General features: G+C 44.8%; 19 protein-coding genes across 64 annotated transcripts; 7 read left to right on the top strand and 12 right to left on the bottom strand.

Annotated features, from left to right (window-relative positions):
- Positions 1 to 3,065: 3,065 nt before the first annotated feature.
- On the bottom strand, positions 3,066 to 11,659 carry PSMD4 (proteasome 26S subunit ubiquitin receptor, non-ATPase 4). 2 transcript variants are annotated; one of them, XM_057723047.1, is made up of 10 exons: positions 11,581 to 11,659; positions 7,385 to 7,525; positions 6,236 to 6,350; positions 5,762 to 5,848; positions 5,447 to 5,515; positions 5,062 to 5,277; positions 4,557 to 4,665; positions 4,260 to 4,391; positions 4,108 to 4,175; positions 3,066 to 3,356 (listed from the first exon to the last, which is right to left on the bottom strand). In XM_057723047.1, exons 1-10 carry the CDS (start codon positions 11,604 to 11,606, stop codon positions 3,186 to 3,188), a joined length of 1,134 nt encoding a protein of 377 aa, XP_057579030.1. In that variant the 5' UTR covers positions 11,607 to 11,659; the 3' UTR covers positions 3,066 to 3,185. The 2 variants fall into 2 exon arrangements, with proteins under 2 accessions (XP_057579030.1, XP_057579037.1); XM_057723054.1 differs by lacking the exon at positions 5,762 to 5,848.
- Positions 11,660 to 18,359: 6,700 nt separating this feature from the next.
- Positions 18,360 to 54,547, bottom strand: PIP5K1A (phosphatidylinositol-4-phosphate 5-kinase type 1 alpha). Of its 6 annotated transcripts, XM_057722997.1 has the most exons (17): positions 54,487 to 54,547; positions 53,990 to 54,392; positions 44,882 to 44,920; positions 37,611 to 37,642; positions 35,992 to 36,072; positions 32,870 to 33,000; positions 32,309 to 32,426; positions 31,974 to 32,126; positions 29,824 to 30,123; positions 26,895 to 27,100; positions 25,910 to 25,993; positions 25,059 to 25,107; positions 24,769 to 24,853; positions 23,564 to 23,710; positions 23,239 to 23,368; positions 20,313 to 20,361; positions 18,360 to 20,028 (listed from the first exon to the last, which is right to left on the bottom strand). In XM_057722997.1, the coding sequence occupies exons 2-17, from the start codon at positions 54,069 to 54,071 to the stop codon at positions 20,026 to 20,028; spliced, it is 1,689 nt and encodes a 562-aa protein (XP_057578980.1). In that variant the 5' UTR covers positions 54,072 to 54,392; positions 54,487 to 54,547; the 3' UTR covers positions 18,360 to 20,025. The 6 variants fall into 6 exon arrangements, with proteins under 6 accessions (XP_057578980.1, XP_057578973.1, XP_057578991.1 ...); XM_057722990.1 differs by lacking the exon at positions 54,487 to 54,547 and having other exon boundaries at positions 53,990 to 54,480; XM_057723008.1 differs by lacking the exons at positions 53,990 to 54,392; positions 54,487 to 54,547 and adding an exon at positions 53,883 to 53,973.
- Positions 54,548 to 60,168: 5,621 nt separating this feature from the next.
- VPS72 (vacuolar protein sorting 72 homolog) lies at positions 60,169 to 71,708 on the top strand. Of its 3 annotated transcripts, none has more exons than XM_057722883.1 (7): positions 60,173 to 60,371; positions 63,597 to 63,749; positions 63,928 to 64,042; positions 64,442 to 64,618; positions 68,674 to 68,818; positions 70,517 to 70,584; positions 71,620 to 71,708. In XM_057722883.1, the coding sequence occupies exons 1-7, from the start codon at positions 60,255 to 60,257 to the stop codon at positions 71,706 to 71,708; spliced, it is 864 nt and encodes a 287-aa protein (XP_057578866.1). In that variant the 5' UTR covers positions 60,173 to 60,254. The 3 variants fall into 3 exon arrangements, with proteins under 3 accessions (XP_057578847.1, XP_057578866.1, XP_057578855.1); XM_057722872.1 differs by having other exon boundaries at positions 70,517 to 70,612; positions 71,620 to 71,704; XM_057722864.1 differs by lacking the exons at positions 70,517 to 70,584; positions 71,620 to 71,708 and adding an exon at positions 69,319 to 69,908 and having other exon boundaries at positions 60,169 to 60,371.
- On the top strand, positions 71,656 to 75,175 carry TMOD4 (tropomodulin 4). Its single transcript, XM_057722896.1, has 9 exons — positions 71,656 to 71,784; positions 71,994 to 72,150; positions 72,454 to 72,570; positions 73,066 to 73,155; positions 73,340 to 73,470; positions 73,564 to 73,671; positions 74,068 to 74,211; positions 74,471 to 74,615; positions 75,052 to 75,175. The coding sequence occupies exons 1-9, from the start codon at positions 71,662 to 71,664 to the stop codon at positions 75,072 to 75,074; spliced, it is 1,038 nt and encodes a 345-aa protein (XP_057578879.1). The 5' UTR covers positions 71,656 to 71,661; the 3' UTR covers positions 75,075 to 75,175.
- Positions 75,176 to 75,717: 542 nt separating this feature from the next.
- SCNM1 (sodium channel modifier 1) lies at positions 75,718 to 77,985 on the bottom strand. Of its 2 annotated transcripts, none has more exons than XM_057722910.1 (7): positions 77,825 to 77,985; positions 77,486 to 77,556; positions 77,154 to 77,242; positions 76,956 to 77,053; positions 76,722 to 76,834; positions 76,017 to 76,211; positions 75,718 to 75,867 (listed from the first exon to the last, which is right to left on the bottom strand). In XM_057722910.1, exons 1-7 carry the CDS (start codon positions 77,873 to 77,875, stop codon positions 75,768 to 75,770), a joined length of 717 nt encoding a protein of 238 aa, XP_057578893.1. In that variant the 5' UTR covers positions 77,876 to 77,985; the 3' UTR covers positions 75,718 to 75,767. The 2 variants fall into 2 exon arrangements, with proteins under 2 accessions (XP_057578893.1, XP_057578904.1); XM_057722921.1 differs by having other exon boundaries at positions 76,746 to 76,834; positions 77,825 to 77,973.
- A 104-nt stretch (positions 77,986 to 78,089) lies between these two features.
- LYSMD1 (LysM domain containing 1) lies at positions 78,090 to 85,427 on the top strand. Its single transcript, XM_057722934.1, has 3 exons — positions 78,090 to 78,958; positions 83,425 to 83,783; positions 84,196 to 85,427. Exons 1-3 carry the CDS (start codon positions 78,779 to 78,781, stop codon positions 84,332 to 84,334), a joined length of 678 nt encoding a protein of 225 aa, XP_057578917.1. The 5' UTR covers positions 78,090 to 78,778; the 3' UTR covers positions 84,335 to 85,427.
- On the bottom strand, positions 85,426 to 102,784 carry TNFAIP8L2 (TNF alpha induced protein 8 like 2). Of its 4 annotated transcripts, none has more exons than XM_057722949.1 (2): positions 102,675 to 102,784; positions 85,426 to 86,507 (listed from the first exon to the last, which is right to left on the bottom strand). In XM_057722949.1, exon 2 carries the CDS (start codon positions 86,500 to 86,502, stop codon positions 85,948 to 85,950), a length of 555 nt encoding a protein of 184 aa, XP_057578932.1. In that variant the 5' UTR covers positions 86,503 to 86,507; positions 102,675 to 102,784; the 3' UTR covers positions 85,426 to 85,947. The 4 variants fall into 4 exon arrangements, with proteins under 4 accessions (XP_057578932.1, XP_057578950.1, XP_057578959.1 ...); XM_057722967.1 differs by lacking the exon at positions 102,675 to 102,784 and adding an exon at positions 88,279 to 88,372; XM_057722976.1 differs by lacking the exon at positions 102,675 to 102,784 and adding an exon at positions 88,165 to 88,242.
- SEMA6C (semaphorin 6C) lies at positions 93,016 to 109,037 on the top strand. Of its 3 annotated transcripts, none has more exons than XM_057722842.1 (20): positions 93,016 to 93,083; positions 97,836 to 97,885; positions 99,607 to 99,778; positions 101,366 to 101,480; positions 101,763 to 101,826; positions 101,968 to 102,024; positions 102,390 to 102,491; positions 102,717 to 102,807; positions 103,012 to 103,131; positions 103,316 to 103,404; positions 103,737 to 103,954; positions 104,243 to 104,374; positions 104,647 to 104,799; positions 105,040 to 105,213; positions 105,486 to 105,632; positions 105,924 to 106,001; positions 106,128 to 106,183; positions 106,351 to 106,395; positions 106,750 to 106,845; positions 107,285 to 109,037. In XM_057722842.1, exons 3-20 carry the CDS (start codon positions 99,661 to 99,663, stop codon positions 108,316 to 108,318), a joined length of 2,889 nt encoding a protein of 962 aa, XP_057578825.1. In that variant the 5' UTR covers positions 93,016 to 93,083; positions 97,836 to 97,885; positions 99,607 to 99,660; the 3' UTR covers positions 108,319 to 109,037. The 3 variants fall into 3 exon arrangements, with proteins under 3 accessions (XP_057578825.1, XP_057578815.1, XP_057578833.1); XM_057722832.1 differs by lacking the exon at positions 93,016 to 93,083 and adding an exon at positions 95,792 to 95,818; XM_057722850.1 differs by lacking the exons at positions 93,016 to 93,083; positions 106,750 to 106,845 and having other exon boundaries at positions 97,779 to 97,885.
- A 9,862-nt stretch (positions 109,038 to 118,899) lies between these two features.
- GABPB2 (GA binding protein transcription factor subunit beta 2) lies at positions 118,900 to 142,808 on the bottom strand. Of its 3 annotated transcripts, none has more exons than XM_057722723.1 (9): positions 142,665 to 142,808; positions 137,441 to 137,580; positions 135,873 to 136,040; positions 134,633 to 134,827; positions 132,176 to 132,314; positions 126,059 to 126,175; positions 123,183 to 123,368; positions 119,584 to 119,714; positions 118,900 to 119,456 (listed from the first exon to the last, which is right to left on the bottom strand). In XM_057722723.1, exons 2-9 carry the CDS (start codon positions 137,546 to 137,548, stop codon positions 119,157 to 119,159), a joined length of 1,344 nt encoding a protein of 447 aa, XP_057578706.1. In that variant the 5' UTR covers positions 137,549 to 137,580; positions 142,665 to 142,808; the 3' UTR covers positions 118,900 to 119,156. The 3 variants fall into 3 exon arrangements, with proteins under 3 accessions (XP_057578706.1, XP_057578716.1, XP_057578724.1); XM_057722741.1 differs by having other exon boundaries at positions 119,224 to 119,488; XM_057722733.1 differs by lacking the exon at positions 126,059 to 126,175.
- A 1,645-nt stretch (positions 142,809 to 144,453) lies between these two features.
- MLLT11 (MLLT11 transcription factor 7 cofactor) lies at positions 144,454 to 152,695 on the bottom strand. Of its 6 annotated transcripts, none has more exons than XM_057722774.1 (4): positions 152,538 to 152,695; positions 150,744 to 150,894; positions 147,639 to 147,780; positions 144,454 to 145,752 (listed from the first exon to the last, which is right to left on the bottom strand). In XM_057722774.1, exon 4 carries the CDS (start codon positions 145,744 to 145,746, stop codon positions 145,474 to 145,476), a length of 273 nt encoding a protein of 90 aa, XP_057578757.1. In that variant the 5' UTR covers positions 145,747 to 145,752; positions 147,639 to 147,780; positions 150,744 to 150,894; positions 152,538 to 152,695; the 3' UTR covers positions 144,454 to 145,473. The 6 variants fall into 6 exon arrangements, with proteins under 6 accessions (XP_057578757.1, XP_057578739.1, XP_057578765.1 ...); XM_057722756.1 differs by lacking the exon at positions 147,639 to 147,780 and adding an exon at positions 149,400 to 149,471 and having other exon boundaries at positions 152,538 to 152,661; XM_057722782.1 differs by lacking the exon at positions 147,639 to 147,780.
- Positions 150,351 to 158,275, top strand: CDC42SE1 (CDC42 small effector 1). 2 transcript variants are annotated; one of them, XM_057722820.1, is made up of 5 exons: positions 150,351 to 150,463; positions 153,623 to 153,942; positions 154,467 to 154,577; positions 155,641 to 155,729; positions 155,996 to 158,275. In XM_057722820.1, exons 2-4 carry the CDS (start codon positions 153,889 to 153,891, stop codon positions 155,713 to 155,715), a joined length of 240 nt encoding a protein of 79 aa, XP_057578803.1. In that variant the 5' UTR covers positions 150,351 to 150,463; positions 153,623 to 153,888; the 3' UTR covers positions 155,716 to 155,729; positions 155,996 to 158,275. The 2 variants fall into 2 exon arrangements, with proteins under 2 accessions (XP_057578803.1, XP_057578794.1); XM_057722811.1 differs by lacking the exon at positions 150,351 to 150,463 and adding an exon at positions 150,514 to 150,650.
- A 423-nt stretch (positions 158,276 to 158,698) lies between these two features.
- Positions 158,699 to 160,927, bottom strand: C1H1orf56 (chromosome 1 C1orf56 homolog). The gene is made up of 2 exons (XM_057722710.1): positions 159,735 to 160,927; positions 158,699 to 158,821 (listed from the first exon to the last, which is right to left on the bottom strand). The coding sequence occupies exons 1-2, from the start codon at positions 160,746 to 160,748 to the stop codon at positions 158,801 to 158,803; spliced, it is 1,035 nt and encodes a 344-aa protein (XP_057578693.1). The 5' UTR covers positions 160,749 to 160,927; the 3' UTR covers positions 158,699 to 158,800.
- Positions 160,928 to 161,042: 115 nt separating this feature from the next.
- On the bottom strand, positions 161,043 to 168,621 carry BNIPL (BCL2 interacting protein like). Of its 2 annotated transcripts, XM_057722685.1 has the most exons (10): positions 168,439 to 168,621; positions 167,512 to 167,607; positions 167,262 to 167,326; positions 166,821 to 167,045; positions 164,045 to 164,227; positions 163,749 to 163,851; positions 163,457 to 163,588; positions 162,413 to 162,499; positions 162,130 to 162,228; positions 161,043 to 161,653 (listed from the first exon to the last, which is right to left on the bottom strand). In XM_057722685.1, exons 1-10 carry the CDS (start codon positions 168,480 to 168,482, stop codon positions 161,617 to 161,619), a joined length of 1,071 nt encoding a protein of 356 aa, XP_057578668.1. In that variant the 5' UTR covers positions 168,483 to 168,621; the 3' UTR covers positions 161,043 to 161,616. The 2 variants fall into 2 exon arrangements, with proteins under 2 accessions (XP_057578668.1, XP_057578677.1); XM_057722694.1 differs by lacking the exon at positions 167,512 to 167,607.
- A 504-nt stretch (positions 168,622 to 169,125) lies between these two features.
- On the bottom strand, positions 169,126 to 187,629 carry PRUNE1 (prune exopolyphosphatase 1). Of its 6 annotated transcripts, none has more exons than XM_057722512.1 (10): positions 187,490 to 187,627; positions 187,073 to 187,284; positions 186,719 to 186,991; positions 179,720 to 179,812; positions 178,977 to 179,179; positions 177,154 to 177,338; positions 176,258 to 176,416; positions 174,879 to 174,973; positions 172,802 to 172,960; positions 169,126 to 170,995 (listed from the first exon to the last, which is right to left on the bottom strand). In XM_057722512.1, the coding sequence occupies exons 4-10, from the start codon at positions 179,756 to 179,758 to the stop codon at positions 170,567 to 170,569; spliced, it is 1,269 nt and encodes a 422-aa protein (XP_057578495.1). In that variant the 5' UTR covers positions 179,759 to 179,812; positions 186,719 to 186,991; positions 187,073 to 187,284; positions 187,490 to 187,627; the 3' UTR covers positions 169,126 to 170,566. The 6 variants fall into 6 exon arrangements, with proteins under 6 accessions (XP_057578495.1, XP_057578505.1, XP_057578512.1 ...); XM_057722522.1 differs by having other exon boundaries at positions 187,073 to 187,279; positions 187,490 to 187,604; XM_057722529.1 differs by lacking the exon at positions 187,073 to 187,284 and having other exon boundaries at positions 187,490 to 187,629.
- A 326-nt stretch (positions 187,630 to 187,955) lies between these two features.
- On the top strand, positions 187,956 to 196,473 carry MINDY1 (MINDY lysine 48 deubiquitinase 1). Its single transcript, XM_057722495.1, has 10 exons — positions 187,956 to 188,094; positions 190,313 to 191,126; positions 191,490 to 191,547; positions 191,928 to 191,992; positions 192,919 to 193,077; positions 193,413 to 193,515; positions 193,887 to 194,029; positions 194,843 to 195,034; positions 195,504 to 195,656; positions 195,930 to 196,473. Exons 2-10 carry the CDS (start codon positions 190,674 to 190,676, stop codon positions 196,008 to 196,010), a joined length of 1,407 nt encoding a protein of 468 aa, XP_057578478.1. The 5' UTR covers positions 187,956 to 188,094; positions 190,313 to 190,673; the 3' UTR covers positions 196,011 to 196,473.
- ANXA9 (annexin A9) lies at positions 196,450 to 213,072 on the bottom strand. Of its 7 annotated transcripts, XM_057722643.1 has the most exons (17): positions 213,001 to 213,072; positions 207,306 to 207,598; positions 206,521 to 206,586; positions 206,131 to 206,207; positions 205,927 to 206,009; positions 205,311 to 205,401; positions 205,034 to 205,130; positions 204,402 to 204,496; positions 204,045 to 204,158; positions 203,731 to 203,821; positions 202,001 to 202,080; positions 201,773 to 201,832; positions 201,234 to 201,318; positions 201,000 to 201,095; positions 200,856 to 200,914; positions 197,684 to 197,806; positions 196,450 to 197,457 (listed from the first exon to the last, which is right to left on the bottom strand). In XM_057722643.1, exons 6-17 carry the CDS (start codon positions 205,383 to 205,385, stop codon positions 197,395 to 197,397), a joined length of 1,038 nt encoding a protein of 345 aa, XP_057578626.1. In that variant the 5' UTR covers positions 205,386 to 205,401; positions 205,927 to 206,009; positions 206,131 to 206,207; positions 206,521 to 206,586; positions 207,306 to 207,598; positions 213,001 to 213,072; the 3' UTR covers positions 196,450 to 197,394. The 7 variants fall into 7 exon arrangements, with proteins under 7 accessions (XP_057578626.1, XP_057578609.1, XP_057578632.1 ...); XM_057722626.1 differs by lacking the exon at positions 213,001 to 213,072 and having other exon boundaries at positions 205,891 to 206,009; XM_057722649.1 differs by lacking the exon at positions 213,001 to 213,072 and having other exon boundaries at positions 205,895 to 206,009.
- CERS2 (ceramide synthase 2) lies at positions 211,594 to 221,348 on the top strand. Of its 7 annotated transcripts, none has more exons than XM_057722593.1 (12): positions 211,595 to 211,779; positions 213,929 to 213,982; positions 217,426 to 217,599; positions 218,028 to 218,145; positions 218,334 to 218,452; positions 218,682 to 218,739; positions 218,845 to 218,895; positions 219,125 to 219,217; positions 219,408 to 219,536; positions 219,752 to 219,858; positions 220,010 to 220,163; positions 220,338 to 221,348. In XM_057722593.1, exons 3-12 carry the CDS (start codon positions 217,427 to 217,429, stop codon positions 220,476 to 220,478), a joined length of 1,143 nt encoding a protein of 380 aa, XP_057578576.1. In that variant the 5' UTR covers positions 211,595 to 211,779; positions 213,929 to 213,982; position 217,426; the 3' UTR covers positions 220,479 to 221,348. The 7 variants fall into 7 exon arrangements, with proteins under 7 accessions (XP_057578595.1, XP_057578576.1, XP_057578558.1 ...); XM_057722575.1 differs by lacking the exon at positions 211,595 to 211,779 and adding an exon at positions 212,295 to 212,434; XM_057722584.1 differs by lacking the exon at positions 211,595 to 211,779 and adding an exon at positions 212,321 to 212,434 and having other exon boundaries at positions 213,874 to 213,982.
- SETDB1 (SET domain bifurcated histone lysine methyltransferase 1) lies at positions 221,297 to 255,306 on the bottom strand. Of its 6 annotated transcripts, none has more exons than XM_057722452.1 (22): positions 255,279 to 255,306; positions 253,887 to 254,157; positions 253,058 to 253,209; positions 239,698 to 239,732; positions 239,190 to 239,289; positions 238,223 to 238,348; positions 237,851 to 238,052; positions 237,083 to 237,156; positions 235,883 to 236,073; positions 234,961 to 235,090; positions 234,115 to 234,280; positions 233,873 to 234,031; positions 232,376 to 233,008; positions 231,792 to 231,908; positions 226,211 to 226,380; positions 225,019 to 225,647; positions 223,868 to 223,896; positions 223,624 to 223,756; positions 223,175 to 223,340; positions 222,626 to 222,837; positions 222,273 to 222,361; positions 221,297 to 222,107 (listed from the first exon to the last, which is right to left on the bottom strand). In XM_057722452.1, the coding sequence occupies exons 2-22, from the start codon at positions 254,144 to 254,146 to the stop codon at positions 221,990 to 221,992; spliced, it is 3,891 nt and encodes a 1,296-aa protein (XP_057578435.1). In that variant the 5' UTR covers positions 254,147 to 254,157; positions 255,279 to 255,306; the 3' UTR covers positions 221,297 to 221,989. The 6 variants fall into 6 exon arrangements, with proteins under 6 accessions (XP_057578435.1, XP_057578419.1, XP_057578456.1 ...); XM_057722436.1 differs by lacking the exon at positions 255,279 to 255,306 and adding an exon at positions 255,061 to 255,218; XM_057722473.1 differs by lacking the exon at positions 255,279 to 255,306 and adding an exon at positions 255,061 to 255,218 and having other exon boundaries at positions 233,873 to 234,028.
- A 1,097-nt stretch (positions 255,307 to 256,403) lies between these two features.
- On the bottom strand, positions 256,404 to 257,250 carry LOC130858797 (mediator of RNA polymerase II transcription subunit 4-like). Its single transcript, XM_057745823.1, has one exon. It carries the CDS (start codon positions 257,229 to 257,231, stop codon positions 256,419 to 256,421), a length of 813 nt encoding a protein of 270 aa, XP_057601806.1. The 5' UTR covers positions 257,232 to 257,250; the 3' UTR covers positions 256,404 to 256,418.
- Positions 257,251 to 267,591: the final 10,341 nt, after the last annotated feature.

The raw sequence follows: 267,591 nt of genomic DNA, 5'->3' as shown, positions 1-267,591 counted from the left end.
AAGAAAAAGAAATAAAAGGAATCCAAATTGGAAAAGAAGTAAAACTGTCACTGTTCGAAGATGACATACTATACATAGAAAATCCTAAAGATGTCACCAGAATACTAATCAATGAATTTGGTAAAGTTGCAGGATACAAAATTAACACACAGAAATCTCTCACATTCCTATACACTAACAACAAAAGATCAGAAAAAGAAATTAAGGAAACAATCCCTTTCACCACTGCAACAAAAAGAATAAAATACCAAGGAATAAACTTAACTAAGGAGGTAAAAGACGTGTACTCAGAAAACCATAAGACACTGATGAAAGAAATCAAAGATGAAACAAACAGATGGAGAGATACACCATGTTCTTGGATTGGAAGAATCAACATTGTGAAAATGACTATACTACCCAAAGCAATCTACAGATTCAATGCAATCCCTATCAAATTACCAATGGCACTTTTTACAGCACTAGAACAAAAAATCCTAAAATTTGTATGGAGACACAAAAGACCCCGAATAGCCAAAGCAACTTGGAGGAAAAAAAACAGAGCTGGAGAAATCAGACTCCCTGACTTCAAACTATACTACAAACTACAGTAATCAAGACAATATGGTACTGGTACAAAAATAGCAATATAGATCAACGGAACAGGATAGAAAGCCCAGAGATAAACTATGGTCAACTAATCTATGACAAAGGAGGCAAAGATATACAATGGAGAAAAGACAGCCTCCTAGTAAGTGGTGCTGGGAAAACTGGACAGCTACATGTAAAAGAATGAAATTAGAACACTCCCTAACACCATACACAAAAATAAACTCAAAATGTAATAAGGCCTAAATTCAAGGCCAGACACTATAAAACTCCTAGAGGAAAACACAGGAAGAACACTCTTCAACATAAATCACAGCAAGATCTTTTTTGACCTACCTCCTAGAAGAATGGAAATAAAAACAAACAAACAAAAACAAGTGGGACTTAATGAAACTTAAAACCTTTTGCACAGGAAACTATAAGCAAGATGAAAAGACAACCCTCAGAATGGGAGAAAATATTTGCAAATGAATCAACAAAGGATTCATCTCCAAAATATATGAACAGTTCATACAGCTCAATATCAAAAAAACAACTCAACCAAAAAATAGGCAGAAGACCTAAATAGGCATCTCTCCAAAGAAGACATACAGATGGCCAAAAGGCACATGAAAAGCTGCTCAACATCACTAATTATTAAAGAAATGCAAATCAAAACTACAATGAGCTATCACCTCACATAGGTCTGAATGGGCATCATCAGAAAATTTACAAACAATAGATGCTGGAGAGGGTGTAGAGAAAAGGAAATGCTCTTGCACTGTCGGTGGGAATGTAAATTGATACAGCCACTATGAAGAACAGTATGGAGGTTCCCTAGAAAACAAAAAACAGAATTACCATATGACCCAGCAATCCCACTACTGGGCATATACCCAGAGAACACCATAATTCAAAAAGACACATGCACTCCAATGTTCACTGCAGCACTATTTACAAGAGCCAGGTCATGGAAGCAACCTAAATGCCCACCAGATGAATGGATAAAGAAGATATGGTACATATATATGATGGAATATTAGCCGTAAAAAGGAATTAAATTGGGACATTTGTAGAGACATGGATGGACCCAGAGACTGTCATACAGAGTGAAGTAAGTCAGAAAGCGAAAAACAAATACTGTATATTAATGCATATATGTGGAACCTAGAAAAATGGTACAGATCAACCAGTTTGCAGGGCAGAAATAGACACAGATGTAGAGAAAAAACATATGGACATCAAGAGGGGAAAGCAGGGGAGGATGGGGTGGGATGAATTGGGAGATTGGGGTTGCCATATATACATTACTAATAAGGAAAAAAAAATCAACTTGTACACTTTAAATATATGCAGTTTACTGTATGTCAATTATATCTCAATAAAAGTTCTTTAAAAAAAAAAAAAGAACCTTCCTGCCAACACAGGGGACACCGGTTTGACCCCTGGTCCAGGAAGATCCCACATGCTGCACAACAACTAAGCCTATGAGCCCCAACTACTAGAGCCTGCACTCTAAAGCCTGTATGCCACAACTACTGAAGCCCATGAGTCTAGAGCCTGTGCTCTGCAACAAGAAAAGCCACCACAACGAGAAGCCTGTGCAATGCAACAAAGAGTAGCCTCTGCTCGCCACAACTAGAGAAAACCGTGTGCGGCAACAAAGACCCAACACAGGCATTAAATAAATAAACAAATTTATTTTTTTTAAAAAGGGATAGGTATGTAACAACGTATTAATAATATTCTAGCTCTTACATTGAGTGGTTTCAGACGTGTTAATTTTCTTACACCTCACAATTTATATATAGGTTAAGTATTTTATAAGTAAAATATTATTTACCTCTTCAAGTACAATAAACAAAGGGGGAGATTATGTGAATCGTGCATTCTATTTCATGCCCCACAAAAAAAACCTTCCTCTAAATTTGGTGCTCCAAGGAGACACATCATGTTCCTCCTTCACCGACCCCACCTTGTGAAAGTCAGGCCTCAAAGATCCCTGATGTTTAGTGTTCCGACTGTTGCCACACTTTCCCAAGTCCATCTCCTGCCACTCACCCAACCAGTCTCTGAGTGACAAAGTACCTCCTTGCCATCAGCACACGCTGTTCCTACTAACTGGAAACATCCCCATCTCTCCCTTGTTGAATAATGAACTTTTTGCCCCCATTAGAGGGCCCAAATATTGCCTCCAGGGGCCCTCCCAGAGGCTGCAAGTTGGGCCCTCTCTCCTCATGTGTCCACAGTGCCTTGTTCAGGCCTCTCTGTGGGCGCTTATCAGACGTGGGTAACTGCTCATTTATAGGTTGGCCTGTCCCTGGATGCTGAGTCCCCAAAACCAGAGGCCAGTACTGTTTTCTATGTACCTCTGTGGCCCCAGTGCCTAACACAAGTGGTTTTCAGCAAAGTTCTTCCTAAGGAAGGACTGCCTTGGGTGGAGATGGGCACAAGGGGAATGGTCACACTCAAAGCTACCATTGTTTGAAGTCAAAAAGAAAAAAAGGTTGCCAAGCTTTATTTAGGTTGCAACGGTTACAGACAACACATCTGACCCTATATCCCACCCCACCCTACTCGGCCCCCTGGACAGGCTCAGCTCCCTCTGCCCTCCAGTCTCACTTCTTATCCTCCTCCTTCTTGTCCTTCTTGCCATCCTTGGTGGCCTGGGAGGCCAGGGAGCCCATGGCATTTCGAATGGCCTCATTGTTGGGATCCACGCCTGGAAGGTTCTCCAGAACACTCTGAAGGAACTCGGGGTCCTGCATCACGTCATAATCATCCTCCTCCTGGAAAAGTGCGGTGTCAGCTGGGGGTGGAGCCGGCTGGCCGGGGAGCAAGCAAGGGTAAGAGACGGGGGCGCTGCTGCCGAACCCCTCTCCCCACCTGACTGGGGGTGGAGGGCACCTCTGGCCAAGGGCAGGAAGGAGGATTTAGGAAAATACCCCCAGCCTATCTATATGCAGTATGAACTCAAACATTTATTTATGGTTTTGGTCACACTGGTGCGGCTTGTGAGATCTTAGTTCCCCGACCAGGGACTGAACCCAGGCTCCAGGCAGTGAAAGCGCCAAATCCTGACCACTAGACCACCAGGGAAGTCCCCCAAACATTTATGACTGACCAATTGGAGGAGAAGCCTGAGAACTTTGCTTTCTGAGCTCAAAGGATAAAAACAGATGCCACCACCTTTAGGTTTCCTGCTGTCAGACACCCACGCTTCCCTTTTCTTTTCCTGGACCCTCTCTTTACCCTCCTGGGAAGATGATATCACTGAGAATTGTCCAGACTGCTCCCACCAGCAAGGAAGGAAAACTACAGAATACCAGGACACTTCTCCAACTCTGGCCACTAGCATTCTTGCCTTAGCAAGCTTTACATACAAGAAATGTACATCCATGTGTTTCTTTCCCTCTGCTGCTGAAAGAGCTCATCTCTGAAACCCTGAGAGAGGAAGGGTCCCAGCCCTCGCCGGCTGAGGATCTGAACACAAGGGAGTTTTAAGTCTGACGGAGGCAGGGAGTTACTGCTGGCCCTCACCTTGGCGGGCTCAGATGTGTCCATGGCTGAACTGGCATCAATGTCAGCTGATTCTGCCTGGCCAAACTCTGAGGAAAAGAGGTGGGTCCGTTCAGGTCTGTGTCCTCAGCCAATCTCTCTGCCTCAGCACGAGCACCCAGGCCCCGGCCTACCTGCACCCTGGAGGGACATCTGCATGGCATACGCAATCTGCTCTTCCTCGGTCATGCTGCTGAGGTCAGGGAGCCCGGCGCGGCCAAACTCCTGCTGGCTGATGGTCATCTTCAGCAGGGCATCGTCCGAGTCTGGGACGAGGGAGAGAGCGGCGGGGTGGAGCCGTGCCGCAATCCACAGAGGCCCACCCCCCAGCCCACGTGTTCCCACGCTGCCGGACCCCCGCCTCCTGCACCTACACCAGGCGTCCCCTGGGCACCCCGCAGTCCCGGGACGTCAGCTTCCAGCTCTCTCACCTTCCGTCCCAGCTGCGGCGACGCCGGCCTCGGCGGCAGAGGCAGCCGCTGCCCGCCGCGCCTCCTCCTCCTGCCGCTGCCGCTGCTCCTCCATAGACACACGCAGGGCCTGGCCGAGGGCAGGGAGGGTCAGACGCGCCCCGGCCCCCACTCCCACGGGGCGCCGGGGAAGGCAGCGGAGGGGCGGGAGCGGAGCGGAAAGGGGCGGCTTCTGGTTTATACACATGGGGAAGGAGCTGGAGAGACAACAGGTGATACAGGAAAAAAGGAGACTTCGGAGAGGCCTGGGGTTTAACGGGGAGAAGCGAACAAGAGCGGGTCTGACATTGGTGCCCCTAGAGATCAGACAGAACTATGGGGAAGAGCGACCAAGAGGGGGTCTGAGAAAACGAGCAAGGGTATTGGGACTGCCTAGCCCTAGAGAAGCTCTGTACCGTGTGGGCGTGTCAGCAGAGGAGGACAAAGAAGGACTCTTGGGCTCTACCTGAGGTCAGTGTTTGCTCACCAGGGCCAGCTCAGGATCAGCACTGGGATCCACTCCAAACTCAAAGTCACTGGCACCAAGACCCAGCATGGCACCGCCTTCCCCAGCCAGAATCGGAGAACTGATGAGGGCATCGGCCAAGCTGGGCCCAGGAGGCACTGTCACCAGATGAGAACCGGTTCCATCTTTGCCATTCAATGTGTTTACAAAGGCGGTCAGCTTTTCTGTGTTGACCTCCTGGGGAGGGAAGAACACAGGAGGCGCTCCTTCCTGCCCTGCTCCCCATTCTCTGCCATCTCAAATCCTCTCTGTAGCGACTCTCCCACATGCAGACACTCCTCTGGGTAAGGACTGTTCTCTGTTTACAACCACAGCAGTCAATGCCCCCCAAGCGGTCCTTACTCACCTCTTCCCCAAAATTGATAATGTCAACATTTACTTTCTCCTTCTTGAGGCGTTTAGCCAGTTTCACCAGCTGGGAAGAAGGAGAGAGAAATAAGGAAATCTGTTCCATGCCATGAGGGGAGATGACACACCTCACAAAAGCAGACAGGAAATGATGGACCTCTCCAAGGTCCCCCAACAGAAACGCTGAATTCTGCACCTCCTCCTTTCCCCAAAGTGATGAACCCCGATGCCTCTGTCTGGCTCTCCTAAGGGCCAATAGACCCCATTCCCAAACATGTGGTGCCCAAATTCCCCAGCTGTCTCTTGGACTCACATCCTTCTCATTGTCCTCCACGGGGCTTCCCACAAAGGCAATGATTCGCATCTTGTGATTCTTGCCCTGTCGGTGCTTCAGGGCCAGCTTGAAAGGGAAGAGGAAGTTCTCAGAGTCAGCCAGAGGAATCACCCAGCTCTTTCCTGTTCCTCTGTTCTTTCTCTTAAGGCTTCTATGGACCTCGAGGCCACCATCATGCTCATACCAGGCCTAAACCCCCTCCTACACCCTTCCCTTCTTGCTGTGCCTCTGTGGATAAGGAAGAGGGTCAATTCTCAGTTCTAGGGATTTTTCCCTTGATGATCTTCACCGATCCTGGGATTCATCCCACCATATCCTTTCTCCTCCTTTCTCTAGGTCATCTCTCTTCCCTCGTGCTGGTTCTAGCTCAAGAGTCCAGGGGGAAAATGAACAAGGGTGGAGGCAAAACCCCAGACCAAGAAGGAACCACCAAAGGGATCCAGCAGGACTCACGTGGGCCACTCGGATGCCAGTGCAGAAGGTGATCTTGCCCTTGGGCTGGACAGTGTGGAGCTTAGACAGGATGCGGCCGGTGTCAGGGGTGAGCGTGGTCAGCACTTCACAGTCACTGGGGTGTGGGGAAAGCAAGTCTGTGACTTCAGGTCAGGACAAGTGCCTCCAAACTGTGTCTGACTAACCTTATTAGGGACCCTGATAATAACTGTAATCTCTATTTTTCTTAATCCGATATCTAGTGTTTAGAGGGTAGATCTTATAAGTTCTCATCACAAGGAAAAAAATTTATAACTATATGAGACACGGTTATTAATTAAACTTACTATGGTGATTATTTTGCAATATACACATTTATCAAATCATTATGTTACACACCTTAAATTTATACAGTGTTACATGTCAATTATATCTCAATAAAACTAGAGAAAAACATCTATTCTTTAGATATGAAACACAGAAAATAGCAAGGGGTTAATTTCATGAGAAACTTGCCCTCTTCCTCCTAATATTTCCCCCAACCTCTCTCATGTCATCTTGCTCTCAGGGCCCTGGGAATCCTCCACAGTAGCTGGAGCTCCTTCTTATCTCTCCTACCCTCTCCAGTTCCAGAGCCATTTTCTAGCTAATAACAGGTATACTGGGGCGGGCGGTCACTCCTTTGAGGATTATCAGTTCCTAAAACAAATCCCTTTTGGGGTAATAGGATGTGTGATATACACCCCGGGGCTCTGACCCAAAATGACTTTTTATTGCCTTTAAAATACACTGTGGGAATTTCCCTGGTGGTTCCCACACCACCAGGTGGTTAAGACTCTGCGCTTCCACTGCAAGGGGCACGGGTTCAATCCCTGGTCAGGGGACTAAGATCCCACATGTCACGCAATGCAGCCAAAACAAACAAACAAACAAAAAACTGAAATTTTACCCCAGGAGGTTTAGCTTCATAACTGTATTAAATTCAGGTTAATATTAAAGAACAAGTTGCTATTTATATTTATACTCAGTAGTGAAGAAGGCAGTCTAGGAAGGGGATGGGCAATAGCAGCCATGAAATCTACAAAAGGGTAGCACCCTGGGCACCCCAGAGGGCCACGTACAGGAACACCCCCACCTCCTCCAGACCCCCTCCTGCTCTGCCCCACGTACTTGGCCAGTGTGATGAGGCCCACATTGTTCTCCGGGTTGCTGCGGGTCTTGGAGTGACAGACTATGTTGACGGCGTCCTGTTGGGCCTGTAGCCGGGTGGGTAAGAAGTCCCCATTCCGCATATACTCACTGTTGTCCACGCTGTCAGATTAGGAATGAAGGAGGAGACAGAAGACACATTGCAGGATCTCTCTGAGACACTCTCTCCAGTTCCACGGGCCCCCACCTCCTTCAACAACTCTCCCGCGAGGGGCACTGTGGGGCATGGCAGTGGCTTTCAGTCTCTGTGGAACAGAGGATCACCTGCAACCTATTTTTTTTTTAAATCTACAGATGACCAAGCCTTCCTCTAGACTTATTGACCCAAAATAACCAAAGGAGGAAAAACATTTTAAATCTCCACAAGTGATTGTGTAAGTACCCAAGATTGTAATCTACTAATGTACTACAAAGATCTTTTTGTAAGGTGCATTAAGTGTTATTAACCTCGGTCATAGAGGAACATGCTGTCTGCTATTAAAATAGGAGTATTCCAAAGGTAGCAAATGAAAAGGACAACTTAAAAATATTTATACGGACCTCCTAGGTGGCGAAGTGGTTGAGAATCCACCTGCTAATGCAGGGAACACGGATTCGATCCCTGACCCAGGAAGATCCCACATGCCTCGGAGCAGCTAAGCCCGTGCGCCACAACTACTGAGCCTGTGTTCTAGAGCCCGTGAGCCACAACTATTGAGCCCATGTGCCACAACTACTGAAGCCCACGTGCCTAGAGCCGCGCTCCATAACAAGAGAAGCCATGGCAATGAGAAGCCCGTGCTCCACAACAAAGAGCAGCCCCCACTCACCGCAACTAGGCAAAGCCTGTGTGCAGCAACGAAGACCCAACATAGCAATAAATAAATACATACACAAAGTTAAAAATATATATATTTATGAAATAACACACACTTGGCAGCACTGAGTGCAGGAAAGACGATGTAATAATCTGGTTAAATGTTTAACAGCTTTGGCAGCTGGACTGAATTGCAAAAATGAGGTTTCATAGATTTGGGGGTCTCACCTATTCCATCCCTGCAATTTTTCACTATCTATAAGAATCCGAATAACATGAAATAAAAGTGCCAGCTTCCTGGAGACCAAAAGAAGGCAGGTATGTGAAGCAGTTATATACACCCCAGAACAGAATCAATTCTTGATGAACTGAGGTCCCTTAGAGCTCTAAAAGGAAGCAGACAAGCAGAAAGGGAGGGAAGGGCAGTGTTCAGGCACAGGTTCAAATTCCCTACTTACTAGTTCTATGATCCTGAAGAAGCTACTTAGTTCCTCTAAGGTCCAGTTACCTCATCTGTAAAGTGGGTTTTATTATACCTACCCTCACAGGGTTGCTATGAGGATTAAATGCATGGAACGGACTTAGCACAGTGCCTAGTAGCAAGCATGAAACACAGAATAGTTCTTATAGTGGAAACTCAATCCATATAAAGGAGGTCAAGGACAGACTCTACTGACCACGCAGTATACTCTTTTCTCCCTTATACATTGTTTCCAATTACCCTCCCAGCAGGGAAGTAACTGCCTTTCTAGCTTCAAACACAGTGGAGAGTCCAAATATAAAAACAATGGAAGCCTTGAGGATCATCCAGATGGAACAGCTACTAAGTATAAAGACTGTGGGCAACACCAGCAGGTGTGTGAGGGAAGGTGTCAGAGAGGGAAGGTGTCAGAGGAAGAAGGGGCCCTGGAGAGGGAGGGAGAAGCCACAGTGCAGAACATGGCAGGAGTTCTCACACTGTCATGTGTGCATCAGAACCACTTTGAGGGTGATGGCTGTGCTGGCAGCATCAAAAACACAGATGCCTTCACACCTACATACGCATCCCTAAAAAATGCACTGTTTAGTTTTCCCAATGTCGAACGTATTTCCTGTGACTAGGTTTGCTCAATAGTATGTACTTTTTCCCAACAAAAATTCACATCAAAATAAGGGCTTACGAAATTATCCAGCTATTCCATAAAGTCTTCATTTAAAAAAAAGAATACAGAGGCCTACTGGTTGGGAATCTGATTTCAGTAGATGGAGAGTAGAGTCAAATATACACAATTTTTTAATAAGTTCCTCCAGAGAATTCTGATGCACAGCAAAGCATGAGAAAAGGAGTGGCTGTCATCATTATTCTATGGCAGAGATAGTACAACAGGCCACCAATATGTCTCTCCGGACCTAATCTTTCCTCCTATACATCAAGCCAGATCAATGTTCTTAAATGCCCTTTTGTATACAGCTCTGCCTTGACCAGCCCCAGAGCTTTTTCAGTAGTCCTGTATTGAAGGGCAGGGACAGAATTCAACCTCCTCAGCCTGATATTTGTGGTCTTCTACCTGGTTGCAACTACCTTTCTCCAAAAAAAAAAAACCAGTAACTACCTTAAACCAACAACCTAATAATAAAGTCATACCAGTCTATTTTCTGCCTCCTAAACATGCCTTGGTAATTTACACTTCAGCAGCTTTCTTTATGACTTTCTCCTTACATGTAATGGCCTTTCCTTAACATTGGTCTAAGGCCCTTCAAGGCCCTTCTTAAATTCTTTCTTGAGAACTCCCCAAGTACCATGGCAACTAACAGATGTACAGTGCTGCTGGTTTACAGACCACCATAACCTATATTTTGCCCACCTGTGCTACAAGGAAAGTAGATGTTACTATTACATTCTCATTTTATAGATAAAGTGAGAGATTTACTACATTCTCAAGAGCATGCAGCTGCTAAGTACTAAAAACACAAGTTTTTGGATTCCAAATCCTGTCCTCTTTCTACTCTTAACATGCTCTCTCCCATAGGCTGCCTTCTTTAGCAAATGAAAATACAGGACTTCCAGTTAAATTCGAATTTTAGATAAATAACTTTTTATTATACGTATATCCCATGCAGTACTTGGGACATGCATATGGCCATTTTTTGATATTAAAAATTATTGTTTATCTGGACTTCCCTGGTAGCACAGTGGTTGAGAATTCACCTGCCAATGCAGGGGACACGGGTTCAATCCCTGGTCCGGGAAGATTCCGCATGCCATGGAGTAACCAAGCCCATGTGCCACAGCTACTGAAGCTCGCGCTCCGCAACAAAGAGAAACCTCTGCAATCAATGAGAAGCCCTAGCACTACAACAAAGAGCTGTCCCAGCTTACCCAAGGAGAAGGCCCACGTGCAGCAACAAAGACCCAACACAGCCAAAAATAAACAAATAAATAAATTCTTTCTAAAAATTATTATTTATCTGAAATTCAAATTTAACTGAGCATCCTATGTTATCTGGCAACGCTATCCTCTTGGCAAAAAGAAAACCCCTAGGTGTCTGTTCTATGCAACTGGAGATTTATGTGTGTTTATGTACCATTCTGTTTCCATTCTATGCTCACACTTAGCAGAAACCCTTGAAAGCTCGCAAAAGTTTGGTCCTCAGCTTCGAATCCGACTCCTAATAGCTACTCAGGCAAATCTGAGGCTGACGAAGAGAGTTAGCTCACTGGTTAAGAGCCTTTGTGTCAGACAATCCTGGGTTTAAACCCTGGCTCCATCACGTAATTAACTGTGTAACTTTGTGTAAGTCATTTAAAATTGCCGAGACTTGGTATCCTCATCTGTAAAAGGGAGAAATACTTATCTTTAGTGCTGTGAAGTTTAAGTGAGATAAAGTAAATTAAATACCTGACACTTAGAAAGCAGTCTATAAATGGTACCTCTGAAGACGATACAGGGAAAGGCAATGGAGTTAGAGACGAGTGCATGGGGCGGGGAAGAGATTTATCATCTCTCTTTCTAACATCCATCATTTTGAGAAGAGCGGTGGGCAGAAGACTATCACGGTGAGTCCGAGAAGCAGGACTCTGCTAAAGACAGACCTGGGCTCGACTAGAGAAGACGACGCTGGAACAGAGACAGGCAGCAGGGCGGGACAATGACTGTCCGTGGATTGAGGGTTAAGGGGAGTACTCCGGGCCTGTCCTCCGGGAACTACCGCCGGGGCCCCGGGGATGACTCAGGGAGTCGATGGAGCTCCTTCCCTCCCGGCCCAAGGCCCCGTCTCGCCCATCAGGCCCCCTCACCCACCCAAGGCCCGCCCGGCCTCCGAGCTACACGCGCCCCCGACCCAGTCCCGCTTCCCGCCGGGGCCCGAGTTAGCTCCTCACCAAACCATAGTGCTTTCCAACACCATCTTGCCACCTTCCTCCCTCCCCGACCGGTTCTCCTGGACCACCTAACAACAACTCCTCCAATTGGCCCAGCGCTCATCACCAATCACTGATCTCGGCTTGGCCATCTGGTTCCGCCTCCATCCTCCGCGTTGCGTTCTGGGAGTTGTAGGCGCCGCCAAAATAAAAGGATATTTGGGGCGGGGCTGGGAGAGGGGCGAGATAACACAAAAAAGAGGGTCCTACCTCCACCTGCCCTGCAGTTCTGGTTTCGTGGTGAGCTTCCCTGCCGACAGGATCTAAGAGAAGCTGTGGAGGAACTTTTGAAAGTGCTGTGGCTATATGTGTTCCAGCATCATCATTTTTAAAAAGCGGTGGGATGGACTAGTGACTTTCCAGCTCACCCTGTTCCCCGTGGCACCTTTGTTCATCAAACTACTAAACCTTTATACCCCTGAATTGCATTTGTTTGTGTATCTATCTTTCCCATTGCATTAAGGCAGGAAGAATGTCAATCTCTGCTAGCCCTGAGTCCACTACATAGCCTGACACGTGGTAGGAATGCAGAAAAAGTTTGACGAATCAATAATTTTGACTAATCTCCCTAAGAAAGGGAGGCAACCTAGTCAACCGTTTTGGCTTTTTAATCAAGAATTACATTTTAAAATGCCTTGGCTGGGAACTTCCTGGCTGTCCAGTGGTTAGGACTCAGACCTTCCACTGCAGGGGGCATGGGTTCGATCCCTGGTCTGGGAACTAAGATCCCCCATGCTGCTGTGCAGCCATAAATAAATAAATAAATAAATGATTTTTCAAAATAAATAACTGCCTTGGCTTACCTTCCCCTACACACACACACACACACACACACACACACACACACACACACTAAAGTAAAACTGGAAATTCCAGGTCTCTATCTTGGACTAAGTGGAAAAAGGAGCAGGGGACTCAGGCATGACTACAGAGATGGTAGATGGTAGATGGAGATGGCAAGTGTGTTGTTGATATTACCTAGATGTTGGTAAATTTTTAATAGATATGTTCAACAGTTATCAGTAACCATCACAGCTGGCAGGGGGTTAAAATCTCTGGATCAGTAGAGGAAAAAAAATATATATATATATGTATATGTCACTATAACCATAGACAGGGAAAGGAAGAAAAATAAGAAAGCACAGAAAAATAATTCATGACAAGTTCAAAAATAAACAAAATGTTTTAAAAAAAAATACAAGAATTACATTAAAAAAACAAAACAAAATAGCTACACAATGTAGAGACACACCAAACTGACAAAAGGTAAAAAATAAAAGGAAAGGTAAAAACAACATCAGGCAGTAGTAATAAAAGAGAGCAGGTGCAGCTACATACATACTGTACAAATAGAAATCAACACAAATAGCTGAAGTCAGATCAAGAGTATTTCATAAAGTATAAAATTCATCAACAAAAAATGTTCTGAGTTAATCAGGATAATGCAACTCCAAAGACAATTTGAACATCAGGAATAACTATAGATTAGTATTCTTCTAAAGGTAGAAGTAAATAAACATTCAACCCAAACAAAAGGACTAGGAAATGAATGAATACTGTCATCACTGTTCTGGGAAAACATGCTCCATGATGCCCGTAGAGGGAGGTAGATGTCTGCCACCTTCTCAGCTTTAGTCAGACAATAGATTGTGACCAGTTTTTAGTTACTATACTTTAAAAAGTCTGTGTAGGTATGGCAAAGAATATGATGGCCATAGAAAAAATGAGTTAGTGGATAGGTTCTATAAGACTGATTTGATTCAACCTGGAGATGGAGAACTAATACTCTCTTCAAACAGAGAAGATATCCTGTTAGAACTGTCAGAAGCTTTTTAATTAAGGGATATGTGAGTTGCAACAATGCACATGAAAGGTGAAATCTGATAGGATCACGTTTCAGTAAAACAAGAGCTCCAATATGAAAAAAGCAAAAACAAAAATTCATTCATTTACCTGTGGGTCAGGCACTATTCTAGGCACTTGGAAGGGAACAAAATAAAGTCTGCCCTTGTGGAGCTTATATTCTATGGGGGAAGGCAAGGCAGATAACAAACCAATAAGTAAACATATTGTCAAATAATGATAAAACTAGGGTGGATGTGTTTTCTTATTAGGGAAGGCTTACAATTGAAAAAAGACCTGAAGGATACCTGGGGGAAAGAGAAAGTGCAAATGCCCTGAAGCAAGAGTGTACTTAAAAATGTGAAGGCCAGTAGAGACTAGAGGGAGAGAGAAAAAATGAGGCCAGAGAGGCAAAGGGAGTAGAAAGGTTGGATCACGTACAGAAGAGCCGCAAAGATTACTTTAAGGACTCTGAGATAGAAGCTGTTGGAAATTTTCAGAAGAGGATAACTCTGTTTTAACAGGATTACTCTGGCTGCTGCATTGAGAATAGACTGTGTGGGAAAGGAGCAGGATATAGACCCATTAGGAGACTACTTCAGTGATCGTGTGATAGTGGCTTATTGTAGGGTGGTAACAAGACGTGAAAATAGTGACATATGGATGGCTTTTTAGTATGTCATGAGATACAAAACTTAGAAAATTTGTCAGTGGATTTGATGGAGGATGTAAGAAAAGGGAGTGTTAAGGAAAACACTAGAGTTGGTTCTAAGCAACTAGAAGAAAAGAGTCACCGTTTCTGAAGATAGGCTGGAGGGGCAGGAACCAGAAATTCAGCTTTGGACATGCGAGATTTAAGATGCCTGCTAGAAACACAAATGGAGATGTCAAGTAAGTGGGTAGATATATGAGTTTGCAGTTCAGAAAAATAGATCTGGGCTGGAGATAGAGAGTTGGGAGTTTTTAGCTGATCATGAGGTGACAGACGAGTTTGACAAATTATACGGGACCTTTATAACTTTTAAAAATTACCTAGGGAGTGAATGCGGACTAAAAGAAGGGGGCCTATGGTTGAGCCCTGGACGTTTCAACATTTAGAGGTTAAGAGAGAAAAGGAGGAACCAGAAAAGAGGAGGGAGATGGAGCAGTGCAGCACCTTGGTAAGGACAACCAGGAGAAAGCACATAGTATCCCAGAAGCTAAGTGAAGAAACTATTTCAAAGAGTGAGTAATAAACTGTCAGATGATGCTGACATGTCAAGTAAGATGAGGACTGATATATTTAGCAACAGTGAGGTAGTCAGTGACCTTAGTAAAAGATGTTTCGGTTGTGGTAGGGGCAAAAACTTGGAGTGAGTTCAAGAGAGAATGGGGTAAAAAAAACTATTTGTAAAAATTCATTTTGGGAATTCCCTGGCAGTTCAGTGGTTAGGACTCCACACTTTCACTGACAAGAGCAAGGGTTTGATCCCTGATCGGAAACTAAGATCCCACAAGCCAGCTGCAGGGTGCAGCCAAAAGAAAAAAAATTTCATTTGTAAGACAATTGGCTAACTTTGACCACTGACTGGATATTATTAAGGAATTATCCATTTTTAAAGGCATGATGAGGTTATGTTTAAAAAGAGCCCTTATCTCTTGAGTTATATGTTGAGGTATTTATTTATGCATGAAAGGATATGATGTCTGGGATTTATTTTAACTTAATCCTTTGGAGGTGCAGAGAGAAAGTAGGGCTGGAGTAGAAAGTATAGATGAAACAGATTGGCCTTACTTACGTTGACAATTATTGAAGCTTGGTGTTGCATACATGTCAGTTTACTATACTCTACTTTTGGTTTGGAAATTTCCATAATAAAAAGTTTTTTTTTTTAATAAAAAAAAAGAGAGAGAGGAGAAATTGGAAACAGCTCATGCTTTTTATGAACTTTTAAGAAATAATTTTACAGGAGATGATATTGAACTGTTTTTGTGTCTTTGAAAAACTAAAGTTTATTTAAAAAAAAAAAACAAGATGTGCCTCTATTTATTTTTGGCTGTGCCGTGTGGCTTGTGGGATCTCAGTTCCCCGACCAGAGATCGAACCCAGGCCCCCTGCAGTGGAAGCATGGAGTCCTAGCCCTGGACCTCCAGGGAATTCCCAAGAATGAACAGGGTAATCTGAAATCTATTTTAACTGGCTAATCTTTGTTTAAAGAATGAGTGAGACTCCAACTGCAGTCAACTTTCAGAATAGCTGTGATTGACATGCTTAAGAGTAAAACATTAGACCAGGATTTCCAGTTTTATAATCCTATGGTTTTGATTTCTCTCATTTTTGGAATAGGCCCTGCTTGCATCTGAATATAGATGGCAGGGCAACAGCAGTAGAGTAAGTAGTAGCTGCTGCTCACCACTAGAGGGACCCTCTGACCATCAGAGGGTATCTAGTGCACCCACTCAGCAGTTGCCTGGAGTATGTTGAAGAGTGACAAGGTAAGGGTAGCAGAAAGACAAGTTTTTCCCTAAAGCGTGTTCAGATTCAATTCAATTTTTCAATTTGGGAAAAAGTCTTCTTCTTACCCAGCCTAAAGGAGGGCTAAACCTGTGGCTTAAACTCAAATTCAAGGACTTCCTAGGTGATGCAGTGGTTAAGGATCCGCCTGCCAATGCCGGGCACACGGGTTCGAGCCCTGCCCTGGGAAGATTCCACATGCCATGGAGCAACTAGGCCCATGCATCACAACTATTGAGCCTGTGCTCTAGAGCCCATGAACCGCAACTATTCAGCCCATGTGCCGCAACTACTGAAGCCCATGCACCTAGAGCCTGTGCTCTGCGACAAGAAGAGCCACTGCACTGAGAAGCCCACATACCACAATGAAGAGTAGCCCCCTCTCGCAGCAACTAAAGAAAGCCCGTGTGCAGCAACGAAGACCCAACACAGCCAATACATAAATAAATGTATTAAAAAAAAAAACTAACTCAAATTCAAAACTTTGAGAATCCCCAATTCCTCCTTTACTCCAATTACCTTTTCTATCATAAAGTTGTTTTCCTTTTTATTACCATTTCAGTTCTCTCCCTTCATCTCCAATTGATATCACCATCATCCTAGATGCATGTCACCTCACACCTAAATTATTCCAGTCTAACCTGTCTGCTCTTTCTATCCACTGTGATTGAACTTTAACAGATTAGTTTCAGAATTATTTTGCTTTGATCATGTCCCACTCAAGGACAAAAACACTCTATGCTTCCCCACTGACTACAGTCTAAAGTAAAAACCCCTCAGTTTAGCAGTCAGGGTTTCCATTGTTGCCTCTACCTATACTTATTCCAATATTCTCACTCAGGTCTCCCTCCACCATGGCTGTCACCATGGTCTTTTCCTTGTTTTCTAAAACAGATCATTTCTCATACCTCTCGGTCCTTGTGCTCAAGTGAAACTTTCCCTAACACTTCAGGCCCACAGTAACCTCTAATTTCCTTCTGCCTTTATGCTCTGTACTATTCTTTTCAGAGAACTGCAATCCTTTTATTTTTTATTATTTATTTTACTTTTGGTTCCGTTGGGTCTTTGTTGCTGTGCACGGGCTTTCTCTAGTTGTGGTAAGCGTGGGCTACTCTTCATTGCGGTGTGCAGGTTTCTCACTGCCGTGGCTTCTCTTGTTGTGGAGCACGAGCTCTAGGTGCTCGGGCTTCAGTAGTTGTGGCACATGGGCTCAGTAGTTGTGGCACACAGGTTTAGTTGCTTGGTAGCATGTGGGATCTTCCTGGAGCAGGGATCGAACCCATGTCCCCTGCAATGGCAGGCAGATTCTTAACCACTGCGCCACCAGGGAAGCCCAGAGAACTGAAATCCTTAACTATCACATCTAACATGTTTTTGTGTGCACATATGTGTGTGCTCCTCCTGGACACTGTAAACCCTTGAAGGTCAATTACTTCTTTTGACCTCCGACTGCCCAGTGCATTCATTGCTCTTGCTCATTAGCTGCTGCATGAATATTTTTAGGAGGACCTTAACAAGGTAGGGGATATTGGTGTGGAAAGGAAGACTTAGTTTCTCACCAAATCTCCCCCACCAACACCTTAGAACATCCCCTTTTGTCTAGCTTCCCATGCCAGTAAAATAGCCTAAGCCCAACCTCACAGAAGAGAAAAACACATAGCTGAGGAGAGGAGTCTCTATGCTTTTCTTTTTTTAAAAAATAAATTTATTCATTCATGTATTGGCTACGTTGGGTCTTCGCTGCTGCACACAGGCTTTCTCTAGTTGTGGCGGGGCTACTCTTCTTTGTGGTACACGGGCTCCTCACTGTGGTGGCTTCTCTTGTTGTGGAGCACGGGCTCTAGGCACACAGGCTTCTGTAGTTGTAGCACGTGGGCTCAGTAGTTGTGGCGCACAGGCTTAGTTGCTCAGTAGCATGTGGGATCTTCCTGGAGCAGGGATCAAACCTGTCCCCCTTGCACTGGCAGGTGGATTCTTAACTACTGTGCCACCTAGGAAGTCCCTTTATGCTTTTCTAAGAGTGACACCCTGGGGCCAGGTCTAGGGAAGGAAAGGGAGAGAATCCTAGGGCCAACCAATTTCAATCTTGCTTTTCCCACTGTCCCTCTCCTTTCTTCCTAAACCTGAGTAAAAATTTTGAGCGCTGGATCCCCAAATCCCTAGGCAACAGACCTGCATTAATTCCCTTCCTATTCATTCACAGCTTTTCCTTGTCAAGTTTAAGCTGTTAAGGAGGTGGCCGGAAAATGAATGAAGACATTTCTCTCAGCCTGAGTTAGACTGAAGCTGAAGTGAGGAAAACTGGAAAGGATGCATTTGCTCAGGGTAACACAAACAAAACTGAGCCTGGGGTAGGAGGGTGGAGCAGATGGTATATGAAAAAGAACCAGGAAGAAGTAAGAAGTCTAAATAACGGATGAAAGTTTAATACACTAAAACCAGATATTTATCACTTTTATATTGTATTTGCCATTTCTGAACAATACAAAGTAGAGGCAAATAGTGTCACTTCATAAAAATGTTGATATCCCCATTCCCTTCCCTAACACCCAGCCTCCCTCAAATATTCCCTCCCACCCCCTACAGAACTCTGTCCTGAATAAACACTTAAATACATCATAAATAGTAAATTATGAAAAAAAAAATAGCAAGAACTGTTTCTCTCCTTCTTGTAAAAAAGAACATGGCAGCAAAGACAGGCAGCCAGAAACTGGCTGGGGGTGTCTAATATAGACAGTTACTTGGGGTATGGGCTAACCTACTGTCAAGGCAGGGTGGGACGGAGAGGGGACAGTATGGGGATTCAACAATCTGGCTGAGATGCCAGGCCCCCTTCTTCCCCTGACAGGAGGAGGAGGAGGAGCAGATGGAGAATATGGGGAGGAGAGGGATTACACAGCCCCCATTTCCACGTTCTCTGCATGAAGAGAGGCAGCAGGGCATGTGGCACAGTAATGACCTCACTAAAAAGCAAGAGTCTGCTGGCTCCCCAGGAGTTGAAGAGAACACTCCCTAGCCTCACAGTTATGGACTACCTGTTAAACAGACACAGGTGTCCCCTTCTCCATCTCAGCTCCACGAACAGCAGAACACTGTTGGAAGAGGTGGTAAGAGCAAGGAAGAAATCTCCTTTGGAGAAGAATCTAAAATTTGTTTGATAAGTCTTCATATTTAGAAAAACAAACAGAATACATTTCAAATTACAAAACAGTGATAATCATTATTGGCCTGGCAGTGAGGAGGGTCTTACCTAGGAAGGGTTCTGAACTTTTAGCCCCATGACTGCCCCACTGTTTAACAAAAGGGGTAAAGATTACCCCATGTCCCACTCTCTCCATTCCTTCAGCCTTAAGAAATTCATTAAGAGAGGAGGAGTTAAAGAGGAGCTGCTCCTGGCAGAGCAATCACACCACACCTCTGTTTCTCAAACGCCAGGGCTCTTCTGAGGGAACCCTATGAATAGGCATTTCTCCAATACTTCTGGAGTTTTGATCTGAAACCGTCTGGCTTGAAAGTGTGCTATTTTTCTTTTCCTTTTTTAAGGAACCAAAAGAAGAAGATTGGGAGGTGGTTAAATACCCTTACCCCCCAAAAAACACCTTTACAAAGATTACAGGGGTTTTCTTCCAGAGAGAAAGAGCTAAGATGGGGATAATGTACCAGCCAGTCTGTCCTGAGGAAATTAAGAGTCCAGCTCCTGGTGAAAGGTAGATGAGGGGGAAGAAAACCACCAAGTCCAGCAACCCCACTTTCAACAGGAAGAATGGGGCTTTGAAAACAATTCCATTGTGGAAGCCAAGGTTGGCTAGTTGAAAACTGGTGCCACCCAACTCAGGAGTGGAGAGGATGCTGCTGTCCTCAACTGTCCGAGGCACTAATGCCCATGCATGAGGAAGGGGAAGTAGAAGAGGTTCTTCTTCAGGGAGGAGATGGAGAGCTCCCCTAGCCTCCATCACACTCCTTTTTTGATGACCAAGAAAAAGAAAACTCAGCATTGCTGGGTAGAGGGTTGACATCTTGGGATCACAGAGATGGTAGAATCTTGTTCCAGGTCTTCTGAGGATTTTTGCTCACTGAAAAGGGCAAGAGTATAAAGTTAAGGATGTGGAGTATGAGATAAGGAGGCAGAAAAGAAATTCAAGTTAATTTCAACCCAGATGGCAGAATTAAGAAGGTTCCTTCTAGTTCAGTCTCAGCTTCCAAGTACAAGGTACCAAAACCAAAAATTTTTTTAAGTGAGATTTAGGGGGGCACCCAGTCCCCCTAACCTTGCCAATTAATTCCTTGCTCTACTCCATCAGTGATGGTCTTTATACCCTCTTAAAGCACCCACCTCCCCCACATCCCAGGCACTTACATGGATGAACTCTGACTCTGGAACTTCATGCTTTTCCAAGAGGGTTGAGCTAACAGGAGGAGGAAAAGAAATGGAGGCAGAAAGAAGAAGAATTAGTAAAGAAATAAGAAAAAGGACACTCAGGTCAAATCTCATACTGCTTCTCCATATTTCACTGGGAATCAATTTAGAATCCAAAAAGAAGGGACTAAGAAGTTACCAGATTTGGAAGCACATTGTTTTAATTAATTATTTAGTTTCTTGACTTCTATAAAATATTTCCTAACACCCTCCTCTACCTTCCTCAATCCCCAGGTGTGGCAGGCACCCGGTGATCACTGCCACCTGACAGTCACGCCATTGTGTAATTTTCTCCTCTGGAGTGTGGGCTGAACTTAGTGACTTTCTTCTAGTGAACAGAATGCACCACAGGAGATGGAAAGTCAATTCTGAGATTAGGCTACAAAAAGACCATAGCTTCCTCTTGGGCACATGCTCTCTCACTTGTCTGCTCTGAGAAGCTAGCTGCCATGCAGGAAGCTGCCTTATGGAGAGGACCATGTGACAAGGAACGGCAGGAGTGCCACTGGCTAACAGCCAACAAAGAACTGAGCCCTTAGCCTAACAGCCTGCAAGAAACTGAATCCTGCCAACCACCACATAAATAAGCTTGGAAGCTGATCTTCCCCTGGGTGAGCCTTTAGATGAGACCACACTGCTGGCTAATAGCTTGACTGTAACCTCCTGAGAGACTATGAGCCAAAGGCACCTAGCTAAGCCACACCCAGATTCTTAAGCTACATAAAATTTGAGATGATGCTTGTTGTTTACAGCCACTGAAATTGGGGTAATTTGTCACACAACAGACAATACAGATTTTTGTACCTGGACGTGAGGTGCTGCTATAATAAAAATCTAAAAGTGTGGAAGTGGCTTTGAAAGAGGAAATTGGATTCTGAGGAAAATTTTAGTGAAAGTTTAAAAAGCTGCCCTGAATATACTGTAGAATTCTGGACTTTAAGGGGATTGCTGGTAAGGGCTTAAAGGAAAGTGAGAAAAATCTTACTGCAAATTGAAGGAAAGGGGATCTTTGTAATGCAGTGGAACAAAGTTTAGCAATAATGTCATCTACAGTTATGCAGAAAGTAGAATATGTGCCTAACGAACTGGGTGATCTAGCTAAGGAGATTTCTAAACCAAGTGCTCAAAGTGCCACCTGGTTTCTTCTTAATACTTAGAGTAAAATATGAGAAAAGAAAAATAAATTAAGAGAAAGACTATTAAATAAAAAGAAGTCAAGACTTGATGGTTTTGAAAATTCTGAGCCTCTCCAGATAGCAAATAATGCTAAAATTAAGAAACGGATAAAACGTAAGGCACTGCCAGGAAAATGTGGTCTACAGATGAAGCCAAGAGTATGACTGTAAAACACCTGTTAAGAGTTCAAAGTGCTATTCAGTCATACAAAAGGCCATTCAAAAGATTAAGGGTATGTCCTTCAGATCCTCTCACTTTAACAGGATCTCTAAGAAGCACAGAGCTTATCAAGAAGGTATTTGTGGGTGTGGCTTTTGTCTAACAGAGTGAAGATTCACAGGAGGCCCACAAAATTTTTGAGGGTATTATAGCAGCAGAAACATTGTCCTGCTTGGACTAAAAGGGACAGAAATAGTACACCATGAAAAGAGACCATTGGATCCCCCAAATTCTGGCAAGAAGCAGGCTGAGAAAATTACCCAGCTGCAAACACATTCTAGTTTTCATGAAAAAGGAAGACTCAGAAGGCAAAACCAAGAGTCCAAAAGGTAGAACCAAGAGCCATAAATTATTCTCATGCTTTGAGACCTGATAAAAGAAACTCCAACATTTGTTGGATTTTAGACTGACTAGCTATGGATCAGAGATTTCTCTATGCCTCCCATCCTCCCTTTTTTTGTACAGGAATGTATAAAGAGGTTATTATTGTCTCTCTCATCATTGTATGCTAGGTGTGTGGGGAGAAGATAGCTTGTCTCTTTTCACAGGTCCACAGTGATCCCTGCTTTCTGATACACTCTTGGGTAACTCCTTCCCTCAAGTGTGGGCTAGATTAAGTGATTAGAACACAGAATAGGAGATTTGGTCATGAAAAGCCTACGGCTTCTGCTGAGGTGCATGCATGCTCACTTGCTCACACTAAGCGAAGCCAGCTGCCATGTTCTGAGTTGTCCTATGGAGAGGTTCATGTGGCAAAGAACTGAGGAGGCCCCCAGAGAACAGCCAGCAAGGAATTAAGGCCCTCAGTCCAGCAACTCACCAGGAACTGAATTCTGTCAAAAACCACATAAATGAGCTTAGAAGTGAAGCCTCGCAGTTGAGCCTTCAGATGCACCTAGCCCTGGCCAACAGCTTGACTCTCATGAAAAGACTGAGCCGGAGGACCCAGTTAAAGCTGCACCCGGATTTCTAACTCACAGAAACTATGATATATATTTGTTATTTTAAGTCATTAAGTTTTGGGATAATATATTATTACCCCAAAATATAGATGATGTGTTAATATGGATGATTAACACACCAAAAACAAAATTAAATCACAGTCTTTGCATTGGATCCTTTTGAAAGGTTCACTGTCTTCGGTGCCTGGGAATCTTTCCAGCCTTAAATCCTAAGATAAGAATTACTACTTAACTCACCAGGAGATGAAGCATTAGTTGGGGTATTTTGATTGAATACCAGAAAATTCTGTACATAAAGACTTCCCACCACCCTCTACAAATGCAGAGATGTTGATACACTTTTCCAAATCACTAAAAGATGAGCTCTTAGGAAGATGAACATGCAAAAATCTAGTGGAGAGCAAAAGACAAACAATAGTCTCTGGAAAAAAACAGAATTATGGAGGTTTCTCAAGGACCTGAAGAGATAGATGAGAAGATTACATGGAGAAAGGGGCCAAGGAACCAACCTTGTAGTTAGCATTTGCAAAGTCTCTCCAACTACAGGTGAGAAATAGGGGTCAGGAATAGTCGAGACCTCACTGATTTTCTCTAAAGGTGGAGTCTGAGGTAAAACATCAGGACGACCGAAGTGGACGCCTGGAAAAAAGAAAGGGGAAGAAAATCAATAAATAAAAAAGAAGAGAAAGAAGGGTGGGGGAAATATAGGAAAAAATATGTAGCAACTTGGCTTTGCATGGACAGGAATGGGGAGTAGAGGTCCTAAGCAGGTAAGGGCTCAGAAGGAAGGGAGGGAGTGCCCCATCATGTGGGGACCCCAACCCTGGCGCTGACCTGGCTCCACTTCCGCCTTTGTTGTCACTTGTGCCTTGTGTTCCCCAGAGATGGATGGCTGGTAAGTTACGCAGGAGTTGCCGCTGGGGCCTGCTCGCCGAGAGAAAGATGAGCCAGACCGAAACTTTTTGGAAGGAGAGGGCTTCACTTCAAAAGGGAAAGAGAGAGCCTACTTAGCACCCACCTCAGACACCGTCACCAAGACACAGATACAACCTGCTAGCATCCCCAACACAAACCCAAAGTTGTTCTACAAAGCAGGAAAAAAGGCTAATGTCAACAAAGATGGGCTCTATGAACTACTCTTCAGAGGAGGGGGCATCTCAGTTTACTTCACTTTGGAAAAGAAGCAGAGAACCTAGAGGAAAGGAGACACATATCTCTCCCCTCCTACATGCAACCTCGATGGCTTTGCTTCCACCTGATGACAGGTCTCCAATTCTGTAATTCCTTTGTTCTTTAATAGCATCCTCAGTTAAACCAGACAAAGACCCTGTCACTCTATATCCTTGTAACACTTTCACACACAGCACTATGATGATACTTTACACTTGTTTATATATCACTTTGAAAAGACTTCGAAAGGATTTTTACATATTTCTTCGGACTGTCTGGCATGCCTAAGTCCTCTCTGCCTCACCAAGGGGGACGACTGATGCCTATGATGAGGAGATGGAGGTGGAAAGAAGGAGCTGGAATTTGCCAGTGGCAGCAGCATGGAAGGTTTGGAAAGAAGAACATTGGCACTTCCCAACCAAGAAAGTTGAGGGGAGAGATTAAGAACACCTGCTAAGCAGAAATGAGTAAATGCTTCTCCAACCTTATGATCCTAATCTGAGAACTCCCTGGCCTTGGGGATATGGTAATATTCTCGCCTATCTCTGCCCATAAAAGTCCGGCTTTGCCTATCTCAGTCTGTGGCATGGATCCTACACCCACAACTAAACATTTTTACAATCCCGCCAGTTTCTCAGAAATGCCCCTCACCTCAATGACACGTAGGGATTGCCAGGGGGAAAGCAGCAACTTGGAAACGACTGGGACAGACAAAGTGACTGACATAAGGAAGGGCAGCAGCTCTCACGGGATGTGGGTGAAGCAGGAGAAGCCTCTGGCTTTGGCAGTTCCCTGACAGAGGTGTCCTGCCCCCCATCTCCTGAAGTATAAGGGAGCCACTGGAGGGTCATCTGGCAGAAGCCACTTACAGGGGATCTTCTTGAACACTGTAGTGCACATGAAGCGCTGAAACCGTTCGGCGTAGAAGCTTGGGCGATGCACTGATACGGTGTCCTGCAAAGCAAAAGAGATGGCTGCAGAGTTAGAGAGTGGGAGGCCCAGCAAGAGGATCTCTAGTCCAAGGGCCATTTTTCCCTAGGATGAGACCTTAGCAGAAGGGTAGAACCCACACATGATATAAGATAAGAGGAAACTGAGGGGGCAAATCAGAAGTGAGAGAGGCAGAAAGAGGAAAAGCCTCTAGCTGACTGCTACTCACCCCATCATGTACCAGAGCTTTCCAAGAGTGCTCCAACTTCTTAACAAATCTGCCAAGAAAAATGTGTATCACGTATTCACATTAAATGAATGACCTTACAGCGTTCTCTTTTATGGAATTAAAAGGGCAATCGCAGTAGAAAAACTGGAGCCGGGAAAGCACTCCCACTATTACCCTGGCTTAACAGACAGGGTAGTGTTTATTTAGCATGGAGATCAAAGCTGTTTCTAGATAAGACTATTATCACCCTCCTCAGAAGGGAGTAGTTAATATGTCCTGGCAAGTGAGGGACAAGAATTATTTACCGTAAAAGGGGAGCTGGAGGGACAGATGGGCAAGCCTGGAAGGCGGTCAAGTATTGTCCAGTCCTCATTAGTACCTGAAGCCTTACAGGAGCAAAATCGGGGTCTAACATTTCCAGCTCTTCCCTCACTACCACTCCCCGGCCTCAGTTCCACAGGCTAATACTTTTCACAGAACACAGTGATCCTCTTGTTTTTCCTCCATGGAAAAGAGGAACATGTTTCCAGCTGTAGCCCAATGTGGAATATGACTCATCTCACAGATTTTCCACAAAGAGCCAGAGAGATGGCGTATTCTACCCTGGTATTTCTGAGGACTGACTCAGCTTTCCAGAGGTGTATGCTATGTTTGGGGAGATGGTGGGATAAGGAAGCCAAGAGAGAGGCATAATCAAGGAAACAGACCACCATTTGAAACTCAATGAGGCAAGCAGCCAGACTGCAACTTACTGTTCGTACTTCAGGAAAAATCTGGTGACAAACCCATCTAAAAGAACAATGTGAGTAAAACTACATCCATTCTGCCCCTAGGATCTATATGCTCCTCACCTGTAAGACTGCAGAATGTCAATGATCCCAATATAAAGCAGCAGCCTTTCCCCTTTACTATTCCGGGCCGGGATGCCGCCCATACTGGGGAAGACAAGAAGGAAAGAGTAAGATAATCTTTTGGCTAGCAGGCAGAGGCTTCTACTAACCTCACATCAAATCAGGACATGTAACTAACTGAGACCTAAACATAACTGTCCCATCTTCCATAAACTGGGAAAGAGTGAGAGCCTTCGCCCACCCCAACCACTTTGGAGTATGCATTATAACCTATTTCTCTCCAAATCTCACTTGCCTGACTCTCCTACCCCAATTTCACCAAAGAGAATCTAAAAATCACCCCTACTCAGCAATTTTAGGAATACTCTCCCAATTAACTCTAAACTTTCTTAGTACTCTCTCTCTCTCTTTTTTTTTTTGGCCATGCTACCGAGGCTTGTGGGATCTTAGCTCCCTGATCAGGGATCGAACCTGGGCCCTTACCAGTGAAAGCAGAGAGTCCTAACCACCAGGGAATTCCTCTTCAGTACTTTCATATTTTAATTTATGCCCACTAAGACACTCTTCTTGAGAGTCATAGTAAAGAATACTTTAAAATGAAACCACCTAAAAGACATTTGATACTTTAGTAACTACGCTTCCTTGATCCATGATGTAAAAAAGATGCCTTCCATAAAAAAATCTAAATTGTTTTTAATGAAGTTCTAATATAATTTGCAGGCATGTGTCTAAGACTCTGAGTGTACATTTTTTAAAAGTCTCTTAATTTTGAATAGCTCTCCTTCCCAGATGCACAAATCCCAAATTTAAGACATCTTCCTTTCCTTTTACATTCTTAGGAAAGCTCATCCTATAGTTCTGTAAGCATTAAAATTATTGACTTAACTGCTGAATAAAGGCTACTCCTTCTCAGAAGCTGTGTCCCTCCCTCAAGAAAAAATGCTCTGAGCCTATGCACTCCTTCCCGACACCCAAGTCCACTCACTGGTCATCAGTCTCCACAGTGCCACCTCGTCGAGCCTCGCCCTGGATAGACTCCATGGCTGTGGAATAGAGAGCCTTTTGGGGAGCCGGTCTGCGAGTGTCAGTTGAATATTGTGCTTCATTGCCTAAAGGCTCTCGTTGTGCATGATCTATGTTATGGATTGACACCAGGAGGCTATAGTCCATTATCTTGAAGCTCTGCAGCACCTAATGCAAGGAAAAAACAGGATCTGAGCCTTGGGAGGTATGAAAATCTTTTTCAGGATCTCACAGCTTTCCTGATCTAATTATTGTTGACAGTGAACCTCCAGAACTAACCACAGGATTATCCTTTGCTCCTCTTACTCCTTGGAGAACAGTACATTGATCTCCTCTGGTCACCCTTCACTGATATCCCTTCAGCTCTCCTTCACCAGAGTAAATACAAATTAGGCCACAGCCTAGCCCACAAGATCCTCTCTTTGTTCTTTCCTTGTATCTCTTCATGAAAAGAGCATTATATTCTCAATGAAAGAAGAAATACATATTTGAGCTCTAAAAACTCCACAAGGAGGGTCTGGTAAAAGTACACTTTCTGTCAGAGCAGATCTGTGGCAGTACCTTATATGGCCAGCTTTAATTCAGTTCACTGTTTGCTGAATTTTCTTTTTTTTTTTTTTTTTTTTTTTTGGCGCACGGGCTTAGTTGCTCCGTGGCATGAGGGATCTTCCTGGAGCAGGGATTGAACTCATGTCCCCTGCACTGGCAGGCGGATTCCCAACCACTGCGCCACCTAGGAAGCCCATTTGCTGAATTTTTACCATCTGTAGGCACTGTGCCTGCTTACATGGACATAAAGATATTTAAGAGAGCTTCTGTCCTCACGGATATTATACTTTAGGAAGGGAAAGAAACATAAAAATAAATATAATACAGTTTACTATATGTAACAAAGGAAGTGTATATACCATTGAGAAATGCTACAGAGGAGGTCGGGAGGTACATTAATAGGTTTATGAGGGATAGATTAGAGAGAAAATAAATGCAAGCAAAAGTAAAGGAAGAAAAGAGTAGTGTCAAGGCCTGGAAGCTTGAAACAGCAGGCTACGTGCAGGGAGGTATAATTTGGTGCTACTAGAACATAAATGCAAAGGGTAGAGGATGGTAGGGGCAAGACAATGACAAGCCTGATGTGTCATATTAAGGAGCCTCCCACAGTTCTCAAGCTGGTATATTTCCACCACTTCCAGTAACTCATTTTGGTGGTGCGCTCAACCAAGGGGGTTTTGGTAGGTGGACAGAGTAGGGGATAAAGAGGGTACAGGACTGATTCTTTTTTTTTTAATTAATTAATTTATTTATTTTATTGGCTGTGTTGGGTCTTTGTTGCTGCACACGGGCTTTCTTTAGTTGCGGTGAGCGGGGGCTACTCTTTGTTGTGGTGCGCAGGCCCCTCATTGTGGTGGCCTCTCTTGTTGTGGAGCACAGGCTCTAGGCGCATTAGCTTCAGTAGCTGTGGCACATGGGCTCAATAGTTGGGCCCACGGGCTCTAGAGCGCAGGCTCAATAGTTGTGGCACACGGGCTTAGTTGCTCCGCAGCATGTGGGATCTTCCTGGAGCAGGGATCAAACCTGTGTCCTCTGCATTGGCAGGTGGATTCTTAACCACTGCGCCACCTAGGAAGCCCAGGACTGATTCTTAAGTGTAGTTTGAAAAACCTCTCTGCTCCGCTAAGTCTCCAGTCCTCACAACCAGGAAAGCCAAACTAAACTGGGCATTATCCTGGAACCAGATGCAGAGTAAGCAAAGAAAGGCAAGGATGGATAGCATGATGGACTGAGTAGACGATGGCAAGCCTACAAAAGCGGTTCAGGGAAAGAAAAAAAAAGTGGAAAAAATCAGTAGGGAAAGATGTCACAAAACCCAAAAGATGTTAAGAAAGTGGAAATAATCAACTGCCAAACACTGAAGAAAATTCAAGGAAGGACTGAGAAGTACTCTCTATTTGGCATCTAGGTGGTCACTGGAGAGAGTAGTTCAATTGAAGTGATGAGAGCAAAAGCCAGGACACAGTGGGCTGAGGAAGGAATAGAAGAGAAAGGGAAAGGAGAAATGGAGGCATCATTAGATGAAGATATTGAAAAAAATTCTCCTAATCTTAAAATAAAAAAGAGATAACCTTGTTTGTATAGACAGAAAACAGTCAGTTGAGGCTGAAGCCAGAGGAGGGAAAGGAAGTTAAGTGATGAAGCAAAATCCCAGAGAAACAGGAGGAAATGGCTCTAGATCACAAAAGGGACTGACCTGGAATAAGCGACCAAGTTGGGAAGAAAAATACAGATTAAGGATGGTGAAGTGTAGGTCCATTTATAAACTGATGATGGGGGCAGGACAAAGGGATGGTACAGAATAGAAAGCTGGGGTAGTTTGTTGAGAAACAAGGCTGGGGGAATGAGAGTCAGTAAACTGAAGAGTCCCAATCATGTGCAGTCTCTGAGAGGAATAGGAAATGGACTGATGAGGAATACTCAGGGCCCAGGTGGAATTGGATATCAACAATATGTAGAGATGCCAGTATATACAATTGTGATTTTTTTCAGCAGCACTCAGCTTCTAAGATATAAATTTGGATTTGGCAGGCAGGACCAAAAACTGAGCAAAGATGGTGCTGGTATGAAAATAAGGAGGATGTATGTTTATGAGACCCAGGACAGGTAGAGAAAGAAAAAAAAAAAAAAAGACAGGGCGGGGAGTTAGACAAACAGGGAGAAAGTAAAAATGTAAAGGCATACATGATCTAATGTAAAAGTTATTTTAAATGAAGTCTGGCACATATGGAGCTAAGGAACAGTGTCCCATCTCCCACAGATTAGATGCCTAAGAACAACCAAGCTGTTTTAGTGACTGAGGTTTCTGATGCCTGAGAGAGAAGGAAATATGATAAACTCACCAAACAGTCGCGCTGCAGGGTCTTACATAGTGCATTGTACATATCAGCATCCAAAAAGAGACCATCGGGGATGTCTTGTAAGAAGTCCAGGTCTTTAAGGGTGGGGAGAGGCTTCTCTCGCTCTTTTTGGGAAGCCCGCCTTTTGTAGGTTGAGCCCTTGAGGTCATATTTGATATGCATCTTGACTGACCGTGGTAAGAGATTGTTCATCACCACAATTCGAATGTTCTTACCACCTGCCTGCACACAGTACAGTCCATAGAATTTAGGCAGCAAAGTCCGAGGGTTCTGGTTGAGGTTCTGAGGGCAAGAAAGTAAAAAGAAACAGAAGTTTAGCAAGTTAGCTGATTTTCAATGAAAAGTGCAAAAGCTACCACCCACCTTCCTTTGCTACGTGGGATTCAGATACAATCTGCCCTTAAGACCACATCATATTTGTTTAAAATTTCCCAACGGATCTACCTCAGTAATGGGATCACCACCAAGCCGAGTTGCAGACCCTCCAATAAAGTAAACAGTCAAGAAACATATGATGAATATATTCCTTCAGAGGGTTTTAAGAGAAGACAGCACTGAGGTTAAGTCTAAAGATTAAGTCTTAATTCTTAGCCTTCTGAACAGTATATTCTTGTGAGTATGAAAGGAGGTAAAGGAGAGTTCCCTAATTTCTCCAGAACCTCCAAGAGATACCAGTCAGAGTAAGAAAGAATATTGTACTATCAAGGCAAGTAACCAACCTCATTCCCTAATCTAGCAGCTGGAATAAGAATGGAAAGCAAAATCATCACTGAATAAAAACAAAATTAAACGAATGGTATCTAATTAAACTTAGAAGCTTTTGCACAGCAAAGGAAACCATCCACAAAATGAAAAGAAAACCCACAGAATGGGAGAAAATATCTGCAAATGAAGCAACCAACAAGGAATTAACCTCCAAAATATACAAACAGCTCATGCAGCTCAATACCAAAAAACAAAAACAAAACCAAAAACCAACCTAATCAAAAAATGGGTGGAAGATCTAAATAGACACTTCTCCAAAGACATACAGATGGCAAAAAAGCACATGAAAACATGCTCAGCATCACTAATCATTAGAGAAATGCAAATCAAAACTACAATGAGGTGTCACTTCACACTGGTTAGAAGGGTCATCATCAAAAAATCTACAAACAATAAATGCTGGAGAGGGTGTGGAGAAAAGGGAACCCTCCTACACTGTTGGTGGGAATGTAAACTGGTACAGCCACTGTGGAGAACAGTATGGAGATTCCTTAAAAAACTAAAAATAGAGCTACCATACGATCCAGCAATTCCACTCCTGGGCATATAACCAGAGAAAACCATAATTCGAAAGGATACATGCACCCCAATGTTCACTGCAGCACTATTTACAACAGCCAGAACATGCAAGCAACCTAAATGTCCATCAACAGAGCAATGGATAAAGAAGATGTGGTACATACATACAATGGAATATTACTCAGCCATAAAAAAAAGAATGAAATAATGCCATTTGCAGCAGCATGGATGGACCTAGAGATTATCATACTGAGTGAAGTAAGTCAGAGAAAGACAAATATATGATATCACTTATATGTGGCATTTAAAGAAATGGTACAAATGAACCTATTTACAAAATAGAAGTTGAGTCACCAATGTAGAAAACAAATTTGTGGTTACCCGGAGGGTAGGGGAGGGATAAACTGGGAGACTGGGATTGACATATACCCACTACTATATACAGAACAGATAACCTACTGAATAGCACAGGGAACTCTATTCAATACCCTGTAATATGGGAATAGAATCTAAAAACAAAAATGGATGCATGTGTATGTATAACTGACTCACTTTGCTGTACAGCAGAAACACAATATTGTAAATCAACTGTACTCCAATAAAAAAAATTTTTTTTTTAAATCATCATTGAATCTTATCTCTGGGTAGGAGGGTCTAAGCTAAGTAACATTTAAAATAGGACAGATAAACAAAACCCCTTTTAGCCACAGAGAGGTAAAACAGATGGGACCAAATCCCTAAGACAGAAGCGTTGACACTGTTTTGCCCCCAATGACAGCCTCCCCAGCCTCGTCCAGGAGTGGAGTGGAGTGGGCAGCTCAGGCAGCCAGTGCTCCTTGTCCTCTCACCATGTAGTATCCTGGAAGCAGCTTCTGCAGAAACTCCGCCTCTTTGTGCTGGACTGTTTTAATGATGAATTCGTCATCGCTGGACACGTAGAAGAGGGAACCACTAGCCCCTGAGTTGCAGAGTTCAATCAGCGGCTCATTGCAGAGGGAGTACTGGGGCCCAGAGAAAAGACAGCAAGAGGTTCAGAGATACCAGGGCATGCCCAACCAGAAATCAGCTACAGATGCAATTCTCTTCTAAAGAAAAACTAGAGCAAGAGTGTGGAGAGAGGGTCTTCCTTTGGAAGTACCCCTCTGATCCTGGAGTCCCACGGTCCTGAGAACCAGAAGCTTACCAAATAATCATCAGGCCGGATACCAAATAACTCCCGAAAGTAGCGGAAGGCAACAGGTGCATAGGTCTTGAACCGAAAGTCATTGTAGTGATGAGCAGGGGTCAGGTTGCTCCCTTCACTGTGGGGTTAAACAGAAGAAGCCATAACTTACCAGTCCCTGTAATTTAGGGAGTCCACACCCTGAAAGGACACTCAGTCACCCAGAGGCAAGTCAATTTATCCCTCTTGAGAGAACCAAAGGGACTGGATGAGTCAGTTACATAACGGGACAAAGGTGCAACATGGGGATTAAGACATGGGCACAGGGAATCATATTACTCCTATCCAATGCACTGAATTGTGTTTTAGGGCTCAGTCCACAGTCCACAGGGCAGAGGCTCATGGAAGAATCCAAAGAATAGCATGTGCTCTCCAAATTCTCCAGTCCCATATCACTCTGATTAAAATTCAGTTAAGGACTGGATGCATGCCTAAATTAGACATGAACCCCTAAAATGCCCTGATGATGATATAAAAAAGCCACATTTTCCAGGACATTCCCTTGAACATTAACCTCTGTACCTCGGGAAGAAGATACTCTCCACCACATAGAAGTCTTGCATGAGGACATCCCGCTCTGGTTTGGTACTCAGGCTCCCCACAGTATGAGTAATGCCTAATTGGATGGCACCTTTTAAAGCCGATGAGGTTGTCTGAGAAACAAGAGGAAAATTTCTAGTATTAAATCTGATCATAGCAATAAAAACTCAGGAAAGAAGGCATTTCCCTAGGGGCACAGTGGTTAAGACCCCGCACCCCCAATGCAGGGGGCCTGGGTTCGATCTCTGGTCAGGGAACTAGATCCCAACTAAGAGTTCACATGCCACAACTAAGGAGCCAGCAAGCTGCAACTATGGAGCATGCCTGCCACAACTAAGACCCAGCACAACCAAATAAAGAAGATAATAAATAAGTAAAATAAATATTAAAAAAAAAAGAAAAAGAAAAAAAATCCTTAGTGGGCAAGCACCTCCTTGTGACTTGTCTTTTAAAAAAAAAAACAAAAACCAAAAAACTCAGATAGCAGAAACTGGCACAACATGTAAAGCAATAATACTCCAATAAAAAAAAAATTAAAAAAAGAAAACAAAACAAAACCTCAGGAGAGTAGAACCAGAAGGAATACTGGACAGCAAATGCCCTTCTAGTAGTTCACACTAAACTGGGGCAATCCAGCATCCCCACCTCTATGGGCTACATGGCCCTTAAGCCTGCAAAGACTGGGAGAGCACGAAGATACAAAAGTAGCAGAGGTGGGACTGTCTACACAAGGTGTTCCTTCCTATCTACATCTGTATCTGGAAGATACACTGTACTGAGAGAACAATCCTAGGTCTCACTCCAAAATGTTCCTATCCCCAGAGTATATGGAGTCCTCCAAACATTTTATTCATCTGATACAGAATGTAACTAAAAGTAACTGATATTCTGATCTGCTACCTAGCTGCTGAAGCTCAGTTCTCTAAGGCAAGGCCTGACTGGTGTTCCAAGGACAACAGAGTGACAAAAAAAGCTTCTAACTGAAAAAGATTCAAGTTATTTCTGAGAAAAGTATTTAGATTTAAAATTATTGGGACTTCCCTGGTGGCTCAGTGGTTAAGACTCCGCGCTCCCAATGCAAGGGGCCTGGATTTGATCCCTGGTCAGGGAACTAGATCCCACATGCATGCTGCAACTGAGACTTAGCATGCCACAACTAAGGAGCCCACCTGCTGCAACTAAGAGCCAGCGCAACCAAATAAATAAATAAATATTGTTTTAAAAAAGGATTTAAAATTATCATACTATGGTCAACACACAAATACAAGAGCCCCCCCTTACAATCCAGGATTCCAATGTCATGGGAAAATGTCACATTATCCAGATCTGTGCTGTCCAATATAGTAGCTGCTAGCCACACTCAGTTATTTAATTTTAAGTTAATTAAAATTAAATTTAATTTAAAAATCACTTCTTCAGAATAACTAGCCACATTCAAGTATGATTAGTGGCTACTACACTGGATAACATAGATATAGCACATTTCAAACGCTGTAGAAAGTTCTATTGGACAGTTTTGTTCTAAGTGACTCCCCTTATCCCCAACCTTTACCAAATATTACTTGTATCAATATTCTACCTAGTCCTTATTGGGCAGTAAAATTATAACTGATTTTTTAAGTGCTTGCCTCTCCATTAGACTAGAAACTCATCTTTTTGTCTCAGTGTTCAGCACATAAAAAGAGCTCAATAAATGTCTGTTGAATTGACATGGGCCTCAGAGCCCACTCCTGGGGAGAGTCAAGTCCCTGACTGAGAATGAGTCAGTCTACCTCTATCACTTTGGACAATGCAATAAAGACAGAGAGTAAACACAAGAAAAATTTACAGGGGCCAGACAAGGTACAGATGCCAAATAAGAGGCTGAACACTGTACCCAAGGAGCCCCTAAGCATCTCCAATTAGCCCAGAAATGAAAAACTGGATCACCCCAGAAATGAAAAATTGGATCACCCCAGAAATGCTTCTCTCGTTTTCCCTTTCACCAGTTCAATTTTCTCTTCTTGACTATTACTACTATTTTTCCAATCCATGTGATGTCTCTAGCTCAAAATCAGATGCTCTAGGCCTTATTCACCAACTGAAACTACAATCTTAAAAAAACAAAACCCAGGGGCTTCCCTGGTGGTCCAGTGGGTAAGACTCCATGCTCCCAATGCAGGGGGTTTGGGTTTGATCCCTGGGCGGGGAACCAGATCCCACATACATGCCAAAACTAAGAGTCCAAATGCTGCAACTAAGGATCCCATGTGCCGCAACTAAGATCCAGCACACAAAAAATAAATTAATTAAAAAAAAAAAATCAAAAACACACACAAAGAAAAACACTTGACCTGCTGTCTATCTCTACATCACCAGGCTGAATGGGATCCAGTCTTCACTTTATGTACACCCAGCACAAGAGACATGGGCCCCTAAAGCTACGTAAGAATGGCCTTGGGGGCTTATTACATGTTTATATCTAACAGGGAAACAGGGAAATTTCTTCAGCTCTGTTAAAAAAGCATCCAACACCAGATTTGTCCAATAAGAACATTCTCATTTAAACACATACACAGGGCTTCCCTGGTGGTGCCGTGGTTAAGAATCCACTTGCCAACGCAGGGGACATGGATTCAAGCCCTGGTCTGGGAAGATCCCACATGCCACAGAGCAACTATGGCCATGTGCCACAACTACTGAGCCTGCGCTCTAGAGCCCATGAGCCACAACTACTGAGTCTGTATGCCACAACTACTGAAGCCCATGTGCCTAGAGCCTGTGCTCCACAACAAGAGAAGCCACCACAATGAGAAGCCCACTCACCACAACAAAGAGTGACCCCTGCTTGCCGCAATTAGAGAAAGCCCGTGCACAGCAAAGAAGACCCGAAGCAGCCAATAAATAAATAAATTTATAAAACAAAACAAAACAACAACAAAACCATATATACAGATGGGAGATAATTCACCCTTTGTGAAGTAAATTCTAAAGTTCAAGTTGTATGATGAGTATCGTGCAAAGGTTTAGGGTATCAAGATATGCGATGGAATATGGAGAATAATATCAAGGAGACAGAACTATCCCTTCCTCAAGTAAGATGAAAGGGTTTCACACAGACACACCTTTTTATATGTTGTCTCTCCTGTTGAATCAACACTTCGGTGGCCTATTTTCTTCATGGACATGCTAGAGGCACAAGGCACCTAGAAAAAGAAGAGTCAAGATTAGTATATGATTCCCATGTAACACACCAAACAGCTACCATGATGGTACATCAAAATAAAACAAAACACTCAACACACCCTTTTTAGGTTAAGAACATTTTATAAAATCTTCAGAAGATCCACCCCATGCAAACATACAGCTATAGTGTTGCTTCCCAAAGAATTAACTGACTAAAAGAACACGAAGAAAACTCCAAAGGACACATATTTCACCTTTGATCCTCAGAAAGATTACGTAGAAAATTAAAATGATTTTCATTGAAGAAAAGCAGAAACAGGGGAAGTAGGAAATAGCAGCCCCAGAAAAAAGGGCAGCCTCAGTTTACAAAAGCAAGACAGAAGTAGAGCTCTACAGACCCAGTTTCCTTTCAGAAATTACTACCCCTCTAACCTTCAACCCAAACTGAACACTATTTGCTCTAACTGAATTCACCAGCAGAAATGATCCAGCCACTGGCAAATTCAAGTGCTGCGAGCCCAGGTATTAAAAGGCTGAGGCAATAAGATGAATCCTAAGATAGGGGCCTCAGTGCCTCAAAGAGATTCCTGAGAACGTGATATGGCTTTGTTCTCTACTCACATCACAATCTCTGAAAAAAGGAAGAAGTAAAACCAGTGGAACTGAGCCTAGAAAGCTATTCTCCACAGCCAAGATGCCAGCACAACAGACATGAAGGTATTCTTCATGATGTTGATACTTACTATGTTAATAAGCCAGAAGGCAAAAAGACTACTGGAAATAGCATGTTACCATCTCAGGGCCTGATGTATTTAAGTTCTACTCTTCTTGCTAAGGCCCTTAGTGCCAGAAAACCCTCAGTATATAACCCAACAGATCTTGGAAGATGTTCTGAAAAAAAAGCCTAAAATCCTACACCAAAAGGGTCTGCACTCTGAGGCCCCATCACAAAACCCGGGTGAGGTGCAAGAAGTAAAAAGAGGTTGGGAAATACTCCATGGGAAGAAAATTAAGCAAATACAAGATACTCTGCACAAAAAGGAAAAACTTAGGAAATCAACAGCTTCAGTATGGTTAAAAGAAACTCGCCATATTCACTGAAGCTATACAATCAGGAGGTGTTAACAGCAAAACAAGAGAGTGAGATTTAGTGTCAGACTGGCTTTGAATCCCAGCCTTCTTAATGCCATCTATTAATTATGAGACCTTGGGCAAGCTACAGAACTTCTAATCCTCACTTTCTTCATCTGTAAAACATGGATAACAACAGTACCTATACTCACAGAGGGTCTGTGCACGATTAAATAAGAATACCTATAAAGGGCATTATTTACTCTTTGGTACATTAAAAAAAGCTCAACAAATCTGAGCTATTATTAATATTCATAATGAACTGTGACAAAAGTAGCGCTGTATAATTACTAGCCCTACCAAAGAGATGTGAGAACCCTATCTAGATGCCAAGAGCCAAGCAGAGGGGAAATAAGGATGTCATAAACAGGTATACTCCTACCCCAGAATTAAGGTTTTAGAACCACTGAATCAATATAAAACTCACCTCAGATACCGTGGGTCTCTTGATTCCAGACACTGTTAAAAAAAAAAAAAAAAACAAAAAAAAAAAACAGAATCGTAAGTGTGTACACACACTCACATGACCTCTATCAAGCATACTGAAACAATCAGGATTTGAGTCACACTAAACCTGACAATGAGCTCCTGCCTCTTGCTCAGTGATACCAGATCCTTTTGGATAGGGATTTTAAACATCCCTTCCTTTTCCTCCTCCACACTCACATAGTCCTTATGCATATTCCATTCTTGTTCTAGTCTTTTTCCTTACACAAGTGTTCATACTTCCTCTAGGAAATATATATGTTCTTGATATATTTAACTATCAGAGCCAGAGGGTCTCATTTGATACCATGGCTGAAAGAGAAAGGGCATAAGAGATACCTAAGACTTATTGGACAGCTTGGGCTTGATTAGTAATTTTTCCTGTAGAGCTAAAAGGGTAAGAACTCTTACAGCATATTTATGGTGCTTTACACTCCTACTAATTATTTCAGAAAAAAGGTAAAGAACTGGGCTATGGAAGCTTTATTTACAATAGCCAAGACATGCTAAAACGCCACCATCAAAATTTACAATCAGTAAATGGTGGAGAGGGCATGGAGAAAAGGAAATCCTTTTACAGTGCCGGTGGGATGTAAATGGTTATAGCCACTATAGAGAACATTATGGAAATACCATTAAAAGGCAAAAATAGAGCTATCATATGATCAGGCAGTGCTACACCCAGAAGTATATGCATTGAAACCAGAATTCAAAAACGCAGACACCCAAGCTTACACTGCAGCACAATTTACAAGAGCCAACACAAGGGAGCACACAAAATGAAAATCCACAAATGTGTGGATACAAAAGTGAGATATGTACACAATGAAATATGTCTCTGCCAGAAAAAAAATGAAAAAATGACCTCTGAAGTAACTTTTGGCCCTAGAGATTCTCATATAAGTGAAGTCAGAAAGAGACAAATATCCTATGATATCACTTTTAAGTGGAATGCAGCAACAGATACCAATGAACTAGTTAAGAAAAGTGAAACAGGCACAGAAAATTGGTAAACAAACTTTTAGTTTTACCAAAGGGGAAAGGTGTGTGAAAGGGATATATCTGGAGTTTTGATTAACATATTCACAGGAATACAGAGAAAAGAGATAATCAACAAGCTATAGCAAGGGAGATATAACAAACCCTCTAGAATAACTTATATGTGAGAAGTCACTGATGTGGAATACATATATGTATATGTATAACTGAACAAGACTTCTGTACACCTAACAAAGATGACATTGTATATCAAGTTTATTCCAATAAAAATTAACATTAAATTAAAAAAAAATAGCCAAGACATGGAAGCAAACTAAGTGTCCATCAACAGATGAATGGATAAAGAAGCTGCAATGTGTTTACGTGTGTGCATACACATATACATATATATATGTACAATGGAATATCAGTCACAGAAAAGAATGAAATTCTGCCATTTGCAACAACATGGATGGCCCTAGAGGGTATTTGGCTTAGTGAAATAAGTCAGATAAAAATAAACACTCTATGTTACCACTTATACGTGGAATCTAAAAAATAAAACAAATGAATGTATATAACAAAACAGAAACAGACTCATAGCTATAGAGAACTAGTGGTTACCAGAGGGAAGGGAAAAGAGGGGAGGGGCAAGCTAGGGGTAGCCAATTAAGAGACACAAGCTACTGTGTATAAAATAAGCAACAAGGATGTATTGTATAGCACAGGGAAATATAGCCATTATTGTGTAATAACTTTAAATGGAGTATAATCTATAAAAATACTGAATAACTACATTATACACCTGAAACTAATATAATATTATAAATCAACCATCCTTCAATTAAAAAAAAAAGAGTTGATCTATGGAGATGAGGCGGCTGAGGATGGGAAAATGCAATGTCGAAAAAATGGAAAAGCATTCAATAGAGGCAGAACCTGATTCTACATCCTTACATCCTCATCTTGATTTCTGCTGTAAATGCAACAGGAATTTGTTGGTGTTTACTTACTTACTAAATATTTAATCAGTGGAGACGTAGAAGATAAGTGTGTGTTAAATCTCATAAAAATTATTTATTACTTTTATCCATTTAAATGTAGAAAAGAATTCAAGAATAAGTATGTTTAGGAAGTGACTAAAAGGTCATTATCTACAGAAAATACTCCAAAAGGTTAAATTAATTCTTAAAGGTCTGCCATTCCTATAACCTTCATTCATGATCACACTGGAGACACATGATCACTCAGAGAGACAGACCCTTCTCCCCTTCATATTGAAGAATGTTGGCCTTTTTCCTGCAAAGACTATTGACATATTACTTTGCTCTAGTTCTAAAGAATTCAAAGAGAATAAAGATTAGCCATAGTAAAGAAAATTAAAAAGAATCCAAACGAGATGAATCCTTAATAATACAAGTTAATACCTGAGTAGGAAGACCCCAGTTCCAGTCCACATATAAGGTTTAATGGTAAAACAGCAACAGAAACAAGATGGGTTTAAGGGCAATCAGGTAAAACTGTAATCACGATTCTTTAAGACCAACAATCAAGGGCCCTAAGAATTTCAGGATATACCTGGGCTCAGAGGAGAGATTGTGGTAGACCTCATAGTACAAAGGCCACAGACTAAGCATTTCTGGTACCAATAAGCAAAGCAGCAAAATTTCCTTCCCCTTAGTGAGTCAGAGTAGCAAAATTATGGAGAACAGATGGTTTTCATTCTTCTTCCCAAAAAAGGACACAAGGGAAATGTCATCTAGCTGTTAGGAAGATGTGCTGCATAAAATGACCCAGAAAATTAGAAAAACAGCAGAGCCCACTAATCTGCTTTTTTTGCAGGATGCTTCATCTTCAATCAGGTTGAGTTCAGGTAAGTGAAAGACCATTTTAGAACTGGAATCCTAAGCTAAAGCTTCCAAGAAACAGTAAGCAGGATGACTCAGATTTATGATTAAAACTGCTACTGACTTAACTGCACGATGTAAGGTATTCACTAACAAAAAAATTAGTCAAATTTTTTATATCTTAAAACTTTTTAGATGAGAGCCAACATGCTGAGTTATTTAAAAATCGGAAGACCTGGGTTCAAATCCCAGTCAAATCAGTCAAATTGTTCTCTGTCTTTAACTAAAAAAAAGAGGAACCTATATTAGGTTTATGTAAATATCAGATAAATTAAATCAAAGTACTTCATGGACTGACATGCTATACAAATATGTTGTCATATTTGATTTCTAATGCCAGAGCAAAGTTGGACCCCCAGGAAGGTTTAATGTTCAATTACCTAGACCTTCATGAAATTCTAATTAGCATCTCAAAGTTCTTGACTCCTCTGCAAACCCTCAGCCTCCCTCTCCCCACAACATAACCTTGTGCAAGTGTACACGCAACTGTAGAATTAGTGATTCTTAGTGAGGGAATCAGTATGCTTTCAGTTGAGAAGACAACACTGATTCTGGATTCCTTGGTCAGTACTTGGCTTATCCCTTCCTCTTTTACCCCAGAGGAAGGGGTTTGAAGGGATCTGCCAGAGCCAAGAGCCAACATCCAGTCCTAGGCTGACAGTCTCTCCTAGAATATAACCTCCTCTGCCTGCAAGAATTCACTGGACCAAGTTAAACAACGGAGGAAAAAAAGCATGTAAGTGACTTCAAGGCAGAGAGTAGCTTTGGGGCTTTCTTACTCCCTAAAAAGTTCTACTTTGCTACATTTCCTAGTTTTACCACACAAACACATAGCTCTAGGGCTGCTACACTCTTCCAAAGTACTCAGAATGAAGGTGGGAGGACTTCACTCAGTGGAATATGGTGCCAATTACTAAACTATCTGCAACTGCAAAGCTTAGATTAATCCCAAAAACACTACAGCTGAAGCAGCTGGAAGGATACTGGGGTCTAAATAATAATAATAATCAGAACAAGTAACACAGGGAAGAGAATCAGGACCCAAGACTTACACTCTGCCTTGTCTGAAGTTTTACCCCTAGGGCACAGGTCAGAGCCCCAACCTCCCAAAGAAGAATGGACAGGAAGAGAAAAATATCTAAAGAATCTTATCAATGTTGCTGTAACACCCAACTTGGTCCAGAAGAAATCCAAAGAAGAGCAGAGTGACGTTTCAGGGAACCAGGTACCATTTGCTAAGGCTTGACCACCTGGCCCAAGGCTCTGCCAATGAGAAATTGCCTACTAAGACTGAAGAGTCACCAGCACTGTACCTGTTCATCTCATACTCAATCTTTCTCTTCAGAAGGAAGAGGAGGAGCAGAAACTGGGGGCGGGGACGACGGGATGGGACAGAGAGAGGTGGAAGAGAAGTGGGAAAAAAGAGAGAAGAAAAGAATACCAACTCAGCATGGCTTAATAATGCCATCCAGCCAATGTTTAAGGAGAATGAGATTCATCCCTACGGATAAAACTAAATGTTATTTAACAGAAAGCTTGTTTTCTAGCATCCGTGTGAAAAATACTCGCTGACAAGTATATACGATCATCTTATAATCCGTATCCACGATCCATATATATCATCCTCTTTTGGGGTGGGGAAACTGAGTACAGGACAGAGTTCCAATGCTAAATTTCCTCTTTCTCAGGGAAAAACGTTTCCATAATTTATTTCCTTCATGACTATGTAACTCCTACTTACTAACAAGCCCTAGACCAAGAAGCATTCTAAACAACCAATTAATGTTCAGGAAAGTAATGGTTCAAATAACTTAATTCTGAGTCAACAGATGATACAGAGCCAACCATAGTGATTTTAAGCCCCAGTTCCTCTGCAGAAAGATGGAAATGTAAAAGACCTAGAGAACATTATCAAGGATCAAGGTACAAAACTGTACTCAATTACATATTTATTAATAAAGACTGGCTTGTTGTTCACCAAATAAATAAATAAAAGACTTAGAGAAGCAAGGGTGTACTCACTTTACTTTGGGTATTTTCTAAAAATTCTGACCAGAACAGGCTCCATCTGGCTGAAATCTAAAGATGTTAATGAAAGTTGATTTTTAAATAGAACAAGTTGAGAACTTAGTTCCTTCAGCCACATATGAACCTACTTGCCCTTTTTCAAGCTAACAAATCAATACCAATTTATATTAAGAAAAAAAAATCAGGACTTCCCTGGTGGCACAGTGGTTAAGAATCTGCCTGCCAACGCAGGAGACATGGGTTCGAGCCCTGGTCCAGGAAGATCCCACATGCTGCAGAGCAGCTAAGCCCATGGACCACAACTACTGAGCCTGTGCTCTAGAGCCATGAGCCACAACTATTGAGCCCATGTGCCACAACTACTGAAGCCCGCGTGCCTAGAGCCTGTGCTCTGCAACAAGAGAAGCCACTGCAATGAGAAGCCCACACATCTTAACGAAGAGGAGACCCTGCTCACCACAACTAGAGAAAGCCTATGCGCAGCAACGAAGAACCCATGCAGCGAAAAATAAAGATTAATTAATTAATTAAAAAAGGAAAAAAAAGAAAAAAAATCATTCACTAAGGGCCTTTAAGATTTCAACCAAATCTTATTTATGGGTAAAAGTACAGAGCATAAGGATGTGCTCAAAAATCAAAGAGCAAAGGAGATGACAGAGCCAGAATTGGAATCCACATTCCTAACCCCCAATTCAACTCTTTCTTCTAAGCTATCCTTTGTTTTCAATTTCTTGGCCACTTAGAGTCTAGGTGAGACAAGCAAGCACCAAAGGAACTAGAATGCTCTTACAAACTAAATAAATCTCAGAATTGATAATGGACAATATGAATACATATTTTCTTCCCTTGAGGTATTCCCTTCCCTTCCATTTTCACTGATAAGAGGATTAAGAGCAGAGTCCTCCGCCTTCAGTTCCTCTCAATGAAATTAATAACAACACTCTGTTCTTTCAGCAACAGCCATCAATGTCACTGGCAAAAACAGTAGAAAAGTACCTCTCATTTCCTTTAGTGAGATCATCCTTGTTCTGAATCAAACAATGCCAGTATTCTAGAGGAGGAGAAGCTGACACTTGAAAGAGCAATTTCAATGATGTTAAGGTCCTCACTAGCAGTAGAAAGTACCTTTTTGTCTTTGTAATAAGACATGAACAACTTTAACAGAGAAAGAAAAAAAAGTTTTTAATTCATCTCAGATTAGTTTTCTTTTTGGTGTAAGTAGAACCATGATTTGCTCTGATTAAAAGCATAAGTGTAACAATTACTGAATTTGCAATGACAAAAAGAGGGCATGCAATGGGCACTCTTGTTTTAGTGATCCTGGAACTGACTGCAGAATCAGTTACCAATCCTTGGCAAACATCCACATCAACTTCTAAAATATTTCATAAAAGAATGATCAATAACTCCACATAATATGCACAGAGGAGCTCAGAATTTTGTTGCTTTTTTAGGACAGCTAAAGTCAGAAGGGGAAGGTCCCTTCTGCACTATTCTTTTGTTGAACAACAAATATTTAATCTGGTTTAAAGTCAAGTTACTTCACACACAGACTTTCAGATTAGTGAGAGAGCAAGAAAGTATAGTGGGTAGGAACCTGGGCTCTGAAATCAGAATACCTAGGTTGGCTAGATTTGAATACTATTATATTGGGTTGGCCAAAATGTTTGTTAGGGTTTTCCCATACAATGTTATGGAAAAACCCAGCGAACATTTTGGCCAACCCAATAACATTTACTAACTAGGTAACCTTGGACAAGTTGGTTACAATTCTCTAGGAACTGGTTACCTCATTCATAAAATGGGGATATAACAACATGTACATCATAGGGTTGTTATGAGAATTAAATAAGTCCTGTATAACACCTAACATATAATAAACGCTCTATAAATACTAGCAATTATTATTATCACTGTGAATTATGAAACCCCATCTACAGGATGGGAAGGGTCAGGGAAAAAGAGGTACAACACAAAGGGAAAAGAAAAAGACTCATTACTGAAACAAAAGGAAATGGAGTTATGGGAAGACTTCGAGGGAGACAAAAGATAGTCAACTGATTCATTTTATACTGTGGAACCGTGAGAAAAGAAGTTTCTGTGTTAAGATAGCATGTTTTTTGGAGAGGGTGGAGGGAAATGGAAGCTAAAGGCAAATAATGCTTGCAAGACATCCACAGCCTTCTCAGGCATGCGCTACTACTAAAAAAAGTCTGCAATTGTTATGGGAAAGAGGAGCTGGCTGCTAGTAACTGCAAGGAGCTCACGCTTCTTCAGCACAGATACGCATCAGATCTACCTCTCTTACGGCTGACCCCACAGCACAGAAAGTTGAAACCTAAATGAGGAAAAACAGAAAATTATCACTTACTTCTGGGGTTCTACTTGCTTACAGCAGAATAAGCAATATTAGAAAAAAACACACAACTCTAAAGTTTAAAATTATAAACAGGACCTGATCTGATCCCCAGTACCATACTGTGAAATGTGAGACGATTTTCTGCAGTTCTAGGTAAATGTCAAAAAAAGAAAAAAAAAAAGAGAGACAGAGAGAAGGAGAAGCTCTGGCAGAAAAATTCCAGGAGTGATCACAAAAGTTGTAACCCAGACAATTTTACTCTGAGTGATTTCAGGCTGGCAAAAAAATTTCAGGTATTAAGCTCCCTTGCATGCAGGCTTCTATCCTTTTCAAAAAGAATGTGTATACGTTTTATTTGAGGGCCTTCCACTTGTGAGGGAAATTTGGTAATACCTAGCAAAAAGCCTCAAAAACAAATATGTACCAGTTGTCCCAGAAGTGAGAATTTATCCCAAGGAAATAGTCAAGTGGACAAAGACATATATACAAAGATATTTATTGTAGCATTGCATATAATAACTATAATTGGGTAGATATAATTGGAAAGAATCTAAATGAACAATATAGGTGATATAAGTTGTGGTGCAGTCCTAAAATGGAATAATATATAACCATTATCTTTATGTGTATTTATGGATAGGATGTCATAATAAATTGATGAACGAAAAAAGGTAAAAAAATTATATAGTGCAATATTTTTCTATAACACTTAAAGTCACATGTATTTACACACATAGAAAAGGTCCAAAAGATTATATGCCAAAATATTAAAATATGACTATACTTAATAGTGGGATTAAGCTGATATTGTAAGTTTAAATTTCTATTTTTCCATCTCTATATAAATTTTCTATGACAAATAATTAGATAATTTAACGATTAAAGAGACACACAGGGATGGCTTTGTTATCGTCCTCTGTTTTATGACCTATTTTTCCCAGTAAACTAGTACTCAACAGTCCCACACATACAGACCACCATCAATCCCCTCCCCACACAAGCTCATTACAACATACTATGCTGCTGCAGAGACACAGGGAAAATGTGAAAAGAAGATGTCTAGAAACTGACAATTCCAAGCTACAAATAAGCATGACTCCTATACACTCACTCCCATTCTCTATTATTACTTTGAGATGCTTATGCAACCTGAAACAAACCTATATCAGCACATACAATAAGAGGCTGTCTCTGCAGAATTTCTTTCATATCCTTCAGAATACCAACATTTCCTTATAAAACAGATATACTTAACTTCAGCATATCTCCTGATACTTGAAAAATAAAGATCTAGCCTCTAAATTATGAAAATTAGCTAAGAAATCTTTAATGTTACTAAAATAATTTCACAACACTTGAACTAGCCAAGTCAAGTGCCTAAGTGGAAACAACCCTATCAATTCTTGCTAAAATATGAAGTTGAATCATCATACCATGTCATAGAAAATTTTTCTGAGTAACTCTGTACTAGTCTTAAGGAAGCACTCCATTTTGGTCCCTGGCCCCACCCTGAATTGTGTTTGTGATGAAAAAGGTACCGAAGGGCCTGGTTTCTAGTCACTTGGCAAAACATCACTGTGACTCTCCATAAACTGGCTTGCTGTTACTAAAGCAATGAAGACTAAGATTCACTATTGAGAGGAAGGAGAAAATGTAGAGGAAGAAAAAAAAATCAATATAATTCTGAGAAGTGTGAAAAAGGCAAACTTCAGAGGGGAAATGAACTGGCCTTAAAAGAGGAGATAATTGAAACAAAGATATTTTCAGACAGTAAACAGCTCCAAAAAATTGTCGTTCCCCTCCCCTGTCCCCCCTCAGTGTGTGGAACAAAACAGAGTTGGCCTTAATACCAGAGCCTCTCCCAGTGCTTTCAGAGCAGAAGCATTTCCGTCAGAGATGAGATGACATCATCTACCAGATGAGAAACTAAGAGGCAGTCTGTGACTGACTTCAATGTTTGAAGTACACATATAATTTCGGGATGCTAGAAGCTGGCCGGATGTGCATTCCTCAGACGAGTTTTGCCTGCACAGGTCATAGAGAAGCAATTCCAAAGACTTAGCTTAATGAGCTACTACATAAATGTGTCAATAATGCCTATACAAAGCAGAAACAGACAAGCAGTCTTTTTGGAAGCAAAATGCCAATTCTCAGAGGGTCTTTTGGTTGATAATATTGAGAGCCAGAGATTTTAAAAGAGAGAGAAAAAATAAGAGCAAAAACCTGCACAAAACAAAATCATCAGCCCATTTGTTTGCTGGACTACCTCAAACAATCTCTCTGGTCCTCTTAACTTAAAATACTGAATTTTAATTATACCCCTGCATGTAGGAGGCATAATATGTTATCCAAATGGAAATATTCAGAAATTTGTCTGAAATGTCAGCCTGCCTAATGAGAAGTACTGTTGAGCACACAGCTCTAAGAAATAGTGTTAAAGCAAAAAAAAAAAAGGCACCATCACTATACCCTCAATAAGAACTAAACCAAGCCAGTTAAGAAAACCTAGCCACATCTTAGAGAAAAACTAAATTCTGTTTCCTAGCAGGTGTCAATTTTTCCTAAGGATCTTCCAGGAAAAGGTCAGAAAGGCAAGGATGCTTTTAGAAACAAAAGCTCAAAAGCAGTTTGACCTATCAGTACTGGGGTCAGCTGAGAGCCAACCTGGCTCAACTAAGAGTCAACTAAGTAAGTAGCAAGAACTGAGCCACAAACTTACTAAGACTCCTCTTGATAACATACAGAATTTATGCAAAGTCTTTACCACTATTAACAATGTCTTTGAACCTCAGTTGCCTAATTTGGAAAATGGGAGAGTTAAACTAAAATATCTCCACATTTCCCTCTAGTGATAAATTTTTGCTTCTAGTTCTATAAGCCAAATTTCATGGCTCTCAGGCCTCAAATATGTATCTCTTAGCAGTAAAATTTTGGTTGAAATTTGTGAAAAAAAATCTGAGTCCTTCTTTAAAAGACGAGTCTCCTGGAAAAGCCAACCCACAGCCAAGAAGCAGCTGAGATTTCTGACAGATCACCGCCTCCCAATTCTATTTTCAAACCTGGTTCTAACTATCTTGAAAAAAAGCAGTGGATATTGCTGGCTTGGAATGTACATATTTGAGACGAGAAAGTAACTTAAATGATATCATAATGAGCATAAATTGCCCCAACAATGCATTTCAATCACCTCCCAGACCTTAATACAAGAAAATCAAGTTACTTCTCTGCCATCCCTTTTATACAGGTTCTTGTCAATGAGAACTTGAAGTTTACCAGGCATGTTTACCTACACTGTGCACAGGAAAGCTAATATACTCTAAGCTATTTATATAGGCTAAAACAAAAACCAAAGATTAAAAAAAACCCACCTCTTCCCATTTTCTCCCTGCAACTTCCCTTTGCCCCACTCCCCATCAACATTACTGATCCTTTGGGATAGTGCTTATTCTGGGTTAACTCCATATCGCTCAGTTTAGTACACAAGGCAAAGGATATACTGAACTCCCTACAAGGAATTTGCTTCTCTCTCTTTACACCAGTCTTCCAGATTCCAACAATAAGGTGACTTTTTGGGAACCAGATATTTAAAAATTAATGCATACTGTATACAGCCATTACAAATAGACTACTATCACAGGAGGAGAAAGAAAAGTGATCAGTGACTAAGTTTAAAAAGATGGAGGTGTTGAGAAAAAAAAAGTTCCAACAGAAAACAGTAAAACAGGGCTTCCTAGGTGGCGCAGTGGTTAAGAATCCGCCTGCCAATGCAGGGGACACGGGTTCAAGCCCTGCTCCAGGAAGATCCCACATGCCATGGAGGAACTAAGCCCATGCGCCACAACTATTGAGCCTGCGCTTTAGAGCCCGTGAGCCACAACTACTGAGCCCATGTGCTACAACTACTGAAGCTCATGCGCCTAGAGCCCGTGCTCTGCAACAAGAGAAGCCACAGCAATGAGGAGCCCGTGCACCACAACTAAGAGTAGCCCCCACTCACCACAACTAAAAGAAAGCCCACGCACAGCAACAAAGACCCAACACAGCCAATAAAAAATAAATATATAAATAAATAAAAAAGAAAACAGTAAAACAGAATCAACATATATGTACAAACTAAACAATGTTCTCTTTTGATAGGAAAGGGTGGAGAAGTGAAGTGCAATAGGGGAAATGAGCTAGGAAGGGGTTTCCTATAGGAAACACCATCAGTCCAAACACTCTCTCTTTGAGACTGAATGATGGGCTGGGGTTTGGAACAGAGAGAAACAGAGATTCCCTCTGCTGGGTTATCAGAAAATAGCATACTTCCTGAACTATACTTGTATCCTTGATCAAGAGGACACACCCAGTAAAAAGAAGAGAGCAGAAACTGACAACTTTGGCCTTGTGTCAAATAAGAATATCTGAAAGTTCTAGAAAAGAAAATACCGAGCTTAAAGGATAAAATAACCCCCTGCCACTTTTCCTTCTCCCCAGTTCTGAATTTAGCATGGTGTTATCACTGTTGTTCACTTCACAGGCTATAGTTTCCATTATTTATTATCAAAGAATAGGCTGATAAAATATGTCATAGCTAGTAGCTAGCACATATTCGAACAAAGTTATTAATCAGAAGAGTTTTATATCAACCCAGAACAGCACACATAAATTAACACACAAAATATAATATGTATTTTGATATTCAAAGCTAACTTGTAAGTACACATTACCAATTAATATCAGATACTAGATACTTAATAAGTCTATATAATTATACTTGACGCTGGGCTTGAGCAACAATGGCAGAAATAAATGGATAATTAAAAACAACGACATTCTGCTATCAGTTTTCTGGCAGAATCTACCAACAGGATAAAAGAAAAAAGGAGGAGGTAGGTGGGAGTAAACCCTCTGCAGAGAAGGCAAAAAGAAAAATCTCTCCCTACTTATAAAATACCAACCAAATCGATAACCTGGTGATACCGACTACATGGCATTCTGTTCTATCTTTTACATTTCCAAATTTCAGTTTCTCACTCCAATAAAGTGGCTTAAGTTACTTTATTTTTCACTAGTATGAAAGAATTGAAGGGAAAGAGACCAGTCTACAAATGGCTTACACTGTACACAAAGAACAGAGACCAAAAAACCCTCAACAAACCCCCTACCATTTGGAGTTATCAGATTACAGCATACATTTACTGGTGGAGCTGTGCTGGGAAGAACAAAGCCACCAGAATCAAGGACTGATGAGACAGGATCTACTACAAAAGTTTTGAGCAAAAATGCTTCTCTCCTGTGTCTTCTGGGGTCTCCCTCAGGAGTTAAAGGCAAGTCAGAAAAGGAGCTATAAAAGTTACCTCCAAATCATTTGTGCTCATGATAAAATCATTTGGTGATGTGTGACAATATCAGAAATGTTCTGGTCTGAGCAAAAGGAGCTATACGTTCACGATCTTCTAAGGTTTCAAATGATTTTTCTTAGGAGAGTCACACATGATTTTATCACACAGCTCTTATTTCAGGGGAGCAACAGACATCTCAACACTCTAACTTTACTTTTTAACTCCTCTACTAACTTTAAATCAAGTCTCCAAAGCAGAAACTCTTTATTCCCTTCCTGGTAGTAAAAAGGGGACCAGTGGCTGAATTTCAAACTCTTGATGGGCCAGTCAAACTGCAGACAGGGGAACAGGCTCTCTGTACACTGGTGTGACAGATGGTCACACTGTCAACAGCACCTTATCAGGGCTGATTTTATTTTTTCAGTGGTGTCACTGTCCAAGTAATGAGGATAGGAGGAAAAGGAAGAGAAGGAATAAATTTCCTTTAACACATGAAACAGCTGACAGCAAACTGCACCGCCTTTTATTAACAACCAAAGTTTAAGAACAAGCACATGCTGATGGCTGCTATAAGCCAATATTCATTTATAATTGCCTCCCTCAAATACAAACTTGGTAACTACTCCAACAGGAAAAGATCTCTCAGATATCTCTCAAACATCTCTCAGAATGTATGATTTGCTCTACCTTCTGTATTTCACTTGTCAGCAGCATAAAAGACCAGTTCTGGCTTAATGGTAAAATAATATAGACAGGGGTTTAATACTAGGGGGAACAACTGTTCTAAATTACCTGTCCTTCCTAATTGGAATGCCAAAAGATTTTGAGCTTCCAAAGGTTATGAGTGATTATCGAAAACATCAATCTGTCCCTGAATCCTGACATTTCTATTTTGTATCCACCTTCAACACTGCCAGAGAATCTTGCCTTTAGGATTTTAGTTTCTGCAAAATTTAAGTGATTTCAGCTAAACATCTAAGGGCAATAAGCTGGTTTTAGGATGATTAAAACACAAATACACACACACTCCTACCTTGAATTTCTACAAAGTTAGCCTTCTAGCCTTTTAACAATTTAGGAAATCATAAACCATTGCTTATTCCTACCAATGTCTTAATTATCCTGGTACCATCCAGAGCACCACTCTCCTTCAATCACAAATAAAACACATTCTTAATAGCCTTTTTTGCATCAGAATCAAACATCTTATCCTCTTCAAAACATATCCTAGGGACCTCCCTGGTGGCGCAGTGGTTAAGAATCCGCCTGCCAATGCATGGGACATAGGTTCAATTCCTGGTCCGAGAAGATCCCAGATCCTGTAGAGCAACTGAGCTCGAGCGCCACAACTACTGAACCCCGCGCCTAGAGCCCCTGCTCTGCCAGAAGAGAAGCCACTGCAACGAGAAGCCTGCACACCACAACGAAGAGTAGCCCCTGCTCACCACAACTAGAGAAAGCCCATGCACAACAAAGATCCAAATGCAGCCAAAAAATATATATCCTTGAAATGAAATATTCCATTAAATTAAATTAAATTAAATTCTGTAAGCCAAAACCTAACAGAATGTGCAGATACACCAAAAAAGTCAACACTGCCTATCTGCCACGATAATCCCACATTTTCAGGAATCTTTATGAGAATTTTTCTTAATTTCCTAATCCAACTGTTTCAATATTTGCCAGAGAAGCAGAGAAGGAGGGTGTAAGAAACAAAAGTAAAAAAAAGAACCTAAAGCTGTTTATATTTAGTCTTTTGTATATCTTGACTTCACATATGAACACAGTAGAGCCAAGGACCTGCAAAGTCCACTCAAATCTAATATCTGACTTTCTGTGAAAATACAATAACAAGAAAATTTTATACACTCTGAATTACATCTTGCTAGTCCTAAGATCTGGCAGAAAATATAAAAAACATGGAAGAATATCAAATAGTGACATCTATTTTTTTTTCCTTTTTTTTTAAAGCTCTTTATTGGAAATAGTGACATCTAAAATAGATAGCAGGACTATGTGAAGTAGGAGTAGAGACCCGAAGAGGATAAACACATCAATATGTGACAGAAACATTTCCTTTTACTCCTAAATCTGTCCACGTGGCCAACACTTCCATGAGATAGAGGCTGAATCAAATTTTGGGATATAAAAACATGACTTTTAACATTAACCTGATTTCTAATACCTGATTTGATAGCTAAGAAGTTTGTTTAAGGACTGTACACAGCCATTCTTCTTTCAGCACTGGGGGAGGGGGAGAAAAAGTTTTAAATTAAGAAGCTACTGTTTTAAAAAAAATTGTCACTTTAACTCTATCCGTCTTCACATTTAGAATGCAACATGAGTTGTTCTGGCCCACTAATCCTTTATAGAAAAGGCAAAAATCACCTCTCAAGAAATTAAAAATAGATGTACATAAATAAAACTGCACTTCGTGAAAAAGATATTTGTGACCAACTATGTGCTCATCTGAACTAGAATACGAAAGGTGGAACCCTCTATTTAGTCAACTCAAAACCAGAAGGATACAATCCCAGGCCTAAGGAAAGGTCAATGTCTCAGGTAAAGCATCCATCATCTGGCAGCCTCTCCTGTTCATAGCGGTAGAGGCAACAGTCACTGTGGAACCCCAGACATTTCTGATGGAAGCTCCAGAACAGTTTCTGACTCAAACTACCCCCCCCCCCCCCACACACACACACACATCCCAACACCACACATTTTCCCTCCTACACACAATCTGTTGCTTTTCTTGCGGACTCCTCAGCGTTCCCTCAATCTTCAAGTTTCTGACTACTTTGAGCTATATTCCCTGCCTCCCTTCTCCAAGTACTAATTTCGTGCCTAACCATTCTTCCAGTCCATTTCCTATTATGCAATATTTCTCCACAGCACTTAGAGTCACCCCCACCGCATCCTTCTCAGGCCTAATTTCCAGCATCACCTCCCTCAATATCGAGACTCCATCGTGGCGCCTTCTCCATCTGTTTTCAAGGTCTTTTAGCCCTGATTTTCCACATTCCTCAGGCTCTCTTCAAAACTTCCCATTCCTTCCCAAAGTTGGGCAGCCTAGAGATGGGAGTCTCCAAAGGAGGGTGTTTGATAAAATATGTAAGTGTCTGTGCGAGCGCACGCGTGTTTGGGGGAGGGGGAGCACGAAGTCAGAAGGAATGACGCATTAGGGGGAGGCTCTGAGGGACAAGACGGCTCCAATAACTCCCACCCCCAACAACATCCGCAATTCCCTAACTCCCCAACAATGGAAAGCGTCCCATAACGCTTCCATACCTTTTAAGTCCCATAGCTTCTCTTCCACATTTGTATCCAATTAATTCCGCAATCAACTTGGATTCTACCTGCCTCTCACACTACATAATTCTTCCCTACTTACGAAACCTCCATTTACTCTACTCTACTCCTTTCCTGTTTCCTTCCTGCCCGCACCGTCAATCTCCATCCCTTCCTGACCTACTCCTTCAAAGTCCTCAACTCGGTCTCCTCGGAGACAGCCAATGTTTCTGACAGCTTCCCTTTTCTCAACCAGATCCATTTTTCCCTCACACTCCCTCTACCCGCTCAGAAAGCTGTACGAAAGCGTAGTCCTCCATCCTCCTTACCGGCAACGACTCGGACATCCCCAGCTACAGGTGCCCTTCCTGGGTCTCGCTCTTCCTCCCATCGCACAGCCGTCATCGGCCCCCAGCCCACGCCCCGCCCTGATTACCTGAGGACGAGGTGCAGGGAGGGCCCCCGGAATCCGCGGATGAAAACCCGGCCGCCGACTGCCCAGAGGAGGCCGACGCCATCTTGGCAGCCCCCTCCCCCTCAGCGGCCTCGCTCCCTTTCAGTCGGGCTCTTCCTCTTCTCGGAGTCGAATCTTCCCCACGTCTCTTCACAGAACCCGCGTTCTGAGAGCCGCCTCCCCGCCCCCTCCGGGTCCTCTCTCAGATACGTCGCGCCGGCTCCGCGACCAACTCAGGGCCGCACCATTCGGCTGGCATGGGGGGAACTCTCGTCTCGCACCCTCTCCGCAACTTTAACCGCTTTTCGCGGGAGAAACTTTCCCCTTTCACAGCAGAGTAAGCTCAAGCCGGCTGCCGGGACCTCGTGCCCGAACCAAACCACACCTAAAAGAACAAGGTGGGGAGTGAGAAGTCCCGGCGGCGCGAACGCCCCCTCCCCCTCCTTCCTAGCCACAGCCTGTTTATCGCCCAGCCCTACCGCTCAACTCCCGGTGGCCAAGGAAATCCGGGCATCGCGCATGCGCCCAACCTCCCCTCCGCGGCCCATCCCATCCAATAGTGGAGGTGGGAGGACCTTAGAGGAGGCAAACCAATCAGAAGGCTGGTCTTGGTCACATGACGCGGGTCCCTCGCGCCCTAACAAATCCAAGAGTCGAATACAGCGCGCTCCTGTCTACGGTGGCTGGATGAGTCAATCTAGGTTCGGCTCTTTGGGAAGTGTGAGTTCAGGATAAGAGTCCGCGGGGCTGACCCTTTCAGTTTCACAGCCCAGGAAGAACTCCCAACAGAAGCGCTGATGTCAAGTCAAAGACGTTAAACAGTCGAATATCACAAAACATCACATGCCATCAAGTAGTCTTCTGGCTTTACTGCCTTGTTTACTATTTAGTTTCATATGCGTGCATGTCTTCCCTTCTGAATGATATTCAAAACATCTGCAATTTGCCTCAAACGCAATACTGGGCACGGTGATGGAGTTGCGTAAATATTTGATAAATGAACGAATAAAGACCTGTCCAAAAGGGCCACGGACAGTGATCAGAAACATAATACAATCTTCCTGTGATCCAAGCCCTTAGCCTCTCTTAGTTACCTATGCTCCAAAGGGCATGGAGGCTCAGAGAAATTCCCCACTCTAGTCTAGTCTTCGTACTAATCCCGCTCTGTTTTAACAAAATACCCTGGAGATTATGAACCGTTATGGGTATATGAAGACCTGGCTCTCTCTGAACAGACTGTTCAGCTGCTAGAGAGCAAGGACTGTTTTTCACAACTCCAGCTCCTCCCATGATGTAACTCTGTACGTAGTAGGGGTTCAGTAATTATTTGCGGAATGAATAAATGAAGAAGAACGCGGTGGGGGTGGGGATCCTAGGTATTGCAGCCCCCAACATGGGCCTGGTTATCCGCTATTCGAATGTCCTCTGGGTCTTCAAAAGGGAACGTAGGACCTAACTCCAGAAAATATCTCCAAGCATTTACCTCTGCCTTCTACCCCTCCCTCATCAAGATCTAAAATAGTTGTTTCCCTGCTGCCACCTACTGGATTATTCATCTTCCTTTGGGTACTGAAGGTAGACAAACTTCAAATGCTTGGACTGCCACTTATAATTCCATAGCAATGGGATTATATAACATTGAAGTATTTTATTTTATTTTATTTTTGAAGTGTTTTATGATTCTGATTTTAAAATTGGAAATAGACCAATAAAACCCTGACTCACCAAGGCGATAGATCAACAGGGGGATCTTCTCCCTCGGGTTTGATCTATGAATTAGATTTCAGCCCTCCTAAAAGAAGAGACTCCTGTTTTGTAGCTTCTTAGAGGTCTTTGTTTCTCCTTTATGTACCAGAAAATAGCTACTGTTACTCCTACCACCTTGTATTATGTCAGTCTGTTTACTAGTTCATCTCCCTCATAATACTGTGAACATTTCAGGGCAAAGATTACATCTTATCCATTTTTATATCTCAAACATCTAGAATAGTGCCTGGCACAGAGTAGGTGCCCAATATGTCCTCCTGAATGTATGAATGGATGAAGGCAAAATTCAAAAAGTGGGGCTAGGGGTTTTCCCCCCAAACCTTGTCTTTGCCTCCACTCCCACTCAATCCCTGGGGTGGCCTCTGAGTCACAGAGCCATTCTCCCCCAGTAACATTCCTGGCATAGCAGTACTGGGGTGATGTGGCAGGGTGTGGAAGCAGGGGCAGAACAGGACACATTGGTTTGGTGCCTACAAGGAAATGGAAAAGGGAGTTCACCAATATATACTTTGGGAAAGGAGGGGAGCAATCTGGTGATCTCAAAATAGAGCCACACACACAGACTTGAAGGAAATAGTGTGTACACAGACACACACAAACACACACAGCCTTGCTAAAGTGACCTTCATGTCTTACGGCAGTTCCCAACGTAAAAATGGATTGGCTAGGTCAACATCGAGGCATTTTAAGAGGATGGGTACCTTATTCATTCATTCATTCATTCATTCATTCATTCACTGAGTTAGTATTATTTATTCTCAACTACATCCTAGGCACTATGGGAATTCCTGGTATACACAGATGAAGATAAAGTCCCTGCCCTCAAAAAGATCACAGACTAATGAGAAAGACAGACACAGAAATCATTAGAATAAAATACAATAGGACTTCCCTGATAGCTTCCTCCACAAGAGGGCAGACTATCAAGCAGTATCAGCAGTATTTCATCTTGTGGAACTGAAAACCACAGCCACAGAAAGAGAGAGAAAATGAAAAAGCAGAGGACTTTGTACCAGATGAAGGGACAGGATAAAACCCCAGAAAAACAACTAAATGAAGAGGAGATAGGCACCTTTCCAGAAAAAGAATTCAGAATAATGATAGTGAAGATGACCCAGGACTTTGAGAAAAGACTGGACGCAAAGATTGAAAAGTTTACCAAAGACCTAGAATAATTAAAGAGCAAACAAACAGAGATATGCAACTCAATAACTGAAATGAAAAATACACTAGAAGGAACCAACAGCAGATTAGCTGAGGCAGAAGGGCGAATAAGTGACCTGGAAGACAGAATGGTGAAAATCACTGATGCGGAAAAGAGTAAGGAAAAAGAATGAGAAGAACTGAAAGCCTAAGAGACCTCTGGGACAATGTTAAATGTGGCAACATTCGCATTACAGCGGTCCCAGAAGGAGAGGAGAGAGAGAAAGGACCCGAGAAAATATTGAAAGAGATTATAGTTGAAAACTTCCCTAACATGGGAAAGGAAATAGCTACCCAAGTCCAGGAAGCACAGAGAGTTCCAGGCAGGAGAAACCCAAGGAGAAACACACCAAGACATACAGTAGTCAAATTTACAAAAATTAAAGACAGAGAAATGTTATTAAAAGCAACAAGGGAAAAATGACAAGTAACATACAAGGGAACTCCTATAAGGTTAACAGCTAATTTCTCAGCAGAAACTTTGCAAGCCAGAAGGGAGTGGCATGATATATTTAAAGTGATGACAGGGAAGAACCTACAACCAAGAATACTCTACCCAGCACGGGTCTCCTTCAGATTCGATGGAGAAATCAAAAGCTTTAAAGACAAGCAAGAGCTAAGAGAATTCAGCACCACCAAACCAGCCCTACAACAAATGCTAAAGGAACTTCTCTAAGCGGGAAACATAAGAGAAGAAAAGGACCTACAGAGAAACAAAAACAAAACAATTAAGAAAATGATAATAGGAACATACATCTCGATAATAACCTTGAATGTAAATGGACTAAATGCACCAACCAAAAGACACAGACTGGCTGAATGGATACAAAAACAAGACCCATATATATGCTGTCTACAAGAGACCCACTTCAGACCTACGGACACATACAGACGGAAAGTGAGGGGATGGAAAAAGATATTCCATGCAAATGAATTTCTTTAGCTGGAGTAGCAATAGTCACATCAGATAAAATAGACTTTAAAATAAAAACTGTTACAAGAGACAAGAAAGGACATTACATAAAGATCAAGGGATCCATCCAAGAAGAGGAGATAATTATAAATATATATGCACTCAATATAGGAGCACTTCAATACATAAGGCAAATGCTAACAACTATGAAAGAGAAAATGCAAGGCAGAAGTAGAGACACAGATGTAGAGAACAAACACATGGACACCAAGTGGGGAAAGCAGGGGTGGTTGAGGGGGATGAATTGGGAGATTGGGATACCAAATTGTACACTCTAAACATATGCTGTTTATTGTCTGTTAACTGTGTCTCAATAAAAGTTCTAAAAAAAAAAAACAGGACTTCCCTGGTGGCGCAGGGAAGAATCCGCCTGCCAATGCAGGGGACATAGGTTTGATCCCTGGTCTGGGAAATTCCCACATGCCGAGGAGCAACTAAGTCCGTGCACCACAACTGCTGAGCCTGCAGTACAGAGCCTGCGAGCCACAACTACTGAAGCCCGTGTGCCTAGAGCCTATGCTCTGCAACAGGAGAAGCCACAACAACAAGAAGCCTGAACACTGCAACGAAGAGTAGCCCTGGCTCTCTGAAACTAGAGAAAGCCTGCATGCAGCAGTGAAGATCCAACGCAGACAATAAATAAATAAGTAAATAAATAAATAAAAATAAAGCACTTTGCAAACTATAAAATGTGCTGGCAGGTTGGGGGGGGAACATAATAGGTGCCATCATAGAGTATGCACAAATGCTGTGTTTTGAAAACCATATTTTCAGAATAAAAAATGGGAAGAGAAGTTGACACATTCTTTTTTAAAATGAATTTTTATTGGAGTGTAGTTGTTTTACAATGCTGTGTTAGTTTCTGCTGTACAGCAAGGTGAATCAGTTATACATATACATATATCTACTCTTTTTTAGATTTTTTTCCCATTTAGGTCGCGACAGAGCATTGAGGAGAGTTCCCTGTGCTATACAGTAGGTTCTTATTAGTTATCTATTTTATATATAGTAGTGTGTATATGTTAATCCCAATATCCCAATTCATCCCACCCCCTCCTACACCCCTCCTTCCCCTCTTGGTAACCATAAAGTTGTTTTCTACATCTCTGACTCTATTTCTGCTTTGCAAATAAGTTCATCTGTACCATTTTTATAGATTCTACATACAAACGATATCATATGATTTTTTTTTTCTCTTTCTGACACTTCACTCTGTATGACAATCTCTAGGTCCATTCATGTTGCTTCAAATGGCATTATTTTCGATACATTCTTGATAATACCACAAACTATTTGAGATTGGAACTATTCCCAAGGATCTAGGAAGCATGATCTCAATGGTTATAGGAGTTATGATTGGGAAGAAAGGAATGGGTGTGTGAGAAGAATGAGTGTGTCCTATAGAATTGGAATTTTGCCAGATAGACAAGAAAGGAAAGAGATTTTAAGAAGGAAAAGCATGGAAGCACCATAGAGAATTGTTGTCAGGGAAATGATCCTAGAATAGGATGATGTGGCAGGAGTTGAGGCTATGAAAGGCACGGAGAGGCTAAATTATGAAGGATCTTGAATGCCATGTTAACAGTTATCACCTACTAAACATCTATGTGCTTACTAAATAGTGTGCTAAGCCGTTTACAAGGATTACATTTCTTAATCTTAACTACCTTAAAGGGTAGGTATTATTATTTGTCCCACTTTACAGATGAGAAAACTGAAATTCAGTGAGGTAAACCAACTTGTCCAAAGTCACACAACTAGAAGACCTTAAGCTCAAATGCAAACTCAGGTCTGTCTGCATCTAAAGCTGTGCTCTTAACCACACTACTATTTTGCCACAAGGATTTTGGACTTCATGCGGTAGCTGACAGGGAGCCATTAAAGATTTTTGAGCAGAAGAGTGACAAAATCTGGGTTTTCAGAAAGGTTTTTACTGACAGCAGAGTGGAAAACGTACTGGAGCAGAGGGAGCCTGACCTCTTCTAAATGAAAATTTCTAGACTCCCAAATTCTGCACTTGGGGTAGTGGGGTTCCTGGTGTAACCGAGTGGAATCATTCCGCAGCCGGGATGTGCGCCCGACCTGGGGCCGGGAGCTTGACGTGGGCTCTAAGCAGGAGCGGGCGGGGCTGAAACGTTGAGAAGACTTAGGGGATGGGACTAGGAGCCTCTCGACGCTCTGCTACTTCTGCCTGTAGACGACCGGCATCCGCCGCCCGCCCGCAGGTAGTGGTGTCGAGCGCCGAACCCAGAGAACCGTGCTGGGTGAGGGGCTGCTGGCGGCAGTGCAGTCCCAGTAGGCGATATGAGCTTGGCTGGAGGTCGGGCCCCCCGGAAGACCGCGGGGAACCGGCTTTCTGGGCTCCTGGAGGCAGAGGAGGAAGATGAGTTCTACCAGACGACTTATGGGGGTTTCACAGAGGCAAGAGCCGGGCCCAGGAAGAGGGAGGGAAGAAAGCTCAAAGGAGTCCTGACGAAGGGAGAAAACTCGGACAAAGAAGGGGGCGGGGAAGGGAGAGGAGCCTTGGTAGCAGACACTCGAGATGGGGTGGGCATAAACTGGAGTCCTAGAAGGGAGAGCCCTGGATGGGGTTGGTGGGGTCAGGAATGGGGAAGCTGTCCGGAGGACTCCAGACTGTGGCTGAAACCTACTGTGAATTGACGTCTGGCGTACGCCAGGCACATCGTAGTCACGCGGTATATACTCGTTGGCCCACTGACTGGTTATTCACCTGAAGTGTAGAAAGGAACCTCTCGAAAAAGAAAAAAAAAAAAAACAGAGGGATTACTCCTTTCTCAGCTTTCACATCCCGTTGTATAAATGTCTTCTTAGATAACATTTCCTTGGCTGTCCTAAAAAGTGTCGCCATATATTTCCTTCATAGAACATATTTCAATTTGTAATTAGATTTGGCTTGCTTATTTGTTTATACTTTCCCATTAGATTGTAAGCTGTGTAAGGTTAGAGGTGCTCTGTTTTGTTCAACAGTATACGTCCAGTGCCTAGTCCAGTGTCTGGATTGAGTTGGCCCTTGTTAAATTTGTATTGATTGAATCTATCCATTCTTTAAATGTGTTAAGCGCCTAGAGCAAGCCAAGCACCGTGATAGGCTCCATGGAAACAGAGAGTATTAAAAACACCGCTTTGTCTTTACATCTTCCAGACTGTAGTGGGGGAACTAGCTGAGTTAACAGTCAGTTAAAATATTGTGTGATAAAGGGTAAAATAAGTGTTAATCACAGGGTGCTATGGTAACACATGGGAGCCAAAGTTGTTGTTTGGGATGGGCATCCCTGGGGGACATGATGTTTAAGCTGAGCATAGAATGAAAAGTAGGCCTTGGCTGGATGAAGAGCAGTAGGACTGGAAGCAGGAGGAAGGTTAGTCCAGCAAGGGGGTGGGGCAGAATATGTAAACCATGAAGGAGAAAAAAAGGTTAGAGGGAGTAGTCCTGGGCCAGATCCAGTAGGGCCCTGTGAGCCATGTTAAGGAGTTTTGCTCTTCATTCAGAGGACTGAGAAGATTATTTCATGATCAGATTTGTGCTTTAGAAAGATCACTCTGTAATGAGGAAAATGATTTGAAGGAGGCAGTGGGAGTGGAGAAACAAGGATAGGAGGGTTCAAGAGAAGTTAAGGAAATAGAATCCACAGGACTAGGTGACTGATTAGGAGTCATTACTTACACAGTCCTAACCAATTAGTTTAAAATAGAACCTTCTCATCCCTCCTCCAAAGGCCATTTTCCTATTCCTGTCATTTTACGAGTCGTTATTTAATATGTACCCTTCACGCTTCCAAAAAGGACTTAAGGAGGCTTATGATATAAACAAAAAGTAGGAGCAGTAAAAATAGAGACAGATCAGAAGTAATTGTACCAGGAGCCTCTGCTAAAATGGTAATAACAGTTGATATTAAATTTAGCTGTGAGTTTCCTGGCAGCCAAATCCTGAATTTCTTTTTTTAGTAAGAAAGAGGCATATAAGTTCTTAAAGAGAGATAAACTTATTCAGCATTAAATCTTAAGGAGAATTTTATCCTTATATATAAAGTGACGGGGCTTGGTAGATGATGTAAAAAACATTCTCTTATCTAGTCATGTCTCTTAATGACCCTCAATAAAAGCCAAAGGAATGGTAGTAAATCGATAACTTAGTGAAAGCATTTCAGTTGGGCACTAAGCTAATGTGTAGTTGAACTACTGCCCTCTGGTGATGTGACTTAATACCAGGTCAGGGCTGAGGGGATTAAAGTTTTTCCAGGCTGTCTTTCACAGACATCAGTTGGGAGGAAGTGATGGTCATCAGTGCAAGACTGAACTCTGGCTGGCTTGGACTGTCAACTATCTGTGTTATTTGCTTACTTTGGCACCATGTGTATCAAGATTAGCCCATTAGTCTCATCATTGATTGAAGAAAAAGCCACATGTTTGAGGTACTGCCCCGCCCAGTTAACTCCCCTGACCCCAAGTGTTTTTTTTCCTCTTTCCTTTCCAATGTGGCTGCCATTTTAGCCCTAAGTTGTATCACCTCAGGCCTTGCTCTATTCCATGTTCTCTACTCCAGCCCATACGACCACCTCAAAGCTTCCTGAAACATCCCCTGTACACAGCTTTCCTCCCCCCCCCCCAAATCTTCAGTGGCTTCCCATTAAACATAGCAGTGGTACCCGACTATTTTTCTTTCCCAAGTCACCTGAGGAATGAGAGAGATTTCTCAGTCACTTTCGTTTACTTCAACAGTGATTATCAATGCTGGGACAAGTAAGAAGAGGGAGAGGACTGAGAATCACTGGCCTGCAAGTTAAAATCATAAGTTTATTAGCCTAACATTTAAGTGTCTCTACAGGTTGAACGCAACCTTCCTTTCAAATCTCGTAGCCTTATAGGGCAATCAGTTAATGTTGGAAGGAGGCTGTGCTGGAGCCAAAGGCAGTCAGCTAGGAAGACTTCTTACCAGAGACAGACCTGCTTTATTTAGGTCTAAAATCCTTATTCTAGAAACACGCTATACACATTCCTGCTTCTGCACCTTTGTTTTTGCCAATTGATCTGTGCATAATTCCCTCTTGGCCCCCTAAATACTACCAGTATTTTAAACCATGGCTCAAGTCCTCTTCATTCTTTAAAGTCAAAAGCAAGGTTTAGTAAACTACAGCCTGCTGGCTGAATCTGACCCACTACCTGTTTTAATCTGGCCCTTTACAGAAAAAGTTTGCCAACCCCTGGTCTAAAGGAATAAAGTCTAAAGTTTAGACCTCCCCAGGCCACCAATCCATACCAAGTGTGCCTTCCTCTGAACACCTGTAACATTTTATTGCCATTTGGTAGTTTATATGTTGCCTGTATTAAAACTTCCTTTTATAATTATGTCCTGTCCTGTGAGACCCCTGAAGGTAGAGGTCAAACCTTATCCTTTTGAATCTCAGCACTTAACACAATGCGCTACAGGTAAAGGGCAATCAATTAATGTTGGAAGGCGTAGTACTGAAGCCATCAGCTAGGAAAGCTTCTTGCCTGAGGCAAATAAAAGGTTGGGTTGAGAAGGAGAGTGGGGCAGCCCTTATCAGTAAGCAAAGGGATTCTGTTCCTCCTGGAGGGACATTAATAACTGATGCCAGTGAGAACCTTATCTCCCTGTGTCCTCAGGAATCAGGAGATGATGAGTATCAAGGGGACCAGTCAGACACAGAGGATGAGGTGGACTCTGACTTTGACATCGATGAAGGGGATGAACCATCCAGTGACGGAGAAGCAGAAGAGCCAAGACGGAAGCGCCGAGTAGTCACCAAAGCATACAAGGTACAGAGGAGGCCTGGTTTTCTTGGAGTTCCTTAATTTGCATTTTCCCTTTCATCAGGCCCCAGTACTCCCCGTGCCAATCTCATTTCCTGCCAGGCTGGCTTTCTCTTCCTAAGATCTTCATCCTCATTCTCCTGTTTCTTCTCTTCCCTGGTGTCCGATTCCAACCTGTCCCCAGGAGCCTCTCAAGAGCCTGAGGCCACGAAAGGTCAGCACCCCGGCTGGTAGCTCCCAGAAGACCCGAGAAGAGAAGGCACTGCTTCCACTAGAATTACAGGATGATGGCTCTGACAGTGAGTGGGGATGTTTGGGTCAATTGACAACACTGAAATATGGTGATAACATATTGTATTAGTGTTAAGTTTACCGAAGTTGGTAACTCTACTATGGGTATGTGAGGACAGTTCTTATTCTTAGGAAATATACACTGAGTATTTAGGGGGAGAGCCATGAGGTGTGCAACTTAACTCTCAGATTATTCAGAAAACACACACACACAGTGCAAGTAGGGCAAAAATGTTGTTAACAGGTGACCTGATAAAGGATACATGGGTGTTCTTTGTACTATTCTTACAACTTTTTGTAAATTTGAAATGAGTTCCAAGTAAAAATTTTTTAAATTAAAAAAAAATAACATACAGAGGAGGTAGACCTGAATTCAAAGATTTCTTCCTCTCTGATTTTCTTCCCAGGTCGGAAGTCCATGCGTCAATCTACAGCCGAGCACACACGACAAACATTCCTTCGGGTACAAGAGAGGCAGGGCCAGTCACGGCGGCGAAAGGGGCCCCACTGTGAGCGGCCACTGACCCAGGAGGAGCTGCTCAGGGAGGCCAAGATCACAGAGGAGCTCAACTTACGTTCACTGGGTCAGTCTATGGTTTTGAGAATAGGGGGTAGGGGGGCTTTTAGGAGCATGAGAAAAACTGAGACCTGGAAGACCCAAAGAACTGGAAAGATGGAGATTTGGGACAAGGGAATGGGAAGAAAGAAATGGGGAGAGTAAGTGATTAGAAGCAAGGAAGTAGGCAGTTATGAAGGCTCTGAAGAACAAGTTATATTGAAGTACTTTGGTGTAAAATAAGAACCGTATAGGACCCAGTTCAGATCCTAGTTCTGCTGTTCACTTGCTATAAGGCTCTAGGCAAATTACTTACAACCTACTTGCATCTTTCTTTCCTTGTTCACAAAATGGGGTGAAAATGCCTACTTTAATGATCATGAGAATTAGAAATCAGTAGAATCAGTCGGTTCCTGAGATACAATGCTTTAAAGTAAAAATTCTTTAAAATCTCTTCAGTTTATGTGCTATGGGGCATACAGTCGTGTGTGGTAATATAGTGTACAAAAACATACATTTCTTTAAAGGATGATGAGAATTCTCAGATCATGAGAGGTATGTGAGAAATTGAGGGAACAGCAGATGTCCCATCACATGCTTACTCTGGGGCGTACTTTCACTGAGTGAAACAACAGGTGAAATCTCTAATATTTAATTTATTTCTCTCTCTCTGAATCTCTTTTTTGACTAAGCACATATAATTGAACATGTATAACCCAAATACAATTTCACTGTGGAGTGGAAAATTATTTACCCAGAATATCTGGGACTCAACTCATTTCAGTTTAATGATAGTTTTGAAATTTAGATACCTTAACTCCAAAAGACTACAATGATGGAGAAAAGATTTAATTTATTTCCAACATTTTCAGGATGTATTCTCATGACTTTATTATTATTATTATTATTATTATTATTATTATTATTATTATTATTATATTGGCTTTAAAATAGGGGTTGTAACCTCTATCTGTATAATGGCAGTGCCATGCTTTAAAACAGTAGCTATCTCTTAAAACATGTAAGTGACTGAGGATCATCACAAATAATGAAGTCAGTTGATGTCACTGTCATTACAGTCTGCGTTCTTTGACTACATAGATTGTTTCAGGCCACTGTAAAGAGAGTGATTCCCAGGCTTCTAATATCAGTAACTGACAGGAGATCCTGGAGGGGCATGTTTGGCAGGAGAAAAAAATAAGTTCATTTTTGAATATGTTGGGTTTGAGATGTCTATGAGCAATTCATGCAGTGCTGAGAAGTCAGTTAAACACAGATCTGGTGCTGGGACAAGATGTCTATCTGGGCTGGAAATATAAATTTGGAAGTTTTAGAATATGGATGGTAATTGACATTGGAGTGGATGAGATTGCCCAGGGAGAAAGCATAGAGGGTGAAGAGTAGACAGAGGCTCAAGAAGGTCCTGCAGACAGTAAAATGTAATGGTCTCCTACAAGAGGAGGAACTTAGAAACGAATCTGAGGAGGGGCCTGAGAGTGGGAAACTCCAGGAGAGTTTGTCTTAAGAGCACTAAGGAAAGAGACTGTTTCATGAGAGTAGCTGCTGAGTGCTGCTGAGATACCAGTGAAGACAACTGAGAAGTCTCCATTGGTTTTGGTGACACGGAGGTCAGAGATGACCTTAGAGAGCACTTTTGGGGAACCAAGCCATTTGGAAGTTGGTTGGGAGGCCAAACTTTTAAAATTTGGCCATGAAAATGTAAGAGAAGGAACAGGGGGGTCTAGGGTCAAGGAAGAGTTTGTCATTGTTCTGTTTTATTCAAAGATTGGAGAATATACTTTTGGTGAGATGCAGCTGAAAGAATTTAAAGACAGAAAAGAAAGAAAGGATCATGAACAGTATAGGGCTTTGGAGAAGTGGGAGGTGGGGTGGGAGCTAGGGCATGGGTGGAAGAATTGGCCCAAGTTGAGAGGAAGGAAGGAAGAGTAGCTCATAGTTGTAGGGTTGTAAATCCAGAGCAGGACAAAACTACTGCAGTAGTTTTCAAGTGAGGTCTTTTAAGCACTATCATCTGCCAGGTATTGGGGATAGAGTTGGAAACTGGAGAGTGAAGACTGTTTGAAATAGTCTGTTGGTTTTGGCAGGTCTGTTGAAGTTTGGGACCATGAATTTCTGGTGGTTCCACTCTACCTATCATGTAACTTTTCTCCAGTAGCACTCAGCAATCCAGGTCTGGGCAAGGGAGTTCATATTGACAGGAGAATGACTGATAGATTGAGGAACAAAGCTCGATTTAAAAAGGAAAATGAGGGACTTCCCTGGCTGTCCAGTGGTTAAGACTCCGGGCTTCCATTGCAGGGGGCACAGGTTCAGTCCCTGGTCGGGGAACTAAGATCCCCCATGCCATGTGGTGTGGCCAAAAAATGAATAAAATAAAACAGAAGGTATAAATAAATAAATAAGAAGAAGAAGAAGGAAAATGAAGGCTGCAAGAGGTGATAGATAGAATGGAGAGATATTCAGGTGTTAGAATTACTGAAGAAGAACAGAGATATCTAGAGTAGTGGAGCAAAAAGACCTGAAGTGTGGGGCTCAGTAGGACACAGGCACATCCTGCCTGGGATATGGGAGAAAAGCAGCCTCCACCAGAGGGCTGCAGGGAGAGTGGTGGCCTCCGTGGATGACAGGTTTCTGGTAAGGCAAGTTTTGGAAGGCATACCGAGTGAGGAAATTGAGGAAATAGATGAGTTGGCTGATTATAGAGCAGGAGTTACAGAGGGTACAGGGAAGTGTTCAAGAGGAGGGTTGGAAGGTTGGCTCAAGAGAAAGAAAGCAATATTACCAACCAGAATTCAAGTACAAAAGAGGTTAAATCATTGGTGGGGGTGGGTAATCCAGAGGACTCTTCTGGTCACACTTTATCTAGAGGATTGTGTTCACAGAACCCATGTTTAAGGAGGACAAAAGGACCTGGAATATTTTGATCTGTTTATATGAGGGTAAGTCAAAAATCATCTGCACTCTGGCCATAGAATTTGCAGAAGTTTTAATATAACCAGAGTGTGGATAATTTTTGACTCACCTAGTACATTAACAAATCTTTATTGAATTTCTCTAATGTGTGGAATGCTGCATGACCCTGATAATGTATAGGTAATATGAGGCACAGTCACTGCCCTTAAAGAAGAGACATATATACCAACGATGAACTGCTGTAGAGCAGGGTCACCGGGTCCAGCCAGGGGGACTGTGGTGAACTAGAGAGGAATGCCTGAAAGGAGGAGTAATTACTCAGCTCAGCTAATTGTTGCCCTGTGAGAATGCAGACACAGGGTTGCCAAATTTTCTTACTGTTGTTAAAGGGGACGAGAAATCTCTGTATTTAAATGTAATTTCCTGACTTTTAAATGCCAACAACTAATTCAAAATTTTCTTTAAAACGCTATACAAATCAAGCAGAACACATAAGGGGGCTGCCATCTTGCAGCCTCTACCACAGACTGTGATAAATACAGGAATAAAAGAGAGTTTTAGGCACAGGGGTGGCAGAGGAGGGGGTGACTCAGAACCATGTTGCATGAGGGATGGTTCAGTGGAAGGGGTGTTGTTATCAGCCTGGAGAGAGATGAACACTAACTTCAACTATTCAAAAGACCATCAAGTGGAAGACAGGTTAGCCTTCTGTCCTTTATGGCCTTAAAAGGTAAAACAGTATCAACAGAAAGTGTATTTCAGCTCAAAATGGGAAAGAACTCTAATGACTAGGGATGCCTAAAGATGCAGTGTGCTGTCTTGGATGGGAGCAAGCTGACGGTGCAGTAACGGAGGGGAATCTGGCGAAATGAGCAGGCTTCTCATCAAAGGGTCCCTTTCAGCTCTGAAGTCGTAGAGTTCTGAGTGGGTGAGGAACCAGGAGGACCTAAGAAATGATAGGCAGAGAGGATGTCAAGAGGGGCAAACAGAAAGCTTATGAAATGGGACACGCTTGAGGGCTTTAGACGACTTTCCTAATTGGCTTGGGTAGGCAGTGACTAGATGGCCAGGAAGATAATTGAGAGACTGTAGGACAGAACTGGGGTTTGGGAAGAGGGGAACTGATCATCCCCTCATTCCTTCCTGAAGAGACATATGAACGGCTCGAGGCTGACAAAAAGAAGCAGGTCCACAAGAAGCGGAAGTGCCCTGGGCCCATAATCACCTACCATTCAGTGACAGTGCCACTAATCGTGGAGCCAGGCCCTAAAGAAGAGAATGTCGACGTAGAAGGGTGAGTGAGTGAATCTCAAGGAGAAAAGAGGAGCGCAGTTTCTCCCTTCTGTATTCAGCTTGTATTCCCTCTGTCCCACCTCACTTGCTTTCGTCACACAGCTCTGTAACACTTGGATATCTTTTGGATTCCTCTTCCTGTTGTCTCCTATTTCTCTTTTAGCCTCTCTCTTCTCCTTTCCTGTTTTTCCAGCCAGCCCTGTTTTGTTTTATCCTGCCTATCAATTAGTAGATTCTCTCAGAATGTTGCCATCCACTGCCTCCTACTCTTTCCTCACCTCTCTGATCTCTTCCTGTATCTGTTTTCTCTCCTCGGCTTTTTTTTTTTTTTTAATATTTATATGTCTGCACCAGGCCTTAGTTGTGGCATATGGGATCTAGTTCCCTGATCAGGGATCAAACCTGGGCTCCATGCATTGGAAGCGCAGAGTCTTAACCAGTGGGCCACCAGGGAAGTCCCTCTTTTCAGCTCTTTGTGTTTTTCTCTGTCTTTTCCCTCAGACTTGATCCCACTCCCATGGCTTCTGCATTGACTCCCCGTGCTGGGACTGGACCCGTCATCCCTCCTGCTCGCTGCTCACGTACCTTCATCACTTTTAGTGATGATGCGACATTTGAGGAATGGTTTCCCCAAGGGCGGCCCCCAAAGGTCCCTGTTCGGGAGGTCTGCCCAGTGACCCATCGCCCAGCCCTATACCGGGACCCTGTTACGGACATACCCTACGCCACTGCTCGAGCCTTCAAGATCATCCGTGAGGCCTACAAGAAGTACATCACTGCCCACGGACTGCCGCCCACTGCCTCAGCCCTGGGCCCTGGCCCACCGCCTCCTGAGCCGCTCCCTGGCTCTGGGCCCCGAGCCTTGCGCCAGAAAATTGTCATCAAGTGAAGGGACTGTCTAGTCCATAGAAACCTCTCTCCCGCCCTAACTTGGGACTCCTAAGTTAGGGTTCTTCAGAAGCCCTGCTTCTCCCCTTTGTCATTGCTGATCTTTGTCCAGCCCTTCTCTGTATTTCTCTCCCCATCTTTCCCCCTAGTTCCTACAGTTTATGTTTGTGTTTTTTAATCTAATAAAATAGAAAGATCCCTTTTGTCTGATGTCTCATCTAGGGTTGGGAGCCAGAAGTATATGTGAATGTCTGAGTGTATATGGGTCTTTATATTCGTTTAATAGCATATGTTATGAGTTGCCCTTTTTATTTATTCATTTTTTAAGAGTTATTTTTATTTTTTGGCCACGCCGCACAGCTTGTGGGATCTTAGTTCCCTGACCAGGGATTGACCCTGAGCCTTCAGCAGTGAACGTGCCAAGTCCTAACCATTGGGCAACCCGAGAATTCCCAGAGTTGCCCTTTTTGAACTGTAAAATATTCATTCCTTCAACAGTTTATAAACACCTTAAAATTAGACACCAAAACAAAATCCTTATACTCACCTTTATACCTCCTTATAGTCACTGCTTTGAACATAGCAGGCACCAAATAAATAGGAACTGTGTGATTCTCATAGAACTGTGTGATTCTAGAACTTGGGCTTGTATGAAGGGGAGGAGGTGCCATGGCTGTTAGTGGCCGCTAGAGGCTCTCAAGGCTGGGCAGGGTATGGGGGCTGTGTATATGTGATCTCCCACTACCCCCCACCTGGCCAGAGCTAAAATAATAAAATGCTGAGCTCACTCTTCCCCCACCCTCTCCCCCAGCACCGGGCTCCTCCTGCTGCTGGGACAGTGCTCCAGGAGAACAGACAGACCAACCTACAGAAGGGGAGGTGAGAAGGGAGGTGGCCACCAGGACTGGTAGGTGGGGAAGGCAGGGGGCTTACGGATCAGAGCCTGGTGGGAGATGGGAGGAGAAGAGTGGCTCCTATTGGGAATGAAATGGAGTGTGTGTCTGTCACTCAGTGTGTTTCCGCCACTGTCTGTCCTCTCTCTTGACTGTAGTTTACATTGTCAATGTAAGTATATCACATTTTCTGAATCTTTCATATTCAGCATGGTGTGTATATGTGGCTTGTGTTTATTTTTCATGTTTTAAAAGATCATGCAAGTTTAATCCTCTCACTGTTTTTAAATTTTATCCTCTTTAGAAGGCATTTCCCACCCATTAGACCGTGTCACCTTCCCGTCCAAAGCCAGGGACAAATTATGGGAACTCAGTACCTTCTCCTAAGGCCATACCACCCTTCCCCCAACCTGGAAGTCCCGCAGCTCCTCTGAGTCCTTGCTTTCTCTTAGGATTTAGAATTTTAGCAAACATAGTGAAATCTTGATTCCTCCACAAACAATAAAAGAGAAAATGAGGGTGGAGTAAGAGCACTGTCCCCCCCTCCCCCCCAACCCTGCAATCCTTGCTTTCTTAAGCCAGTTTAGAAAAAACTGGATTATGAGGAAGAGAGGAGGAATTTCCCTGAAGCTCTCTGTCTGCCCCCCTTCCTTTCAATAGGAACTGGGCTTGGGGCCAGCTCTGCTGGCCAGGCTCCGGGCAGCTGTGCTAGGGCGAGAGGCACTGACGGGTGAGGTTATAGGGGAGGGGTACTGCCAGGATTTCTTATACAATGGGGCAGGCAAATGTAGCCTGGATGCCTGGAATCCTCATCCAGAGTGGCTGGAAGCTGTGGAAGCAGGAAGGAGGCTCTGGTTCTAACTAAACAATCTAATCCCCATTTCCCCATGCTCAACTAGATTTCTACCCTCCAAGGCAACCAACTGGCTTATTGTTCTGCCTCACTGGTTTGTCTGTTCCTCTGCTGTGTCCATGTATACCTTTCCATCGTCCAACCACTTTCCCCATCTCCGTATCCCAGGCTCCGTGAGTGCCACACTGTGGGGAGGGGGTGGGGGCCATCATGTCATCGTATCAGAAGGAACTGGAGAAATACAGAGACATAGATGAAGATGAGATCCTAAGGACCTTGAGCCCCGAGGAGCTAGAGCAGCTGGATTGTGAGCTACAGGAGATGGACCCTGAGGTAGGGGCTCCAGCACAGGGAAGGAGGGGCAATCCCCAGGCATTTGGGAAGGGTGTGGGGCCTTGGGTGACTGAGACCATGGCTATGGTCTTGGGGCCTGGAGTCCCAAGAGGGTCAGGGGAATGATGTCTGGAGATATTTTAGGGAGCCCTGGAGGTGCCCCAGTTTGGAGGGGAGGACTGACTTGCTCCCCAAAACTCATCCCTAAGAACATGCTCCTGCCAGCTGGACTAAGACAACGTGACCAGACAAAGAAGAGCCCAACAGGGCCCCTGGACCGAGAAGCCCTTTTGCAGTACCTGGAACAGCAGGCACTAGAGGTCAAAGAGCGTGAAGACTTGGTGCCCTACACAGGCGAGAAGAAGGGTATGGAGACCCTAACATCCATGTCTCCCAGAAGAACCCAAATGGTTCTCTCATACGTCCCCTGTCCAGCTTCCCTCTAACCTTCCAGCTCCTAGCTGCCCAGGGACTCAGCTGCCTACACCTGCATGCCAGCTTACATTCTTCAGCTCTTAGAAGAGCTCAAGGGGACCCAGGAGTTCTGAGTTTGTAGAGGATTCAGCCTTTACAGCCCAACATTCTACCTCCTGGAGAAGAAAAGGAAGCTGGAGGCCAGGATCTTAGGAGAAATGACCTCCACCTGAACCATCCTCATCTCCCCATCAGGGAAACCCTATATTCAGCCCAAGAGAGAAATTCCAGCACAGGAGCAGATCACTCTGGAGCCTGAGCTGGAGGAGGCACTGGCCAATGCCACAGATGCTGAGATGTGTGATATTGCAGGTGGGTAGCTGTGGGAAGTTGAGGAGTTGGGAAGATCTGGGGCAGGGGGGTCCTAGCCATGGCATGGGAGTAGTGGGGAAGGCCCTGAGCCAGGATGTGGATGTTTTGAGAAAGCCTCAGGTAGTGGTTTTTATTTTTCTTATTTGTTTATATATGTATTCACTCACCTTTAAATTAACATCTTAAGGGCAATTTTTATGGGGATTATAAAGCAAAACTATTCTGGTTGAAAACAGGACTGTCTGACACAGTCCCTCACCCTGTAGCAGGTCCTTAGGGACCTTCCCTTAGCCCTGTCCCAATGTTTTAAAAAACCACTGCCTCACAGAGTTTAATGGAAGGGATCCCTGGGACCAAGGAAGAGTGGGAAACTTTTTGGAAGGTGCAAGAGGTCAGGCTTCAAAAATGCAACAGATTCAGAATGAGGTGGGTGGGGGGCCTTGGAACAAGTCCATTTTTCTCATTCCCTATTCCCTCTCTGCTTACCCTCTCCAGCGATTCTGGGCATGTACACACTGATGAGCAACAAGCAGTACTATGATGCCATCTGCAGCGGAGAAATCTGCAACACTGAAGGCATTAGCAGTGAGTGTGTTTGGGAGTATGGCACCCAGGGCTCTTGGCAGGCAGTCCCAGAGTGTGAGCAAAGGTAGCAAAGGGTGAAACAGGTGCATCAGGGAGAGGACATGATGCGTAAGTTGTAAGAGAACCAATGGGGAGGAGACTGTGAGGGACATGTTGGGGTTTCCTTCCTGCCCTCACCCACCAGGTGTGGTGCAGCCTGACAAGTATAAGCCAGTGCCAGATGAGCCCCCAAATCCCACAAACATCGAGGAGATACTGAAGAGTGTTCGAAGCAATGACAAGGATCTGGAGGAGGTGAACCTCAATAATATCCAGGTATCTGACCCCCATCCTCTGAGCAATAACACTGGGAAAACTGCTGACATATGTGAGTCCCTTAGCCCACCATCTCGTATTCCCCTTTGATAGGACATCCCGATACCCATGCTAACTGAGCTGTGTGAGGCAATGAAGACAAATACCCATGTTCGGAGCTTCAGTCTGGTGGCCACGAGGAGCGGTGACCCCATTGCCAATGTAAGGCTAATTGACGTCCCGAGCCCTCTCCCTGCACCCTGACACGCATCCCTGGCAGGGCTGTCATAAAGGGTTGTGCTGGGGATGCTATTCCCATCGTGCTCTCTTAGGGGAGCCCTGCTGGAGACTGCTACCCTCAGGGCTATGACTCACAGCTCTGAAATCCTCAGATCATCTTCCTGAAGAGCCACGACCCTCCCTACCACCCCTAACTCCATTGCACACGTAATCTCCCTGCTTTCCCCTACTACCTGCTCCCACTTCTTCCTCCCTCAAGCCCCACCCATAGCTCAAAGACACTTCTCAAAGAGCCGTTTCCCTCTTGCTCCTGTTCCTTCTCTCCTCAGTCGTCTGTGAAACTGTCCCTTAATCCTAACCCAAGTCCCTACTACCCAGGCGGTGGCTGACATGTTGCGTGAGAATCGTAGCCTCCAGAGCCTGAACATTGAATCCAACTTCATTAGCAGCACAGGGCTCATGGCTGTGCTGAAGGCAGTTCGGGAGAATGCCACACTCACTGAGCTCCGCGTAGACAACCAGGTCAGCATTCCCTTCTCCTGGTCTTTGCAGTCAGCTGATACTCACTGAGACTCCTCCCTGAGACAGCCACTGGGGCAGGATCCCACCTGAACTTATTTGAACTCTCCTCTTCTTTGTCCCTATGAGGGGAGCCAAGGCAGCACCTCCCGTCACCCACTCTGGAGAAACAAGCCCCTTTGGCCTCTCAAAGGGTCGATGGTCTAGGACTGTGAACAACCCAGACAGGGTGGCTGACAGCTTCCATCTCTCCCTCCCCCAGCGCCAGTGGCCTGGCGATGCAGTGGAGATGGAGATGGCCACCGTGCTCGAACAGTGTCCCTCCATTGTCCGCTTTGGCTACCACTTTACACAGCAGGGGCCACGAGCTCGGGCAGCGCAGGCCATGACCCGGAACAATGAACTGCGTGAGTAACTGCACACATGGTGCGTGGGGGAGAGAGCAAGTAGGTGCAGAGGCTGGTGGATGCTCCTGAAAGCTGACTTAGTGACTAACAGCCTGGGGTGCTGCCAAAGTGATAATCACATGAGAAGCTCAAATCCCGTAGGTTATCTGAAAGTAGATGGAAAAGCTCCTCTGTCCAAATATACCAGTAGAGAGGCAAAAGGGAAGCTAGACATTCCTGTCTGGGGGGAATTGTATTTTTATTTTTATTTGGAATGGTATTTCAACACAAGAAATATTTGCATTGTTTCTTATTCTGTTAATGTGAGGGAGGGGCATGTTTGGTGGCCTAAGACATTACCTCTTTATGAGTCTGGCCAAGGAACTGGAAATAAGAGCACCTTTTCAGGAAGCAAAAGATGGGATAATGACTTGTGTTTACTCTTCTTCCTTCACAGGTCGCCAGCAAAAGAAGAGATAACACTGCCTTTCCCTTTACCAACTAAAGCTTGGAGCCCTGAGAGCTTAAATCCTCATATATGCCCCGCCCTTTCCTGTAAATAAAGGCCCTTCTGTCCACTCTGCCTGCCTCCTTCCTTGGGCTTTGGGGTGGAAATCTTGGCGCTAACCCACAGGGTTACTGCCAGTTCACCAGGGGATTATTTATACTCTGGGGATCAGCAGGCAGGGAGTTTCAAGTTACCAGGAGGAGGTGGGGGAGCTCCCTCCCTTGGTGTTCCCCATAACCCTGACAATGCTTTTAGTCTCCTCTACTTTCAACAGGTGGCTAGCCCTGGCCCTGTTTCCAGACATGTCCAGCCCCTCCCCTCCAACCCAGTGCCTACCCACAACCCTCATGTTATTTGAAGGAGGAAAGGACTTTGAGCAGAGGTGGAGAAGAAGGCAGAAAACACGAAGGGCAAAAACCTCCTTCTAACATACTTATTAATAGGGCACCAGGCTGCATGCAGCTGACGCTTGGCATGGCTTTGGTAGAAGGTGGGGGAGGGGTCAGAAGCATGGGGAGCTGTGTACATTGCAGAGAAGAACTGACTAAAAGCTGGGCTGAGAATGAACAGATCTGAAATCCTGAAGCAAGGAACCAGACTCAAGGAAAGTTAGGCTCCCAGCACCCGCTGTAGTTTATTTGTGAACTGAATGGGGAAAGAGGGTGTCAGTCCAAGGGGAGATCAGGGGGTTCCTCCTCATCAGAGTCAAACTCAACACGTTCATCTTTTATCCATCGACCTCGTCCATCTGGAATCCATCCAGAGCTGGAAACATCAGAGAAAACAGAATTGGTCAGGAAAGGAAATTTATTAAGAAATCAGTGGGGATAAGTAAAAAACACTTGAGAAGCTTTGAAAAAAAGAGGGTCAGAGAGAAAAGGGAAAATCTAAAGAAAGTGGTTCCACATACTCACCTTCGAAGGGTGAGGTAATGATCCAGGGCCCGTCTTCTTGTGGGGCTCATAGGTGCAGAGGATGAGACAGTTGCTGACTCCCTCGTCTGTGGGCCAGCCTCGGGCTCAGGTTCTCTACTGACCATCCCACTTTGGGGTTCAACCTCCGGGGGTGGCAAAGGGGAATGAGACTCAGAGGGACGGGGGGCTTCTGGTCTGTGTAGAGAAGAATCAAAGTTTGTAAAAGCAGTAAAGGAAAGGGTCAAATCTCCTGTGACTCCCAACCCCTTAAAGCAGTGCTTCCTAAACTGTCTTCCTCAGATATTAAAGTGTTCTGCATAAAAAGGATTTTAATGAATTTAGGAAAGGCTAAGTTAACTTTTTTAAGGTGTTTTTTTTTTTTAATTTTTTTTTTTAATTTTTTTGGGGGTACACCAAGTTCAATCATCTGTTTTTATACACATATCCCCGTATTCCCTCCCTTCCTTGACTCCCCCCCTCGAGTCCCCCCCACCCTCCCTGCCCCAGTTTTTTTTTAATTTTAAGACTTTGTAGAGCCCTTAAAATACACTGTTACTATTCTTCAAATAGGATTACAAACTTTTTCTTAATTACAAAATTCTTTTTCCCAAAATACAAGTTAACACCTCCAGAATACTAGTATTCCTCAGATTACAGTTAGGAAAACAATCATTTTAGAGCCATCTATCTCCTGTCCCTCCCTACCTCTGGCTTTCCCACCCCACAGACCTGCACTTCCGGCGGCAGCAACTGTTATAGTGAGGAGCTCTGTGCAGAGCACTCTGGGTGATAAGTCGAGTCTGGGTTAACAGAGGAGCCTGGGCATGGGAAATGGGAGACAGAGTCAGAGCCTTCAGAGCTAGGAAGAAGCCAAAGCCCTTCAAGCCTAAGGTGTGCAGCACAGTCCTCCCTGGAACACAACCTCCCCTCTCTGATTACCTCCACTTTGGTCTCTTCCCTCCTCAGTTCATTCTGCTGTCTTGGGTTCTGCTCCATGCCCTTTCCTGGCTGCTTCTTACCATAGAAGAGCTGCAGGCCTGAGGAGAAAGGGGAAAAGAATTAAAAGCAGAGCACCAAGGGTGGTGTGAAGAGATTTTAAGGGTTTATTCTCTATCCTCTGTCTTCTTCCAAACTTACTGGACAGATGTTTCTTGCCTGCACGGTGGGCAGTCAGCATGGCCAGAGTGTCCAGTACAGGTCGGTGGGGGCAGATGGCACAAGCAAAGCTGGGGAGGAGGAAGGAAGCAGACGTTTGGTTCCTGGGGAGTGGAGTCTCGGGCCCAGGTCCCACCCCGTCCTAGCACTCCTGTCCAAAGCCCAACTCCCAAGTCTCCCAATCTCCACCACCTACATCCCTGTCTCTCACTCTCGGCCAAAGAATCCTAGATAGTCCCGCTCTCCTCCTTAATAACAAGTTTATTGAGCCTCTAACAGCAGAACCCTTAGGCCTGATCCACTCCTGCCCTCACCGTCCATCCCGTAGCATCAGCGCCTCATCCTCTGGGATATAACTGGCCAGCAGGTCCCCGACTCTTCGTTTCTGCAGGGAATAGGGGAAGAAGTCCGGATGGAATCAGCCGGACATGAGGAAGGGGTAAAAGGGAAATGATAGAGACGAGGACCCAAAGGGAATAAAGACCATGGGGAGAGCAGAGATCTGGGACGAAGAGGGGATCACCACCAGCTCTAGCCTTCTGGCTCCCTCCGCCCCGCCCCCCCCCCAGCTGTTGCCACAGCAACAAAACAGCTCCTTCACAGCCTTCAGGGGGCTGGTGAAGCTGTTCCAGACGCTCTCCTCCCGCGCTTACTTTGAGCACATTGAGTTGACTCCAATCGTCCCCTTCCCTCTTGAAAGACATCACGACTGGGAGCTCCAAAAATGATCAATTCTATCGCGCAGGCTTCGCCACTCCTTTCAGGCCACCGTAGCGAGAGTGGGACGTCTCCTTTCCTTCCTGTCTCCTTCCGGTTGGCCCCCTTACTTCCGGGGACGCGCTTCCACGCATGCACTGCGCGATCCCGGAAACCCGCCTCTACCCGGCCGAGGGGGTACTGCATTTCCTATGCTGCCCTGCGACCCGCCGGCGCGGAGCCTTTTGGGAAGTGAAGTCTTTTTTTCAAAGAGCTTGCCGCCGGGCTGGATCCAGGCCCTTGCATCTTGGCAGATGTGAGGCGTTTGGAGGGACAAGAACCTAGATGTGGAGCCCGAATTTGAGGATGTGACTAATTTGATGCGGAGGGTACCTTTGAGGATCTCTTGAGGGGAAAGTGTGCTACAGACTTTCGCTATCGTGACGCGCTTCTCCTGCGGCCACAGCCCACCTGGGGTGGGCCTGATTTGTTCCCTACCCTAGCGGGCCAACCCCGGGGCGGGGCGGAGTCGGGGTGTTGAGGGGCCGGTAGGTTGGGCTGCCCCGACCAAGGGGGGGCAAACTTAGCTGAGTGTTGAGGCTGTCTAGAGTTCAAGGGTCAGAGGTCAATGTCGCGAGTTGTTGTGGGGAATCGAGAGTCGGAGGGGTGCTAAGGAGAGACTCAGGGACTGAATAGTCAGAGTACAGATTTTGGGGAAGGGGGTTTGGAGGGAAGAGAAGCGGGGGCTGAGAGGTCGCGTGGTGCCGGGAGTGGCGGGGAGACTTAGGAGGGAAGACTCAAAGGGAAAAGAATCCTCTCAGATATCCATTTTCAGACCCCGGGCCCGTCACTGTCGGTCCCTTAGCCGGGCCTCCCGCAGTTGCAACCCCAGTTGTCCGCAGGGTGAGGAGATGGCTTCTCCCTCTAGACAGGCCCCCCTCGGGGGGTCAGGATTGCTTCAAGGAAGCCGGGCTCGTTCTTATGGAAGCCTGGTGCAGTCTGCCTGCTCCCCAGTGAGGGAAAGACGCCTGGAGCATCAGTTGGCGCCCGGAGACACCCTGGCTGGACTAGCGCTGAAATACGGAGTGACGGTGAGTCTTCCAGGATTTGGTTGCGGACACCCACTTAGAAGAGATTTATTCCTCATGAGAATGTAGTGGCCCTCTAGGCAACTCCCCCTGAAATTTTCTTAATTATGTTTAAATTAACTAATTGTGATAAATTAATTGTGGTAAAGGTCTGGTCCACCTTTGTCTTTTGGTTTGTTTTCCCATCTCAGTGTGTTTCCCATGCACTGTCTGTCCCACTATCCCAATGAAAGGGAGCGACTCCTATTTATTCCGCCAGTCATTATTCTAAAGACTTTACATCCATTAGCCCGTTTGATCCTCACATCTCTATCAAGCATACAATTATTGTCCCCTTTTTACAGATGAAGAAACTGAGACTTACATTGGTTAACCAGCTTGACCAAGGTCAAATAACTAATAAGTGTTGAAGTGAAAATTCAAATAACTCTGTCTGACTCCAAAGCCTGTACTGTTAACCACATGGAAACGTTTTTATTGAGAGTATTAAACATTTACCGCAAACAATGGAGAGCTAGTTTTTAGTTCTGAGTTCCTTAAGTGCCTATCTCTTCTTGTTCTCTTTTCCTCCTCAATGCTCTGCCCTCTTTTCTGGAAGATGGCCCTCTTGATACAAAACAGGTACTCTATGCCAAGCTTTTCAACTCATGCATAGAGTGTGTTTGGTAGGTGTAAAAATATATTGCTTTAAAGTTGATAAATTGTTTTTTTTTCCCCCATATCCTGTTGAATTTAGCCAACATTTTAACGCTTGGTATGTTTAAAGCACTGTGGTAACCACCTTGGGAGATGGAAACATAAATAAAATGTGTAGTTGCTGCCCTCATGTAATTTACAGTCTGGTGAGAAATGGATAGGGACACAAATAATGATTGTAGGTGACAGAATGTGGTTAGTTTGTAGAGGTGTTAACAAAGAGTGGGAAGTCAGGAAAGAAGATTGATTTTTATCTGGAAGGGGACATCAGTGCAGATTTTAAGGGAGCCATCCCAGTGGGCCTTGAAAGACATGGGACTTCCTTCCTCTATGCTCCTCTCTATAAATCTATGTAATCCAGTGGTTTACACCTTTTATTTTTTTATTTTATTTATTTATTTTTTTTACACCTTTTACATCTTTGTCTTTCCAGTAACCTGTACTCTCTTTAAGGGACAGAACTGTTTCCTTTCAGTTTTATATCTCTAGAGCCTGGCATAGTCCTCACTACATAAAAGCTTAATAGATGTTTTTTGAATGAATGAAAGTATGGCTAAGATTTCCACACATGGAGATTTGGGAGTATAGTAAAATGAACATTTCAAGTAGAGGGATGGCCTAAACAAAGGAAATAGATATGAAAGTAGTGCACAGTCCTTTCATCCCAGCGGAGGCTCAGAAGCTGTGCAATGAAGGAAACTGTGCTGCTAGTGAATCAACAATTATTTTTTGAGGTTTTCTTACAGCCCCGTACCTTTCTGAGTACAGAAAAGCTCTGTAGTCTAGTGCAGAAGAGTTTTAGGTTCTGGCCTCTTTCTGCTGCTTACTAGCTGGGTGACTGAATAGTCAATCACTTCCCCTGTTTGGGGCCTCAGTTTCCTCACCATTTGTAAAATAAGGGTGATGTATTAAATAAAAAACTTATATAAATAAATTATCTAAGTTATTACCTACTTGTCATTTAAGGAACACTTAATATATACCAAGCTCTATATGTTATCTCATGTTATCTCCATGAAACTTTATGAGATAGCTGTAACTATTTCCATTTAAAGATAAAGAATATCACTGTGTTGTACATCTGAAACTAATATAATATTGTAAGTCAATTATACTTCAAGATAAGGAGGCTGAAGCTTAGTGAGGTAACTTGCCATAGACTATATACAACTAGTCTAATTAGTAGAACTAGGATTCAGACCAGGTTGTCTCATTCTAAAATCCTCACTTTGAACTGCTCTATTAAACTAACTAGATTCTAATGACCTTGCTAGCTCTTGGCTTGATGGAAGTGGAACAATGTCCCCTTAAATGGTAGTTCTAGGAAATAATGAAAGCAACAAAAGAGGGACCTAGGATATTATCTAGGCAAAATAAAATGAACAGCAGCAAAGCACTTGGCAAAGTAAAAGTACAAAACTGCAAGCCATTTATAACATTTTTTTACTGTTCAGCTCAATCTGATTTTATTTTTAGACTCATTATAACATAAGATTTTATTAGTTAAGTTTATTATAGTAGTCTTGCCCTAGAGTGGAAACAGCTTTGATATTTGATTTTGATATTTGATATAAGAATTATGATTTCCCAAACTGGTGCCATTATGGGATGAATTTTTAGTAAAACTGGCTGCCTGGCCTTGGATCATAAAATACTGATATACTATGTCTGTGGTTTCTATATTTTATTATCTAGTTTATTTACCCATAAAGCATTAATGAGCCTCTGCTGTGTGCCAAGTTTGTGCGATGCTGAGGAGCACCTTAGGGATACAGAGAGAGCAAGTCACCAACCCTGCCCTTAAAGGACTCACAGTTTGGGCAAGACAAATATGCAAAGAGGTGAATAACAATGTAATAGAGTAGGTATTATTATAGCAGTATTTACAGTATGCATTGGGAGCCCTGAAGAAGATAACACAAAGGGGATGATAGTTGATGAGAAGTTTTCCAGGCAGAGAAGGGAGCAACATTCCAGGCAGATAAAGACACAAAAGTGTGAAAGATCATGAAATGTTGGAAGAAAAATAAAAACTTAAGGATGGCAAAATATATAAGTGGCCGAAGAAGGGAGGTGTGGCTGAACTTCCTATGAGGGCTAAATTGAGAATGCCCTTGAATGCTAATTTGGATTTTTGTTTTTTTTTGGCTGCACCACGTGGCTTGTGGGATCTTAGTTCCCCAACCAGGGATCAAACCTGGGCCCTATGAGTGAAAGTGCCAAGTCCTAACTACTGGACCACCAGAGAAGTCCTGCCATAGAAGGTTTATAAGCAAGGTAGTGGGTTGATCAGATTAGGTGTTTTTGTTTTTGTTTTGTTTTGTTTTAATTAATTAATTTATTTATTTATTTTATTGGCTGTGTTGGGTCTTCGTTGCTGCACACGGGCTTTCTCTGGTTGCAGCAAGCGGGAGCTACTCTTCCTTGTGGTGTGCAGGCTTCTCATTGCAGTGGGCTCTCTTGTTGCAGAGCATGGGCTCCAAGTGTGTGGGCTTCAGTAGTTGCAGCACATGGGCTCAATAGTTGTGGCTCACGGGCTCTAGAACACAGGCTCAATAGTTGTGGCGCACGGGCTTAGTTGCTCCGCGGCATGTGGTATCTTCCTGGGGCAGGGATTGAACCTGTGTCCCCTGCACTGGCAGGCGGATTCTTAGCCACTGAGCCATGTAGGAAGTCCTGTTTTTGTTTTTTTAGATTAGTTTTTTAGAAAGATATATGTCAGCAGGGTGGAGGATGAGTAGAAACGGAGAGAGGAAGACCAGTTAAAAAACTGTTAACCCAGATGAGAAATATCAGGAGTCTGTTCTTAATCGATGGCAGTAAAGGTGAAGATGAGACCAGATGCGAGAGAGAGTTTTGCAGCATTTTTGTTGACCTGTTGGGTATGGATCGTGAAAGAAAAGTGTGAGTTAAGGATGACACTGATATTTCCAGCTTGGGAGGCAGGTAGATATAGATGGTGATGTCAGTCACCGTGTTCAGTGATGAATAAATAAGTACTAAAGGAATACTTGATCAGTGAAATTATTAATATTATGATAAAGAAAGCATCCCTAGGATGAAAAAAGGCCCAGAATTCCAGTTCTAGCTCTGTCAGTAACTTGCTAGGGAAGTAACTTAACCTCTCTGAGCCTCAGTTCCTTCATCTTTAACAGTAGTTCTCAAAGTGAGGTCCAGGGACCCCTAGGGGTCCCTAAGACTCTTTAGGGATCCACGAGGTCAAAACTATTTTCATAGTAATAATAACCAGACTTTATTTGTGTTTTTCATTCTCATGCATGTACTGTGTTTTCCAGAGGCTTTGTGGCATGTGACATTGCAGAAGATGCATGTAGAGGCAGAGACGAGAGTCCTGCTTGTCTTCTATTAAGTCGGACATTAAAGCGATTTACAAAAATGTAAAGCAGCGCCTCTGTTCCTGTTACTGTTTGTTGTTTTTGTTTTGGAAAATAGTTATTTTTCATTAAAATATTTATGTTGACATGTAATGGAAGTGCTTTAAGATTTTTTCAGTTTCAATTTATAATACTTTAAATATTCATCGACATAAGTAGAAGCTTTTCTCCTCAATAACTTTTTAAAATGTAAAGGGGCCCTAAGACCAAAAAGTATGAAAGCTAATGATCAATAAAATAGGGTTAATATCAGCCCACTGTAGTTTTGGTTGTTATAGGTCAGATAAGACTTTGTACAATCACTTTAAAAGGCATGAGATGCTGTACAAATATAAGATGCATCGTTATTACTATCATTAATTGTGACTTTTTTTTAAGATGGAACAGATTAAGCGTGCAAACCGCCTTTATACTAACGACTCCATCTTCCTGAAGAAAACCCTCTACATCCCCATCCTGACAGAGCCCAGAGACCTGTTCAATGGTTTGGATTCTGAGGAAGAGAAGGATGGAGAGGAAGAGGTACAGCCAAGTAAGGATGAAGTTTGGCCACACTCTGCTGAGAGGAAGAAACAAGAGACAGGTTCGGGTCATGCCAATGGTGAAGTCCTTCCCACACCCGGCCAGGAGCCCCCCATCCATGACCTCTCTGCCTCTGATTTCCTTAAGAAGCTTGATTCACAGATCAGCCTGTCAAAGAAGGCTGCCACCCAGAAGCTGCAAAAGGGGGAAAGTGGGTGAGTCTTGAATAGGTCCTTTTAAGTCCCTCCATAGACTTCTCTGTTCCCCCATCCTTACCTGCCCAGACACAAAGTAAATAAGCCCAGTATCAGCAGAAGCAAGGTGAAACCTTTCCCCTAGGTAGCCCCAAGACAAAGAGCAGAGCCTGTGGCTGCTGGAATGGGTAGAGGCACTGGGAAATGGTTCAGTGTTCTCAGTGGAGTGGAATAGTTGGCTGTTCTTACTGCTGTGATGACCCATGAAGAAACATTAGGGTTAGGATTTACCCAGAAGGTATTGAGACTCCATCTTAAAGCAACCAGCTCATGTACATTAAGAGAAGGACAGCTTTCCATGTACTGCTTCACTCAGCCTAGTCTCAGGCTCTTCCCTTGATCTATTGCTCTTTCCCACTTTCCTCACCTGCAGGATACCTGGGGAGGATTCAGGTCTCTACCTGAGCTCTCCTCGGATGCAGCAACGAGCAGTCCTAGGTCCTGTGCCGCTCACCCGGACCTCTCGGACCCGGACACTTCGGGACCAGGAGGATGAAATCTTCAAACTCTGATGTCCCCAGAACTGACTGAGAGAAGCCAGATTTTGAAGGAGCAACTTGAGGGAGAGAGGAGCCTGAGGTGAGGCTCAAGAACACGGCTTCCCAGCCCACCTCCCTTACTCCTGCCATCTTCCCAGCCTCCTCCTCCATCAAGAGTTCCTTGGCCTGGAGCAGTTCTATTGGCAAGGGTAGGGGATGGGAAATAGACCCCTTCTCAGTTCTTGGGCTGAATCTAGAGTTGTCCTTTAGATTCAAAAGGCTCTTTTAACGTCCCTGCTGCCTTTTCCATCCCTTTCACCATTCCTTGGCCTTAGAACAGGGAGGCAGGGACTCCCCCAGCCCCTAACTTCCTCCCTATCACCAACTATGTTACCTAATTTATTTGGTGCTATATTGAAGTAATATTTATTTGCTATATCTTATTCTTTCCCACTATTAGCTGAAAAACAGGGATTTCTATAGCCCTGGGATGAGGGGAACCCAGGAACAGTAAGTGAGCCAGTGACTTCTGGCCCACCTTCCCCACCTTCTAAGCCAACCATGTTATTAAGAATGGGAAATCAGTGATCTAGCCCCACTGCAGGGAAAGGCAGACAGTGCCTTGCCTCCGATCTCAAATGAAAAAATTTGGGCTCAGTCTTGACTAACCAGGTTCACTATAACTCTTTCACAACTCTTGCTCTGAGGACAAAACAGCGATGTAGGGTCCAGAACTCTCCATGCCACCAGTTCACCTTTCTAATCTGCTCCTCTGTTCAGCCTGTGTGAGCCTAAGGGATGGAAGAAGAATTGCCTTGGAGTTTGAAGAGGAGGACAGTTGTGGGAGTCTTTTTCTTATGCCCTCTGCCCACCAGAGCCTGTTGATCTATGCCTTGCTCCTCAATGCATATTTATTTGCAATTTGTAGCACTGATCTATGGTACAGTTTTTTTGAGTTTCTTAAACAGAAGTAGTAGGCAAGGGAACCCCAGTGATACTGGAAATATGCCTCAGTCTCCTGTATGGAAATGGTGAGAGGTGAGATGAGTGGTTTTATATACCTCTTTCCTCTGTGATGATCATAAGGTGTAAGAAGCTGGAGAGATTAAACATTGAGCCCTGTGCATGTTTTCATAGTTTTATTTCCTCTGTGAGACTCTCCCCTGCCCTAGCCCCTTCTTCCTGCCCTCTGGAGCAGAGTCTCTGGTATCTGTCCAGATTCTGCCTAGAGCTGAAGGTCGAGGATGTCTCTAAGGGCTCCCACCCCACCTCTGTCTTTAGTGTCCCCGGAGGAGTTAGATGGGCTATGCCCTCTTCCCCTGGTTCTGAGGGGAGGGGGCTTCCCTGTTTGAAAGGTCCCTTATGGGGAAAATAGAGATCCAAGTTTCACTTCGTCTTTTTCAGGCAGCTTTGTTTCCTGTCTTGGGGCTGGAGTAGGAGAGGCCTCAACCCTCAGCATTGCTTCTTTTCCACCAGCAGTTGGGGGTGGGGGTGGAGTGGTCTCAGAGTCACAAGCTCTCTTGGGAAAGACTGAAACCTGAGGGTTGAAGAGCATTAGTACAGATGAGCAGGGTTAGAAAGCCCATTATCTGTTGTTTTCTCAGTCAGCTATTTTGCCAAGAAGGAACATGCTGGGGTCAGGGCTCTCAGAGCTTCCCCTCATCCAGCAGCTTCCTGAGCCCATCACAGATCTTGCCAAGGTGCTGAGTGTAGTCAGGCCCGTAGAGGGCCGTGAGCAGGCCTGGGTCAGAGAAGTGATCGAACACGTGGCGGATGCGGCCATGTGACTTGGGTGTGAGGTGGTGCTCCACCAGCTCCAGCAGCATATCCCGGCACTCGGTCAGCAGGCCGGCCAGCACGGCAGCCTCAAAGGTGAAGTCCACCTCACCAAAGCTGAGTGCGGTCATGGCACCCTGCCGCAGCTTCTGGCGGAAGCGGGTAGCCAAGGCCTGCTCGCTGGGGCTGAAGCAGCCACTGCGATGCAGCACGGCCACCTTGACAGCCACTTTGATCAGGTCCTTGATAACCCGCTGGGCCTGGGGCCTGCTGTGTGTATATTCTTTGGACACACGGTAGAGTTCATCTAACACCTCACTGCTCGTCTCATCGATGAAGAGATGAGCCACAGACCGACCTGCCATCTTACTCAGTAGCTTCTTCTCTGCTTGCAGCGCCAGACTCTTTGAACTGAAGGACTCCATGGTTCCTAGGGAAGGGTTGGGGGTGGGGGGTTTGTGGTAAGTCACTAGAAGAAAGGCCACAGGCTCCTTAGAAAGAGAGAAATGGCTTTTCCCCTTTCTGTCTCTTTGGTTTCTATCTCATCTTCATCTTTGCTTGTCATCTCTCCCCGTGGGTCCCCTCAGTCCTCTATGCTTTGTTCCCATTTTTTCCCCTTTGGTAGTAGGAAATCGTGATCTTTAGAACAGCCCAGAGAAGCAGTCATAGCTTTGGCTGGAGGAGTGAGAGCACACCCGAGGCTAGCCCACCACAGGCTAAGACCTCAGGGGAAGTAGGCTGTTGCTACTACAGTGGAGAAAATAAAGCTTACCTGGCAGATAATTCTCACAGCTGCCTTTTTTGGACACTGACTGGGTACCACACATCCATAAAGTGTAGGTATTACTATCCTCATTTTACAGCTGAACAAACTGAGTCTTACGTTAAATAATTTACCCAAGGTCAAACACAACTGTTTTTCTGACTTCAAAAGCCCCCGTCAGCTAGTGTGGAGATGCTGCCTTTAAAGATGTGAGCGATACAGGGGTCCTGGGAGTCCTGAGAAAAATAATAACTAACATTTATTGAGAACCTACTACGTGCCAAGTGCTTTATGTGAATTATCTCAGTCTTCCCAACCCTTTTAAAGGTAGGTATCCCCAATTTGCAATGAGAAAAATGAAACTAAGAAAAATTAAGCAACTTGGCTAAAGTTGCTAGCAAATGATAAAAGTGGGCTTTGAACCGAATAATCCAAAGAAGCCTCCCTCCCTGGAATGTTCTCAATGAAGTTGAAGCACACTGAGGAAGCATGAGAAACAGACAGCTCAAGACAGCCCAAGAGGTCTCAGGTCCTCTGCTGGGACTGAGCTGAGGACCTCCCGGTGGCCCATCAGCTGCATGTGTCCAGGACGCTCTCCCCATGGTCTTCGCCTGTGGTGGTTCTGCTTGTTTTGCTTCTTACTTCCCCCTCCCCTGCTCTGCAGGATGTGGCTCTGACCGCAGTGAGGAGCAGCCTGGCCCTCTCCCCCAACCAAAATGGGAGTCTGAAGAAGTAGGGGAGGGGGGTAACGGGGGGAGGGGGGTCTCCCCCAGCTGAATTGGTCCAGTGGGACCTGGAACCTTGCTCTGCTCCCGGCTTTGCCTGGGGCTTCCTGGACCACGCTCTACAGCCGGAAGAGGAGATTGCTCCATGTGAGCCTTCCTTCCTCCTTGGCCTTCCTGTTGCCCAGGTCTCCATTGCCCCCATTGCCATCTCACGTTTGGTCTACTGTCCTCTCCTTCTCTCCTAGTTTCAGTCTCCCCTTTTCTCTTGCCTGAGTCCTGCCCTGTGGTCCCCTGGCCATGCTCTCCCGCTGGCCCTTATGTCTACTTCCATGTCTCCGAGATCTCCTTGCATCTCTCAGTAGTCTGTCACATACCCTTATCCACCGCCATCCCTCAGCCCTGGCCCCGCGCATCCCAAACCATGTCTCTCTGCAGCTGCCTTGCCCCAGGAAAAACTGAGCTGGGCCTCCCCAGTGGGGATTCAAGAATCCAATCAAATGAGACTCTCACAATATGGAAAGCTCAGGCTGACAGAGCTAAGACTCTTCTGCCACCGCCACCCCTAAAGCCTACCCTTCTGTCATTGCCCAGTCCCTCACCTGCTGCGCCCTGGGTGCCAGTCTTGCCTTGGATGTTCCGGGAGAGCTGACAGAATGGAGAAGCTCCTAAGTGAGAGGCCCTTTGGCCAGGCCCCACCCCCAAGCCCCGCCTACCCACTGTATGCTCAGCCTCCGGTTCATCACACTGTCACCAAGAAGGTCTGTGACCCCGACAGCCTCTTAGAAATAAGACAAATGTCAAAAGGAATAGCACTCTGTAGGAAAGAGTCTTGATTCTTTGCTGTGAGGAGGAGGAATTGCACATCCCCTGCTCCCAAATTGTCTGCCTCTTTCTATCCTTGTTGCCCAGTTCCTTACGATCTTGTTCTCCTTATATTTCTGTGGTACTGGGGAAAATGTTAAGTACAGATTGCTGGGGTGCAGGTCAGTGGGGAAAGTTCTGAAGATTGAACTGAACTGGAGACACCAGAGGCAAGTTAGTGATCAGCAGGTCTGAGTGTGTCCCTGGACTCGCCAGGGATGGGTGGTGCTGTGGGGCAACATTACCATGGGCGTATGCTTTCAGTGTCTGGCTGGGTAAGGGTGTCCCCACCCTTAATGCTTAAGAGCGAGGAAGGTGCTGGGGTCAGGGCTGCTGAACTAAATATGGCCAGCAGGTGTCAGCACATCATTGAACCACTGGAAGCAACGCGCTTACTTACTGTGCTTTATAGCTGCTAACAGGATGCAAGAATGAAGGTAAGTCACGGGTCCTGAATGAGGCAAATCAAGAATCTTACAGGGACTTCCCTGGCGTTCCAGTGCCTAACACTCCGCGCTTCCAATACAGAGGGTGTGGGTTCACTCCCTGGCCAGGGAACTAAGACCCCACATGCCCACGCAGACAAAAAAAAAAAAAAAAAAATCTTACAGGCTCGTCAGGGAGATAAATGTAAGCACACGTAACTGTAATACAAGTCAAATGATGGCATTAGCTTTAATAGAAGTTTAAGAACTTATAAGAGTAAAGAGAAATTTAGACTATTTCTGATAGGAGGGCTGAAGAGGTAGACTTAGAAGGATGGATTTAACTACTTACTAGGCAGAGTGTGGAAGAAATGCTTCCCAGATAATGGAGATAAGTGTAAGTCATAGAGCAAACAAAGATAATACAGGGCTTGTTCAGGAAGTGGTGATTTATTCTGTATGACTAGAGCATAGGTTATTTGAAAAAGAAGTGAAGGAAGAAAAAGACCAGATCATGGAAGGCTTTAAAGGAGTTGCTCAGACTTCAGAATTTTGCTGTAGACAATAGGGAGACAGTAAAGGTTTTTGATCAGGGGGGTGAAATCATTAGCCCAGTGGGACTGGGTTAGAGACTTCAGCAAAATTTTACCTGAGGAAAGGGCATGCTTAAGAAGAAGTGTGACTGGTATGGCTTGCTTAAGCACAGGATGAGAACCAGTGAGAGACCTTGAGATCTGGTGGCTTTATAAGAAGTTCTAGCAGGAAGGGAAGAATTGGGAGGTTGTCTGGTTGTGAAAAGTTGAAGAGTAAAGACTGAAGTTCAGAAGTGGAGGCAGTCAGCATACCAGTGACTCCAAAACCATCAGTTCTCCTTGGAGACAAGTGATTGCGTCTTGGCTCCTTTCTTATTCCCATCTCTCTCAGTCCAGCTTCCAGAGCTGAGGGTCCTTGATACAACTTGGATTGGGAAATGTCAACAACTCTTTTAAGGAGTTTGGTGGTAAAAGGATGAAGAGAAATGGAAAGGTAGCTTAAGGGGATGGGGAGCTGGATTGAGAGAGGGACTATTTTTAGCTTGGAGTTTAAGGACATTTGTAGGCTGAAAGGAAGGAGCCAGTGGAGAAGGGAGGCTTAGAAAATGCAAAGGAGAGGTAACGTTTATGGAGCAAGGTGTGGGGGCAGATGGAAAAGAATGGAGTTCAGGGGAGGGAAGTGAGAGGAGAGAACTGGAACTGGCATTTGTTGGGTGCACTCTGCTAGATGTTATGTAAATATCTCACTTTATCCTCTGATACCTTTATGAACTAAATGTCACTATATCCTTTTTGCTGACGAAAAAGACTGAGACTTAAAGAGGTTAGATAACCTGTTCCCAAATTAGAGAGCTAATAAATGGCAGACTGAGGACTTGTGTGATTCCCAAGCCTATGCTTTTTCTGACAATTACCTCACAAGTTTAGGAGGTAATAACTTCAACCTTATAATGAAAGTGGCAGCATTCTATTCCTGTATGCTCTATTAACTCACTGATGACACACTCGGGGGACGATAGTAGGTGGCACTACCCAAATCACAGGAAAAGTAAAAGTCCTTTTTAGAAGAAATATATAACCTAATTGGATAATAAGAAGAGGAGCGAACATACAAGAAGATGCGAATACAAAAGTAATGCCTTCTGAATCCAGAATTCTGCTACCAACTCCTTACCTGTTTACCGCTTCAGCTTTACCTTATACTCTGCTCTAGCTGTGTTATAACCCTCTCAGCTACTCCAATACACATCACGGTTGCCTTCTCTCTCTCCCTCTCCTCCCTCTTCCTGTGCCCTAGACTCTCCCACTTCTTGTGTCTCTGCCTGGAACTCTCTTCCCACGCATACCTCTTCCCTGCTTGGTTAATTCCTACCCGTCCTTCAGGTCTCAGCTGAAAAGCCATCTGAAGCCATCATGACTGTGAAGCCATCATGACTCCCGAAACTGCATGAGACCCCTCTATTCCATAGTCCTGTAGACCTTCAGGCTTCCCTTTTCATGATATCACTCTTCATTGTAATATGTGATTTTATGAACTGCCTCCATACTAGGCTGTAAACTCCATGAGGGCAGGGGTTGTGCTTTAGTGCCTGGCACTACTGTGCTCAATAAATATTTGCTGAAAGAAGAAATTCAAAATGCATCCAATAACCAGGAGATAAGGGGGAGATGGTAGCAACATAATAGTCACATGCAATAATGTTCGTTTGTTTCATTCACGTGGAAGTCATTCTTTTATTTTCTCTTAATCTATACCCATTTCTAGTCATCTTCTCTGAACCCACAGCATATAATTAGTAGCAAATTAAAAGAGGAAAGTGTGTTTAGAAGCAAAAACACTGATAACAATGAGAACACAGATAGCAAGGGAAAAGAAGGAAAACAAAAGAGCCAACAATTGAAAATTGCAGCATTTTTGGCCATGTGAAGGAGAAGGAAACGGTATTTACTACATAGATTCTAGATTTCGGGGTCCTTACTGTACGCCTGGACAATTTTTCACAGGGCCTCCTCTGAGTAAGGGAGAATCTGGTTAAATGGTATCTTAAATGTGTGAAACACTTTGAGATTTACAAAACATTTCACTTATGTATCTTACTTTATCCTTTGATGTAGGCAGGCAGGTAAAGTGTCCACTCACAGGTGACAGACTTAGAGATAAAGTGGTTTATCTTACAAGATCAGTCAGAATCTTAATGACTCCTAGTTGTGGTCTTTCCATTATATAATCCACAGGAAATTAATATCTTTTTGAATAATCAAATAGGGATTCCTATTTGAAACAGTTAAAATGAAAATGTTTTGCACTTAATTTGGTAAAATCAAACTCTGGAAAAATACTCAGAATGGAACATTCCTGTGTTTCTGCTCAGCTGAGGTTTTACCATGGTTTGGATCAGTACTCTCATATCAGTTCAGAAAGAAAAAGTTAAGTGTGATTTGAAGCAGTGAAGCAAGACTGACATAGCTGGAGGTAGCTCACATCTTTGGTGCATTTATTTCTTCCTCTATTTACTATATGCCAGGCATTATGACCTAAGTGCTGGGGATACAGAGATAAAAGATGAGCTTCCTGTCTTTAGACTAGGTGGTAAAAACCTATGAAAAATCCAAATGAAAGTATCCAATAAGCAATTATAGAAGTGAGTTTAGGGCTAAGGAGAAAGACTGAGATTGAATATAAAGTTTATGGGAAGCCACATATAAATGGTTATTGTAACTGTTGGTGCGAATTATCTTGACTTCTTCTTAGCTAGAGCAAGAAGAGGTAGCTAAGAACATGACCCTAGGAAACATCAACATTTAAGGAGAGGTCAGAAAGGCTGAGAAAGAGAGGCCACATCAATAGAAGTAAAGCCATTCATTCATTTAAAAAATATATGTATTAAATCCCTAGTCTTTGTTGAAAGAAAGAAGGACTCAGGAGCCAAAAGAGTTGAGCATTTCAAGGAAGGAAAGGTCAACAGGGCCAAATGCCATAAAGAGGGCAAAAGGATAAAGACTGAAGAGCTGTTCATTGAATGTGACAAGGAGGTCATTAGTGGTCTGGATGAGAACAATCTCAATGGAGTGATGGGGGCCAAAATGAAAATGATTGAGAAGTGATTGAGAAGGTGGAAAATGAGTACAGCAAGAAAGAAGACACAAATTTAGCTGTGAAGGAAAGAGAGAAGTTGAGTGATGGCTAAATACAGGCAAGGATCAAGGGAAAGTTTAGAATTTTTTTCCCCTTTTCATCATGGGAGATATTTGAGCATGTGTGTATGCAGAGGGGATGATGTCAGTGGAAAAGGAGAGATTAGAAATAAAAGAAGGAGAAAGTATTTGAAGACACATAGCATAAAGCAACTAAGTAGGAGACATAGAGTCAGATTTGTTCAACCAATGTGTTAATAGTTAATAGCCACAATGTGCTAGGCACTGTGCTAAATGCAAAGGATACAGTGGTGAGAGACATGGCTGGGCCATGTGTGCATGGAGCTACAGTAAAGCAGAAAGTGAACCTTAGACAAGCAGTATGGATGCCCCACCTGCTGGGATAAGAGAGATGTGAAGATGCAGCCAAGTGCATCTCTAGAAGGCAAAAGGTTGGTGGGATTCTCACTTTATTATCTCTTTTTCTCTGAAGATCATTGTGGGTTCTGCTAAGATGAGCAAGAAAGCTATGAAGAAAGGAACTTGAGAAAAGATTTGACACAGGTACTTGTAGGGGTTGGGAGAGGGTAATTTTCCAAGCTTGGAGATCCTGAATTTATTAAAGGCTCCAATCTGTGGGGCTGTGATTTTCTCCAGAAGACCCCAGGGAGTAAGATTTGTCCTTTGAAATAGTTCTAAGATTCATCCATTTATTTCCATACCCAATGCCACCATCCTTGTCTGAATGCCTCTCTCCCCTCATCCTTGAACCTTCCTGTTTTCTTGCTAGAAGGTCACCTTATCTTGCTAAAATAAAGCATTTCAACAGTAACACCTTTATTCAAGAATTCGAAATGATGTCCTTTTCCTATCAAATTGTTTTAACCTACTCACCTTGGTATTCCAGGCCTTCCATAGTCTGTCTCCCTCTTCCTCAGTCCTCTGCTTCTAATTAGTATCTTTCTTACATATTAGTCACACAGGCCCTTTTGCTATCCATGCTCCAGGCTCCATGCTCACCAAGTAAAAGCTTTCACTGAAGCTATGTTCTTTGGAACATCTCCTTTCTTTTGCACCAAGCCAACTCCCACCAGAGTTCTCCCAACCTCCATGATAAACTGTATCCAACATCTTTCTCTGCAGTTATTATGAAGAGCACTTACTGTCTTTTCTTTCACTTAGGAATTATGTTCAATGTAGCTTTGGAGGGGGTGGGGGGTGCTTTTTCTCTTTTTTCTTTTTTCTCTTTTTTTGAGACTTGGAATTGCTTTTTAATCATTTAGTACACATAAGTCTTATTTTAGTTCAAATAGATGGTCACTTAAAGACTGGTACCACATCTCACAGTAAGTTGTATTTGAAGTAAGTGCTTAATATGTATTGGATTGAACTGAGATTTTGGTTGTGTCCTAAAACTTTAAATGAGTTATACCTTAATCCCCATTCCTCTATTCAATGAGCACATATTTTAATAGCTGAGCCCTGTGCTAGGACAGGGGACATTTCTCTCAACCTCTGAGTGCCTCTATATTTTGAGGTGTCTTTCTCCCAAAACTTCTTTCCAGCCTTTAAAACAGCCCCAACTGACCACTGAATTACCTTGGACCCAAGACTCCCCCATGCTTAACCTTGTATAAGTATCGTTCCATTGTTTCCGATTCTGTTTATCTCATTGGTTCACCTCCCATCTCTGTCTCTGTGATTGTGTGTGTATGTGTTTATATCTCGTGCTTACTTTGGGGCTTAGCCCAGTCAGTGATGCTACCCACCCTGATCTCAGTCCATTAAAGACTGTTCAGAAGTCGCAAACTCCTGCCCCTCCTTTCCTTCAGTCCAGAGACCAGGCCATGAATGGGGGCGGGGGGGTGCCCGCTCAGATAAAACTATCCAATAATATCAATGTCTCCCATGCCACCCACTAGCCTGGGAATTTTGAGAACGTCTTTTGTCCCAGTCCCCACGCAGGGAAGAATCTTAGCAGGCAATACCAAGGTGGGAGCCAAGCAGTGCTGTTTGAAGTAGCCTCATTCTTCCTCCCCACTGACATTCCTGGAATCAAAGGGTCTTTATGGAGGGTGGGGATGGAGAAGGAGCAGTTCTGCTGTTTGGAGGGATGGCCAGGGCCCTCTGAGGGAAGACGGGACATCACTAATCCTTGTCTGTGGGGCAGTAAAGCTATGTGGGGGTGGGGCAGCTGGTTACTTTCCCTCTTTCAGGTCTTGGTGTTGCTCCTCTTTCTGTGTGCCTGTCTGAGTCAGTTTGTCCCGATCTCCACATCTCTCTTTTGGCTTCAGCACCACTCACCTGTCCTCTTCCATCAACCAACAGCCTGACTGCTGGCCACCCTGGCTTCCTGGTTCTTTAGTTCCTGGCCTACTGGCCCAACCCCATCTTGCTTTGACAGTAGGGGTGGGAGGGGAGGTGATGGGGATAAGGAAAACTTCCTGGCGACATCTTCCTTTCCTTTCCCAGGCCTTAAGTCCCCATGTGCATGCTAGGCCTCCCTTATCTGGGTCAGAATGAACCAGAGGAGGCACGTGGGAAGAAATAAGGGTTTGATGTAAAAAGAGTAGAGAGGAGGAACAGAGGTTTGGGGGCAGAGTAGGGGAGAGGTGTACCCAGAAGCAAGGTAGCCAAAGCCATTGGAGAGGAGAAAGGAGGGAGGGAGGGTCACGCCGGCTCTGACAGCCCAGCCCAGCCCAGCCGAGGTCCTCGCGTTTCCTGTCTGTCTCTCCTCCCAGCTGCTGTTCCTTCCTCTCTTGTTGTGAGATTTCTCCCCAGGGCCTCTCCATGTTAAAGCGTGTGACCCCCTCCTCTGTTGGGGTCTCAGCGACTGTCCGTGGGTCTCCCGCCTGGCTTTGGTCTGCAGCTCGACCTCCTGGCCAGGCCCTCTCGGTGGGCGGTGCTCCCGGCGCCCCTCCTCCTCCGGGGACTATTGGTGAAGAGGTGTTGAGAAGGCGGTATCTAGCCGGCCTCCGAGAGCCGGATTAGTTGTACGGACCCCGAGGCGGGCCGGAGGCGGGTCCGGCCGGGAGGCGGGCGGGGCTGCTGGGGCCCGGCCCAGAGCTCCGGGCGGTCGCATTGTTTTCCTTCGCGGAGCCGCGACGGGAGTAGGGTTTGCGACTGGGACCCAGGGCTCGCCCGACCTGACAGCGCCCGGGAGCCCAGATTCCAAGCTCCATCCAATTCAAACGTTCACCACATCTCGCTGGAGCCGCAACCACCGATTGCGAACTCTGCGCGGTGCGCGGCCAATGCCCGCCCGCTGAGATCTCTATTCAGCTGACCCGGATCTCGGAGCAAGTACCCCGGAGCAGGGCTGGGGCTGCAGGGAGGCGGGGAGGATCGGGGCGCCGAAGGCTGGGAGCAGGCTTCCGAAGTGCCAGAGGGACCCGGGAGGGTGTCAGCGCGCTTGTGCGCTTGGTTGACGAAGAGGGTCAGCGGAGTTGGGGTGCGCGGAGAGAAGAGGGGACCGTGGCCGAGCTCCGTCGCGGCACTGTGGGGCGCAGGGTCTGGGCGCCTCTTGTGACCCGGCTTCTCCGAGTAGCATCCCTCGGATTGTGGAGCGCGAAGGGGATTATTTGAGGCGTGCACCGTACAAAGGGTGGAAAACCTGGTCTCTTGCCTCCCCAGCAGGGAAATTAAGGCTTCGAGACCCGTGGAGAACAGGACCCTCTCGTTACCCCTGCAGGGATGGGAAGGGGAACGCGCCGTTCCAGACTTTGGTGTTACAGCTGCACCTCTGTCCTTGTGCAAGCGGGAGTCTGAGCACCTCCCGGGGGTTGGCTTGAGCATAGAGTCGGGAATGGGGCCCCTGAGAAACTCCAGTCCTAGTGCCCATACCCTTCCTTCACCCCACTCGCCCTGGGGCTTTGTTAGACCGAGGTCTCCCAAGGAGGAGAGCCCAGCTGGCGACTGCATCTCGAGCCCGCGGACCCCGCTCAGCGCTGGCCCCAGGCCCGCCCTCTTCGGTTCCAAGCCTCTGGCCCTGTTTCCCGGGCCTCGGAGACCCGCCTCCGCTCCCCAGCCCCCGCTCCCAACCCCATTCGGTCTGCGCCTGCAGGCCCCTCCAGCCCCTCCTCCCGCTAACGTGGCTCTGGGACCCGGTCCCGGCCCAGACTCTGCTACCCGCCCCTCTCGGAGCCCCAGATCCAGTGAGGGGGAGACACGTCGAGCCCCTGGCCTCAGGCCCACCTCATGCAAGGCTCTAGACACCTGGATTATCTTCGTTGGGGGCTGGGTGGGAGGGAGGGTAGGTAGCAATCTTAGGGCTGAGAGCTAAGGGTGGGGGGAACTGTCTTGGAGAAGGGAACGCGCCTGTTCCGTGAGGCTCCTTGGCGTGCCCCCCACTCCTTAGAGGAAGGTGGACTGGGGTGGGCGACCAGCCCAAGGGCTTCCTGCTATTGTCCCCAGCCCAGTCTCCCCTTCTCCATCCCTTCTCCAGCCCCCGCTAGAATAGAATCTGGCTATGACCAGGGCCACTCCCCAGAGGTGGCTGCGGGGCCAGGAGGAGACAGAGAGGCTGCTTCCTCTTCCCAGCAAGGGGAGAACCTAGGAGGGGGAGAAAGAGCCAGCCAGGCCTCCCCTATTTGCTCTAAATGGTGGGTATGAAACAGCTGGACCAAACGGATTGGTCCCGGCAGGGTAAGCCTTTCCCCAAGCCAGGGGTTGGATGGGGGCCACTCAGATGCTGCCCCCTAAAATCAGCTATGGGAAGCCCTCTTAAAGATATATCATAGTTAAGTCTAGGAGGCCAATGCAATGGCCAACCAAGTGTTTTTAGAGGCTGGACTAATCCAGTTTAAGGTGGGGGGATAGGGTGGAGAGAGACTGAGTGGGAGGGAGGCAGGGCCTGCTCTCAGGGAAGAAGGAAGGGGCTGGGGGTGCTTGCTATCAGAGCATTTTGCCTAGAAATGAAGAGCATGCAAATGAGATGCAGATTAGCCTCTATTGTCCCCAGCTAGGGGAGCTTTTGCTAAGAAGGCTGCTGGATTCTGAAGGTTTTAATGTGGGAGTGGTCGTCATGTCCTCCAAACTCTCCCAGTCACCCCTTTTCCCAAGACTGGTTTTGCAGTTCCAGGAGTTTCTGTGTAGGGGTCAGCCCCAGCCCCCGCTCCTGTCCTCACAACTCTGGGCATGCAGCAGCCGGCACCTTTGTAATCAAGCTCAATGTCAATGTGCCCCCCACTTCCAGGGCAGCATCCTCCCCTCCCCTAGCCTCATTAGAATTCTCCTGAATGTTCACATCCATTTTTAAGGGATGTGGTAAGGAGATATAACTCAGTCCCTTCCCTCCTCCTGTCCCTTCTTCATCAGGTCAGAGGTCTCCTATCCCCCTCAAACCCCCACAGGAGTCACCACCCCAGGTAAGGAAAGGGCAACAGCTCCTGAGGGCAGGGGATGGAAACAGGCATGGCCTGGGAGCAGGAAGAGGGTCTGACTGTTCTCCCCACTTGCCTGAGACTGAAGATGTTTCCTGCGTGAAGATACCAGTTGCCCAGGGCAACTTGTGGGGGGGCAGGAGGGGGAGGATAGGAGGCAAGCTGTGTCCCTTTCTCTTCCCCTGGGAGCACCAACATCCGGAAACATGGGGGGGGGGGCGGTGGAGGGAGGCTTGGCCTTTCAGCACCAGAGGGTCGTTAGCTAGCTGACTGCTCTGCCCCTGGGGAGGGGGTCATCATGAGGTGATCCTAGCCCTTCCCCTCCTCCAGCTCTCTTGGGACCCCATCTGACGTCAGCCTCCCCACCACTGACGCTGGATTGGGGGTGGGGTACACTTAGGTCCTGGCTCCAAGAGTGGAATTGTTGGGGAGATGGAATGGGCTAGGCCAGGAAGCCCAGGGACTCTTCTTTAGGGGACGTGGCAGGATGGGCAACTAAGGATTAGTGAAGGATAACTGTGTTCACAGAAAGGAAGGAGTCTCACCCTTCCTGACCTGATTTCCCGAGTCTGCTCAGCCCCTAACTTCAACTTCAGGGGAAGGCAGGAAGCTAGACTCCACTGTGGGTTCCAGCCAGGGTCAGCTTGGCTGGGGGAGGCTGCTGCCGGCTGATGAGTGGGAAGGAGGGCTTGTCTCACCGTCCCTTCCACCATATCTATCTTTTCCTGGACTTTGGGCTACAATCGCCTGCCTGTCATTGAATTATTTATATTTTCATTCCAAGGCAGCCCCAAGAGGGAAGGAAGGGAAAGAGGGACATGTTCAGCCATATCTCCTCACCAGTATAGTCCCTTCTATGTCTGGCTCCACGTAGGGGGTGGGTCTGCTCTTCCCCACATTAAGCACATGTAGTGGTTCTTAGGAGTCCGGGAGGGAACAGGGGGCTAGGGAGGCTGGGAGGGGGCACAGTGGTCGGGCAGACAGCTGCAGCGAGAGCTAAATTTAGCCTCTGATCTGGCTTTGATGCAGATTCATTTTTGGCTAAGACAGCCCCCCTCCCCCACCCCGCTCCCTACTCACTCAGCTTTTCCCTAGCAATGGGAAGGGCCCCAGAAGCACGAGCTTAGACCAGGACAAAGACCCCTAGGCTGCCTCCCCTACTCCGTTCTTCCTCAACCCTAGACAGGATGATGACTGCCTTGCAGCTGCCTCTGCCAGGGCCCAGCGCCTAAGTTGCTCGCAGGGTGCCATGGGGGGCTGCGAGGGAGGGGGAGGCAGACATGGTGCCCTCTTCCTCCCCTCAGTGCCAAGGAGTCACTATTTATAATTTTAAGGCTTCAGTGTCTAATTATAGCTGAGAAGAGGTTAGCAAGAGGGGGGCCAGGAGGTGTCACCTACCGAATGTCCCAGGCCCAGTCAGGAGAGAGGAGGAAAGGCTGAGTGAGAAAGCTGGGAGGGGGAGTGGGCGCGTCCTGTCCTTACCTGGGGTCATGCTGGCAGGCTTCGCACCAGCCAGTGTGGGCCAGTTGGAGAGGGAAGGACCTTGAGTGACAGTGACAGCTGGCTGGGACTGAGGCAGTGCCAGAGAGAGGGTTCTTTTCCCTACTCCACAGGGTCTTCTGGGGATAGACCTGGGAAGGAGCCCGCCTGCTTCAAAGGTGGAGGAAATGTGGCCCCTCCCCTCACTTTTCTGTCTTCTCTTTCAGGGCCAGCATATGGGTGAGGGGGCAGCCCCTGGGGCCTGAGCTGCCCCACCCAGGATGCTCCGTGCCCCCCACTTCATGCCCTTGCTGCTACTGCTATTGCTGCTCTCACTTCCCCACACCCAGGCGGCCTTTCCCCAGGACCCCCTCCCTCTGCTGACCTCTGACCTGCAAGGTGAGTGCTTGCTACCTGGTCCCCTGTATATGAGCTCCGCACTCAGCGTTGGCAGTTAGACACTGAGACCCCTTGTGTGGGTGGCAAGGTGCAAGAAGGCTCTCAGTCTCAAGGAAGCTAAGAGCCTGACCAGAAAAGGGGAGCAGCAGGTAGAATGAGCTGGCACCTCAGGTCAGTCACTTCTCACCTGTGGGCCTACATCTTCACTTCAGGCAGCCTTGTTCAGTGATAAAGAATGTGGACTCTCGGCCAGACCAAACCTTAGCAGGTTTGAGTCCCTGCTAAGCTGCTCACGAGCTGTGTGAGCTTGTCAAGTTATTTGGCCTTTCTTTGCCTCAGTTTCCTCATCTACAAAATGAAGATAATACCAGTATTCTACCAGGAATTCCCAGGCAGTCCAGTGGTTAGGACTTGGTGCTTTCACTGGGGTGGCCCAGGTGTTCCATCCCTGGTTGGGGAACTAAGATCCTGCAAGCCATGCAGTGTGCCCCGCCCCCCCAACCCCCCGCCAGAAAAAAAGAGAAGAAAAAAATAATAATAGTATTCTACTTCACAGAGTTATTTAGAGATTAAATGAGGCAATACAGGTAAAGTGCTGAGAACACTGTCTGGCACAAAGTAAATGATTTATATGTGTTTGCTATTATTACTGGCTACAGAAGGAAGGCCTGGGACTCATTCAGTGCTTCCCAGCCCCTCTTACCTCCCTCTCCACTGCTTTATCACGACTAAGTCTAGCGTGAGGGAAACCACAAGCCAACTCTTCCTGAGAAAGACCTTTATCTATTTGCAGGTTCCTGTTATATATGCAGGATTTAGAGTAATTTTAAGGATGAAGGAATGGCAGTTAGGTTATTGGGAGTAACTGGTGGGGGACAGATAAGAGTAGCAAACACTTACGTGTGCCAGACACAGTTCTAAGCACCGTACGAGTGTTAAATCATCTCTCTCTGAACTCTGGGCTCCCTTTGAACACGGATGACTGTGGTTTCCGTGATCAGGCCAGGTGGATGCTGGAGTTGGTCAGAGGAGGCAGAAACCTTGGAGGGCTGAGGTGGCCTGTGAAGAGCCTTGAGGGGAGGGTGCAAAGAGAGGGCTGGGAGAAATGGGGTGAGTAAATCGTCCACATGGGACAGTGTACAATGTGGGAGTGAAAGGGAATCGCTAGCCCTAAGGCAATCCCAGGAAGGGGCTGGGCTCAGTTCTGGAGTCAGACAGACCTGGATCTGAATTGGGGTGCCTGCCACTTCCAAGCTAAATGAGCTATGCAAATTCCTTAACAGCTTTAAGCCTCAGGTTCCTCATCTATAAGATGGGGCCAGTGTTAGTACCTATCTCATAGGGTTGTTGTCTGAAATAAGACAATGCATCTAAAGTGCTAACACCGTGCTTGGCAGAGGTTAAGTGCTCAGAGGTAGCTGATATTATGTTTATTAATAACCCTATTAATAGCTTTATTAATACCTCACAACTCATCTCACACATCCATTATGTCCATGGCTGGATTTCCACCTGGTTGGAGAGGGTGTTGAGGGAGCGTGTGGTATCCTGCCTGGCCCACAGCACCCACCTCTCTGTGCCTTCTAGGTATTTCCCCATCATCCTGGTTCCGGGGCCTGGAGGATGATGCTGTGGTTGCAGAACTTGGGCTGGACTTTCAGAGATTCCTGACCTTGAACCGGACCTTGCTAGTGGCTGCCCGGTAAACTGGCTGTGGCACCGCTGTGGGGCTGACATACCTGCTCTTGGGCAGGCGTGGGACCTGCATGGCCACTGCAACATCTTGCAGGGGACACATGCAGGTGTACAAGCAATGGGACATGGACATGCTAGGACCCAGAGCACAACTGCAAGGTGTGGAGTAGCGGGGAGGAGAGAGGGCACTGTTTGTTCCCGAGCAGGTGAACACGGGAAGGTGGGAGGCTCAAGAGTTCAGGTAGGGAGCCATGGCTTGGCTCTGATCCCTCCTTGCCTGTCCCTTCAGGGATCACGTTTTCTCCTTCGATCTTCAAGCCCAAGAAGAAGGGGAGGGGCTCGTGCCCAACAAGGTGAGGAGGTTGAGGCATGGAGATGAGGCTGGGAAAGGTCTAACTGGGATCAAGTGGGTGGGAAGACGTCTCCAAAAGGAGCCATAATGTGAAGTGGTCCAGTTTGCCCCACGATTTTCCCTCTTCTACTTCCTTCTCCAGTATCTAACATGGAGGAGCCAAGACATGGAGAACTGTGCCGTGCGGGGGAAGCTGACGGTGAGGAGTGGGATGAGAATCTTGAGGGAAGGAGATGACCTTACCTCCAGGCTCTGTCTAAGCGGCCCTCCACTGTGCCCAACTCCCCGCGACCCCCACCTCTCTCATCTCAGTCCACAGAGGAAAGTGTACAGGAGAGGGAATTCATGGGTGTAGCTTCCTTTACACACCTCACACAAAAGAAAAGTGAGGCTCTGAGAGGCCAAAGAACTTGCCTGAGGCCACAGGACTAGTAGTATATAGCTTAGTCGGGACTTTAGCCCACATTGCTCTACCTGGCTCAAGGGGAGTAGCCCTACTTCCTGTGACCCCCTGTCCCAGTCCCAGGGAGTCCTGTCACTGACCTAGAATTTTGGCTTCTCTAGGACGAGTGCTACAACTATATTCGTGTTCTCGTTCCCTGGGACTCCCAGACGCTCCTTGCCTGTGGAACGAACTCATTCAGCCCCGTGTGCCGCAGCTATGGGGTACGAAGGCGAGGGTGGGGTATCAGGACCCGAGTGGGAGAAGAACCCAAGCTGGGCAATCCGTTCAGTGGGGATGGACCAGCAGGGGTAGGGGAATCGGAGTGCCCAGAGCGGAGGGGTCCGGAAGGGGTGGGGCGAGGAGGCAAGAGAACGTGAGGAAGGGGGCTATGGAGCCAGACTCACAGCAGCCCAAGCGTTCCAAGAACCTGTTTCCTCTGCCTCCAGATAACTTCGCTGCAGCAGGAGGGTGAAGAGCTGAGTGGGCAGGCTCGATGCCCCTTTGATGCCACCCAGTCCAATGTGGCCGTCTTTGCAGGTGGGCACCTGGGCGTGTGAGAAGCAGGCATGTGGCTGGAGGGAGCTCCCACATTAGCCCCTTTCCCAGTTTGGTCTTTTCCCCCATGCTCCTGAGTGGAGGGTTGAGCTAGGGGCCAGGGTCAGGCCAAGGTAGGGGTATGGGAGGCCCGAGAAGAGCCAAGATACAGATCCCTGAGTCCTCCTGAGCCCACTCTACCCACAGAGGGCAGCCTGTATTCAGCCACAGCTGCGGATTTCCAGGCCAGTGACGCTGTGGTTTACAGAAGCCTCGGGCCTCAGCCCCCACTCCGCTCTGCCAAGTACGACTCCAAGTGGCTCCGAGGTCAGGGGGCGCCTAGGGGAGGGAGGCTGCTCTTGGGGGGAACTGCAGCGGGGGCGGGGGGGGACTGTGGAGGCAGATGGTGGCAGTAGTGTGCTTGTGTACAAAGGGAGAGGATGTGTGGAGTCAGCACTTTCTGAACAGGTGTAGATATTCTTCCATACCTTTCCTGTCACTCCCCTCTCAGAGCCACACTTTGTCCACGCTTTGGAGCATGGAGACCATGTCTACTTCTTCTTCCGAGAAGTCTCTGTGGAGGATGCCCGGCTGGGGAGGGTAAGGAGGTGGGCACCAGGGGTGCGGAGCTAGAGGGTTCTGCTGGATCATGAGGAGCCAGCCATTCGGGGAGAGCTCCTGGCCCTGATCTCCACAGTGCAATCCCCTGGACCCTGAGCCCCCAGCCTGGAGTCGCCCTCAGGCCTCTGTCCGCCCACCCCATCCTGCTGTGTCCCTCACCTTGACCCACACAGACCGACCACACCACACCCTTCCTTTGCTGTGCCCCTAACATTTGTCTCCTGGTGCTCTAACTCAGCACACATCGCTCACCCCGCTGGCCCTGCGGCTCTCTCTCACCGTGCTCCTCGTCCCTGCCTCTCCCCCGACAGGTGCAGTTCTCCCGTGTGGCCCGTGTATGTAAGCGTGACATGGGTGGCTCACCTCGGGCCTTGGACCGCCACTGGACATCCTTCCTGAAGCTGCGGCTCAACTGCTCTGTCCCTGGGGACTCTACCTTCTATTTTGACGTCTTACAGGCCTTGACAGGGCCTGTGAACTTGTATGGTCGCTCTGCTCTCTTTGGGGTCTTCACCACCCAGACCAACAGGTTGGTACCAGACTAACCAACGTGGCCCAATCTGTCCCCTGCTCCACCAGCATCCAAGTTCCTCTCTCAGAGCCTATTGATGAGGGCAGTGAGGGGAAGCTCCATTCAAAGCCAGTTTGCTATTCTGCCCATCTTTTTTCTCCTAGCATGGCCCCCAGGGGCTGCCCCAACCTCTCAGGCTCCCCTCCCCCCCATATGGTACATGAAGGGGAGCTGCCATGTCTTACCTGGGAGGAGCTGTGCTGTCCCTTCCAACACCTAGCCCACATCCTTTTCTGGCTCCCTCAGCATCCCTGGCTCTGCAGTCTGCGCCTTCTACCTGGATGATATTGAGCATGGGTTTGAGGGAAAGTTCAAGGAGCAGAGGAGTCTGGATGGGGCCTGGAGCCCTGTGTCTGAGGACAGGGTTCCCTCCCCCAGGTATGCAGGGTGGGGGTGGCTTTTGTGGAGGCAGAAGCAAGCAGTGTCTGCTCCCCAAATGGGATATGAGGAGAGAGCAAAGTGTCCAAGGTCTGGGGAGGGGGCTGTAGTGGGTTGGCAGCAGGGAAGGGAAGCAGTAGTGAGAATGTCTGAGTGTAGGTGGAACAAGGCTTATCAATCACGTTTGGGATCAGTGGGCCGGTGGTGGTCACAGAGCCTAACTAAGCGCCAGCAACCTGCCATAAGGCTGCCTCTTCCTGTCTGTGCACCAGGCCAGGATCCTGTGCGGGAGTAGGTGTAGCTGCATTGTTCCCCTCTTCTCGAGACCTCCCTGATGATGTCCTGACCTTCATCAAGGCTCACCCACTCCTGGACCCTGCCGTGCCACCTGCTACCCATCAGCCTCTGCTCACCCTCACCAGCAGGTATGGGGCTACAAAATGCTGACCGCTGCCCTCCCCCCTCAAGCACTCTCTTTCTCTGACCCCACAGGGAAATCATATCGGTAGGAGGAAGAACCCATGAAAGTGGAAGGGAGAGCGCTAAGAAGCAAACCCTGGGCTGGGGGAAGGGTAGAGAAGGGGATACCCAGACGCACGGGCTGCCCTGGAACCTCTCGAGCGTCCACTGGTCAGGTTGTCCTGACCTAAGGCCTATCCCTCCAGGGCCCTACTGACCCAGGTAGCTGTGGATGGCATGGCTGGTCCCTACAGTAATACCACAGTCCTGTTCCTTGGCTCCAACGATGGGACAGTGCTGAAGGTGCTGCCCCCAGGGGGGCAATCTGGGGGCCCTGAGCCCATTCTGTTGGAAGAGATCGATGCCTACAGCCCCTCCCGGTGAGCCCTTTGTCCAGCAGGCCCCCTGCAGAGCAGGGATGGGATGTGACGTGGTAGATGGGGATATGGGGATGGGGTGGGGACTCCAGTATTGGAAGTTGTGGGGAAGAGAGAGGGGCTTGGCGAGAAGCTGGACACTGTGTTGGGGCCGACTGGCCCCATGAGTTGTACTCAGTTGCCTGTACACCTCCCCACCTCCTTTGTTCTTTAACTCACCCAGGGAAATGGAGCCTCACCTGCTCCATCTCTGATTCCTTCTCGGCTCACCCTAGGTGCAGTAGGAAGCGGGCAGCCCAATCAGCACGGCGGGTCATAGGGCTGGAGCTGGACACTGAAGGTCACAGGCTCTTTGTGGCTTTTTCTGGCTGCATCATCTACCTCCCTCTCAGTCGATGTGCCCGGCATGGGGCCTGTCGGAGGTGAGAGGGACCTGAGGCCAGGCCCTGCCTTGGTGGGCTCCCTGGGCCTGCAGGCACACAGGAACACAGATGGGGGTGGCAGGGAAATGCAGAGGATGGTTGGTGGGGGGGTGTCTCAAGCATTCTGCAGGTGGGCAGTAACCAGGGACTGGACTAGGGATGGGGCTGGATAGGATGGGAGTATCAGGCTAGAGGCCTCCTGCAGGCCAGGGTGAGAGTGGAAGAGGCAAGGGGACGGAATGTGATTAGAGTGGAGAGGGTCCTAGCCTCACATGACTTAGTTTTTCCTAGGAGCTGTCTGGCTTCTCAGGACCCATACTGTGGATGGGACAGCTCCAGAGGCTGTGTGGATATCAGGGGACCTGGTGGGTAAGTGAGGGGCTCTGGATCTCCTGAGAAGAAAGTGTCCCACTACTAAGAGAGGAAGCTGAGGGCTGGGGTGGGGGATATGGGCAGGATGTATACGTGCACTGAGCCACCTTCATTTCCTCCTAGGATTGATGTGGATCCAGCTGGGGACCAGGAACCCATGGAGCATGATGACTGCCGAGGTAAACAGAAGGGGCAGCTGTAGCCATTGTCGCACATGGCTCTGATGGCCACAGACACCATCCCAAGTGTGGGCTTTTGTCTTTCTCTCCTTCTGTGGCACAGTCATGCCCTTCTTCATGAAGCGTCCTCCTGTCCTTATCTTCACCTCTCTCTCCCTCTTTCATAGATGGAGCTACTGGGAGTCAGTCTGGCACAGGGGATTCTGCTTATGGTGAGTTCTACTGTCCCAACTTCACCTTGCTCAGCCCACACTCACCCAAGTCTGTGCCCCATGGCAGCAGCAGACCAGCACCCTGGACACCCTGAGAGAGCCCCAGAAAAGGGTTAGCATCCTCCAAATACTTGGCACATAGCTCAGTACTTGGTACATAATAGGGTGCTTATAGAACAAATAAATGAAAGAATGCCTTGCATGGTGAGCCCTTCCCCATTCCCAGAGGAAAATGAAGGCTGTAAAGTCTTCTGGACCTTTGGGTGTTCCAAGGGGGGTGTGGGGACCCACTGAATGGGTATCAGAGGTGGAGAGCAGGAGCCTCACTGGCTCTGACCTGGTCTCTGTCACCAGTGCTTCTGAGTCCTGGCCCTTCCCCTGAGACCCCCAGCCCCCCCAGTGATGCCCACCCCCGGCCCCAGTCTTCCACTCTTGGAGCTCACACTCAGGGTAAGGGGGCTGGCTGGGAGGGATAGGAGTGAAGTGTGGGGCTGCTGATTCTTGAAGAATTCTAAGCCCCTCACTGATCGTTGTTTGGTGCTCACTAATAATGCCTGTTTGGAGCCTCCCCTCCCTTTCCCTCCCCTCTCCAGAGCTGGCCCTCCCAGCCCCACCTCCTTCAGCTCGGGCAGAGTTTGGCAGTTGTTCTTGGCATGGCTACAGGGGCCAGAGCTGGGATGGGGACTCCCCAGGCCGAAGCTCTAGCTCGTGTGTGAGGGGTAGTTCGGTGGGCTGTGTGTGTTGAGGGGTCAGGGGAGGTGATTCCCGAAGAGGGTCAAGGCTGTGCTGGAGGGAAGCTGGGCAGCAGCAGGAGAGAGGCGACACTTCGGAACTTGCCATCCCGCCGGCCTACCTTGGCTGAGCCTCCCTCCTCCCTCTCGGTCGGCAGGCGTGCGCCGGGACCTCCCGCCAGCCTCAGCCTCCCGCTCCGTCCCCATCCCACTCCTCCTGGCCTGTGTGGCCGCAGCCTTCGCCCTGGGCGCCTCGGTCTCTGGCCTCCTGGTCTCCTGCGCTTGTCGCCGCGCCCACCGACGTCGGAGCAAGGATATCGAGACTGCGGGGCTCCCGCGCCCTCTCTCCCTTCGCAGCTTGGCTCGGCTGCACGCGGCGGGCCCAGAGCCACCGCCGCCGTCCAAGGACGGAGAGGGGGCGCAGACGCCCCAGCTCTACACCACCTTCCTGCCCCCTCCCGAGGGCGTCCCCCCGCCGGAGCTGGCCTGCCTGCCTACCCCGGAGTCCACGCCGGAGCTGCCGGTCAAGCACCTCCGCCACGCCGGGGGTCCCTGGGAGTGGAACCAGAACGGCAACAACGCCAAGGAGGGTAGGGGCCGCGCCCGGGGCGGGAACGCGGCGGGCGGCCCCGCGCCGCGCGTGCTGGTGAGGCCGCCGCCGCCGGGGTGTCCCGGCCAGGCCGTGGAAGTCACCACCCTGGAGGAACTGCTGCGCTACCTGCACGGCCCGCAGCCGCCCAGGAAGGAGGCCGAGCCCTCGGCAGCCGCCCCTTTCACCTCGCGGGCACTGCCGCCCGCCCCCGCCCTCTTTGCGGGCCCCAGCCTGCTTCCCCGGGACTGTGCCCCGCCTCGGAGGCTGGACGTGCCCCCGGAGGGCAAGGGCCCGGCCCCCGCCGCGCGGCCTGCTCTCTCCGCCCCAGCGCCCCGGCTCGGGGTGGGCGGCAGCCGGAGGTTGCCCTTCTCCACGCACCGCGCACCCCCCGCGCTGCTCACCCGAGTCCCCTCGGGAGGCCCCTCCAGGTACTCCGGGGGTGCCGGGAGACACCTCCTGTACCTGGGCCGGCCTGAGGGGCACCGGGGCCGCGCCTTGAAGAGGGTGGACGTCGAGAAGCCCCAGGTGGCCCTGAAGCCTCCCCTCGTGGGGCCCGCCCCGCAGCCTGCCGTCCCTAACGGCAGCCATTTTAACTTTTAAAGGGAGCCGCTCCAAGGCCGCAAATGGGACCCTTGCGGCCCATGCCCTCAAAGGCCGTGAGCGTGGACGCGTCTCCAAGGACAGGTCACCGCCCTCTCTCCTCGTTCCGCACCTCCAGCCTTCCTGGACTCTGAGAGTCTCCCGGGGTCCCTGCCCGCCCCGGGGTTATTTATTGACTGCCTTTCCCCCTGTCCTCGAGAGAGGAGTGGGAGGTGAGAAGCTCGCCCCCTCAGTGAGCCAGCTTTTCGGGGGGAACTGGCACACTCCCGCTCCCCCCCTCCCTCAGCCAAGCTGCCTTAACTCGCCCTTCCGGGCCTCCACACACTGGGCCCCGGGCGGGCCGCACGGCGGACGGACGGGGCTGGCCCACGCGCGTTATGTACAGAGTCCTCGGGCCTCCTGGGACGTGCCTCCTCCTACTGTGTAGGAGCCTCCCCTTCCCAATACAGCTGTGTCCCCGAGCCGCTGTCTGACTTTACTCGCGGAGGGGGCGGGGCGGGAATCGGTCGGCTGCTCCGAGCGCCTTTGCTCCAGAATCTCTGCCTTCAACTGGCCTTGAGCTCTCTCCTGAGTAATTGGGATGGCTGCGGTCCCACCGGGGTTAATCAGGAAAGCTTTCCTGAAGGAGGCAAGCTAAGAAATGGTGCGTGGAGATGAACCAGGGCCCAGGAGACCCCGGGTAGAATTTAGGTGGGGTTAGGGAGGGCACTCCGATCACGTTTCTCGACCAAGATAAGAGGGACGTTTTCGTAGAGTGCTCTGTGGGGTGGGGGGAGGGTGTCTTGGGAGAAATAAAATGAAGCTGCAGCGTGATTGAAGTTTCACATCAGGAAATCTTGTCATAAAGAGAATTTGGCTGGAAAAACCTGGGTCGCAAGAGGAGTAGGCTGCAAAACAACCAGCAAAGGCTTCAGTCCTGGTGAAGTCAGGGGTTTGCCCCAGCAGTTCCCTAAGTAGCACCTCCCCTTCGCACAGCCAGAGGGGCGCCAAGAAGCGTATTTCTTTTCACGCATGCGTAGCCTCCTCCCTCGGTCTCCGGGCCGCAGTCGAGCCCCGCGCGCCGAGGATCAGCTTGCGTGTGTCGTGAGGTTCCTCTGGCCCAGGCTGGCTGCAGATACCTGTCCGTTACTCCCGGCGGCCAATGAGAGGGACGAACAGGACGGCCTGTCCCGCCCAGTATCTCGAGCTAAGGCCACTAAAGCCTGGCGCGGGCGGTGGCTGCTTTTGCGGATTTACAAGTCTGGGTTTTTGCCGGCGCGTGGCGGGAATATCCACCGGGTTGGAGCCCTAGGGCGCCCTGCTGGCGCCGCCTGGAGGCCAGACCACGCCTTGCAGCTAAGGAAGCTCGCCAGTCCCTCTCCCAGTTCTTGTTTTCTCTTTCAGGCCTCGCTGCGCGGCATTTGGGATCTTAGTTCCCCAACCTGGGATGGAACCCGTGCCCCTGCAGTGGAAGCGCGGAGTCTTAACCACTGGGCCGCCAGGGAAGTTCCCCTCCCGGTTCTTTGCCTAAAAGCCTTTTGCAGGAATCCGCTGGAGACAATTTCGTGAAGAACCCTGAGATGGTTTCTAGTTCCGCTCTTTAGATCAGATCTTTGTGATCCTGCCTAGTCAAAGCTCTATCCTTAGTGTCAAAGCTCTAAGCATCCACTTCCTCACTTGAAAAACGGGCTTGAGAGGCTCAGGTACGATAATGTATGTGAAAACTCTTCCTAAAGGAGAAAACATGGTATCTCGTGAGATGGTGGTTTCTCCAAACTCACGCTTAGGCTGTTATTCCTAACTTTGTGATATGCTTCTACGCAGCAATCCATTTCCCTTTGTATCCTTACAGACTTCATTTATAGATTTTACCCTCAAGGTTTTTAAATGCCCTCTGAACACTTCTCACACATCGGTTAGCTTGTTGCACCAAATTCGGCTGTCCTCCAGAGTATAGCCTCTTTCTGCTTGAAGCTTGTTTCACCAGGTTGGAGAGGTCCTTTAGGTCACATTTTTTCTCACTGGATGCCTTAAACCAAGATACTTTGAACTTATTGCTAGTGGAGGAGAGCAAGGAAGAAGTAAAGAATTTTTCCAGTCACCTGACTTCATTATCTTTTTCAAACCAAGCAAGGACAAAGAAAAATTCTAAGGCTGCAAACTTTCATAGCCCTCTGAGGGCCCAGTCTCAGAAATACTTCAGTTCTTGCCCTGAAGGTGGTCACAATGAAACGGGTAAAAAGATCCTTAGGTTTATGTAGACCCAACAGAGAACTACAATAGAAATTTAACCATTAACTCTGCAGGCGGCAGCAATTTACAGGTTAAAGTCCTGGTTTCAGTTTCATTGTGAAGGATGTTCATTTATTAGTATTTCTAAATTATGGCAACTTCTCTAGCCAAGAGTGCCTAAACCGGAATCTCAGAACCTTTTCAGGGCTAGTGAAAGCAACTATGTTGCAGTAAGAGCAACAGTCCTTGGGCTCTGCCACTTAATATTTTTATGGGTGACCTTGGCAATTCAACTTACCTCTCTGCGCCTCAGTTTCTTTTGTAAAGTATGGAAAGAACATATACTGATAGGGGTTTATGAAGCACCATATAAATATATAGGTTTAAGTTAAGTGCTTTGTGGGAAACAGTTATTTACCCAGAATGGACTACTTAACAAGAAAGCAATTCATTAGCACTCATCCTGAAACACCTCATCCTGACAGAGAGTAGTGAATGATAAACTAAGGGATGAACTGAAAGAAATTATTATCACTGACAACACGGGGATAAACAAGATCCTAAATGAGGAATCTGCTGATAGTCTCTTTGAATTAGGATATTAGCTTAAATTCTGTCTTTAGGAAAAACAGAATGTGCCAACAGGAGGATAAAGGTGTCATCCTGAGGGATTTCTAAGCTGATTTCTCAGAGGTATCCTGGGAGGTTATGGAGAAACCAGGGCCCCAGCAGGCAGAGTCCATCAGCTTGCATAAAGCGTTGGGGACCTGAAACACAGAAGGTTCCACCGTCACAAAGCTTGAAAAGCTGTTCAGCATCTTGGGTTCTTTAGTAGCTAAGTCACAGGGGCCTGAGCTATTATTATCTCTCAGATTTATGTCTCCTTGATGCCACCACCCCACACTTGGGGATCACACAGGTATGAGTCACTCTCTGTTACTTAATCCAGCAGTTGACCCTTCAGAACTGTTGACTCATAAGAATTTAAGGTTACATGTATGAGAGTAAGATTGAAGTACATGGGTAAAATATGAAGTCTATGAATCCAAAAGATCACCTACTTTACCAGGTATATTAGGGTCCCAACGGAAAATAGTTGACATGCTCAAAATAATGAAGGGCTACTTTTAAAAAGTGTTGGCAAGAGATAGGTCAGTAACTGGAGGCTAGTAACAGCCTTATACCCAAAAGGACAAAGGGAGGTAATAGCTACTGAGACTTGAAAGGAGAGATTGCATTGAGAGGAGCAGTGGCCTTTAATCAAAGGATACAGCTAGGTCCAGGTGCCCCAAGGGAGGGAATCTGGGAAATCAATACACTGATTTCATTCTTTTCTCTCCATCCAGTCTCCTGCCCAGAGCTCCATATTTACTGAATCTAACTGGAAGCCAAAGCACAGGGAACCCATTGATGAAATTCATACAGGTTAGCCTCCGAGGATAGAGAACAAGATACAGGAAGGAGGAAAGTGATCTGAAGGAAAGGCAGAAGATATCCAGCACACGTAGAGATGAAGACCCCATCCATTCCCCACAAGAGAGGTTATCTTTGACTATCCTTGCTCAAGTGTTGCTGACCAGCAACTTTATGGAGATGCCTCCTGAATTAGTTCTGGAGCAAAACTTACTTTGGGGATTTTGCTGGGAAGGCTGCTTGGGGAAGTTACTTCTCCCCAGTTTCTTAACTGCAATTTGGATGAATTAAGCTGCCCAAAGTCAAGTGAGACAATATTGTGACTAAGGGACAAACTACAGAGGAAAAAACACTAATAACTCTATGTAGAAACTGAAGCTTTAGAAAGAAAAAAGTTAAGCTGAGGGACTTGGGGCAAAGTCACAGCCTGTTTTTTTATAGCTATATACTGAAGATAATACACACCTTGCAAGATAGGTATGTTTGTGTGTATGCAAAATACCTAGCTCATTGACAGATGTAGCAAAAGTTAAAAGCATGTTATTTATGATATTGGCCTCTCAAATATCATCTTACAATACAATTCCCAGATTCCCTCCCTTGGGGCACCTGGACCTAGCTGTATCCTTTGATTAAAGGCCACTGCTCCTCTCAATGCAATCTCTCCTTTCAAGTCTCAGTAGCTATTACCTCCCTTTGTCCTTTTGGGTATAAGGCTGTTACTAGCCTCCAGTTACTGACCTATCTCTTGCCAACAATACAATACAATAAGAACTTTCTTAAACTTTAGGACTCACACATGGCTCAGGAGTCCCCTAGAATCTTAACTGTTAGCTATCAGACATCTTGCGTAAACTCCTACATAGGGGTAATTATCACTAGGCTGCTCCCCCTTCAAACTTTGCTTTATTTTCTACCTACTGATCTTCAAGTAGAGAGCTCACTTTCACAGAGAGAGAAAATCTTAGGAAAGTTGCCCTAGTTCACATTTTTTTCCTCATCATTCAAGAATATTTACCCCTCAGCGAACTCTAGGTTCCTATCTCTCCAATTCCCTTCCAACTTTCCCATATGCCTGATGATTTCTCTCACCAGGATTTTTTTTTTTTTTTTTTTTTGGCTGCATTGGGTCTTTGTTGCTGTGTGTGGACTTTTTCTACTTGCGGTGAGCAGGGGCTACTCTTCATTGTTGTGTGTGGGCTTCTCAGTGCGGTGGCTTCTCTTGTTGTGGAGCACAGGCTTTAGGCACGCGGTCTTCAGTAGTTGTGGCTAGCAGGTTCTAGAGCGAAGGCTCAGTAGTTGTGGCACACGGGCTTAGTTGCTCTGCGGCATGTGGGATCTTCCTGGACCAGGGATTGAACCCGTGTCCCCTGCATTGGCAGGCGGATTCTTAACCACTGCGCTACCAGGGAAGTCGCTCTCACTAGGATTTTTATTCAACAACACTTTCAGTTCTTTGCTCCTCAAGGCTTTTTGTGTCCCTGCTCTTTTTCTCTCAGCAGAGCAAAGACCATATATACATTTATGAGGTACCTGCCAGATGTACCTTATAGTTAATATGTACACAGTATTATTTACCAAAAAGCAATTATCCACATGCAGCCTAATATATGGCAGGTATTCAGTTTCCTAAATATTGACTTTGAAAGCTTACATGGAGATTCTAATATTGAACACTGATACTTATATGTCCTTGACTTTGCTATTACCCTCCTTTACTTAAGAAAGGCATCTTTATTGCCAAAGAAGCAGCTTTTGAGAACACTATACACTGGATGGGGACATCCAAGTAGCCAGCCAGATGGGTCTGTCCAACCCTGGCTATCAATGGGGATTGTGCCACAACCAGATTGCTACTCGTATATACTTAATAAATATGTGCTGAATTGGACTGAGATAACACGCGCCTTATTAACTAAGAGTAGCTTAGAAGCCGGCAGAGCAAATCCACTATGTCCAAATGTCCCTGGGCCTGAAGTCACTACCCACCTCCCCTTATCTTGGGATTGACTTTACTCACATACAAGGCACAGAATCATTTCCTTCAGCTACTGTTCTCCTCTCTTGGTTGTTTGCTTTTAGGGAAGGGAGTGGGAGATGAAAGAAGGGAAGAAGATGTAAATTAACAAGTCAGTCAAAAGCTCTCTCCATTCTCACTTTGGTTCTTACCTCAACTTGCTCTGCCTGTTAAGAATACCAGCTGAGGAGTAGCTAGATAAGGAAAAGGTAGAGGGTGTGAATGGGTTAGAAGAGACCCAAACAAGGGAAAGAAGACTCCTCCCCCCCCCCCCCCCCCCCGCAAACTACCCTCCAGCTGCTCCACCCTCCTTAGCTCGGATGGGGAAAACTGGCTCTTACAGCTTATCTGTGATCAGGGATTAGATACAATTTTTGCCCAGGAGATGGAAAAAATTTCAATGACATCTGAAGTGATAAGACTTTGACATTTTATTAAGAAACATTTTTAAAAAATTTTAAGTGATAGTACAAAAATTGTATATATAATATAGATCTGTATAGGTGTGCATACACACAAATGCTCACACACACACACACACACTTGCTCATCAGAATCAAGCCCTATTTTATTAAAATCCTAAATAAAAAAAGAGAAGTATATTTAAGTTTTCCTAAAACATACTGTACATAAAGCTGTGAGACAACCTGGAGAACTGAAGATGTTTTGAGAAGAAGCGAGGCACCCCACCTACCCTTTCTCTGTTCCCCCCAACACAGACGGCCTTGGCAGAAAGACAGCACACAGGGCAAAGCCAGAGAAGGGAGTTGCTATCATTACTGTTGATAGAGCAAGATTCCTGAAACCAACTAAGAAGCACAGGATATAGGGTATGACCTAGATTAATTCTCAGAAACAAACCATTTAGGAATAAACAAAATATGTGGTAGGGAAGGAGGGGAATAGAAAGAGGAAAGACAGGGCCCACCGATTAGAAATGACCTACTAATTAAGTTCTAGTGCCTGGGAAAGACTCAATGAGATAAGAACAATGGGGTCACAGAAGCAGTAGTTAGAAGGGAAAAGGGAATAGAGAAAGAGAGAGAGAGGGAATCACAGTTTCCTGCCATTAACAAGCCAAACTGTTATGTAGTAGAGTCTAGAGTCTAGGGATATCATCCCACCTCCTAACCTTGGAGAGGCTTTAAAAAAAAAAAAAAAAAAAAAAAGGCAGCACCAGCCAGAGGTTCAAAGCTACATAATTGGAATTCACATCCTTCTTGCTCCTGGTCTTTTGTTAAATATATTGGCATAGGAAACAGAGTACTAACTCAGAAAGGGAAAATATCATCAACAATGGAAATAGATAAGAGCCTAGAGCAGCACATAGGTGGTCTTAACATGTATTCCATTCGAAAGCTCCTTTTCTGGTCATACAGAGATGTCTACATATCGAGCAGGGAATAGGCCATTCTCCAATAAATCCGGACAAAAACTGATTCCCTCTCAATATTAAACTTCTGGGAATAGTTCACTGTATGCCTCACATCTTCTAGCTCCGAGGGTCCATAATGTTGTTTGTTAGGAGACAGCCACAGAAGCTTTCTCAAAATGATCATTTCTTAAAAGGATGAGATGTCTAAACTGGGAAAGCAGACATATAGAATGTCTGCTTCTTCTCCCATGGACCTTTGTCTAGGGTTTCTTTCCTGTTCAGAGGTGTAAGAAATTATACAATACCAGTCAAAACAGCTGCCATAGGAGTGGAAAGGAGGTTTGCTCCGTAGAAGGGCAGCTCCATCTCTACCTCTGACACTGCTCTGAATCTTTCAGTTTACATGATGTCATCACACGATATGCTAAAGAAATCTCTGCAGACCTAGGTACTAACTCTCCCTAGGGCCTTATTCCTCAGGTTTCTCATTACTGTCTGTTGAGCATGCCTCTCAGAAAAAGGGCCAAAGTAATGTTTTTTTCTTCCTCAGTGCCTTTAATGAATTAAAAGAAATCCTCTCTAATGTGTTTAATGAAATAAAAATATTTCCAGCTTTTACCAGGTACTTTAGAGTTGAACCTCAAATAAACAAAAAGTGGGAAAATTAATATGTATTTATAAATGTATACAATAGTATACATGAAGCAAAGGGGTGTTAAAAATGCCCTGGTCATAAAATACCTAACTGGTGGGCCCTCTGTTAAATTCATTTCTTTTACAGCAATATATAGAAGGGAAAGTTATTTTGTATTCCACAGATTTCTAATATTACTGAGCAGACACAAAAATTTTAATAATGAGATAGTAAGGCTGAAAATGGGAGAGAGGCAAAGACAAAAATTATGAAATACAGATCTGACAGAGAAAACATCTTTTAAGGTGCTGAGTTCAAAATACAGAAAACCGAAAGCCAAATTCTCCTACATTTCAATTAAGAGACCTCAACCCTGGTATTACAATTAAGAGATCCCATAGAGGTAGTGATAGGAAGGGAATGTACATTGATACATTTGTAAGTAATTTCCCTGAAGCCAAGAACAAGAACAGAAATATTAAGGTTTATTTCTTTCCCCTTTTTAGGGGAAAGCTTAAAACCAAAATGTAAATGTAGGGTCTAAAATTCCTATATTAATACTGATATTATTAAAGTAGCTTTATTTTAAAGTAGGCAATCATCCTAGGCTTCAGGTTTCTCCTGCTCAAGTACCATCTCTGAATTACCTGTCTGTTGAGTGTCTGTAATCCAACCTTGCCAGCAAGCTGGTTGGAATCCCCAAACCCAGAAGATGTAGCAACATTTTCCCAACCTCCATGGCTGATCCAGAAAAATATGCAAAATCATATAACAGTACTGCCATTAATGTCAATATTTAATCTAACTACTTCAACGGATCCTGACCAACCATTCTCTCTATGGCAATATAACTAGAGATTAAGTCCTATTTCCCTTCTCTGGGATGCTAAAAGGTCTATTCCAAGTAAATAAAAACAAATGCCCTTTTGCTACCCACCCCTTTCCAGACATTTCCCTTCTCTCTCTTCTTATCCCAACCCCTCCTTTAACTCCCTATCTCAGAGACCCCATTATCAAAAATGACTTGGGCTGTATTAGATATTTTTCTGGGTGTGAAAGATATGCCCTTACAGAAAAAGAATGATAAGAACCTCTAAACAGTTCCTCCAAATAGTAGGGACTCTATGCTCAGAAGGGAGTGTTGGATGGAAACTCCCCACCCTCAATCAGAAGCTACCTCAGAGAGTGAGGTAGTTGGACCTGAATATTTTCTACAGAGTTTTAACTTCCACCCCCTTAACAGGAAAGAATAAAAGAAGGAATTAAAGTCAATATATACACCAAGAACACACACAAAACACATCTAAAACAACAGTTGGTCTCTCTATAGTTAAGCTAAAGCTCTGAAATGGCACACAATAGCAGCTTATTGTTAGCACCTGATTCACAAAGGGACTCAGAAAAAGGAAAATACTGCAAACAGAAATAGGATGATTTGACAGCAGATACCACAATTTTACCCTCTCCTTTACCTAGGCTGCTCCACTGCATTTCTCCATCATCCCCAACAGTGCAGACTAATCTCTGATCATCTGGAAAGTGTTCAGTACTTGGTCCATGGAGAAAACCTAGCTAAGGTGGCTCATAGCCAAGATTAACTTTAAAACTGATATTTTTGTCTATAAACCTCTAATAGCCAATTCTGTTTGTTAAATTTGGTTTGGGGAATTATGTTTCCAGTCTATTTTGAGCCCCAAATGATTCTGCACCTCTGGAAAACTTCAGCAAATTACTTCACTAATCAAGGTAAATAGAACGATGTTAACCGTCACATTTTATTCCAAATTAAAAATGTATGTTTTCCCCATGATTGCTAATTAAGAAAACCCATATTCTAAACAGTCACTCAAATGTTTACTTGGCACATCTCCCTCTGGTTGCTTCTAATTTACAACAAAGCAGACAAGCATGTCCAGGATGATGACCTCTCTATAACCCCTCTCTCCATCCATATTCCCTTTCTTTAAAAAGACTCCAAGAAATCCCAGCAATGAAATACTTTCAAAAGTGTCTAGGCAAAGGGAGCAGGCATAGTGCGAGAGAAGAGAGTAAGGTGACTAAGTGCCTGGTCAGAATCTTTGGCCCCTTGTATTATGGCACTGATAGTTCTTACTCCCTTTGCCAACACACACTGAGCACCTATAAGCCACGAAAGCCCTGCACAAGGCCTGGCCTTAAGGAAACAGAGCAATTTACTCATCCCAAATCAGGTGGAAAAAACTATACAACATCCTCTGCATTCATCTCTCCCCATCTTTTCTTGCATATGACAGGATACCATGTAAGTTCCACAGAAAGGCACACTTAGAAAGCTCAACAAAATTTTATAAAATTAAAAAGTTGATATTAAAGCTTGATATTACATAAATAAATGTTTCGAAGCAACTTGTTCTGACAACAGACTACCCTCCTGATTTCACAAAATCTAGCCAGAGCAAAGTTGGTATCTTGGGACCAGACTGTGTCCTAACCCCACAAGCCTCTTTTTGGCCACTTTCCAGCATTGTAGAAGCACAGCCTGGAGGATTTTGGATTTATATACACTTCTCTCCTTTCCAGTTTTTAAAAATTCTATTTCAGTTTCTTAAACTGGCATCTGAGCTATGGACATACAATGGATGCAAATTTAGTCAGGCAACCACACATTTCTTTTCAGTGAAATTAACTCAGGAGAGTGGGCAGTACCTGCCTGCTCCTTCAGAAGTGGAATATATTTCTCTTCTCCAAAGCTTGCGTCTAATCCCTCCTCCCAATTAGGTTCCTTCTCTAACAGGTGCACATCATAAATCTAAGGCAACGTTTCAGGTCACTTGATGGTACAACTATAATATTAAAGGCTCTGGGTATGTCCATATTGGGAATATTAATTGAAAATCTTTTGATAGAAAGTCAGCTATTTAATAAACAATCAATCTGCAACATCCAGCATTCTTTTACCTCTATGCTTCAAGCAATGATGTGAGCTGAGAAATTTGGTCCTTATTCTTTTGGTCCCTCAAAAGACTTGTTCCCTAAATTTGGCTTTGAATTTTCCAGTTGCATAGAGAGTCTTCCTGAGCCCAAACATTGTACCCTGTTATAGTTTTCTTCTTTAGGACATTTTTAATTTTTACACAACGTTTGTCCTCTGTATTTTCTTTTAAGAAGAAGAAAGAGATGGACACAGTACAAGTTGTGGCCCTTGCACATTAAGTTGAAACAGTTTCCATGGAAACTCCAATATGAGGCTCTGTGGTCCCTACTGCCCCAGTCACTTCTGTCTCTCTCTCCTCCATCTCCCCCTCTGTGACTACCACAGCATCTACCTCAGCCACCTCTTCAACAATGGTGAAATCAACTCCATTGGGCTGTTGTCGGGCCATGGCCTCTAGCTTGAGGCGGTACTGTTCTGCCTCCTGCTCTTTCTTTAGAAGCTGGTGTCGGTATTCCTGGGCTCTTCGATTAGCTTCCTGGAGTTGCTGCTGAAGTAGCTCTCTTTCAGTGCCTTCCTGTAAAAGTAAACCACCACGGGTAAGAATTCCTGAGAGTAGACAAAAAAAGAAGGGTTCGGGCCTTGAAAGTTCTGGCTTTTGAGTCTTTGCCTTCTCTTTTCTCCACCACTGCTAAAAACATTACCTTGCTTTCCTCCACACTGTCTGTCATCTCTTCTATCCTTGGTTTCTTAGTCAGTGGCAATTTCTCTGCTTCTTCTGCCTCTTCTTCAATGACAGTCTCCTCTGCAACCTGACCAGCAGGTACAGTTAGAACTATAAGCCAAAGGACACCAATTGGAGGTGATGAATAAAAAAGTAAAACAAAGAGATTTTGCTTACTTTGAATCAGAAAATAAACTAAAATATATTCTCTTATAGCTCACTGTTCATATCTCTTTGGATTTTAGAATCAACAGGTAAGGTATGGCTTTGCAGAGAGAAACTGAAAGGATTAAGAGGTACTAAGATGACCTCAGAAAGGAAGTGTGAAGATTTGCAGGTTAGGAACCCATGCAGTTAAGACCCAAGTCTGAGGCTTTTCTATAAAAATGTCTGACTGTGAGTTAGAAGCTGTGACCACTTAGCTTACAATTCTGCAGGAATAACTTATCTAAAGTAGACCTGATGTCTTAAATAAGAATTTTGAGGAACGCTTCATGAAAGCAGTTTGCCATTAGCTGTATCTAATTTAACCATTTCTCTTCTCATAGATAAGTGAGAAAAGGGTCAACACACATATGCACACAACACACATGATGCACACCTATAAGAACAGCTAAAATTAAAAAAATAGTGATAACATCAAATGCTGGCAAGAATGCAGAGAAACTGGATTACTCATAAATTGCTGGTAGAAATGTAAAATGGTACAGTCACTGTAGAAAATAGTTTAGCAGTGTTTTACAAAACTAAACATGCATTTACCATATGACCCAGAAATTATACCTTTGGACATCTACCCCAGAAAACTGAAAATTTATGTTCCCATAAAACCTGTACATGGTTGATCATAACAGCTTTATTCAGATATAGCCAAAACCTGGAGACAACTTAAGTAGGTAAATGGTTAAACTACGGTACATCCATAGAATGGAATACTACTCAGCAATAAAACAAAATGAACTACTGATACAAACATCAACTTGGATAGACCTTAAGGGAATTATGCTGAAAGAAAAAAGTCAACCTCAAATCATACAGTGTATGATTCCATTTATATAACATTCTTGAAATGACAAAAGTATAAAGAGAGAGAACAGATGAGTTAGTGGTTGCCCATGGATGTGAGTGGGGTGGGAAGGGAAGTGGCTGTAGATACAGAGTGGCACAAGGGATCTTTGCGATGGAAATGTTTTGTATCTCAGCTGTGGTAGTGCTCAGGCATTAAACTGCATGGAACACAAACTCACACATGAATGAATATAAAACTGGAAAAAAATCTCAATAAGGTTGGTGGATTGTACTAACGTCAATTTCCTGTCTGTAATATTGTGCTAGAGTTATACAAAATGTTACCACTGTGGGAAACTGAGTTATAGGTATCTGGGATCATTCTGTATTATTTCTTATAACTGTACATGAGTGAATATATAATTATCTCAAAATAAAAAGTTAAAATTATACTTAGGCTTAGGATGCGTTAGGATTTTTGCTTAAAGCAGAAGATTTACCTAGTTATTTGGTTTGATTGATTTTAAAATTAGCTTGTATTCCTTGAATACTCATCAATTGATAGCAGTAGAAAGCTTAGGTATCTGCTAAGTGGAAATGGAAATTCTGTCTGGGATTAAAAACTTCTTACAGTTAATTCATAAAATTTCAGCTTTCCTTCTTTGGGCCTAGTTAAACAGATCTGTAAATACTAGTGTAGTTTATCTAGGCAAAACCTCAAATTTTATTTTTTTCCTTAAAACAACTCTTTTCCCATTTATTTAACTCCATTACAAGCAGAGACTCTCACTCAATGAACCTCCAAGACTTTAAATGATAATCACATCCACAAAAACATCAGTAGTATATTTCCAAATAAAACTCCAAGAACTTAGGATACCAAAGCCTGGATTATAAATGTTTAATACCTACTCTTTCTTCCCATACTGCAAAAATCCATCAATTCAAATAATCTGAAAATTATAAAATCCCCATAATTATTTAGGCCAAGTCAAAATTCTGATGACACAGAAGGCAATTATACCAACCCTCCTTTTTCAACCTCCAGTATTTCTGAGGAATGAAGTTGTGGTGATTAGTTTCTTTTTTCAAAAAAAATTAAGTATTTTTTGAATAAGTAATACATTCACATCGTTCAAAGATTAAAAACTATAAAAGCATATACATTGAAAAGCTTCCCATCCATCCCTAGCTACCCAGGTGACTTGCCAAAAGGGAATCAATGTTATCAATGTTATTTCTGAATGTTTTTCCAGAGATAGTCTAAGTCTACAAACATATTAGCAAATATACATATATTTCCCCTTTTCAAAAATACATATGTAGCATATTCCACACACCCATGCAAGCTCTTGTCACTTAATATATTCTGGAGATCAGACCATACTGGTATATAAGGATCTTCCTCATTGTTTTTAATAGCTGCATAGTACTCCATTGCATACCATAACTCCATTGTGTACCATAATTTATTTATCCAGTTCCTTAATGACTTCTACTTAGTTTCTTTTTTTTTTTTACTTAGTTTCTTTTTAATCTCTGATGATTACAAATAATGATGTAATGAATAATTCAGTATATATGTCATTTCTGTGTGTGCAAATATAAATTCATAGAAAAATAACTTTTTAGCCAAAAGGTATGTGCATCTTCAATACTGATACACATTGACAATTTGCTCTTCAGAGAATGCAGTAATTTACACTCTCACCAATGATTTATAAGAGTGCCTGTTTCCCCATCCCCCTGAAAACATAGTGCTTTAATGGTATCTCGGTGCAGTATTTATTTCTATTTCTCTTGCACGAATGAAGTAAGTTGAACATATTTTCCTATTTTTAAGAACCATCGGGGGATTCCCTAGTGGTCCAGTGGTTAAGAATCTGCCTTCCAATGCAGGGGACATGGGTTCGATCCCTGGTTGGGGAACTAAGATCCCATATGCCGTGGGGCAACTACTGAGTCTGCACGCAACAACTAGAGAGCCCACAAGCCACAACTATTGAGCCCAGTTGCTCTGGAGCCCACTCACCCACCACAACTAGAGAGAAGCCTGCATGCCACATCAAACAGTCTGCACACCGCAACAAAAGATCCCACATGCTGCAACTAAGACCCGAAGCAGCCAAAAATAAATAAATAAATAAATATTTAGGAAAAAAAAGAACCATCAGTATTTTCTTTTCTGTGAACTACTAGTTCACATTATTTGCTCTTTTTTCTACCAGATTATTGGTTTTACTTATGGATTTTTATACATATTAGGAGACTTAGCCTCTGCCAGCCTGGTTTCTATTTCTTTTTATTTTTCAGAGCTTCTTTGCCCCATCTGGCATCTGGCATTCTTCCATTCCCACTACTTGCCCTAATGCCTCATGTTTTTTTTGGCTAACATGGCATATGAGATCTTAGTTACCCAACCAGGGATCGAACCCACTCCCCCTGCATTGGAAATGTGGAGTCTTAACCACTGGACTGCCAGGGAAGTCCCCCTAATGCCTTGGTTTTCAGAGGTGTGTCAAGTGTCTAAAATATCTTTTAATAAACAATTGTCTAAATGGGATAACTCACCTTGCTGTCCATCTTGCATAGTTACAATAAATGGCTGGCCAATGCCTCCAGTAGGGATTGCAGTCTGGATATTACCCAGAGGGACTGCATCGGTGACTATGGTGATGACTCTCTGGCCTCCACTCCCCACCACTTGCTGGATTGATGAGTCAATAGAATTTCCCTCTATGATTTCCTCTGAATTAGCTACAGATGACAAAAGGAAATATAAAATTTCAGCTTTAAAAGAAATAGGAGTATAGTAATTTCAGCCTCCTTAAAATTGATAATATCAGGGACAGAAAAACTTGAAAAAAAAAGTTAGATTCAACAGTTCACAAAAGCAAGCTCTTGTAAACAATGCTAAGTCAGAGGAGAAAAGAAAACAGGGAATGTATTGGAACAGTATTTTCTAAAATGTCTTCACTGACATGTTAGCTTTCACTAAAGATAGGTTCTATATACAAATACATTTTCAAAATGCTCATTTAAATATGTTTAAATTTTTGTGTTTATTTTTTTAAAATTAATTAATTTATTTAATTTATTTATTGGCTGCATTGGGTCTTCATTGCTGCATATGGGCTTTTTCTAGTTGCTGTGAGCGGGGGCTACTCTTCATTGTGGTGTGCAGGCTCCTCATTGTAGTGGCTTCTCTTGTCGTGGAGCACAGGCTCTAGGCGCGTGGGCTTCAATAGTTGCGGCACATGGGCTCAGTAGTTGTGGCTCATGGGCTCTAGAGCACAGGCTCAATAGTTGTGGCGCTCAGGCTTAGTTGCTCCTTGGCATGTGGGCTCTTCCTGGAGCAGGGATAGAACCCATGTCCCCTGCATTGGCAGGCGGATTCTTTACCACTGTGCCACCTAGGAAGTCCTGTGTTTGTTTATTTTGTAGGAAGTATTAGAGACCCTAAGAGACTAATGAGCACTGTGACTCTCCAATAGAAAATAAGATATGCTGAGTTTCCCAGATATATTTGATCTCAGAACTCCTTTTTCAGGAAGCATCTTGAAAGTCTAAATAACTCTACAGAGCTTAGGAAAATAACTATAAATTAGAGTAGATCTATTTCTATAAGAAATAAAGAGGCTTCCTAGGTGGCGCAGTGGGTGAGAATCCGCCTGCCAATGCAGAGGTCATGGGTTCGATCCCAGCTCCAGGAAGATCCCACATGCCGCGCAGCAACTAAGCCCGTGTGCCCAAAAAAAAAAAAAAAAAAGACTATTAATATTAAAGGGCTTCCTAGGTGGCGCAGTGGTTAAGAATCCGCCTCCCAATGCAGGAGACACGGGTTCAAGCCCTGCTCCAGGAAGATCCCACATGCCACGGAGTAACTAAGCCCGTGTGCCAAGAAAAAAAAAAAAAAAAAAAGTAAAACTGGGCTTCCTAGGTGGCGCAGTGGTTAAGAATCCGCCTGCCAATGCAGGGGACACAGGTTCGATCCCTGCTCCAGGAAGATCCCACATGCCACGGAGCAACTAAGCCTGTGTGCCAAAAAAATAAAAATAAAAAAAAAAAAAAAGAAATAAAGGCATTTAGTAGTGAATTAACAAAACAATATGTCAAGAAGTCAAAACACTGAAGAAGTCTGATAGACAAAAATAGTAGGTGGCTTCTCTCATCTGACAGATCAACAATAACATTAATAGCAGTGAACACTACGTGCCAGGTACCTTTCTAAGAATTTTACATGTATCATGTTGAATAAAGATTTTCAGTTTGGTTAGTCAATATCCCCAATAACAATTAGGGGAAACAGCCCCTACCACTAAGAAATTTCCCTAACTAAAGAGTCACAAGTAGAACTTTGCAATAAGTGGGGTAGGAACTAACATATGAGACACATTCAGGCAGTTCAATGGAAATAGAGCATTCAAACCTCTTAGAAACAAAGAACAGTTAAATGTTATAGCTGAAATGACCCTGATAGATAATCTAATCCAACCATCATGTCAGAGATGAGGACTGAGACTTGGAGAAGTTAAATGATTTACCCAACATCAAAGAGCAAATCAAAAGAACAAGCACAAGTTTAATACATTGCCTTTTTTTTTTCCTTTTTACGAAGTATTTATTAATACATTGCTTTTTCCTCTGCCATGCTGCTCACTCATACACATCTGAGTAGAGATCTCTGTGATTGCTGCCAGTTAGAAAAACAGAATTGGAGGAATGTTCTCAGCATCCAAATGTCAATGGCAGAAAGAAATCAACAATCTGCTTTTATTTATGATGGAGCAGACTGCCAGAGGGTTCCAGAAAGATTCCTAGATGACTATTTAGCCCTACCTATGACTATCTGCCCCTACCTACATGAAGCCTTAAGCCTTTTCCCTGTAGGCCACTAGCTCTGGCTAAGTGACCTGAAATCTTTCTGTTTTAAAATAAGAAGCGTGCTATACAGAATGTTATCTCCACAAATCCACTGGAAATGCCAAAATAACATCTCCAGTGAAAATAAAAGCAAGTCAACTTGAGGTACAAAGAACATAACAATGAGAGAGGTAGCAGTCCCATCTATTTTGATGCTTTAATACAAGATATCTAGAATGCTATTTTGAATCATTCTATGATAGCATTAGTCAAAACATAACGTAGAGTATTTCCAAAGCTCTGCTAATATAAGACTAAACATTTCAATCTGATGCAACTGGAGTCAGGGCAAACAAACGTGAAGCTGCAAAAATACAAAGGAATAACTTAGTCATTCTCTGATATTATTCAGCTGACATTACATCACTTAGTGATTTTTCTTTCTAATGCTCAATGACTCTACATCCCTTTATCCTAGCTATCTCTAACCACTATTCTTTAACATTTCATGCAAATTAAATCTGCTGGAGATTTAAAAACAAAAGAAGAAATGGTGATTCACCCAGCAGATATCCCTTACCTACCTGTGGCTCTGTGTGAGTTGGAGAGGGGGGCTGATGCCTCAGCAAGAGCTGCAAGGGTGGCCAGCACTGAGGTGGTAGAATTTGAGAAGTGTACTGTTGAGGAGGCATGGGGGTCACCTATTTCAGTAAAAAAGGCAAATGAGGTCCAGTGGAGAGAATAAATTGAGATGAACTAAAAATGGCTTATTAAATCAAAACCTCAGCTTTTCACTCCAACGTCCTTAATCTTGCTAACACAAACTTACATAAACCAATTATCATGGTGTTAAAACTCTTTTAAGGTTTAAGTCTTCCCTTTAAAGTGGATTAAGCTAATATGCTTGGTATAGGACCACATTACACTCCCTTCATTTGATCATTCTCTTAGCATTGCCAATGCTGAACATGAGTAGCTAACAGACCAAGAGTGCCACCCACTCCCTCAGCTGGCTGTACAGAGCTCTCCTTGGCAGCAGGCAGTAAGCATGCCTCACTCGAGCTAAGCAGTGGTGAGGGAATAGGCCCCTCCTGGGCTTTACTCAACCATGCTACTCTTACTCATCAGCTAGAGAGGTGAGAAGACTAGGACTGACCTCAAGTGCAAGGACAGTTAAAAACCTGAAATTTCACATTTTGAATGTCAAAGGATGGTACAATCGATGCTAAAAAATAACAATTACCGACTTTAGTTATGTCAATGATGTGCTTTAAAAAAAACTTTGTTCATAACCTTTTTCTCTTGTATCTGTGTGATATCCTTACAACTAAGTTCCAAGAGGAATGTACATTAGATCTGGCAACAGGCATGCCTCACTTTATGAACCAAAAGTATTACTCAACAGTTTTACATAAATCATACTTTTATAACATGAATTGTATTTTCCTAAGTCTTTCACTATAATTTCAGAGATACTTATTGTACCAGTTGTGAATTAATTGCCTCTTGGCTCCAAATCCACCCTTCTTTGCCGCGCCTTGTGATACTGAAGCTGGACCCCAAAAATATTTCTTGTTATCTGGCCTGAGATTCAGTTTTGTCATACAGAAGTAGTGGCTGCTCCTCATACTGGCTATTCCTATATTCTTTAGAGTTCTCTTCACCTCCTAGTAGTTAATCCATTGTTACTAACAAGTGTTTATAAATTATGTTTATAAGTTTATAAATTATATATTTATAATATATATTTTATTATATGTGTATAATAAAACATATATTTATTATATATGTATAATAAAATTATGTATAAAACTATACCATATGTAGTTTTGTCTCCCGATTGAAATGTGACTGATACACTTATCTTCTTTTTAAATGTACTCAATTTTTTATTTTTTATTATTTATTTTTTTAAGAACTTTTATTGAGATACAGTTGACATACAATAAACTGCATATATTTAAAGTGTACAATTTGATTTTTTTCTTATTAGTAATGTATATCTGGCAATCCCAATCTCCCAATTCATTCCCCCTCAACCCTCCCTGCTTTCCCCACTTGGTGTCCATATGTTTGTTCTCTACATCTGTGTCTCTGTTTCTGCCTTGCAAACTAGTTGATTTGTACCATTTTTCTATATTCCGCATGTGTTAATATACAATATTTGTTTTTCTCTTTCTGACTCAATTCACTCTGTATGACAGTCTCTAGGTCCATCTGTGTCTCTACAAATTATTTTTTAATTTAAAAAAAATTTTATTTTTTTATTTTTGTACTCAATTTTTAAGTTTTCCACTACTATGCTTAAAAAAAGTCAGTTATCTGTAAAATATTTTAAAAAAACTTAAAGTCCTTTTCCGATATGATTAATCTAGTTAATTTAACTGGTTTATAAATTTAAATTTCAGAAGATTTTTCCATAAAAAGGTGGATTACTTGTATAGTACTCCTTGTAACTGCAAACTATCTTAAAGCTTTTGGATGATGACTGTGGGAGTGGAGATAAGGGTAGAGATAGTAACGATATCCTTATTTTATTTTAATTTCTCATAAAATACTCAGAGAACCAAATGGTCTGAGTGGAATACAGTGCTTGACCTCTAGAAAGGAGCCTGTGTCTATCTAATGACTTCGTAAGAGCAAGATTCAGCTATAGCCTATACCTGAATTTTCCTGCTTAGTTAATGTTTTTCTTATCACCCAGACTATCATACCAAGCGTTGACATAAGAACTCAAAAATGAAACAAACAAGGAACAAGCAATTTTTAGATATATTCCTCATAGAGGTTGGAATACATGTGACAATAAGTCACTAGCAATTAAAAAAAAAGTCTGTTACTATTTTATCACAGTTAAAACACACAGACACACACAAACAAGGCTGTTATAACTAAAGTTCTGGGACAAACATCAAGTAGGCTGTCAAGCTAAAGGAGAATACTTGGGTAGAACTGCTTCATAAGAAAGGCATCATATACTCTTTGGCATATGATGATTCCAACCTAAGGGTGCTCTCCCTTTGATTTAAACACAATGACTCACCCAACTTCCCCTCAACAGCAAAATGAAGAACACTTGTGAAAAATTTAGGTTTAGTGTTCTCACATATACAGTTGAAACTGAGAAGAGACAATGCAAATTACCTCTTTAGGCTTATCCCAGAGAGTTATAAAAAAATAAAGTACTTTATTGCTAAATAATGTTAATTGCTTCGTTCTCTTTAATATAAGACCCCACATCAAAGTGAAATGTGCATGGTTGCTATTGTTTTTGGAAGGGAAATGGGATTGTTAGTGACAACTTTTTACCTATTTGGAATGTGGCTTATATAAATAAACTCTTCAGAGTAAGATTTAGGGGAGTGTGCTATGGTGGGCTAGGCAATCGCAGCAAGTTAGTGAAAACTAGATCCAGAAAAATTAAATAATTTACCCAGGGTCATGCAGCTAATAAATGTCAGAGCCCAGATTAGAACCTAATTATTAGATTCGAAAGCCTGTACTCTTTATGAACCAATACAAGGCAATTTATATTTGACTTTGGAGTGCATCTTATGATTCTACAGAAACAGGAAATTCATCTTCATAATTTTGTTTTGTTCTGATTAATGTTTAAATTAGTCTGCCTTCCCAAATCAGTGCAGTTTGATGGTGGCACTGATGATGACTGATATCTTTAGTCACAAATGGAAAATTGAAAGCAAACTTTATAATCTGGATTTTGGTATCAAAAATTCCACCAGGGACTTCCCTGATGGTCCAGTGGTTACGACTCCGTGCTTCCAATGCAGGGGGTATGGGTTCAATCCCTGGTCGGGGAACTAAGATCCCACATGCCGTGGGGCACAGCTAACAAAACAAACAAACAAACCCACCAAAATGATAATCCTAGGATACGTTCAGTTAATTCTTTTTTTTTAATTATTTTTTTTAAATTTATTTATTTATTTATTGGCTGTGTTGGGTCTTCGTTGCTGCATACGGGCTTTCTCTAGTTGTGGTGAGTGGGAGCTACTCTTTGTTGTGGTGTGTGAACTTCTCATTGCGGTGGCCTCTCTTGTTGCAGAGCACAGGCTCTAGGTGCATGGGCTTCAGTAGTTGTGGCACATGGGCTCAATAGTTGTGGTTCACGGGCTCTAAAGCGCAGGCTCAATAGTTGCGGCGCACGGGCTTAGTTGCTCTAAGGCATGTGGGATCTTCCTGGGGCAGGGCTCGAACCTGTGTCTCCAGCCATTGGCAGGCAGATGCTTAACCACTGCGCCACCTAGGAAGTTCCCCATTCAGTTAATTCTTAAAAATATTACTGGATGATGGGAAACAAGAGGCCTACCCCACCATTCAGGAAAAGAAAATCCTTTAACCCAGTTCAATAACAACCTGAATTTGTCTTATAACTTTTGTCCTTTCTTTTATTTGCACAGATTAAGCATCAGATAGGACAATCCCCTAAAGGGGAAGAGCTAGGTGGAACTACTTCATGAGTAAGATAACACTGCAGAGATCAGCTCTAATTACATGACAGTTCAGCAATTTCATCTTGCCATTGTCAACATACAGGTTTGCCTGTATGAGAGAGAAAGAAGAGCAGGTTTGCCAAAAGCCACATGACAAGCATGATATAGGTCCATGGGAATCAAGGCTAAGAATCTCTATCCTGAATGCCCTCAACTTTGCTTATCATTCCAGATAAGAGTCTGAAGAATTTCAGTAAGACTAAAGACTTAACTCTACCTCTTTTTATTCAATACATGTTTGTGAACATATAACTTTACTGGCTTCTAAAAACTTTTGGATTAAAAAAGCACTTGTTCTGGACTTCCTAGGTGGCGCAGTGGTTAAGAATCTGCCTGCCAATGCAGGGGACACAGGTTTGAGCCCTGCTCCAGGAAGATCCCACAATCCGCAGAGCAACAAAGCCCGTGCACCACAACTATTGAGCCTGCGCTTTAGAGCCCGTGAGCCACAACTATTGAGCCCATGTGCTGCAACTACTGAAGCCCACGCACCTAGAACTTGTGCTCCGCAACAAGAGAAGCCATGGCAATGAGGAACCCGCACACCACAACGAAGAGTAGCCCCCACTCACCACAACTAAAGAAAGCCCGCGCACAGCAAAAAAAAAAGACCCAACACAGCCAATTAAATAAATAAATACATTTATATATATATAAAAAAAGCACTTGTTCTAATCAGTGTGGCCTGAACCACAACAATTCCAAATGGCTGTGAATATTCTGGTTAGAGGCACAGTGATTTTAAACGACAGTTGATAGCTTATAAAATGAAAGTCACTACTGCCCCCTTGTGGGTATGATGGAGTTAACCTTCACTGAGAAGTTATATTTCCACTTAACATTAGCTATTATTGAAGCCCTGCTATAAAATGGGTACTGAAATACAAAATCTCAGTCTCACAACAACCTCATAAAGTAGATTATTATATCCCAATTTTATATATGAGTACAGAAGGCTTAGAGAAGTAAGTAGTTTTTCCAAGGTCAAGCATCTTAGTCAATTAATAAATCAGTATTTGAAAGCATTTCTGAATGCAAAATTCTACGTATAGTGTGTATACGTTCTTTCTATTTTACACTGCCTCTCAATAATAATACCTCATTCAAAGGACCTCCCTGGTGGCACAGTGGATAAGACTCCATGCTCCCAATGCAGGGGGCCCAGGTTCAATCGCTGGTCAGGAATTAGACCCTACATGCATGCTGCAAGTAAGACCCTGCATGCCACAACTAAGGAGCCCTTCTGCTGCAACTAAGGAGCCTATGTGCTACAACTAAGGAGCCAGCGAGCTGCAACTAAGGAGCCTGCCAGCTGCAACTAAGACTCAGTGCAACCAAATAAATAAATTAATAAAATATTTAAAAAAATACCTCATTCAAGAGCTTCCTTTGATATTTTACAATCTTAACTATGAATACAGTTGCATATGTTTAAATGAAAGTCAAAAACAGGAAAAGAAACCAGGAGTCAGTAGGAAGATTTATTTAAATGAGGATACAAGTTCTCTCATTGTAAAGCAAATATTTGAAGGAGATGTTGAAAATAAACTTGATTTGCTTTTTATTTTTAATTTTTAAAAAATTTTTATTAGCATATAATTGATTTACAATGTTGTGTTAGTTTCTGCTGCACAGCAAAGTGAATTTGCTCCTTTTTAGTTAGATATTTTTGTTAAAAACATACAAGTCTCAAAAGATCAACACCAAGTGCTTTTTGTTGCTATTCTGTTGTTATACATGTTCTCAAGAACAAATGAAGACTCTTACACTTTAGTCAAATAATCACATGTACCTCTTTTACATCAGCACTCCAACAACCATTTATGTTTATTCTGCTTTATTTGTTACTGCTTTAGACTATAAATATTTAACTATTTTCCTTATCAGTACCATATTAAAGCACCCTTATATTTTCATTTTGGGGTCAGACATAACCCTTCAAAAGATTAATCTGTAGAATATTTTACTTTGAAGACAGTAAACACTTATGTACAATCCCAATGTATGAGCTTCCCTTCCCCCAGAAAGAATAGTGCATTAGCTTTAAAATCTATTATAAATCTTCCACTTGGGGAATCTTTTAATAAAGCAGTGGGTATCAGACAGGGTATCTATTCATCTCATTAGAAAACCTCAAATTCTGTTCATTTTAAGTCTAAAATAAATATCACATTATCAGGACATTACCTGAGGTTGTTTTGGTGTTGGCTGAAGAAACAAGGCTTGCGAGGTTGACAACTTCTCCTGACGTGAAGATGAATGGGGTAGCCATAGTCACGGGATTGGCTCTCTCGGGATTAGCATTCACCTGACTCTGCATTGCTTCCTATAAAACAATACAAAATATTTCAAAGTCAGAACACTTACTAACTAGCCTTAGTTATACAGTTACTGAACAGCCACCCCACCCCCCACCCCCAAAACACACAATGCTCTGTCAAGCAGAACTAGTTCTGGCACATGAAGTCCCAGGGACCTCAGAGTTCTCATTAAGACTACTGGTTTTTCTCAGATCAGGGCAACAGAGACATTAGGTTGCTTTCCCAAGCTTATTTCTACTTCAGGAAAAAAAAAAAAAAGAGGTATTATTTGCAAAAATTTCTAGACAATTGACTTAACCTCTCTGGAACATTGGTTTTTAATTTGAAAAATAAAGAGGGTGGCCTAAAAAGTAATTTCCAGCACTAATATTCTATGATCAATTATGCAAAGACAATGTGCTAGCTGGAGATCCCTGAAGAGAATCTATAGAGAACAACAGTCTCCAGAGTTTCGTCCCACTACTTATTCCATTCTGCCACTGAAGAAATCCCTAAGAGGATACATAACAAGCAGATAAATGAGTGCCAGGTTTTAAAGTCTAGTTCCATATGGTGCACTTTTGCTTCCAGGGATATATGCACAATTTCGGTATAAAGACGCTTAACATTATTTTATTTTTTTTACTGTCATAAGCAGTTTTCTACAAACATGATCACTACTTTAAAAAAAGTCGAATTATAAACGGGCTCTAAACAAGGAATTGAAAGTTGAAGAGGATAACCAGTCTATAGGGAACCATACATTAGAAAAAAATAAATAAACCAACCACTGAAAATACAGTAGAAATGGCTTTTTTTTTTTTTGCATATAATTATCCCCTTGCTAAGAGCGTCAACTGAAACAGATTATCCATTCTCTGGTTACCGTAAAATTCCTTCCTGAATCTGCCCCTTCTACCCTCCAGTATCACTTCCTTAATTCAAGCCCTCACTGGCTCTTGCCTGGCCTAATGAAAGTCACTATATGGTTCTTTAGCATTAAGTGCCTTCTCTCAAGTATGCGTACCACACTTCAATCATCTTTTTAAACAATCTTATATCAATTCTCTATTTACAGGCTTCTGTTTGATCCCCATTGCCCAAAAAATAGTCCAAACTCTTGTGCATGCCATCTAACATCTGAGTTCAAAACTCAGCCTTTCAAGCCTTAAAAGCTCCTGCCACTCCCAAATCTGCTCCTCTTGCCCAACCTCTAGTCACAGAACTACTTACTCTTTCCTGAACATTCCGTGTCCTTTCACACCTGTGTCTTTGACTTGCTATTTCTAGCTTAGAATATCATTTTCTCACATCTCTGCCTACCTGTCCTTAAAAACTCAGTTCAGAGTCTACATATACTTTAATCCTTGCCTTGAACATCATCAGTACTCCCTCCTGTAACACTTACTAGGTATCTGTTTATCACCAGAGTACTGTAATGCTTTATATCCTGTCTTTACCTTCATCACGCTGTAAATACTCCAAGGGCAGGGCTATGTCCTATTAATCTTTGTATCTCTCATCCTGTTATTTCTTGATATACAACTGCTGGCTTAAGAAATCAATGGATGAGGGCTTCCTAGGTGGTGCAGCGGTTGAGAATCCACCTGCCAATGCAGGGGACACAGGTTCGAGCCCTGCTCCAGGAAGATCCCACATGCCCGTGCGCCACAACTATTAAGCCTGTGCTTCAGAGCCCGTGAGCCACAACTATTGAGCCCATGTGTTGCAACTACTGAAGCCCACACGCCTAGAGCCCATGCTCCACAACAAGAGAAGCCACGGCAATGAGGAGCCCACGCACCACAACAAAGAGCCCCCACTCACCGTAACTAAAAGGAAAGCCCAGGCACAGCAAAAAAGACCTAACACAGCCAATAAATAAATAAATAAGTTTAAAAAAAAAAGAAAAAAGAAATCAATGGATGATATCATCACAGCTGATTTTTAATTCTGAGATGGCTTCCTTATGACTCAACATACTCTAGAGCTATGTTCTATCTCACATCAGTTGATGTATATTCATAAAACATAAAGAGGCTTTTAATATTATCCCAAGTCAGGTTTAATTAGAAAGAGAAATTTTCATGCAGAAAAAAACATTCTAAACCCAAATAAATCTTATTTTTGTACTGGCCACAACATTGTTCTTCATTTGCCATGAATAATTCAGGGCTTTATAGAATGTTATTTTTTTTTAAGATACTAATGACACAGAGTCACAAGATTGAGACATAACGGAAGTACTACTTTGATAAGACAGAAAATTTGGTTTTGATTCAGCTCCTACAAAAAATCCTTAACTTCAACTGAAGTATACTGTGGTATATAAAAAGAACAGGACCTGAAGGATGACCAGAATCTCAGCATTGTTTTTCTCCAGGGCTATGTCAAAGGCAGATTTATCAAACTTGCTGAAAGCATGGACATCAGCTCCATATTTGATAAGCAGCTCTACAACATCTCGATGGTGGTGCTCTGTTGCCCAGTGCAAAGCTGTCATCTTCAGCATGTCCTTGGCATTCACATCTGCACCATTCTGTCACAGAAAAGTAATTTTTTTCAAAGAGACACTGGTTACAGTGGCACAGGTGCAATATCCCATCACCGAATACAGAGGATTTCCATAGAGATTACACATATTCAAATTTAGAAATGTTTAAGAAATATCAAAGGGGGGGCTTCCTAGGTGGCGCAGTGGTTAAGAATCCGCCTGCCAATGCAGAAGTCACGGGTTTGATCCCAGCTCCAGGAAGATCCCACATGCCGCGGAGCAACTAAGCCCGTGTGCCCAAAAAAAAAAAAAAAAAAAAGTTAAAAAAAAAAAAAAGAAATATCAAAGGGAAAAACATGTCTCAAATTCTCCTGAATGCTGACAGATACAATGTCTTAAATGACAGAGTCTTTTAAGGACATCACTGGGAAATTATAACAGATGGGAGAGGATGGGGAAAAGAACAGATTTTTGTTGCATTTATCAAGAGAGCTGAGTGCCTGAAAAAATAGGCATAGGAGCAGAGAACACCTGCAGAAGAAAAATGAAGAAAAATCAATAAAGTCTGTTTAGCCTTTAAAAGACTAGAAAATAAAATACTCATAGCCATGATGACTCTTTTTGAAAGAAATACAACTCAATGACATAAACTGTCCTAAACTTAATCTTTCCCAACCTAGTTTCCTACCACCTGTTTAAGAAAAAAAAACAGGGAGGGACTTCCCTGGTGGCACAGTGGTTAAGAATCTACCTGCCAATGCAGGGGACACGGGTTTAATCCCTGGTCTGGGAAGATCCCACATGCCGCGGAGCAACTAAGCCTATGGGCCACAACTACTGAGCTTGTGCTCTAGAGCCCATGTGCCACAACTACTGAAGCCTGCATGCCTACAGCCTGTGCTCCACAACAAGAGAAGCCACCACAGTGAGAAGCCCACACATCACAACGAAGAGTGGCCCCAGCCTGCCGCAACTAGAGAAAGCCCGCGCATAGCAACCAAGACCCAACGCAGCCAGTGAAAAACAAGACAAAAAACGGGGAGGTATCTGTCTTTTTTACAATATAGACCCACCACTATTCTTGCTTTACCCTGACAAGTAGTTCCACGATATGTGCATGTCCATCAGCTGCAGCCATGTGCAAGGGAGTCCTGTCCACTTTGGTCCGGGCATCCCTGCTAACGCCTGCTCGGAGGAGCACTTCTGCTGTGGAATAATGACCATATTGTGCTGCAAGGTGGAGGGGTGATGTTCCAAGCTGTGGGAAAATAATACTCATTTAATATCAACTGTGTGCAGAGTCCTAAATCATTACTGGAGTGATACAAATGAATAACAGGTGACGTCTAGGTTCCTGTCCTTGGAGAGAGAATCTGGTTGGGCAGATAAGCTGAAGAAATTGTTTAATTAAAATTAATATACTAATGGGCAAATAAATATACCACCACTTAAATAAGTGCTAAGTATAATAGATTTAAGTCAGGTGGACTTACCAGGTGAAATTCCAAAAAGGTATGATTTTAAACAAGGCTTAAAAGGTTAAAAAAATGGATAGAAAAGAGCATTCTGAGTCAGGGATAAAGGGAAGGGATAGGCAGGTTCAAAACAATTCTTAGGAAAAGGGCAGGGACTAGAAAGTTCCGTGTGAAATTCAGGGTGCAAATGTAATTGGTTGAAATAGAACTTTGTTACCACAGTAAAGCAAAGCAAAAAGACTGATGAGATGAACTGCACCCCCCCCACCCCCCAAAAGAAAATTAGCAATGGTGTGTCAATAGCAATAAGCAAGTCTGTATCATCTCAAAGTAAGTCTTGTTACTATCACAGTTATCTATCAGCATCCATTTTGGCCAGAGATCTATTCCTTTCTTTGTGTTATCCTCTTTTCTTTAAAACCTATTTTGTTTATTCTTTGCTTTTCATATATTGTCTCTCTACCTGACTGGATTTAGTTCACATTGCTCTTTTCAGATCTATTTACAGAAATGCTAATCTCATGGGTTTTCCTTCTTCCTTTTTGTGAAGTGCTAAGAACCTTCTAAAGTTATGAATTAATCACCCCAGAACAGAGGACAATGCTTATCAAATTGTTAAAATTAGGCAATGCTTTCAAAATCTATTAATACTAAACAAGCCCATGTTATAACCTGGACCTGGATCTTCTGATATTCTGCTCTCCAAGCTGTCTGAACTCATGAAATTACATCTTCCTCTTTAATGTTTTTTTAACAGTGGAAAGGAAATAAAATGGCTAGACTATCCTTTATTAAGGAGGACATTTTAGAGAAAAGGAAACAAGGAATTTATTAGTTTAGAAATGCAGTCAGTATACTGATTTTGTTTAATTTCTAGCTAATTACAGCCTATAACCCAAGTACACTCCAGGGAGAAGTAAACCTTTAGAAAATACTCTAAAAAAAATTATAGAAAATCACAAGTATATAATAGCTTACAATTACCACCTATATATCCACAGGAGATTCTTTCAATTTGGAAAACTAAAAGAAAAAGAAAACCACATATTCAGATGAAGCAAAGAAAATGAAACTTTTAGAGATTAAAGGCTGAGAGAGAATGAAGAAGAATCAATACGGACTGCTTAGCCTTTAAGAAAAAGACTGGTAACAGCACATACTGGGAATAATTAAGAGAGCTTACCCAGTCTGTGGTGAACGGGGCACCATTTGCCATTAATGTTCTCACTTCATCATCTTGGCCTTTTCTTGCTGCTTCTAGCAACCTCTTCCCCAGGTCCACCAAAGACATCTTTATGCATAGGAACACAAATTTTCAGGAAGCTGTAACTCAAACACAAGGAAAGCTGCCTGTAAAATGCTTTTAGAAGACCTCTTGTGCTTGAATATATGCAAGATACTTCTCAAGCGGACTATCTGATAAGGTACATCTTTTCCACTTCATCTAACACAAACAGTCAGATATTTGGGAAGTTTCAGGCCCTAACCCATAGTTCCCTCACTTTCAATCTCCAGAAAAATACTTTAGAAATACATGAAACACATTATTGCCTTTCTAGCTTACGGAATCAATAAAACAGCATTTCATCCCTTTGAAACAACCATGGGTAGAAACAGTATGTTACAAGAAAAAATGAATACATAAACCAAGGATACTGAGACTCAGGTACATGGCACTTTTTAAAAAATGAACAGAGATGTCACTGCACCTGTAGGAGGTGTCTCAGCAACACCTAGAGTTTTTTTAAACAAAGTCATCCACTTGGACAGGTAACATACTTTGTTTAAAAGTATAGTTATGGGACTTCCTAGGTGGCAGAGTGGTAAAGAATCTGCCTGCCAATGCAGGGGACAAGGGTTCGAGCCCTGCCCTGGGAAGATCCCACACGCCACGGAGCAACTAAGCCCGTGAGCCACAACTACTGAGCCCATGTGCTGCAACTATTGAAGCCCATGCGCCTAGAGCCTGTGCTCCACTACAATGAGGAGCCTGCACACAATGAAGAGTAGCCCCTGCTCGCAGCAACTAGAGAAAGCCTATGTGCAGCAACGAAGACCCAACGCAGCCAATAAATAAATACAATAAATAAATAAATATTTTTTAAAAAGTATAGTTATGTCTAAAATCATTACAGTTTTTCCTTAATAATGTGAGTATTACTAAATTTTTGTGAAAGCTCATAGTAAAAAAAACCTTCTGAGTAGGAGAGCTTTTTTCTTCCCCATAAAAGGTATACAGCCAACTCTCAGTTATTTAGGGTAAAAGAAAAAAGAAAGCTGTTGTTGAACACATGAAATCAACGGTAATAAACGGCAGAGATTACATCTGAAGAGCAGGTAAAATGGTCATTTAAATTGAAGGTTACTGTAAAGTAAATTAGAAACTGGCCTGTAAATTAAGAGTTGCACAGGGTAGTAAGAAGTTCCTATGTGCAATGCAGAATTGTCTGAATGGTATATAATCACTCACTACAAATTTTCCAACCAATGAAGAAAAGGCTATTCTTGATAAATCTAATTTTTACTATCTGTTTCCTTTCATTTTGTACTTTTTTGTCTATATTGTATAAAAGTAATTTCTCATAAAAAAAATGAACAAAGAGAGTCTGCCACTTCAAGGAAGACAATTAGCAGCATTTACTGCCAATTGTCAATTATAATTTCAGCTTTCAAGCAAAAAAACAGAATTTTGGGAATATCCACCACCATGAGTTGATAGCTTACTACAAACTTTTCTGATAAAAGTAATGGTGATACTAATGAATGTGACTTTTTTTATATTGTATAAAATGCATCAGCATTTGGATGACGGCCATTATTTGGTGAACCAATATTTTTAAAAGACCAATGCAAGTTACAAAATCACGCTCGGGTAAAAAGATCCATTCGAAGTGAAAGCAGATCAATGGGTTTTAAGATAATCACGTATAAAACATTCACTGACATGGTTTCAGATTGCTCACTGCAACTAAATTTTAAGAAATTGCCACTTGAGTTTCTGTGTAACATGGAAGAATATCCACAATTACCTGAACAAGCTATTAAAATACTCCTCCTTTCTCCAAGTACATATCACAACAGATTGAATGTAGAATAGATATGAAAATAAGAAATAGATATGAAAATTAAGCCAGAAGTTAAAGAGAAATATAAAATATAAAAATATAAAACAATGCCATTCTTTTTTTTTTTTTGCCTGTGCTTGCAGGTTCTTAGTTCCCTGACTAGGGATCGAACCCAGGGCCTGGCAGTGAAAGCTCCAAGTCATAACCATTGGACTGCCAGGGAATTCCCAAACAATGTCATTCTTCTCACTATTTCTTTAACTTGGAAAATATTTATTTTCATAAAATTGTGTTATTTATGTTAACATGTAATGGTATTTTTTTAGTATTGTACTATTTAATTAACATTTAAAAATTAATTTCTAAGACAGTAAATATCAATAGATATAAGACACTGGAATCCTCTATAATTTCTAAGAATATTAATGAGTCCTAAAACAAAACAATTTGAGAATCATCTAGCCACTATGTGATTTAATATTTCAATCTGTATCATAGAATATTGTGCTCAAACATGTGTATCCAGGAGACCACCAGGGGAGTTTATTCAAAATGAATGTGTAGTCCAGGCCCTCTGACTGGACTGGAGCAGAGGATGAACTTTAACAGTGTGAAAGTCTATAACCTGATCTAAGTTTTTACAACTTAAGAAAATGCTAGAGAAAAAATAGCATACCTTTCGAACAGAAAACTGATACTTTGCATTCCTCCATGGTCATCTTTCTTTTAAAATATCAAAACTGCCTTTCAATTTGACTATCTTATTACTAATAGTTTTTGTTTTTCTTTTGGTGGCACCATGTCCCCTGCTGTTGAAGCAGTCTTAACCACTGGACTGCCAGGGAAATCCCCACTAATAGTTTAAAACAAGAACAAACATTGTTAATCAAAATATATTCCAATATAAAATAAAAAGTTTAAAAAAAAGAAAAACAAAAAATAAACTGACAGAAGCAGTGGGAAAAAAATAAAACAAGAACAAAATTTTAGGTGGTTCACTAGCAGAAATGACTCACATTTTTTCAAATTATACTATGTATAAAAATTTTATCACCAAGCCCTAAACATCTCTACAGGGAATTCCCTGGCAGTCCAGTGGTTAGGACTTGGTGCTTTCACTGCCAGGGTGGGGGTTCAATCCCTGGTTGGGCAACTAAGATCCCACAAGCCATGTGGCATGACCCCAAAACAAAACAAACAAGCAAACTCAAAAACGCCTCTACAATAACTGTTCACAATGAGAAAGAATGCCCTACACAGGAATGTTGAGAAATGCTGGGATGAAGCAGGATCAAATTATCCTAATATTGAAATTTCAGCTCTATTCTCTACCACAAAAAAATATTTAGTTGTAGGTTGAGCTATCTGCTTAAGGAGAAATGTGGTTTGCTTCACATTCCTGGGAAACTGATACTTCGGGAAACAAGATCCTTTAAACACATTGATTTTATCCCACTGCAAGTGGTGTCTTCAGCACCTGAACTCTCGCAAAATATTTCTAAGCCATCAATTTTGTAAGCTATAGTCTGCCTTCATATTTATGTTAATTTAACCACTTTTCTTTAATCATATTTATGAGTCTGTGTATCAGTAACTCCAAATGACAACTGTCCCAAATGTTTCACCCCATTGTTTAAACAGGCCATCAAAAGTCTTTCTTACTATATAAAGATATTGTAGTTAAACTTTCGGATTAGAATGTAAATAGGCTATTATATTAATCATCTGATAGGAAAAAAAGTCTCCTAGAAATGTGCTCTTCAAGGTTCTTTTCTCCCCCTATTCTCACTCTTTTCTTTTGAGTTAACCTGATGCATCCATCTTAAGTAAAATGTATTTTTAAAATACCAGCATTTGGGGATTTGCCTGGTGGTCCAGTGGTTAAAACTCTGGCTCCCAATGCAGGGGGCCTGGGTTCCTTCCCAGGGCAGGGAACTAGATCTTGCATACCACAACTAAAGATCCTACACATGGCAACAAAGATCCCATGTGCCACAACAAAGACCGGGCGCAGCCAATAAATAAATAAATAAAATTTTTAAAAAATAGCAGAGATTTTTTAAAAAATAAATAAAATAACAGCATTTTGGGTGGGGTGGGGGAGGGGGGGGACTAGGTGCCATTCTCCCTACCAGATAAGAGATGCAGCCTAAGAATAAGAGACAGTCTAGGCACTTCTGAGCTCCCTGATTACTAAAAACAAAAAGGAAACATTCTCCCTTACTGGATGTACCTCCACTTTCCCTATATACAAAGTTAAGAAACAAAATTTGATCTAACTTGCCTCCTAGGATTTTGGAGATGAATAAAATAACAGAGCACCTGTTACTCATTCATCCAAACCAACACACAGAATTTTCAGTAAGTGTGTTTTAATAACTGATGGTGTGCTTGAGCTCTTGGCAACAAAGTACTCTATTATCAGAGAGTAATTTCGTTTGTTGATATAAGAATTTGGGTAGGGAAGTTCTATTGTTATCAAAGCACGTATGAACACAGACGCTTAAGAACATCTCTTGGACTGGATGAGTCAAATGTACGATGAAAATACGGTCTCAGCTGGCCAAAAATGTTAAACTGTTGAAGGTAAAGTCACAGAATGTCCTCTTCCATAGAGGTTTTAAAAAGAGAGATGAGAGAGAAAAGTCCTCCTGGGAAGAGGGAGTGGAATAAGATGATGTCTGCTGGCTCAAGGAAATCTGCGAATAAGGAGAAAGCTAACAGGAAGCAGAAAAGGAATCGCAAAACCCATGATCTGACGACCTTCTTTCTCTTTTTCTATCGCACACGTCCCCACTGGGCCGCCAGCTGTACAAACAACTGTGCAAGAACTGGAGGCGGGGCCCTTACTGGCCTTGCTCAGATTACTGAGCTCACTAACAATCTTTAGGCTATTACTGAGGTCAGAGAATTAGGGTCTGCGTTTCCTTCTCTATCACAACTCCTGGAAGAGGAGTCAACTTGCGGCAGGGAGCCACGGTCGCAGCCGAGGGGGCAGCCCAGCCCCCCCTCCCCCCGGGTCACCCCCCCCACCCCCGGCTCCGCGCTGCCCCCTAGTGGTCACCTCTGTGGCCTTGGCTTCCCTCGGTCCAGCTCCCCAGCCCCAGGTCTTACACCCACCCCCTTCTTCACCTCCTCCCAGTCCCCTCCCCTTCCTCCCGGCAGCATCCCCTTCCTCTCCTTCCCCCAGCCGCCCCCGCTCTGGTGAAGGGGCGCCGCTCCGTCTGCACCCAGAAGTCCGGGGCTGGGCTGGGAAGCGGTACAACTTTTCAAGGCAGTCTCCTTTCCAACCCTGACGCACCCCCCCACCCCGAGTCCATGCATCTACTTCTTCCACCTCACCTCGTCCGGGACGCTGCCGGCTGTGCTTTCACCGAGCCCGCCAGTTTGGTCCTGTTTCCTTCTCTAGTTAAGACTCCCTGTCAGTGACGGTTACTTTTTGGCCTTTTCACATATGCATATTTGGGGGGCCTTTAACCCCCCCTCGTGGAGAAATGGAGGCAGCAAAATGGCGGACCCGGAAGTGAAGACAGCGAATATAATTTATGGCGGAGGAATCTATGAAGAGAAAATGATTAGAAAACCCACATTTGCATTCGAACAGAAGGGTGATGCACCTCAGAGGCTCATTTTGTATTTTCTGAAGGCTTTTTGAGGTAAAATAGTGTGTATCTGAGACATTTAGACAGGACTATTTAGCGAGGCGGAGGATAGTCGATTACGTGTCATGTAGTTCCGGCAGGGGACGCACCCGAGAATTTGTTTTGGCGCCAAGAGCCCGGGAAACCACTGAGAGAGGAATCGGATTCTGCATGGGTCCTGCTTCTTTTTGGTTGCTTTTAGAGGGTCGGCCTTAGGGTAGATGAGAGAACCCTGTTTCTCTGGCTCAACCTCGGGTGAAGATGTTTGGGACATCGCTGGCTTTGCGCATGAATTGAGCTCTGGTGCCGGACGCACACGTTTGCAGCTACAGCCTGAATGTAAGGAGCCCAGAGCCAAGCTGTCAGCGCGAATAGTGAAACAAAAAACGAAGTCATTTCTTTGTCGGGGCCTGGACGAGGATGGAGCATGAGTTTGCAAGTGCATTTAGGTACTTTATTTACCAGTTGATTCCCATCTCCACCCACCGTTCGCCGTGAACTACAGGACAGCGAGAAGTCGGGAAAGAAGACCTCAAAAATAAGTAAATGTAGAAAAGGACACATCACTGCTCCACTCTTTATTGGATTTTGGCTTTTTGTCACTGATGGTGGGCCTTTCAAAGCCTATGGGGAAGATTTGTGTGTTTCCTCTTTTTCTGGATTCCTTTTTTTTTTTTATAGTTGATTTACAATGCTGTGTTAATTTTGCTCTACAGCAGTGATTCAGTTGTGTCTATATAGACATTCTTTTTTATATTCTTTTCTATTATGGTTTATCACAGGATACTGAATATAGTTCCCTGTGCTATGCAGTAGGACCTTGTTGTTTATCCAGTCTGTCTATCATAGTTTGTGTCTGCTAATCCCAAACTCTTGATCCACCCCCTTTCCGGATTTCTCTAGATCTTGTGCATGTTCTTCATTTATGGTATACTGCCCAAATTGGTATTTACAGCTTCCCTTTTTAAGTCTGAGGGTCGAAATCATTGTCTCATTCTTATTTGCATCCTCTTCTGTTGTCTGATTTAGTGCCTCATACAGTAGGCACCCATAAACTACTTGTAAATTAGTCCAAATAGTTTTTTTGTGTTTTTTTGTTACTGAGGTGAGTTATAAGTAAGCAGGTAACATTTGGGTTAATTCGTTTATTAGGCCCTCAGGATGAGATAATGAAGTGCCGATTTTAATGCTACAGGTGCCTTCTGAGACATCTAGAATTATTACCTCAAATACGTTGGTAGTCGATGAGCAAGCACAAGAGTGGTTACAGTTTTCTCCTGAAATACTTTAAGTAATTTTAAGTTGATTTCACCCTTTTTCTTGTTACCTATCTGTTCAACCTGAAGTTCATCATTATAATAAAGCCTAATCAAGTACTTCTTCCTCAAAGTTGAATATTAGATAAAAAAATATAAGCTGAACTTGGAAGCAAGGCTAATTTTTGAGATCTGTACTGCTTCCTTGTGAAGAGAGAAAACTAGAATCCAGTTCTGGGATTGAATGTCTTTATTAAAGAAGTGATTAAATGGCAGCACAAATCAACAGCAATAATTTTGGAAGGAGTAGAGACAAGGTATAGGGTCAGAGTTGATTGTTCATTTCATGGGAGCAAGGTAGCTGAAGAACTGTGCCTCAGGCCCGTTTGATCAGTATTCTACATTGCAAATGCAGGACAGCAAAACTAAAATACTAAGGACCAAACCCTGTATCTTTTAGAACCTGAATAAAATCTTACAAATTATCATAATACTCAGCAAGATTGCATCTTAAGATTTGAAATCCAAATGATTTTCCTCAGCTAGTTTTCAGCCCACAGGAGTAAAATTGTAAAGTGAGGAGGCTTGAAGAAAGAAAACACTTTTGAGAGTGTGTAGCTATTTCTGAAATGATTCAGTGCTTTCCCCTATTGTCATTTCCCATGATGTATTATTTCCTCTTGTTTTATACCTTCAACTATCCCCAATTTCTATGAGAAAAAGTGTATTAAAAGAAGGAGCAGGATAACCTTAGTCTTTTAGGAATTCTAGTCTTATAGCAGATAATCTCACATTAAAATTTATAGGGTTTTCATCAACCCTTGAAGAAATCTTTGTGTTTACTGGCCTGGAGCAAGAAATTAGGAAGGTTTGAGCAATCTCTGAAGCTGATTAAATGAAGTAAAAAAAAAAAAATCCTCCATTTTGCACTACTGTGCTACTCTCTGGTGCCCTCATCAGGCCTGTTTTCTGGAATTAGTATCTGGGGGAGGAAAGGAGGAATCTTTGTGACCCAATACTCCATTGCTTGAATCCTTTACTTTGTGGCTTGAGGGCTTTTGAGAGCAACTAATAAGAAAGAAAAATAGATAGGTTAAATAAATAAATAAATAAATCACAACTCTGGCAGATTCATCAGCATCACCTCAACACAATAGAAGGGAGAGAGCAAGGTTGAAAGGGGAAAAGGGTAGAAAGGAAGGAGCTTGAAAGGGCAGGCAATGAGGGCAAGGTGGTGGGAGAAAGGTCTTGGGCTTAGAGCAAGTCCAATTCGAAGGAGTGGATGCTGGCAATGGGAGCTCTCCAAAAGTTGAAGGTGCTGTACTCAAGGAGGGCATCGCCTTCAGGGTTTTTCTCCTGCTCTGCTCCGGTTGCTTGCCCCGTCATTTTGCCAACGCTGCTGTCCTTGATCTTGTAGGTGGATGTATCTGACAGACCCAGGCCTTCCAGCTCCGACAGATCCAGTTCTGGAATGGGCATCCTCCAGAAAAGAAAGGAGCTGTACTGGCTACTCACAGGGTCCCTCATAACTTCCTAGAAAGAAACCACTTATCAGTCTTCATGCTACAGCCATCTCTTTGTGGCCCATGGCCTTTCCTTACTCAGAAACTTTACATCCCCGTTTGCCTCTGTACATAATCCAAGTTCCCTAGGACAAGCTTCAGGAATCTTCCTCTGTTACCATTTTCTTACCATTTCCTAACTCCTCCCTATCCTGGAATGATTTACTTAACTGCCTACTGCTTAGGGCTGGTTTTCAAGGCCTTTCAGAATCTGGCCCCGTTTTTTCTAGCGGTAGTACATTCTCTGCTATAGCTATGCTTATTCCTGTCTTTCTTAACTCTCTCCACTCTCCATCTTAAAATACTATCCAAGTTTCAAGACTCCATTCAAGTCCCTAGAGGAATCTTTCCCCTGAACTCTTACTACATTTCACATCTGTGATTTCTTCCTGCCTTTGGTTTAATAGGTCATGGTACCTCTGAATAGAGTTTCCATGATTTTTCAATTTTCTGTTTTCCTCCCTGCTTTCTAAACCCTACTGTAAACTCACCTCTTCCAGGAGGACATCCTTAAACTTACTCAGCTCTATCTACCCTCTTTCTTCCAGTATCTCCCACAACACCTATAGAGTTTTACCTGACTGTATCAGTTTGGGGTTACAGATCATTGTTATGTGTCTTGTATAGGGATAATCTTCTTCAAGGGACTGAGAGTTTCCCCAAGGGTAAAAACCAGTCTAGTTTGTACGTTCTTCACAAGTGCTGGGCTTTGCATACAAAAAACATTCAAGGCTGCTGACTAACTTTCCCTCGGTATGAATACCTTGCCACTCCCACTTATAAGCCCGTGGCTAAGCCTGAAGAGCCTATCTGTTTCTCTCTAGCCTACCTCTCCTTCGGAACAAAATACGGGTGCTAAAAGACTATTCCTGTTATAACAGGATCTTTTTTCTCTGACCCAATGCTAGAATACACCTGATGATAGAGCAAATGGTTTGGGAATTTCAGGTAAGGTAAGTAAAGTTTAGATTGGAAGGAGAAGGTCCTTTAACAGATGCTTTTAATGAGTACTTCTCTCACCTTTCCTGCCCATCCCACCCACACCCTGAAGTCAGACTGTTATACCTTCCTGCAGCCTCCACCCTGCAGCTTACTAACCAAGGGAAGGCTCAAGAAGCATTAGTTGAAATGTTCCCAAAGCAGCAGAAAGAACATTCTACTGCCTCCAAAAATAGAACCCCCATCTCACAAGGCCTACCTCCAACACACTTCATTGGCTCTCTCCAGGCCTTGAGATTTCCTAAATAGTGGCCTTAAATAGGTTCCAAAATGCCCCCATATAATGTGGCAGAAAAAGTAGGCCTTAATCTAGGGTACAGTTATGTGTGAATGTAGGGGCTTTAGGAATGTTAAGTGGGTAGACTAGGATGTTTTTAATATTAAAAGTGAATTCCGAGTTGCTCCTTTTCTTTGGTTCAAGCTCCAAAATAAACCCTGGGAACTGAGCATTACTCAGCAGAGAAGCTGCTTAGGAGGGTAATTCAGGGACTGGAAAAGGGTGGGGGAGCATGTTGGAAAGGTGAGGTCATCATGCTATGATATTCAGCCCTGATCATCGCTACAATAATTTGCAGGGACATGTGCACAGAAAGCTACAAAAATGTCGTTCCTATCAACCAGCCAACCCCAGCCTTGTCTGGGACTGTAGAGATGTAAGAAGCAAATCCTTCCCGTGAGGATTTTTTTTTAACTAATAGTACTAGTTGTTTGCCTATCTAGCTGGCTTCTTTTATATCCCCTCCCTTACCAGTCCTCTCCAGAGTGACCTTAGTATAATGCTGGGCACATAATAGGCTCTTTAAAAAATAGAATCATAGGGGGGAGAAAAAGGCATAGAATTTCAAAAGTAGAAAACACCTTAGAAATTATCCAGTCAGTTTGGGTAGGGTCTCATCATTTGCACTCTGATCCTTTTCTGATGTGTTGTGCATAGACAGTTGCCTGCAGCTTTATATAATCTTATACCAGTATTCTCCAAACTTGCAAGAATTCTTAGTTCCTGAAGAACAGATTCAGTGGGTTAGGTGTTGACTATTCCTGTGATTCTGATCTGAATGGTGAAAATGCAAAAGGCAGAAGAGAGGAAGCCAGGATCTGAGAAAGGAGAAAAGCTCTTTGACAAACTGACTCCTTTTCTTCAACCAGCATATGTATAAAAACTGTCCAAATAATTCTGAGTGTCTGGCAGAGCTTCCCTTGCAATTAAAAAAAACTAAAGGAAATTTTACAAAATATTAACTTAAAAGGCCCCAAATCTCTAGCCATGCCATTGACTCAGTGACATGTACAGAGTACCAAATGCATTTTGGAAAGGCACTCAAATATATACAGCATTTAAAATCAAGTCAAGAACATTGACTGCACCGAAAATTGAAGCTAAAATACCCTTTGCATTAGTAATGAGAATTTTAAGTTCAATATAGCATGGATTTAATTCCCAAGTACCTAAATTTTGCACGAGGTCCCTTTTCAGCTAGCTTTCTCTTCCCCATATGTTCTCTACCCATAGCTCATCTATCTTTATCTCTCTCATTTACTTACCTTAAGGGGGTGGACAGTGCTTTGTACCACAATATATGCTCAATAAATGCTTCTCACTATCCTTCATTTTAAATTATTCAGGTATTTTAGGCAAAGGTAATTTCTAAATATCACTCTATTCTTAGAGATACACAATTAGCAAATACATAGCATAAAGTGGCTCTCTCTGAGCCACACAGACACACCCAAATACCCTTTGTCCAGACCCTCAGTGGGAATCCAGGGCCTACCCAACAGGGCCTTGCTGTGTCATGCTGCCACTGTAGAGGGGAGGACAAGGGATGGTGGTGGAGGGGAATGGAACTTATCTGGCATCTCACTGTATATGTCTCGTCTGGGCTTGGATTTTTCTACTAGCCATGTCCTTCCTCCACCCATTCCACTGAGCTGCAAATAAGCATTCCTTTTCCAGAATCTACCCCATACCTACCTCTTCAGACTATACTGATTTCAATATGGGATCAGGCAGTTCTCCAATACAGAGGCCCCTACCTTCCTACCTCAAGCTGCCTCTTTCTTTGGAGAAAAGGTTTGGGAATGGGAGAAGGAGACTGTTAAAAGAAAGGTCAGAATTAATCTCAACGTTATTGCATATCTCTCCCCCCAAACTCCTTCCTATGGAGACAAATAAGTTTGGGGTGAGGGTAGACACATCAGTGGAACACGACAGTAAAAATGTGAAAATACGGGGAAGTAGAAGCTAGAGTGATACAGTAGGACTAGAGATTCATCAAAAACCTGGGAAAACAAATGACAGCTTGAAAAGGAAGGTGTAGATAACTAAACTGAAGATATAAATTATAGGCAAATTGTCCGTGGAAATAAGGAGATAAATGCTGAGAAATAACTACATGTAAATTGTTAGAAATTAATGTCTAAAGGATTATAAGGCATGGATGGAGATCTTAGCAAAGATGTAAAACGGTGAACAAATCACTGCCTATCGTTCACAGCGCCGCCTTGCTCCTCTTGAACTGTCCCCCAATCCCATCCTCATTAGGGGTCTTCAACCTAACTAGAAGCACCTACGCATATCTTTTCAGCCCCGCGCCCCCCCCCCACCTCAGTTTCGTTTACCTGTTATCAATGAATTACTAGCGTGTTCCAAAAATGGAGGGAGTACCTCGGGGCTCCGGTGTCTGCTCTGGGCTGGAGAAAAAGAAAGCCACTGGGGCTTTGACGGCTTTGTCTTCTCACTCCCTCTCCCTGTTCAGTGACTGAGTCAGTCGGCTCAATCTCCCCCTGCAATGCAGCCCCTCCTAAGAAGGGCGGAAGGACTCCCCGCCCCCTCCCGGCCGGACTCGGCTAATTCAAATGATAGGTTCCAGAACACTTGAGGGAGGGAGACAGGATTAAAGCATCTCCATAGGCTTATTGGTCTGCACCGTGATTCCCGAGCTCTTCCAGCACCCCCGTGCTGACTGAGGGTGTAATGAATGAGCAGTTAATTGTTCTCCAATTTTAGGGTTATGGATTAAAAATCTTGACTCTAAAAAAAAAAAAAAAAATCTTTAGACAACGATGGAGGGTCCCTTTATCCCCCAATCTAGGGATTTCAGGTTACCCGAAGTGTTTTTGAGAATCAGAAAAATTCTCCCTCCCTCGCGATTTGCCTCCCCTCCCTCACCATGGGTAATGAACCTATAGCCCTGCTGCATTTGGGGTAGGGTACGGGAAGATCGGCGAGGGGGGGAGGTGTGCTTCTGCGAATCTCTGAACTCAGCTGGGGCCGGAGGACTTGGGGGCTCCGCTTCCTTTTGCCCCTCAACGCCCGGCGCGCAAAGGGAACGCCCGATCCCGGAGGGCCCAGCTTGGGTGCCAGGCCCTCCTCCAGGGTCCACTTTCCCGGGTTGGCAGGGTAGGGGCGGCGGCCCTCGGGGGCTTCCGAGGCCCCGCCCACGTCCCTCGGCCGCGCAGCGCCCCCTCGGTCCAGGGAGGAGCTGTGCGCCCGGCTCGCAGCCGCACGGGTTTCGTAATCGCGTCGCGGCCGTTTCCGCCCTCCGCCAGCCCCACCTCTGCCGGTCCGCCCTCGGTTCCCCCATCGCGCCGCGGAGCGAGCCCGGGAGCCCCACTCTGGCGGGCATTGAGCGGCGGCCCCCGCACCAGCTACCGTCGGACGCCTCGATGCCGGAGCAGAGTAGGTGAAGCCCGGGGGTCGGTCCCTCGGCCCGTGCGCCCCGCCTGCCCCGCCTGCCCCGCCAGGCGGGGACGCACCGGATGCCGGGGGTGGGGGAGGAGGGCGTCCACGGCTGTCGAGGTGCTGGGTCGGTGGCAGAAGGGGTGCGCTGGGTGAGTAACCGTCCCTGTCCACGCTCCGGCGGTGCGCAGGTGAGGCCAAGGAAGAGCAGAAGGGAAGAAGGGTCTGGAGTGTTGGGGGAAGGCGGGAGGTGGGAAGATGGTCTCTTTTGGAGACTCACCAACCTTGGTGCTGGCGTGTGCCAACAAACTGAAGCACAGCTGGTCCGGGAAGGTCTGAGTCTGAGACAGGCAGCCACGGAAGACGGTGACAGAGTCGGAAGGATTCACAGAGAGGTCCCAATCCTCGTTCAGCCTTGGGAGGAGCAGAGGATTTCTGGGTAGAGTTGGGGGGTGGGCAGAAATGGAGTCTATGTGACTGAATGTATTGGGCAGGGGGAGTTGAGGGCCTGGCCCTGTTTCCTCTGAAGCCTCCGCAAGACCTTTCCTGGGGAAGGGCACGGTTGGTGCTGGGGCAAATGCCTGTCACTTGACTGAAAATTGGGGTCCACCCCTACTTCTCTCGAACCCCGCAGCAGCCCTCATGTCTGCAGGTCTCCACAGGGGACCAGCTGCAACCCCGGGCTCATAGCCAGCATTGCCCCGCTCCATTCTCTCAATTCTCTTTCTCTTTCCCTTTCCCTCTTTCTCTCCAGCTGCTTCTTGTGAAGGCTTGTCGGGCAGCGGGTTGGAGGCCTTGGGGCTGGAGGCAGCGGGACCGGGAAAACCGGTTTGGGGCTAGAACAGGACCAGGGAACTACCTCTGTACATCCTTCCTCCCCGGAGCCTTTCTCCCATCCATTCTCCTGCTCACCCCCCAATAGTTTTAAAGCTCTTAAGCCCCACTGTGACCTTGGTGTCTTTTCCAGCTCTGTATTTCAGCCTTGCTAGTTGGGACTCGGGCCCAGGTCACAGCACTACTCGGCTGGCAGGATATGGCCTCACACGATCTCATCCTGACCCCTCCTGCTGTCTACCCAGCCCCTTCCCCATCATAGTGGCATTGAAATAGTGGGCAGTGGGTTCAGGTGCCTCTTCCTCCTGGGCTGACCCGTTCAGGACTTTATTTTTTCTCAGCCCACTCTTCTCTAGATATTTTAAAGGAGAGTGGCAGCCAATCACTCTTACTTCCTTTTCTGGCCTTGTTCCCCTCCCCCGTCACCACCACCACATTCACCCTGCCCAGTCTTCTCCTCACGCTGACCCCACCCCCAAGTTTCAGAGACCCTTATGTCCTGTGTCCTCGGGAATGGAATTTCCCGGTCACGTCTCATCATCATTGGTCATTTCATGCCAAGTCCCACACACACACTTTCCCTCCACCCAGCCCTGGCCAGGTCCCTGGGAAAGGAACAGAAACGTCCTTGTTCCCTCCACTGCCCCTTTCCCTCTCTCCTCCTCCCCCTCTTCTCTCCTTTTCCCTCCCACCATCCAATTCTGTCCACTCAGCTTTGAGCAAGGGGGGTGTTGGGGGAGAGTCCAGTCTTAGTACAGCGTGTCTGGTAGTGTTGGGGCTTTCCTCTGATTCTGCATTGTTTTCTTCATCCCTCCCACCCCCCCAACCCTTACCACCCAGCACCACCACCATCACGACAAACCCTGTGACTGACTTCCCCACTGACCACAGCTCCCCTCTCTGGACAGCTGTGTTCTGACTTCCGCCCTGTGTCATTACTCCTCCCCTCCAGTGGTGGGAAAGGAAGTAAGGGAAAGCCCGGACTCCTGGGTCCTTCCAGCCCCCAGAAGCTGTATCTCAGTGTTTGTGTGATCTCGTCTCAAGGCTGAGAAAAAACCCTCTCAGTTCTTAGATCAGTCTAGGGTGCCAGAGCAGCAGGCTTCCAATCCTGGAGGGAGGGGAGATTCCGATTCAGGCGAAAGTGTAATATTCATGAAACTGTCCTGTTTGGAATCTTTGAGGTTGCTTGTATCATAGGACTAGGGTAGTGCAGTGAAAATAGAGGAAACCCATATGTGCCCTACCTTGGCTGGCAGTAATGAAGAGGGGAGGAAGTTCTTCCTTGGACACTAATGCTGTTGGAAAGTTCCTCGTGTCTGGTTGGCTGGTGAAGATTGCGGGTGGAAGTGGTAAGGAGGGAAGAGAAAACAGGTCACAGCATGAGGGGAGGAGGAGGGAGGGAGGAGAACCCAGGCCCTGTGGGGTGTGAAGCAGAGAAGAGTGGCACGATAGGACATGTGAAGAGGGTGGGGAGGCTGGAAAAAGATTCCTCTTGGGACAGAAGATACCTGGCACGTGTACCTGCAGCCTGTGCACAGATGATCTCCACAAGACACACGCACAGACAGGGCCATGCCACATGTGTGCAAACAGAGGTGCACACACAGGAGTGCATTGTTGCAGAACACAGACAAAACAGAGTGTAGGCAGCCCTCAGGAAGCCTCTCAAGGTCAAGTAATAAACTGTTAAGTGGCTTCTGGGAGGGGTGGATCTCAGTTGAGGGCAATGAGGAGGAACAAGGGCAGGGAGCAGAGAGGGAAGAAATTCCTCACTGTAGAAAGTCTTTCTTAAGTTCCAGTCTGCCGCAGTTGGTCACCTAGGACCTAGGTAGTCTGGGCCTCTCTAGGTCTTAAAGAAAATCTAGGTGTTCAGGGTAAGGTAAGGAAAAAAGGAGGGTCGGGGTGGAGGCCTTACTTGTGAGAACAAAAAACCACCATTTCCTCTTCAAAGTCACTTAAATGCCCCTCCCCTTCTGCCCTAAACCCAGGGAGAAGGGAGGTGGAGCTTGTAGCACCCCCACACTTTGCTCATTTCTGCCAGTATCCTTTGGTCCCCTCCCATCCTCTGGTTCATGCTTCTAGGCCCCTTCCTCTCCCTCAGTACCAGCAGCTACTGCTCCTTAACCCCTTGGTGCCCTTTTGGTTCTTTGCCTTTCTCTGAGAGTCAGACTTCGAGATTCTTATGTTTGGAGAAGGTGAGTGTTGGTTGTAGGACTAGGGCCTTTGAAGGGGAGCAACAAGATACGGGCTCATCAGGAGGCTTCTCAAGGAGGAGGGGAGTGGGAATTTCTCATTAACTTTTCTTCTCTCTTTGCTTTCTGCCATCCAGGGTTGCGCATCTGTGGAAGACATAACCTTGCACCTGCCTGCCCACCCCACTCTCTGACCTTGCTAGTCTCTCAGGGTTTGAGACACTGACCTTCACTGCTCAACTTAAGGGCTCCAAGGACTCCACTTTCTCTAGACCTCTCCAGCTGAGTAAACCCAGGGTGTTGTTACACACCTGAAGGAAGTGAGGAGTGGGCGGTCAAGGCCTCAGAGCAAGAGCCCTCTGGGGCCTCAGGCAGAGGAGTGAAACTGGAACCATCAGGGAACATGAGTGAATTTTGGCACAAACTGGGCTGCTGCGTGGTAGAGAAACCCCAGCCGGTAAGTCTTCCCAACCCCACCCCAACACACAGAAATCCGTTACCATATACTGTGACGCAGACACATCGTCTAGGATGTGCTGTCTGAAAAGCACACTTCTTGCCTGCCTCTCTGCCAGGATAGCTTCTATGGCCAGGCAGGTGTGTACATGGAATAAAGGAGACTGGATGATGGAAGAAGTGAACAGTCCTGGCTCTCACTTCTTTTTCCTGTCCATTTTGAGTTGGATAGGTGTTGTAGGTGGAGCTTAATACCTGTCATTTTCCCCCATTGTTTCCTCATCAGCCAGAGGTGACTTTGACATGTCCTTTCTTTGTCCAGTGTTCACTATGCAGGCCACTGCCCTTACCACCCTGTCCTCTCTCTGTTTATGTTGTTCTAACCTTGCCTTTCATATGCTAGTGATTTCCCTATTATAATGCCATATCCCCTTTCCCACCAGGCCCTTAGCTCTTCCCTTAGTGGTTTTCAAGACTCTTTTCCCTTCCTCCACTGTGACATAATTCCCTATCTTCTATAAGCAGAAGAAGAAGAGGAGACGAATTGACCGGACCATGATTGGGGAACCAACGAATTTTGTCCACCTGACTCACATTGGCTCTGGGGAGATGGGTGCCGGAGATGGACTTGCCATGGTAACAAGGGAATGGGGAGAGGTTGATATGGGATTGTGGCCTAGAACTATGCCCCTTTTTGAAAATTCAAGCTGGGGGCATAACAAAATACTCAGTGGGAAGCAAGAAGCTAGGATTCTAGTCCTGGTCACAGGCTGCATAAATGTGAGATCTGGCATTTCAAGTTCCTGGCCTAGGCTCCCTCATTTTTACAGTTAGCAGATTGTTCTTCATTGGATGGATGATATATATGTCTTAGTAGTTACTTGGAGGGCTCTTCCCAAAAACCATAACCCTTCCTTCCATTAATCAAGAACTGCTGTCTCAGTGCCACAGTAAGTCATATTGTGGTTGGGACTGTTGGGGCAGGGAAAAGGTTGGGCACCTTTATCCTAATTTATTTATTTATTTATTTATAATTTTTGGCTGCATTGGGTCTTTGTTGTGCGCGGGCTTTCTCTAGTTGTGGTGAGTGGGACCTACTCTTCGTTGTGGTGTGTGGGCTTCTCAGTGCAGTGTCTTCTCTTGTTGTGGAGCACAGGCTCTAGTTGCGTGGACTTCAGTAGTTGTGGCATGTGGGCTCAGTAATTGTGGCTCGCGGGGTATAGAGCACAGGCTCAGTAGTTGTAGTGCATGGCTTAGTTGCTACGCAGCATGTGGGATCTTCCTGGCCCAGGGATTGAACCTGTGTCCCCTGCACTGGCAGGCAGATTCTTAATCACTGTGCCACCGGGAAAGTCCCCTAAGTAGTGTTTAATATGCATGTCTTCTCTCAAAATACGGGAAATGGGCTTGGAGATAGTGAAGGAATCTTTTCACCAATTATGAAACTCAGATAAATATGAGAGTCCTTTGTGAGAGGGTCTTACTAGTAAAAGACCCATTTTGTCTCCTCCTCATAAAAGTCAGTGTGAAGGGAGGCACTGAGACTTCCCTTAGAGGAATGCAGGTTAGTTTTAACCTTCTCAGGTTGAGTTTTTTGTCAAGGAGATGAAGTCAGCCTCTTCCCTGGAGGGCACAGGGGAGATCCCTTACTTTGCCATATGAAGATTTATGAGAGGGTCTCACATGTGCTTTTTCACAGACAGGTGCAGTTCAGGAGCAGATGCGATCCAAGGGAAACCGAGACAGGCCGTGGAGCAATTCTAGGGGCTTGTAGCTCCAGAAAGAATGGTGAGTGATTAAAGAAACCCATCCAACACCTCTAGCCCCCTGCTCCAGAACCATGATGCTCTGCAAGAAGGGGAAGTGAATGGAGGAAGAAAGAATTAGAATGGAAGAGTCAAAAATGTAGGATCCAGAAAGGCAGAAAGGGATGTGCAGACAGATAGAAACAGGAAAGAAAGCACACTGTGGAAACAGTTAAGCGTGTGAACCAGATGGTGCCTTCTCCCTAAGGTTTTCTTCGAGGCTAATCTTTCTTTTCTTCCTTTAATCAGGTTCTGCTGTGGGTCCCGCCTTCACTCTGTCCAGCCCAGAAGAGATACTGCCCCTACCAGTTTGCCTCCTAGAATCATTGAGCCCAGGGCCCCTCTTTTCCCTATCTGTCTAATAGTGCCTCAGAAGGCTGGGGGCTGGACTCCCTCTACTCCCTCTGGCTTTAGCCCCTCCTGGAGATGGGGTCAAGGCAGCAGGACTGACCAAGTGACTACTGGTTGGCCAGAGGAGCTCAGCTGAAGCCCTGGACACTCTCAGATCTGAGATAGGAGTTTTCTGGGAACTTGGAATGAGTTCCCTTCTCCTGAATGACGGTCTAGGTGCCATATGTTTTTAAACTCTTAACCTGGAACTCCTTAAATATGGTGGATAGGTGAGATTACCAAAGCTGAAATTGGCTTTGCTGAGAAGCTCCCTACCTTCCTGCTCTTATCTTTCCTCCTGGAATGAACTGAAGCAGACATCAAACAGGGTCTGGGAGGGTGACCACTGGCTAGCCTACTTTTTCTCTTTAGATCTCAGACTTTAAGCTCACAGTCCCTCAGTATCTCTCTGCCAATACCAGGGTCTTTCTCTAGGTAGGCCTCTAACCCTATGTTTCTGTAGCATTGCTGGCTCCCTAAAATCTTTCCTTTTTTTTTTTTAATTAAAATTTTAATTTAAGATGAGTTCTTAATTACCCCCAGCCTGCTACTGCCTCTGTCCTTAACACCGTCCCTATCAGGAGCCTTATTGTTTCCCATTGGATAAAAGTTAAGATAAGGGTGGGTCTTAACCTGAAGACGTTGCTATTAAGTCTTAGCAGTCTGCCCTCTGCCAGCCTCCCTGCTGGCCTAGATGAGAGCAGGAAGAGGGATCTTGGAGAGAAACCCAGAATGCAGCAAAACGAGTTATGTCTCAGGGTAGACTTATTGATCACTGGGAATGGAAGGGGTGGTGAGATAAGTAGATTGAAAACAACCATTCTTGAGTGATCTTAAGATCCTCACAGCATGGGAGCTGGCATACCTCTAGAGCAAGTTTTCTCAAGGAGGCCCTTTTGACACTTGGGGCTGGGTAATTCTTGGTAGCGAGGGACTGTCCTGTGCATTAGAGGATGTTCAGCAGCACCCCTGGCCCACCCTAGATATATGGCCAAATGTCTCCTAGGGGGCAGAATCACCCCTAGTTGAGAGCCACTGCTCTGGAGTCGAGATGTTTTTCTCTCAAGTGATTTCCACTTGTTCATCCTAAGCCTGAGCCATGGATGAACTAGGGCCCCTTGTAAAGTAGGCTCAATAGGGCTGCACGTAATCTCCAGACATTTCTCTATTCAGTATGTTGCTTGTGCTTGCATGGGTTCATGTCTCTGTGATGGACGTGTGCTGGGCTTCTCTGTTCTTTTGCTGTCTGGAGGAGGGGTTCCTGCGGTGTGGAGGCATGAACAGGGTGTGGTGGGATTGGGGAAGGGAGGGAGAGAAAAACAGTAGAGCCGCAGATACCCCAGCTTATCCTCCCCAAATTTTAAGCTCTGTTTCTGTGCCCTCGTCCTAGAACCAGACACAAATAAGACTCAGGGAGTTTTGTCTGAAGACCAGGTCCCACTGCCCACCTGGCTGAAGAGTCTGCTTTAGGTGGGAAAATAATGTAGGAGCAGGCTCTTTAGGCACTTTCAGTTTTCTCAGGTGTTTTGTTCTGGCCCCTTCCTTGCTGGGTGATTAGGAGGGCAGAACAGCTCTTGCCTGCTCTGAGAAGAGAAGGCGGGAGTCTCATTAGCTCCGAAACAGGAAGCATCCTGTTTGATGGTAGTGGGAGTCAGGAATGTGAAAACTAAGATTCACTCTGCTGATTCCGTCATCCATCCAGTCCAACCCCACCTATAGTGACTGAGGTTCTAGTTTTTTCAAATTACTGTATTTCCTTCAGTTTTTCAGTGTCTAAGCTTGGTCATAGAGATACATTACTAATGTACTCAGTTCCAGTCTAGCTAGTTGCTCTGAAAGTAGCTCAATAGCCTGATCTAGTATAACTAGATCTAAAGGGTTAACAGAATAGGGCAGAAAGATGGGGGACTTCTGGAATCTCTGGTCACCCTGATCTTGAGCCTTATTCTACCGCCTGTTCTTTAGACACAGTCTTCTTTTCTTTGGTGCTCTCTCACCTTTAGCTACCTTCTCTAATGTGCATGCTACCATCACTTTAACAATATTTAGAGTGATGAGAATGGGTTTGAGAGTCATAATTTATATTAAAAATTGTTGGACTTTTAAATACATTTTCAAATAAAAAAAGCTTAAGCAAAATAGTCTCAGAGTAATCACTACATGTGTTGGGCTAAAGGGTAGACATGGTTAATGAAGACCACTTCTAGAAAGTGGCTGTCATGGGATTTTGTGCCAACCTTGCCCTTTCTGAGGAAAGAAGGCTAAGTGTCGTGAGGGCAAAGAGACAAACAGCACCTTCCAAGGGTTCAACTCATTGTTCTTCCTGTTCCTTTTTCTCGGCATGCATCTGAGATTTTAAGTCTTTAAAGAAGTGCTTGTTTAAAAACAACATTGCGAATGAGGAAGATGAGCGATAGCAACATTTTTATCCTGGGTGACAGGAGAAGGGACCAAACCAGATGCTGCTAGCTACACAGTTCAGTTTTAAGGTTCAAGAGATTTGTGGTCTCTCCTCCCTCAGTAGCCCTGTAAAAAGACACAAGACCCAACAATGTTTTTACATAGTTTTGTTTTTCTGTACTAAAAATATCCATTGGGTGCTGGGATTGAAAGGCGAGAAGAGGTTGAGATGCTGACACCTCCTCTTGTGGATGAAGTTGCTTGTTACCTCTGGTCTCTGTTTATCTGGATAAGGAAACAAAGTAGAGAAAAGGGAAAATATTGTAAACACAACCATATTCTTTTCCTGTCCTTGCCTCATCTCCCTCTTCCCACACACCCTCATTCCCTCAACAGTACTGCCTACTATTTATACTTCTCTTTTATATTGAGTAATGGTATTGGACACCAGGAGAAAGACAAAACCAGAAACTGACAAAATGACCAAATATGCATTTTATTGTCCTCCTTTCCCCAAAGGTCCTGTCATCCTGAGACCTTGAGAATATTGTATCAGGTCAATCAGCAACTGTGGTAGCTCTTTTGGTAAAGTAGAGGACTGTCCTTCCCTGAGAATTCTGAGGGTTTCTGGGAATCATCCCAGAAGGACAGTTCTTTGGATTAGTAGTGGTTAAGAGCATTGGCCCTAGTGTCAAACCTGGTTTAAATCCTGCTGTGACTCTGCTACTTACGAGCTTTGTAAACCCCCCAGTTTCTTCATCTGTAAGGTGGGAATAATAATACCATAGGGTTGCTGTGGATTGATCCAGGTAAAGTGCACATAGGAAGACCTCAGATATTGGCGGCTGTTACTATTAAACTGCATTAATAAGCTGAAAACTATGAGTATCTTCTACATCCATTGATGATCTCCACAGCAAGTATTCTTTACTTATCTACAATCTCACCAATTTGGTCAGTAATCACCTAATGACCAATAGTACACGTTGCCTGATAGTCAAACAGCAGTTGCTCAAGAAACGATAGGTGGAATCAATGGTTATCAATAATGTGAATTACCAATGCATGTTATGAATCAATAAGCAAACAGATAAGTAACAGTTCATGGAGACACACTGGCTGGCTTAGCCAACAGGGTTCTTGATAACAGGACTTTGGATGACTTAACAAAGATCCTGGCTCATCACTAAACACTTACTGGTTGCATCTCTGTGAACACTGTAGAGAGGCTGTTCCAAATATCCTCCAGCCCAATCCTGACCCGTTTCCAAAAAGCAAGGGCTGGGTTGGGGCTGGGGCTGGGAATGAAGGGGGTGGGCCTGAGTCTGCTGCTTAGTGGGGGAAGGGGAGTAGTGGTGGTGGCCCTGGTGGTGGTCTTAGTGGTGCAGCTGGTGTCAGGACAGAGACCTGCATCCAGGGGGCACTCCTCCCGCTCGCGGTTGCAGGGGCATTGGTGGTAGGTGCAAGGTCGGTGCTCAGTGCGGAGCTGGCTCAGCGCCCCAACTCGCAGGCGCCCCGAAAGGCCATGCAGTTTCCCGGCCCGGGTCCGGCTCATAGTGCCTGACTTGCAGTGGCAGTGCCACGGGCCCCAGGGCATCAGCACCAGCCGCAGATCCTCGGCAGCTGGCATGGCTGTGCGCGAGGGCGGTGGCCAATGGTTCGAGGTGGACCCTGCTGTCGACCACCGGTTCAGGGTACCGTCGGAGTGTGGCTTGTCCACAGTAGCCTTCCAGGTGGAGGGCAGCTGGCTTGAACTCATCCCGATTTCGGACTCCGGGTCGTTCGCTGTAAACCCTGGGCTAGGCCTCCCAGGTGTACTGGAAGCCGTTTGGGGAGTCTCCGACACGGACTCGGTGTTATTCTTTCTGGCGTAAATCACAACCCCTTCTTCCAAAGACCCATCCTCCTCCTCCGACAATCGCGACCTGCTACCTGTGGACACCGTGGAGGCCAAGAGCTCGGCAGCGGCGGGGCCTGCCAGGCGGTCGGCCGCGGCCACGATGTCGTCCTCATCCTCCATTGTTACCCTCATCCTCGGGGAAACGACGCTCCGGGCGCTCCGGGCGGTGGTCCGGTAGCTGCGGGTCACAGGGCCCCCGAAGCGGAAACTGTCCCGCGGCATCGCGGTCGAAGTCAGGCCTTCGGCCCCCGCCGCCCGGGGCCCCAGACTCAGCAGCAGGGCCCAGAGCAGCGCGCCGGCGGCGGGGACCATGGGGCTGGACGGTGTGGAGCTGGGAGGGAGGCCAGTGAGGAAGGCCGGGGCAGCCTCCTTCTCTCCCTCCCTTCGGCTCTCGACCCACCGGGTCGTTATATCCGAGGCCCGCAGGGGGAGGGGTGGGGGGTTCGGATGCGCGCGCCACGCCCCTCCCCCAGGCCCTAACTCCGGCGGGCCCAAGGGCTCAGCTGAAAATCCCAGGGAACCTCCGCAGCAAGAACTTCGTGCCAGAACCAACAGACGGATTGTGATGTAAGGGGTTGGGGAAAGAGAAGTTCACCTCCCCCGGCGCAGCGCTTAAATCTCTCATCGCAGTTTATTAATCGCTTCTGATCTGAATTTACTACAGAGGATAAAGTACAGGTTTTGAAAATACCCCTCCCCAGGCTCACAGGCAGCAGACGTGACCACTGAAGGACACAGGGAAATAGAATGGGTCTTCAACATTTAGGGCACTGACTCCTGGCTCCCAGCAGAAGCCCTGCCCTCCCCATCCACCCCTCACCTTCACAGATTGCTAGAATACCCCAGGTGGAAAGGATCTCAGACGCAAAGAGATGAAGTTATTTGCCCAAGGTTCTACAGCTAAAGCAGCACAGCTTTGCACTTTCCTATAAAAAATGCCACAACATGCACCCCTCCAGCTGAAATGAAAGTCACCCAGCACATCAGGTTCTGGACCTCAGAGCCCTGCTTTGAAGTCAGAGTCATGGGAGGAATGACATCCCATTGAGATGTGAAGATCCAGTGGTATTGGGGTTGAGGATGAGATGATTTACATAACAGCTCAGATGTTTCAGGGTTTAGGGTGTAGGCAGATCAATATCTTTGTTTGGTTCTTAAGCTCCATTATTCCAGTCCTATGCTAGGTCCCTCCTGAGCCATGGAGATCCTTGTCCAGCCTAGGAGGAAGAGAGGGGAAAAAAGTGGTACAGCAGCAGACCTGGGTTTTACTGAGGGGTTTAAGGAGAGGAGCCAGGTGAATTGAAAGAGGTAGATTAGACGCTTGGGTGGGTTATCACCTAGGATCCTTTGCTGCCTAGCAACCCTCCCCCACTGGATATTCTCTCCTATTCACTGCCAACATAACCCTTCTTAATTTCTAGGGCTGGTCTGAATCTCCTCTAAATTCTGTGCTGTGATTACTCCTTCATTCCTTGATGCACTTATAGGATTAATTTTTTCATTTGTTCTAATTGGATACATAGTGTCCTTAATTTCTTCTCTGCATCTCTGGAGTTTCCCCAGATACACTGAAGCCTCTGAAAGCAGAGCTTCTGTCTTTTAGTTCTTTTGTATCTCCCCCAAGGCATTAAGAAAGTGGGAATTGGCTCTTATACATCCCATCCCAAACCTTTATCCTTAAGCCAGGACTCACTGTCTGACAGTTTCTGGGATGTGGACCTGATCCATAGAGATGAGCTGGGCCAGCTCTCCAAGGCTGTTTAGAAAACGGATCTTTCGTGTGAACTTGGAACTGAAAAGAGAAGATCAAATATGTTTTATACTGGGAAGCAGGCTCCTTGAGATGCTTACAAAGGGAAACATAACTAGCAGAGAGTGTTAAGGTTAGAAAGAGTCAGGGTAGGGCAAGAACTTCTTAATCTTGATTGTGAAAATAGGGAAAGGGGAAAGGGGGTCTTTGTTCCCCAAGCTAGTACCTGATGAAGGGCCGAAGCAGTGCCAGGAATGCCTTCATATACCATGTAGCATGGACAACAACCAGGGCGCGCAGGTTCTTCCGGAGCCTGAAGAAGAACATGAGACCATCCTACTCTCCTTCCAACTTCATGCCTGAAGATCAGGTGGAGCTACCTTCTGTACTTTAACTTCCTTCGCTGCTTCTCTAATTTCTAGGTTTCTCTGACAATTGGGTCGAATCTCCATTCCTGTAAGTGCAATCTCGGCTCCATCCATCTTGCTTAGCCTCCTTATTTTTAGGCAGCTTTCCTCTTGGAATCCCTTAGCCTGGTCTTCTCTACCCCACTTCCTTTCTGTGCTCTACGCTCGCACAGTTCCTTTTGTACACTCCTCCATCCCTCCATGACCCAGTGAAGACCAGTGAGGAGAAAAAAAAAAAAGATCAAGAAAAGTGAGCAAATGGAAGATGGAGGGAAGAAAGGAAAAAAGAAAAGGGACGTCAAGGAAAAAAAGGCTTAAGGGTCAGGGATGAAGGCAGACAAGAAAAGAAGACAATGGAGATGTGGAAAGTGAAATAAATGTCAAGGCTATGAGAAAAGGAAGGGCTGCCTTCCCTGTGCCGGGCAATGTGCCCTGTTGATTTATTTGATTCTCACAAATACTCAGTGGCAAAGGTATTATCATTGCCATTTTACAGAGAAAGGAACTGAGTCCCAGAAATGTTAAGTGACTTGTCCAAAGTCATACAGATAATAAATGATAAAGGCAAGATTTGAAACTAGATTTCCATGACTCCAAGAAAGGACAGAAGATTGGAAAGGGAAGTAGAGGGATGGAGAAAAGTGGAAGAGGGTGTTCCCTGGTGGCCTTGTGGTTAGAATTCCGGGCTTTCATTGACAGGTCCCAGGTTCAATCCCTGGTTGGGGAGCTGAGATCCCGCAAGCCGCGTGGCACGGCCAAAAAAAAAAAAAAAAAAGTGGAAGAGACTGAATGGAAGAAAGAATGGAAAGATGGAAAAGAAAAAAGATAAGATAGTTGTTAGCCCTCTTGTCCTAGAGGCTTACCGCCGATCCAGGGTATGGTAACACTGGCGTATCCAGCTCAGAGGTGGAACTTGGGCCCTACTTGTGCCTCCACTCAGGTGAACAAGCAGATAATTTTCAGCTACCAGCAGCTCCAGAGTTCCCACTATATACCTGGGGAGATGAAATTGTCATGGAAGGTAGGCTTTTGGGGGTTGTGGGGATGAGAGGGACATTGTAGACTCTACAATCACTTACTGATCAGAGTAGGGGTTCTTTTTAATGTTTCGCTCCCTAACATCCACTCTGGAGCCCTTTAAGCCTTCCACCTCACCTAAACAAGTGTTCCATGACATAGGTGTAGTTGGGGATGCTGCTTCTGGGTAGATAACAGGAAGCAAAGAGGATGACAGCATTGAGGCCATCACCGTGGTAGCCTGGGGAGAAGAAGGGGAAAACCACTCAGTCAACAAATAAGTATTGATGGACAGTACATCTATTTAGGTTGAGAGATTCTGAGGGTCTCTAGAAGTTGCAGGAAAGATTCTGAACCCAATAACTGAATCTTCAGGTTTGGCATTTTATTCAAGAAGTCACAGTTTTTACCTCTCCACTTATGTTAGCCATTACCTCCATGAGATAGGACTTTCTTATAGGGCTCAATGACGGTCATGTCCACTCGCTGCTCCCGCTGTCCTGCTCGGAACACCCTCCAGTGATGGCCATCTTCTCCAGCCATATCCCACATACAACCCCGGCCCAGCCTTTCCGCTGCCTCACTGGCCCCCAGACCCTCTGCCCGGGGCAGGTCATCTAAAAAAGAGGGATGGAGGAGGATCAACAAGGCAGAATACATACCTTCAATATCTTGTAAGTTCCTCAGATTCTTAGTTTATTACCTCAACATCTAATTCCTCATTTTTCCCCTATGACTCTAGCCCTAATTTGTCTAGTCAACCCAACCCCTTGCTGGTTTCTCTTTCCTGGGACGCATTATCCTCACTTTTTCACTAGACGATGGCCTGGAGGTAAACGTGCACTATGGTAGGTTGATGGCCCTTGTCATTTTTCCAGATTCTTTCTTCCCATGCTTTTCCTTCCTTGGGTGAGCTCATTTATTCCCATGTCTTCAAATACTGCAAGTAAGGTGATGATTCCTCTCAAACCCAGGCTTCTCTCCTAACACAAGATCCATATCCCTAAATGCCTACAGCGGACATGTCTATCTTGTATTTCTCGTCACCTCCTAGTCACCAGACTCCAAATGCAACTCATACTCATTCTCTTCCTCCTCTTGCCCATATTTTTTTTTTCTGCCGTGCCACACAGCGTCCGGGATTGAACCCGTGCCCCCTGCAGTGGAAGTGCGGAGTCTTAACCACTGTACTGCCAAGGAAGACCCTCCCACATTCTTTCTTGGTGAATGACACCATCCACCTAGCTGCCCGAGAGAGAAAACTCTATGTCTTCCAAGACTCTTTCTTCTCTACCAGTCCTCAAGGCAACTGGACCCCAGATCCTCTTCCATCTGCCTCCGTTATACCCTTTCATCATTCTTTCCACTGTTAGCATCCTGGTACAGGTTCTTAACATTTCTCATCTGGCCTTAGTACTAGCCTCCTAACTCATCTCCCTGCCTCTTGTCTGTTTTCCTCCATTCCACCCTTTACACCACTGCTAGAGCAAGCTTTCTTTTCTTCCCTCCCTTTTTCACTCAAATGGCAATATACTGTACTCACTAATTTTGTATCTTTCCATAGCAATAGAAAGAACTGCTTCATCTTAAAAAATAGTTGCCTGGTATTTAGTATCCCATGGTATGGATGTACCATAATATCGTAGAATTAACATCCTACTAATGGACCTTTAGGTTGTTTTCAGTCTTTTCAAAGTCGTTAAATCTGATCATGTTAGTCCCTGATTAAAACCATTGCCTACAGGATAAAATCTAAACTCCTTAGTGTGGCAGCAAGGACCTCCATGATTTGACCCTTGCCTACTTAACACAGTCTTTTGTCATTCTCTCTTCACCTCCCAGCCCTTCACATCTGTGATATAATAACAAATATTTTGGTTTTGTTCCTGGCTTCTGAAACAGCTCCTGATGATAAAGGTAAAAGTAGTATCTTTTCCTATTCATAACACGCCCCTTTCAACCACACACGTTTGTTAATGAGGTGAGTTTGGAAAATTCCTATGGATGAGTGGCTGGTTGCCAGGCGAACCAGCCACATGATCAGAGGTTTGGAAACTCTACCCTCTGACCTCTGAGGAGGGGAGAGACTGGAGGTTGTGCTAAATCACTGATGGTCAGTGATTTAATCAATCATGCCTACGTGTGACGCCTCCATTAAAAAAAACCCTAAATGAAGGGGTTCTGAGAGGTTCTGGGTTGGTGAACACACAGAGGTGCCGGGAGGGTGTGGCACCCATGGAGCTCCACGCCCCCTTTCACATAACTTGTGTATTGCTTCCCTCTGGCCGTTCCTGAGCTGTATCCTCTTGTAATAAACCTATCATCTAGTAAGTAAACTGTTTTGCCAAGTTCTGTGAGCTGTTCTAGCAAATTATCAAACCTGAGGAGGGCATCGTGGGCACCTCTGATTTATCACCTGTCGGTCAGAAGCACAGGTGACAACCTGGATGTGTGGCTGGTGTCTGAAGTCTGGAGGCAGTCTTGTGGGTGAGCCCTTAACCTGTGGTGTCTGCTAACTCTAGGTAAGTGTCATGACTGAATTGTACGACAGACAGCCAATTTCTATCTGGAGAGCTGGAGAATGGGTTGGTGTGGGGAAAACCCATACATTTGGTGCCAAAAGTGTTGCGAGTAGAGGAGAAAGAAAGTTTTCCTTAATACCTAAATAGTCGCCCGTGATGCACTGACTTCCCCACCATGCCACGCTATTGCCCAATTTGCTCCTTCCACCTAGAACGCCTCTCCAACCACCTGACAAGCTCAGAATCGCCTCCTCTGCGAGGTCCTTCCTAACACCTCTCAGGGGGACCTCTGCCTTCTCCCTGCCTACACTGTACCCTATACACACGTAGACCATAACCTTTAACTGCACATATCTGTATATATGTTTCTTTCATACTGAATAGAGAATTCCCTGAGGGTAAGGATTATCTTATTCATCTTTATAACTCGGTTCTAGCTCAATGACAGCATACAACAGTTATTCAATAAAATTTCCCTCAGTAAATGAAGTACCCCCTTCTCCCACCATACTGACTGCTCTCAAACTGGATCTATAGGCTCTCCCTTTCCATTCTGAGGAAATTTTGCTGATCTTACCTCCTGGGCCCCACCTTATTAGTTCTAACTTCAGTCCCATTAACTCCATCCTCAGCTTCCTTAACACTGGCCTCTACTTCTACCAGCTCAGTCCTCAGCTTTCTTTCCCACCTTCCCATTCAAATTCATGTCCACTGTCCAGCTGCTCCGAGTCTGAAGGTGTCTCCAACTCGTCTACCTCCAGGTCAGAACTGCCATCAGGAGAGGAAGGTACAGAGTGGATAGGAGAAGCTCCATTATCTCCAGGCTCCTTAGTCAGATTCAGTTGCAAATCTGGGGCAGAAAGACGCTTACGCATGCGGCGCGGGCCACACAGGGCTAAAGTGCTGGGGGTACCTAGAATTGGAGGAGGGAAGAAAAGAGAAGAGAAAGGTGGGTTTGTGTCGGCGGAGGACGTTAGAATGCCTACATAGGTAAGTGATAATATGAGGTTGAATTCTAAAGGAGTACCACGGGACATTTGGGAAAGGGGAAGTCGAACCGCAAAGGGACCGGGTGACACAACCCTTCCCTGGACTAGAATCATAGAGGCCTGGGTTCTAATTTACCTACCTGCCTGTGAGTCTCTTTCAGGATCATGAGGATCTCCAGAAGGGTCAGTCTCTTCAGGAAGTAATCTAGAGGGGAAGAGATGAAAAGGGGCAAAGGCATTAAGCTATCAACTTGTCAGTTCTCTCTGCCCGTGATTTTATCACCTCTGCTTTGTTTTCTCCACCTCTTTCCTTCAAGTCCCACTTTACCATCGCTGCCCTCCATTTGCAACCAGCCCTCTCTTTTCCCAGCCTCACTCATACTTCCTCACCTAGGGAATTCTTCATCCTGCCATTCTTCCTTCAGCTCCAGTTCCCCAAGTCTCAAGGATGCTCCTAGTACTGCTGTTTCTGCATTCTCCCTGACCCTAAGATAGTCCCCCAGAAAAAAAGATTATCATGAGACACACTAGGCAGTGTCTTAAGGGAGCTGGATAGTAGGTGAGAACACTGGAATGAAGAACAGTAATTAAGGTACAGAGCAGAGGGCAGGCCTTAAAAAGAACTCAGATCTCTTGTCTCCTAGATGTTTCTACCACCTTTCACCACTTGTTGGAAAGTGATCACCCCTACGGTTGGGTTTAGGAGCAGAGGAAGCATGGAAGGTAAAGCTAATATTTTTACCTGTGTGGCAGTGCTTCACTTGCACAGTAGGGATGAGAGGTATTTCACATTACAATTGGCTGGAACCTGACAGACCTGCCCAGCTGTTCCTGGGCAAAGTTGGGGAAGATGGCACCTAGTCAGGCCTGCCTTTCCTCCACCACACTGGGGAGTGGTGAGGGGAAACCATGGCATGGGTGGAGGGGTAGGGGAAGGGGGTAAGGAGGAAGAGAGATTTGCTGGGAAGGAGAACCTGGACCTTAACTTAGTTCTGGGTCAGCTTTCCCGATCGCCATCCTGGAGGGTGGGTGTTAGAAAACGGAGAATGGGGCAGATTTATCAAAAACAAAACGTAGAAACCTCCTTAAAAAAAAAAAAAAAAAAAAGCAATAGGGAATTATCCTGGAATCCCGTTCCCTAATTCTCATACCATACTGATATTTCCTACCTAAAGCCACCACCGTCCCTTCTCTGCAAATTGTTATAGTCTTGTCTCCTCTAGGAACCGAGATTTAACTTGGTAAGAGCTGGATGGTGGGAAAGTCCCTCAAGACTATTCACTCCTTGTTTCCAATCAAGTTAGCCATCTCACTTACCCAAGAGTCAGTGTCTTTTCTCCCACCTCTTGTACAGTCCCCATCTTCACAAGTCTCCCTGTCGCCTTTACACACGTGGAGTTGCTGGGAAGCTGGATGCGCCAGCTCTCCAACACTTCTGTGTCCCCTTTTTCTCTGTCTCAGCTGTTGTTGCTCTTGCCTCCAAGGAGGTGGGAGGGGTGAAAGGGAGGTAACCGCACCTTCAAACAGGTTTTGCCACCTTCTTTCCCAAGAAGCAGGTTTGCACAAAAGAAAAACCCTGCCTATGTGGGGGCGGGTTCTGGGGAGGAGAGTACTTTTTCTAAAGTGGCTAGTCTTGGTTGAGTCTAGGAAGGGAATTTTCTAGACTCCTTAAAACCTTCTGGAAGCTGCTTTAAAAAAAAAAAAGAGGCAATGGTAGAAACCATTTTAGTTTTAAGACTATCATGGGCCTACTTTTCAAGCATAAGCAAAATCAAGGACACAGAAGTATGTTATAAAGAGGGTTCTGGAAGAAGAAACAAATTAAAGGAAAGGCTGAGGATGAGGGGAGACATAAGACTGTTGCTCCTTATTCCCAAAAAGAGTCAACAGAAGGAAGACAGTAAGTACAGCAGAAAGAAGGGAATTGAATCTTGAGGAAGTTAAAATGATTATCAGAGGGAAAGGCCTGATTATAGTTGTAAAAAGAGACAATAAGACCCCAAACAGGAAAAAAGTATTTAATATTTGAACAAAATGCAAAATAAAAGTACCCAAGTTACAAAACATAAATTCCTTTGGTTCAGTAATCACATCACTATTTTATCTTCCAATGGCTACAAACATCATCCCCTCAAAGTGAAGTCAGACTGTTTTCCCTCCTATGAAGACATCATGCCAAAACCATCACATACCCCACTGTTCAGTGAAACTGTGGACAACTTACAGGGAACAGAGCTGGGGGTAGGAAAAGGGGGGAACAGGTTGGTCTGAAGAGAAAAGGGAGACTCTACACATGCAGAACAAGTCAGTGGGAGGGAGCTCTTTGCTGGGTCACTATGGGATGAATCATACCCCTGTACAGGCTACATGAGGCTCAGTACCTTGGTACAATCACAAATAAACAGACAATCCAGTGACCCTGAACATTCCCAGGGAAACAGAAACAAACAAAATACCAGAGAAACAGAGGCAAGAAAGGATGGTGGCAACAGGCAGATGACAGAAACCAGGGAACATCAGTTTTGCAGGTGAGGAAATGAGATCTAGAGGATTGAGTGTCTGGACAAAAAGACACAGTTTGTGGCACTCGGTATGAAACTCCATGTTTCCTTCTACTATGCGCAAGAAGAGAATTAGATGGGTAAGAAATCGACAGAGCCAGGGCTCTCATTGTAGTGGTGCTGTCTTTTGGGAAGAGTGCCCATGAGGTCTTAAGGCCTTCCCAGGTGTCTCCTGAACTCTCAAGGACCACGGGTCTTCTGGGTCTCTTCAGGGTCCCTGTGGCTCGGAGTCAGAGGGATTCAGAGAAACGGAGAGCCACGCCAGCTGATCAGGACAGAAGATGATGGCCTCCAATCTGCTCCCAAACAATCCCGAAACAGTCACAATAAGCTCAGAATAGAAATTTAGCCATCTGGGAATCAGACACCATCACCTAATCGGGGGCAGAAAGAGGAGTTGAGGAGGTGGAAATCAGCTAAAGGCTGAAAAATGGAATAAGCTTAAAGTAGGTATTGTATTCAATAGACACTTGAATTAATAAGAGAACAAATGAATACTGGAGACAATGAATGTTTGGTTCCATGAGAAATATTGGTTCTGTTAAAGAGCCTGACTGAGGGCATTTCTGGGGCACACATTCTTTCTGCGCCACTCTGCTGGAACTGTGTCTATTATTACATTATGACCCTAGCAAATGAAATAGAGGAGAGTCAGTGCAGATTTAAAGAGTTAAATTAAATAATAAAATTTGTCTGATTGGTAGAGATTGTGGGGAAAAGGTAGAAAGGCAGCTCAGCTTTCTTTTACTTCTTTCTCCTCCTAGGTTTACGAGAACAGTACACCAGATTCTGGAACAATGACGACAGAATTGCTGAAACATCTCAAAACATGCATTCAGGGTGGTTCAAGCAACCTCTCTCACTTTCCCCTCCCCTCCCAACAGTCATTTCTTGGACCGGGAGGCAGTGGTAGATTCTGACAGTGAGATCTGACTACATTTCTCAAAGATGACCTCGGCTGAGAATTTGGGCAGCCCCTGATCCAGAGGGCACTCATCCACCAGGCTGTTCATGGGTGTGGGGGGCAGTGGCGGCTCCTCCTCATCTTGACTCAGTCCAGGAATCAGGGCGGTACCGGCCCCGTCCAAGCCCTTGTCCACCTGCCCCCTGGACACACCCTCTGTCTCAGGCTGTCCTGAAGGGATGTTCATGGCGTCAAAATATGCTGACAGGGCTTCCTGGAGCACAGGCAGAAGTTTCTTTCGAGAGACCTGGGTGTTGCCTTGAAGATAGGCTTGGAGGTTAGGGTGGATGCTTGGGGCAGGGGTCAGCTTCAGGGACGGAGACTGGGAGCGTTCCAGGACTCCGCAGATCTGAGGAGAAGACAAGGTGGGGAGATGGTATATAAGGTGGTGGAGCAAAAAGCTGAGACGTCTAAGAGACTTCTCTTACAGAGGAGAAAAAACGCTTTTTAATTAAGTCATCCAGAGTTGTTTTATTGCTTGCAGCAAAGGCACATCAGCTCATACGCATGGTATTTTAGAAACAGAAGAAACATTTGAGATCATATTTCATTTTATTAATAAGTAAATCAAAGCCCAGAGAGATTATGTGTCTTGAATGTAGATGATGGTAGAGTCTGAACCAGAACCTGGGACTCCCAACTCCTAGGATACTGTTGTTTCCAAGGGTATTCCTGTGCTCAAAAACTTGAACTCTGTCCTTAGCTGAGATGGGAGAAGCATCTACATTGAAGTCAGGGGAAGAACAGAGGCAGAAAGAACGAACAGATCAAGGCGGCGTGGGGGCGGGTGGGAGGTATGCCAGGCATCAGGCCACGTCTGGCCATTTTCAAATGTTAATTTTCTCATTTAATCCTCACAACTACCTTACAGCTTGGTATTACTATCACCCTCACTTACAGGTAGGGAAACTGAGGCTTAGCTAGATTAGGTAACTTGCCGAAGGTCAAGTTTGAATGAAGTAAAGCTGATACTTGAACTCAGGTCTGTCACCAGAGCCAGTGTGGTAGATTACTTTATGATACTATTCCGCACAAAGGAGGGAGAGGGGAAATGGAAGGTTGGACCGTGAAAAGAGGACTACCGTTTCCCAGAGGCAGCCTGGGCAACGGTAGAGTCACCAGATACCTACAGAGTTTCAGAGGGACTGTGGCGGGGGGAAGGAGGGGAGATTTACGAAGGTGGGGAGATATACTTCTTAGGGTCAAAGCACCCTTTCCTTCATGACATGATTTGTAAGGGTACATTGTGCCCAGCAATGAGCGTTACATATGATATTATCTTTAATGATCACATGACACTAATTAGTAGGTGGTAATATGCCATTTACAGGCTCAGAAGTCAACTGACTTGCCTTCGGTCAAAGAGTAAGTAAGTGGCAAACCTGGGACAGAAAAGTCTATCTGTCTGCCTTTAAAAAGTGTAGTTCTTTCCACAATGCCAAATTATTTTCCACTGAATGAAATTACATTTGCTTCCTGGGGGAGAAGATAAAGGCAAAGAAAGGTGGGAGAGGGTGGACCTACCTTTCATGGACAGAAAAGATTATCCGGCTGTATTCAGACCAGTCTTCAGAAGTCCTCACTGCTAAGAAATCCAAAGAATCCCTGGACTGCCTTAAGTCCACTTTTAAATTCTTCCCCGGGCTTATCAGTAACCAACAGAGGAAAAGAAAGGGGAGGAGGGAGGAAAGGTGGCCAAATAGAAGACCAGGAGAAAAAACCCAAACCTGTTCCTGGACCACTTTTCTACACAGTTAGCACATACTGATTAAATAGTAGAAAAGGTTTCTCTTCCGTTTCCAATTTTCAAGGCAATAAGGTAAAAAGAAAGGAATTGAGTTTCAGGGGTGAGGAATTAATGACTAAAACAAGAATGAAGTTTTAACTCCAGATTTATAACATGTCCTTTTCACCTGATTTCAAGTCCTTCTAGGTGGGAATTGTGCCTCTAATTCTCTTTGGAATCTCCCTTTCTCAACAAGAGTATGATTAAGGATACTAACATATAGAGAGAATGGAAAAAAGCGGGTAAGGGAGACAGATCAAGGAGCTCTGTATAAATGCAAGAACCAAGGAGAGGTTTTTACAGCACAGGGTGGTGCGTACAGGCAGAGCTCTGTAGGCCCCTCAGTCTGGAGAAGGGACAGAGACTCACCGTCACTCGGAGTGCAGCGTGGGGACAGAAAACAGCCAACTGCCGCACTGGCTCATTGTGAGTGTTGAAACAGATAGTCATGGCGACCAGGGCATCGTAGCTGTGAGCCTGGCAGAAGGCATGGAGATCTGCAATGAGGCCAGACCTCTGCAGAAAGGCCTAAAACAGAAGCAATGGACAGGGATGAGGGCTGCAGCTGGGCCCTTACTATCACCCTCAACAGAAGATGCTTTTGAAGGGTTTCTTTGCATATTAACCTGGGACTTGTACTCCATAAAAAAGATATCTAATGTTTACTCTGTGCTATTTATGTGCTGGAAGGCAATATACAGAATGAGGAGAATACAGGCTTTAGGTTCAGACAGAATTGGTTTGAAAATCAGCTCTATTACCTAACAGTTGTATGACGAAGGATCCCTAGACTTAAGTTTCCTCATCTGTAAAATGAGGATAAATCATTTACCAAACATGATTTTTTTCAAGAATTAAAAAATGATAACATGCCTGGCATATCCAAGGCTATCCTGCTCTTGCAATCAACCAAGCAAGGTCTTTGCCTTGTGGGTATTTTTATTCTAAAACAGAGCAATTGGCGCATACAAATTAGTACAGACACATGACAACTGCATTCTTGGCTCTTCATTCGTTATCTATATTCTCCAAAATCTCATGCCGTATTTCCTCCAGTGAATAATACCACCAGCTGCTTCACATCAGGGCTCTTCTTTATCCTTAGCATTTCTAACGAGACAATTTGTACTGTGATTATGGTACTTGGCAAGCGTTTTGTGTGCTTACGTTTGGTTCCCAAACTAGGTTATGAGTAGCAAGGGAAGAGACCATGCTATGCTGTTTTAGTTAATTATTTAGTAAAATTTTTTACACGTTATTTAGGAGAAAGCTGTGCAGTCTCTGAGAGTACATGTTCAGATCAGGTTGTTGAATGATTTAAACCAACATGATATGGAACCAGGTATTAAAAACCACTATCAGAGTTATATTCAGTCACCTATTCGACAAAATTCACTGAGCCTCCACTATGTGCCAGGCACTGTCAAAGGTGCTGGCGACACAGCAGAAACAAAAGAAATAGGGTCCCTGCTCGGGTGGAGCTGATAAATTAGCAGAGGAATATAGACAGTAAACAAGGAAACCATGAAACATGATTATTTTAGTGTGCTAAGTGCTATGAAGAAAACAAAATAGGAATTCCCTGGCAGTCCAGTGGCTAGGACTCCGTGCTTCCACTACAGGCGGCCCAGGATCAATCCCTGGTCAGGGAACTAAGATTCCACAAGCTGCAAGGCCAAAAAAATAAAAAAAGTAATTTTTAGAGATTTTTGAACACAGAGGATATTACTTTAGTTAGGGTGGTCAGGAAAAAAATCTCAAAAAAAGGAGACACCTGAGCTAAGTCCTGAATGAAAAGAAGGAGCCAGCTCTGCAAAAGGAGTGCAAAGGCTCTGAGCTCAGAGCTGAGAGTGAGCTTAATGGTTCTGAAGAACAGAAAGAAAACTGGGGCGGCTGCAGTACTGTGAGTGCAGGAATGCGTACTGGAGTGAGAAGAGGCCAGAGAACAGGACAAAGGCCTGATCAAGGAGGCCCTATAAACCACAGTAAGGCCGGCAGACGTTACTAGAAGTGCAATGAAAAGGCTGTAAAGGGAGGGGGCCAATAGGATCTGACGTGTTTTTTTTTTTTTTCAGCTGTGCCATGCAGCTTGCAGGATCTCAGTTTCCCGACCAGAGAGCGAACCCAGACCACAGCAGTGAAAGCACCGAATCCCAACCACTAGACCACCAGGGAACTCCCCCGGGATCTGCATGTCTTAAGAAGATCACTCTGGCTGCTGTGGGGAGAACAGTTTGCAGAGGTCAAAAGTGGAGGCAGGGAAACCCGTACGGGGGCCATTACAGTAGTGCAGTGAGGGACGATGGACTGTGGAGTAGAGACGGAGAAAAGTAGGCATAAGGTATATTTTGGAGGTGAGCCAGGGGTGAGGGGCAAGGTTACATACAAAACTGAAGGTTTAAATGAAGGTTTTCTCTCTCTACCCACACCTACATCCTGCTCTTACCTCCAAATCCATATATATTGCACTAATGGCCACCTTGGTGCCTTGTCTGGAGATGGTCTTCTGGTCCTTTCTCAGCATTTGCTCTGTGGTCAGTCCTAGAAAGTGGATGTGAGACTAAGGGTCAAACAAGAGAACCAAGAGAACCCAGGGTCCCAAGACTAGCAAGGTGAGAACACCAAGACATGTCAAGGAAGAGGAAAAACACAGCCTCTCTTTGGGGCAATGAACAGGGCTGGTAACTCAGGGCTGGTAATTATATAACAGAAATTTACTTTAAATAAAAAATTACTTTCAATTACTGGGTCACAATAGTTACCTTTAGAGCGAGGGATTCTGGGGAGAAGGGTAAATGGAAGAAGAGAGGCTTTTATTCCTGATTTTCCCCTTTCTGTATTGTTTTCTAAAAGTACAAGTGGGACTGGCCTTCCTGCCTTCCTTCTTTCCTTCCCGCCTTTCTTTTCTTTCCTTTTCTTTTAACAACAACAGGAGTAGCTGGGTAACAAATCATGGAAATTTTTTTGTTCTCTTCCTTTGTCCTTTGTATATTCACCCTAAATATTTCTTCTGCTTCCCTAACCAATTATCTAGGCCTCACTCTGATAATTCAGTACAGTTGGCCCTCTGTATCCACAGGCTTCTTCACATTTGTGGATAAGGAGGGCCGAATGTCTTCATTACACTATGCCATTTTATATAACAGACTTGCATATCTGAGGGGTTTGGTATCTGTAGGGGATCCTGGAACCAATTCCCTGCATATACCAAGGGACGACTGTATTCCCTCAGTATACTTAAAAAAAAAAAATTTATATATATATTGATTGGCTGCATTGGGTCTTTGTTGCTGCATGTGGGCTTTCTCTGCTTATGGTGAAGGGGTCTATGAACACGGGCTTCTCTTGCTGGGGAGCACAGTAGTTGTGGCACATAGACTTCAGTAGTTGTGGCACATAGGCTCAACAGTTGTGGCTCACAGGTTCTAGAGCACAGGCTCAGTAGTTGTGGCGCACTGGTTTAGTTGCTCTGTGACATGTGGGATCTTCCCGGACCAGGGACCGAACCTGTGTCCCCTGCATTGGCAGGTGGATTCTTAACCACTGCACCACCAGGGAAGCCCCCTCAGCATACTTTATTTATACGTCTATATACTCTAATTACACTGGAAACCTCTGAGACTCTTAATATCTTCCTTCTCACCCACGCAATAGCTAGGATAGAACAATCCAGTAAATGACTGATTAGTTCATGATCAAACTCACACATTACCTAGCCTCTTTCTGGTATAAAGGTTAAATCATTACGCACGCTCTGAAATTGTTTTGATGGTATTCAAGAATACAGCAAACAAGGCTTTTGTCCACCAGTTCAACACTTCATACCCGATACATCAAACTTTGCCTTTTGCAGAGAATCAAAGATGTCACTTCTATTGGGCAGATCTGGGAAGAGGGCCTCTAGTTTCTCTACATATTGGTTGTCCTTTAGGGTTGCCTTTCCAATTTTAAGGTCCATGTTCACACAGTCCAAGATGATTGTCCCTGTGGAGAAGGAGGATGGCAGAAGTCAAATCTTGTGGCCCTCTATTCCTGACAACTAGAACACACGTATAACCCTCAAACCAAATGGACACAATACCAAAGGAGACTGTATGGCAACCTGCTGAAAACAAAACAAACTGGGACAATGTCCTAAGTCACACATCCCACATCCAAACTAAAATGTAGGCAGGGAAATGGGGAAAAGGTAGAAAGGAACTGTGAATATCTTAATCCTTGGAGATTTTGAAACCTAGTCAGAGAGAGAGGACCTCTCTTCCATAGGTCAAATTCCAGTTGGAAGAGATAGTCTAATCCAATTCTCTCTCTCTCTCTCTTTTTTAACAAATGGAGAAAATAAGAACAAAAAAGGTTAAGAGATTTGCTCAAGGTCATATAACTACTTCCTGGGCAGAAGTGGTATTAGAATTCATTTCCTGCTTCTCTGGCTAGTCCTCTTTCCATTATACAAAGTTACTAATAGGTAGCTTCTAGGTCTGTTGTTCTCTGCTTCCTTTCTGCTTTCTCCAACAAAGTATTTCGCAGGTCTTCAAAGGACAAAGTATCCCACAGCCTTTATAATGTCTGATTGCCCCCTGAAAGAATCCCCTCCTTCGGTATGGACTAAACGGCTTTGAGAAGGTGTGGTCAGGCTGGAACAGTCTAGAGTTCTCCACTTTCCCTTCTCAGGGATGGGAATAAAGGAACCAATCAGGTCCCAACCCCCAAGCCACCCTCACCATGAAGAAGGGCTGCAGTTTGCCTGTCCAAGATCTCTGGTGCCCCCTGCAGGATTCTCTCGGCCACCAGGGTAGCGCAGGACCCCACCAGCTCAACTGAAACATGGCAGGGAGGGCAGTGTTTCTGATCGATGGGCCGATGGTCTAGCACCTCTGCTACTGTCTCCTCTAAGGCTGCGTCACTTCTGTGTGGGAAAGGAGGGCGGGGTATGGGGGAAAAGAGAAAGAAAGATAGGTAGGGGCACTCTAGCTGCACCGCACTAGAAAGAAAATACAATATCTTAGGCAAACACTTAGACCTTTGATCACTTCTACCTCTGCCTCACTCCTCTTGATTCTTCTCTTAAATATTATAACTGAAGCCATCTTTAAATATCGTGTAGGTGAACCTGATGAAGTATCTGCTTCCAGGATCTCACCCACATATTTGATGTCTTTTAGGACAACTGACACCTGGACACCCAACATCTAAATCTCTCTTGTTCCCTCAATTCACTTAATATCCAAATTTTATGCAGGTCGCCAGATCCTGTGGCTTCTAGCTCAATTCCCATCCATTGCCTCCTTTCCAACCCTCTGCTACTGCCTTATACTAGGCCTTCGATATCTCTCATCTGAACTACTCCAACAGTTCCTTAACCAAACACCTGCTTCCAGGGCCCTCCTAAACTATCCTCCACAATGCTACCTGAATAATCATTTGAAAAATGCAAACTTGGTTCAGCTAAGACCTGGAATAAACAGAATTAACAACAGTTTCCCATTGCTCAAAATAAAGTCTAATCTCCTTGGCAGGGCCTACAAGATCTCCATGATCTGGCCCCTGCCTACCTCTCTAGTCTTATCTTTTTTATGTTCTACTCCTCCCTCATATTTTATGCTCCAGCCATGCAAAACAAATCCCAGTTCTCCCAACTCACCATGCTATTTCACGCCTGCCTGCATTTTGCTTTTCCTAACTACCTCACCTCATTTACCAAGCGAATACCTAGTCTTTCAAGACTGAGATCAAGGATCAACTCCATTAGGAAACCTTTCCTGACACCCTCTACTCCCTTCTTGCATATTTAACCACTCCATCCTTCATGCACCTACTGTCCCCTAAAGTCACGGTTACCACTTACCTCTAACACCCATTACAATGATCTGTTTACCTAGTTCCCCCCTCTGACTGACAGCTTCTTGAGAACAGAGATTCCACCTCACCTTTACCCTCTAAAGAGAAGTTTATTAATGAGTGGATGGATGGATTAGTGCCCTTAGGCTGTCCTCTGTCAATGTCCTGCTATAACCAGTATGCTCAAGGAAGAAATACACATATTAGTATTAGCAGGAGCCAGACACACTTGGCAAGCTCTTGTACTCGTATAGATTTGTTAGCAGTTTCTTTCCAGTCCCAAATTAGGGATGGGATTATTACAGGTGAACATACATTTGTTAAATAGCACTAATGAGATATTGCTTTCTGGAGGAAATGATTTTGCTAAGTTTTTTAAAGCTGCAAATAGTTGTAACCATTATTCAAAGCCTTCTATTATGATAAATCTGCCATGAAATCTTAAAACAATGATACCAAAGGTAGATTTAAATTATTTCTGAGTTATCCTTTAGCTTGAACTCTCCATGTTGCTATCTCTTTTTATGACTTGTATAACTAGAGATCTGACAATATTTTTTTATTGCCTTTCTATATCTGATATCACCCATCAACTATGATTAGCCTGTGAGATCCGGTGAGAAAACATTCCTTCCACTCTTTAAAAATCTTACTCCTCACAGCCCACAGCACATGATAAGTATCAGCATAACTTTCTTCCACTTACTTGGGTAAGGCATGATGGTCAACAAGGATGAGCGTGAGCTGGCCAGCCTGATGCAATGCATGGAGGTCAATCTCATCCCGGAAAACCAAGAGGGACTCTGGAATGTGAATCTTCTGAAGGAAGAAGACATTGTCACCTCGTAGAGGTAGCTCAGAACGTTTTATATTTAAAACCGGCACAAAGACTTCTTCAGCCTCAGTTGTCTGGAGAGGAAAGTGAAAAGAAGGTATGGCTGTTATGTAATAGCACAGGAGAAGTCATAAGACTACTGGGACCAAGGGAGACATGATCTTGGGTTACTGCCTCCTTCAAAGTTGCGGTTATTCAGTCTTATCAACATAAAAGGATGACACTTGCCCTCCCTCCTTTTAGCAATAGCATGAAGGTCAACAAGACAACCCATGGAAAAGACCTACTTCTAGATGCTGCAGAGAAGGGACTACAAGTCCTTCAGAGCTGACATGGGCGTGAGGAACATACACAGACCACTGACATCCACAAGGAAATCAATGATGAACTATTTGACTATTGCTTTAATGTTTACAAATTCTTCAGAATACATTTGCTCATTTGCTCCTCACAGCAACACTGCAAAATATTATTTCAGATTTTATAGTTGGTGACATGAGACTCAGCAAAGTTAAGGGATCTGACTTACCCAAGACTAAATGCTGTTAAGTAGCAGAGCTGGGTCCTGAATCCAAATCTTTTCATTTTAAGGCACTCGGTTCCTAGGTACTCACCTTTGCCAGGTAAAAAGCCAGGGCGAGAGCTGACACCATGGAGTCCAAGTCACAGGCTTCATTTCCCAGCACCACATGTATGGGTCGGGACTCCTAAGAGGCAGGAGAACAGGAAATTAACAAAAGCATCTCTATCCATTTCCCTTTACCTTATACTCATGTAGGGCTGCACACACATCCTCTTACTGATCTTCACAGAGGAGGTAGGTCATATATTCTTATGGGTCATCACTTCATAGAGAAGGATATTAGCTAAGAGGGCACATGTATTTTAGCTAAGCTTTAAGCATTCCACACATATCTAGTTAGCAGAAAAGTGCTCCTCTCTACTACACTGTCTCTTTGAATGTTAACTTTCAGAAGAACAGCAGCAGATCATTCTCTGATTCTTATGCTTCCTTGGCCACTTGAGAAGTCAAAGGTAAAGCATCTGGGGTAGCTGATGTATTCAAACCATATCAACTCTTGTTTGTACCTTTTCCCCATTTTTAAAATAGGGAAAAGAATCCTTGCATTTCTAAATCATGACAATAGGTGAAGAGACTTTGAAAATAAAGGCAAAAATAAGATCTAGTCCATCATTCAGTTATCATGAAAACTCCTCCTACCCAGAAGAGCTTCAATGATAACCAGATATAACCAACACTCTCACACCCAAGAAACAGACACTCCCCAGCAGGTTCAGGTTAAAGCAAGAACAGTTGCTGCTGCTGGAACTTTTATTTTTAAAGCTTTGAGAAGCTCAGCTGCTGATAAGAACTCTGAGGAGGGAGGAATATCCGTTGTTACTATGAATCTGGTTCCCTTGCATCCCCCTATCAGAATTTTCAATAAACTATATTAAAACCTACAGGTGCCCACAACAGCAAAGACAGGAGTTTTGTTTTACTTTTCACTTTTTTTTTTTTTTTTTTACTTTTTGGCCACACCATGCGGCATGTGGGATCTTAGTTCCCAGACCAGGGATCGAACCCACGCCTCCTACATTGGAAGCACAGTCTTAACCACTGGACCGCCAGGAAAGTCCCTTGGAGTTTTGTTTTGAAATACCTACTGAGCGTGCCATGAACTGTCCTAATATTTTTACACACATTAGCTAATCATTTAACCCTGAAAACAACCCAAAGGGGTAGGCACTGTAAGAATTATTATTTCATTCCAAGTAGAAGCATTTGGCCAAGTAGAATGAGACTATTCAGTCCCTGGCTAAGCTTAGGAGCAAGGATTCTCTCAGCAGTTTACTTTTGAATTTGTATCTCAGCCTACTTCTGAAAGAGAGGAAGGAAAAAGAGAGACAAAAGAGACACGCTAGTTTCTGAATTTCAGCACTATTGGCATCTTGGATTGCATAATTCTTTGTTGTGGGGGCTGTGCACTGTAAGATGTTTGGAAGCATCCCCAAACTCCACCCACTAGATGCCAGCAGCACCTCCAGCCGTGACAATCAAAAATGTCTCCAGACTTGCCAAGTATTCCCTGCGGAGCAAAATTACCCTCAGTTGAGAATTCCTGGGTTACAGAAAGGTGAAAATCCACTCTGGCTTTTTCAATCAGGGAAGATTTGCTAGATAGAAGAGTTTAGAAAAGTGGGAAATGTGTTCTGAGGAGTGAAACATAACAAGGGAACAGTTTATCAAGTAATGTAACTTTAGGAAAAAAGAGAATCTAGGGGAAACCTAGAATTATCTTCCCCGTACTGGCTACTACCCACTCCCCTCACTCGCCCAGAAAGCCAAAGCCAGAAAGGGACAATTTTAGAAGACTTCTGGTGGTATAAATTGTCCTATCTAGGTTTTTATTTTTAAACCACCCTCATCTCCATCTCCTACTTCCACCCCTAGAGAGAAGGACAAAAGGCAGAGGTTATGTCAAGGTTTTGGGCAAAGAGCCTCAGGGGAAAGTCTGCCCTTAGGTTCCCCCCCACCCCCACCATGCTCATTTCTCTAAGCCTATTTCAAGAGGGTGGCAGGCAAGATCCATTCATTCTGAACAGCATGGGAGAGGGAAGATTCTTTTCAATATTAAACTCTTTGCCAACACTATGAAAATTCTATGTGCAAGACCCGAGGCTTACAGTAACTCCTCTGACTTACAATTCGTCCTCCTGATACCAGAGAAGGCCCCTCTGTTTCCTGGATACCAAGAACTGCCCAGATGGCTGTGGACCAAAGTGACAACAAAGCACTTGAGATAAGTGGCTGCAGAGATAACTTGCTCACTGAAGCAGTAAGGGAGGGCACCATGTTCTCTAGAGAGGGAACTATACAAACATGAGAGGCCATATGGCCCTGACTCTAGAGAATAACGGTAAGAGGAACAGAGAAAAGGCAGATCAAGGGGGAGAGGCCTATTTTTGAAGAGGCCATAGGAGAATCTTTCCAAAACTCATATTAGTGCTGCTGCATTGCAAGCGGCAGCCGCATCAGGATCAGTCGGATCCCCGGCACCAAGAGAAGGTTAAGCAGAAAAGCAAAGTAGGGACCAAATACAACTTCATGGCTCTGAGGGGAGGAGAAATGACCCCCAGAGGAAGGTGAATAACGAACTCCTTGTGCTTAGCCAAGCTCAGAGAGCAACCAAAAAGAACTAACACAAAAGGAATACTCCGGGACTTTCAGCAAATCTTGGAGCGGGAACAACCAAGGGAGGCGGTGGCATTCCTCGGCCCTGTCAGCACCCACCCCTACCCCAGCCTTGACTGGGCCATTCGCCACTCCCGGAACCTGATGTGCACATTCCCAGCATTGCCCTTCGCACTAGCTGTTCTTCTCTGCCTGAAAGCAACAGAACTGCCGTCTGAAAAGACCCCAGACTGTAGTTGAATCCCAGCTCTGCTTCTTGTGGGGTTTCGGCCTCTCTAAGCCTCTTTTTCCTCGTATAAAGATGAGGATACTACTGTAACCAATTTCATGAAGTTGTTATGAGGATTCAGTGAGATAGCAGAGAAGAGCCTACTCTCCAGTAGTACAGATGAGCTCCTTTCCACCTTCTCCTTTCTCTAGCCCTTGCTGTCCAGTCAAGCTCTACCGAAGGCCCCCCTCTCTCTGTGAAGCCTTCCCTGCACCCGGGCCACAGTGGTCTCTTCTCCTGCACTTCCAGCTTCTGGTACTTGCGATTCTCATACAGAACTTAACTACTACCTTAAAGAGCTCGCTATCTTTTCATGGGTGTGTATTACAAAGCCTTAACACAGCTTACAAGTTAGGTGACTGTACACTTTGTTGTTCAAACCAGTACACTTTTGAGAATGAAAAGGGGTGCAATTAGTGATTATGTCTCAATAAACTGACCGTCCTGGGCAAGCCAGGTATGTGGATGCCTAACTTACGAGGTACCATTCACCTCCTCATTTAGGAAAAACATGTGTAACTCTTAATCCCCACCCCATCCCCCATTAGCCAAACAGCCTCAGTTTTCTGACCATCTGAGGAAGAGTTCAGGGCAAATATAGCTATACTTAGAGCATAAGGAAACCTGAGCTGCCAACGGAAGAAATACAATCTGAGAGCCGCAAGTAGATATAAACTTTTTCTCTTCTTTTAAAAAACCCACTAGTTGAAATGACTGTATCCTAATGTTCCTTGTGGCCTCAACTGGGGGAAAGGGGATGGGTTTTAGGTCTGGCAAAGTCAACCACTTCCCTTCCAAGGCTGAATATGGTCTGATGCCTACTCTACAAACTAGATAATGAGGGAGAGAGGAAAAAACAAAAGGAGACGAGGAGCCAGACATAGAGAAGCCTTCCCAGCAGGGAGCATGAGACTGACTAATACTGATGTAAGACTGCAAATTTCTGAGGACAGTCAGCCACTCCTGATTCCTGCCTCATGCCTGAGATGTGCAGACAACACAAATTATCTGAAGCTTCTGGATGAACACCTAAACTTGAATGCAACCCCACCCTGAAGCAAAGATTTTTTTTTCCCCCACTAAAAGTGAAAGATGACTCACCATGAATAAGACATTTAATTAAACAGGATTTCTTTTAAATGGAACAACCTACTATCATTGTGGCAGAGACTGTAGAAAATTTCTCTGGTATCAAACGTTGAAAATATGATATCAACAGGAGATTTGGCTGGGTTAACAGCAGTTTCTGTCTTGTGGAAAAGTCAAGCATTCACAATTTCCTAAAAGTTATACAGTGGTTTAAAAGCAACACTCAAACGTAATAGTGTCTCTGTCTAAATCATGTCTTTCTTTACACAAGAAACAACAGTGTGTTGGACTTCCCTGGTGGCACAGTGGTTAAGAATCCACCTGCCAATGCAGGGGACATGGGTTTGAGCTCTGCTCCAGGAAGATCCCACATGCCGCGGAGCAACTATGCCCATGCACCACAACTACTGAGAGCATATGCTGCAACTCCTGAGGCTGCACACCTAGAGCCTGGGCTCCACAACAAGAGAAGCCACCACAATGAGAAGCCCGCGCACCACAACAAAGATTAGCCCCTGCTCATTGCAACTAGAGAAAGCCCATGCACAGCAACTAAGACCCAATGCAGCCAATAAAAATAAATAAATAAGTATTAAAAAAATTAAAAAAAGAAAAGAAAGAAACAACAGTGTGGCCTCTGGGAAATTGGATAGGGAGAAGAAAAGAGATCTTTTTCTAATTTCATATCCATTTTGAATTAACATTTTTTCCCTATGCACATTTACTACGTCTATAATTAAAAGCAATCTGAATTGTTGGTGTCCATCTGTATGTCCTGCCACCAGTTCACCCACTAACATTGCTAGAGTCTAATTTTCTCATTTCTCCTGGCCCTGGCTAGGTTGTGCGGTAAGAGCTCTAAGATATGACCTCACCTTCACCAGTTCACAAGTTTGGAAAAAGGAAGATCTAGATCTTGCTCCTTGCAGGATGAATGCAGACAGAGAAGGGTCAGGATATCAGTAAAACTGAAAAAATCCAGTATTTTTCAGCTTCATATTCCTGAGAGAGATATACTCTTAACCTGGGGCACTTCTGGAGGGTAGACACTATAGTCTAGATGCGTGCAATGAAATGCTACCTGGTGAGGTTTCAGGTTCAAGGAGTCTTTACTAAATGGTGGAAAAGAGACTGGTCATTTGTGTTATCAGGGTGGGGGGAAGAAATCCAGCTTCTTGGCCTTTAGAATGGTGCCACAAAGACGCCATATTAGTCCTCCAACGAGTTCCCTGTGGTGGAAATCAGAGGTAACCGAAATGAATTGGTCCCAAATTGCCTTACGCATTAAAACAACTTTTCCAAAATTTGTATTTCACAGGGAAAAATTTGGTGTAATTGCTGTTAAAATTGAACTTCACTCCTATTCTTCAGGTGAGGACATTCATTTATGACAAAAGCTGACTCTGCAGGAGGAATTAGGTTACTTTCAGGATCTGTTAAAGACCAGAATCTTATCGTCCAGGGGAATCTGCAGAGTTTAAGATATTTAAAAAGGATGCCAAGTCAACCATCCATCTAGGTTTCTCCAGGAGCAGTGTAACTTGAAGTAGGGGGGCCAGGTGACCTCCGGGAGCCTGTCTCTGGCCAGTTTTTTGCTGCTAACTGGGGATGCGGGCCTAATGCTGCATGACCAGTCAGCAAGGCTGGCAGATTCCAACTGGCTCAGAGAGTACCAAAAATAAGCCACAAAGCATTAGAAGTCATACTTATAGTTTGGATTCCAAACACACTTTGTGCTTATCCCGTCCAGGGTGCGGATTTTTGTGTAATTTGTGTGTTAAGGCCAAGGAAGAAAACTGAAGGCAAAGGAATGCAGGTTGTGGGTCAAAAGACATGCCTGATGTACTGTGTGTGTTTACCTTAAAAACAGATTTAAAGTAAAACACCACGACAACCTTTAATCTAGAATGAGTTAGGCCCGCCAGACAGAAACTGCTTTTCAGAGGCAACAAAGCCGTGGGCACTGGTTCCCTCGTACCCCCGGGGTTCACCTAGAGGCCAGTGGACCAGGGAGGCCTCGTGAGCGGAGAACTGCAAGAGGGGCGGGGAGAAAGGTACAAATACACCTCGCGGCAGGCACAGCCCCGGTGCTTTGGACGGGACTGACCTAGCGACAGCGAGCAGCGGCTCAGAGGCAGGACCCAGCCCCACGATCCTGCCTTCCCGCTCTCGGGAAGACCCCAAAGGCAGGAGCCCCCAAACGGGTGACTGAGCAGCATTCCCACCCTCAAGGGCTAGGTTCTCGTTCCTCACGCCTCAGGCCCCAAGCCTGATCAGATCCCAAGCCCCCACCCCACAATTCCTTGTTCCCTCCACACCAGCCCCTCCGGGCTCCCCAGATCCCACATCTTCGTCCTTCCTGGACTCCGCGATCTATTCCTCACGATCACAGACAGGGGTCCGTTACCTGCAGAGCAGCTCGACAACCCTGCAGGTAGTCCTCCATGGTGAAGGCCAAGGTGTGCCACCGCCCCTCGCCGCGGAGAGATTAATCGGCGAATGCGCCCCGCCCCGGACCCAGGGGCTTGAGGCGAGAGTCGGGAGGCGGGACTCGAACCCGCCACACGGCGATTCGGCCCCGACCCCGAGAGGAAGTGCGTAAGCGGGCGCCCTGGGAGTCCGACGTCGCCCCGCCCCCGGAGGCCGACGTCGCCTCGCCCCCAGCGGCGGAGGCCGAGTTCTGCGCCCAGAGACTCACGCGAGGCGCAAAGCGGGGCGCGGTGTAGGGCGTCCTGGGAAATGTAGTCCCGAAGCTCCGAAATGGCCCCAAGAATTGAGGGAAGGAGAATTTTCTGAGATCACAAAAGTATAAGTGTCACATAACGTGTCTTTGTGGCATCTGAACTTTCCCTCGAGTCAGGCTAAGTATAACATCTTTTCATATATCACACCGACCATCCGGTTGACATCTTAAGTTACAATGGGCAAAAACAACTCTTCGTCTCCCTTTCTCGAATACTCTTCCTTAGCAAACGGACCCATTGCCATCAATTGTGTGATTAACCGTGTTATAAAAACATTAGAATAATCTTTGACCCCTCTTCTTTACTTAATACCTACCGTCTCTTGCCAACTCCTGCTGCTTCTTTTCTGTAGCCTGTATTTTTCCTACAGGGTCGGCAAATGTCTCATTCTTTTCCTGGACTGTTGTAACCTGGGTTCTCTGCTCCCCGCCTCCCTGATTGTCCTAACTGCTCTTTCAGCCTTCAGAGTTGCTTGAAGTTTCATCCTGCCGCAGCCCTGTAAGTAGAGCTTGGAGGGCCCTTCAGAATGTAGAGTTGGGTTCCAGACTACGTTAACTGCCACCTTCCAGCCGCAGGATAGTGCAGAATACTGCAAATAAATGTACTCTCATCATCAAATGTTCCCCCATTTATTACTCCATCCCTTTATTTCCTACCGCCAGCCACACACCAGCTTTTCCTGCTCCCCGAGCCAGGAATTGAGAGGAGGTGACAGATGAGAAGCTGAGGCCTGTGGTGGGAACAAGGACCAGAGCACAGGGGTATTGGATCTCCTGCTTGCTCAGCTAGTTCTCTCCGTGCTGCACTCTTCCCAGAGCCTGCGGCTTCTTCCACACCTTCTCTGCACTACCTGGGCACGGCATAACCGGTTTCATTTCTAGACTAAAAAAATGATACGGTAAGGACTTGGAAAGGATGAGGATTTTTTCACTTTAGATGAATAAATATGGGAATATCACGCTCTTTGGCCCTGCTTCTGTGGATCCAGGGCAAAGGACCGCCATACCCGGGGAGATCCAACAAGCTGCTGCTGTCCAGCCCTGCTCCTCCCCGCTTAGCAAGGGCCCTTGCTCTTCCCTATTCTCACCAGAGAGGCACAAGCGCTCCGTCCCTTCCAGCGGCAGGCAGAGGGAAGAGAAAGGGTCTGTTGTTTTTCTCTCCTTGTTTCTCTCCCTCGCTGCTGATCACCAAGCTGCTGACCAGGTCAGAAAGCCCTAATGGAAATCCTCCAATGCTGGGCAGGCTCCTCCTCCTTCGGGGAGCTTGTCCTTGACTGATTTTTCTTTGTCCCGATGGGGAAAGAGAGAGAGAGAGAAAGAAGAAAAAAGAAAAACCACAAACTTCCTTTGAAAACCAGCTTGTATACAGGGCCTGGAGCGCACGCCCTAGACTCAGCGACTTAGAAATCCTGAAGACGCTCTGAGCGACCTGGGAGCATCTGGGCTGCACCCCTGCCTGCCTGCACCCTCCTCCTGTGCCCCCCTCCCCTCTCTTGGGCGTGAGTCCGGAAGTAGCCACGATCCAGCCAGGACCGCCGCTTGTAAACCTGGGTAAACCTGTAGCAGCTCTGGCGTTGACAGCTGGAAGGTAGCTGGGACTGTGGCGGTGCCCCTCCCTGTACCCACCTCCCCCAACGCCTTGCCAGAGTTGAACCCTCCTTCTGAGTCCTGGGACAGCACCCACTTCTTTAAGGTAAAAACTGTTTTAACCATTTCCTTCACCTTTTCTCCTAACCCTCTCTTCTCTTTTTCCTCTCCAGCTCTGGAGAGGTGACACTGGTTGTGCTTCCACCTTGGGTCTCTATAAGTCTGGATTTAGAGAGGAGCTCAGGCAGCAAGAAAATGTACAAGAGATGCTGCTTGGCCCCCGCATTTCCTCCTTTTAATGACACCTTCCCCCCTCTCTTCCTAGCAAGTAAACAGGGCACTGTGGTTACCTTTTTCTGAGGGGAGAATCTAAACCATTAGTTGCATGAAGATTTGGGTCAGAGTAAGAGGGAGATTAGAGTTGGGACAGTCAGGCACTTGAGGGGAGAGTAAAGTTCCTGGGGGAGCCAGGGCAGAGGGCGCATGTGTCTGCTTGAAGCTACACAAGAGTTTATATGCTTCTTCCAACTTTTGGCTATTTACTGTCGCTGGCTAGGGAGGGGCCGGGGCTGTTTTAACTCCCTTACCTGCCACCAGAGGATAATTCCAGCTGGAGAGAAAGTGTAGGGCTTGAGTTAAGAAAAGAGGGGGAAAAAAAAAGAAACAAAAAAGAAAAAGAGGAAAAGAATGAAATCCTGATTTGTTTGAGTGCCTGTGAGTCTCAGAGTCTCTCCTGCTCTGAAATACTCCACGCCCACCCCACCAGGCGTGCTCTCTGTAGAGCAGAACTCCACCATCACAATTCCTGCCCCTCTTCTGAACACATAGCCCGCTTAGCTTTTTTGCCCAGTTTCTCTGAGACCCAGCTCCCTCCGGTGTCCAGCTCCTGGGTTCTTTTGGCTCATTGGCCTGGCCAGCTAGCTGCCCAACCCCCACTTAATTATTGATCATTTCTGGCGTTGGACAGAAAAGATAAGAAATAAACCCTGTTTTTCTCCAAGCTTTTAAAAAATTGTCCCAGGCTCTGGTTTCTGCTTCCAAGCCTCATCCTAAGTGTCATTTGGGAAGGGAGGAAAAAAGGAGAGAGGAAAAAAAGAAAGAGTGTAAGGCCTAAAGGCAATTTTTGCTACTCTGAGTCTACACTGACAACACGTAAATGAGATGCAGCTAGCATAAATCATATCTGAACCAGGAGGATGATCAACTTGGGTGACTAGGCTTATTTCCATGGCTTTTCTGTTCCTCAGCTTCCCCTCCCAGGCTTCACCTTAGCCCTAAATTCCTGCTGGATTGCAAAAGGAAGCATAGTCTCATGTTAGGAGGAAACAAGAGAAAAGATTTCTAACAAGTTTAACTTCTCCCCCTTTCTCACCCTGATCAAGGGGGCGAGGGGGAGTAAGGAGGTTGATGGGAGATGTTTTCCAGGGGGCAGAGTTTGTAGCTTTTTATCATCTACCCACAGTGTTAATTAAATGTCTGTGCTTAGCGCTGGTAGAGAGCAGGTTGAGCAGGTCCAGAGTTGACATCTAAAATGACCTAGATGGGAATAGATAGAAGGAGCATATGCATAGGTAGATGAGTGCAAATGGAGTATTTTTTTTTTTTTTTTACATAAGTCAATAATCGGTATTTTCACATTCCCTGTAATGGGCAGGAGAGTATCTCTGGGTTTGGGCAGTCTTTGGCGCATAGCGGAGTCGAGGAGAAGTTGCTATCCCAACTCTAGCTGTCAAGAGAAGCTTACTGGAAGAATGGGGCGGGGTCGTGGGGGGGGTGTTTTTTGTGCCTCTCTAATCTGAAATTACATATCAGAACCGATCTGTGATTCAATTCCCCATGGCCTGCATTTCCCTTCTCCAGCCTACAGGAAGCTCCTCCCAGGACCTTTTTGTTGTGGTCTGCGATTGTGTAAAGTTGTAGTTGTAAAGGTGAAGTCCTTCGAGGAGAAAGACTTCTTTCTCACCAGCGTTTTGTCTTTAGGGGTGTGATACTTGACTCTGTTCTTCATGCCAAGCACTATATGACTGTTTATCTTTTACCCTTGGGTTGAGGCAGAGAGAAGATAGCCCTACAGATGTAAGCCTTGTTGCTCAGGATGGTCCCTGAACAGCCAAGGGACGGGGTTGGGGGTTGGGCAGAGGAATTACTCATTCTGGCTACGGTGGGGTTTACTGACATGATGCCTATTTCAGAGTAAGCTTAAAGATCACTGTAGGAATAACCATTAGTACGGTTTTAACATTCCTTTCTCCATCTCTTTTTCTTCTTTCTCCTTTTACTCTCCCTTTCTGTCTTGTCTCCATTCCTTGTCCTTCCTGTTTCAGGGAAGCTGACGCCACCCAATGTCTTCAATCCCACCGGAATCATCCCTCTCAAGCCTGAAAGTCCTTTACCCTCATTGGTCCTATCTGGTCACAGCAAGTTAGAGGTGAAAGAGCTCAGCCTGGGGCCTTTCTGTTTACCCCAAAACTGTGCTACCGGACAGAGCCAGGAGTGGCTAACAGGCACTAACCGAGCCTTCTGCGCTACATTTCTTTTCCAAGACTTTTCTGAGTCAGTGTGCTTTCTAGCCCAATGATTTCCTTCTTATTGGATCGTTCTCTCTTTTGCATAGCAAGCCTAGATTAAGCCAGTCCTCAGGGACACTAAAGTTCTTTGGTGCCCTTCAGTTGACCCCTCCTGACCATGGAACACCATCAACCTGAGCATCCAGCCTCTGGTGAGGCCAGGACTGCAGAAGCAGTCAGCCCTGAAAACCATGAGGTCCTGTCAGAACCCGAGGAGCACCCTCAGGACCAGGATGCCGGAGAGGCTGGTGGGGCAACTGGAGAACAGGAGCCAGCAGACGAAGCTTCGCTGCCGGCCCAGGGCCAGGATAACCTGGAGTCCCCTCCGCCCGATGCTAGCTCAGGCCAACCGGAGCCAGCCCAGGGGATGCAGCCTGAGGTAGAGACACTGGGGGCCTGCTCCCGGCCCCAGGAGCTTCCCCAGTCCCCCAGGGCCCGACAACCGGAGCTAGACTTCTACTATGTAAAGTGGATCCCCTGGAAGGGAGAACGGACACCCATCATCACCCAGAGCACTAACGGCCCTTGCCCTCTCATCGCCATCATGAACATCCTTTTTCTTCAGTGGAAGGTAAGAGAGAGTTTGGATGGGGGCTCAGAAACCCTTGATCATTCTGATTTTCTCAAACCAGTCAAACTTTCCAGATTATTCTTCCTGTTTCTCCAGCTTGAACAAATGAGATAAGATATTCGTAAAAATAAAACAAAACAATTATCTGTCCTGCTCCTGTATCTTCTACTGCCTAGCAAATGGGAATGCCTTGCAGTTTTTCACATTCATTCCCTTGCTCCAGTGGCAAGCCTTTTTTTTACCACCACACCTGACTTCTAGACAACCCCTGCCCTCCCCCTGCCTGTCTATGGGTTCCTCCTTCAGTGCTCCATGAAGGAAAGCACACACCTGGCTAACTCTTTGATCCCTCCTTGCCTCCAGGTGAAGCTGCCACCTCAGAAGGAAGTGATCACATCAGATGAGCTCATGGCCCATCTTGGTGAGTGACTGGACCTTGAAGAGCAGTTACCCAGTGCTGTCTACTCAGCCAGAAATCCAGCTTGTGGAGGGACTCCCCCTTCAGGGATCTTATGTGGCCGGGAGGGTAAAGATCTATGGGGCTTCTCTGCAAGGCTGGGGAATGAAAAGCAAAGGTCTTAGGAGTCCTGGATTGTCTCCCCAGTTCTTCCTTTCGCTTTCACGTGTGACCTTGGGTGGACCCTTTAGCTTTGTGGTCCTGTTTCTTCCTCTGAGAAACAAAGGTCCTTTGCAGCTCTGAAAATCTGTGGTTCTGTGACGTTACCTCCATTCTCCCGGAGAAGAGGAAGTAGCCTTTGGGACAGTTGGTGGGGTAAGCTGATAAGGAATCCCGTCTTACAGGAGACTGCCTTCTGTCCATCAAGCCCCAGGAGAAGTCAGAAGGACTTCAGCTTAACTTTCAGCAGGTAAGGCAAAAAGTATGTGGACATGAGCGTTTGCAGGTTTATAAAGGGACACACAGGCTATTGAGAGGCCTTTCTGGGCTTCCCTGGTGGCGCAGTGGTTAAGAATCTGCCTGCCAATGGAGGGAACATGGGTTCGAGCCCTGGCCCAGGAAGATCCCACATGCTGTGGGGCAACTAAGCCCATGAGCCACAACTACTGAGCCATGTGCCACAACTACTGAAGCCCGGGCGCCTAGAACCCATACTCCACAACAAGAAAAGCCACCGCAGTGAGAAGCCTGCGCACCGCAACCAAGAGTAGCCCCCACTCTCTGCAACTAGAGAAAGCCCGTTTGCAACAATGAAGACCCAATGCAGACAATTAATTAAAAAAAAAAGACGCCTTACTGATGCTTCTCAGGAGGGTTACTTGAACCATAATTTCTTTCTGCAGGAGGGGGAGGGTGTGTCTCTGTCCTAGAAAATATGTTCATTTACATAAGATAAAGAAGGGTTGAGACAAGGGAGGAATTTCCATTGTAAAAGAACACCAGGGAAGAAGAGCAACAAGATTGAAAACAATTTTTTTTTTTCTGGAGGGGGGAGTGGTGTGGGAGGAGGGGAGGCTAGAATATCCATCATTTTCTTTTTTTTCCAGTTTTATTGGGAGATAATTGACATATAACACTGTGTAAGGTTTGTTTCTTGTTTCATTTCATTTTTTTGATTGAAGGATGGTTGATTTATAATATTGTGTTAGTTTCAGGTGTGCAGAGTAGTGATTCAGTATTTTTGCATATTATATTCCATAATAGGCTATTATAAGATACTGGGTATAATTCTGTGTGCTATACAGTATATCTTTGTTGCTTACCTATAACACTGTGTAAGTTTAAAATATACAAAGTGTCGATTTGATCTATCCATCATTTTCTTTTCTACCCCAGAATGTGGACGATGCAATGACAGTGCTACCTAAACTGGCCACAGGTCTGGATGTCAATGTGCGATTCACAGGTGTCTCTGATTTTGAGTATACACCTGAGTGCAGTGTCTTTGACCTACTAGGCATACCTCTCTACCATGGCTGGCTTGTTGATCCACAGGTGAGGGTGGGGTTGCCCAAGTGAGACTCAGTCAGCTCAAGCTGAGACAGAAGCAAAATTTTGTGTAGTGGGGCTTAGGGAGGTAGGGAGTAGATTGACTTGGGAGGGGATTAGGGTTAGAGGCTGGATCCAGTGCAAAATTCCTTTAGTTTTCACCTTTTGGGGGGTAACATTCAGATACAAGCAAACAATAGGCCAAAAGGTCAGTTCTTTAGACATCGAAAGTTTCAGGAAGCTTTGGTCATAGGGTTGCAATCCTTGTGGGCTTGATTCATTTCCTTCCTAAAAAAGATCTCAGTTTTTTTGGGTACCACCCCACCCTGCTGCTCATGCAGAGTCCTGAGGCTGTGAGTGCAGTTGGGAAACTGAGTTACAACCAGCTGGTAGAGAAGATCATCACCTGCAAGCACTCCAGCGACACCAACCTCGTGACAGAAGGTGACATCCCTCTCTTCTCTTCTGTGGATCTTATGTGGAGGGAATGATGGCTTCTTAGGTTTCGCGCTTATTGTCTGTCTCCCTGCCACCACGTCCCACTAGAATGTAAGCTCCGTGAGAGGGAGTTTGGGGGTTTGTCCTTTAGTTCACTGATATATCCTCCAATGCCTATGAGGTGCCTGGCACAAAGTAGCTGCTCAGTTAGCACCTGTTGAATGAATGAACACAGCCAGGCTTCAAGGAAGGGATTTCACAAGGTGGGACTGACCTCTAGGGCTTTACAGGGGCTCTGTGATGATCTGACTTTGCATTGGACTTCGGATTGAAGCCACCTGCCCTCCCCCCGACCCCTTTTTTGTCCCTGCTGCCAGGCCTGATCGCAGAGCAGTTCCTGGAGACCACCGCCGCGCAACTGACCTACCATGGTCTGTGTGAGCTAACAACAGCCGCCAAGGAGGGCGAACTTAGCGTCTTTTTCCGGAACAACCACTTTAGCACTATGACTAAGCACAAGGTGATGAGGTTTTGGAGGTGGGGGGTTGGAGTGCTGTCATCCCCTCGTGCCTTGTTCTTGTGGGTCAGTATTTCAGTCAGGGTGAGGTAAATTAAGCTGTGGTAACAAATGACCCCTGAAATCCCTGTGGTTTACCACAGCAAAGGTTTATTTCTCATTCACGTTGCATGTCCTCTGCGGACTGGCTGCAGTTCTGTCCCACATCATCTTCACTCTGGGGCCCAGGCTGACAAAACAGCCTTTATCTGGAACACGGGAGGGAAAAGAGGGTGGGGATAGGGATGGAGGGAGAGGGCACCGCGCGCTTGCTTTTAGCGCTTCTGCCTGGAAACGAGTGTCAGTTCTGCTAACATCTCACTGGCCAGGGCGAGCCGTAAGGAGTAAGCCTGCCATCGGGTGGGACAAGAAAATGTAAATCCTCTCCCAGGAAGGGGCAGTGCAATTTTGAACAACACTATCGTTTTCCAAAGCTAAAAATTGTCTGAGCTCTCTAGGAATTGAGTAGAAGAGGGAGCTCAGAGGGCCATGGGAAGTAAGGGTAGGAAGCAGGGTGCCATGCAGGATGTCAGCCCTGAAGACTCCGTGCTTGACCACAGTGACCGCCATACTCACACCCAGCTGACCACGCGCCCAGACAGCCCTTCCCTCTCCCCCCAGCCATGCGTGTTTATAAAAGATCCACAGGCTCACACCGACGCGGTCCAGCTAGCACACTGATTGATTCGAATGGTCTCTGTGCGTCTCAGGTGATTTCTGGCCGTAAACTGCCTCTGTCACCTATCCCGCCAATGTACTTTGTCCTCTTCTTTGCAGGGTCACTTGTACCTACTGGTCACCGACCAGGGCTTTCTACAGGAGGAACAAGTGGTGTGGGAGAGCCTGCACAATGTGGACGGAGACAGCTGTTTCTGTGACTCTGACTTTCACCTAAGTCACACCCTGGGCAAGGGATCTGGAGCAGAAGGTGGGAGTGGCTCCCCAGAAAAACAGCGTCAGGTGGACCAGGTGTGTGGGGCGTCTGGGGAGGGCGCAGTGAGCATGTCCGCCTCAGAGAGCTTCTTGCCGTAGAGCTGCTGCATCTTATTATCTAGGGACTGTGGCATATGACACCCATGCCCCTCTCCTCTCTGTTACCTTCGGACCAGCTCAGTGCTTAGTGCGCATTTTCTAGCACCATAGGGAAAAATACTTGGTTGTGTGTTTCACTCTGGAGGAGAAGGAGCTGGAGAATTGGAAGGATGAGGAAAGGCTGCTTTTGTTGTTGTTGTTATTTATTTTTTTGGCCGAGCAGCTTGCGGGATCTTAGTTCCCTGACCAGGGATGGAGCCCGTGCCTCCTGCAGTGGAAGCGCAGAGCCCTAACCACTAGACTGCCGGGGAAGTCCCAGGAAAGGCTGGTTTGGAAGCCTAAACCCGGCCTGGATATCCCCCAGGCCAGCTTCCCTCACCACTCTTGTTCTTTCCCCTCCCTCTAGGACTACCTGATCGCCTTGTCCCTGCAGCAGCAGCAAGCACCGCAGGGCACACTGGGTCTTAGTGACTTGGAGCTGGCCCAGCAGCTTCAGCAAGAGGAGTACCAACAGCACCAAGCAGCCCAGCCTGTGCCGGCACGGGCCCCGTCACCGCAGGTGGGCCTGCTCGCCCTGCCCTCAGTGCTGCCCCTCCAGCGTCCCCACGTCCCGGTGCGCCACCCCTGCTTCCCCTGGTCCAGACGCTTGTTATTCCTGCCGTATCTCTGCAGGGTTTCCCTCGGGGCCTTTCTCCTGTCTGTCCCTCTCCCCTGGGTCCCTTCCTGTCTTCCTCTCCCCACGGCCCCTCCCAGTCCTGACCCTGCTTCTATCTAGTCTCTGTTCTGTGCTCCTCCACGATTGATGGGTGACCCACTGTTCAATCTGATCCAGGGGAGAGGAGCCACATCTGGACGCCCAGCAGCCGAGCGACGGCAAAGGCTGAAGCAAGAGTCCGACTGTGTCCTCCTGTAGCCCCGCCCAGGGCCAGGCAGCCTTGCCTGCGCTTTCAGAGGCTGGGGCTGTTTTGCTTGCTTCCCCAGCTCAACTTGAGATACGCAGAGTAACTTATTTATGGAATGTTGGGGATCGGAGCAGGCAGTAAATGCCAAGGTCAGACTTGGTGACGTCTTTGCCCTCACGTGCTGCCTCCTCTTCCTCCCAACCATCCAGGGCAACGTTGGGGTTGGTGGGGTGAGGATTTCTGATTCCCAACTCCCTTTCCCCAGAATAGTCACATTAATATACAGACTCAGGCTCCAGGATGAGGTCCCTGTCTAGAAAACATTTCCCTTACTTCCCTCCCCTGACTGGCTGGGTCATCCTGCAGGCTCATCCGTATCCATCCATCTGTTTGTTTCAGGGTTTGGTTTGGGTTTCTATCCCATTATTTGTAATGCCTTCCTAGGGGTTTGGAAATAAAACTTCTTTCCTGAGATCTGTTGTTTGCCTTACCCTGCAGCTATGGGGTTAAGTATTTGACCCAATGGAGGAATGCAAGAAGGGGGAGGAGGGAGGTAAAGAGGCGTGAGGGGGTGGCCTGTCATTTCTAATAGAGCCAGCAGGGGGAGCCAAAGCCTGCTTTTCCCCTTTTTGTTTTTGTTTATCTGTTTTTGTTAGGTCTTCTTTTGGAAGTAGTACTATAATTTGGGAGGTGGGTTTCCAAGTCCCTGCTTTGGACAGATGAATCTGGGGATTGTGTGCCCTGCTAACCTGGCCTTCCCATGCAAGGGAGGGGTAGCTTGATCCTCTGCTTGTTTCTTAGGTCATACAGATGGTCCTTTGCTGCCTCTAACCATTCCTGACCTCATTGTGGTTCCTGGTTCTCAATTATTTTGTTTGAAATTTCCTGGGGAAGAGAGAATAATGTTGGTGAGGGGAGACACTGAGGGGAGGGGTGTTGCTGACAACTGTAGTCTAGAGCCTCAAACAGGACTCCCGTTGAATATCTAAGTGCACATCAAAGGCACCTCCAACTTCAAGGCCTCCTTCCAGCCCATGTCCTGCTCCACCCAAACTTCAATTAGGGAACACAGAGGATGGTGAAGTTTGTCGAAAGAATTCAAGTATTGGTGAGATGTTCTGGCCAGAATACATGAAGAACGAGTAGAGCAGAAACTATCAAAGAGATCCCAGGATCACACACCCAAGACAGAGCTAGGGGATCCAGGTGCACACATCACTTTGAGGTGAGGGGAACTGAGGGATTTAGGAGGAATTTTGAGTTCCAGGCTCAACAAGAAGCCTGAATATGTGGTGCTCAGTAAGGGGTTATCTTATTTGGAGGCCCAGCTGGTCTCCTGCAGGCTCAGCCAAACATGGGAATCTCAGACCTTGAATATCACGTGGGGATGAGGTCTCAAAGGTCTTCAGCCCTGCACAGGGCTAGCAGGGCTGACCGGCAGTCCCCTTTCACCACAGCCTGCAGACAAGAAAGTCAAGTGTTAGAAAGACTCACCACCACCATGGCTCAGGCACTCTGTCCTCTCTCTTGTGCTGGCCCAGAGCTTATTTGGTGCCTAGAGCCTTGTACTAAATTAACCAAAGATACATGAGTTCTCCAGGGCGTGAATATGCTCCACTGTGTGCAGGGTGGAGGTAAGGGGTGAAGCTCTGGGGCTCCAGGTTAAGAACCAGTCAAGTCTCACCTGCAGGGAAGAGTAGAGGGACGTCCCAAATTTCTTTTTGAACTCAGCTCGGATGCTTAGAAGATCAGTCTCACTTCGAGAAACAAGGATGCGCGTCAGGACTTGGTAATTGGGCTCAGTTTCCTGGGAGAGGAAGAAACAGAATGGGGATGCGGTGGTGGTGACATTCTCATAGAGCAGGGATTGGGCACATGGTGAATGATCCTAGGGAGTGTTGGTGAGAGAGTCAAGGAAAAGAGAGGTACGCATTATCTAGGGGCAAAAGTTATCTTTGTCTGTCCTCATGGGAGATGATGCAGCAGGAAAGATCATTTGCCGTGGGGAATATTACTGGACTATTACATGTTCCTTCCACATCTTTCCTGGCCCTGCCACTAGCTTAGAGCCTCACTCCAAGGGCAGGTACTCAAGAAAGGTTAGAGGAGACTTGCTATCCATAAAGACTTACAGTATGCAATCCAGGAAGACTGTTTTTAACTTCCAAGTTAATAAATGTCCGTGGAGGATTCACTTACTCTATCCCTAAACAGAGTTGATAGGGAGTAGGGTCATGTGACTTCCTGTTCTGATCCTGACCTACCAAGGTTATCTTGTTATCCTCATCTTGACACATCAGTTTCTCCTGGTTGGACCCCTGGGGTTCAGCATCACTGTCTTTCTCTTGTACCTGCACCAGGCCTCTTGTCTTTAGGTTAAAGACGGTAATGGAGGGTTCAGTTTAGAAATAATAAAGGTATAGTACATCGTCAAATCATAAACTATAACTGATTATAATAAAATATTTTGGGGACTTCCCTGGTGGTCCAGTGGTTAAGACTCTAAGCTCCCAATGCAGGGGGCCCGGGTTGGATCCCTGGTCAGGTAACTAAATCCTGAATGCCGCAACAAAGATCCTGCGTGCTGCAACAAAGATCTCGCATGCAGAAACTAAGACCTGGTGCAGCCAAATAAATAAATAAATTAATTAATTAAAAAAGAAGTGTTAAAAAAATATTTTGGTTGCAAAAAACCTATTTGTGTCATGAGCTGTGTACTGGTGCTGTCTTTATTTCCTAATATCCTCTTTTTCAGAGTTTCCTCAGTCACTTGACTCCTGAGACCCTTCCTAGAACTGCCTGAAACCCACACTTAGGGCAACCCCACAGATCATAAACTCCCATGAAGAAACAAACCAAAAAAATGATAAAGTGAATACAGGATGCTGTATTTTATTTGGACTTATTCATTACCTAATGGTCAGTGGGCCTGATGGCTACTACTCTTTTTTTTTTTTTTAAATTACATTAAGTAATTAACTAATTTTTTGCCTGTGCAGCTTGTGGGATTTTAGTTCCCCGACTAGGGGATCAAACCTGGGCCCTTAGCAGTGAAAGCTTGGAGTCCTAACCACTGGACTGCCAGGGAATTTCCTGATGGCTGCTCCTTTGAACTGCATGTATCATTGGTTTTGTGTTGTGATAAAGATTGCCAAATGCTTCCCAGTATCCATTCTTCCCTTCTTCCCACTCTTGTTACTCCATGGTTGTAGAATTGAGGCAAGAGTCACTCATTAACTGAATATTCCCAGTGGTGTAAAGTACCCTCTACACCAAACCTATATGAAACATAATTGTTGTTTATTACTTGATAATTAGGATCTTTATAATGAACATTCATTTTTATGCTTCAGATTGGCCTGAATTTGTCCTGAATCAGCCATCATTTAAAGGTCATTTTTCTGAATAAATATTTATCACAATTATGTTTTCACATATCTCTCCTAAAAGAATACTACAGAAGTGTCTTGATTTTTTTCTTTTCTTTCTTTTTTTTTTTGATTTTTTTTCTTTTCTTAAAATTTTTTTTTTTTTTTCAGAAAAATAGGCCTCTATTATTTTTTGACTCCTAAGATTAACCTGGCATTTACATCCAAGAGTCTAGGTCCTGTAATCCAACTACATTACAATCATTTACTGCTGGGATACAAGTTTGTCTTTAGGACAGTAATTTGGATAACCACAGCTCTTCAAGTGAATCTTAGTGTTTACTTATTATAATAGTACAGGCTTTATTGGGTAAGTACAATAACCTACTGTCAAAATGGAAGTCTCTGGATGAGAAAATAAATGCTTCTATGTACTGTCTTGAATAGCTGTCAACAGGCATGATGGTTCCTCAACCAGTATCCAAAAAGATATTCCAGGAGACTTCCCTGGTGGCGCAGTGGTTAAGACACTGCCCTCCCAGTGCAGGGGGCCCAGGTTTGATCCCTAGTTAGGGAACTAGATCCCACATCCCTGCCACAACTAAGGAGCTGGCCAGCTACAACTAAGACCTGGCGCAACCAAATACATTAATTATTAAATAAATATTAAAAAAAGAAGAAAAGCTATTCCATGTTCAAATTTTTGGCGAGCTTTTTATTTGTAGGTTTTGGGGGACAGTTGTACTAGGAGACCTAGCTCAACGAGCAGGAGACCTAGCTCAACGAGCAGAATGACCGGATTCTGTTTATGAAATTACTCAAACCAAGACTGCCAATTTAAGTTTGGATAATACAGAACAAAGTCTGACCAGTGCGGAAAAAGGTGGTCTTGGGTGCCAAGAGACCAGGAGTTGATACATAGCCACTAATGTCCTATAGGATCATTATGTGTACTGTAGGGAGACTATGTGACTTAATAGCTGTGTGACCTTGGGCAAGGTACTTAACCTCTCTGTACTTTAGCTTTTTTCATCTATAAAACAAGGATGGAGTGTGGATGTGAGGATTCGCTGAAATGTGTAATGTGCTCAGGATAGGCCCTGGCACACAAGGAGCCCCTAAGAAATAGTGGCCCTTTCGTTATTTTTTCTAGAGTTCTCACCATCCTCATTCTGGCAACAACTGAAACCGGACAAGGCACTGTCTTACAGAGCAAATTCATATCTGTATTTGGCCACCTAGACATTAACTGGGCTGAAAATTTTCGCTTTGGTGCCCTGGTGGGTCAGCTAGCTTCTCTCTAACCACCCCTCACTCCTCTACTCTTGACAAGACAATTTGTAAACCTAGGAAAAGAGAGCTGCTCCATGTTTACCAAGTAATATGCAGTGGTTACATTAGCAGCAGCTTGAAACTGCCTCTCTTGCTCAGGAGATGTCTCCTCCCAGTTTTTGTTCCAAAGGGAGGGGAAAGGAGGGTTGGTCTCACCTGGAGGGCGTGATGAAGTTTATCAGCGAAGTACAGCGGCGTGTTCCGGATCACCGAGGCTGGAAGCAAAGAGGGAAGGGTGGAGAGCGGTAGTTCCCATTCCATGGGAGACCCCTGCCCCACAGGTCCTGAGCAGGCCTTTACCTAGGCTGAGCAGAGCCACCTGCGCAGCTCCGTGGAAACGGTCCCGGACAGTCTCATCCAACGCATGCCCCGTGTACCGCCAGTACTGGTCTAACACTGTTGCGTGCATGGGAAGTTGCCAGAGAAGTAAGTGGGGAGGGATGATTATCGCAGAGAAGGATGAGCCCTCCCCACCTTCCTCAGCCCAAACTCATCACTAGCGCCAGCTAGGGAGACAAGACGTCTCCTGTGTACCTCGGACGAGGTGTTCAGGATTTCGCTGGGTGAAGATAAGGACCCACGTCCCCTCTGTGCTGGGTCCTTCGGCTCGCTTCAGTGCCTGGGAAGGAGGAGTACATCAGGATCACTGGTTGGGGGCCATGGTTATGGTGTTCCCAGAATCCATCAATGTGGAAAAGCTTATTTTAACCCATAAATTAGTTGCTTTCATTTATTTTTTTAAAGGCACAAGGCTCCGCCCTCACAGCTTGATTCCCCAGTTTGGAAAAATCCTGGCACTCAAGGAATTAAATAATCTCTAAAGGATTATGGAATTAAATAATCCCCAAGTGCCCATGAGAGAAGAATCTGTAAGTTCAGGAGTCAGAGGCTGGATGAGCGGAAAAGGTTTCATGTGGGACACTACCTGACACCCCATCCCCCCCTCATGTCACTGAGGACTTCCTCCCCAAGGCAAGATCGGTTTTGCAGGACAAGTGGGTACACAGGCCACTGGCTCTAAGATATGATGTCTTAAGTGCATGACTGTGCAAGCTCCTCAGCCCCCTGCTCACCTGGACGTCCTGTTCTGCCAGGTTGTAGTCAATGACTCCAGCGTAGCTCTCACGGCCCCCCTAGGAGGAGAAGCTCTCTCAGGAGGACTCTTTTTGGAGGGCAGCTTTTTATCTCCAGGCCAACAAACCAAACCCTGGTCTCCCACAAGGCCCTTTCTTATTCATTACATCACAGCTGTGCTCCCAGGTGGGGTAACTCCGCTCCCCCCCAAGGCCGGTCCCCCTCACCTTGGCCAGGGCCAGGAGCAGGTCCCGCAAGATGCCCCTGGTCTCAGATCTGATGTCCTCCTCAGCATCTACCTGGAAATCTGTGGCAGGGGCAGGAGCTCCCTGAATCCTCCTGATTTTTCCCAGTGAGGATACCTCCAGGACCTGTCAAATGCCTGGCCACTGTGTCCTGTCAGTCCCGCCATCCCCTGCTTGATGGCTGCTAGTTCCCAGGATGTAAGGCAGAAGCACCATGTGGTCATCCTGAAAACATCCCTAAGTTGTGAGTAACCTGTGCACTGTGGGGTCAGGCACCGTGGGGTGGCCTCATCTCCAGGTGCCAAAATGCTGGGGGCAGGAGGCATCAGTTATTTGAGTGATGGCCAGTCAGTGAAGAGAGGATGGGGGCCTTCCCTGGTGGCGCAGTGGTTAAGAATCCACCTGCCAATGCAGGGGACACAGGTTCGATCCCTGCTCCAGGAAGATATGCTGTGGAGCAACCAAGCGCGTGCGCCACAACTACCGAGCCTGCACTCTAGAGCCATTGAGCCACAACTACGGAGCCCTCATGCCACAACTACCGAAGCCTGTGTTCCTAGAGCCAATGTTCCGAAACTAGAGAAACCACCACAATGAGAAGCCTGTGCACCACAACGAAGAGTAGCCCCCCACTCACGGAAACCAGAGAAAGCCCACGTGCAGCAACGAAGACCCAACGCAGCCCAAAATAAATAAATAAATAAATTAAAAAAAAAGAGGATAGAGAAGCCCATAGGGAAGCCCATATTGTGAGGTAAGATGGCTAGGGCCTGGCCCCCCTCCTTTGAGGCGAGGCAAAGTGATGTGGGAGGTAGACTTTGAAGAAGGGAAAGTGCAGGCACGGGAGAAAAGGAAGGGAAAAGGGAAAAACGAAGCAAGAAGGGAAAGGGTAGAAGAGGGGTTAAGAAGATAGGCCAAGGGACTCCCCTGGTGGTCCAGTGGTTAAGACTCCATGGTCCCAGTGCGGGGGGTGGGGGTGGGGGGGCAGGTACGATCCCTGGTCAGGGAACTGAGATCCCATATACCTGCAACTAAGCCACATGCCGCAACTAAGCCACACACCACAACTAGAAAAAGCCTGCGCGCTGCAACTAGAGGAGCCTGTGCCCCGCAAGGAAGAGCCAGTGCAGCCAAAATTAGTGAATACATTAATTAAATTTAAAAAAATATATAGACCGAGATGGGACATCAAAGGAAAATTGGGGAAAGCAAGAAAAAGCGGGGGTGTGTTAAGATGAGGCTGAGAAAAAGCTAGTTACCAATTAGTGAGTGAGGCATGTGGCAGTCAAGCAGCGCCAGCAGCCAGGGGGCTGAGAATGGACACCTACGAGAGCAAGTCCCCACCTTTCCCCCCTGCCCGGCTGTAGCAAGGTTCCATTTGGCCTGGATGTGGCGTGACGGCCGAATCAGCAAGGGGCTGGGAAGATGACATGGGTGCCCTCGGGACTGTCACAGGGCCCAGCGTTGTCATTACCTTGGAATCTGCCCTGGAGCCCCAGACTAGGATGGTTAATCATTGCTTCTCTTTCTTTAATGATGACTTCCGGCTGTCTCTCTGGGGAGACTGAGCCAGGGGTAGGTGGAGGAGAGACCCCAAGGGAACAGAACCAGACAGGCTCTCAGAGGGCTCCCTGCGGGGAGAGCAGGGGAAGAGAGGACTGTCCTGCAGGTCCCTTTCCAGCTCTTGGAGCCCCCTCTCTCCATGCTCTTACTGTGTCTGTAGACTGCCAGGCACTCCTGCAGCTGGGGTGGGGTTCGGGTGGCAAGAATTTCCAAGGCCACATCCTCAGCAGACCCTGAGTCCTACGAGAAATTGGGAGGCCACTCTGAGACTGGGGCATGTCATTAGGATGGCGAAGAGCAGATTCTGACCACTTGTCTTTCTGAGGGTCGACATGGACTATTTCAAGGGGTCTTCTGCCAAGTCCACGCCTCTGGAGTGGGCAAAGGCAAGGCAGTCAGCCCTCTTCTTCCCTCAATAGTGTCCTCACTCCCAGGCATCCCGGCAAATCTCCTCTCCTGGTACCTTCAAGGCTGTCCTCAATTCCTGGGCATCAAGACAGGCTGCAGGCTGCAGCACAGCCACTACAATCCTCTCCAGGTTGCCAGAGAATGCTGCCTGCAAGGACTTCAGCAGGTCCTACAAGAAATGGTCCCCAAGGCAGAGGAGCAGGCATGAGGCGGAGAGTCCCAGGTGTGTGAGGAGGTTTGGGAATATTTGGCTAGTTCTCCTCTCAGGCCTGGGCACCAGGCTTCCCTCCCTGCCACACACCAGGTTTAGCCAGGGGGCAAGTGCTGGCCGCAGCTGCCATTGCTGGACCCAAGTCTTCCAGGGGGCTTCTCATCCCGGCCCACTGCTCCTTGGAAGTCAGCATGGTCTCACCTGCTGGGTGCGCTCCTGGAAGACTCGAGAGATGAGCTGCCTTTGCCCTCTGCTCCGGCTGGTCAGCACGTCCACAATGGCGTTGCGGTCCACACCTGAACCAAGAAGCGGGCTGGGCTGTGAGCTTGGTGGAATCCAGCCAGGGTCTTTACAGGGTCAGGATCCCCTTATTCCTCGACTTGAAGCCTCCAGGGGAGGAGGTGACAAGGTCTAGGAAAGGCTACACCACCCCTACTTCCATTTGATTTCAAAGAAGGTGCCAAAATGGCATGTAAATCTGACCCAAAGTTAGGCAAAAGTGGCCTGATATGGTGGGGAAAAAGGCTTTTTTGGGATCACAGACTTGCATTAGAATCCCAGCTCTGCCACTATGAGCTGTGTGATCTTGGGCAGGGCTCTCTACCTCCCTGCACCCTAGTTTTCTCATCTGCAAAATGGAAACAGTATGACTTGTGTCACAGGGGTGTTGTGAGAATGGAGATGACATACCTACTCTGGTACTTGACATACAGGAATTAAGGCATTCCACAAACATCTATGGAGTAGTGTCAGTTCCTCCTTCCTTGCTCCTTCTTGGTCTACAGACTGGTTTCTAAAAGGTAGATGCCCAAGTGCAGAGGGGAAGGGCTCACCTTGGCCTGCAATGGCCCTCAGCAGCCTCTGCACATCCTTGTCCACACTGAAGCTCAAGAAGGTTCTGAGGGTGCCCAGGGTGCCCCAAGCTGCAGTCTGTAAGAGCACAGGGGTAACAGAGTCTGCCCACACCCCTCCCCAGGGCCCCGGCCAGGCCCTTGGCATGGCCTCAGGGCCAGCTCTCCCTTTCCTATTCCCTGCCCCACCACCCAGCCCCTGTGCTGATATAAACATAATAATTAAAGAAAAGATTCCTGCGATTTCAGCAGTGCCTACCTTGTTGGCAAGGCCCAGGTGGCTGAGGATTTCTTGGGTCAGGGATAACCCCATCTTCCCGCTGGTCACAGACATGGTGCGACTGGCTGCCCTGGGGGGAGGGACAGAGGAGCCAAGTTCAGGGGAACATCCCAGCCCTTCTGGGCCTCTTTATAACCCCCAGGTCCGGGAGCCTGGGGTCCCTTTGCCCATTCCTTTCCCTTGTTGCAGAAAAAAGGAACCACCTGCTTGGCAGGTTTGGGAGCCCAAGTGGAGGGTAAGAGGGGAGCCCCCACCTCCCCCACCACTCACCGTCCTTCTGGAAGCAAGGTTTGGTCAGGGATGCTGCTAGAACTAGCACCAAAGAAACCCTCCCAGACTCTAGGGTTGGTCCCAAGGCTCCCCAGCCCTTGATCTGTGGTGGATGATCCCCTTCTGAGGTCACCTCCCTTCCTTCCATGGCCCGGCCGGGTGTTCCTGGGGCAGTGCAGGGGAGGCGAGGCAAGGGGGCAGGATGAAGTGTGTGGGGTGAGAGATAACAGCACCTTCCTCCACCTTCAGCGCCAGCCTACAAATAAGACCCCACCCCCGCCCCCACCACCTGCCCGCAGAGCTTCAACTGCCGTACGCCTTTCACCCTCAGAGTCTCCGGCTGGGATCTTTAGGTCAGCAGGTGCAATCTCGGAGCTGATGTATGTGTTCTTGTGGGTACATGGGTGCCTGGAGAAGGAAGCAGGCACTCATGTTAGAAAAGGAAAACTCCTTTCTCGCTCCCCGAAGTGATCAACAAGTTCCTCCCTACCCCCCACCCCCAGCATGAGAGCCCAGGTCCAGTGTTTACCCAGAGGTGCTGGGGGCGAAGTAGGTGTCCTCAGAGCCTGGCGGTGTGCCGTGTATGGGCTCCTGCTCCCGTGTGACCTGGTACAGGAGAGGAGGTGTGTGCAGCCCAAGCTGAACAGCCAGTCAGATGACCTCTCCAGCAGACCAGCCCAGCTGTCCTCTCAGGCTCTGGCCCCTCCCAAATATGGGAGAGGACCAAGCTGTACCGGGTCCCACATGCAAACACCTCCCTACCCAGCATCTCTCCTCCCAGGAACTGGCCTCAACCCATGTGAGAGAACTCCACTGGCCTCTCAGCGGCTCAGCCCCGACACAGGAGGCTTTGTGTATTGCTTTCCCTATGGGGCCAAGTGGGACCGCAGAAACCCAGTCTCTAAGTTCAGCTTCTGACCTGGCTTTGCCTCTGACTCCAGCTTCCTGGGGGGCAGGTCAGACAGGCTCCAGGATGATTTGGAGGCTGATAGAGAAAAACCTGCTGGGGCACATACCAGCATGGCACCCCAGCCTGCACCCCAGAGGGGTCCCAACCCAGAAACTCCTTTGACTACCCCCTTATCACAGCAGTAGCAAGTAGGAGTGATTGGAAGAGAGCAGTTGAGTGAGGAGGGTGGGGGGACTGTGTAAATCTTCGGGGAAGGAGGGGCACAGGTATTCTGAGGGTGGGAGCAGATCAGCAGAGTCAGGAGAGAAAAATGCAAAGGGTGTTCCCTGTGGACAGAAGCACTGTGCTCCCAAAAGGCAACAGGGAGATGAAAGAGGCTCCCTGGGTCCCTGTGTCTTAGATTCCTTCTGTTGCCTTTTGGCTGCCAGGGCTGTTTTAGCTGCAGGTGATGCAACCCCAGCAGTTGGGCTGGAGGCTGTCTGTGCACAGAGCAGCAGGTAAACAGTCTCAGGGAGCCTCAGGGGCCCCTGAGTAGACAATTACTCAAATCTCACAGTCAGCTCCCTAGGGTCTGGAAGCAGCCTCCTTCCTGCTGTGCTAGACAGGTCAGGTGGGGGCTGGGCACAGAAGCCAGAGAGCTGTCTCCACGTCTCTGCCGCTCTCCCACCCTGGGAAGGTCCTCACTGGTTTTCTTATATGCCTGAGGAGGGACTGGCAGCTCTTCCTCAGAGCAGACCAGGCCTAAGGAGATGCTATAAAGGGAGATTTCCACGGTGGCAATCACTGCTTCTCACCTTTCTCTCCTGTTAAAGTGGAAAACATGCCCCGATTTTTGCTGGAGAATGTGGGTTCAGTCCCAGCTCGGCCACTTGTTATGTTCTGTAACCTCAGGTAGTCATTTCAGCTGAGGTCTCTGGGTGTGGGGTTTTTTTTTTTGGTGTGGTTTTTTGTTTGTTTGTTTTTTGTTTTGGCTCCACCAGGCGGCATGCGGGATCTTCCCTGACCAGAGATCGAACCCGTGTCCCCCGCATTGGGATTGAGGAGTCTTAACCACTGGACTGCCACGAAAGTCCCTCTGTTTCTTTACCTGAAAAAAAAAAAAATGGGAATATTGGGAGAGGTTGAAGTGTTGGGGGTGGGGGATGGGAGGGTTGGGCAATAAGGGGAATTCTGGGGCACCTGAGAATAGGCTTCCTGGCAGGATTAAATGAGGTAATATGTGTGATGGCATTTGGCAGAGAAAAGTGCCTTGTAAACTAGGGTTGCCAGATTTAGTACATACAGCACATAATTTGTTAGTATTAAGTATGACCCATATATTTCATAGGATATACGAGCGCTATGCTAATAGCTTATTTGTTATTTATCTGAAATTGTAATTTAACTGAGAGTCCTATATTTTACATGGCAACCTGAAAAAATGGGACTCCGTTTCAGCATGCTGATTAAAAGCAAAGGTTCTGAAGCCAGACTCCTTAGACTTAGAATTCTGGTCTGCTGTGTGACCTTGGCAACCACCTTAACCTTTCTGTGCTCAGTTTCCTTCTTGTCAAAATGGAGATAATAACAATCGTAGGCTATTTTGAGAATTAAAGAAATTAATACATGTAAAGCACTTTAGAAAGAGTGCTGGGCTCAGAATGGTAAGTACACATGTCAAAATGTTAACCAATATATAACAATAAATATTGTTAAAGTGTTATTTTATAGTGATAGCTGCTATTAGTGTCTCCCTAAGAATTCCAACCTTGGCTCTTTTCTGCAGCTTCTTGCCAATCCCCAATCTGTCCACAAGAGGCCATCAAAAGCCACTGAGAGAGAGCCTCAAGAACCCTGGTGGCCACTTGAGGTCTGCTGAGGCTCTGGCTCCACCCACAGATATCAAGGGGCTCTCCTGGCTCACTTGTTGGGAAGTGCAGTCTCCCAAGGACATCAGGTTCCTAGGTGGACTTCGTAGGCAGGCTGGGTCGGGGAAGAGCCTCAGGTAGTTATCTACTCAAGAGACCTGCTAAGACAGACCTCAGGACACATGCAGGAGACTTCTAGGCTAGGGTAATGTAGTACAGTGTCTCCACAGCCAGGTCCCCGTGCCTTTGACTCTCTGTGGCCTTCAGAATCTCTTTTGGGCACACGTTCCAAGTAGGCTTAGGGGGAAATGAAGGGCGAGAGAGGGCTCCTGTTTCCCCTGTCCAAACCTCTGCAAGGTACTGCCGGCTGACCTGCAAGACTGAGTCCTGAATTTGGAGGAGTGTCTTGGTTGCCTAGGCATGTGAGGGGTGTGCGTTGCATTTACAAATGTTCCCCTGAAACTGGTGGAACCTCACTCCTTTTGTCCCTGGGTTTTGTTTTATTCCAGCTCCAGGGCCAAATGGAGCTTGTTTTCAGATGCACTAAATCACCCTCCAGCTCCATGCTCTAAATTTTACAGTTTCAGAGCTGGAGATCTTAGGCATGAACTATCTACCACCCTTTTGTTACTGACTCTAGGAGGCTGAGTGATTTCCAAAGGCTGTATTTTTGGAACCAGAATCCAGGTCTCCTAAGTTCTCAGTGTTTTCCTTATCACTCAGATGAGGGTGGTGACAAAAAAAAAAAAAAACAGAACGTAAAAGTTGACAATTATGTTTTATTTGGCAGACAGTACTCAGGACTTAAGCCTGGGGCGCAGCCTTTCAGACAGCTCTGAGGGACTGCTCTGAAGCCGTAAGGGAGCAGCCAGGATACAGAGGAGTTTTGTAACAAAAACCAGGGAGTCAGAATAGCAAAAGATTATTATTCATTAAAGAAAACAAGACATATCAAGTTAATGAATTTAGCACTTTTCTATGTACGGAAAGATGCAAAAGTCCAGGCTCACTGCAATCATTCCTTTGATATGTATCTCAGCTCTCTGGGGCCAGTATTCTGTGTTTTCCCATCCTGAGTCTCCTCAGGGTGCACTGTTGGGGAGGGGGTGGCTGCAGTGGCTGATAGCTTGATGGCGGGCATCCTGTTTCTGGTCCTGAGTTCTCTTGGGATTCACCATCAGGGCGGCTGTAATGTGATGTCTCCCCGGCCGGCCCCGCCACCGTTCTACGTATATATACTTATTTATTTATCTGCTTTGGGTCTTAGTTGAGGTACAAGGGATCTTCATTGCTGCATGCTTGTGGCATGTGGGATCTACTTCCCTGACCAGGGATCGAACCCAGGCCCCCTGCATTGGGAGCACAGAGTCTTAGCCACTGGACCACCAGGAAAGTCTCTGTAATGTGATGTCTTCATGGCTGCAACATCCTTTGTTTACTGATATGGCAAGCAACAGTTTTTCATTCACAAGGGCATGGCTGACCTGGGGTCCCTCTTAGTGGAATAGAAGAGGATAAGCAGTAAGTAACATACAGAGTCTTAACTGTTGACTCACGAAAGCTTGTTCAACTCTAAGTCTGTATTGCTTTTCTGCAAACACTTTGCACTGTGTAGTTTCAGAACACATAGAAATTCCTCCTAGCTGTTTTCCCCTCTTGTTACAAAAGTTTTCCTCCCCAGAATTCCTGGCACTTGCCTCTTTGCTTTTGTATTAGCCAGGCTCTACTCTTTTATCCAAATAGGCTTCTGTGTTGCACAAGCCAGCCTGACCTGGCAAGACCAAGATCCACTTTCCACAACTGGGGTCCATGTCTTTGACTGCCCTAGATACCTAAATCCCAGGCCAAAGGCCTAGCTCTGTCCTCTGCCTCTGGACACCTCAGCAGCCCATACAGAGGAAGTGAGTCAGGGCAAGGCGGGCCGCTTGGGGCACTGTGGGCGTGGCCATGCCAGCCCGGGGTGGTGGGGGATGGGTCAGAGTGATCAAAATCTCCTGGTCCAAACTAAGCAGAGACAGAGAGAAAGCGTTTGTTTCTAAACTGGTAGCATCATTCTAATGCTGTGTGGGGCCCAGTTTCCCTTTCTCTATCCACCTTCTCCTTTGTCTCCCGGAGGAGGGGTACACCCTCTTATCTTTATTTTTCAGGCGTTGCCTATTCAGCTTCTGCCCCAAACTTCCCCTCCCACTGCTATCTTAAAAGAAAGTGAACTGGTCTTAGTCTTCTGAGGAATCATTTAAAAAGTCTAGTGAGGACCTTGGGAAAGTAAGAGAACTGCCTAAGAAAAGGGTTCAGAAACTAAAGGAGGGGAGCCAAGTAGGACAGACATGGGGAGGGGGTAGAGAGGTACCCAAAGTTTAGCTGGGACCCAAAGACGAGACACTGGAATCCTGCTGGTAAAGGGAATCTGGGGAGGGCACTCAAGAAAGATAGAGAGTACTTTGGAATTGGAAGGCTGAGGAAGGGGGTAGAAGGATATGATACACTAATAAAGGAGTTCAGCCTGGGGTAAAGGAGTTAAGGGTTGGGGGTTGCTGAGAATTGGAAAATCAGGCAAGTCTGGAGCTAAAAAAGCTGTAGAGTCCCCTGGGTACTGGTTCAGGGGACCAGGGGCCAGGGGGTGAAGCAAAAAGTCTCATTTCCCCAGTGTAGGCCTGGGCTGGGGGGGTTCCACTGCAAAGAGCAAAGGAAAATTTGGAAGTAAGTCAGCCTCTGCCTCTTTACCTCTCCAGATAGCGTCTTAAGGGCCAAGCTCTCAAACTGGATTAGCGGCAGGTCACATTCTTTCCTAAGAGAACTGTCAAAACACCTGAACTTGACTCGATAAACCTTGAAAAAAGCTATTGTCAGAGGTTCTAACTGTGACAGTATAAAAATGCCCATTTTTAAGGTAAAAAATTGTTACCTCCGTTAGGCAGGCTCTCTCTCTAAACAAACCTTGAAACTCATCTTAGTCACATTCTGTCCTCATTGGGAATCAAGGCCAGTTTTCTAGGGTAAACATGTTGCATCTTCCGGAAACAGAGTTTTACCAGTCTAAGGGAAAAACATTTTAAAACATGAATTTGAATACGGATAAACGTGGTCTAGACTGAAAATTCAAATACGTTTTACACGACAAAAGTTTTGGGTTGGCTCCTTCCGAGTCTGCTACTGCAGGTTATGTGTGCCACTAGGGGTAGGTTTTACAGCACTCGGGTGGAAACACTGTGGGTTTTAAGGCAGGGCTGGGGTGGGGGACGCCCTAGGAGTCGCAGGCTCTGTGCTGGGAAGGGCAGCCGAAGCTTGCGGGCCCGGCTGCCTGGATCGGCCCCGGAGAGGTGCTCGGCCTCGGCGCGCGGTACTTCGGAAGGACTCGCAGGGGCTGCGCCGGCCGGCAGCCGGGGCGCCCTCCTCCCTCCGCTGCCCGGTGGGGCTGGAGGTGGGAAGTGCGGCGAGCGGTCGCGCAGAGAGCACTGAGGGCCGCAGCGGGGCGGAGGTCCGGGGCCGCGGTTGGGGACGGGCGGGGTGGTGCAGGGGCACGACCGCTCCGCGCCGCGATCCCCGGGCACCTCGCGGGTCTGTCCCCGGGATCCCCGGGGCTACGGCGCACCGCTAACGGAGAGACCAGCGGCTGGGAGAGCCCCTACACTGCCTGCCCTCAGCGGGGGCTTCTCCCCAGGTGCGGTGGTTCCAGCGGGCAAGGCCCGGGCCGGGGAGGGGACGGCTGCCGGCGGCGGGGGCTGGGCGCGGCTGCCCCGCGCGGAGGCCCCGGCCCCGCCGCCCGCCCTCCTCTCCCCTTCCGTCGCCGGGCCGCAGGCCCACGCCCAGTCTCCCGGCTCCTGTGTTGCTCGCGGCCTTACTTTCCCGGGCGGGCTGGGCTCGCTCTCAGCTCGGCTGGGCTCGGCGGGCGGCGGGAGGAGGAGGAAGGAGGGAGGGAGCGGGCAGGCAGGCAGGCAGGCGGGCGGGCGGAAGGGGGAGGAGAGGAGCGAGCGGAGCCAGTCCGGAGGGGGCCCGGAGCTCGGACGAGAGGAGACACGGAGCAGCGGCTCCCGGCCCGGCCAGCTCCGCGACGCCGCCGCCGCCGCCGCCGCCGAGTGAGTCGGGACCCCGGCCCGGGAGCCCGAGGCGCCGCGCGCAGGGGTGGGGCGGGACGCGGCGCGGCAAAGTTGGAAGAACTGGGGGCCGCGAGGACGCGGCTCCGCGGACAGGGCCCTGCGGGGCCGCGAGCGGGCGGAGGAGGGGAGGGGGGCCCAGGCGCGCACCCCGGGGCGGCCCGGCCGGAGCGCCGCCGCTTTTCGGGGCCTCTGCCGGGCGCGCTCATGGCGGCGGGCCTGGGGGAGGGCGGGCCGGAGCGCCTCGCGGGAGCGGCCGGGCCCCCAGCGCCGCCCGAGGGCAGCCTGGCCCGGCGCCTGGGCGTCCTCGGGCGCGCCGCCCCGAGCCCGGACGAGCCCTCCTGGACAACAGGTAGGGGCCGGGAGGTGGCGACGCGCGGCTGCGCGCGGACGCCCGGCCGCAGGCGCCCCTTTGTTGGGAGCGGACAAGTCCGGTGAGCACTTGCGCGGGAGCCCCGTGCCTGGCAGCGGGCCCGCGGCGTGGCCCCCGGCCCGGACTGTCCCGTGGCTGGAGTGGGAAGAGCCTGGAGGGTCTTGCTCTTTCTTACCGGCTCCCTGCGCCCGCTCCGGGAGGGAGGTCAGAGCGTCCATGTGCTTAACGGGAAACAGGAAGGAGTGGCTCTGAGTGTCTGCCCCGGCCCCCCAAGGCTAAAAGCTCTTATACCGTTATGGGGTGTGTGGGGCAGGGGTAGGGGGAGCTGCTGGTGAAACTGGTTTTCCGGGCTTCAGCTTGCTAATTTCTGGCCCGGAGGCTTTCTGGTGAGTAGGTTAATTGCATGTGTGTGTTCTAATCTTTGGCGTCAGCTGCGGCGTTCACTTCCCAAGCCAGGCTCTTGGCATCAAAACCTGGTCTCAGTCACCTGAGTTGCCAGGTCCAGGAGTCAGGGGGTTCTGAGGATTCCTGAGGAATGGAGTGAGCCTCTCTTTCCAGAGAAGTGAATCAGGAAAGGCTTCCAGCAGGCAACCACTCTCACGTCTGTGTTGTAGGGGTCGCTGTCCTATACCAGAGTCCAGGTGACTGGGCCTAATGTGGGTGGCGGACAGGGCTTGTGATGGGGCTCGTAAGGGTAAGGACTTGTCTGCAGCCTCCTCCCTCAGGGCCTGGCCCTAACCATATAGTGACCTGCACAGACTCTGTTCCGAAGAGAGACAGTTCCTTGTCTTGCTTGGTACCCTGCCATCCACTCCCTTCACTGGGGCCTCTGGCTAGCTTTCCCCCTGGGAGGAAGGGCCTCCACGTTCCCCCGTCACTGGCCACAGGCTGGCGGATCCACAGGCTGTACTGTGCCTTCAGCATCTGCCTCTTCAAGCTGCCAGCCTCTCCCTGCCCCTGGGGGCTGTGGTCTCCTGCAGTATTTGGGTGTGCTGGGGCCTCTGGAGGGGCAGCCCAGAAGAACTAAAACCTGGGACCTATACTGCAGCCGGGAGCAATGACACACCTCTTCTTGGCTTCATCCATTGCTCACCGCCTTCTAGTTCATGACCTGCTGTTGCCGCCTGAAAAAGTTTTCGACAAGGAGGACTATTCAGGTACTCTTTCACTTCTTTTTTGTAGTCCCTCAGGCTTCAGTGGAAGCTGGGAGCCTGTGGGACCCTCTATTTGTCACTCTCTCTTCCCTAACTGATTCTGTTTTCCTCAATAATTCCTCCAAACTCTGAGAGCTGCTGGGACTGTTATCATATTGAGTCTGTGAGATCCCTTCCTCACAGACTTAAACTTCTGCTCTCCTAGCCGACTGGGTCTACAAAGCCCCACGGGGACTCTCTGCCCCTTTTCATCCATCTGTGAGGGTCTGGGACAGGTCAGTCAGAGTTGGGGCCAAGGCTGGGGGCTGGGTGGAGCCCTGTCCAAGTTCCTCGTAATCCAATGCCCATGAAATCCCTGCTCTGCGGGCCCCTCTCCAGCCTGTACCTCAGAAAGTGGTATCCGTGTCTCTGAGGCAGGTGTGTGTATGTGTGAGAGAGACAGAGACAGAGACACAAACACACACACCCTGTTGTCTCTTCACGTGTGTAAATTCTATGAGTGGAAACATATCTATAGGTGTTATTTTCTCCACCAGGAAATGAAGTAACCTGACCCAGACAAGCACGGTTGTCTCCCTGTCCCGAGGGCACATCCCCTTTTCTTGACCCAGCTTTTTGTTCCTGGGATCCCTTCGCTTGGCTTGGTGTGCCAGGGACGCCACTGGGAGCAGACCCGTGGGTTCTGTGGGGCTGTGTACGTGAGGACGGCTGCGAGCCCCTGTTCTCTTCCCTTCCCCCTCACAGTGAGTCAGAAGTCCTGACCCTGCTGAATCTGGTGCCTCTCCCTGCTGGGCTAGGCCCTGGGGGGTGAGGGGCAGGTGTGAGGCAGTTGCTCCTCTGCTAATGGAAGTACTGCGCAGCAAGGGAGGCTGTGGTCACAGAAAGCCTGAAAGCCAGGTGTGAGAGAGCCCTCATTCAGAACCTGCATTTCTGAACTCCCGTGACACCACGCTCTCTTGCTCACACCCTCTTCCACGCTCCCTGCTTGGAGCGGGAAGGAGACAGGTGCTGTCTTGTCCTGGGGTTGAGATCTTGTCCAGACGCTTGCCCTTGACCTCTGACTCTCTGCCTGCTTCCCCAGCTCCTCACCTTCTCTGTAGGGATCATACTGGCATAAGACATTCCTGAGCCCCAGGAGTCAGGGAGAGGGGCTCCACTCATACCCTCAGGACCCCAGCCAGCCCTCTGAATCTTTAGTCCTCAAAATATCTGATGAAACTTCCCTGCCGGTTTCCACCGACCAGGGTAGGGATGGGGTCCAATTTCTAGGCCTGATAGTACCCTTGGCTTTAGACCTCAATGGAGGACAAGTTGGGCTCCAAGAGACATAGCAGTTAGGTGACTTGGTCAGGTCTATTTCCTCACCTCCAATCAAGCTAAGCAAAAAAGGTGGCAAGGAAGAGCCAGAGGTGTGCCACCACATCTAGGCATTCTGCCTTGTCCCTTCCCTACTAAATTTTCTACAACTTCTCTCTAGGAAAAAAGTGTGTGTGTGTGCATGGTGGTGTGGGGAGGGTTCTACTGTGGATAATTATGTTTAATTTTGTTCAGTTCAAAAGGCTTCCATCTCTTTAACTAATTAAATATTTATTCTGGCTAAGGGGGAAGGGGGAAGGGGCAGTGCCCTCAGGAGCTGACGCCTGGAATGTGTGTGTGTGTGTGTGTGTGTGTGTGTGTTGTTGGGGGCGGCTGGAGCTGAAGCTCCTTTACTGTCAGTGCTGACCTCTGCTTTCATCTAAGAGAGCAGTGACCAGGAGTGGGGACAAGAGGGTAAAGTCCTTGAGCTGAAATACTGACCCGTGACAGGCTGAGAGGGATTTCGCAAGTGCTTCTGTGGTGGGTGGGGGCGGAGCTGTCGGAGGAGCAGCCCAGCTCAGCTGTGATATGATCAGCCTTCTGCCGGAGAGCGGCACCAATTGGTCTCTCGTTCACAGCAGAGAACAATCTCTCAACTCTCTTTCCTCCCTGGCTGGGAGGGGACCACCTTCCTTCTGTGTCAGCTTTTAGTCTCATGGCCTAGCCTCCCTCTTGGGAGGATGAGGGGTTGGGAGCCTGGAAGATTTGCCCTTGTCATCCTACTGAGTGCCAGGGCTGCCAGGTGTTGTGTGGTCCCAGCATCACCGCCTCTTCAGGATCATCTTGCTGCGTTTCTCAGCTCTAAGCAGCTGCTGTCCCTGCGTGAGCCCCAGATCATTCCCTCCTTCATTCGGGGATCCAGGTAGCCACTACCACCCCGTAGATCCTTTCTCTTTCAGTGGAGGAAAGAGGGGGAGGTGAGGGAAAGCAGCAGCTCTTTCCTGAGCTGAGGGTATTTGTGAGGGATGTTCCCCGCTCAGACTAGTATTTTATTTTCTAGATGAGCCTTAATAAGAAATAGCTCCTAATTCTACCAGATGACTTCGTCTGCTTTCTCGACTCTCTGTCTCCCAATCCCTGACTCCCTGCAGCCTTGTCTTCATTTTGTTCCTGAGAATAGGCTTCAGATAGGGTTCTTCTGCCGTATGTTTAAGAATTGGATGGCTTGGCATGGGGTATTAGTCTTGTGTGCAATATTTTTTATTTAATTATTTATCGGCTGCATTGGGTCTTGCTTGCTGCGCATGGCGTTCTCTAGTTGTGATGAGCGGGGGCTGCTCTTCGTTACGGTGCTCGGGCTGCTCATTGTGGTGGCTTCTCGTTGCGGAGCGTGGGCTCTGGGCTTGCGGGCTCTAGAGAGCAGGCTCAGTGGTTGTGGCACACGGACGTAGTTGCTCCGTAGCATGTGGGATCTTCCCGGACCAGGGATCGAACCCACGTCCCCTGCATGGGCAGGCAGATTCTTAACCACTGCGCCACCAGGGAAGCCCTTGTGCGCAATGTTTTGATGTCCATTGATTGTCCTGGAGCTCAGCATTATTTGGGAGCATAATTTTGCTTTACTCTGGCCTCTTAATTTTCCCTAGGACCTGCTGCCCCAGTGGGTTATAGGGAAGGAGGAGGAAGGGTTTGCCCCAGCCCTGCAATCCTTTCTAGGGCTTCCCTGGAAAGGAAGCTTCCAGTTATGGGTTGGCTTGGGGGCTCTAGAGGGGAGAGCTGGAGAATGGGGGGAAGGGAGGATCCCTTTGACTTTACTTAAGATTGTTGGCAACAGCTTCTCGGGCCAGATGCTGCCCGTCCTCCATGTGAAAGTAGCAAAATGATGGGGAGACCCCAAAGTTTTTAAGTCTAGGGAATCAGGACTTCCAGGGGGTGTTAGCATCACCTTTGGTTGATGTGAATAGCAAATGTTAGAACTAGAAAGCCACCATATTACAGATGGGGAAACTGATTTGTCCACATGGCCAGGACCAGAACCCAGGGCTTGAATCTTTACTCCTGCTCTTTTTGTTACACTGTGAAAACTTCCATCAGTCTTTTCCCAAACTGCTGCCTGCTTTGATGTCCTCTACCTCCCCTTCCTCACTCAGGATGCTCCAGACCTTATATGACTACTTCTGGTGGGAACGGCTGTGGCTCCCTGTGAACTTAACCTGGGCAGATCTAGAAGACCAAGATGGACGTGTCTATGCCAAAGCCTCAGACCTCTATATCACACTACCCCTGGCCTTGCTCTTCCTCATCATTCGATACTTCTTTGAGCTGTGAGCATACCAACCTACCCCCATGCCTTCCCTGGCTGCCAGCCAAACAGTTGATTCTACTTCATGTTTGTCTCTTGCTATTTAATTGGCCCTGGACCCTGGTGTTCTTGCCACCCAGGTCCCTGCCTACTGCGTGCCCCCCACTGAAGGCAGCATTGTCTTTCTGAGGGCTCAGCACCCCCAGGCCCTTTCCTTCAATGGTTATTTGTTCTCGCCCTCCACCCGCCTGGTCACTAGTGAACACAGGCAGCTTTGTCAGCTGTGGGCAGCCCCAGGCAGCCAGAGAGGGGTTTGCTGGGAAACTGAGGCCCAGGATAAAGTTGCCTGAGCTTGCAGTACCCGCCTTCCGGTGCCCTAGCTTAGGGGCTCCTAGGAGACTGAGGTGCTTCATGAGAGCCAGACACTCCTCACTTATATCCCTTCTCCAGTTACGTGGCTACACCACTGGCTGCCCTCCTGAATGTAAAAGAGAAAACTCGGCTGCGGGCACCTCCCAACCCCACTTTGGAGCATTTCTACCTGACCAGTGGCAAGCAGCCCAAACAGGTATGGGCTGCAGACCCTGTTCTGGGAGTTACTGAGTTCTGGCTGGGAGAGAGGAAGAGAGAGGGCTGGAATGCCAGTTCTGGTGGGTGAAGAGATGGGAAGGCAGTGGGGCTGATTTGGGTCATTACTGGCAGAGGGTGGGAGGGTGGGGTGAAGCTGAACGTAATGGGCTTCTTCCCTGCACCCAGGCAGAGGTAGAGCTGCTGTCACGGCAGAGCGGGCTCTCTGGCCGCCAGGTAGAACGCTGGTTCCGCCGCCGCCGCAACCAGGACCGGCCCAGTCTCCTCAAAAAGTTCCGAGAAGCAAGGTAGAGGAGGTTGCGGCAAGAGAAACTGGGTGGCAGAGGAAGGTCTGATGTATTTTGCTGGGAGGGGTGGGCCATGGCTGTATGCAGGGAGGTTATACCCAGGTGAGGAGGGAAATTTGGCCATTAATATCCTTGAGAAGATATCTGCAGGAAGGTACTTGGGGGTTGGTTAGAGGGCTGTGCCATCCTCCCACCTTGCTCTCCTAGCCATTTCTGCTTCTTCTTCCAGCTGGAGATTCACATTTTACCTGGTTGCTTTCATTGCCGGCATGGCTGTCATTGTAGACGTGAGTGGGGGTTACTGGGAGGTGGGAGTAGGTTCTCTGGCAAGGTGGGGCAAGGCCACAGAATTTGGGTCCCTCCTCCTTTAACCTCTCACCATCTCTCTGCAGAAACCCTGGTTCTATGACATGAGGAAAGTTTGGGAGGGATATCCCATACAGGTATGAGATAGGTCCTGACTCTTTATATGCAGTGATTAAGAGAATGGGTGTAGGATAGGATTAGGACATACACATCCTTGTGAAGAGATAATCTCAGAACACGTGGCAGAAGGGACTGGAGTCATGGTGCTAAACATAACCTCAGGTGCTAGGAAGGCTGGGTTTGGAGACCCTTGGGTCCAGTTGCTCTGGGGTCCTTTACCTTCCTCTTTTTTCTCCTCTCTCCCAGAGCATCATCCCGTCCCAGTATTGGTACTACATGATTGAACTGTCTTTCTACTGGTCCCTGCTCTTCAGCATTGCTTCTGATGTCAAGCGAAAGGTGGGTTAAGGGGCTGTGCCATCAAGCCTAGGAGCCAAAATGAAGCCCTGGGGTGAAGAGACTCCCCTTTGACTTCTGGGTACTTTGGACACAGTTGTGGGATAAGTGGAATTAAACGTGAAGGGGAGGAAGAAGAATGGAGGCTAGGGAACAGGAAAAAGTCTTTCTGGAGGCTGCATCTTTTCTACAGGATTTCAAGGAGCAGATCATCCATCACGTGGCCACCATCATCCTCATTAGCTTCTCCTGGTTTGCCAATTACGTTCGAGCAGGGACTCTTATCATGGCTCTGCACGACTCTTCTGACTACCTGCTAGAGGTCAGGCTTCCTGGGCATTTCTTCAAGCCTAGAGACCCTGGTGCAGGTTCTTCCAGCCCTCTACCCTTTGTGGGGGGTGGGGGTGGGTAGTGGTGGGGGGGTGGACATTCCCGGGACCAGGTGGGGGCACAGAGCCAGCGTGGTAACTGGGTCACACATATGAATGCACATGGGGGAGTCGGGAGCCCACGATGACAGACGGGGGCTTTCTGCAGTCAGCCAAGATGTTTAACTATGCGGGATGGAAAAACACCTGCAACAACATCTTCATCGTCTTCGCAATTGTCTTCATCCTCACCCGACTGGTTGTCCTGCCCTTCTGGTGAGTAGTGAGGCGGCGGGCAGACTACACTCCTGTTCTCAGGAAATCAGGAGTCCCCCCCCCCCCCCCCCCCCCGCCTAATCGTCTATCCTCCATCCTAACCCCCTCCTTTCTGTGTTTACAATTCTTGTCTCTCCCTTCCCATCCCAAGGATCCTGCACTGCACCCTGGTGTACCCACTGGAGCTCTATCCTGCCTTCTTTGGCTATTACTTCTTCAACTTCATGATGGGAGTCCTGCAGCTGCTGCACATCTTCTGGGCCTACCTCATTTTGCGCATGGCCCACAAGTTCATAACTGGAAAGGTGAAGGCTCTGTCCCCATTTTGTAGGCCCTACCCTCCCTCAGCTGTAGGAACTGCCCAAATTCCCTCCTGTATCAGCAACCCTCTAAAAACTACTGTGGGGCCCTGGATGTACCTGGAAAAAGTCTACGGAGAGTCCTTAGGGGTTTGTAACCCTTCTCATTCCTTTCCACAGCTGGTAGAAGATGAACGCAGTGACCGGGAAGAGACAGAGAGCTCAGAGGGGGAGGAGGCTGCAGCTGGGGGAGGAGCAAAGAGCCGACCCCTAGCCAATGGCCATCCCATCCTCAATAACAACCATCGTAAGAATGACTGAACCGTTGTCCCTGCTGCTCCTTAGATTACTGCATAAAGCCAAGGAACTACCCCACCCTCCCCACACGGTCACTTTAAGTTCTGGGGGGGGGGGGGGGGAGAAAGCGAGAGGAGCGTGTTCTTCTCTGTGCCCCCACCCCCTGGTTCTTTGTCACCCAGTTGCCTTTAAACCAAATTCTAACCAGCCTATCCCCAGGAAAGGGGAGGGTGGTTATATCCTTTGTTAGAGGGGGGGATGGCCTTATTTTCCTCTCTATTTTCCAAGTTGTCCTTTCTACTGCTTTCGAGACCTTTCCTCAGCTCTGGGGGTGAGGGTTACAACTCACATTCCTTATTCTTCAGAATTTGGCCCCAGCTGTCTGCCTTTGACTCCCTGACCTCCACGGCCAGGGTCGTGCCTTACGGTCCCACCTGTGGGCCTCATTCTGCCAAAGTCGGACCAAGGCTCACCTTTCTAATCTCCCTAACTTGGACCAGAAACCAAAGCTGAGCTGACTTTTAACTTTTTTCCTCCTAAGAGACAAATGAATTGAGTGTAGGAGGGTGCACATGACCCTAATCCTACCTCTGCCAAAAAGTGGGGGCCACGATGGGGACTGCTCAGTCTTTTGTTACTTCTTTGCTAGCTGTCCCTGTAGTCACAGGTCCAAGATCTTACTGGCTCCTTTCTCTGGCCTCTTTCCCTAGGCTAGCTGATTTGGAGTAGAATGGCAACTAGTTCTAATTTTTATTTATTAAACATTTGGGGTTTTGGTTTTAAAGCCAGAGTTACAGCTAGCACCTGGCATTTCAGCAGAGGGACCACTTCAGACGAAAATGTACTGTTAATGGTTTTTTTAATTAAAATATATTAAAGATTAAGTAAAACATGGCAACAAGTGTTTGAGACTCTTAAGAATTGAGAAGATGGATCAACTAAATAAACTAAGGTAGTCTTCCTCATGCCTTCCTCACAGTTATATAACATTTAAAAATTTCACATGGCAAATAAGAAAAAGCAAAAGTAGAGAAAGGTCAACAGCTGCCCATTGGGAAGAATGGGGGGAAAACATCTCTCATCAAAAGACCCAGAATTGGGAGCTGAGGGAGAGAAATCAAATCACAATCTTAGTTTTAACATCTTGTTAAAAGACTTTCAAGAAACAATACAAACCAGGGATAGTAAAATACACAGCCCTCATTCTAAGAATAAAGTCTGTTAGAAGCATGAACACGTGAACAAATATAGGATGGGAGGGGTGCGCAACGGGAGGACTGGAGGGATGTCAGGACCAGGTTAGAGTGGTAGCCTCTCCCACCCCTAGTGCCTCAGGAGGTGGGGGAGGGGCCCTGCCTGCTAGCACCACATTGGAAGGGATCTCCTGATCTAGAACCCCCATTTCTATCTACTAGGAGCTGGGGGAGTAGCTAGACTGGAGACTTGGGGGTCAGAATTCAACAGTCAGGAAGACCCAGTTCCTGAGGAAAGAACAGTTCAGGAAGGGTTCAGAAGGGTAGAAAGAAGGCTGTCCTCTAAAGAAGACGCCCTCTGCATTCGATGGCCCCACAGCAGCAAAGCAGCTCCTTGCCTTCCACACTGCCCACCTCGTAGTTGTAGTCCCACGTAAGTTCTGTCCCAGCCCGGATTCTCCTGAAGAGGAAGGAAAGGAAGGGATGTGGTGAAGCAGTGGACAGCCCAGGCACCTGGGGTGTGTGAGTATGCAGATGGAGCTGGACCACAGATGGAGGAGAGGCCCTTTGACGTTCAGTGGTCCTTGCCCCTCCCCAACCATCCCCTTTCCTGACTCCCTCTTACTTGCTGGCAAAGAAGGCCACCCACGGGAAGCGAAGATCATGAGTATCCACGAAGACATTCTGGACAAACAGGTTGGGGCTGCAACTGTGCTGTAGGTTTAAGGACAGATTCAAATAAGAACGAAGGAAACAGAATCTGGCCTTGCGGGGTGAGTGGGCGTTGGATGAAAACAAAGCCATTTGATCCTCCCCACCACAACAGAGAAGTTTTGAAACAAAGCTACCTCTTTAAGATCCTCTGAGATCAAAAATGTATAGTAAGAAAAGGTGGGTTTATACAGTTGTGTTGAAAGAACTAGAAACGCGAGGACCATGGGCTAATCAACACATATAGGTCAGGGAAAGGGGTCTCACATTGAGGTAGCGGCCCAGGTTGCCTTCAAGCTTAGCATCGATGATGTAGCAAGACTCCTCCCCATCGTAGAACTGCCGTGTGTTCTTACGAACAGGTGCGCTCTCCCCCTTTTCCACAGACGCCATGTTGGTTGATTTAATGGCAATCCCGTGGGTTGATTTAAGAGCAAAACCCCGGGTTGATTTTACTGCCACTTGGCGCTTCATTGGACCTGGGCAGGAAGGAGACGGGGTTAGACTGATCCTACCTCATGGCTGGAGGTAAGGTCTCCATTTTATCTCCTCCAGGACAGCTCAGGAATATCGATAAGCTGGGCTCTGAGGCAAAGAGTCCAGGTGGCAGTTTTTTCAAGCAGGATTAGATCTGCTGGATAAAGGAGCTGAGGGAAAAGAGTAGGGAACTGGAAAGAAGGGAGGGAGGGGATGTGTCAAACAGTAACAGTTTAGCTGGGAGTCAGGGAGCCCTCCAGAGATGTTTCAACTCTTAGGATCTGAACGTCCCCCCCCTACTGGTTCCTTCCTACTATCCCCCAAATTCTTCCAGATTACCAGACATGTTCTTCTTGTCCTCAAAGTCATCCCCTTCAGAGCCAGAGGAGATGGTCTGAATATCATCACTGTCAGCGGCTGTGGCTGAAGTCTGACCAGCAGTGGGCTTTCGGCTGGTCCCACTTTCCCCCTCACTTTCTGTGCTGCTGGACAGTGTCAGGATATCCTGGGGAAGCAGAAGGGTGAAAAGAAGGAAAAGGTAAATGGAGAGGGCCCTTTCAAATCCCTGCTTTTATCTACGGTTAGGCAGGAAGGGGCTGAGACTATATATAGCAAGATTAGATGTTGGATGAAGGAAAATGAGGCAGGAAGTCAAGGCCACAGAAATAGGAAAGTATCTAACAGTAATCATGGTGACAGACTTGATGAGGTGAGGAGAATGTTCTTTTACTCAGACTCTGAATAAAACAGAAGGCTGGGTAAGGTACAGCTTGCGCAAGGTCACTTACATCAGGGTTTGACTGAGCAGAGGCCATGAGTCGTCGGCTCTGATGCATACTAGTCTTACTTGGTGGGCGGCGTAGTCCTTCAGCCTTCATGGGAGAAGGATTGTAACCATAATTTCGAGAGCTTTCAGTGACTCTGATGGGAGAGGAAGACATGAGAGGGGTCAGGTTACTGGCTGTTTCGTAGCCTACTTTTGTAGGTTTGAGAGAAGGTAGATTTGGAAACAGGTCCGAGAGAGGCACTTACATCGACATCCTGGTTCGGTCATCAGGGTCCTGGAAAAGAGCAAGTGAAGAGTTAAATGTTTTCATGGTCCTAGACAACGAATCCAGCAATTAAAGACCTCCAAAGACGTTAGCCAGGGAGAGGCACACCATCTAAAGCGGGGTGTGTGTGGAGAAACTGCTCTGCACTTTGAGAGTAACAATCGTTCTCATCAGGAGGTCCCCCGGGAGGGGTCTTTAACCCTTCCCAACAATAGGCATTAAAAATGTGCATGGAAAACACCATGGGCAGAATCTTACAAGGACAAGGGACAGTTCACCACCTGTAATGTGGTCAGTTTCAACATCATCAAAAATACATGTAAGGGCTTCCTAGGTGGCGCAGTGGTTAAGAATCCGTCTGCCAATGCAGGGGACATGGGTTTGAGCTCTGCTCCAGGAAGATCCCACACGCCGTGGAGCAACTAAGCCCATGCGCCACAGCTATTGAGCCCATGTGCTACAACTACTGAAGCCCGAGCGCCTGGAGCCCATGCTCCACAACAAGAGAAGCCATGGCAGTGAGAAGCCGGTGCACCAAGATGAAGAGTAGCCCCCGCTCACTGCAGCTAAAGAAAGCCCGTGCGCAGCAACAAAGACCCAACACAGCCAATAAATAAATAAATAACTTTAAAAAAAATAAATAAAAAATAAAAATACATGTAAGACCAATTGTTTTTCTACAATAAAAAAAGCAATGACGTAGACAACTTGAAATAGCAATTAAAAAATTACTTACAAACCCTTCAATTTGGAGTGAATCAGATATTTCCCCCCTAGGAGGCTGATTTTAAAATAATTTGGTTCTTTAAGTAAACACTAGGAATGTATCAGGGGTAGATGAATCAGGTTTGCCACAGAAATATCCATCAAGTAAATAATATGCATGTGAAGACTCATGGGAGGGACTTCCCTGGCAATCCAGTGGTTAGAACTCTGCACTTCCACTGCGGGGGGCACACGTTTGATCCCTGGTCAGGGAACCAAGATCCTGTAAGCCGCACCCCCCTCCCCCCCAAAAAAAACCCAACAACAACAAAACAAACAAAAACCTCATGGTGAAACTGCATTGTCTGTTACCACACCAAAGTTATACAAAAGCCACAATTCTCAGCATTTCCTGCCCCTGCTTACCTCTTTCTTGGCTGGCTTGATATCTCCTTCATCCTTGAAGCCCAGCCCTGAGGTGGAGGCCTTCTCAGCCTCCCCTCTGCCTCCCCCAGCTCGGCCTTCCCCACCTTCACTAGTCTTGAAGGATGAACGGCTATCAGAGTCAGCAAAGCCACCTTCACTGACACTATTGCAGCTCAACCACGAGGCCACTTTGTTCTTGGGTGTCTCTTCAGAGGAAGGTGGATTGCAGCCACCTACAGGGATTGATGCAGGGAGAGGAATATGTGGGGGCCCGAGGTCTGGTGGGCGAGAGTCCTTGGAAGGCATCTCAGACAATCCATTCTCCTTCTGGCCTCGGGTCTGCCGCCGGGTAGCATAGCTGCGCCACACTGAGCTGGTGCTGAAGTCCTCATCCTTACAGAAGTTATCATCTGAGCTATCGTCATTGGACTCTTCGGGGTCCTCTGTACCGCTGTTGCCGTCCTCCTGGTCCTTCAAGTCTACACCACTGCTGTCAGAGGTACAGGGGGCATCACTTTCATATCCTTCCTTGAAGTTCTCCACGCTCTCGATATGGTCCAGATTAGCAAAGTACTCATCACCCATTTCCAGGCCTTCCTTGTCGGCAAAGTCATCTGTCAGGATTTTGCCTGGGAATGAAGAGAAAGGCCTTCCAGGATTACGAGGAGCTTTTAGAAAGAATAAAGTGCATTCCATCAATACCCAGCCCACCAGCACAGAGTCAAATCGCCTCCATTATGGTCTCTCATTTCTCTTTGATGATACCTCCTCCTTAGTGTCTTAACTGAGAGAGTAAAAGGAGCTTACTATAGTTTTAAATCTTGCCCTTTCCGCCATCCCATTCTTCTTTATTTTGTTTACCAGAAGACAGTTCTTAAGGTATGCTAAATCTCTGGGTGGAGTGGAGTGATGTGGGAAAAAATGACACCCTGGACTCTACTATCATATCCCTTCGCTGAAACATCAGGTCCACAACTTCATGCCTTTTTGTTCTCGTTCTCCTAAAGCACTTTTGTCCCTTCCTGATCCACCCAGACAGGCACATCACTCATGTATTTTATAGAAGAAAATCCTGGCTTCCTTTCTCCCAGCTCACATGTTAAGCATTTTATTCTTAAGTTCAACTTGTCTTTGATTCAGTGTCCCACCATGTCCTAACCCCAGAAAGCAACCCTTTCATGTCATCACCTACCTGCATAAATACAGACGAAGGAGCCTTTGGCAATGTCATCCAAGCAGCGGATACCCCAGCCCTTGTTCTGGGTCTTGAAGAGCTGCAGTCGAACCTGCAGTCCATGCTGCACCAACCGGTTTGTGCACATGTTTGGGTCACATTTGCAGCGTTTGTTACACTCATAAACTCTGGGAGGAGGTCACAATAAAATCAATCATAACATGATCACCAGAGCATCCCTTACATCCACAGAACTGTTATAATTTTTAATGTGTCATAATTTATCAGGTAATGATCTAAATGAGCAGACTTATTGAACTGGCTATGCTCTTTGATTCATTCGAGAATATAGCCCAAAGAAATAACTCAGAATGGGGAAAAGTTATTGGTACAGATATTTATAGCACTCCAGATAGTAACAGTGAATAACGGAATGCCTAACACCTGGAGAAAAGCTAAGCAAATTATGATGTGAATATGGATTAAGAGCCATTAAAATAAGTCAATCTGTAGAAACAGATACAGAAAATAAAGATATTAAGAAAAGCAGGGACTTCCCTGGTGGTCCAGTGGTAAAGAATGCGTCCTGCAACGCAGGGGATGGAGGTTCGATCCTGGTCGGGGAACAAAGACCCCACATGCCGAGGGGCAAATAAGCCTGCACACCTCAACTAGAGAGCCCACGTGCCGCAAACTACAGAGCCCACGCACTCTGGAGCCCACATGCCACAACCAGAGAGAAGCCCGCATGCCACAACCAGAGAGAAGCCCGCATGCCGCAATGAAAGATCCCACGTGCTGCAACTAAGACCCGACACAGCCACAAATAAAAATAAATAAATGAAATAAATATTAAAAAAAAAAAAGGAAAAAAAAAAGAGAGAGAGAGAGAAGCAGAATCCCATACAACAGATACTGAAAGGGAGTAAAGATGAGGAATTGGAAGTAAAGTTCATGGGATTCTTGCTTTTGGTAAAGTTGATTTTCATTCTTTTATTCAGTGAACATTTATTAATAAATACCAAGAGCTGTGCTAGACACTGGGAACACAACAATGGAAAAAGTCATGATCTCTCCTCTCAGTGAGCTCATATTCTCTCTAAGGAATTTACAACTTAACTATTTAAAAAATAAAGTATTAAAAAAAATAAAATAAAAAAAATAAAAAATAAAGTATTGAAATTAATCAGAGAGATCTAGTAAATATTAACATTAAAGGAAGATAATATAGTTATACTGAGAAAACTGTCATATTTGCAGGCAGTATCAATGTTTTTGCTCTACTCGGTGTGAGGATTTTACTTCTTATTTTCCTGGTATGTAAATTTAAGGAAGACCATTACTTTTAGGAAGATGACAACAGTACAAACAGTTGATGACATCAGTCAAATCCCTGTGGACAAAGATGGTAACAGCAGCTTCTATATCAAGCATACATACTTTGTGTCTGGCATTATGTCCAATGCTTTACTTACATTCTCTTATTCTATCCTCAAAGCAGCCCTATAAGGGTGTTTTGTTTTTAACTTATGAAAACGTTAAAGCATAATATACACAAAGAGAAGTATATGTAAATGCCTACAGATCAATAAATTTTTACAAACTTAACACACCATGTAACCAATACTGCATCAAGAAACAACTTTGTTAGGTCTCTTAAAACCCCACTAGGGTTGGAAAGGTGTTAACCCTCATATCCTTTGTTTATAGCTGATAAAACAGGATCAGCTTGGAAGGGACAAGGCTAGAATTTGAACTCAGGTCTAATCACCACTACATGAAACTTTCAGAGTAGTTGTACTGAGTATCATTCATTCATTCAACAACATTTGAATGGTGACTATGTGCCACGCACTGGGTAAATTAGCTGCTGGTGATACAGTGGTGAGCAAGAGAGACAAGGTTCCTGCCCTCCTGGAGATTACTTTCTAATGGAAAAGAGAACAAAAACAAGTCAACAAATAAAATCAATGAAAGCTGTCACAGATACTATAAAGGACACAAACACTTTCAGTGAGAGAACTGAGGGAGTGAAAATAACCTAGATTTAGAGTGACCAGGAAAGGTCTCTGAAGAGGTGAGGTTAAAGCTGAGAGCTCAAGGTTAAAGAAGATAATCGTGCGAACAACGGTGGAAGGGTGCCAAGAAGAGAGCGCAGTACGTACAAAGGCTCTCGAGGTAGGGGGGCACACACAGGGTGAGCTGGGTCCAGGCACTGCAGAATATCAGTGTGGCTAGAACAGTTTTGGAAGGAGAGAGATAGAAAGGGGCCAGATAGTGCACTGTCTTGTGATCCAAGTTTAAGAGTTAGAATAAAATCTGAAGTGCAGTGGAAAGCTTTTAATGAGTTTTAAGCAGGGGAGTGACATATTTGTGGATATTTGACAATATTTTCATGAAACATTTCAAATATGTAAAAAAGATATAATGAACACTCTACTACCAGCATTATCAAATCTAAACACTGTTACAAGACTCAATTTTTTGTTTATAATTAAAACATAAATGACACAATGCAGTTAAAGCTAGTAGCTGTCTTTTCCTTTGCTTAGTTTTCAATATGCAATCATGTCCTGATTTCCTGATTTCCCCAGTAGTCTCAATCTCCTCTGAAGATACTCAGACACATCAGGTTTTCTATCAAACCCCCTTTCCCCAAAGTCTCCTGCAGCTGAATCTGACCTGCTCTCACACTGGCTGTTCTCTACATCTGGTGCACAGCTGTCAGCCTGGAAGCCCCCTTGACCTCGCTATCATGTGGGATTCCCCTGACTCCTCTTTTGAGCTGGATCCTCTGTTTCCTAGATCAGTATACGCCTTCCTCTCTCGTCTTTTTCCCTCATTTCAGTAAACATTTCCAGTAATTTCCTAAGAGGGGAAATAATGAAAAAATTTGAGGTATTTCAAGTCTAAAAAATGTCTTTAGCCTACTTTTCAACCCACAACTGATAGATTTCCTGGGTTTAGCTCTAGGTTAGAAATAAATTTCCTGGACTTCCCCGGTGGCACAGTGGTTAAGAATCCACCTGCCAATGCAGGAGACATGGGTTTGATCCCGGGTCCGGGAAGATTCCACATGCCACAGAGCAACTAAGCCCATGTGCCACAACTACCTAGCCTATGCTCTAGAGCCCGCTCACTACAACTACTGAAGCCCAAGCACCTAAAGCCTGTGCTCCGTAACAAGAGAAGCCAATGCAATGAGAAGCTTGCGCACTGCAACAAAGAGTAGCCCCTACTCACCACAACTAGAGACAGCCCGCGCACAGCAATGAAGACCCAATGCAGCCAATAGATAAATAAATAAATAAATAAATAAAGCCTTAAAAGAAAGAAAGAAAGAAAGAAATTTCCTTAGAATTCTGAATAGATTTCTTAATTGTCACTAGTTTCTGATGTTATTTTGGGAAGGCCGAAGTCACTCTGAATTCTTGTTTCTTTTGTGGTCTCTTTTTCTTCTCTAGAAGGTTTTAGTATTTTTTGTCCTCAGTGCTCGGTGGACACAATGATCACATTTTATCATCATGTGTTTTAGTGGGGATCTATTTTCATCGTTATGCTAGGACCTTATTGACCTTTTCACTTTGGAAACACAGACCCTTCCATTATGGGAAAACATCTGAATTATTTTACTGATGATTCTTTTGTCCTCTCTGTTAATCACCTATCTTGAGCACTAGGCTACTTAGCTCACATATTCAAATATATCCAACTTACCACATTGTATCCCACTTTTTTCATTGTCCTCCTCTTTCCCTGACCTGTCCTTCTCAATCTCACATGCTGGCTCCACCTCCTCTGCTCAATTTTTAGTTGGAGAGCCCAGGGCTTACACTTGGCTCCCTTCTTTTTTCTATTATCAATGTTCTCTCTAGATGAACTCACCCAGGCTTTAACTACCACTCCTGAGCTAACAACTCCTAATTCTTTATGCCCAGTCCTTACACTTCTCTTCGGAAGTCTCAATGCCTTCTTCTTTTTTTTTAAATTAATTAATCAAAAAAAATTTATTGGCTGTGTTGGGTCTTCGTTGCTGCGCGCCGGCTCTTTCTCTAGTTGCTGTGAGCGGGGGCTACTCTTCGTTGCAGTGCGCGGGCTTCTCTTGTTGTGGAGCTCGGGCTCTAGGTGTGTGGGCTTCAGTAGCTGTGGCACTCGGGCTCTAGAGCGCAGGCTCAGTAGTTGCGGTGCACGGGCTTAGTTGCTCCGTGGCATGTGGAATCTTCTTGGACCAGGGCTCAAACCCGTATTCCCTGCATTGGCAAGCAGATTCTTTCTTTTCTCTCTTTTTTTTTAAGAACTTTTATTGAGATACAGTTAACATACAATAAACTGCATATATTTAGAGTGTACAATTTGGTAATTTTTTTTCTTATTAGTACCGTATATATGGCAATCCCAATCTCCCAATTCATTCCCCCCCAACCCTCCCCGCTTTCCCCACTTGGTGCCCATATGTTTGTTCTCTACATCCGTGTCTCTATTTCTGCCTTGCAAACCGGTTGATTTATACCATTTTTCTATATTCTGTATATATGTTAATATATGATATTTTTCTCTTTCTGACTCACTTCACTTTGTATGACCGTCTCTAGGTCCATCCATGTCTCTACAAATGTCCTAGTTTCATTCACTTTTACAGCTGAGTAATATTCCATTGTATATATGTACCACATCTTTTTTATCCATTCTCTTGATGGACATTTAGGCTGCTTCCATGGCAGGCAGATTCCTAACCACTGTGCTACTAGGGAAGCCCTCAATGCCTTCTTGATGTTTCCACTTGGGTTGCCTAACAGGCATCTCAAACTTAACATGGCCAGAACAGAAGCTGAATTTCACTCAGACCTGCAACTCTAGCTCTAGTCTTCCATCTCAGTAAAAAGCACCAACATCCACTTAGTAGCTCAAGTATAACATTTGCGACTTGTCCTTGATTCTGTTCTTTCCCTCCCATCCCACAGCCAATCTATCAAGTTCTGCAGCTCTACCTCCATGTACATCTGCAAGTCTATCCTCTTTCATCTCTACTGCCACCTTCATTCTAGTACAAGCCTCAGCAACCACCACTTATCTATGTTCCTGAAATTATCTAATTGGTCTTCCGAATTCTACTTTTGCTGCCCTAAAGACTTATTTTTCATAGAGAAGTCAGAGTACTCTTTAAAAGGCAGATCACATCATTTGCCTGCTTAAAATTCTCTAAGCAGCTTCCCATCACATCATGAATTTGATACTAATTTTTATTCTGATTTACAAAGTCCTAGATAATCAGGTCCCTGCCTACTTTTCCTCTCTGAATACATCTCACTTGCCAAAGTAAACCACAATCTGTTAGAATCATCATACAGCTATGAAATCAAGGTCATCTTTTACTGCAACAGAAAACTGCTAGATACTATTCAATCATTACATGTATTCATTTCGAGGAAAACCCAAGGAAACATGTGCTGGGAATTAGGTAAATAAGATTTAATTGATAAAATGTCTATTTCAGTTATTCCATTTTTGGCTCCAATTTTTAGAATTCTGATGGTTCATAAAAGCACAGAAAAACAAGAATTCAGTCTCTGAGGTGCTTCAGTTTCCCCTGACTACTTACCCTGTGGGCAGACACTCTTCTAGCCTCTTGTACTGGTAGCCAGAGTTAGGGTTGATTTGGCCGCCTGGGGTGCAGGCTGTAGCCTGGATGGTTAGCTGATGGCAGGCACACTTGGACCTGTATAAAACAGAAGGGTACAGCAGCTAGAGCTGTGAGACTTTCTTTAGAGGCAAGAAGTACTACTAATAAAAGGATGGTGATAAGATAGTGAAATCTCTTTTTCTACTTGCATACATGTAAACGAGACAGGAAAAGACAGTAAGAATATGACAGAATGAGAATACATAAAGAGACAGAGAACAAAACAAATGGCAACTGAAAGCATGACAGAGGGAAGCAAAGGAAAAGGAGAATCAGAGAAAAAAACAAACATAAGACACATGTACCCAGGGTTATGCTGTTGGGGCCCCAGCCTCTCTGTCTCATAGTTTTCAAGGAGGCCTTATGGCAGGAGCTCCAGCTAAGAAAGGAGGTAAAGGGAGTTGAGGAAGGGTGGAATGAAGTATAAGGCAAAGAAAGAGGTGGAAAGAAAGGCAATCACAACAAAGTTGGAGACAGGGTCAGCAACTCCCTAACCAACTCACTTGTCCCGGCATCCATCTTTGCAGTCACAGCCAACCAGAAATTCAGGGCCCGTGTTAATGAAAACACCCTTGCCCGGGATTCGTTCCTTGCTGTAGGCCACCTGGGGTGGGGGAGTTGTGTCAATCTCATTGACACAGGATAGAGGAACATCTTCCTTCCCATAGGTGATGTCCAAAATATAGTAAAAAGGCTTATAGGGCTGAAACTTTCGGTCCACAAGAACATATGGATCCAAACAGAACATCTCCAGGAAGAGGAAGTCACAGCCAGTCTCAAAAAGGTAGCGCTCAATCTCCTGCATTGTCCGAAGGCAGAGGCCACAGGGTGTCTTATAGATAACATGAAAGCCCATCTTGCGGTTAACTCGGCGCCGGGCCGTCATCCGCCGAAAGTCATATAGTAGTGGGACTAGGAGAGGGTTCTTGCCCCGATACTGCTCACTTCTGATAGGTCTGACTCGAGACAGACAAGTATAGCTGCAGACATGAGGTAAGTAGAAAAGCTTCTCCATGGGGGCACGGTAAGAGGGCTCTGCCGGGGCCCGCTCCAGCATGCCATGGAAGGCTGGGGGTGCTGGGGGAGCTGGGGGAGCTGGAGGTGCTGGGGCAGAGGTTGTAGAGCCTAAAGGTGATCTGCAAATGAGATGCAAGAGATCAGGTAAGAAAGCAATAGGACCTCTTTGTTGTATAATTAGCCCATCAGCTTGCTAAGCCACTTCTCTAACCTTTCAAATAGCTGTACTCTTGAAGCTAAAGATGACACAAGAAAGTCAGATTTCCCCTTGCCTTACTAAGCCTGGACAACGAAACGCCCTGGTTACTCTTTACTGTCTGATAATACCACTATTTCAGTGTACATTTTCCTAAGTTCTTTTTTGCCTCTGAATTATGGAAGTAGAGTCCAGTCTTCTACTAATGTTAGTTTTTCCTGCTATTATGTGTCCTATAAATGCCCTTACTGACTCCCATGATTCAAGGAAAGGGGGTACTACAGAGTTCTCTTTCTAGTGGACCAATGATGACACCATATTCAATGAGCAGTCTTAAATGACTTTTTCTGGTGATTGTATCTCTAGGCACCTAGTTTCTAATTCAATTATTTTTATGTTCTGTTTCCTGGAAATTTCCAAGGTTAAAGCTTCCTTTTCAAGTCCAAACCTCTTTGGACTTCCCTGGTGGTCCAGTGGTTAAAACTTTGCCTACCAATGCAGGTGGTGCAGGTTCGATTCCTGGTCGGGGAACTAAGATCCCACATGCCTTGTGGCCAAAAAACCAAAACATGAAACAGAAGCAATATTGTAACAAATTCAGTAAAGACTAAAAATGGTACACATCAAAAAAATCTAAAAAAAAAAAGAAAGGAAAAAAAAAAGACAAACTTCTTACCACCATCATAATCTTAACTAGGCCCCTTGTGGCCAAGTAACCTCCCTATATACAGTGACCACTCAGTCTACATTGCCAACATCCACAACAGAGAGCCTGAGATTTTCTCACCTGTATGTCTGACTGATCCCAGGTTTCCCACCAGGGGCACTTTCACTGAGTGCAGGGGATGTAGGGGAGGAATGACCAGAGCCCACAGATCCTGGCCGGAAAGATGTGCTTTTTTTGGCTACCTGCTTCCGAGATTGGGCAAGCTGGCTTTCCAAGCTTCTAGGAGATTAGAGATCATATAGTAAGGGATACAGAAAATACAATATGAAAGAAACTGGCAAAAAAGAAGGAACAGCACTCACTCACTGTCACCTGCCTGGGGGGACAGAGGTGGACCAGGTGGGGCGGGTGGGGCAGGTGGGGCAGGTGGGGCTGTAGGCTGTGGGGGCTCCACAGGCTTGAACTGGGTTCCCGTACTGGTCAGATCCTGAGTGTACTGGACCACAGGACCTTTACTCCTCACAGCACCTACAAGAAAAAGGAAACCGACCACTGAGAAGATGAGAGCTGTGTCATTTATATTCATGCACACATCTGAGCCTCAATTTACACAACAGAAAACAACAATGGAAACATTTTGGCTAAGTGCTAAGACTGTCAGATCTCATTATTTACACCAATGAGTGGGAATACTGGCACAGGCAAACTTTTATTTAAATAATAAGATTTTATCTTCCAGCCTCGGACGACTTACATTAGTAATTATGTTATACTTTGGTAAAATTTTTCAAAAACACATTCTTCGATCAACTAATGTTGTCAGGAAAAATCTACCAGAAAGTATGCCAGGAACATAGTAAAAAAAAAACCAGAAACAGTTTTTGCACTTTAAAAAAAGATGACCACAGATAACACACAAAGCAGATAATCCTCATGTGGATAACAGAGGTAATTACTACCAACAATACCCCTAGAATGAGCCAGTTGTTTCAGATTTTTATGTGTTTTTTAGAACAAATCAGAGCCACAGCATGTGGAAGCAGCATCGCAAACCCACCACCACTACTGGAAACAACTCAGGGCACAAGTCCTGTTTTCAGTGAGTCAGCAGTGTCACCCTGGCAAACAAAGGATTTAACCACTGCACATACACCCCTTTGTTGGTCTGTCCATTTCTTCCCTCTCCCAGGTTATCTTTCAGGACATACCCATATTGGGACGTGTCCTGAGCTGTCCCCCTTGCTTCTTCTCTAGTGCAGAGGCTGAGGATGTCTTCATGCTGAACATGGGCTCCAGCCGTGTAGAGCCTCGATAGATCCATTCACATCTTTTGTCATCCTGGGGGATTGGGAGGAAAGAAAGGTGGTGGGGGTAATGGGTTAAAGGCTAGAATCTATCCTGCCACTTGTGAAGAATATATACCATGTGCCTCCCTTGGGGGAAATCTCCCTGATGAGCCCTGAATTCCCTATCTAGTCAATAAACTTATGTGCCAGGCTCCATGACAGGCATCAGGAATTAAACAACAATAAAAACAAAAAAACACCCCCAAAACAAAAACACGTACATTCCTTGTTTAAAAAATTACAAGAGAGACAGCTGTTTATACTGAGTATAAGAAGTATAACAAGGATCATAAGGCCTTAGGATCAAAGGGCTGAGATAGCTCAGAGAAGAAATATAATTCTAAGAAAGGCGTGAGTGGGAAGAAAAGGAGAGGTACAAGAGATCTAAGAGTTAAACTGGGCCTTGAATCAAGACCTCAAATTCACTGATCCCTCTTTTTTGTCCCACTATGCTACCAAAGCCCTGATCCTGGGCAAACAGAATTAGTTGCCTTCTCTGTACCTATCTGCATCGTGGATACTTCTGGAGAAAAACAAAAACAAAAACACCATAATGCAGATTAGCATCATAATTAAATTCAGGGAATTTATTTTTAATAACCACTCAACAGAGGAATCAAAAAAAAAGATAAAGTAAAATTTGACCCAAAACAGTGGAGAACAGGTAAGAGGGTAAGAAAGAGGAAAACTATGGCATAGCTACAAAATCATCAACATCATTGCCTCTTGTGTTCCCCCATCCCACCCAAATCGCTGCCTCTAAAACTACAGGGGAGAAGGGTACCAGAAAGAGGATCCTGACTAGACTGCCGTCCACTTCCTCGACTCGGGACTTCCACCACGTGCCTTCCCACTCAGTCTTGATAAGCTGGCCACTCTTGAGCAACACCATGGGGCGATTGGGGTAGGCAGTGATATACTCCTCTATGAAGTCTCGGCAGGAGATGTCTTCTATGTCCTCCCAAGTCTTTTTCACTGTCCCAAGGAAGAAGCAGGGCTGAGAGAGGCAGGTAGGGTATGTCTTGATAGGGGAAAATGGTTGGCAGGGAGACAATTGGTATTTTTCAAGTTGGGAGGGAGAGAAAGAATAAACGAAGAAATCATAACCTCAAGGGAAGCAAAACCAAGACCACCTAAAAGTATTGAACCTAATGTGTAAAAGTACACACAAATCAAGTAAATACTAAATAAGCAATACGCAAACATAGGTGAGTCACTCATTTCATAAAAATGGGTGTTTCTTCTAAGGAAAAGTCAAGTGGAAATTCTGGCTAACTTGATAAGTCTAAAGGTAAATCAAAAGGAATCAGGTGGTACCATGAAATTGATTAAAAAAACCCCTGTCATTCCTTCTCGTGCTCTATCAGGCTTTCAAAGGACCCTGAATGTATTTACTGCCATGTTATGTGGGAACACAGCCATGTTAGTTGACTCTTTTGCAATTAAAAACAGTTGCTTCTGTAAGAGTCTCTCCTCAGCCAGAGTTACAAGGATAGAGGACACTATGAAGCCCCCATCTAATACAGCTTCTGTAGAGAGCACTATGGGAAAGTGCTATGAAAGCACTATGCAGACTATAGATTTATATAAATGTTAGATTAAGCATGAGACTAGGAGAGAAGTAACATCTTCTCAAACCTAAATCACTCAGAAATGAAATCAAAACACATCCACAACAGGAGCATCCACTCAAGGTCAATCGTGATCTTCTAGTGTCTGACTCTAGCTGCAAAGACCTAGCACTAGAGGTGAGCAAATAAAACTGTACCTCTTAAAGGACATTAATCAAACATATGCTCTTTGAGACTAAAACACCAAAAACATTAGGGCTCTTTAACTGGTTGTCTTAAGAAGAAATATTGGGTTGGCCAAACAGTTTGGGTTTTTCCGTAACAGCTTACGAAAATCCTGAAAGAACTTTTTGGCCAAGCCAATACAAGGTAGAGGAGGAAAGAGAACTAAGGAAGAAAGGAGGGACACTCACGTGGCCGGCAAATGGGATACAGTTCAGACTGTGTAACATAGGAAGCGTAGCCATCATCAAAGAAAATGAGAAACCTGTGAGGAAAGAGTGACGGTAGAAAGATTGGGGGTTATGATACTTAACATGAACCTACAGAAATTATCTTTTCATAGCTTCCGCTCCCCTGGATCACAAATAGGAACACACCCCAGGGAAGATGTTCCAGTGCACTACTTTCTTCCTACTAGTCTCTCTTCCCACCCCAAGAGTTAAGAATTCTCCCTTAGGTTAGCAGATGCAAACTATTATACATAGAATGGATGAACAATAAGGTCCTACTGTATAGCACAGGGAACTATATTCAATATCTTGTGATAATCCATAATTGAAAAGAATATTAGAATTCACCCTTCATCTAACCAACATATCCCCACCTTCTCAAAAGCTATTTATTCTTGTTACACTATCAGATTCCTGAACTGCTGAAAAACATTTAGTCTCCGTTTCTTCCTTCTATATGAATTCTCTATTCCTCTAACCATTAATCAATATGGACTATTCTCCCTCTACCTAGTTTTCTCCTTGAGAAAAGGAAAAAAAAAGGTGGGGGGGAGGCAGATGGCGGGAGAGCAACAAAGAATCACCACATGACTCCGTGGCAAAGAAAGAGTTTCTGGCCCCTGGGGACTAAAAACACAAAAGCTAACTGTGAGATCTGGACTGTGGCTTGAACAGGGCAGGTGCTGTGCTCCCAGCTTCCGCTCTCTTTACAATCCTCTGTCCAGGTACCTGAGCTTGTTTTTGACGTTTGGTGTCTCAGCTACAATGCCAGCATAGAGCCAGACCTGATTCCCATCTTTGTATTTGGCCACTACTCGACTGCCCACATACAGCTTGTCAGCAGGAGGGTGGTAATCGTAGGCAATATGGTTCCCTGACAGAAGACTCTTTCCTTTGTTGTCAAATTTCACCTTGTACTTCTTTCCTGGCCCTGAGTAAAAGGGAAAGATAAAGAAAAATTTTTTTAAAAAAACCATCAGTTTCTGTGTGAATCCTGTTTGCCAAGTGAGAGCCAAAGGCAAGGCAGTGGGGAAAAGAAACAATCAGCAGTGGAGACCTGCAGGTTGTCTTTCATTAGCTCCTCCTCTAGCTTGAACATACCAACGGTCTGGATGGCAATGAGGGTGCCTTTGTGCCAGGTCTTAGTTCTCTTCTTGCCTAGAATGCGCATGCTGACTACCAGGTCACCGTCTTTGCTCAATTCTCCAGACATTTGACTCAAGCTTCCTAGGAAGAAAGCATAAAGAGATATGGCATAGGTTGGGGAAAGAATGGGAAATTAAAGAGGGTACTGGATGATTGGGGCAAATGGTTTAACCTTTGATCCTTAGCCACTTTTACTGCTCTCTTGGCCAAGGGCAGAAATAAAAGACACAGCTGAAGCAACTGTTCATGCTAAAAGGAAAAACTTGAATTGAAATTCACATGTAAGTCAAGACCATCTCACTTTAACCGAATATTTCCAACTCCTTATTAATAACATTAACTACCACTCATTAGATTCCAAGTAGCATTTATAAAACGTTTTCCTGGGAGGAATCTCTTAACAGCCACATTCTACGAAGCTTCCCTCAGACCTCTCTTTAAGAGTTTGAGTTACTTCTCTTCATTGTCAGGCGGATTCTTAACCACTGCGCCACCTAGGAAGCCCCATGAGTTACTTCTCTTTAACCTTCATCTGGAAGAAGAAATCAACAGCATGGAGCTAAAAAGGTATTTGGACAAAGCCATTACATGGTACAAAACCAGCAGACAAAAGACTTAAGCCTAGGGACTTTCTCGGTGGTCCAGTGGTTAGGACTCGGCACTTTCACTGCTGTGGGCCCGGCTTCAATCCCTGGTTAGGGAAACTAAGATCCCCCATAAGCTGCACAGGGCATGACCAAAAAAAAGAAAAAAAGGAAAAAAACAAAAGACTTTAAGCAGACAGCAAGGAAAATCTGCAGTGTTAGAAGAACCCAACAGAGGTGCAGAAGGATTCTGAAATGCTAAAACAAAGCCAGCTATCCATGAAATCTCTGTGGGACTTCACCCCTGCATTTCTACCGAGGTGCCTCCTGACTCTAACCTTTGTGTAGATCCTGGGAACTGCTCTTCTTGTTGACAGCATCCATGAACTTCTGGACATCTTGAGCTGACTTTCTTAAGGCAGCCATAGCTTCACGGAGCTATAAGGAAGGGGATGAGGGAAACAAGTTTTAAAATAGTAGCACCAGTTCTTAAGAATAAGAACTGGTCTTCTGAAAAGCAAAACAGAATGAGTTATATTTAGAAGCTTATAGTTACTTTATCAGGCAAAACCTGCCCTTTCTTATAAATCAGGCTCAGGAATCAGCTTTAGGAAGCATTCCTTGATTAATTTAACCTAGCCTATCACTGCCAAATTCTACATGCATATAGCACTCAGTTCATGCATCTATAAGGAACTTTTGCATTCTTATAACATCTATTAGAGAACTGCAACCCATAGGACTGATTACAGGGTGAATGATTATATGTTGATGGCTGAACTGACTGAATGGTCAGGCCAAAAGTTTCTCCCATTTTCATATTAGCTCTTACCCATCCCAGCTCACCTTCTGGTCTTTTGGAGTTCTGCTCCCAGCATCACCTATAGATGAGAAAAACTCTTTTGAGTATAAGGAACTTACACATAAGAATTTCTAAGAAATCAAGAACTAAGCTACTTAACAGCAATTATCATGGACACATTATTGATAACAACTGAAAACTAGATATAGATATACATATTTGTATAAAAGTATCAAAAACATTCAGAAAGATACACAGCAAACAGGTGACAGTGCTTACCTGGGGATAAAGTACTGGGACAGGTAATAGTCTATGGAATTTGGGGTTTTCAAATATTTGAATTCTGTTAATAATTTATGGGTTACTTGAATGATATGAAAAATGAAATGTGGTCAATGAATTAATCAAAAATGTTTCTTCTTGAGTAGTGCTGTCCCATAGAACTTCCTGCTATGATAGACATGTTCTGTACCTACACTGTCCAATCTGTTAAAATTTGGCTACTAGGCACATGAATTTTAAACTTTACTAAAAAAACAAAAGCAAAAAAACAGGTATAATTCACATATCAAAAAATTTACCCTTTTAAAGTGGAGTTTCTCTTTGGAGTGATGAAAATACCCATCAGCAATAACTCCCCATTTTACCCTACCCACAACCCCCAGCAACCACTATCTACTCTCTGTCTCTATGGATTTGCCTACTCTGGATATTGCATACAAATGGAGTCATATCACGTGTGGAGCATCATATGAGATTCATCTATGTTGCAGCATTTATCAGCACTTCATTTCTTTTCATGATTGAATAATATTCCACTGTATGGCTATGCCATACTTTGCTCATCTGTTCATCAGCTGATGGACATCTGGGTAGTTTCCACTTTTTGGCTGTTATGAATAATGTTGATAGGCACATCTGTATGAGTTTTTTGTGTTTGTTTTTTAATAAATTTATTTATTTATTATTGGCTGCGTTGGGTCTTCGTTGCTGTGAGTAGGGGCTACTCTTCGTTGTAGTGCGTGGGCTCCTCATTGTAGTGGTTTCTCTTGTTGTGGAGCACCAGCCCCAGGTGCGTGGGCTTCAGCAGTTGTGGCACACGGGCTCAACAGTTGTGGCTCACGGGCTCTAGAGCACAGGCTCAATAGTTGTGGCACACAGGCTTAGTTGCTCCACGGCATGTGGGATCATCCCAGAGCAGGGCCCGAACCCATGTCCTCTGCATTGGCAGGCGGATTCTCAACCACTGCGCCACCTAGGAAGTCCCTGTATATGACTTTTTATGTGGCCATATATTCTCATTTCTCTTGGGTACATGGCTAGGAGTGGAACTGCTAGACCATAAGGCAACTCTATGTTTAACCTTTTGAGGAACTGAAAGCCTTATCCAAAGTGGCTGTATCATTTTACATTCCCACCACCAATTCAGAGGGTTCCAATTCCTCCACATCCTGTCAACACTTATTACTGTCTATCTTTTTTATTATAGCTCTCCTAATAAGTAAAAGGTAGTTTTGACTTGCATTTCCTTAACAACTAATGATGCTAAACAACTTTTCGTACACTTATCGGTCATTTTATACATCTTCTCTGAAAAAGTATCTATTCAAATCTTGTGCCCATTTTAAAAAAATTAATTAATTTATTTATTGGCTGCATTGGGTCTTTGTTGCCGCACATGGGCTTTCTCTAGCTGCGGTGAGTGGGGGCTACTCTTCACTGTGGTGCTCAGGCTTCTCATTGCGGTGGCTTCTCTTGTTGCAGAGCACAGGCTGTAGGTGCATGGGCTTCAGTAGTTGCGGCACACAAGCTCAACAGTTGTGGCTCACGGACTTAGTTGCTCCAAGGCATGCAGGATCTTTTTGTGTTCCCTGCATCGGTAGGCAGATTCTTAACCACTGTGCCACCTAGGAAGTCCACTTTTGCCCATTTTTTTTTTTTTTTTTTCTGTGTCATCTTAATTGGCTTTATTTTTTCTTTTCTTCTTCTTTTTTTTTTTTTTTTTTTTTGGGGGTATACCAGGTTCAATCATCTGTTTTTATACACATATCCCCGTATTCCCTCCCTTCCTTGACTCCCCACCCCTCGAGTCCCCCCCCCACCCTCCCCGCCCCAGTCCTCTAAGGCATCTTCCATCCTCGAGTTGGGCTCCCTTTGTTATACAACAACTTCCCACTGACTATTTTACAGTTGGTAGTATATATATGTCTGTGCTACTCTCTCGCTTCATCTCAGTTTTTGCCCATTTTTAAAAAATTTTATTTTTTATTTCTACTTTTTTTGAAGTATGGTGATTTACATAGTCACTGTGTTTTTATGTATGTATGTATGTATGTATTTACTTACTTACTTATTTATTTATCAGCTGCACCGTGCAGCATGTGGGATCCTAGTTCCCCAACCAGGGATTGAACCTGTGCCCCCTGAATTGGAGCATGGAGTCTTAGCCACTGGACCATCAGGGAAGTCCCCTTTTTTGCCCTTTTTTTTTTTTTTTTTTTGGGCACACGGGCTTAGTTGCTCCGTGGCATGTGGGATCTTCCTGGAGCTGGGATCGAACCCGTGACCTCTGCGTTGTCAGGCGGATTCTTAACCACTGCGCCACCTAGGAAGACCCTTTGCCCATTTTTAACAGGGTTATTTGTCTTTTTATTCTTGAGTTATAAGAGTTCTTTATACATTCTGGAAAATAATAGACTTCACATTCCACATAATTTATTTTTTTATTTTTGGCTGCACCACGTGGCAGCCTGACCTGGGAATGAACCCAGGCCCTTGACAGTGAGAGCACAGAGTCCTAACCACTGGACCACCAGGGAATTTCCATATTTCACATAATTTAAATAGCCACATGTGGATAGTTGCTACTGCACTGTACAGTGAAGTTTTAGAGATTTATAACATATATTTAAAAATGAAAGGCAATGGTGGTCATCATTTTACAATAAACATACATATCAAATCACTATCTCTTATACCTTATATTGATATTATTTGTCAACTATATCTCAATAAAACTGGGGGGTGGTTAACAAAAATAAACAAACAAACAAACAAAAATGGAAAGCAATGTAAATGACCTAAAACAACAAAAATAGTTAAATAAACTATAACATATCCAAATGAGGTTGATAAAGAATCTTCAATGATACAAAGCAATGCTAATGATATATCAAAGTTTTGAAAGTTAGGATACAGGGGACTTCCCTGGTGGCACAGTGGTTAAGAATCCACCTGCCAATGCAGGGGACATGGGGCCTCTCCCTGGTCCAGGAAGATCCCACATGCCATGGAGCAATTAAGCCCGTGCACCACAACTACTAAGCCTGCACTCTAGAGCCCAAGAGCCACAACTACTGAGCCTGAGGCTGCAATTACTGAAGCCCACAGGCTCTAGAGCCCATGCTCTGCAACAAGAGAAGCCACCACAACAAGAAGCCCACACACCACAACGAAGAGGAGCCCCTGTTCCCCACAACTAGAGAAAGCTTGCAGATAGCAACAAAGATCCAATGCAGCCAAAAAATAAGTATAATTTTTAAAAAAATTAATAAAAGATAGGATACAAAATTACTTTTTTGATATGAACCAAACCTTGGAGAGAATATACAGACACACCTATGCATGTGCACACATTCCTCAAAGAGCTGTGAATATGGCATATGGTTAATATCTGTTATTTTAGAATTCCACAACTGTAAAAGGCTTCAAAACACATGTTCTACAAAGGGAGATCAACTCGATGATGGGTGATGTCTTAGAGGGCCAGGACAGGGAGAGCGGGAGGGAGTCGCGAGAGGGAGGGGATATGGGGATATATGTATAAATACAGCTGATTCACTTTGGTGTACCTCAAAAGCTGGTACAAGAATGTAAAGCAATTATATTCCAATAAAGAGCTTAAAAAAACAAACAAAAAAACACGTTCTATATTTGAGGAGGAAGGACAGTCACTAATCTTGAAGGGACTTCTACTTTTAAAATACATTTACATACACTCATGTGGTAAAAATTTCAAACATCATAAAAGGACACATAATGAAAAATAAGTCTCCCTCCAACACCTGCTTCTAGTTACTTTCCTCAGAAATAACCAATATTAACAGTATCTTTTGCAGCCAAAGATATTCTGCAAAGGTACATATGTATTCTATCCCCCCTTCATCCCTTTACTCATATTCAACATGCAGTTTTTATGTTGCTCTTTAGCTCCATACTTAAAATATCTAGGAAAGTATTCCCTAGCAGGACCTACAGATCTGATTCTTTTTTCTCCAATTTTTTTTTTTTTTTTATTCTGGCAAAATACACATAACATAGAATTTACCATCTTAACCACTTTTAAGTACACAGGTCAGTGGTATTGAGTACATTCATGTCATGGTGCAATCATCACCATCATCCATCTCCAGAACTCTTAAGTCACCAAGTTAAGACATGAGGAACAGGACAGAGGGAGTGTAAGAAAGAGTAGGAGACATTAGTTCAAAGTGGTCAAGGTAGTAATCCGTACGAAAGGCCTGAATTAAATGTCAAGCTTTTCTAAAAATATAAGCAGAAACTTTACACCAATAAATTGAATACTTAAGAAAAAGCATAAATTACTAGAAAATTACAAGGTACCAAATCTGACTCAAAGAAATAGAAAAGCTTTGCACAAAGAAAATAGAAACCTAGATGGCTTCACAGGCAAATTCTATCAAACACTCAAGGAATAGATAATTCCAATTTTGTAAACACTTCCCAAGAATTAAAAGAAGAAATACTGCCTATTTCATTCTACAAGGCCACCAAAATCTCAATATTAAAATCACATAAGGGTAGTACTGGTACATACATACATATTTTTAGATAGATAGGCCTATTTCTGTTATAGAAGTGAAGATGGAAAAATCCTAAATATCAGCACAACAAATCCAGCAATGTTTAAGAGATATCACATTCAAGTTGGATTTATCCAAGGACTATATCGTTGGCATAATATTAGAAAACTTGGAGATTTAAAGAAAAATATTCACATAATAATCTTACTAGATATAAAAGGTACGGTCAATAAAATCAACATCTACTCATGATAAAAACTCCCAGCAGACCAAAGAATACAGGACAAGTTCTATTACCTGACGAATGACATCTCCAAAACCCTGTAACAAGCATTCAGCCTTAACAGTGTAACATGAACATTCCCTTTAAAACAAGCCACAAGACAAGGAAGCCCATCATTATCACTCCCATTTAACATTATTATTACTTTTTTAATAAATTTACTTATTTAATTTTATTTTTGGCTGCATTGGGTCCTCGTTGCTGCGCGAGGGCTTTCACTAGCTGTGGTGAGTGGGGGCTACTCTTTGTCTGGTGCACAGGTTACTCATTTCCGTGGCTTCTCTACTAGAGTATGGGCTCTAGGTTCATGGGCTTCAGTAGTTGTGGCATGTGGGCTCAGCAGTTGTGGCTTGTGGGCTCTACAGAGCACAGGCTCAGTAGTTGCAGCACTCAGGCTTAGCTGCTCTGTGGTATGTGGGATCTTCCCGGACCAGAGATCGAACTGAACCCATGTCCCCCTGCATTGGGAGGTAGATTCTTAACCACTGTACCACCAGGGAAGCATTTAACATTATAATAAAGGTCCTAGCTGGTAAAATATGATAAGAAAACAAGACTTATTTGCTGTAAGCATAGGAAAGAAGGAAAAACTGCAATTATTTAAAGGTGACAGTCTACACAGAAAACTTAAATCATAGAAATAAAAATTAAGTGAGATTGCCAGATACAAAAAATCTATATGCAAAAGTCAACTGCATGTCTATATACCAGCAACAACTAGTTAGAAATGCAGTGTTTTAAAAAAGGTATTTTTTGTGGCTACTAAAAATGGTAGTTGGGATGAGTTTAGTAAAGTAGCAGGATACAAAATTAATGCACAGAAATCTCTTGCATTCCTATACACTAACAACGGAAGAGCAGAAAGAGAAATTAAGGAAACTCTCCCATTCACCATTGCAACAAAAAGAAGAAAATACCTAGGAATAAACCTGCCTAAGGAGGCAAAAGACTTGTATGCAGAAAACTTTAAGACACTGATGAAAGAAATCAAAGACGACACAAACAGATGGAGGGACATACCATGTTCCTGGATTGGAAGAATCAACATCGTGAAAATGACTGTACTACCCAAAGCAATTTACAGATTCAATGCAATCCCGATCAAATTACCAATGGCATTTTTCACAAAACTAGAGCAAGAAATCTTATGACTTGTATGGAAACGCAAAAGAGCCTGAATAGCCAAAGCAATCTTGAGAAGGAAAAATGGAGTTGGTGGAATCAGGCTTCCTGACTTCAAACTATACTACAAGGCCATAGTGATCAAGACACTATGGTACTGGCACAAAAATAGAAAGGATGATCAATGGAATAGAATAGAGAACTCAGAAGTAAGCCCAAACACATATGGGCACCTTATCTTTGACAAAGGAGGCACAAGTATACAATGGAAAAAAGACAGCCTCTTCAATAAGTGGTGCTGGGAAAATTGGACAGCAACATGTCAAAGAAGGAAATTAGAACACTTCCTAACACCATACACAAAAATAAACTCAAAATGGATTAAAGACCTACATGTAAGGCCAGACACTATCAAACTCCTAGAGGAAAACATAGGCAGAACACTCTATGACATCCATCAAAGCAAGATCCTTTTGGACCCACCTCCTAGAATCATGGAAATAAAATCAAGAATAAACAAATGGGACCTCATGAAACTTAAAAGCTTTTGCACAGCAAAAGAAACCATAAATAAGACTAGAAGGCAACCCTCAGAATGGGAAAAAATACTTGCCAATGAAACAACGGACAAAGGATTAACCTCCAAAATATACAAGCAGCTTATGCAGCTTAATACCAAAAAAGCAAATAACCCAAATTCACAAATGGGCGGAAGACCTAAATAGACATTTCTCCAAAGAAGACATACAGATGGCCAACAAACACATGAAAAGATGCTCAACATCCCTAATCATCAGAGAAATGCAAGTCAAAGCCACAATGAGGTATATCACCTCACACCGATCAGAATGGCCATCATCACAAAATCTGGAAACAACAAATGTTGGAGAGGGTGTGGAGAAAAGGGAACTCTCCTGCACTGTTGGTGGGAATGTAAGTTGGTACAGCCACTATGGAAAACAATTTGGAGGTTCCTTAGAAAACTACAAATAGAACTACCATATGATCCAGTAATCCTACTACTGGGCATATACCCAAAGAAAACCATAATCCCAAAAGAAACATGTACCATAATGTTTATTGCAGCACTATTTACAATAGCCAGGACATGGAAGCAACCTAAATGCCCATCAACAAATGAATGCATAAAGAAGATGTGGCATATATATACAATGGAATATTACTCAGCTATAAAAAGGAATGAGATGGAGCTATATGTAATGAGGTGGATAGACCTAGAGTCTGTCATACAGAGTGAAGTCAGAAAGAGAAAGACAAATATTGTATGCTAACTCACATATACGGAATCTAAAAATGGTACTGATGAACTCAGTGACAAGAACAAGGACGCAGGTGCAGAGAATGGACTGGAAAACTCGAGGTTTGGGAGGGGGCGGGGGTGAAGGGGAAGCTGGGGTGAAGGGGAAGCTGAGGCGAAGCGAGAGAGTAGCACAGACATATACATACTACCAACTGTAAAATAGATAGTGGGAAGTTGTTGTATAACGAAGGGAGTTCAACTCGAGGATGGAAGATGCCTTAGATGACTGGGACGGGGAGGGTGGGGGGGACTCAGGGGAGGGTGGGGGGGAGTCAAGGGAGGGAGGGAATACGGGGATATGTGTATAAAAACAGATGATTGAACTTGGTGTACCCCCCCAAAAATAATTAAAAAAAAAAAAGGCAGTTGGGAATAAATCTGACAAAAGACATGCAAGCTTTCTGTGGAGAAAATTAACCAATCTTACTGAAAAATGTTAAGGACTAAATAAGTGATCTTTGCATGGGAGAATTAAATACTATGAAATGATCAATTATCCCTAAATTGATCTTTTGATAATGTCAGTAGTTTTGGGGGGTTTTATTGGTGGAGGTGGAGAAGTGGGGAGCATAACAAGCTAACTTTCAAATATAAGCACAACAGGTGAAAAAGAACCAAGGCATCTGTGAAGAAGAACAAGAAAGTGAGATTACTAGAGTCAACAGACATAAAAACTTACAACCACAGTGATGGACAGTATAGAGTTGATAAAGGAAGAAATAACAGACCAACGAAACAGAACAGAAAGTCCAGAAACAAACCCACACATATATATGGAAATAATTTATGACCGAGTAGGCAATGTAAATCAGCAAAAGGAGACTCATTTCAATAATGGTCCTGGAAAATTGTTTAAGAACAATATGACAAAAGAAAATACCTCAAATAATTACACAAAAAATAAATTCCATTTGGATTAGAGACTTAAATGTGAAAGGCAAAACTATGAAACTTTCAAAGGCAATGTAAAAGCAGATCCTTATAGACTCGGGGCAGTAAGGATATAAAGAGCAATGATCATGAAAGAAAATATTAAAGTTAGAACTTCTGTTTGTTAACAAATAACATAAAAAGTAAAGACAAAACATAAGCTTGCAGTGATATGTGCATTTTATAACTGCAAAGGATTAATAATTATGATTATAGGAATAATAGGATCCTATGAATTAAAACAAAAGTTTAGCAAATGAGCAAGAGATGTGAACAAACATTTCAAAGAAAAACTACAGATGACTCACAAACACATGAAAAGGTTCTCAAGTTCATTAGTAGACAGGGAAATCAAATTTTAAAATGATGACGCCAAGTGTTGTCAAGGATGTGGAACATAGGTCACTCTCATCCACTGGCAGTATAGATATAAACTGGCACAATCACTTTGGAAAGCTGTTTGTTTGGTCACTAATTATCTAGTAAGGTTGAAAATTCCATACCCTAAGAACTAGCAACTCCACTCTTACAGTATCCTAGGATATCCTAAAAAAGATTCTTGCACATGTATATCAAGAATCATGTACAAGAATATTTACAGCATTATTAACAATTGCAAAAAAAAACCAAAACTGAAAACAAATGAAATGTCAACTTCTAGGGGACTAGATGGGCATATTCACACAATGGAACACCATATTGCAATAGCAACTGAACCAAGCATCACACATCAGCATGATGCTGAAGAAGCCATTGAAGAATGCATACAGTGTCTAAGATTCCATTTACACAACTCAAAAATAGATAAAACTATAGCACTTCTGGTAACAGAGATGTGACAAGATTGGACAATCCCCCATGCAGAAAAAAAGTATAAAATTGGACAAAATTGTCAAAAACAATCATTTCAGGGCACTGGAAATCAACCAAAGGCAAACAACAAATTGACAAGTATTTATTCCTGAAAAACTGCTAAAGTTTCTGGTAACAAAAGTGGTAGTCTATGGATCTCATGCCTGGGCAGCTCCCATCCCTGCTCTACCTCCAGCTTGGTGGGCAAAAAGTGTAGCTTTAGCATTGAGGCACTAGCCATTATAAGCAGCTTTGCTAGTCTGAAGTTGTAGCTCTTGTTTAGGGTGAGCACCAAACCAGTCAGAAATTTAACAAGGAGATTCTGAAAATGAGAGCCATAGACAGGCATAGATAAATTCTCTATATAGTCTTGGATGACTGCTAAAATATGCATATGCAAAGAGGACCCAAGAGTGCCTGGTTAAAAGTGAAACCCAAGGTCAAAGAAAAAAAAATCACAAACGAAATTAAAATTTATGAGTTACAGGAAAATGAAAATCCAATACATAAAAATTTATGAGATGCAGCAAAGCAATGCTTAGAAGGAAATTAATAGCTTTAAATGTTTATAGTAGAAAGGAAGAAAGGTCTAAAGTCAATAGTCTCAGCTTTGACTTTAAGAAACTAGAAAAAGAAGAGCAAACCAAACCCAAGAAAAGTGGAAAGAAGAAAATAATAAAGATCAGAGTAGAAATTGATAAAATAGAAAACAGAAAAACAGTAGCAAAAATAAATCAATGAACCCCCCTCAAATACTGGTTCCTTGTAAAAGAACAAAAATTGATAAACCTGTAGCTAGACTAACCAAGGGAAAAAAAAAAAAAGAGGAGATCCAAATAACCAACTTCAGGAATGAAAGGAACATCACTACAGAACCTACAGAAATTAAAAAGGATCGTAAGGGAATACTATGAACAACTTTATGACAATTTAGACAACTTTGATAAAGTGAAAAAATTCCTAGAAAGACACAAATGAACAAAACCAACTTGAGAAGGAATAGAAAATCTAAATAGATACATTAGGCAAAGAAAATGGATTAGTAATTAAAAGTCTTCCCACAATAAGTTCAATCTGATATCCTGGATTGGATCCTGGAACAGAAAAAGTCCAGAAATCGAATAAACTCTGGAGTTTAGATAAAAGTAATGTACCAGTGTTTGTTTCTTAGTTTTGACCAATATATACCATGGTAAAATAAACACTAGAAGAAACTGGTGAAAGGTATGCAGGAATTCTCTATTACCATTCCAATTTTTCCACAAAAATAAAATGATTCCAAAATATAAAGCTTACTTAAAAAAAATCTGTCCATGAAAAAAAGTCCAGGCCAAGATGGTCTCATTGCTGAATTTATCATACTTTTAAGGAAGAAATAAAACCACACAACTCAGAGAAAGGAACATCTCCCAACTCATTTTATAAGGTCCATTTTACCCTGATATCAAAGCCAAAGACATCACAATAAAACTACAAACCAAGAGCCCTCAAACATATGGGCAAAAACTGTTAACAAAACATTTGCAAATCCAATACAGCGACATATAAAAAGGATTATACACTAAGACAAAGTGGGGGGCGGGGGTGGGACAATTATTCCAGGAACAAAAGATTGGTTTAACGTCCAAAAAATAATTATTGTAATACCTCCTATTAATAGGATAAAGGACAAAAGCCATATGATCATCTGAGGACAATACAGAAAAAGAAGCTGACAAAATCTAAAATTGAATCCAGCTATGATTAAAAACTCTCAGCAAACTAGGAATAAAAGCAACTTCCCTCAACCTGATAAAGGATACCTACAGCTCACATTATAATTAATGCCTAAAGATAAAATGCTTCCCTGCTAAAATCAGGAACAAGGAAAAGATGTCTGCTCCCAAAACCCATTTTCAACATGATAATGGAGGTTCTAGCAGGTATAATAAGGGGAAAAAAAAGTCATCTAGATTAGAAAGGAAGAAATAAAATGACTACTTGCAGATAGCATGGTCTAATATATAGACAATCCTAAGGGATCCACAAAAACCCACAGGAAACTGATAAGCTGATGCTAGAATTTATTTGGATTGGACTTCGCTGGTGGTGCAGTGGCTAAGAATCCACCTACTAATGCAGGGGACACAGGTTCGGTCCCTGGTCCAGGAAGATACCACATGCCTCGGCGCAACTAAGGCCGTGTGCCACAACTATTGAGCCCACATGCCACAACTATTGAACCCACATGCCACAACTACTGAAGCCCACATGCCTAGAACCCATGTTCCACAACAAGAGAAGCCACCATACTGAGAAGCTCATGCACCACAACTTAAGAGTAGCACCTGCTCGCTGCAACTAGAGAAAGCCCATGTGCAGCAACGAGGACCCAGCACAGACAATAAATAAATGAATAAGTAATAAATTAAAAAAATAATAAAATAAAATTTATTTGGATTATATATGAAACTCAAAAGAATTTGGAGGACTTTCACTAAGTGATTTTAATACTTACCACAAAGCTATAGTCATTAAGACAGTGTGATGCTGGTATAAAAATAAACATTCAGATTAATATGACCCTCAAATATATGGCCAGCTGATTTTTGACAAGAATACCAAAAGGATAGTCTTTTCAACAAATGGTGGTGGAACAATTGGACAGCCATAAGCAAAATAAACCAACAAACTACCCTCAACCCTTACCTCGAGAATTTTTACTCTTCAAAAGATAGCATTAAGAAAATGAAAAGACCATATCTGGGAGAAAATGTTCATAAAATAGAGCTGATAAATGAATTGTACCTAAAGTATAAAAAGTTAGAAGAGTTGTATATACTGACTTAGAAAAGCCAATAATAAAAAGACAACTCAATTTTTTAAAAAAGGCCAAATGATTTAAATAGATATTTCCCCAAGGAACATACATAAATGGCAAATAAGTATGTGAAAAGATGCTCAATGTCTTTAGGAACATGCAAACTACAATCACAATGTGAGGGAGTCCCCTAGTGGCCTAATGGTTAGGATTCTGGGCTTTTACTGCTGTGGCACAGGACAAACAAACAAAAAGCTACAATGTGTTACTGTCACACACCCACTAGAATGGCTAAAATAAAAGACTGACAATACCAATCATTGACAAGGATGTGGAGAAACTGGAACCCCCATACTTTGCTAGTGGAAATGTAAAACGATATGACCATTTTGGAAAATGCAATGGCAATTTCTTAAAAACCCAAACATATACTTACCTTAAGACCTAGGAATTCCACTCCTAGGTGGAACATCCAAGAGATATGAAACATAACATTAAGACTTACACACAAATGTTCATAGCAGCATTATTCGTAATAGCCCCAAATTGGGAACAACCCAAATGTTTATCAGCTGAGGAATGGATAAAAACATAGCTATTCATACAGTGGAATATTACTCAACAAAAATGGAACAATACATGTGACATGAATCTCAAAAACATTATGTTAAATGACATAAAAGATGACATATTGTGATTCTATTTGTAGGAAATTTCCAGAAAAGGCAAAAACTTCAGAGAAAAAGCAGATCACTGGTTGCTAGGGGTGACAATGGAGACTGATGACAAACATGCATGAGGGAAATTTTGGGGGTAATGCAAATATTCTAAAACTGGATTGTGGTGAAGACTGCCTTACCATATAAATAATTCACTAAACCTCAACCTGCACTCTTAAAATGTGCGAATTTTATAGTATGTAAATTATACCTTAAAAAACTGTTAAAGAAAAAAAAACTGTTAAAGAATAGACAAAACCAAATAATCTGTTTTGAGATATATACATAGGTGCTAAGGCCACCTATAAAGAAAAGCAAGGGAATTCAGAACACAGGTTATACAGAATGGGGAAAGGAGAATATTTCAATCAGGTAGTAGCAGGTAGGGAAAATCTATGATACTAACAATCTTCTATTTTTTTCCTGTAACAGACAAGCCCAACAGGAATATGGAGTTAGTGAGAATGGTTTCTCCTCTCTTTTATCTTCTATCTGCTCTTCTCATGTTTCAATTTCAATCCTGAGCCTTTCCTGTCCATAGTCTCATCTCTTACCTGAATCAATACTGAGGACATCATCGTCTTCATCAGGAATCTCAATTATTTCTGTAGGCCGGGAAGCTTCATCTTCAGAGCTACTGTCCCGGTACTGTAGTCCCAGTTTGGAGTAAAAGTCCTTCACCAAAGACTCACAATTAGTCACTGCCCTAATATTGGAACACATGTAGAAAAGGTCAAAGCCAGCAGAAGCAGGTGTAAAAGCCATTAAAATTTAAGTATACACTGACCTCTATTTAAACAGGCCATATTCCAAAGTGTCTCTGTTTCAAATTTAAAGTGCTTATCCCATATAAAAAGGTTTAAATAGTGGTTTCCAGACTAGTTCTTCAAAAATCCAAAACAAGCCCAAAGCACAGTCCTTCCAACCTTACCTCATTATTTACCTTGTTGTTATGTGAAAGTATGTTCTAAGTGACAACTAGGGCATGAGAAACAAATCTTCTGGGGGTTTAGGAGTAGAAACAGGGTTCTAAAACTTATTACAGCTTCATAGTTACATCAAACAGCAAATCTTTACAATAGGCACTCCCTAGATGATTCTACCAAGAAAACAAAACAATTGTTCTGAAGTGGAGTGAAGGATAAAGAAGGGGAAGAGACTCAAGACTTGGACTCCCCTACTGCTGATCATATATTAGCTTCTGATAGATGAATATTATATTATATGGGTGGTTGTGAGGTCAGATTTTGGCCCCTAACTTTTGAGGAAGAGTAAGGTTCTACATATCTGTATCTTCTAAAAGTGCACAATGTCATGAACAATTATACTACTTTTAAAATGTCTGCCAATGGGTAGATTTCCTATTTCCTATGTGGTTCTTACCTGGATGCATCATCAAAGAGTTGGTCAACATGGGCCACCTCGGATTCCTTCTGTATCACCCATGTCTCCAACTCTGCTAGCTGCTTCTTGCGCTGCTGTACACAGTCCATTTTTTCCAGTTCTTCATCAATGAACTGCCGAAGTTCCTCCATGGAGATACCCAGCTCCTCAACCACTGCTTGTTGCAGCTCTGCAATCTCTTCAGACTCTGCTGCAGCTGTTGCCGCATCCAAACCAATGCACCCAGGGAGGGAGGACATACTGTTGTCCTCTACATGGAGCAGGAAACTAAAATTACTTTTGGAGTTATTATAATCACAATAGATAACTTCAGTCCCCTAATAAAACTCATTTCTACTCCGCCACTTGTTTTCAAATATACATAGTTAGGTTTGATTCCATGTTCTCTCTCCCCATTCTCCAGTGTCTGAAGCTGAGATCTTGTAGAGTTCTCATCTCCTACAAGCTATGCAGGCCTGAATAAAATGCAAAACTTTGAGAGGGCATGGAGGGGATATATTATGCAACACGGAGCTACCGAAAATAATGTTTTAGGAAACTGAAGAGAACCAATTTATTGAAAGACATTTCTGTGACGGTGTTCTTTAACTGACTAATGAGATAAATCTTTGCGCGCTGTGCCTAATTGAACAAATATCCCCACCTGGAGCGGAGGGTTTGGTCTACAACTCCCCCAAATTCGTTTTCTCTTTAATTACTTTTCCCCTTCCAATACTTTGCTTTCATGTGGAAATTTCCTTTTTGAAAAGTCTGTAACACTTAAGCACACAAAAGCTTCCAGCAAAGAGGCTTCCCCAAAGTAAAAGGCAATAAAGCAATTTGGGAATAAAACGTGGCTACCTAAAATCGACAATTCAAATACTCCCACATGCAACTCACATTGGTGTAAACTGTTCTTTTGATCAAACGGTTAAGGCAAAACTCACGCCAGAATGCCGTGCGACCCCAGTGCCGGTTCTCACTGCCTCCATTTTTCTTTTGCCCACACACCGCCCCACCCCCGTGCTACCCATTTTAGGGGTGCGTCCCACCCACCTGCAAACCCAGCTCAACCCCGCCCCCGCTAGTCTCCCGGGGAAGACTTCCTTCCCACCCTCGCCCGACCTCCTACCACAAACAAAACATTCCATACAAGCCCTTGGTCTCCAAATACCTCAATTAACAGTATTTCCCACACCTCCCTGCTTCCAGCCACGATGGCTCTTTCTCACCAACCAGACCCCAGACTCACGACTCAGGGGTCGGCCTCGGTAGGAAAGAACGAAACCAAAGGGAAAAGGGAGCAGGGGGAGGGGAAGAAGCGTGAGGGAGGGAAAGGGAAGCAAAAAAAAAAAAAAAGAAGAGAAAAAAAAAAAGACGCCGGAAGCAAACCTGAGGTGCCGTTCCGGTCGCCGCGACGGTAGCCTGACGGGGTCAAACCCTAAGCCTCAGGGCGCCCCTCAAAGGCTGGGAAAACTCAGGCGAGTACGCATGCGTCAAGGCAGAGTCTTCCAGGACACACGTGAGAAACGACTGGCTGGTAAAGTGGGCGTGGCCTAGAGTATATTTCAGAAGCTCCGCCTCTTCCACCACCCCCAACTGGGGGTAGCAATATTAACTTTGTTGTGTAAAGGCTCAGTTGGCAAACATTTAAGTTTAGAATTTTTTTCTCACTCTTACTTGAGTTTGTTTTATTGCATAAGTTGTACAAATTTTAAAAAGTTGAATACTATGATGTAATAAGAAAAACATGAAAGTATCCTCCCCACCCCCATCACTTAACCACCCCTACTCCTTTGAGGTAAAACAGCTTACTTTTCTAGGCTTGTGTGTACAAGATCAAACATGGATTTTTGTTTGTTTGTTAAGGTTTGTTTTCATTTAACACGTGGACATCTCATGAAGTCAATAAAAAGGGTAAAAGTTTTCTTTTTGACAGTTGCATAGTGCTTCATAATAAGGCTAGACCATATTTAGAAATTTAGATTGTTTTCAGTTTTTTTTTTTACAAACAAAAGTGAGTTTATTTACAAAAAATACAATAATTACAAATAGTACAGATTGAGAAAATTTCTCCTGTTCCTGTGACAGAAGCTAACAGCCTTTACTTTCAAATGAGGGTTTCTGTTCTTCTGAGATAAGATGCACATTCAGTGATCCACTGCCTTTGTTTATGCTTTTCTAAGTAATTCCAGGAGACCTATTAGTGATATGTACATGGGTCATTTCCCTGAAATCTTGTTTCCAGAACTACTATGCACAAGTCCAACACAACTGGAATAGAACAAGGTAAGACAGCACTGAACTGAATAATCTTTTTTTCCAACAGTAAATTCTGATTTTCTAATATTCACCTACGGTTTAGAACTGAAACCATGGTGTTTGACTTTAAAAAGAAAGTCCACTGTGATTTTTAATGGGCAGCACAGTTTCACTACAGCCAGTATCACCTGGCTATTTTTACAGGTTTGCTGTTTAAGAAACAGAATTCAATAGTATTCAATTCTGTATGCTTTTTGTCATACGTTTTTTTTAATCAGAGTCACTACTACTGCTTGAGGAATCTGTTGACATAACCTCTACATCATCTTCATTTTCTTTGTTATGTCCTGGAGGTTCCAACAAAAAGTCATTACTGTGATTTGGTGGTAACATATTCAGTGCCATATCATTTGACTGCCACGGATACTGTGGAGCAAGGACATCTGGTAATCTGCCTGCTGCAAGTGCGTCCCCTGGTAGATGACCGTTCACTCCATTAGTGGAAGGATTGTTCATTTGACCCAATAATCCACTTCTCATCTCCAAATCAGTTGGGTATGGTCTCCGTGGGTCACCTGGGACCCAGGTCAGTGGGGCACACACAGCATTACTTGCACTAATCCTATGTGCATACTTAATTATTTCTTCTGAGGAGATAGCGCCTTTTCTTGCTTTTTCTATTGACTTGAGTTTTTCTTTTGCTTGGTAAACAGCTGTTGCCAGTATCTGTTCTGCTTCCTTTAGCTGTTTTTGTAGTTGCTGAATATCACTGTCTCTCTTTTCTACTTCTTTTTCTAAAACTTGCATTTCATGATGGACTTTTCCCTGATTAAGTGCCAATTTCATTAGTTCTTGAAATTCCCCATCTCTATGAATTAACAACTCCAGGACCTGGTTTTCCTCTCCAGACTGTAACAACTTTTGGTTTCTTGAAATTGCCAGCATTTCTATAAGTTCTCTCGACAGGACCTCCAGGTCTTGGAGCGCAGACAGCAGCCGCTCTCGCGTGCTGTTACCGCCGGCCGCTCCGAAGCCACCGCCCGGCCGCTCCTTCTCCTTCTCTGCACTCGAAGACGCCGCCATGCTCCCCACAGGCCAACGTCCGCACGGCTTTGTTTTCAGTTTTTTAAAAAATTTTATTTATTTATTTATTGGCTGCATTGGATCTTCGTTGCTGCATATGGGCTTTCTCTAGTTGTGGCAAGCGGGGGCTACCCTTCATTGTGGTGCATGGGCTCCTCATTTTGATGGCTTCCCCTGTTGCGGAACATGGGTTCTAGGTGCATGGGCTTCAGTAGTTGCAGCACATGGGCTCAATAGTTGTGGCTCACAGGCTCCATAGCGCAGGTCCAAGAGTTGTGGCACACGGGCTTAGTTGCTCCTCGGCATGTGGGATCTTCCTGGAGCAGGGATCTAACCCATGTCCCCTGCGTTGGCAGGCAGATTCTTAACCACTGCACCATCTAGGAAGTCCTAAATTGTTTTCAGTTTTTAGCCACTACAAATAATTCAACAATAAATATTAACATCTGTTTGCAGTAGTACTTTTTTTTTACAACTTTTTTAAGACTTTTTTTTTTTATGTGGACCATTTTAAAAGTCTTTGTTGAATTTGTTACAATATTGTTTCTTTTTTTTTTTTTTTTTAATGTTTTAGGTTTTTGGCTCTGAGGCCTGTGGGATCTTAGCTCCCAGACCAGTGATCAGACCTGCACCCCCTGTGTTGGAAGGGGGAGTCTTAACCACTGGACTGACAGGGAAGTCCCTGCAGTGAAACTATTATTTCTGTGAAAGAGATTCCCCAAAATGGAATCTGAGTTAAAAAAAACAGGTACTTTTCCCCATTTTTATTAGGATCTGCTGTCAAATTACTTTTCAAAAATGTTGAGACAATTTTTACTTATATTAACAAATCTGTGAAAGTATCTCTTTCCCTACACCCTCATCAGGACTATTTGTTAACTCTAATTTTTAAGAATTTGCTATGTGTTTGAATAGTATTTGTACCAGGACAGACTAGGTTATGTTGCAGAAACAGCTGCAAAACTTAAAACAAAAAAACACGTATTACTTGCCCATACCACATAATCGTCTCTAGAAAGTTGATGGTGGAGCTCTGCTCATGATAGCTACTCAGAAACCCAGGCTGATGAATCGTCCTGCCATAAGGAGAGAACACTAGAGGGTCTCACATTGGCAATTAAAGTGACTCAGGACACTAATTTTCAACTCATTGGCTTAAATGAGGCATAAGGCCCTACCCAAACACAAGGGGGCCAGGAAGAACAGTCATGTCTCATCTCCAGAGGGAGGGAGAACCAGATGTATTTGATGAATCAGCACTTCACTAACTACCACAGAATCCCATTTTTGCTTTAATTTGTTCAGCTATCTATACACTAACTGCACCTAACTTCATTTAAAAAGTATAAACCAGAACCTTCTGTGAAAGACTGGAAATAGGGCCTGAGCAGCCAGGATCATCAGAGTTTTTGAAATCCACTCCTGGTAACCACACTTTCACCTATACTCATTTCACCTGCCCACCAGTTTCCTGGAACCACGATAGGTGCCTACTTCCAATTGTTAAGACACCAAGAATTGAGGTGCAGAGAAGTAAATGTCTCCTCTAGACATTTGAAATTTGGAATGTTCCAAACTCACTTCATGATCGTATTATTTTCTAACCTGAGCTAGAAATTTTAGACATACTACTTATAAAACACATATGCACACACACAATATTTATTGTTTACTTCATACCAGGCACTGTTGTAAGCAATTTACAGTCATTAATTTAATCCTCACAGTAATCCTATGAGGTAGGAAATATTATTAGCCTCCCTTTTTTAAATTAAATTAAAAAATTGAGGTATAATTGATTTACAACATTATGTTAGTTTCAGGTGTGCAAAATAATGATTTCATATTTGTATATATTGCAAAATGATCACCACAATAATTCTAATTAACATCTGTTACCATACATAATTTTTTTCTTGTGATCAGAAATTTTAAGATTTTCTTTCTTAGCAACTTTCAAATATGCAATCCAGTATTATTAACTATAGTTGCCAGGCTGTATATTACATCCCCATGACTTTTATTTTATAACTGGAAGTTTGTACATTTTAACTCCCTTTACCAATTTCACCTACCTACCCCCTCCCCCCACCCCAGGCTCTGGAAAGCACCAGTTTATTCTCTGTATCTATGACCTTGGTTTTTGGTGGTCTTTTTTCTTCTTCTTTTGATTCCACATATAAATGAGATCATACAGTGTTTGTCTTTCTCTGTCTGACTTATTTCACTTAGCATTATGCCCTCAGGTCCATTCATATTGTTGCAAATGGCAAAATTTCAATCCTTTTCATGGGTGAATAATATTCCATTGTATGTATTATTGTCTCTCTCTTTTTTTTAATGGGTGAGAAAACTGAGGCACAGAATTAAGTAAATCTCCCAAAGCCACAAAGTTAAAAAGTGTCAAAGCATGGCAGTTTGGCCCTACAGCTTGTGGTCATAAACCATTATACAATTCACCTTGTTTATCCTAGGTTGTAAATGCTTTTTATGTCTTTTCCCCCCTTCCTTTTCCTATTTAGATCTTTTTTCTTACCAGGACAAAATAGCCTCCTAACTGGTAGGCCTTATTTTAAATCAGTCCTATTAGTAGCTCTGATCATGTCACTCCCCTGCTTTAAAACTGCTTTCTTTATGTTCAAACTTGACAGTATAAAATTTGAAGCTCTTCATAATTTGGCCCCAATTTACCCCTCTGGCCACATTTCCTGTTTCTCCTTTCACACTCCTGATTATGTACTATTTCCCCAACAAGTTTATGCATTTCACTTTTACATCTTCGTACCTTTGTTTACTGTGATCTGTCTCCCGGAATGACCCTTCCCTTTCTGTTGGTGAAATATTAATTCCCTAAGGTCCAACTCAAATGTCTTCTCTGTGAAGTTTTCATAGACCAGCAGTTGTCAAACTTTAGTATGTATCAGAATCACCCAGAGGGCTTGTTAAACCATAGATTACTGAACGTACATCACCCTTGGAGTAGGTCTGGGTGGAGTTTGAGAATATGCATGTCTAAGATTTTCCTAGGTGATGCCCATGCCATTGGTACTTGGACCAGAGTTTAATAGTCACTGTTCTAGACCATCACTTACTCTCTGTGGAATTAACTCCTGCCTCTGTGCTTCCATTACCTTCGTTTCTTCCCACTGTGAGTTATCTGTGTATGTGTGTTTCCTTTGCTGGTTTGTGGTCAGCTGAAGGCTTTCTTATCTTAATTATCTTTGTTTCCTCTAGCACCTGACATATTTCCCCATACATGCAGTGCTCTGTAATGTGTGATGCTTAAAGGGAAATCTTTGCTCTACCCTGATTAGAGTTCTATTAGTTAGATTCATTCAGCTTTCTGATGTGTGTGTGGCTCAGCTGGGGGTAGAAATAAGGAGTGGGGATGTTGAAGAGAAACAGGAGCTATTTGGAGCATCATAGTCCTGTTGGATTTCTTTATTACCTGCGAAGCTGAAGTGATCAATCCAATAGATCAGCAGTGTGGCTCAGGGAAGTGTCTTCTAAGGATTTTCTACTAAACTTGTGATCAGGGAGCCTGCTAGAGATCCTAAATCTCTGGCCCCACTCAGGGAGTACTGAATCAGAATCCGAATTTTAATAAGACCTCCAGGTAATTTGTTTGCTCACTAAAATTTGAGAAGCACTATAGGAAAGGCAGGTTTGAGCTGTATAATTTTTTCCAGGGCAGTATTTAGGGAGCCAAGCTCTGGCTTCATTTTTGTTAAGTATTGAAGACTAACTCTTATCAGAGGTGATCAGGCCCTAATAAAAATGACTCACATTATTAAATTTACACATTATTGAAGTAGACAGCTTATTGCCAGCTTAATAATATAAATAACTGATATACCAATAGGAATGCTCATGTTGGTGTGCTCAGCACATTCACTCTGGCAATCTATTGTGATATGCTGAAAAATTACAACCATATGCTACTTAACGCTTGATCATGAGACATCACAGTATGGGGACCAGAACCTTGAAATGCCAAATGATCCTTTCCTTGCAGACAGACTTAGGGGAAATTAGATCATAATCTGAAGGTTACTGTATGATCTCAGAATCAAAACAAAGGAACATAGGGATTAAAAACGCAGAGGGTTTTGGGCATCAGGGAAGTAATGTAAAGGAGCAAAATGAGCTGAGTGAGGATGGTGGTCACCTGGGAAATATGCGGCTCACCTACAGGGAGCAGTTGATACTACCCCCAGCTAATTTTTTTAATGTAAATTTATTTATTTATTTATTGGCTGCGTTGGGTCTTCGTTGCTGCACACGGGCTTTCTCTAGTTACGGCGAGTGGGGGCTACTCTTCATTGTGGTGCGTGGGCTCCTCATTGTGGTGGCTTCTCTTGTTGTGGAGCATGGGCTCTAGGTGTGTGGGCTTCAGTAGTTGCGCCACATGGGCTCAGCAGTTGTGGCTGGCAGGCTATAGAGCACAGGCTCAATAGCTGTGGTGCACGGGCTTAGTTGCCCCTTGGCATGTGGTATCTTCCTGGGGCAGGGATTGAACCGGTGTCCCTGCCTTGACAGGCAGATTCTTTTTTTTCTTTTTTAAGAACTTTTATTGAGATACAGTTAACAGATAATAAACAGCATATATTTAGAGTGTACAATTTGGTATCCCAATCTCCCAATTCATTGCCCCCCAACCCTCCCCACTTTCCCCACTTGGTGTCCATATGTTTGTTCTCTACATCTGTGTCTCTATTTCTGCCTTGCAAACTGGTTGATTTGTACCATTTTTCTATAGTTCACATATATGTGTTAATATATGATATTTGTTTTTCTATTTCTGACTTACTTCACTCTGTATGACAGTCTCTAGGTCCATCCATGTCTCTACAAATGTCCCAGTTTCATTGCTTTTTACAGCTGAGTAATATTCCACTGTATATATGTACCACATCTTTTTTATCCATTCATCTGTTGATGGACATTTAGGTTGCTTCCATGTCCTGGCTATTGTAAATAGTGCTGCAATGAACACTGGAGTGCATGTGTCTTTTTGAATTATGGTGTTCTCTGGGCATATGCCCAGCAGTGGGATTGCTGGGTCATATGGTAGTTCTAGTTTTAGTTTTGCAAGGAACCTGCATACTGTTCTCCGTAGTGGCTGTATCAGTTTACATTCCCACCAGCAGTGCAAGAGCGTTCCCTTTTCTCCACACTCTCTCCAGCATTTACTGTTTGTGGATTTTCTGGTGATGCCCATTCGCACTGGTGTGAGGTGATACCTCATTGTAGTTTTGATTTGCATTTCTCTAATAATTAGTGATGTTGAGCAGCTTTACATGTGCCTCTTGGCCATCCGTACGTCTTCTTTGGAGAAATGCCTATGTAGGTCTTCTGCCCATTTTTTGATTGGGTTGTTTGTTTTTTTGATATTGAGCTGCATGAACTGTTTATATATTTTGGAGATGAATCCTTTGTCTGTTGATTCGTTTGTAAATATTTTCTCCCATTCTGAAGGTTGTCTTTTCATCTTGCTTATAGTTTCCTTTGCTGTGCAGAAGCTTTGAAGTTTCATTAGGCCCCACTTATTTATTTTTGTTTTTATTTCCATTACTCTAGGGGGTGGATCAAAAAAGATCTTGCTGTTATTTACGTCGAAGAGTGTTCTTCATATGTTTTCTTCTAGCAGTTTTATAGCGTCTGGCCTTACATTTGGGTCTTTAATCCATTTGGAGTTTATTTTTGTGTATGGTGTTAAAGAGTGTTCTAATTTCATTCTTTTACATGTAGCTGTCCAGTTTTCCCAGCACCACTTATTGAAGAGGCTGCCTTTTCTCCATTGTATATCCTTGCCTCCTTTTTCATAGATTAGTTGACCATAGTTTATCTCTGGGCTTTCTATCCTGTTCCATTGATCTATACTTCTGTTTTTGTGCCAATACCATACTGCCATGATCACTGTAGCCTTGTAGTATAGCCTGAAGTCAGGAAGCCTGATTCCACCAACTCCATCTTTCCTTCTCGAGATTGCTTTGGCTATTCGGGGTCTTTTGCGTTTCCATACAAATCATAAAATTTCTTGTTCTAGTTCTGTGAAAAATGCCATTGGTAATTTGATCGGGATTGCATTGAATCTGTAAACTGCTTTGGGTAAGATAGCCATTTTCACAATGTTGATTCTTCCAATCCAAGAACATGGTATGTCCCTCCATCTGTTTGTGTCTTCTTTGATATCTTTCATCAGTGTCTTATAGTTTTCTGAGTACAGGTCTTTTACCTCCTTGGTTAGGTTTATTCCTAGATATTTTATTCTTTTTGTTGCAATGGTGAATGGGATTGTTTCCTTAATTTCTCCTTCTGATCTTTCATTGTTAGTGTATAGAAATGCAAGAGATTTCTGTGTGTTAATTTTGTGTCCTGCAACTTTACCAAATTCATTGATTAGCTCAAGTAGTTTTCTGGTGGCATCTTTAGGATTTTCTATGTATAATATCATGTCATTTGCAACAGTGACAGTTTTACTTCTTCGTTTCCAATTTGGATTCCTTTTATTTCTTTTTCTTCTCTGATTGCTGTGGCAAGGACCTCCAAAACTATGTTGAATCGTAGTGGTGAGAGTGGACATCCTTGTCTTGTTCCTGATCTTAGAGGGAATGCTTGCAGTTTTTCACCATTGAAAATGATGTTTGCTGTGGGCTTGTCATATATGGCCTTCATTATGTTGAGGTAGGTTCCCTCTATGCCAACCTCTGGAGAGTTTTTATCATAAATGGGTGTTGAATTTTGTTAAAAGCTTTTTCTGCATCTATTGAAAGGATCATGTGGTTTTATCCTTCAATTTATTAATATGGTGTATCACATTGATTTGCATATATTGAAGAATCCTTGCATTCCAGGGATAAACCCCACTTGATCATGGTGTATGATCCTTTTAATGTGTTGTTGGATTTTGTTGGCTAGTATTTTGTTGAGGATTTTTGCATCTAAATTCATCAGTGATATTGGTCTGTAATTTGCCTTTTTTGTAGTATCTTTGTCTGGTTTTGGTATCAGGGTGATGGTAGCCTCATAAAATGAGTTTGGGAGTGTTCCTTCCTCTGCAATTTTTTGGAAGAGCTTGAGGAGGATGGGTGTTAGGTCTTCTCTAAATGTTTGATAAAATTCACCTGTGAAGACATCTGGCCCTGGACTTTTGTTTGTTGGGAGATTTTAAATCACAGTTTCAATTTCATTACTTGTGATTGGTCTGTTCATATTTTCTATTTCTTCCTGATTCAGTCTTGGAAGGTTATACCTTTCTAAGAATCTGTCCATTTCATCCAGGTTGTCCATTTTATTGGCATATAGTTGCTTGTAGTAGTCTCTTATGGTGCTTTTTATTTCTGCGGTGTCCATTGTAACTTCTGTTTCATTTCTAATTTTATTGATTTGAGTCCTCTCCCTCTTTTTCTTGATGAGTTTTGCTAGAGGTTTATCAATTTTATTTATCTTCTCAAAGAACCAGCTTTTCGTTTTATTCATTTTTGCTGTTTTCTTTGTTTCTCTTTCATTTATTTCTGCTCTGATCTTTAGGATTTCTCTCCGTCTACTAACTCTGGGTTTTGTTTGCTCTTCTTTCTCTAGTTTCTTTAGGTGTAAGGTTAGATTGTTTATTTGGGATTTTTCTTGTTTCTTGAGGTAGGATTGTATTGCTGTAAACTTCCCTCTTAGAACTGCCTTTGCTGCATCCCATAGGTTTTGGATCATTGTGTTTTCATTGTCATTTGTCTCTAGGTATTTTTTGATTTCTTCTTTGATTTCTTCAGTGATCTCTTGGTTATTTAGTAGCATATTGTTTAGCCTCCATGTGTTTGTGTTTTTTTACAGTTTTTTTCCAGTAATTGAGTTCTAATCTCACAGTGTTGTGGTTGGAAAAGATGCTTGATATGATTTCAATTTTCTTGAATTTACTGATGCTTGATTTATGACCCAAAATGTGATCCATCCTGGAGAATGTTCCATGTGCACTGGAGAAGAATGTGTAATCTGCTGTTTTTGGGTGTAATGTCCAATAGATATCTATAAAATCTAGCTGGTTTATTGTGTCATTTAAAGCTTGTGTTTCCTTATTAATTTTCTGTGTGGATGATCTGTCCATTGGTGTAAGTGGGGTGTTAAAGTCCCCCACTATGATTGTGTTACTGTTGATTTCCTCTTTCATAGTTGTTAGCATTTGCCTTATGTATTGAGGTGCTCCTATACTGAGTGCATATATATTTATAATTATTATCTCCTCTTCTTGGATTGATCCCTTGATCTTTATGTAATGTCCTTTCTTGTCTCTTGTAACAGTTTTTATTTTAAAGTCTATTTTATCTGATATGAGTATCGCTACTCCAGCTTTCTTTTGATTTCCATTTGCATGGAATATCTTTTCCATCCCCTCACTTTCAGTCTGTATGTGTCCCTAGGTCTGAAGTGGGTCTCTTGGAGACAGCATATATATGGGTCTTGTTTTTGTATCCATTCAGCCAGTCTGTGTCTTTTGGTTGGTGCATTTAGTCCATTTACATTCAAGGTAATGATCAAGATGTACGTTCCTATTACCATTTTCTTAATTGTTTTGTTTTTGTTTTTGTTTTTGTAGTTCCTTTCCTTCTCTTATGTTTCCCGCTTAGAGAAGTTCCTTTAGCATTTGTTGTAGGGCTGGTTTGGTGGTGCTGAATTCTCTTAGCTCTTGCTTGTCTATAAAGCTTTTGATTTCTCCATCGAATCTGAATGAGATCGTTGCTGGGTAGAGTATTCTTGGTTGTAGGTTCTTCCCTGTCATCACTTTAAATATATCGTGCCACTCCCTTCTGGCTTGCAGAGTTTCTGCTGAGAAATCAGCTCTTAAACTTATGGGAGTTCCGTTGTATATTATTTGTCATTTTTCCCTTGTTGCTTTTAATAACTTTTCTCTGTCTTTAATTTTTGTCAGTTTGACTACTATATGTCTTGGTATGTTTCTTTTTGGGTTTCTCCTGCCTGGGACTCTCTGTGCTTCCTGGACTTGGGTAGCTATTTCCTTTCCTGTGTTAGGAAAGTTTTCAACTATAATCTCTTCCAATATTTTCTTGGGTCCTTTCTCTCTCTCTTCTCCTTCTGGGACCCCTATAATGTGAATGTTGGTGTGTTTAACATTGTCCCAGAGGTCTCTTAGGCTGTCTTCAGTTCTTTTCATTCTTTATTCTTTATTCTTTTCTGCATCAGTGATTATCACCATTCTGTTTTCCAGGTCACTTATTCACCCTTCTGCCTCAGTTAATCTGTTATTAGTTCCTTCTAGTGTATTTTTCATTTCAGTTATTGTGTTGCATATCTCTGTTTATTTGCTCTTTAATTCTTCTAGGTCTTTGGTAAACTTTTTGATGTTTGCAGCCAGTCTTTTTTCCAAGTCCTGGATCATCTTCACCATCATTATTCTTTGAATTCTTTTTTCTGGAAGAGTGCCTATCTCCTTTTCCTTTAGTTGTTTTTCTGGGGTTTTAACTTGTCCCTTTATGTGGTACAAAGTCTTTTGCCTTTTCATTTTCTCTGTCTTTCCATGGCTGTGGTTTTCAGTTCCACAAGATGAAATATTGCTGATACTGCTTGATTCTGCTGTCTGCCTTCTTGTGGAGGAAGCTATCTAGGAGGCTCATGCTTGCTTCCTGATGGGAGGGACTGATGGTGGGTAGGGCTGGGTGGGTAGAGCTCAGGAAGACTTTAATCTGCTTCTCTGCCAATGGGTGGGGCTGTGTTCACACCTCATTGGTTGTTTGGCCTGAGGCTACTTAGCACTGGAGCTTACAGGCTCTTTGGTGGGGCTAATGGTGGACTCTGGGAGGGTTCACACCAATGCGCGCTTCCCAGAACCCCTAACAGGCAGATTCTTAACCACTGTGCCACCTAGGAAGTCCTGAAATAACAAAATATTTACAAACAAAATAAACTTTTCATCAGCAAGGGATGGTTAAATAAACTATGGCACACCCAAACAAGGTCATGCTCTTCAGCTGTGTTTAAAAAAAAAAAAAAGCTTGATGATGGGTGATGACTTAGAGGGCTGGGATTGGGAGGGCAGGAAGGAGTTCGGGAGGGAGGGGCTATGGGGATATATGTATAAATACAGCTGATTCACTTTGTTGTACAGCAAAAAGTGGCACAACAGTGTAAAGCAATTATATTTCAATAAAGAGGTGAATAAAAAAAATGTCTAAGGAAGCTCTTTGTGTATTTAAAAAAAAATTTCTTTATTTATTTGGTTGCGTTGGGCCCAAGTCAGGGCCTGCTGGATCCTCATTGTGGCACTCAGTCTCTCTGGTTGTGGTGTGCAGGATCTAGATCGCGTGGGCTCAGTAGCTGCAGTGCGCAGGCTTACTTGCCCCATGGCATGTGG

This window comes from Hippopotamus amphibius, chromosome 1, assembly GCF_030028045.1.
Source record: "Hippopotamus amphibius kiboko isolate mHipAmp2 chromosome 1, mHipAmp2.hap2, whole genome shotgun sequence".
Lineage (NCBI taxonomy): Eukaryota > Metazoa > Chordata > Mammalia > Artiodactyla > Hippopotamidae > Hippopotamus > Hippopotamus amphibius.
Note: the sequence above shows the minus strand (reverse complement) of the source record. Positions and strands in the feature narration are given on the sequence as shown.

What these genes read in the sequence shown, in the direction of transcription:
- PSMD4 (XM_057723047.1), bottom strand. Translation starts at nt 11,606, where the DNA reads ATGGTGTTGGAAAGCACTATGGTTTG. An exon ending in GGCCTCATCACACTGGCCAA is followed by an intron (nt 6,351 to 7,384) that starts GTACGTGGGGCA and finishes CCCACACCCCAG; the next exon opens with TGACTGTGAAGTGCTGACCA. An exon ending in CGCCGCAGCTGGGACGGAAG is followed by an intron (nt 4,392 to 4,556) that starts GTGAGAGAGCTG and finishes CCCTCGTCCCAG; the next exon opens with ACTCGGACGATGCCCTGCTG.
- PIP5K1A (XM_057722997.1), bottom strand. Translation starts at nt 54,071, where the DNA reads ATGGCGTCGGCCTCCTCTGGGCAGTCGGCGGCCGGGTTTTCATCCGCG. An exon ending in TGGGGTCAGCCGTAAGAGAG is followed by an intron (nt 37,643 to 44,881) that starts GTAGATCTGATG and finishes TTTTTTTAACAG; the next exon opens with TGTCTGGAATCAAGAGACCC. An exon ending in TGCTTCCAGGATACTACATG is followed by an intron (nt 30,124 to 31,973) that starts GTGAGAGGACAA and finishes TCTTGCCCTCAG; the next exon opens with AACCTCAACCAGAACCCTCG.
- VPS72 (XM_057722864.1), top strand. Translation starts at nt 60,255, where the DNA reads ATGAGCTTGGCTGGAGGTCGGGCCCCCCGGAAGACCGCGGGGAACCGG. An exon ending in CTTATGGGGGTTTCACAGAG is followed by an intron (nt 60,372 to 63,596) that starts GCAAGAGCCGGG and finishes CTGTGTCCTCAG; the next exon opens with GAATCAGGAGATGATGAGTA. An exon ending in GCTCAACTTACGTTCACTGG is followed by an intron (nt 64,619 to 68,673) that starts GTCAGTCTATGG and finishes TCCTTCCTGAAG; the next exon opens with AGACATATGAACGGCTCGAG.
- TMOD4 (XM_057722896.1), top strand. Translation starts at nt 71,662, where the DNA reads ATGTCATCGTATCAGAAGGAACTGGAGAAATACAGAGACATAGATGAA. An exon ending in TACAGGAGATGGACCCTGAG is followed by an intron (nt 71,785 to 71,993) that starts GTAGGGGCTCCA and finishes CTCATCCCTAAG; the next exon opens with AACATGCTCCTGCCAGCTGG. An exon ending in TGAGATGTGTGATATTGCAG is followed by an intron (nt 72,571 to 73,065) that starts GTGGGTAGCTGT and finishes TACCCTCTCCAG; the next exon opens with CGATTCTGGGCATGTACACA.
- SCNM1 (XM_057722910.1), bottom strand. Translation starts at nt 77,875, where the DNA reads ATGTCTTTCAAGAGGGAAGGGGACGATTGGAGTCAACTCAATGTGCTC. An exon ending in GTCAACTCAATGTGCTCAAA is followed by an intron (nt 77,557 to 77,824) that starts GTAAGCGCGGGA and finishes TATTCCCTGCAG; the next exon opens with AAACGAAGAGTCGGGGACCT. An exon ending in CTGATGCTACGGGATGGACG is followed by an intron (nt 77,243 to 77,485) that starts GTGAGGGCAGGA and finishes CCTCCTCCCCAG; the next exon opens with CTTTGCTTGTGCCATCTGCC.
- LYSMD1 (XM_057722934.1), top strand. Translation starts at nt 78,779, where the DNA reads ATGGCTTCTCCCTCTAGACAGGCCCCCCTCGGGGGGTCAGGATTGCTT. An exon ending in CGCTGAAATACGGAGTGACG is followed by an intron (nt 78,959 to 83,424) that starts GTGAGTCTTCCA and finishes CTTTTTTTTAAG; the next exon opens with ATGGAACAGATTAAGCGTGC. An exon ending in CTGCAAAAGGGGGAAAGTGG is followed by an intron (nt 83,784 to 84,195) that starts GTGAGTCTTGAA and finishes CCTCACCTGCAG; the next exon opens with GATACCTGGGGAGGATTCAG.
- TNFAIP8L2 (XM_057722949.1), bottom strand. Translation starts at nt 86,502, where the DNA reads ATGGAGTCCTTCAGTTCAAAGAGTCTGGCGCTGCAAGCAGAGAAGAAG.
- SEMA6C (XM_057722842.1), top strand. Translation starts at nt 99,661, where the DNA reads ATGCTCCGTGCCCCCCACTTCATGCCCTTGCTGCTACTGCTATTGCTG. An exon ending in ACCTTGCTAGTGGCTGCCCG is followed by an intron (nt 101,481 to 101,762) that starts GTAAACTGGCTG and finishes CTGTCCCTTCAG; the next exon opens with GGATCACGTTTTCTCCTTCG. An exon ending in GATGCCTACAGCCCCTCCCG is followed by an intron (nt 105,214 to 105,485) that starts GTGAGCCCTTTG and finishes GGCTCACCCTAG; the next exon opens with GTGCAGTAGGAAGCGGGCAG.
- GABPB2 (XM_057722723.1), bottom strand. Translation starts at nt 137,548, where the DNA reads ATGTCTTTGGTGGACCTGGGGAAGAGGTTGCTAGAAGCAGCAAGAAAA. An exon ending in TCGTGGAACTACTTGTCAGG is followed by an intron (nt 134,828 to 135,872) that starts GTAAAGCAAGAA and finishes TTTCTGTGACAG; the next exon opens with AATGGTGCAGATGTGAATGC. An exon ending in CAACTCACACAGAGCCACAG is followed by an intron (nt 123,369 to 126,058) that starts GTAGGTAAGGGA and finishes TGTCATCTGTAG; the next exon opens with CTAATTCAGAGGAAATCATA.
- MLLT11 (XM_057722774.1), bottom strand. Translation starts at nt 145,746, where the DNA reads ATGAGGGACCCTGTGAGTAGCCAGTACAGCTCCTTTCTTTTCTGGAGG.
- CDC42SE1 (XM_057722820.1), top strand. Translation starts at nt 153,889, where the DNA reads ATGAGTGAATTTTGGCACAAACTGGGCTGCTGCGTGGTAGAGAAACCC. An exon ending in TGGTAGAGAAACCCCAGCCG is followed by an intron (nt 153,943 to 154,466) that starts GTAAGTCTTCCC and finishes TTCTATAAGCAG; the next exon opens with AAGAAGAAGAGGAGACGAAT. An exon ending in CCGGAGATGGACTTGCCATG is followed by an intron (nt 154,578 to 155,640) that starts GTAACAAGGGAA and finishes GCTTTTTCACAG; the next exon opens with ACAGGTGCAGTTCAGGAGCA.
- C1H1orf56 (XM_057722710.1), bottom strand. Translation starts at nt 160,748, where the DNA reads ATGGTCCCCGCCGCCGGCGCGCTGCTCTGGGCCCTGCTGCTGAGTCTG. An exon ending in TGTTCACAGAGATGCAACCA is followed by an intron (nt 158,822 to 159,734) that starts GTAAGTGTTTAG and finishes TTCCTTATCCAG; the next exon opens with ATAAACAGAGACCAGAGGTA.
- BNIPL (XM_057722685.1), bottom strand. Translation starts at nt 168,482, where the DNA reads ATGGGGACTGTACAAGAGGTGGGAGAAAAGACACTGACTCTTGG. An exon ending in CAGGATGAAGAATTCCCTAG is followed by an intron (nt 167,327 to 167,511) that starts GTGAGGAAGTAT and finishes CTTCCCCTCTAG; the next exon opens with ATTACTTCCTGAAGAGACTG. An exon ending in TGAAAGAGACTCACAGGCAG is followed by an intron (nt 167,046 to 167,261) that starts GTAGGTAAATTA and finishes CTCCAATTCTAG; the next exon opens with GTACCCCCAGCACTTTAGCC.
- PRUNE1 (XM_057722507.1), bottom strand. Translation starts at nt 186,104, where the DNA reads ATGGAGGACTACCTGCAGGGTTGTCGAGCTGCTCTGCAG. An exon ending in TGGCTTTTTACCTGGCAAAG is followed by an intron (nt 179,180 to 179,719) that starts GTGAGTACCTAG and finishes TTTCCTCTCCAG; the next exon opens with ACAACTGAGGCTGAAGAAGT. An exon ending in CAATATATATGGATTTGGAG is followed by an intron (nt 172,961 to 174,878) that starts GTAAGAGCAGGA and finishes CTTCTGTTTTAG; the next exon opens with GCCTTTCTGCAGAGGTCTGG.
- MINDY1 (XM_057722495.1), top strand. Translation starts at nt 190,674, where the DNA reads ATGGAACACCATCAACCTGAGCATCCAGCCTCTGGTGAGGCCAGGACT. An exon ending in TGAGCTCATGGCCCATCTTG is followed by an intron (nt 191,548 to 191,927) that starts GTGAGTGACTGG and finishes CCCGTCTTACAG; the next exon opens with GAGACTGCCTTCTGTCCATC. An exon ending in AACAGCGTCAGGTGGACCAG is followed by an intron (nt 195,035 to 195,503) that starts GTGTGTGGGGCG and finishes CCCTCCCTCTAG; the next exon opens with GACTACCTGATCGCCTTGTC.
- ANXA9 (XM_057722643.1), bottom strand. Translation starts at nt 205,385, where the DNA reads ATGTCTGTGACCAGCGGGAAGATGGGGTTATCCCTGACCCAAGAAATC. An exon ending in GAGGGCCATTGCAGGCCAAG is followed by an intron (nt 204,497 to 205,033) that starts GTGAGCCCTTCC and finishes TTCTTGGTTCAG; the next exon opens with GTGTGGACCGCAACGCCATT. An exon ending in TGCTCCTGGCCCTGGCCAAG is followed by an intron (nt 201,833 to 202,000) that starts GTGAGGGGGACC and finishes TTCTCCTCCTAG; the next exon opens with GGGGGCCGTGAGAGCTACGC.
- CERS2 (XM_057722612.1), top strand. Translation starts at nt 217,427, where the DNA reads ATGCTCCAGACCTTATATGACTACTTCTGGTGGGAACGGCTGTGGCTC. An exon ending in CTTCTGATGTCAAGCGAAAG is followed by an intron (nt 219,218 to 219,407) that starts GTGGGTTAAGGG and finishes TCTTTTCTACAG; the next exon opens with GATTTCAAGGAGCAGATCAT. An exon ending in CTGGTTGTCCTGCCCTTCTG is followed by an intron (nt 219,859 to 220,009) that starts GTGAGTAGTGAG and finishes TCCCATCCCAAG; the next exon opens with GATCCTGCACTGCACCCTGG.
- SETDB1 (XM_057722452.1), bottom strand. Translation starts at nt 254,146, where the DNA reads ATGTCCTCCCTCCCTGGGTGCATTGGTTTGGATGCGGCAACAGCTGCA. An exon ending in GACCGAACCAGGATGTCGAT is followed by an intron (nt 223,757 to 223,867) that starts GTAAGTGCCTCT and finishes CTCTCCCATCAG; the next exon opens with AGTCACTGAAAGCTCTCGAA. An exon ending in ACCTGGGCCGCTACCTCAAT is followed by an intron (nt 222,362 to 222,625) that starts GTGAGACCCCTT and finishes TTAAACCTACAG; the next exon opens with CACAGTTGCAGCCCCAACCT.
- LOC130858797 (XM_057745823.1), bottom strand. Translation starts at nt 257,231, where the DNA reads ATGGCGGCGTCTTCGAGTGCAGAGAAGGAGAAGGAGCGGCCGGGCGGT.